This window comes from Miscanthus floridulus, chromosome 6, assembly GCF_019320115.1.
Source record: "Miscanthus floridulus cultivar M001 chromosome 6, ASM1932011v1, whole genome shotgun sequence".
Classification (NCBI taxonomy): Eukaryota; Viridiplantae; Streptophyta; class Magnoliopsida; order Poales; family Poaceae; genus Miscanthus; species Miscanthus floridulus.
The window spans coordinates 116,027,297-116,298,959 of record NC_089585.1 but is presented as its reverse complement, the minus strand read 5'-3'; the positions used below and the strand labels follow the sequence as shown (position 1 = coordinate 116,298,959).

Sequence of the window (271,663 nt, the reverse complement as noted above, 5' to 3'; positions counted from 1 at the left end):
CGGACAGTAACTCAGTGAAACTATCAGCCAAAATCACTACAGGGAGAGGGAGAGGGAGAGGGAGAGAGAGAGGAAGAGACAGGCACCTAGGGTTTCATAGAGCACAGAAGAAGACGCGGCGCCTGGCGAGACAATGCCGCATCAGGGGGGAGCCGCGCTAGGGAGCATCGGTAGGGACCGCTGAAAGGGTCGAGATGGCGGACTAGAGGAGGGGTGAATAGTCTTTTCTAAAATTAATCGCGTTGGCTAACCGAAACAAGTGTGGAATTATATCTATCGGTCTAGCCAAGACTACACCCCTCTATCTATGTTCTCTAGCACCTTCCAAAGATACTAATCAAGCAACAAAGGTGCCGGGCTAGCTAGAGCTCACCTAACCAATGCTAGGAGCAAGGTCACACAAACTTATGCCTCTAGTACTTTAAGCAACGAGGGAGCTCCTACACATGCTAGTAAGCAAAAGCACAAAGCTAACTAAGCTCACTAGCAATGCTCAATAACAAGGCAACCAATGCCAAATTAGAGAGCGCAAATACTTAGCTACACAAACTAAGCAATGTGACTAACAAGGTTACACAAACCAAATTAGCTACGCACAGAAGCTACTTCTATGCTACACAAGCAAGAAGGTAACTAGTAAGCTACACAAGCTATCTAATTATAAGAGCAACTACACAAGCTTAATATGTATAAAAGTAATTGCAAGCTTGTGTAATAGAGATGCAAACCAACGGAAAGAACAAGGTTGACACGATGATTTTTCTCCCGAGGTTCACGTGTTTGCCAACATGCTAGTCCCCGTTGTGTCGACCGCTCACTTGGTGGTTCGCGGCTAATTAGCATCACCCGCTAAGCCCGCACGTCGGACGCCGCAAGAACCTACCCCTTGAGTGAGGGTAGCTCAATGACACGCTTTACTAGAGTTGCTCTTCATGGCTCCTACGGGGCGAGCACAATGACCCTCACAAGCACTTCTCCAGAGCGCCGCACAAGCTTCTTGCGCGCTTCGACGGAGACCACCACCAAGCCGTCTAGGAGGTGGCAACCTCCAAGAGTAACAAGCACCACCGGCTTACAGCTCGATCACCTAGTGCCACTCGATGCAACCTCACGATGCAATCGCACTAGAATCGCTCACTCACACAATCGGATGATCGCTATCAAGTATGTGTGAGATGAAGGGCTCCTAAGCACTCTCAAGCATGGACACAAAGTCCCCCAAGGTGCTCCCCACCAGCCATGGCCGAAGGCCACTTCTATTTATAGCCCCAAGGGCTAAACTAGCCGTTACCCCTTCACTGGGCAAAAATCGGGCCGACCGGACGCTCCAGTCGTGTTGGCCGGATGCTGGACCTCAGCATCCGGTCACCCGCAGACGGCTACGTGTCCCGATTCCAACGGTCACTTGACCTGACCGGACGCAGCAGCTTCAACTGACCGGACGCTGGACCCCAGCGTCCGGTCGTTTCCAGTAAGGTACCCGAGGCGTATTTCTTCGACCGGACGCGTCCGGTCCACCTTGACCGGACATAGATCAGCGTCCGGTGCAATACCCTCGGTACTGCGCAGACCGACCAGCTCGACTGGACGCATGCAGCCAGCGTCCGGTGCTTTCAGACCCAGCGTCCGGTCAGTTGACCGACGCCAGCGTCTTCACGATCAACTCGTTTTCACTTCTAACTTCTTCACCCTTGCTCCAATGTGCCAACCACAAGAATTTGCATCCGGCACAATAGAAAATAGGCATTCCATTTTCCCGAAAGAGGGACCCAAACCCATCTCACTCAAGCAAACACCACCTCCTTTGTAAATGTGCCAACATCACTAAGTGTACACAACCATGTGTATGTGTGTTAGCTTTTCACAATAATTTTCCAAAGGATGTTAGCCACTCAACTTGCCACGCCACTCGATCCTAGCGACAATGCAAAGTTAGATCACTCGAGTGGCACTAGATGACCAATATGCAAACAAGTTTGCCCCTCTTGATAGTACGGCCATCTATCCTAAACCCGGTCATAAACTTCTCTACACACCTATGACTGGTGAAATGAAATGCCCTAGGTTATACCTTTGCCTTGCGCATTCCATTCCATCTCCTCCAACGTCAATGCAACACATGCACCAACACGATCAACAATGATATGATCCACTTCATATCATCACGTGATCATATTGGTTCATTGATCTTGACTTTACTTGCTCTTCACCATTGCCATCGTCCATCGGTGCCAAGTCTTGCTCAAGCTTCACCGCCACGCGGTCCATCACTCCAAAGCCTTTGACTTGCCCTTCACGCTTGCAACCGATCCATCAAGCCAAGTCTTGTCTTGATCTTCTCCACCTTGATCACATGACTCAATATCATGTCTCATGTGCAATAAAGCTCCTTCATCATCACATGTGTGAGCTTTGCAACATCTCCAAGTCATTTTCACCTCCATGGCATATGTTGCTCACACACATGTACCTGTGAACTAATCACATGTGTGTCTCACATAAACATAATTAGTCCACCTAGGTTGTCACTCAATTACCAAAACCAAACAAGGACCTTTCAACCGCCCGGCGGCGTCGTGCCCGGGGACCGCCGCCGTGGGGGCTCGTTGCGGCCGGGGACGACGAACCGCTGCACCGGCGTAGCACCCTAGGAGGGCCGCCGTCGCCCCGCCCTTGCGGCGCGTGGAGGAGAATGAGGGTGGCCGCCGTGCCGTGCGCCGTGCCGGGGGGGCTGCGCGCGCGGCGGCGCCGTCGCGGGAGAGAGAAGAGGATAAGGATCCAGAAGCAGAAGCGTGGGGAAGAGAAGTAGAAGTCAGCATATATATTTCTTTCTCTAGATTCGGATGAGAAGCTGGAGATGCAGCGGAGTAGCTGGAGAATCACACGAGAAGTTTGAGAAGCCGCTCCCGGCGGAACCGGCTTCACGAGATCTTAGCCGTCGATTAGAAGATCAGACGGAGAATGGAAATGGGAGTAACGTGGACGGTGGTTGTCTGGAGGAGCCCTACATGCTATCTTGGGGAGAATATGCTAACCACTATTTGACATGACGTATTTTCGGTGTCCTGAACCTTCAGTCTGGAGGTGGTTAACAGATGTAGAGCAATCATTAGGAAGGTCAAATTATTTTTGGTGGACTTTTGGCATACGAATTGTAGCCTTATGGAAAAATAAAAGGACGAAACAGGACTAGGTTGATTCTAAAATGACGTGATAATGTCACATTTCCACACTCAATCTTCTTGTAATTGTAGCATTTTAAGCCTGAAAATACAATAACTAGTAGACAGCGAGTCCCTCGAGGTATTTATTTGTCTGAACGGATGTTAATAAGAAAGGTTATCCGCACAAACTAACGACGCTAGACGCTACATTTATAAATCAAGAGTGAAGCAATCGATTATAGTTGAGTGCTGCGCTTTGCGCTTACATGCGCAGATATGCTGATGTATATATCTGCATAAATAAGAATGCTCGTGCGCATGCAGGAGATGACCATAAATTAAACAACAATACCGCCTGCCTAATTAAAATCCATCTCTCTTGTGGTTGTCTTCGTGAGAGTAGCAAAGGTAAGTACTCACTCCGTCCTGAAAATAATGCAATTCTCGCTTCTTGAGAAGTCAAACAATTTGAACTTTGACTAAATCTATATAAAAAAAACTATTATCATTCATGATATAAAGTGAGTACCGTTAGATTAGTTATAGATTATATTTTCAAGATAAATTTTGTTTGGAGACGTAAATGTTAATATTATTTACTATAAACTCGGTCAAACATGAAATATTTTGACCGGCACCGATCCTATAATTACATTCTTTTCTCGACGGAGGAAGTAAGCATTACTTTGTAACGCCGCGGCATGCTCATCAACTAGCAACAACTGTTGGATATATTATGGGCTTGACCCGTCTAATATTTAATAAATCAAATAAAACTCTATGGTACGTAACATTAAGCGTAGTATGGTTTAATACCGTAAGGAATTTTGACTGAACGTTTACTCAGCTTATCTGGTTGGAAATTATCCATCTTAATTGAGAAGCTGAGAAAAGGATAAAGGAGTGCCACACGCGCGCGCGCCGCCGCCGCCGCCGCCGGCCGGGCCAGGCTGTGGCCGTGAGCCGTGGCGAGGCAGGCAGGCATGTGGGCGGCGGGCGAGCGTGGTCAGTTTTTACCAATTAATCCACATAATTACAGGAGTTTCTCTTCTTTATGGTGGAGGCGAGTTGATTGCGCTTGTTACTGTCTCTTCGTGTCTCCGTCTCTTGGGTTCCTCCGTTGGCTTTTTCCCTCTCCGCCGCAGGCATAAATCATAAGTCCTCCGTTAGTCTAACCCCCCGCTTCGCTTTCGAGAGACCACATCTTAGTCGCCCTTTGGGTTTCCCTGTCCCGTACCTCTATGCGCACGGAGTAACGGGAGAGCAGGTGCCTCCGGAACCTTTGTCCACCTGCGAACCTTGCACGAGGTGTGCGGACGATTAGATTTTTGGGAAGCGATTTCACGACTGCTCGTCCGACGTCTTCTTCCTGGTGATCGCTCGCGGAACCCTTCTTCTTCCTGGTGATTGCTCGCAAAGTTGTCTTCTTCCTAGTGACCATTCGTGGGACTGCATTATGAACACCTTCCTGTATCGACTGTGGTCCACGACTTCGAGCAACACACTATGTCTATTGCGAATGGAGCCTCCGATGCCCTCGGCATGGGATCTTCCGCTGGGTACACTCTTATCTCTGTGATTACAGTACTTTGCGTACTTACTGTATCGATCAGTATATCATATTTACATAATGTAGCATTTGTTAGAGATATACACATGCATATATATGTCGTCACGAACCTGCTGATGTTTTATTTCTGGATTAAATTGACCATGAAAATGTCTAATTTTCTAACAATCCAAAAATATAATGTTAGACAATTTTCTGTCAGTGGTTTTGCTGCTGCTTTGAAACCAAATAATTTTGATGGCAAGAATTTCATGATATGGCGTGCCAAGATGATATTGTGGTTGACTGCTATGAACTGCTATCACGCCACATAGGAGAAGCCTAAACAATTTACTCCTAAGGAGGAGCAAAAGTTCTTGGCTGCCGATAACCTGTTTCGAGGCGTCGTGATTAGTGCACTTCACAGTAAGTATGAGAAAAATTACATATCTTACACATCAGGCAAAGAGTTATGGGATGCTCTTGAGGCAAAAGTTTAGAGTTTCTGATGCTGGTAGTGAGCTGTAGCTTATGGAGCAGCTGTATGATTATAAAATGGTTGAAAACCGTTCTATAGTGGAACATGCTCATGAGATACAGGCGCTAGCAAAGAAACTAAAATATTTTCCATATCTGTTACCCGACAAGTTTATGGCCGACAGTATAATCGCTAAGCTACCACCTTCTTGGAGGAATTTTGCTACTTCTCTAAAATACAAGAGACAAGAGTTTAGCATGGCTGAGCTTATTGGATCTCTTGATGTTGAGGAGAGGACGAGAGCAAAAGACAACCGTGAAAAAAGAGTTAAGTCTTCCGCTGCCAATATGGTGCAGAAGAAAAAATCATTTGCATCCCGTAATAAAAAGAAGAAGAACATGCAAGAGAACAACAATACAAAGCCTAAGCAAACTGTACAATTTAAGAAGAAAAATAACAAGAAAGGTGGATGTTGCTTTGTTTGCGGGAGTAATGAGCATTGGGCAAGTGCGTGCCCAGACCACAAATATAAGCAAGAAAAGAAATCAGTAAACATGGTGATTAGCGAGACTGGAGGAGGAACATCTAGGTATGATAATTCTTTACCTTTTGTTCTTTTAGTTTGTCTTTTACCTGAGTGGTGGATGGATAGCGGTGCTAATATTCATGTGTGCTGATGTTTCTTTATTTACTTCCTATCAGGTCGGCAGGACTGGAGCCTTGCTGATGGGAAACGGTTCGCATACGCGTGTTCTTGGTGCTGGTACGGTCGTTCTGAAGTTTATTTCGGGAAAGACGGTGCTATTAAAGAACGTGCAGCATATCCCCTCCATCAAGAAGAATCTTCTTAGCGGTTCTCAAATGTGTCGCAATGACTTTAAAATTGTGCTTGAATCCAATAAGTGTGTTGTGTCGAGACATAGAATATTTGTTGAAAAATGTTATGATTATGGATACTTGTTCCGCTTATCTTTGCTTGATGATGTGTGTAATAAAGTAGTGAACAATGTTAATGTTTCAGATGAGTCGAATATATGGCATTCACGACTTTGTTAAATTAATTTTGGTTGTCTCACGTGGCTTGCAAATCCAAATTTAATTCCAAAATTTAACTTAGTCAAAGATTCTAAGTGCCAGGTGTGTGTGCAATCGAAGCAACCGTGCAAGCCTCACAAGGCTATTGAGGCAAGAAACTTGGCACCATTAGAACACGTTCATTTTGATTTATGCGAGATGAATGGCGAATTGACTAAAGGCGGTAAACGATACTTCATGACATTTATAGATGATTGTAGTAGATTTTGCTATGTGTATTTATTGAAAACTAAAGATGAAGCGTTGCATTATTTTAAAGTCTATAAAGCTGAGGTAGAAAATTAACTTGAGAAGAAAATCAAGCACTTGCAGTTCGATCGCGGGGGAGAATATTTCTCAAATAAATTTTCTAAGTTTTGCGCGGTGCATGGAATTATTCATGAGAGGACGCCACCATACTCACCACAATCCAATGGGATTGCAGAGAGAAAGAACCGCACTCTAACTGATTTGGTTAATGTCATGTTAGAGACTGCGGGACTATTTAAGGAATGATGGGATGAGGCTATATTGGCAGTGTGTCATGTCCTGAATAGGGTGCCCACAAAGAACAAAGAAATTACACCATTCGAGAAATGGGATGAGAAGTGATTAAATCTATCCAATGGGATTGCAGAGAGAAAGAACCGCACTCTAACTGATTTGGTTAATGCCATGTTAGAGACTGCAGGACAATTTAAGGAATGATGGGATGAGGCTATATTGACAGTGTGTCATGTCCTGAATAGGGTGCCCACAAAGAACAAAGAAATTACACCATTCGAGGAATGAGAGAAGAAGTGATTAAATCTCTCTTACCTGCGAACTTGGGGTTGTTTGATAAAGGTGAATGTGCCAATAAACAAAAAGCAAAAGCTTGGACCAAAGACTGTTGATTGTGTTTTTCCTGGTTATGCTATTCACAGCGTGGGTTATAGATTTTTAATTATAAATTCTAGTGTTCCTGAGATGGTTGTTGATACGATCATGGAATCTAGAGACGCTACATTTTTTTAGAATGAATTTCCTATGAAAAATACACCTAGCACGACTAGTCATGAATTTATAATTCCCCATGAGAATGAAAATTTTACTCCGATAGAATAAATTGAGGAACCCTATATGCAAAATCCTGAAGGGGATGACATTATAGTCACTAGAAAAAGTAAGAGGCAGAGGACTGCAAAGTCTTTTGATGATGACTATATTGTGTACCATATGGATGACACACCAATGATCATTGAAGAGACATATTCCTCTCCTAATGCTGACTTGTGGAAGAAAGGAGTATAGAGTGAGATGGATTCTATTATGTCTAATGGAACTTGGGAAATAGTTGATCGTCCCTATGGGTGCAAGCCTATAGGGTGCCAATAGATGTTCAGGAAAAAGCTTAGGCCTGATGGTACTATCGAGAGGTACAAGACAAGACTTGTGGCCAAGAGTTATACTCAAAATGAAGGTGATGATTTCTTTGATACTTGTTCATCGGTTGCCCGATTGACTATAATTCGAGTTTTGCTTTCTCTGGCAGCCTCTTATGATCTTATCGTTCATCAAATGGACGTTAAGACAGTTTTCCTAAATGGAGAGTTAGAGAAGGAGATCTATATGGATCAGCCAGATGAGCTTGTAGCAAATGGTTAAAAGACAAGGTGTGTAAATTATTAAAGTCATTATATGGCCTAAAACAAGCTCCTAAGTAGTGGCATGAGAAGTTCGACAGAACTTTAACATCTGCTGGCTTTGTTGTGAATGAAGCTAACAAATATATGTACTATCGGTATGGTGGGGGTGAAGAAGTTATTTTGTGCTTATATGTTGATGACATACTGATCTTTGGATCCAGCCTTAAAGTGATTGAGAAGGTGAAGGAATTTTTATCTAATAATTTTGAAATGAAAGATTTGGGAGAGGTTGATGTTATTCTTAATATCAAGCTTCTGAGAGAAGATGATGGTGGAGTAACTCTGTTACAATCCCACTATGTGAAAAAGGTGCTGAGTCACTTTGAGTTTAGCGACTATGAACCTGCTCCTACACCTTATGATCCAAGTGTGCTATTGAGGAAAAATCAGAGAATAGCAAGGGATCAATTGAGATATTCCTAGATCATTGGTCCGCTCATGTATCTTGCTAGTGCAACAAGGCCTGACATCTCATTTGCTGTGTGCAAGCTGAGTCGGTTTGTGTCAAACCCGAAAGATGATCACTAGCGTGCTCTTAAGAGAGTGATGCACTATCTAAAAGGCACTATGAGCTATGGTATTCGTTATACCGGACACTCGAAGGTGCTGGAAGGCTATTGTGATGCCAACTGGATCTCTAATACTGATGAACTTTATGCCACAAGTGGATATGTGTTTTCGCTTGGAGGTGGTGCTATTTTCTAGAAGTCTTGCAAGCAGACTATCTTAACGAAGTCTACAATGGAAGCAGAACTCACAGCATTAGACACCGCTGGCTCTGAGGCCGAGTGGCTTTGTGATCTCCTTATGGATTTACCGGTTGTTGAAAAACCCATACCGGCTATTTCTATGAACTACGACAACCAGACTGTGATTACGAAGGTTAACAGTTCTAAGGATAACATAAAGTCCACAAGGCATGTTAAGAGATGACTAAAATCTGTTAGAAAATTGAGAAACACCGGAGTAATAGCGTTGGACTATGTTCACCTGTCTAATAATCTAGCAGATTAGTTCACTAAGGGTCTGTCACGCAATGTGATAGAAAGTGCATCGAGAGAGATGTGTTTGAGACCCACATAAAATTTACTATAGTAGTAACATGTTCTATGTGATCGGAGATTCCGTGAAGTAAAATGGTGAAGTAGTAAATTATGAAGAAAGATCCTTAGTAAGACTCATTTCTGATACATATCATTCTTTTTTGTAAGGCAGGTTGGTTTTTACCTTGATGTGTTCCAAGTGATTTGCTAAAGCAAAGATGTTGTCCTACAGAACGTCTTTTAAGGAACACACCTATATGAGTCAGACTGCTGGTCACAGTCTATGAGATTTGGGTGATCTCTAAATACTCATAAAAGGCACTGAAGTATGACTTATATGCTTCAAATAAAGGGGATGTCGTTTGCAGCCTAGTATCAGCTAAGGACTTTAGTGATATTCACCTCACACAAAACTGTCAGTTCAAGGCTTAGTCCATTATTCAGTTGTGACTAAGTGAAACTATTGCTCTAGATGGATGTTCAACTTAACAGTCTTCATCGAAACACTGGTATATAAAAGGAATATGGTTCTGAGACTACTTTGTTACAAACCCTAGAGTTTGGTGGGGATTGTTGGATATATTATGGGCTTGGCCCGTATAATATTTAATAAATTAAATAAAACACTATGGTACGTAACATTAAGCGTAGTATGGTTTAATACCGTATGGGATTTTGACTGAACATTTACTCAACTTATTTGGTTGGAAATTATCCATCTTAATTGAGAAGCTGAGAAAAGGACAAATGAGTGCCACACGCGCGCGCGCTGTCGCCGATCGGGCCAGGCCGAGGCCGTGGCCGTGAGCCGTGAGCCGTGGCGAGGCAGGCAGGAGGGCGGCGAGCGGGCGGGCCGGCGTGGCCAGTTTTTGCCAATTAATCCACATAATTACGGGAGTTTCTCTCCTTTATGGTGAAGGCGAGTTGATTGCGCCTGTTACCGTCTCTTCGTGTCTCCGTCTCCTGGGTTCCTCCGCTAGCTTTCTCCCTCCCCGCCGCAGGCATAAATCAGAAGTCTTCCGTCAGTCCAACCCCCCGCTTCGCTTCTGAGAGACCACATCTCAACCGCCCTTTGGGTTTCTCCATCATATACTTCTACGCGCACGGAGTAGCGGGAGAGCAGGTGCCTCCGGAACCCTCGTCCTCCTGCGAACCTTGCACGAGGTGTGCGGGCAATTAGGTTTTTGGGGAGCGATTCCGCGACTGCTCGTCCGACGTCTTTTTCGTGGTGATCGCTCGTGGAACCCGTCTTCTTCCTGGTGATTGCTCGCGAAGCTGTCTTCTTCCTGGTGACCGTTCGTGGGACTGCACTGCGAACACCTTCCTGCATCGACTGTGGTCCACGACTTCGAGCAACGCACTATGTCTGGTGCAAATGGAGCCTCCGATGCCCTCGGCATAGGACCCTCCGCTGGGTACACTTTTATCTCTGTGATTACAGTACTTTGCGTACTTACTGTATCGATCAATATATCATATTTGCATGCTGTAGCGTTTGTTAGAGATATATACATGCACATATATGTCGTCACGAACCTGCTGATGTTTTATTTCTGGATTAAATTGACCATGAAAATACCTAATTTTCTAACAACTATTACTATGGCGTCCTAGTGTTATCAAACTCGGATGGTTGTTTAGTTAATTTGGACTAAAAGTTCTTGATCTGTTAGTTTAATCATGGTTTGAACTAATGATTCTTGCTTCGTTTGGTTAATTCAACACTGTTCATACTCTATACATTCTTCAAGCAGCCAAGCCGTGGTGATTATTCACAACAGTTCAGAGTTTCAGATTTCCTTTGTCAACCACTGTTTGATCAGACTCTAAAATAGGTAGAGCTAGCTAGCTAGGTGGCACGTTAGAGCATAGACCACTATAGGAGTTGAATCAACATTAGAAATATAGTAGATATGCTATCTAATATAGAACACTCTAGCTATCATCTGTTTTATTATTTTGGACTGCTCAACTTCCAACGGTTTTCAACATGACAAGGCATCCGAATTTTGAAGTGTCAAATTTGAATCGGGCGGTACAGGTTTCACCTAGTAAAAAAGACATTTAGACCATGTTCGTTTCTCTTATAATCCGTCTTTTCCGGCTTGTTTTTTTAGCCGGAACAGTGTTTTTCTCTCACAACAAATCAGCCAGAACAGTGTTTCGGCTTATTTTTTAGCGAAGCGAACAGGGCCTTAATAAAAATTATAAAAATGCTTTGGGACCCCTAGATTATAACTGAACTCAAGAACCAGGCCCAACAGTAACCAGTTCCAACCAGAGTTTTAACTAGACCCAGTTTCAACTTGCCATAATCCAATTTCGACCAGACATAGAACCAGTAAGGACCCAGTTGCAGTTCGGCCGGACATATTTAGAACTAGTCAAAAACTCAGAATATCTAGTTCTAACCAGACCCAACAAAAACCGGTTTGAGTCAGATCTAGGGTGTTGTTTTGATCAAAGACAGTTAACACAGACGTAAATGGGACCGGTTCACGGCGGCCCCGTTCGCGTGCCCTTAAACCCGATCTGCTTCTTTTTTCATCCGAAACAATGTTTTTCTCTCACAAATTACTCCAGATTCATCCAGATTTCTTCAGAATTCTTCCAAGCGAACGGGGCCAGCGCCGGGGATGGAATGGTTGTTCACTTGATTTGTTTGGCTCAATTGCACGACCTCAGGAAGGGGTCGCATGGTAAACGAGATCGCATACCTCTCGCTAGTGGGCAGAATCGATTTTACGGCGCCGTATCAGATCCCACTGTGATTCGATTACAACCAAAACTAACCAAACGTAATTTACGGAAACCTATAGCGGCGTGAAACATTTATGTGGACCAAATGATCCAACCAAACAGCACCTAGTTTCAACCGCCTGCCATTAAACAAGTTGTCCCACAAACACACTAAAAAAATAAAACAACCAGATAGCAGACATGTGGAACGAAGGACACAAACAAACAGCTAGGCTGATCGAACGGAGCCACAACCACAATACAGCGTTTGAGCAGCTAGAAACGCTCCAGCGATGGATAGCTTTTCTGGAAGAAAAAAAAACTATTCTATTCCACATCACAGATGATTGACTTTTGATCAATTACTCCAGGAACCTCAAAGATTATGATGCTGGGTGCATGGATCGCAAATCACAAAGAATGATTGGCATACGCCAGCGAGAGAGTAGGGGAAAAAAAAGCATGCCTGCATGATCTTCTTCACGAAGTTGTCGCAATTTAAAATCAGGCATGGGTAGACAATGGCTGCGGACACGGCCGCTGAAGCCTTCCAAATCTGCGTACGGTTAGTTGGTCACGCACGCACGCACGCACACGGGTAGTACATGACACCCCCCATCCCCATCGGCGCGGAAGAGATCGAGGCCGAGAGCGAGACTCGGCGGACCCCGTCCCCGGTGGCTTCATGGTTAGCGCAAGATCCTCTGCAAAAGCCGCGTTCACACTCGCCGCGCTCCTTTCCGTCCTTCGCGTGGAAAGACAAAGGCACTTGAAGATTCCGTCTCTCCCACCAGTTTCCCACCCACGTCACGCCGTCGTCCCCCCCCCCCCCCCCCCCCGTCCCGGTCGCCGCTGCCTGCCTGCGCCTCCATCTCGCCGCCCGCACTAGCCTTTTTACAGGAACGCTGGGTCGCCGCGGTCGTCCACGTGGCCAGATGGAAAGCGGAAGCCGCCCCCGCGACACGGTCTCCCGTCCAACTTGGCACGTCTCACTAATCACCTCTCGAGCTTTAGCCCCGTATATATAAATAAGCTTCTCGTCACCAACTCAGGAATCCTCTCGCAAATAAGATCACGGCGATAAGCGAGCAACCAACGAGCACTGATCCAGAAACCAAAGCTTGGCAAGAGGAGGCGTCTGTCTAGTCCGTCCGCGCGCGCCGAGGCACAGCGTCCGTAAACTGCTCGATCGCGAGCGGCACGCATGGGGAACTGTCTCAGGCTGCAGCGCGCGGCGACGTGGGCGGACGGCGACGAGTGGGAGGCGGCGGAGGTCTGCAGCAAGGCGGCGGCCACCGCCGTCGAGGAGAAGAAGGTGGAGGTGAAGATCAGGGTGACGCGGCGGCAGCTGCAGGAGCTGCTGGAGAAGGCCGGCGGCAAGGCCAAGCGGCGGCAGGTGGAGGAGGTGCTGGCGGAGCTGATGACTTCCGGCAGGGTGTGCTACCAGCAGGAGATGAGGCGGCACTGGAGGCCCGCCCTGTACAGCATACCGGAGGCCGCCGTCGAGGAATCGTGATGGCTGCCCAGTTCTGAGTCTCTCTCGATCAGAGTTTTCTGTCTGGTTATAGTTCTGTATGCGCATAGTTGCTCTAGGATGATGCAGGTTTTAGCGATTCTTTCCGAGATAATGTACAGGCTTTCAAACTGAAAATGCTGATAAGGAGCAGTTACTTGAATTTTGCACAATGTTACCATCACCTCTGTTCCTACTTCTTGTGCATGCAGATGAATACCGGTGGAATGGCAGCTAGGCATAGAAAATAGTACTGCATGACTTTGCTCTCAGCAACAAATTAATACGGATTATTTAGGTGCAGCGTAGCGATCTTACAGTACTTTACTTTCAGGAGCAAGTCAGTGCAGGCGCTATGTATGCTCACCTACAACTTCAGGTCACGTCCAAAAATCAGTCAAACGGAAACTCTGTAGCGGAAATGGACAGTTACCAGCTCTGTATTGCGTCCATTTGTTGGGAGCCCGACTATCAAGCTCCGCGTTGAAGATTGAACTAGTCCATTCTACATAGCACTGGAGCCCGGTGATAACTTATCCCGTTGAGGCTAGCCTAGATCAACCAACGCTCGCCGCGTGCACGGGACGAACGATCAAGGCTGCATCGACTTGCGATCCTTTTTTTTTCGGGATGGCTAATCCTTGTGGTGTTGGTTCGCCGCTCCTTCCCTCATGACTCCGTGCAACACGAAAACGACGGGTCATCGCATGACAACAACCGCTCGTGGCCAGTAACATCAGCTAGGTGCTTGGCCCTTGTGGCCTTGTCTCCTCGTACTGTAACCACCACCTCTGCAGAAGCAGCCAGCCTAACGCAAGCCACCGATCCTATGACCATCACCTATACCTTGGCGGCTTCCCTCTAGACTTATATCAAAAATTATTGGAATCACATAAAAAAAGAGAATGATATATCTAAGTAGAGATACTTAGGTCAAGAACTCAAGATAGAATATTATAGATATAAATAGCTTCTGACCTACTATCGTTCTCTAAATAGACTTAGGCTAAGACATACGGAGTATATATATTAATAATATGCTGACAATATAATGAACATAGCCGGCAACTTAAGGGCCTAAACCGTTACAGATATGTTTACATGGTATCGACTATGTGTGGCTACATTGACAACGTTAACAGCTCCTACATCATCATGTTACTACCTCGATTTCGACAACCACACGAGCTACTTCTACTTCTATTTTAAAACATCGGCAACAACTCAGGTTAAAAATTATGTGTCATTGCTATTGCCAACGACACCCTCGCTCTAACTGTGGGACGGAATGGAGGAGAAAGATGTAGGCATCACCCTAGATATTAGACCTTCCATCAAAGACGTAATTGATAATGAAGCGGAAAAGATGTCGAAAGCACGAGACTTGAAATACAACTGCAATCTTCCTCGTCTCTTCCACTCCCGCGTAGGGAAATCTTAGAAGTAGAGATACTTACGGTTAAAAATAAAATATATAATCCTAGATATATAATAGGTTTATACCTAGTATTCTTCTCTAAGGCCCCGTTTAGCAGGGCTTCACTTCACCAGTGAAGCCATTTTTTTTTTTTGCTTCAACTCCACAAACAGTTTCACCGGTGAAGCTGAAGCGGTTTTGGTAAACCGTTTGGCAAAATGGCTTCCCTGTGAGAGCATGTTTTTAGGGGCCTGGAGGAGGAGCCGGGAGAAGCTACTTTTTTTTTTGCTCCATCCCACCCCAAATCACTGTGAGAGCATGTTTTTAGGGGCTTCATAAGTGAAGCTATTTTACTTTACCCCGTTTGGTAGAAAACGGCTCCAAATGGCTTCTGAAGCCGGTGGAGAAGCCCTGCCAAACGGGGCTTAAATAGACTTACAGCGTGTTTAGTTCCAGAAAGTTGGAATTTTGGGCTACTGTAGCACTTTCGTTTTTATTTGGCAATTAGTGTTCAAACATGGACTAATTAGGTTCAAAACGTTCGTTTCGCAATTTTCCACCAAACTGTGCAATTAGTTTTTTTCGTCTATATTTAATGCTCCATGCACGGACCGCAAACATTCGATGTGATAGGTACTGTAGCACTTTTTGGGATTTTGGGGTGGAACTGAACACGCGCTTAGAGTTCTAATAGGACATGTATCAATTTGTCGACTATATAATGAACATAGCCGGTAGCTTAAGGGCATAAGATTTTCAAATATTTCAAACTGAAAATGCTGATAAGGAACAGTTACTTGAAGTTTGCCCAATGTTTTACTATCACCTCTGTTCCTACTTCTTGTGTTGTGCATGCTGCATGCAGATAAATGGTGGAAGGGCAGCCTAGCATAGAAAATAGTACTACATGACTTTGCTCGCAGCAACAAAATAATACGGATTATTTAGGGTGTCTTTGGTAGGGATTTCAACTGCTCCAGATCCTCTGACTCAAACATTGTATATGTACTGTTGATGGAATCTGTTTTCTTCTCTTCTCTCCTTCTCTCACTGACACACACAGAGTCGTAGGAGCCAAAAATTTTAGCTTCACTCAGCTTGATCGGAAGGCCGTATCGTATCGTGGATTATTTACTGCTGGCTGGTTTGGTGTGAGAGAAAAATACTATTCCTGGCTGGAAATTTACGATCGTTTACGAGCAAGCGAACAGGCTGACGGGCTCCTACTTGGGCTGTGAGAGGGAGAGAAGAGAGAGAGTTTTTGGCTTCCATGAACAGTGCGCTACAGTGTGTGCCAAACGGGTCCTTAGGTGCAGCGTAGCGATCTTACAGTACTTTACTTTCACGAGCAAGTCAGTGCCGGCGCTATGTATGCTCACCTACAACTTCAGGTCCGTCCAAAAAATCACAGTCAAACGGAAACTCTGAAAGACAAGCGAAAATGGACAGCTACCAGCTCTGCATTGCATCCATTTGTCGGGAGCCCGACTATAATCTCCGCATTGAAGATTGAACGAGTCCATTCTACGCAGCACCGGGGACCGGTGATAACTTATCCCGTTGAGGCTGAGCCTAGGACCAACCAACGCTTTTGCCGCGCGCACGGGATGAACTAGAGTCGTCGATAATTGCTATGCATCTCGAGAGATCAAGTTTGCATCGACTTGCGATTTACGTCGGGCTCATCTGTAGCTGTAGTCTGTACTGTAGGCAATTTGAGCATTTTAGGCATTGCCGACACAAAGGGGCTTGCCGTGGTACCTCCAAATAATCATGAGCCGTTCATCTAATTAGACCGGATGGCTAAAATTATATATTACTTTCTAGGAGGTAATAGCTGAAATAAATATTTATTTAATTTTTAATTTTGTAAAATCTGATAAATAAGGAAAGTTTAGATATAAAAATATTTGTTTAGATCTAATTGATGCATGCATTTTCTATTGGCATCTTTCTGTTTGTTTCGTTGAAATTTGGCTTATGCTGATTTGTTATCAGAGAAAAACGCTATTCGTTCGTTGAAAAGTACCGCTGAAGTATTTCAAGCGAACCTAGTTTTTTATATACACATATATGTGGCACACCTTTATAGGTGCCCCATTAACGTACATAGCCCAACGTATGTACGTGTCCAACGCATATGAAATTTTATATGCTTTATAAAATATCAATTCGTATTGTGATATGTGCTTTATCAACTATTTTAGTACACAGGACCGTACTTATGCACGTAGAGATTTGGTTTAAAGAAACTCAAAAGATAACATAATTATTAATCTTTAGTTGTTTATTAATATATCAAACATAAATAAAACTATACATAAACATTTCAATGTATATTATGTGTTTGTAAAAATAAATTAAAATTCATAAAAGGAAAAGAAATGATACAATACAATGATAAAAGAAGTAAGGAAACACGGAAAGGAAAAAAAAGGAATGCTGTGCATGCAAAGAAGGGGCCATCGCTCGTCTCGACAATGTTTCATTTTTCTATTCCAAGATTAATTAAATGATTAATTCTAAAATTCTAAAAAAATCAATGACTTAGATTTATTTAAGATATTACCTCCTAGAAAGTAAAGGATGTACCGTACCATCGCCCGATACATAAATTTCGGACCATCTGATATTCATCTTGAATTCACGGAAACCAGCACTATCATTGTCCTCATGATCCTGTGCGATTCAACAACAACAGAGTACGCTCCTTCCCTCATGACTCCGTGCAACACGAAAACGACGGGTCATCGCAGGGGCGGATCCAGAACGGGTCATCTACATGGATGAAGTATCATGTGAACATACCTACCCGTGTTTGTTTCTGTTGGAGAGATGAACCCCCCAAAGACAAAGCACCTCTCAGAACTCTGACAATGGTGCTATCGGGCTTGATGAAGGGTACTCCAAGAAGCCATGCACACGCTACTTGTAACGTTCTAGAAGACCCTTGAGAACTACTTCCTCCATCTAAAAAGAATGTTATTTTTGCTTTTTGAGAAGTCAATCTATCTCAATTTTAATCGTTTATATATAGAAAATATTAATATTTATGATGCACAATAAGTATAATTAGATGAATAAATGATATATTTTTTATAATAAATCTCTTTGAAGATAAAAATATTGATACTACTTTCTATAGACCCACTCAAATTAAAAAGCATATTAGCAATATGTTAAACGCACAAAATGATCTCTACTAGTCCTAAAAGCAGGGGCAGAGCTTCCTTGAGGCCAATACGGGCCATGGCCACCTCTTATCTTTTGTGATTACCACTATATATATTGTGTGTTCCTTTGTTATACTATAAACAAACATCTAATTTCCATATAATCTATTGATTGGCCATTGCTGACTTTATAGCCCTATTCTCCAGCACTGTGTAAAACGGAAAAGGTTAAAGCGCTTGGTAATATCTAAGCAGGAGTTCCTTGTCCATTTCGTCCTCTTGTACCTAAGTACAAGCGGCAGATTGAAACCCCATCGTAATCCATGGAACTCCTAAACCCACTCACACAAGTCTCCACGGAGTTTCTTCGTATCTTTTTTATTGCAAGAAAAAAAGCGGGAGACGGTAGTAGGGTCCTTGATGCCCCCAAAGATTCGTTCGAGAGCCCAGTCAACTAGGCCGGCCCAACCGCTCGCGACCAACTCGACCTACCCAAGCAGCAACCCATCCAAAACAAGCCGCGTGTGGCGTTGTCGGAGAGTCCGAATTTTTTATTTTTTAAGCTCTTTTTTAGGAAAATTTTTCACAAATATGCTCCTGGAGGTATGATTTCAAAATCTGGACCCTTAGCTCGGCGTCATCGTTTCTCGGTGCCATCGTTGCTGGCGCCGAGGTTGGGGCCACGTTGGCGGTGTGGACGCTGACATAGCAGCCAGCTCGGTGCCGTGAATCTTAACGCCGAGCTCGGCGCCAACAATCCTGGCGCCAAGCCCACTCTTACGTATGGGCCCTCCCTTTCTTTATCTCTTCCTCTATCTTTCTCTCTACCGAGCCGTCACCGCCGCCGCACCGCCGCGCCCGCCGCCGCCGCGCGTTGCCCCGGACGTCCCCGCCCGCACCCCCGCGTCCAGGTTAGGGTTCCGCACGCGAGGTTAGAGTGGGCGTACATTGAGTTCATGAACGAGCTAGACACGCTCACGGCGTCTAGCGTAAGTAAATTTTATTTCCCATGCTGGTTTGAAATGGTCTAGTATAGCATCTAACATCTTGTTTGGACATGTTGCAGGTGTCGTGGGAGCCGTACGATGAAGAGGGGGCACTTCCTTTTCAGTTGAGCAACATGTGTGGGTGCGAAGACGACTTCTATAGGATGAGGTGCCCTCTAATCTGTTTCTATGCTGTCGAGTTCCACCTGCCAGATAGAGTTGTACGCCAATTTGGAGTGAAACAGCTTTGGCCAACGGCTCCGTTCTCGACTGACGTTGACTTACACAAGTAAGTGTTTTGCTATTTCAATTACCTCGTGATGGTCCATTTCCATTAATATGGTGACATGTACATGGATTCAAGTAATGATGACATACGTGCAGCTTGGATCGTCAGAAGAACAGAAAGATTTTTGACTAGGAGAAGCACCTCCAGTACTACATTTAGCAATGGGAGCTGTTGCACGACAACGTGGATGAGAACAACGAGCCGCACACGAATCATGAGTTTAGGCGCTACCAAGCTTGGTACCAACATACGACATGTTGCAGGCTGAGACTATAATGGACAGAAGATGACTATGCCGACATCGAGTCCTCCGACGATGAAGACACGGCTGAAAGCTCTAGTTTGCTTTTGGTGAATTGATGGAACCCTAAGTGCTAACCTAGTTTATCAAGTGATCATGAGATAGGTAGCACATTTTAAGTGGTAAAGCAAATGAAGATCATGACATGATAATGGTGATGCCATAGTGATGATCAAGTACTTGAACTTGAAAAGAAGAAAGAAAAACAAAAGGCTCAAGGCAAAGGTATAAATGATAGGAGCTATTTTGTTTTGGTGATCAAGACACTTAGAGAGCATGATCACATTTAGGTTTGATAGCCATACTATTAAGAGGGGTAAAACTTGTATCGAAATGCGGCTATCAAAGTGCCACTAGATGCTCTAACTCATTGCATATGCATTTAGGATCTAGTGGAGTGCTAACACCCTTAAAAATGTTTATGAAAATATGCTAACATATGTGCACAAGGTGATACACTTGGTGGTTGGCATATTTGAGCAAGGGTTAAGAACTTCATAGGCGGAGTGTCCGCCCGTAGAGTGTGGACAGTCCAACGGTGCCACCGGCACCCTAGACAGAAAAGACGGAGGTCACTGTAAGTGACCGAACGCTGGTCTCGGTTGGACCGGCACGTCCGGTCAGTGGCAGTAGAGGGCGCGCCTCAGTGACCGGACGTTGACAGGGCGCGTCCGGTCCTGCTGATGTGGCAACACACAGTGTTGAGGGTGACTGACCGGACGATGGCTGTGTCCGGTCAAGCATGACCGAACGCGCCCGGTTGTGAAAAGTCGTCTCTGGATGCTTACTGGAAACGACCGGACGCTGGGGTTCAGTGTCCGGTCACTTTGAGCTGCTACGTCCGGTCGTCACTTGACCGTTGAGATCGGGCGATCAACATTTGAAGAGAGAGGACACGTGACATGCATCGCGTGACCGGACGCTAAGGTCTAGCGTCCAGTCAATATGACTAGAGCGTCTGGTCACCCCGTGTTGTGCCTAGTGAAGGGGTATAACGGCTCTATTTCATGGGGGCTTCTATTTAAGCCCCATGCTCGGCTCTAGCTCACTCTCTTGGCCATTTGTATTGACATAGCTACCTTGTGAGCTTAGCCAAAGCCCTTCCACTCATCTCTATCATTGATTCATCATCTTTGTGAGATTGAGAGAGAATCCAAGTGCATTGCTTGAGTGATTGCATTTAGAGGCACTTGGTGTTCGTGTTTCGCTACGGGATTCGCTTGTTACTCTTGGTGGTTGCCGCCACCTAGACGGCTTGGAGCAGCGAGGATCGTCGAGCAGAGGGTGGTGATTGTCTTTGGCTCTGATCATGGTGACTGTGAGGGGTTCTTGATCTTTCCCTGACGAAGAGCCAAAAGATACTTTAGTAAATTACTCGTGGCTTGTGTGATCATCATCTTATGTTCAAGTGAGTGAATCACCACAACGAGGACTAGCTTACCGGTAAGCAAGTGAACATCGGTAAAAAATCATTGTGTCATCATTTGATTCCGAGGTGATTGGTCTTCATTAGTATTCATTCTTATGATTGATTGGTCCACTCCTCGATTCGGTGGTATAACCATCTTGCTCACTCTCTTTATATTACCGCAAACTAGTTATTAAGCTCTTTAGTGTAGCTAGTTATGAGAGCTTGTTAGTTTGGTTAGTGTGGCTCTTTAGTTAGCTTTTGAGAGCACACTAACTTAGTGTAGTGACATAGTTTTTGTGTAGATAGAAACTACATAAAATAGAATTATGGTAGGTGCTTATATTTTTAGTAGGCTAGCGCAATACTCGCTTTGCCTCATAATTGTCTAACCGGTTTGTTAAATATTGTTGTAGAATTTTTTAATAGGCTATTCACCCCCTCTAGCTATTAGGACCTTTCAACGACGTACGACCAATCTATTCGTGCAGGAAGGCAGGTGGAGGCAGGACCAATCTTGGACAGAGTGGTAAATCAATTACCTTATTTTTCTACGTTAAGTTGAATATCAATACATTATGCGTTAGAGGTATCTATTGTAGTTAGTGTCACCTTCGAGCCATAGCATCCTTATAATACGTTAGATTCTTCTACAAAAGAAAACAAAACCTGTTGATATCTGTTGAGAAGTATTATTATTGAGATTTGTGTAGGGCAATACCCTCAAATGCTATATTAAAGACATTGAGTGCTTTCGTCTGAGAGTCAGGGACGACGACACGCGTAGCTTACTAGATGTAAGATTCAAAATATTCTTTCAAACATATTATTAATACGTTAGATTCTTTCAGTTAATATAATTTTGTATAACAGATGCTGTCACATTGGCTATGCCGTGCGGCTGCTCGTTGTGGTTACAGGACACCCACGACGCAAGATGTGTACGTTCCTTCTGCAGGCAGAGGAGGCTTAGGTTCCTCTAGCCAAGCACCTACAGGGGATGAGAACGAGGACGAGGACGAGGATGACGACGACGTGGACTAGAGGCACGAGGAACTTGGCCCCTCTCAGCTCTAGGACGCTCCCTCGACTCAGCCTACATAGCCTTCAGGCACTAGGCAACGCCATCCACCTGACCCTTACACTCCAGGTACCAGCGCTCTTGGTCACAAGGGTAAGACTAGGAGGCAGTGAGGTTTTGTGGCAGATGTTAGTATGTACTATTATAGATTTTGTAGTTACTTTCCTATAATTATTTGGGACTGTATGAATATTGTGGACTATTTAGACTATGTAGGACATGTTATGTTGATTGTGATGTTTGATGTGGTTGTATTGTGCTCTTTGGACGATTAAATATTTGGATTATATAATAATGTCTCTGTTTGTAACTGTGGATGCTCCTGAAACAAGGAAAACTCTTACGAATTTTTCCGTGAATCATTAATTATACTACACTGCTAAAAAGACGCAAATGTAGTACACAGATTAAGGGGGTGTTTGGGACTGCTTCACAAACTCTGCTCCACAAACTCCACCGTGGAGCAGCTCCACAAAAAAACTGGAGTTTGTGGAGTACCTCTTTAGGTGCTCTCACAACTCCACCCTTTTTCCTGGAGCAGAGTGCGTGGAGCTAAAACCGTTTGGCTAAAAAACGTGGAGCAGAACTGAAAAACGTAGAGCGGAGCAGTCCCAAACACGCCCTAAATATAAATTCATTAGAACGTGTATAGTATAATCGTATCGTACAAACGCTTTGCAAATGAATCTAGGCTTTTCACTAACAGCGAATGAATCTAGGCTTTTCAGACAATAAAAATAGACTTTTCAGTTACAAGGACGAGTAGTACGATGACAATAGCGATTTATCACTTCACTTACATAGTACACTATAACATCTAGACTTTTCAATAACAACGAATGAATCTAGGCTTTTCAGACAATGAAAATAGACTTTTCAGTTACAAGTATGAGGAGTACGATGACAGCAGCGATTTATCACTTCACTTATATAGTACACCTATAGCATCTAGGCTTTTCAGTGATTTATCATGTCAACGACGAATAGACTTTTCAAGAAACGAATCTAGGTTTTTCAGTATCCATTGAAATAGGCACTTCAGTGAAACTAATTAGGCTTCTTGTGACCAGTTATAACACATTGAAATGACAACTAAACCTGCCTCTGCCTATATATACGCAATGCTAGATGCATTGCTACTTACTAGCCAACTAGTATTTTCTTTCGTTGTAGTACTAATGTCTGGAGGATCATCCAAAGGGAGAGGAAAGGGAAAGGGAACTATCATTGTGTGGGAGGGTTCTCTTGGTCCTAATTTCTTTGAGGAAGCTCTTTATGAGAGGTTCCTAGTTGAGAGCAAAAGTGATTTCACCAAAGAGGCACCATTGAGAGGATACGATGAATGGAAAGAAGAGTGACCAAAATACATACATGGTGAGGACTACCTAGTGCAGATGTTCACTGAGGGAATATATGGAGGTCGTCGTTTCTTCAAATGCCCACGAGCATGGGTAATTGCTATTACTATTTGTTTCTTTAATATGTTCCTCTTCTATATAACTTATATGACATACTTATTGCAGTCTTTTTTGGCCGAAGAAAACTGTGGGTTCACTAGGTGGGTCGATCCTCGACCTATTTATCCGCATGCGAAGTACATGTACTACATGTAGGACCGTATCTTCGATCTAGAAAGGAAAGTTAGCAGCGGTTACAAGGACGACAACAACAATGATGGCGATTCACAGGAGGCACTCTACAATGATCAATATTGCACCTGCCCTAACCACAAGAACAAGGGGCCTCCGCCGTCACCCCAGCCACCACCACCATCAACAATGGAAGGCTACTGTGGAGAAGGTGTAACATAATTTGCTATGTGACTACACTACTAGAACGATCCTATCATATTCACATGGTACATCCATGTGTTTATTGTTTGATTTAATTACCTAAGGCATGTTAGGTTTAGTCGAAGGAACTCTATACCCTAGTTTGGTACATGTTGTCACATGCCATTTTCATGTGTTTTGTGTCTTGAATTATATAATGCCCTACTTTGTTAGGTTGTGTTTGCAGCACGTGATCATATTTCACTACGTCCGCAACATTATACTGAACATTATGACCACAAATAATGAAAACAACTATATAATGAAAAGTCCAATACTAAGCCACATTAAACAACACAATAATACTAGAAGTACGTGCCGATAGTAGACAATATTGTTCATGAATAAACCATAGAACTAGCAAGTCATGGAGACTACTAAGTGCAACGAGGCCACTTTCCCTTCCTCAGGACATCGGGATTCTCCTCCATCACTGCTTTCGCTCGGCGTGCACGCTCAAGCTTCTTCTCCCTTTCCTCCCTGTACGCAGCAACACACCTTCTTTCCTTCTCTTCCTTGTGCTCCTTTTTTACAGCCTTCTCTCCTCGTCTCTTCTCCATCATCTCCTTGTCCTCTGCCTCCTACCACAATAGTTTCTGCATCAATTCCTTGTCTTCAGGCTTGATCTTAGTATCGATCCACTGCTTAAAATCACAGAGAGGTGGAGGGGTCTGCAAAAAATACAATTGTTACAAAACAAAAAAATCATACAAGATGTCATATGACACAAACATCAATTCCTCACCATCTTATTAATGTGGCGCTGACGAAGTGTAGGCTCAAACGCAAAATTGAAACACATCCAATACCTCTGCCTATACGTGTCCTCTTCATCGGACTTGGCTACCTTACAAAGATCGCCGCAAAAGCACATGGGCACTAGGACACCGCTAGGCAGAGGCAATGGGTCGAAGGCATTTTCGATCATCCGGCCGTAACTACAATTCAACCAATTTCGTTCTAAAAACCGAAAGCAATGAACATTAAACCCTAAACCTAGGGTTTCCCATTTGATGCACAACAATGAACCTATAACATAACAACACGCGCTGTATTTATCTTGGTTTGCTAGCTTTTCCATTTCTTGACATCCTATGGTTGTATAATACAAATATTAAAAATTGCATGAAACCCTAAGTAATGATGATTCTTAGGTTGAAAATTCTGTCTAATATATACCGAATCGATGCGAAAAAAACTAGGAGGAAAGCGAGGATACCTTGCTCTCGAAGATCTACGGATCAAATAAAAGTTTTCAAGGTTCAATATGCCGATTCGTGAGGTAGGGCGAAGTGGGGAGAGAAAAAACCCGAGAGGGAGGAGAAAGAAGAGGAAGAAAGCTCGAGCAGGAAGGTTAGGGGCCGGATTAAAACACCACATCGGCGCCATAGATCCTGGCGCCAAGCTCGACGCCAAGATCTACGGTGCAAAGCTCGGCGTCAGGATCTACGGCGCCAAGCTCGGCATCAGGATCTGTGGCGCCAGGATCCCTGCCATGTCATCGCCACGTTTGCGTCGAGCCCAAGACCTCGGCGCCAGCAACGATGGCGCTGAGAAGTGTAAGCTCGACGCCAACAATGATGACGCCGAGCTAAGGGTCCAGATTTTAAAATCATACTTTCATAGGCATATTTGTGAATTTTTTTAAAAAAAACTAAAAAATAAAAAATTCGGTCGGTGACTACCCGAGCCGCGGAGAGGGAGGCCCAGTCACAGTCACAATCACAATCTCACGCCACCTCGCAGCCCGACGTCGGGTAGTGCTTGGGAAGGAACGCGTCTCAGTAAGGCATCTGTCACATCGATTGCCTTGTTGGAGTCCCGGCGAGGATGAGCTCCTCTGACCTGGGACATAACCTGCACGCCACGTCGGAATCTGGAACCGGCCTCCCCCGGCCGTGACATCATGGGCGAGAAGAATAGCAGAAGGATCGGAACGGCATGTGCAGTCTCATTGCTGACCGCCGCCTTCTTCCCCACCGCAGCCTCCCCTCGCTGCAGCCCCGCCCTATAAATACTCTCCAAAACCCATTTGGTTACATTACTTATCCGTCTCAAAGCAGCCTAGTGCTTGAAGAGGGGAGAATTCAAAGAAGCAACAAGTTAAAGAAAGTAGCTTAGCTCGGGGCAGTTGATCAAGGCCTTCAAGCAGATTCCATGGGGAACTGCACGGCGTCGCAGCGCGCAGCCGATTCGTGGGCCGACGACGGCGAGTGGGAGGAGGAAGAGGAGGCCTCGTCGTCGTCGGAGGGCGAGCACCACCAGGATCATCACGATCACGACTCTGAGGTGACCATCAGGATCACCAACAGGCAGCTGCACGAGCTGATGGAGAAGAATGGCAGCGGCCACGGGCTGCCGCTACCAGGGCTTGGGAGCCTGCGGTCGGTGGAGCAGCTGCTGGCGGACATCATGAACTCCGGCGAGGTGCACCACCGCGACCACCACCACAGGGAGGAGCACTGGCACTGGAAGCCCGCGCTGCAGACCATCCCCGAGACCGTCGCCGTCGAGTCATGACACGTACACGAGTCTGATCTCTCGGTATTTGGTGGTTCAGTAATTCAGCCGTCGTTGTTTTCGCCTTGTTCGGTGTACACTGTACAGTAGATATAAACTTTTTCAGACATGTACATAAGTCTAGGGGAAATTAATGAATTGTTAGGTCCATTTCAGCAGTGGGAAAAGAATTTGTGCAAGGCCAATTGCTGAAGTTCCGTTCATATGCCGCCCGTCCACGAGCATACGAATACGATCGCGAAAGAAGAGGCATTTTTCCCTTTTATTACAGGAACAAAAGTAATGCGAAAAATACGTCTGAAACAGAAACTGGCAAAGCAAAAGAACTTACGAAGCATGCATCTTTATCTTTCAGGAAAGCTATAAACGTGTGTTTTAGCACTAAAAAACATATAGATTTTAGTCTATCGGATTGTTGCTTCAGTCAGCCTGTTCGTTTGGCTGTGGCGTGTCGTAAACGATCGTAAATTTCCAGCCGGAACAGTATTTTTCTCTCACACAAACTAGCCAGAAGTACTTCTTCACGAACCAGCAACGATACGAACCAGCCAACCGAACAGGCTGTGTATCTGCATCCGTCAGATCTGCTACGCCGAAACTGAAATTTGTCCGACGCGAACGCAGCCTGTTGTTTTCCGACGCACGCAGCCTGTTGTTCGTCAGATCCGTCAGATCGCTGGCGCACGCAGCCTGTTGTTTTCCGACGCGACGCGAACGCGAATCTGACGACCATGATGAACGGGCAGGCAATGGAATCAACCCCTCTGTAATTTTGTTCTTCTATAGAAAAAAAATTGTTTTATGTGATATGTAATTTGTGGTATGTGGATCTGTGATTTTGTTATTGTCTAGAAGTAGAAGAAGGATAGAGGTTATTGGATCTTAATCTTATGGTGCAAAAAGATTCGTGTGTTGAAATTATATAAAATACATGGATGTGTACTAGAAAAAATCTTATCTTTTGGTCCTTACGCGGTTGGCCGAATGCCCGTCGATCAGTATCCGCGCACCAGGCCTAAATCACACCCTGCCGTCTGCCGTGCGGGCTTGGAGATCATGAACAGAGCACGTGAAGGTGGACGACGGCGGAACATCGCGTGGTCGGCGCGCGTGGAGTGGGGAGTGGCTAGGCCACCCTGATTTTTGGCCGGCCGCCGCCCGCCGGCGTGCACGCTAGCCGCTCCAGCCTGCGTGTTCGCGGCTTTGACGGAGCGCGACGGCCCACGGTCGCTTGCACCGTTGCGCGGTGTGCATGTTCGGGCTGGGGCCACTGTCAGCGCGCCGACGCCCGGGACATGGCCTATGCGGATGCGGCAGCGGAAGCAGCCAAGCAGCAACCGAGTGTTTTGGTCACTCCTGGCACTCGATTTTTGCCCATGCATCCATAAATGTGAGAATTGCCGCCATGGTTATTGCTGTTCATCAATGAAACATTAACCAACACCGTTACGAGTTTACTTTAAATAAACACAAGCGAATGCTGTTACATGCATTCAGCAGTTTCAATCAAACAAACGACACAAACGCCTCAATGACATCTCGCCCTGCTGCGGCCTAATGTATTGAAACCGCCGCCATCCTCAAAATGGAGAGAAAACGTCTTACGAGTTTGTCAACCTCGTCGTCTTCTATATATTATCAAACGAAAATCGCAACAGGCTTGGACACGTCTCGAGCATGGCCTCCAAAGAATTCCTCGTCGTCTTCCTTCTAATCCTCCATGGCGCACTGACGAAGGTCCACGGCGCAAACATCATCGACCGGTGCTGGCGCTGCCAGCCCAACTGGACCGCGAACCGGCAGCGGCTCACCGTGTGCTCGGTGGGCTTCGCGGGTAAGATGCGGCAGAACCGCGGGGCCGGGGTCATCCGTTACACGGTCACCGACCGCGGCGACGGTGCTGGCCGGGAAGGTGTGGATCACCTTCGCGAGGAACATGCACATCAGGCTGGCGCAGCCGCTGTTCGTGAAGAGCTTCACGCCCATCGACGGGCGCGGCGCCGACGTGCACATCGCGGGGGGCGCGGGCATCGTGCTGTACCTGGTGAGCAGCGTCATCGTCCACGGGCTGCATATCCACGGCTAACGGTCGCAGCCCCAGGGCCTGGCGGTCAGGCCCAGCGGCGCCGTGCAGCCGGTGGCCGGTGGCATGGACGGCGACGCCATCCGGCTGGTGTCGAGCACGAAAGTGTGGATCGACCACAACTCCCTGTCGCGGTGCGAGGACGCGCTGGTGGACGTGACCGTCGGCTCCACCGACGTGACAATCTCCAACAACTGGTTCTTCAACCACGACAAGGTCATGCTGCTCGGCCACGACGACGGCCACGCCGCCGACAGCCCGATGCGCGTCACCGTCGCGTTCAACCGGTTCGGACCCAACGTCAACCAGCGCGTGCCAAGGATTAGGCATGGCTACGCTCACGTTGTGAACAATCTATACATGCATGGGATGGAAAGACTACGCCATCGGAGGAAGCATGGGACCAAGCGTCAAGAGCCAGGGCAACCTGTTCATGGCCTCCGGCCCAGCAGATAACAAGAAGGTGACGAGAAGGATGCCGGCGGCGAGGAGGGATGGGGGGGGGGGGGGGGGGGGGGGGGGGGGGGGGGGGCTGGGCCTCCATCGGGGACTCCTTCGAGAACGGCGCTTTCTTCAAGCAGACGGGCAGCAGGGTGCGGCCGAATTACAACAAGCATCAGGCCTTCGCGGCAGCCAGATCCAAAGAAGTAAGGTCGCTGACCAAGGACGCCGGCGTTCTCAGATGCTCTGTCGGGTCTGCGTGCTGATCAAATGGAGACAACCAAATGCGCCCGCCACTATCAGAGTTACATGTTGCGTAATTAGCTTGGCACTCTTCCATATTTGTACGTTGGTCTGTCGTAGCGACGTAGCCTTTGTGTCTCAATGGATCTCCTTTCTAACCAGGGGCGGCACCGGGGTGTGGCAGTGTGGCAGAACAACATGAAGCTTTATCAGAGATTCGAGCAACCAACATGAAAGTCTAATGCTTATATCAAGATTATATTAATAAAAAGAACATGAAAGTGAGCTCAGAAGTGCTACCTCTGATGCAGAAAGAATGTAATTCTGTATGTAGTAAACAACCTGCTAATCTTTTTTAAAAGAAATATTAATATTTATATGATATTAAATAAGTATCGTTAGATATATTATGAAATGTATTTTTATAGTATTGCTATTTTTTTTAGAAAATAGTCAATCTTAAAATAGTTGGAGTTACTCCTCCATTCCAAAAAAAATGTTACTTTCGTTTTTCCTGAAGAGTCAATAAATCTCGAGTTAAGTTTCACCAAATATATTAAGATATACTAATATCTATGATGTGAAGAAAGAGTATTAGATAAATTATAGAACATCTATTCATAACATGGTCATGTTTTGATCCCTTGATCTATTAGTCCTTAAACTTTAAACTTTAGATCTAAAGTCTCTAGACAGGTGGTCTAGAGTGATGTCTAAATTTTAGCTAACCCTTCCAATCGCTTTAGACTATAAAAGTGAGCTAATGTAGTCTAAAGAACCTCTGCCTAAAAGACATATTTGCTCTCACGGTTATCTCCTTTTATACTTCACCCAGGGGCTGAATCTCATATCGCCGCCACACGCCCACCTGCATCGCCACTGCACCAGTTCCACCCAGAGCTGCCTCACATATCCCCCGTTGTGCTAGTCTTCCCCACCGCTCTAAAGCACGACGGACTATGATGCGACGCGGGCGCTCAGGGAGTGCAGCTTCGGTGTCGTCATCGAGGTGCGACAGCGCACTAGGGGCCAGCCCATATGAGGCGCTGCAAGAGGATGATGTCACTACCACTACAAGACGAAGAGAGAAGTTGGATAGGGGGAGAAAAGAGAGGTTGAGGAGGGGATATATCAGTCTTTTTATTGAATTAGATCTATACTTGAGCCTATATGATCTAATCAGTTCGATTGTCTAAAGTTTATAGTTGTTTAAAGTTTAGAAAAGAAGTTGTGTACTCGACACTTAGGTGTTTTAGGGGCATATGACACCTTAGTGTTAGATGCCACCTAAACACTTGATTGGGGACAAAAACAAAATCGACTGTTTCTGGTCATGAAACACTCGATTGCCATGACCATTGGATCTAGATCAAACGAGCCAAAGAAAACTTATCAAAATAATGCAAAAAATAAACAAAAAAAATAGCCAGATTATTTCTTTGTAAGCCAAGTTGAAAGATTTCAAAGGAAAACCAAATAAAACATACAAAAAATTTAAAAACACAAAAAAAATCATATAATTGTTCAAGTAATTCTGACCATTCTCAACATGAATAGTAAAATATGATCTAATGATATTTAATCTGTAATTACTAAGCACTACGAGGCTTTCTATAACTTTCTCGCCCAGTACTTGACCCAGTGGCAGTGGCCACCCCTTTCCATCAGCCTGTTCGTTTCGGCTGAATTGGCTTATAAGTCTGACTGAAAGTACTACTGGCTGATTTGATGTGAGAGAAAAACACTATTTAAGGCCTTGTTTACTTTGTAAATTTTTTGAACCCGATAAATAGTATCACTTTCGTCTTATTTGGTAAATATTGTCCAATCGTGGACCTACTAGGCTCAAAAGATTCATCTCGTGATTTCCAACTAAACTGTGTAATTAGTTATTTTTTTACCTACATTTAATACTCCATGCAAATGGCTAAAAATTGATGTGATAAAGAGAGAGTGAAAAAAAATTTGAATGGCATCAAGGCCTAAACCATGAATTATAAGCCATTCTCTTCTCCTCTGGAGGACCTGGCGTCCTGCAGGCCTGGGTCCATGGTGGGGCTCAGTGACGGCAGTTTTTTGAAACCTGACGCAAGGGGTGAGGTGGGCGGCGTGTGGGCCCGGGCGTTTTCCCTACAACCCTGGTAGGGCCCATTGTGTGGACGCGATCTTCAACCACCAGAGAGAGATGCGTGTGGGAATCGAGTCACGACGCTGGACTCCACTCGCGCGTACTCCGTAGGTGCGTCGGAGACTCGGAGGTGAGGAATAGACGCACAAGATTAGAACAACTAGAGGATCTGACGTCCAGGAAATCGAGCGCGCGCAGGGAGAGAGTCACTTGAGCAACAGATAGTTTTTTCATTAGAATATAGGATCTAAACAGGCCTAGATCTATTTAAAGATATAAATGTTGATATATAAATTTAGTTAAATTTAAAAAAAATTGATCTTGTCTAAGCCGAATAATATTTTTATAACAAAGGTAGTAGAGTAATATTTAGAATCGTTTTTTTCAAAGAAGAGGAGGTAGTATAATGGATCATACATGAGACTTTTTCCCGTGTGCCATTATAAAAAATCGTAATTCTCTGTGTGCCTCTGAAAAAATTCAGCGATCTTCAGCGCCACTACTCTAACTTTTTCGTGTCCTCCATGCCACTTCTGTCAGTTTGGACTCTAACGCCGTCAAACTGCAGGTGTGAAAAGACGAAAATGCCCTTAAGTTCAAATATGTTATTAATTTTTTTGAGCATCTTAACGACTTCAAATAAAAAAAACTCAAAACTAGAAAGTTGTAAATCTCGTCGAGATCTATAATTTTCATATAAAAATTATTTTCATTTAATTTTGCAAAAAAAAATATGATTTGATATGATTAATATATCTTAGAAAAATCATTTTTTTTGCGGAATTAAATGAAAAAAATTTATATGAAAATTATAGATCTCGACGAGATCTACAACTTTCTAGTTTTGAGTTTTTTCATTTGAAGTCGTTAAGATGCTTAAAAAAATTAATAACATATTTGAACTTAAGGGCATTTTCGTCTTTTCACACCTGCAGTTTGACGGCGTTAGAGTCCAAACTGATGGAAGTGGCATGGAGGACACGAAAAAGTTGGAGTAGTGGCGCTGAAGACTACTGAATTTTTTCAGAGACACAAAGGGAATTACGATCTTTTATAATGGCACACAGGGAAAAGTCTCATCATACATCCATCGACTTTAGTTTCTTCAGTGCGCACCAATCACAGTAATCGCCCTGTTTGTTTGGGTTTGTTTGGCTGGCTGAAAGTACTATTGATTGATTTAGCGTGAGAAAAAAATATTATTTATTAACTGATAAACCAAATATGATCGAGCGAATACGCTGAAAATCATTAATTCCCGAGCCTCCCTGGGCCCTCGCCGGCTCAAAACCACACAATTCAACAACCTGGTGGACAAGCGATCAAGCAACACATTCATTTGCGTAGCAGACATCGCTGCCCCTCTCCATTCAGCTGCTCAGTTCTGACACGGAACCGTTCGAAAAACCCACAGGCCAGCTCCCGATAAGAAATCCCCGAGCGCCACACCAGTCCCCTAGGCCGTAGACCGGACCAGTAGACCACCATGGCGAACCGCAGCAAGCTCGTTGCCATCGCCCTGCCGCTCGTGGCAGCAGCAGCCTCGCTCGCCGTCGTGCTCCTCGTCTACACCACGTACTCACCGGAAGACGGATACCTCGGGCGCGTGGGTACGCCGTGGGGCGGTACCGTCACGGTCCTCCCATTCAGCCCCACGGACGTGCTGCCCCTCCTGCCGCGGGGCGTCGCCATGGCCGCGCTCCGGGCGCTCCGCGGCGTCTCAGACATCTTCCCGGTGTTCGTCGGCGCCGCGACGGCCGGCGGGTCGGGCTCGGCGTCCAGCAGCGGGGGGACGGTGAAATGGAAGGGGGCCTGCTTCTACGAGAACGAGGCGTGGTTAGTGTTCCACAACGAGAGCGGGTCCAAGTACGGCGGCGGCACACTCCATATCAAGGTACGAGTACGACCGCCTTTCCCCAAATTTAGCCGGATTTTGTAATTGTTGTAATAGCACTAACAATTCGGTTCTCAAATACTCCGTATATTTGTAATGCTACGGAACAAATGATCAATTGCTAGTACCTCGAAGTTGCTCAAAACCAGTACATTTCATTACCGCAAATGCGACGTACGATTCCTTGCGATGAGATGGACGCAGTCCTGAAGAGTGACACCGACACGCCCGCGACGTTCGGCTGGCCGGAGCCGGTTGCTTCCTCTTACAAAACACTGTTGAGTTTTTTTTTTTCTCACAAAGACCAGCCGATTTTAATCCAGCCGAGCCGAACAGGTCAAAGTACTCAGTGACTTCTCTGATTGGGACACGTATGCATAGGCACTGGAATATCCCTGGAATTGTGCAAAACAAGTTTTGGTTGGTTTAACTGAATTGTCGACGTGGTGGATGAGAATTCCAAACCGTAACAACAGCTTGGCCAAATGTTGTACTGATCGCCCATCGAGGCCTCGTACTGCTCGGTCAACTTTTGCAGAATTAGAAATTTGTTTAAACAACAGAAAATTAACTAAAACAACCTTGGAGAACACGTGAATTGCTGTTTGATCTCGGATTTGGAGTTTCTCTCGTCTCCGTACTCATCCATGACTCCATCTGCATCTTCACGCAATCACTCCGCCCGCGCGCCCGGCGCCCGCAAGCGCCCCCACCACCGCGAAATTAGGGGGAGCGCAGTGCCTGAAGCCTAATCCTAACCGCCGCCATGATGGCGGCGTCTAGGCTCAAGCTCCTCGCTCTTCCTGTCCTGCTGGTCCTCCTCCTCCCCCTCTTCGCCGCCCGGTCCCGCGTCCTCCCCGAGGCGCTCCTCCGCGCCCCGGTCCTCCCGGGCGACCTCCTCCCGCTCCTGCCCTGGTCCGTGGCGCAGCCGCTGCTCCGCCGCCTCGCGCTGCGGGGCCCCGCCGACCTGCTCCCGGCCTTCGTCGGCGCCGCGCGCGCGCCGGGGCCCGACGATGCCCACCCGCTCGCGGAGTGGAAAGGCGCCTGCTTCTACGAGAACAGGGCATGGGTGGAGTTCCGCAACGGGACCGGCGGGGGCCTCGGAGGCGGCGTAGTCCATGTGGAGGTAAGCGGACGATGGAGCTAGTGATGGGCGAGGTCACCAGTTGAAATTTGGTGATTCTGAGCTTGCGTTCAATTCAATTAAACACAGTCTAAAGCCTATCGCGTTAATTCGACGAATTATTCTAAACGTACGGTTTTCTCGTCTATTTAGTAGTACTCCACTTGCAGTGTGCTTTCAGTAAAATTCTGGTCTCAATTTTCTGCGAGGTCCTTTGCCTTAATGTTGGTCTAAAATCGACTATGCTTTCCGTAGACATCCAAAGCACACAGCTGGACTTGCATAGATCTGTATGTATTTGCAACACCGTACAGAGTTACCTGGGATTACTACTTTTTGGGGCGAGAGCACACTATTGATTTCGAAGAATGGGAAAGTGAGGCTGAGTATGAATATGTAAGTATTCACCTCTGCTTTACTTTATATGATCAATATTCTTCAACTTATACATCATCAATACAAAAATTCTTATTTATTCCTCTACCCTGTTACCTGAAAATAGGTGAAACGTAATGGTGTGTCCATTTTCCTCATGCCATCTGGAACAATTGGCACACTTCGAGCACTTTGGGAGGTTTTCCCTCTGTTCACAAATACTGCATGGGGTGAGAATGCGAATCTTGCTTTTCTCGAGAAGCATATGGGTGCCACCTTTGAGGAACGGCCGAAACCTTGGGTTTCAGAGTTAAATCCTGATGATATCCACTCTGGAGATTTCTTGGTTTTATCAAAGATTCGTGGGCGTTGGGGTGGTTTTGAAACACTGGAGAAGTGGGTTACTGGCGCTTATGCAGGCCATACTGCGGTTTGCCTTAGGGACTCTGATGGAAAGCTTTGGGTTGGGGAATCTGGTAATGAAAATGAACAGGTCTGGTCCTTAGCCATCTTATTCATTTTTTATTCTTTTCTCTTCTGTGTGATTATCGAATTAGAATGAATATTAACTCTCAATCATGTTAAATATCTGTGAATAAACATCATGAAGATAATGTTGGATGATAAGTTTCGGTTATATTGATTAGCTTGTAACTCTTCGATTCAAAATGATGTTTAAAGTGTCCCCTTTAATTTATGGTAAAAAAAGGATGACAATATGCTTGCCAACAATTTCATGGAATGAATGAATTACTGCACAATATGAATTTTGAATTTGGACTGTTTCACTAGGATACACTCTAATGCTTTGCATAGCATGTACTAACCAGAAAATCATTTTCTTGTCTGTATCTAAAATTCTAAATGTCCCCTAGACCTCCTAGGGCGCTCGTCTGAAGTGCGTCGTTTGTATGATTAAATTCTTCTACCATAATTACAATGATGCGCAAATCTTTTGCGTATTTGAGAAAAAAAAAATCTAAATTTGTATGGATAATGTTGTTTTCCCAAATCTTCTGAATGCATCTCAGATATTTGCTTAACAGAACAGAAAATAAAACTTTAAAATAGGAAAGGCAAAACAAGGGATGCCACTGCCAAGTGCCAACCATAGCTGTTTTGTCTGGATGCAAATTATATGCTGTGGGAATACAACTTGGGCAAGTTCCAGCATAGCTAGTTGTTTCATATTTCATTCTATTGCATGCAATAATCGAGTTCAACAGATATTCAGCATTATCTGACTAGGTGACTATATTAACTATATCTTATAGAACATTGTGTACCAATGGCAATGGGTTCCCTCCAATGTAGTGCAATTTTTCTTTATGAGCTGGAGCAGTTTCAGTGTCCAAAATTAAGCTAACAAATGGCAGGATTGCAGGGAGAAGATGTTATTGCTATCCTGCCCTGGGAGGAATGGTGGGAGTTTGAAGTGACAAAGGATGACTCAAATCCTCAGATTGCACTGCTTCCTTTGCATCCAGATTTGCGAGCAAAATTTAATGAGACAGCAGCTTGGATTTATGCAAAAAGCATGAATGGGAAGCCTTATGGGTATCACAATATGATATTTAGCTGGATTGATACCATCAGTGATAATTATCCACCACCATTAGATGCTCATGTGGTATGATTCTACATGTACAGCTTTGAAGATCATTTTACTGCTAAACCTGGCTATATATGTGCTGTATATCTTGTCCTGTGTTAGATGGTGTGTACTGCAAGTTCACCCGACTAATTTTCTACTCACTACAATACTGTTCTGATTCTTAGATCCTGTATGTTTCAGCGTTTTGCTGGCTTCTGCCAGCCAGAAGCTAAAACAAACAGCCTAGCTGTTGCGCTGGCTTTTGAAAAGCTAGAAAACTGGCTTCAACTGAAAACTGAAAAGCACGCTCAGAGGAGCTTTTCTGGCATTTGGTGTGCTGAGAACTAAAAGTTTATTACAAAAGTCAATAGCAAAAACCAACAGTCAGAAAGCCAAAAACCCAAAAGCCAACCTTTGAGCCAAAATCCCAAGAACTGTAGCTCCAACAAACAAGCCCTTACGATAGATATAGTAACACGTTAAACTTATGGTAGTGGTTTCTATTCCAGTTTTTCTTTTAACATTTTAGGTTTGACTCTGCATTTTGTGAATGGTTTATTAGCTTTGTTACTGAAATCTTTATGAATGATCCACAGGTTGCTTCTGTTATGACTGTATGGACCAAGCTTCAACCAGAGTATGCTGGTAATATGTGGGAAGAAGCCCTTAACAAACGGCTTGGAACTAAGGTTTGGTTAAATTTGTTTGTTGGTATTTTTTCTAGGTGTTCTCCTGTACGAGTTATTGTTCCCTATGGATTCATAGACAATTTCAACCCTTGATTTCTGCATGGCATGATGGCTGATCTTAGTTCCCTAACTTCTGAAAAAGGTCTAAACAAGTGCCTTACCTTTGCTTTCATATCACTTGAGGTTTTAGACATAAGTTGAGTTGCTAGATAATTCAGGTGGCATGGCAGCTGAAAATAAACAAACAAATAGTCTGACATGACTTGCACAAGGAGAATTCCAGCCTCAGCCTTTCGTGTGTTTAGTGGTCCAGTGCGAGCATTGTTTGCACTTCCCTAGCACCTCACTCAAAATTCGAGTCTGTAATAGCTAGTTTAGCAGTTATAGATAGCACACTTGAGGGTGAAGAAGCAGCACCTCTTAAATGATTATGCTGCTGCACAGGTAGCAAAGAGGAGAGCAACCAGTGACTAAATATTGCAGATGAGTGACAGTTTGATCCCAGGTACTTGGTTTGGTTTGTTAGCTGTATCAGGGATTTGTTTATGCTGGGCCTGGGGAATGGATCCAAGACAAAGTTTGATAAGTTCTTCAGTTAGAACTGAAGTTCCATTCCAGCATGGAGGGGTCTAGCCAGAAACACCTGCGTAGCTGGTAGCAGCAGCCAGACAAATTTCAGTTAGAACTGAAGTTCCATTCCAGCATGGAGAGGTCTAGCCGAAAACACCTGCGTAGCTGGTAGCAGCAGCCAGACAAATTTCATTATTAACCTTTTTCTGTTTGTTTTCTTGAGCGTTCACTACTTTGTGCTGAAGATTTTGTTTATCTTACTCATACATGCCTCCCTCTGTAAGGTACTCCGTATTTGTATATTACAACTTTGTGGCAATAAATAGTGGTATAGCTGGATAGGTAATACCACAATTCAAGTTGGCCATCTTAGTAACCTCGGATATCCTGCACACTTGATCAGATCCCTAGCCTTTTTAATCTGATACCATAGAGGATCGAAACTCCGCCTATGTTGTCTCAACATAGCAGGTCCCAAGCCCCCTGGTAAAGGAGGAGGGTTGTGATAGGCGTGGCGAGCCAACGTTAAATCTAGCCATTCTAATGGAGATGAAACCATAGAGGATCCAGATGCATGACACCTTTCATGTTTGCCATCCTGTAGAGGGTTTCTATAGAGTAGGTTGGGTTCTAGCTAGGTTCTGAAATAGAAGTATAGAACCTTTGCTAAGCATGGATGCAGATTTGAGTTTCCTGCTTAGTCCATTTTAGGGCACTTTAGTTTGTACTGAAAATTTTAACTTTGTCAACTATGCTCACGTGGCCTGCTTGTGTGAGCATAAGGGGCTTATATAGGTAGAAATGCAAATGCCGTTATGTGCTAGACATTTGTGTTCAGACTATGGGGTCAAGTACTCAAGTTGTACCTGGATTCCTTCTTGTATGTATATACAACTGTCATCGCTTATTGCTTAATATCTTCTGATATAACTATTTTGTAGTTTCACTCTTTGAGGCCTATTGACACTTTTATACTGTGTTAATTATTCATGTATACAGAATACTTGGATTCAACAATTTCATTTTATTGCGCTCTATGGTTATTTAGTTCTTTTGTTTGATTTTCAGGGTCTTCACCTTTCTGAAATCATAGTGGAATCAGAGAAACGTGGGATAACATTTGACAAGTTACTAACTGTCCCGGAGAATGATAGTTGGGTCTATGAAGATGGCCAGTCAGCATCTTGTATAGCTTTCGTCCTTATGATGTACAAGGAGGCTGGACTCTTTGACCCTATTACCAGCTCTGTTGAAGTTACCGAATTCACAGTAAGTGCTCCTGAATCCTTGTGTTAAAGTCTATGCCCTTATATAGGTACCTTTGTCAGAGCAAAAGGATCTGGTGGGGACATACGTTTCGTGAATGCATTTGTCTCATTATCTAGTGCACAGTGGAACGCTGGCCTATCATTTTTTTAGGGAGAAAAGAGGGTGGATTGGGAAGGCTTGCCTGCAAGTCTTGTGCATTTGAGTTTCTGACAATAGAGGCTTATACAGAGGCTATTGGCAGAGTCTTGTCTTTCTCAAATCTGTTTCTCCCATATTTTGCAGATAAAAGATGCTTACACCCTCAACTTTTTTGAGGACAACTCCACCCGACTTCCAGAGTGGTGCAACAAGGATGACGATGTGAAGCTCCCCTTTTGCCAAATCAAGGGCAGGTACCGGATGGAGCTGCCTGGATACAACACCATGAAGCCCTATGCCCACATGAACGAAAGATGTCCATCCCTGCCTCCAGATTACAATAGGACTAAGGGTTGCTAGTGTTATCCAGGTATGCGGTGTGCTTTTTATTCACGCTGCCTTGTAGCCATTGCTTCAGCTGTAAATAATACTAGTATAATATATTAGTACTGTGGGTATGTACTGCCTGCCCTTGAGACGCACGTATGGATTGTAGGCAACTTATGTGAGACTTCCTCGAATTAAGGAAGACCATAAATCACACCGATGTACAGTAACCATGCCTGTTCCCTTTACCCGCGTTTACTTGTGTAAGAGGGGAAAAAAAGTATACTGTATGTGCATCTTTGGACTGAAAGCTGATTACATGATCTCCCTGGCTATATGCATGTGCCTGTGACTATGTGAAAGTAAGCAACCTGAGGATTTGTGTGTATGGCCTGAGTCCAGGGAATAGGAATCAACCCGAGTATCAAAAATCAAAATCGATGAATGACATCTGTCTCTGCTACCAAGTTCTCTCTTGCGCCGATCAGAGCGTAAGGTGCTCAACCTTCAGAGCACAGAGCCGTTTCTCCTTCCTACTGGGCTTCAGGTCGATTAAGTTTGGCGGGTGAGACCGTAGGAAACACGTAGGCATGCTGGCATGGTGGTTCAAGGCCCGCGATCGTAAACTTGTTATCATTTCCACGCGACCACGCTTCACCAATGCAACAAGTTGTAGTTTGATCTAGCAAGGTCTCAACAGGGGGTGGAGAAACGGGAAGCCCATCCCGACACGACACGGGGCTTCCCGTCGCACCGCCAGCAGATCTCCCCCTCCCCGGCCTCCTCGTCGTCGCCCAAGCGGAAACGTTTGCGGCTTGGGATGCTGATCAGTAAATGGATTAAGGGGAGCAAAAAGGGTTCCTTGGTGCTTAAACGCCTTGTGGAACTTGGCGGAGGAAGGCAAGGGTAATGTGGGTTCGTCCGTAGGACTGTAAGACTTATATAAGCACCGCCGCTCTCCAAGATTCGATCAAGCGCCGCCACCTCGCCCATCTGTTTCCGACGCCGCAGCGGCAGCACCCCCTCGCGTAGATAGATATGGTGTTGACCAAGCCGAGGGATAGGCGCGTGCGCCTAGCACGACTGAGGCTGCCGATGCACCTCCGCTGGGACGCCTGCAGTCAACGAGCCTGTTCGCTGGTTGGACTGGTGCTGGTTTGTTGTGAGAGGAAAACATGGTTGGCTGCAGGGGCGGATCTAGCGGTGGGGCGGGGGGGGGGGGGGGGGGGGGGGGGCTACCCAAACCGAAACAGTGCAAATTACTGTAGAGCCATTATAAATTTTTAGGCAAAGTTCTATAGTGTAGGAGGGGCTGAGACTTAACATCGAGCAGCAGTGTTGTTCAGTCTCCCCTAAAATATTTGCTGGATCCGCCGCTGGTTGGCTGAATGATAAGTTCCGACTAAAACCAACAAACGAACATACTGTGCATCTTGACAAGGGCACCATGCTCGTCGCGTCTAAGGAGGACCTCACCGAGGGCGAGAGGCACATCGGCGCCGTCAAGATCTTCCGCTTCTACTTCAAGTGCATCCACTGCTCCGCAGAGATCGCCGTCAAGACTGACCCAGAGATCTTCCGCTTCTACTTCAAGTGCATCCACTGCTCCGCAGAGGTCGAGGCCGGCGCCACCCGCGAACTGGAGCAGTAGTTACTAAATATTTACTCTTTTCTTCTCTATAAATCCTCGTAATTTTATCTTTCCAAATTAGGTCCTAATAAAAGCTTATACAACAAGAAGTTGCATCTGTCGTTTATTTCGTCATCAGTATACACTAGTATATATATATAAGAGTCAATTTTACTGGCGGTCCTCAAACTTATTCAAACTTGTCCAGAATTCTCATGTCGGTTAGGTACTTTTAAACTGCACATTTAACTCTCTAAACTTGTCTCAAGTTCTTATCCATATCCCGGTACTTTTAAACTATGAGTTTAGCTCGCTAAAGTTTTCATCTCGGTTCCGGTACTTTCAAAATACACACTCAGCTCCCCAAACTTGTACTAATGTACCATCCTGGTCCATCATCTTCCCCCATTGCACATTGTGTTGCATGTGCCGACCACACTCGTACGACCACATTGCGTTGCACTTGCACCGTGTTTGTCCACCCACAGTGGTGTAGTGCACGGCAAACGAGACATGCGGTGGGAGCTCAGGAGGGATGTGATGTGCAGACCGCTTCCTAGGACTTGCTATGCCGCTTGGCTGGCCTTGTCGTGTTTGCCCAACCGCACGTCTCAGCCGAGCCTTTACCGCCGTGGCTCTACTCAATTTCGCTTGACTCACTCCTACTCCACCTTCGATGATGCAACATAGGCAGGCGCGGGGTAGCAAGGCGAGCATGGTGCAGTGCTACGTGACTACATGGGTAAGGCGGGCATGTGCGGTGTGGCAGAGGTGAGGACGGTGGTGCAGGGGTAGATGGACCATAATGGTACACTAGTCAACTTTAGGGTTCTGAATATGCAATTTGCAAGTACCGGGACTAAGATAAGAACTCATGACAAATTTAGGGAGGACGTGCAATTTGGAAGTACCTAGACCGGGATAAGAACTTGGGACAAGTTTAGCGAGTTGAATATGCAATTTGAAAATATTGAGACCTAGATGAAAACTCGAGACAAGTTCGTGGACTGCTGGTTGAATTTAAATTGTTTAATGCACTGAATGTGCATGATGCTTAAATTATGCTTCCTATGTTCATAATTGATAAGCATATTTTGACTAAGGCCAGATTTCAAATTCTTTTACAATACGTTAATTGCTAAAAGATTGAGAGATACCTTGCAAACCCAAATTTTATGCCCTAAAATTTCATAATTTGACTAGTTATTGATCGAGATATGTAAAATTTGATTTGCCCCGTGTATATTGAAAACACACCTATAAATCTATAATTCTTAGATAGAGGAGGTATTCAATTGATTAGAACATCTCTAATAGGCTACCTATAAACATGCCTCCTACAGAGCATCCATGCTTGCTACCTAAAAACACTCACCTCATGTCCTTTACTTTTTATAAGACCTTGTTCAATTAATTCCTTTTCCAAGAGGATTGGAGAGGATCCCTTTGATTTGAGAAGAGATCTAATCCCATTCAACTGCCTTCAATCTCCTCTGAATCCCCACCAAACCGAACATGCCTAAGTCAGATAGGCCGCATGAATAGGCTGGTAGATTGATAGCTTCAGTAGGATTACAAGTGAAAACAGACTCTGCTAGCTGCGCTCACTAAATTTGCACAAGCATAGCCTCACTAAGACTTAAGTCCATTTCAACGTATATATTAGACTTCATCTCCTTTTAAGTTATAGATAGGTCCCATGGCAAGCACATACCAACATGACCTTAATTAATGGTGTAATCTAAAAACATTCAGCAAATTTCTAAGGTAAGTGGTAATATTCATTTAACTACATTTAGTAATTTAAATAAAAAGTCATATAACATATGTCCTTCAGACTTGTTAACAACTACTCCCTTAGTTCTAAAATTTTAAATCGTTTTAGTTTTTCTAAGCAACATCATTGTTGCTATATATCTAGATAACATAACTTTTGCTATATATCTAGATATACTATATGTTTAAATACATAGCAACAACTTATAAACAGAGTACAGGATGCGATACATCTCACTATAACTTTTGTTATACATCTAGATATACACTATCCTTAGATATATAGATGACCTCTAATTTGGAACGGAGGGAGTCCATACAGATTCGAAACATCTCACAGATACTAGGACTGTACGTGCATTTGTCAAATAACACTGAATTCATGATAACACACGAAACAACTTGGATAACATGTCAAATAGCAGAGCAGAGATAGGTTGATATTCCTCATCAAGATAAATATATTTGGATGACAACAAGAGCTTAAAATAGTACAATAATTTCAAAAATATTCAACATTCAACACAACAGTAAGATTGACTGAGCCATGATTGAAATAAACTTGACATATAACAGCAACACCAAGTCGTCTAGACTAGATAACATCGACAATACGCAAAACATCCCTCATGTGTTGGTTGCCCTGGTGTATATCTGCTGGCTGGAATGAACAGAGATCATCCTTATGAGCCCCCTTGCCATCAGATCCTTAATGGCCCTCCGTGTCAAGGATCCATTAATCTGTGGATCAAAAGAAACAAAACTTTGCTTTATTCATAAGCGGATTTAATGAGATAAATTGAATATACAGCACAAGTAGGAGAAACATATGCTAGCCGATGCACCAAATGCAAACTCAACTGAGACATTTGCAAACACAAAGGAAAAATGCTCTGAGGAATGGAACCCTTCTAGATGGAGAACAGTGATTCTAACTTCTGCATACAATCCTAAGACTGAGATTAATGGTAAAACAAAGCTGTATTGCACTCAACCACATGAGAAACTACAATGAACATCCGTGTACCAGGACTGCAAATGAGGTCTTACAAATGGTAAGTAGAGACATGTGAGTGAATCATTCATCCGCAAAACAATTCATGTTAACTCTGTAAGCTAATGAAGTAATTACCAAAACACAAACGTGATTCTGTATAAAATCATCAAGCCTTACACAGAATACAGACAGATTGGACACTCCAAACTGATCTTATATACACCCTAATCCCAAATGACTGCACTGGTTGCAAACCATTTTATAAACAATCTAACCAATTAGCCACATAAACTGAAATGAAGACAGGATAAGCAAATGCTACCTGGCAGGCCACAAACAAGTATGCTGCTTTCCTACAATTGTATCCAAATAGCTAAACAAGTTCTACAGCCCTCGTCAAAATAAGCATGAAGAATTGTTTCGAGGGACACAGAAAATTTATCTATGCAAAACATACGGACTAGAGACCTGTATGATGCAAATCTAACCCATCTATGTAAAACATACAAGACAGAAACTCTAATTCTACAGGAGACTACAGTATGTATCGCTAGTCATTCACTGTACTATCGTACCATTTGGGGAATCATCCGATTTCATTCACCACATGCTAAACATACAGGCCACAACTTCCACATTGAGGCTCTATCGTCAGGAAGGCAGTAAGGTAGACAGCAGGAATTCCATCCATGTGAAGCTGTGAAGGCGATGTAGCATTACCCTGAGACGCTCGGAGAGGACGGATGGGGTGATCTGCTTGTACTTGGGCACCTCGGAGAGCAACTTGTCGTAGGTGGCCTGGTCGAAGAGCACCGCGTTGTTGACCTTCTCCTTCTGCTTACCCTTGCTCCACTTCTTCTTCTTCTGCTTCCCGCCTCCGGACTTGGCCGGCTTAGACGACGGCGGCGGGGCCTTCTCCTTCTTCGGGGCCTGAGCGAACAACCGAAACGGTCAGCAACAGACGGTCGGGCCGCGGGTAAGTGGAGAGGAGAGGAGAGGAGAGACATGCACCATGGCGGAGGCGCGAGGCGAGCGACGGAGAGGAGGGTGCGGCGGCGGCGGGAGGCGGGAGGCGGCGGTGGCTGCAAGAAATCAATTGATATATCTACTGTAGCTACAACAAAACAGCCGCAGCCGCAGCCAAAAAAGCTGCAGCTAGCAGGCTGTAGGGTTTTGAGCTGGTGATGCGTGCTCTCCACCGTCTGATCCGATCGGAGGGCTGGAACTGCATTTTCGGGGATGCATATACTCGTTTACGCCCCCATGTCTACAAAAATTGAAGCAGCACCCCTACCACTGCAGCACGCGCTACGCATACATGCAGAGTACTCCATGTTTTATCTATTTATTATATAACACTCCCTAAGAAGGACATGCAAAAGTATTAGGAGGGTCAAAAATTAAAAAAGTAGGACAGCCTGGCGTTGTTATTCCGTTCCAAGGTCCAAGGGGGTCCTGGGTCCAGAAGCCGCTCCCAGCAACTCATTTCTTTCTTCGAGAGGGCAAATCGGCAAGGGGAGCGCAGCGGAGAGCAAGGGAGCGGGTGACGTCATCGTCTTCCAGGGTTTCTCGATCGGCAGCGATGGCGACCAGGGCGTCGGCGAGGTTCCTGCAGCGCAGGCTCCTGTCTTCCGGCGGCAAGGTCCTCAGCGAGGAGGAGAAGGCCGCCGAGAACGTGTACATCAAGGTCCAGATTTCTCCCTTATCTCTCTCGCCCTTCCTTCCTTGCTCTATTGTGGTACCTGGCTACCTGCTAGAGCCTTCCGTTCCTGATCGAGACGCGATTGTGGGTATGTGACCGGTGATACGATTTTAGGACTCGCCTCTAGTTCCACAAGTGTTGGAGCGGAGTTGTGATGCGGTATTTCTGTGTGACCGCGTGCTTGTGGTGACCTCCGCGCGTGTTGGGACGTGGAGATTGGAGTTTTTTCCCCCTAGGGTTCCTTGTTGTAGTTGTAGGGTTTTTCTACGGAGGTAAACCGTGCTTTTATAGGAAGCAAGACGTCCTTCCTTGTTGTAGTGTGATTCAAGGGAAAAGGATTGTGCTGGTGACGGGGGTTATGTGTGGTGTCTGGTGTGAACGGTTGCTTGTTGTTAACATTGGAGTGGTCCTGTTGCAGTGTCCATTTATGTGGATTATCTGTCTCTGCCTTGCTTCTGTTCTTTCTTAGTACTGTTTCTGTTGAGATGTCTGCTCTGCTTCTTGATTCTGTGATGTCTGAGATTGTGCGTTTTTTAGTTTCTGGAACTAGTTCATGTAGAATCGTTGCTGCGGTGACTCACTCAGTCACTCTACCAAGTAGGGTTCCATGTAGGGACACAAGTTGGTTGACCCATGAACTTACAAATTGGCTATTTTAAGCGTCTACCTGTTGTAACACACTTAAAATGGGCTATATGCGGGCTCATGCACCAACTCATTTGGCTCCCTACTGACATCCCAGGACTCACTGCTGGGCTTATGCTTGGTTTGAAAGCGTGGTTTTTATATGAGCTATTTTTCATTCCTTTTATTGACGTTAAGGCCTCATCTATCTTGCACTACTGTTAGGTAACACTACTAGTTAGGTGATAGAATCACAGCTTATGATAGCTTGAGAAATCCATACATCCTAATTTTCTGTTTTGTTGTCGCGTATCTGGTTAGTTTCCTGTTGTTAAACTAATGTTCAAATCGATGCATAATTGTACTACTAAACTGATGCATAAATATATTGTGATGATGTGATCTGCATAAGGATATGTGCTTCTTGCATCATGGATATGAATGCCGTGACTGTAGCAGGTTTTGACTTTTAGCTGTTAAAAATTATACTGATGCTCTGATAGATGTACTGCATGAAATACTTGTTTTGATGTGGCCTGGCTACCATACAAGCCTGGCACTCATGGTGGTGTCCGCAAGTGTTGTGGCTTGGGGAATTTTTTGAGGTTGTCTTCTTATGCTGCTGAATGTGGTTATGTGTGGTTTAAAACATGTTGTTTGTTAATGAAATTGGATAGTATCCTGCACTCCTGAACCAGCAATACATCAATTTATGGTCGCTGTCTACCTGGCCATACTTTTGTTCCTGTTGGTCCGCATTTGTTTGAGATGCATGCTTATTTGTTTTTATGATCTTGACTGAGGGCAGGCCTGGTGCAGTGGTGAGAGCTGTCTCACTGAATCACCAGGTCGCGGGTTCGAAGCAGCCTCTCCGCAAATTTTGCGGGGGGAAGGCTTGCCTCGGTTTTTCCCTTCCCCAGACCTCACTCATGTGGGAGCCTCCGGCACTGGGTCTGCCCTTTATCTTGACTGAGTGTCGGTTGTTTTTGGTTCTGGAATTATGAAGGTCACTCTATAAGGTCCTGTTACTGTCAGATTGTTGTGGGCTCATTGAAAGCATATATGTTATTTTCTTTTGTATATGATGATTTCATTAGCTGACTATTTTTCTTGTCTTCTTACAAAGCATCCATCATCATTTTTAGTGAACTGGTGCATAAATATTTTGTGATCCATATAAGCATTTGTTTCTGGAATCATGAACGTGAATGTTGTTTGCGTTGCAGTTTTTCACTTGTAAACCTTAGGCCATAGGTGTTAAGAGTTATGCTATCCACATAAGCCTATTATGATTAGATTTTGTTGCCATCTGTTTATTTTAGCCTTTCTTAATTTAAAATCAATACTAGCATGTGCAAAATAAATTTCAAGTTCTAGACCGTTAGGTCACGCCAACAAGCTTGGTATGACTCCTCCAACTTGGTCATGCCAAGCTGCTTGGTGTGACCCAAGAGGTGAGTCACGTCAGGCTACTTGGCATGACAATTACTCCGATCATCTTGGTGTGACTCACCTTGAGTCACTCCAAACGGATTGGCATGGCCAAGTTAAGGGTCACACCAAGCTCATTGGTGTGACAAAAAACGGCTACTTCTTGAAAAGTTAGTTTTGCGCGTGTTACTATTAAAATTTTAGTTTTAACAATGCTAAAATAAAAGAAGGCATAGGAGCCTGTTGTTCATATGTGCTCTGCAAGGATGTGTCATGAGATGATGAAAATTTTCTTAAAGGTTGCCTTCTTATAGTGTAGTTAGAGACTGCAAGTGTACTGCTGAACAAGATTATGTGGTGGTGTAGACATGTCTGTTAGTGACATCGGGATAGTATTCTGCACCCATGATCCAGCAATACATTAATTTTTTTTATATTTATTTGCTTCATCACGCTTATGTTACAATTTGTTGGTATATTGTGACATTGTCAATTCTTGTGACTTGCTTCTGGTTTTACATTTCATTGGTTAACTCTTTGCAAAACTTCTATCACACTCTGTGAATGTATTTTCACTTATAGTATTGGATCTATAGTATTTTTCTGAGTTTTTGAACCTACCATAAGTTAAGTTAGTTTTATCATACACTTTTGGCTTATGTGGACTTTATCATCTTTTTTTTTTGGCTTATGTAGATTATGTGCTTCCGTGACTAGGGGCTCTTGGTGGGTTTCAACTCTAGCCTACCCCAACTTGTTTGGGACTGACAGGCTTTGTTGTTGTTGTTGGCTTATGTAGATGAATGGAACTAGTTATGAGTATGTAATTCAGTAATACAATTAGAGTTCCAGAATTTGGGAATCTCTAGTATATTTGTGAAACGTTACTTTTTTTTGTGTGTGTGCCTGGCCTGTAAGATAGACATTTGCATTGAAAATGACTGCATTACTGCAGTGAAAACTTGTGCTGCATGTTGAATATTGAAAGTGAATGCTTCATTTGATATCTTCAACTGTAAAAAGTTTATACTTTAGGTGCCATACATGGCGTGATAATTGCTCAAGTGGTATTTGGATAAGCTTTTTCATTGCCTCTTTTGAAGTAGAAATCCTTAGGTACCTTTTTTGGGGTTATTTCTGATTCTTTGAATATGTCCTGCCGTTTTTCTTGATGCCATGATAATAACACGCCAACTGCATTTTGATTTTACTGCAGAAAATGGAACAAGAGAAGCTGGAGAAGCTCGCACGCAAGGTATGCAAATACACAATATCTCTAAGCATTGAATTGGGTAGCATACATTTGTGTTGAATCCAGTGTTGTCGTAAACGGCTGTGTAGTCCGTTTACACACTGTTTAAACACTAAATGATAGGTGCACAACTGTTTACCATTTAGCGTTCTCATGAACATTGGCTCAATCATAATCTTCTGCTTTGTTGATGCTATGTGTTCTACAAATTCTCTTACTTGGAATCATGAACGCTTTACTGGTGCATTTCTTTGGTTATATATTATATGTATGTTTGCCCTTGTTGAGTAGGAGCTATGTGTTTTTGTATTGTTGCTGGAGGTTATGAAAACATAAAACTGTCTGTCACTCTTACACAAGATGCAACATTGATTCCAGGGCCCCAGCTCAGGAGAGCAAGCTTCGTCAACCACAGGCTCTGCAGCAAGTGATGTGAAGGCCGGGGCCGGGCCAACAGAGTCAGTGTCTGCAAGTGTGTCATCCGACAAGAACAGGAACTACGCTGTCCTGGCAGGCACAATTGCTGCCCTGAGTGGCCTGGGTTGGTATCTATTGTCAAAGCCTAAGAAGTCGGAGGAGATTGTCGACTGAAGAGGGGGGTTGTGAATGCGATCTGCAGATGGTCGGCCTTATATTTCACCATGGTTTACTTTCTGCGCATAGACCTGCACCTTCTAGAAATAATTGTTGAAATGTACTCTGCACTACTTGTTCTGAGGCCTGTTGCATCACCGAACCTTGAAGTATGCACTCGAGACGTTCAGTAGTTCTCTCCCTCGCTTGACAGGTTGCAATGTTGAGTGATGCTTGTAATGCTGCCTACATCGTTGCTGGAGAGGTTTTTGGGTACTGATGTTTTGAATGTAAACTTGTTGCCACTAGCCTTTATATCAGCAGACATGGCGAAGTGCATTCTGTGATAATGAGAATGACCTGTTACACGCGTTTCCAGTCCCATATGCCTTCGCCGCAGTGGTTCTTATGTATTTTCCCCAGCATTTCTATTAGCATGCAATGACTTTATATACTTGGGTGAGAGCTATTTTTAGCACATACTAAATGTGACATCTTACTGAACAAAGTGGAGAACCAGTTGATGACAGGGTACTGCAATAAGGAAAAGAAAGTTGTGGGGATGTATGGAAGGGTCCTGTTTGTCCAAAGATTAGGCACAAGGTGCACTTAATTAGAATGGGCAAACACACGTCTTGCAATGCCTGTTGGCCATATTTCAGCTTCAATTCTCTGGAATAACTAAGCATTGAGATTCGCACCCCTGATCACAAACACACAACTCTTGGTTCCCCTGCATCGGCCGCACCCCTCTTCCTTCATCCTCCGCTCGAACCCAATCTCGCCACTGATTGCCGCCCTTCGTCTGCTCCGAGGGTCCACCTCTTCCCTCTCGTGCGATAGACTCGAGGTGTAAGACAAGGAGTGCAAATGGAGACGAGTCCATTTTTAGGGGCCTCCATGTGTATTGCCCAACATGATCGGTCCACACGTGCTCTGTGCGCCATGATGGATGTGTTATCTATATATATATATACATAGTAAAACGGATATATTAAAAAAAGTCAAAGTGACTTATAAATTGAAACGGAGTGAGTATTTTTCATGACTTCTTAACAAGTTCAGAGGTCTCTCATACATTTAGCTCAACCTTACATATTATCAAAAAAAAAAACTCAACCTTACATACCAAGGTCACCTAGAAAAAAGATGCCAAAATTGACCTACTTTCACCTTGATTATTCCTTCACAAAACTTATCTGCACGGAGCCAGCCGATGGCGCTAGGGAGCTGCTAGGGTCCGAATAATCGGACGGTAGCCCGCGCCAGCTAGAATTTCGCAGAGGGTAGCGTGCGGGATAGATGTTGCACAGGCCCACCTCTGACACGTCACGTATGGTGACTTTTAACTAATTAAAAAAAGTCATAACTCTTAAACCAAACATCCAAATTAAATTTCGACTATACCATCGGATTTCTTACAATAAATCCTTAAAAACAAGATCCCACATGAAATATATTTAGATAAAATTTTATTAGCGAACATTTATTTTATGAAGATAGAACATTTATTTTATGAAGATAGAACATTTTCTTTTATTGAGTTAAGACCTAAGACGATGTTCTAGGTTCAGAGAACAATGTTGCATCTTCGTAAAAAAATGTTTTTGATTTAGAAGAACAATATTCTAGTTTTAGGTTCATGAAATTAGTATTATAATATAAATAAAAATAAATAATAAATACAAAATATAAATAAACAATAATAAAATCTAGAGCAAATCATAAGGAAAAAATAAAAACACGTAATAGAGAAAATTTTTAAAGAACATCACATAGATAACTTTCAAACATTCTAAAATATACTATAGAGCATCACATGTATACTGAGTGAACATCACAAAATACATCATAGAACATCACTACATTCATTAGAGAACATCGCTTATATATTACATGAACATCACTAAATACAACATAAAACATCACATGTATACCAAGTGAACATCAAAGAAACATCATAGAACATCACATATATACTATGTGAACATAACAAAATATAACACAGAACATCACATATATATTATGCGAACATCACCATATACATCGTAAAACATCATAAAATACATCACAGAACATCACATGTATATTATGTGAATATCATAAAATACATCGCAAAATATCACATGTATATTACATCAACATCACAAAATACACCACAAAACATCACATAATACTAAAAATATAGAAAAGGAAAAAGAAAGAAAAATATAAAAATAAAATAAAACAAACAAAATATTTATTATACTAAAAAAGCAAAAAAGAAATAAATAAATGAAAATTTAAAAATGAAAAGAATAACGAAAAATAACATGAAACGGGAAAAACAAAAAAATATATGGAAAGAAAAAATAATAAGAAAAGGAAAGGAACTAAAGAAAGATAAAAAAAGATAAAATGAAAAGAATAATAAAAACAAATAAAACAAAAATAAAATAAGAAAAAAATAAATGAAGCACAAAAATTAAAAAAAGAAAAAGAAAAAGAAAAAAGGAAGATAAAAAAATAAAAAGGAAGATAAAAAAATAAAAAACATTAATCAAATAAAAAACATAAGAAAAGAAACACGAAATAAACAAATATAAAAAACAAAAAGAGAAAAAAGAGAAAAGAAAACCACATGAAAAAGAAAAGGAAAAAAAGAAAAGGAAAATAATAAGAAAGGAAAAGGAGAAACAAATTATAGTTAGGCCGCACGCTAATGGCCGCTCTGACGGCGGCGCGCTGCTTCTTCGCATTGGCATCTCCCGTCCGCACAACCATCGCGCACGAAAAATCATCGGCAGGAAGTTTGGGTCCGAAGACCCGAAGAATTCCGATGGCGCTATATGAGCCGCGCATAAGACAAAACTCTCTTTTATGAATAAGGTCTTGTTTAGATCCAGGATGTAAAGTTTTAGGACGTCACATCGGATGTTACATGGGATGTTGCATGGAGTGTTCGGATACTAATAAAAAAACAAATTACAAAATCCATTAGTAAACCGCGAGACAAATTTATTAAACATAATTAACCCGTTATTAGAACATGTGTTACTGTAGCACCACATTATCAAATCATGAACTAATTATCTTAATAGATTCATCTCGTAAAGTAGTCGCAATATGTGCAATTAGTTATTTTTTAGTCTATATTTAATAGACTATGCATGTGTCCAAACATTAACTAAAAGGCCTGAATGACACTAAACAACCAATAACACAGGAAAATGGAGGCTTCTGCTGGGAGAAGCAGCCGGCAGCACAGTTGCAAGGCCAAAGGAATTTACAAAGCCCCAGGTGAGGCCGGGAGGCTGCGCCCGTCAGAGAAGAACAGAGCTCCGCAGCACGAGGCGGCCGTCCACGTCCTTGTCGAATACCCGCTCGATCAGATCGTTCCAGCTCATGCGCTGCCTGGACCCCGCCGGCGGGAAGCTCTCGCTCCTCTCCGGCTGGTGGTGCTGCCCGACGTCGTCAAACGTTCCGTAAGGCGCCGGCCCCACCAACAGCGTGATGACCCGGCGCAGTGCAGCCCTGTGCTCCTCCACGTGCTCCCTCTGCAGGGTTTCCTTCCGCTCCATCCGCTGCTCCGACGGCACGGCCAGCGTGTCCTCCTCCAGCATCAGCTGCACACCGGCGGCAGAATCATGTAGCAAGTACGAAAAAGAGCAGAGAAGCAGCTAACTTACACCCATTTGTATTTGCTTGGTAGACAAATTATCTTGAGAAAATTTTTTATTTGGCTCTGGTTTAAAGTTGTCTTTCTTTTTTTTTTTACCCTGAAACAAAATTTCTTACCTATTTGGCCTCACTCGAAGTTTCGTTTTTCAGTCTGACCTTACCGTCATCTCCCGCCTCTAACACCGTTAAGTGGCACACGAAAAGACCAAACTGCCCCTGAGACATTATGCGAAACCAAAGGTCACCCAGGCAGCATAACAACATAATTTTGAGCACTTTGAATCCAATTTTCATAACACAACATTATGAGAAACCAAAGGTCACTCAGGCAGCATAACAACATAATTTTGAGCACTTTGAATCCAATTTTCATAACACAAATTTTTATGTTATGAAAATTGGATTCAAAGTGCTCAAAATTATGTTGTTATGCTGCCTGGGTGACCTTTGGTTTCTCATAATGTCTTAGGGGCAGTTTGGTCTTTTCGTGTGCCACTTAACGGTGTTAGAGGCGGGAGATGACAGTAAGACCAGATTAAAAAACAAAACTTCGAGTGACGCCAAATAGGTAAAAAAAAAATTGTTTCAGAGCCAAGGAAGACAACTTTAAACCAGAGCCAAATAAGGAATTGCCCCATCTTGTCTATGTTGAGGTTTTATCCAAAAAAAAAAAAACAGCTGATGTTTTGTACGCTGGAGTCTCCTTTATGCAGAAGTGGTATGTCTTGCTCAAGGAGCGTGATCAGGAGAAACTGGAGGCAGCAGTAACCAAGATGAGACGGTGGCTGAACGTGTTACAGCCCACGAGTGAAGAGCTTGAAGGAAGGCGTAATCCGCAAATGAAGAAAGCGTATTCAGTATTAGCTATTTTGTATTAGTGTATGACCAGTGGGTCCCTAAGACAGTGGCCGAGTGCCTTATATTGCTGTACTGTTTCTTGTAAGACAATTATCAAATATTGTTAAACTCAATAGAACAGCGAGAGAACCCGAGGTTCCTCTGCTTTTCGTCTGGATCCGGCGATCCACCGTACTGCTCACGTCGTCAGCTCGTCGCCGGCGGCCAAGGGTTGTTACAAGTGGTATCAAAGGCGGTCTCTCCTCGGCAACTACCCCACCCACCCTTCCCCATCTCGGTGCTGCGTCGCCCGTCTTCTCCGATCCGCCCTCATCCCCAACAACTCCGGCGACAGCTTAGGCGACCACCACCACCACCACCACCAAGGAGCTCACTCGTCTCTTGGTACGTTCCACACCTGTTTGCTTCGATCTATAGCTCGTAATTCCGGTCGGCATGTGATCTCGGTCCGTGCCCCAGTGGTGTTAGACTTGAGATCCTAGAGGTCCCTCCTTAGCAGGGTCAACGGCGGTGTCGATGTCGCCTATCTTGAGTTCCTCGGCCATACCCTCTACCAAACCCAGATCCACCACCAAACCCTCCACCTAGCCTACCTCACCAACCATTCTTTGCATACATCTTCTTCGACTGGGGTTTCTGCATCGACCAGATCGGGTTCGGCGGCGGGAACCACAGTGAGCTACCACTTGCTGCTCACTCCTTTTGGCTAGCATCAATTTTTCAACCCAGGGTTGCGGAGCTGTTGTTTCCATGTAAAATTCCGTAAGTTGTGATCGATTGCTGAGCGGTGGCGAACGGCGGGGAACTGTCCTTCGATTTGGGTTGCAGGACACCTGTTTCCGTGTAAAATCCCTCGATCAAGCCTCAGTTCCAGGAGTTGGGGAATTGGTGAAGCACGCGCAAGGGGAGGCCTCGGCTAAACCTGTTGCTGCACCGAAGTTCATTTGATATTCTTCTCTAGTCAAGCACCACTGAGCCTCCGAAGCCTTTGGCACAGACCCAGATTATCTTGGACAAGATGTCTAACAGTGCAAATGATGAGAAGACTCGATGGGAGCAAGTGATGGAGAACTTTGATCTGCTGTTTACCAGTCTTAATGACATGGGAACAATTCAGCAGTAACTCAAGCAGCAGTTAACAAACACCACGAGGAAGGTGGAACAATGTACTGCTAATAAAAATTTTATCGCTGAACAGGTCAAAGCAAATGGGCATGCGGTGGCTCAGCTCACTATTCGTCAGTTTGAGTGTGAAGCTGGTTCTGTCAGTGGTGAATCCGTGATAGCTGATGATGAGCCAATGTTTGAGAATGTCTTTGCTGCAAAAGGGAAAACCAACACAAAACCAGAGCCATCCCACAATTTCAAAACCCATAGGCCACCTCCTAGAACTGAAACCTTACCTCACCACACTTTACCCAAGATGCATTTTCCTAAGACAGATGGTACTCAGCCCAAGATTTGGCTGGATAAATGCATCAACTACTTCAACATCTACCAAATTCCTGAGTATCTTTGGGTGGAAGCAGCAACCATGCATTTAGAAGACAATGCTGCTAAGTGGTGGCAGGTTTATAAACAGACAAACCCTGCAGTCACTTGGAAACAGTTCTCTTCTGATGCGCAACAGCAATTTGGCAGTGATGATCACAGATCAGCCATCAATGACCTATTGGATTTGAGGCAGACATCTACTGTGGAAGACTATACGACCAAGTTTCAATCACTGCAATATGATGTATCCATGCATGGTTCCAATTATGATGCACTGTTTTTTGCAACACAGTATGTGAGGGGTCTCAGAGATGATATTCGAGCTGTTGTCGAACCTCAGGTCCCAACTACAGTGGAAAGAGCTGTTGTGATTGCCAAAATTCAGCAAAAACTGGTGGACAGGCAGAAACTGAAGTATCAGAATAGGCAAGCAACTACCAAAGCCCAACAGCCCAAACCTGAAACCAAGACACCATCCATCTATGGCAATCTTTGGAGGGACAAACAGTTGAGGGATTACAGAAAAGCCAACAATCTCTGCTATCACTGTGGGGAGAAATACGAACCTGGCCATGCTGAACATTGTGCAAAAAAGGCCAAGCCTCAACTTAATGCCTTGGCTCTGAATGATCTAGATAAAGACATTAATGAAGATCTTCTCAATGAAATGGCAATTGATGAAATGTTGACTGAAAATTTCTGCCAATTGTCTTTGAATGCAATGTCTGGAGCAGAAGCTACTGAGTCTATCAGGCTCAAATCCACTGTGCAGAACAAGACAATGCTTATACTAGTAGACACTGGCAGTAGCCACAGTTTTGTGAGCTCACAATTTGTTAGTCTCACTGGTCTGCCAACAGTAACTATGGATGAGCAAAAGGTTAAACTGGCCAATGGAAGTGGGATGACTACAACTAAAATGGTTAAAAATCTCAAGTGGTACATCCAAGGTCACACTTTCCAAACTGATATGATAGTGCTCGACGTCTTACCCTATGATGCTATCTTAGGATTTGATTGGCTCAAGAAATTCAGTCCCATGCAGTGTGATTGGCAAGCCAAGACTTTGCAGTTTCAACACCAGGGCCGTTTGGTAACACTAGAAGGAATTCAGCCAGCTGCTCTGTCTCTGAATACAATTACTGCCAAACAAGTTTTCAAGTCTCTCAAAGGAAATGACATCTGGGCATATGCTGTGGTGGACAGTCCTGCTCCTGTATCAATAACCACAGTTCCAAAGCACAAGCAAGCAGAAGATGTGCAAGATTTGTTGCTTCAGTATGCTGATTTATTCCAAGACCCCAAGCAGTTACCACCTCAGAGAAGCTATGATCATGCTGTACCATTGTACCCAGATGCAGTGCCTGTTAATGCAAGGCCTTATCACTACTCCCCACTTCACAAGACAGAAATTGAAACACAAGTGAAGCAACTGTTGGAGGCTGGCCTTATCACTCACAGCCAGTCACTTTGCTTCACCAGTGCTGTTAGTGAAGAAAAAGGATGGAAATTGGAGATTCTGTGTGGATTACAGGAAATTAAATGCCATGACAATTAAAAACAGATTTCCTATGCCCATTGTGGAAGAAATCTTGGATGAGCTAGCTGGATCCAGATTCTTCACCAAACTTGATATGAGGTCAGGTTATCACCAGATCAGGATGCTGCCACAAGATGAGCATAAAACAGCATTTAAAACACATCAGGGTCATTATGAGTTTAAAGTGATGCCCTTTGGTCTGACCAACGCACCAGCAACTTTTCAGTGTATCATGAATCAGTTGCTCCAACCATTCTTAAGAAAGTCTGTCTTGGTATTCCTGGATGACATATTGATCTACAGTGCTACTAGAGAGGAGTATATTCAGCACATCCAGGAGGTGTTTGAAACACTGAGAACTAACAAGCTATATCTGAAGGCCTCCAAGTGTTCATTTGCTCAAACAAGCCTGGAGTATATTGGTCACATAATCTCAGACAAAGGGGTAGCCACTGACCCAGCTAAAACTCAGGATATGCTTAACTGGCCTCCTCCAACCACTATGACTGAGCTCAGGGGATTCTTGGGGTTAACAGGATACTACAGAAAATTTGTGAAGAATTATGGAATTATAGCCAAACCATTGACCAATGTGCTTAGACTCAAGCAATTTCAGTGGAATACACAGGCTCAAGAAGCTTTTGACAATCTGAAGGTGGCCATGACATCTACTCCAGTGTTGGCCCTGCCCAATTTTCAGAAACAGTTTCAGGTTGAAACAGATGCCTGTGGTGATGGCATTGGGGCTGTGCTAATGCAGCAGGGGCAACCAATAGCCTACCTGAGTAAGGCACTGGGTGAAAAACATAAGAACCTCTCCATTTATGAAAAGGAGTTTCTTGCCTTGATTATGGCCATAGAGAAGTGGAGACCATATCTACAGAGACAGGAGTTCCTTATTTTGACTGACCACAAATCATTATCATAGCTGAATGAACAGAACCTCCACTCTGACATGCAAAGGAAGGCGATGACACAGTTGATGGGCCTTCAATTTCGAATCATCTATAAACAAGGCAAAGAAAACTTAGCAGCTGATGCACTCTCTCGGGTGGCCCATATGATGGCACTGCAAGCTGTGTCTCAACTGCAACCCCAGTGGATTCAAGAGGTGCTGAATTCATACGCCACTGATGCTCAAGCTCAGGAACTCCTCTCTCAGTTGGCTCTCTCTAGTCCCAACAGCAATGGTCTCACTCTAGACCAAGGTCTCATTCGCAAAGGAACTTTGATTTGGATTGGTAACAATTCAGCTCTGCAAACCAAGCTAATTGCTGCTTTTCATTCCTCTGCCATTGGAGGGCATTCTGGAAGAACTGCAACATATCAACGCTTGAAGAAACTGTTCTTTTGGAAGGGAATGAAGACTGATGTGGACAATTATGTCAAGCAATACAATATCTGTCAGCACAGTAAGCATGCTCATACTCATCCTGCTGGTTTACTGCAGCCTCTACCTATACCAGCAGGTGTTTGGCAGGAGTTATCCATGGATTTCATTGAGGGTCTCCCAAAATCTGAAGGATATAGTGTTATCATGGTGGTAATTGATAGACTAACTAAGTTTGCTCATTTTATACCCATGAAGCTGTTTGAAGGAATGAAGCTCACTGCATTCCTGGGGGCAACAACCCAAACATGTACATGAGTTGGGCATATATGCATCTAAGCCCTTACACAAAGAGGAAAATATGAAAATATGCTATACACCATATATATCTAACACCCCCCCCCCCCCCCCCTCAAACTCAGGGTGAATTACAAACACTGAGTTTGGAGAGAAAGAAACGATGTTGAACGCGTCTGCGCCTTGGTGAAGAAATCAGCCACCTGGAGCTCGGAGGGCACATAGCGAAGAGCAATGACATCATCCTGCACCTGAGCCCGAGTGTAATATGCATCAACTCCAATATGCTTGGTGAGCTCATGCTTCACAGGATCACGAGCTATATTGATAGCATTGGTACTGTCAGACAGAAGAGGAGTGGGCATAGAAACTGAAACACCGAAATCCTCAAGTAACCATCGAAGCCAAGTAACCTCTGCTGTCGCAAGAGCTATAGCTCGCAACTCGGCCTCTGCACTCGAACGAAGACCGCGGTCTGCTTCTTTGTCTTCCAAGCAATGAGAGAGCCACCAAGAAAAATACAATAGGCAGAAAGAGAGTGACGATCAGAGTCACTAGCCCAAGTAGCATCAGAGTAGGCTTGGAGTTGAAAAGAGCTAGAACGCGGGAAGAACAGACGACGAGTAATGGTCCCACGAAGATAACGCAAGACACGAAGAAGATGACTATAATGGACATGAGTGGGAGAAGAAACAAATTGACTAAGAATGTGCCAGCATATGAGATATCAGGACGGGTCACAGCTAGATAGACAAGACTCCCAACAATATGACGATACCGAGTGGGATCGGTGAGAGGTTTACCATCAGTAGCACGGAGCTGAAGATTAAGCTCGATGGGAGTCTCAACAGTGCGATGATCAGTGAGGCAAGAGCGAGCAAGAAGATCCTGAATGTATTTTTCTTGGGATAAGTAAATGCCATCAGAGGTGGAAGAGACCTCAATCCCAAGGAAATAACGAAGAGGACCAAGATCAGACACAAGAAACTGCTCGCTGAGGCGTGCCTTGACAAAGGCAATATACTCAGAATCATCACCAGTGATAATCATATCATCAACATAAAGAAGAAGAGTGCGCCCACGAGGGGATGTGTGAATAAACAAGGCAGGGTCATGATTGCTTGGGGAAAAACCAGCAGCAATGATCACAGAGGCAAAGCACTGAAACCAAGCACGAGGAGCTTGTTTCAGACCATAAAGAGAGCGACGAAGACGACAAACCATGCCATCAGGAACAAGATACCCAGGAGGTGGTCGCATGTAGACCTCCTCACGGAGTTCACCATTAAGGAAGGCATTTTTGACATCAAGTTGAGAAATGGACCAAGCACGAACAGAGGCCACAGCAAGGAGAGTGCGAACAGTGGTCATGTGAGCCACAGGAGCAAATGTCTCATCATAATCACGACCATACTCTTGCTGAAAACCACGAGCAACAAGACGAGCCTTATAACGCTCGAGAGAGCCATCAGAGCGAGTCTTGATCTTATAAACCCACTTGCACGTGATGGGACGAGCATGAGAAGGAAGAGAGACAAGGTCCCAAGTGCCAGTGCGCTCAAGAGCAACAATCTCCTCAGCCATGGCTAGTTGCCATTCAGAATGACAAATGGCATCATGGTATGTGGCCGGCTCAGAAAAGACAGTGCCAGCAAAACCATACCTATCAAGAGGCTTCAGCGAACTACGATCGCGAAGATTATAATGAGAGGAGGGCTGAGATAAAGAATCGTCAACCGAAGATGGCTCAGCAGGAGAGGAGACATCAGAAGGCAACTCAACAGGAGGCGAGGAATCCAGGAGCCGACGACTGTAGGTGTGAATCACGGGAGGTTTGGAATCATAAATGGACCGAGGAGCATGTGAAGACGACTCAGAGGGCAGCGGAGGAGAAGGTGGAGGAGGTGAAGATGGTTTAGGAGGTGGAGATGGTGACGGAGGAAGAAGCACAGTGGAGATAGGTGTATCAGGAAAAGTCAAGAAGGACAGAGGCTCAACAACGGCCTGAGGAGAAACATCAGAGGAGGGTTGAGGATAGAAGGAACGAGACTCATCAAAAGTAACGTCCCGAGAGATCCGCATACGACGAGCAGTCGGGTCCCAACAACAATAGCCCTTGTGCTCAGCACTATAGCCTAAGAAAACACACTCAACAGATTGATGGGTGAGTTTAGTGTGTTCACGAGGAGCAAGAAGAACATAGCATAGACATCCAAAAAGGCGAAGACTAGAGTAATCAAGTGGATGTCCAAAAAGGCGCTCATATGGGATGCCACCTTTAAGAGCAGATGAGGGTTGAATGTTGGTTAAATAGGTGGCAGTGAAGATTGCTTCAGCCCAGAAATGAGGTGGGACCGAAGAAGCAATCATAAGAGCACGAGCAGTTTCAAGAAGGTGACGATGTTTACGCTCAGCAACACCATTCTGAGCGTGCACACCAGGACAAGAAAATTGTGAGAGAGTCCCTTGCTCAGAAAGAAATTGGCGAAGAGCACCCGAAAGAAATTCCTCGGCAGAGTCAGCCCGAAAAACACGAATAGGAGCATCAAAATGAGTGCGAATCATCCGAGCAAAAGTTTTATATATGGATAACACCTCATTATGATGTTTCATGAAATACACCCATGTGAAGCGAGAGAAATCATCGATAAATATGACATAATATTGATGACCCCCTTTTGAAACAAAAGGTGCAAGACCCCATACATCTGAATGAACAAGATCAAAAGGACGTTGTGGCACAGACCCACTAGAGGGATATGGAAGCTAGATCTGTTTGCCAAGCTTGCAGCCCTGACACTGATCTAAAGAAACATCACCAGAGACATTTCCTAAAACACCACGACGGACAAGAGCGGATAAGCGGGAACCACATAGATGTCCCAGGCGATGATGCCACTGAGCAAAAGAGGAAGAAGCCGATGCAGGAGAAGCAGAGCTCACAAGACCGGCAAAGGCAGCAGAAGGAAGACGAAGCCAATCGAGTTCCCAGAGATGCGGAGAATCACGGCGGCGAGGGCCAGTACCAACTAGGAGACCCGTGCTGAGATCCTGAACACAGCAAGAGCCAGAATAAAAAATAACACGACAACCATGATCAGTGAGCTGGCCAACAGAAATAAGTTGCATGGTCAAATCAGGAACATAAGAAACATTAGGAACATGAAATGAAGAAGAAGAGTGCCACGACCAACAACCGAAAGAGATGAGCTATCAGCAGTTTGAACAGTGAGAGGAATGAAAGGAGAGCAGATAGAAGAAAGAGAGGTACTATCAGGTGTCATATGAAAAGAAGCACCAGAATCAAGAATCCATGGCAAGATACCTGAAGTGGATGGTGGTCTCTGAATAAAAGACTGAGAAGTAGCAGCAGAAAGTACTGGGGCAAGAGTGACAGAACCAGCAGCTCCAGTAGTGACAGAACCAGAAGCTCCAGTAGGTGGAGGAACAGCAAGACGACGAAGTAACATGAGTATCTCCTGCTGTGCATCAGGATGCTGAGACTGAGCATGTGAGGAATGCCCACCTCGGCGAGACTGAGACTGAGCCTGCCTCTTCTTCTTGTAACAATGATCCTCATCATGTCCATCTCTGCCACAGTGCTTACAATGAAGGCCACCTGAGTTGCGAGTCCCCGAGCCGCCAGAGGCTGCTGAAGCAGGCACTTTGGGAGAACCAAGAATTCCAGACCGAGCAGCCAAAACTGGGGACGTCGACTGAAGTAGACCAGCAGAACGAAGGCGAGTCTCCTCATTACGAACAGCAGCAAGAGCCTCCATCAAGGACACGCACGGCTCACGAGCAAGTAATTGAGCACGAAGGGGCTCAAACTCAGCACGCAGACGAGTCAGGGAGTCATAGGTGCGACGAAGCTCGAGGTGGCACTGTTGCTTCCTGCAAGAGTCACAAGTGTCCGGGGACAACTGAGGACTAAGAGTGTCAAGTTCACGCCATATTGCAGATAGCTGTTGAAAGAAATCCTCAACCGAACTATCACCCTGCTGCAACAGTTGTTCTTGACGTAGGGCGGCAATATAAGTGGACTGACCAGAGGGCTCATAGCGCTGACGAAGAACAGCCCACATCTGAGCAGCATGATCAAGCCGAATAACCTCTCCTGCCAGATGCTTTTCCATACTAGCAACAAGAACAGCCCCAGCACGAGCATCTTCATCCAACCAAGTCCGATAAGCCCGAAAATGAGACATGTAAGAGGCCATATCATCATCATAAGCTTCGCGCAACTTCTTTTGTTCCTCTTCAGATATTTCTGGAGGAATCACTGGCTGCACTGGACGATCAGGCAATGCTGGACAAGGTAGCTCACCACTAAGAAACTCCCAGAGTCGGAGACCACGCATATGCCACCGCATATGTGGAACCCAGTCATGATAATTGGTGCCATCGAAAATCACTGGACAACGCGGGATTTGAGCGCCTCCAGAGGGAGGAACAGGAGGAGATGACATCTTTCTTTCTCCAGAAAAGCAGAAAAACAGCAGCAGCAAAGCGGGATCTGACTCTTTTTTTTTTACCTAATCTAAAACAGAGCAAGCAGCAAAGGATGCGAGAGGGGCGCGGGAGATGAGCGCGCAGAATCGAGCGCGCGCGTGGGAAGAGCGGAGCAAGGGCGCGCGCGTGAACAGAGAAAAACAGAGCACTCGAAACGGACGGCCGCAGAGCAGAGCCGCGTCCAGCAGAGCAGCGGAGGAAGGGCGCGCGGCAGCGGGGCGCCCAGCGACGGGGCCACGGAGGACGCGCGACGGCGGGGCCGCGCCGGCCGCAGAGGGCGCGCGATGGCGGGACCGCGCCCGGCCGCGGAGAGCGCGCGACGGCGGGGCCACGCCCAGCTACGGAGCGTGCAACGGGAAGAGCACGCGAGGGAGAGAGCCGACGGGCGGCGGAGCTCCAGGCAAGCGCAACGGGAAGAGCGCGCGAGAGAGCGAGGTAAGCCCTAAATCCTAGGCTCTGGTACCATGTTTGAAGGAATGAAGCTCACTGCATTCCTGGGGGCAACAACCCAAACATGTACATGAGTTGGGCATATATGCATCTAAGCCCTTACACAAAGAGGAAAATATGAAAATATGCTATACACCATATATATCTAACAGAAGCATCCCTATTCAGCAGCTACTGTGGCTCAGCTATTTATGGACAACATTGTCAAAATGCATGGTTTACCCAACAGTATTGTGAGTGATAGAGACAGAATCTTTGTCAGTACATTTTGGAAACATCTCTTCAAGCTTTACAGAGTTAATCTCACCCTTTCAACAGCCTACCATCCTCAAACGGATGGACAGACAGAAAGGATTAATCAGTGCCTCGAGATGTATCTGAGGTGTTCAGTCCAAGATTCCCCAAAAACATGGAAGGCCTGGCTGTCTCTGGCACAGTTGTGGTACAATTCCTCCTTCCACAGTGCTCTAGGCTGTTCTCCATTCAAGGAACTTTATGGGTATGAGCCAAATTTGGGAGCTACACCACAACCAACTGGAGATACACCACAAGCAGTCAATGAGGTTATTGCTGACAGAGAAGCACATCTTCAAAAAAAAAAAGGGCGTACCCAGTGCGGGGTCTGGGGAAGGGTGTTAGTGGCAAGCCTTACCCTCGCCTGTGCAATGCGAGGAGACCGCGACTCGAACCCGGGACCTTCCGGTCACAGGCGGTAAGACTCTACCACTTGCACCAGGTCAGCCCTTCAGAGAAGCACATCTTCAACTATTGAAAAAGAGACTTGAGCAAGCTCAAAATAGGATGAAGATACAGGCAGACAAGAACAGGTCTGACATGCAATTTGAGGTGGGTGATCAAGTGTTGCTCAGGTTACAACCTTATACTCAACCCTCAGTGGCCAGCAGGCCTTTCCCTAAGCTTGCTTATAAATTCTTTGGACCCTATAAGATTGTGGAGAAAATCGGACCTGTTGCTTATAAACTGGAATTACCTCCTCAGAGTGAGATCCATCCAGTGTTCCACATTTCCCAACTCAAACCATTCACACCAGACTATACACCGGTATTCTCTACCCTTCCCACTATTACTGATCTGCAGGCTACCAAGGCTGTCCCTGAACAGATCCTTCAGCGCCGCCTGGTAAGGAAAGGTAACACTGCTGTCCCTCAGATACTGGTCACTTGGACAGGGTTACATCCATCATCCACTACTTGGGAAGATTATCAGTCTTGAAGACAAGGTTTCCAGAGGCTCCTGCTTGGGGACAAACAGATTCTTCAGGCGGTAAACGAGTTCCTCTGGATGGGATGAATATGCTGGAAAAAGCTCAAGCTTTAAAAAAGAAGAACAACCTGGAATTTGAGAAAGGTAAAAAAGTTTCAAAACAAATTTCTTCTTCTTCTTTGTTAGATATAGCTGCTAGTATTGATCTAGATGTTCCAGTTGAGGAACTGTCTAAGCAAAAAGTAGTTGATCAAGTTCTGGAATTAGAGATAGAAAGAAATAATAGTTTTAATGCATAGTAAGGTAGATTGCCCTGTTAAAGTATATTCAAAGGGTATGATGACTTCTGATGGAAGTCAACAGAGAAATGATTATGATCATGTAGGTTGTAGTCATTCTGTAGGAAATGGAAAATTTTTTGTTGGCAGTAGGACTGTTGGTTCTAGTTGTCACAGTTCTTTTGAAAAAGATGCTAGGGACTCAGATCCCACAACTCCTGATGGGAAGTTTTATGAAGATAAGGACTTGAATATTTTAGAGGCTGAGATTGAAAAAGCCTGGTCTAAACTAGTTAATAGGAAGAAAAGCAAGAAGAACAAATGATAGGTCTCTTTTGGAATGTAAGAGGTTTGGGCAAAATAGGAAGATTACCTGCTTTAATTAATAGGATTAGGAGCACAAGAGCTGATTTTGTAGGGATCATGGAAACTAAGAGGGAGTCTTTTACTCCTGGCTATCTTAGATCTCTTACTGGTAATATGCCTTTTGAGTGGTTCTATCTTCCTGCTAAAAAGTCTGCTGGTGGCATCCTGGTTGGAAGTAATAGTGATAAGTTTTCGGCTACTTTAATTTCTACTTTAGATTTCTCTATTAGCATTATGTTGCAGGATAAAAAGACATGTTTTAGCTGGAAATTAGTAGTAGTTTATGGTTCTCCTTATGATGAGGGGAAGGAATCTTTCATAAAGGAATTACATTCTATTATGGAGTCCTGGCAGGGGCCTGTTATCCTAGGTGGTGATTTTAATCTGATTAGATTTGCTTCTGACAAAAATAATGCTAGAATTAATTATAGATGGGCTGATGCTTTTAATGACTGGGTGCATAAGTGGGCTCTGCTGGAACTCAGTGCATCTAATAGAAAATACACTTGGACTAATAACCAAGATAATTTGGTTATGGCCAAAATAGATAGAATTTTTGTGTCTACTGAATGGGATAGTGGCTTTCCTTTAGCATCTGTTTGATGTCTAGATAGATTTCCTAGTGATCATAACCCGCTGGTCTTGGATACTGGTTCTAATGTTTTCTTTGGCAAGAAACGTTTTAGATTCGAAAAGTGGTGGCTTTACCAGGATGGTTTTTCTGAGATTGTCAAGAAAGCCTGGAACACTCCTTGTAATCTGACTAATAGTTTAGATAAATGGCAATTTAAAATTAGGACTCTTCGTAGGTTTGTTAGGGGTTGGGCTTTGAATGAAGTAGCTAGGCTGAATAAATATAAAAATGAGCTTGCTTTGGAGTACAATGACTTGGAAGCCGAGTTAGATTCTAGGATTTTATCTGAGACGGAGAGGGATAGAATGGACTTTGTTTCTAAGGAATTAGAGAAGATTTGGGCTTTACAAGAGATTAAGGCGAGGCAGAGATCTAGAGACAGAAATATCCTAGAAGGGGGATAGGAATATAGCATATTTTCATGTTGTAGCTAATCAGAGAAGTAGAAAGAAGAGGATAGAGGTTCTGGAAGGCCCTAATGGTCTAGTTGAGGACAAGAAGGGGATGATGGACATTGCTTTAAATTTCTACAAACATTTGTTTAGAAGAGAGGACAAACCCCCTATCTCTTTAGGTCAAGACTTTTGGAGACATGAGGATTTAGTGGGTAGTAGTGAGAATGAGTTACTAACTGCTCCTTTCTCGGAAGGAGAAATTAAGGAAGCGGTTTGGAGTTGCTATGCTTATGGTGCACCTGGGCCTGATGGGCTCTCATTTATGTTTTATCATAAATTTTGGGATTTGATTAAGACTGATTTAGTTGATATGTTCAATGATTTTCATAGAGGGAATCTTGATTTGAAAAGACTTAACTTTGCTATGATTTCCCTCATCCCTAAGGTAGATGAAGCTAGATCCATGAAAATTTTTAGACCTATCAGTCTCATTAACTGCAGTTTTAAGGTGTTTTCCAAAGTGTTAACTCTTAGATTAGGAAAGATTATGAATAGATTAATTTCTCCTCAACAAAGTGCCTTTATTCAAGGTAGATATATTTTAGAGAGTGTTGTGATTGCTCATGAATTAGTACATAGTCTTAATAAATCAGGTGATCCTGGTATAATCCTGAAATTAGACTATGAGAAGACATATGACAGAGTTTCTTGGGATTTTTTGTTTGAAATCCTTAGGACTAGAGGTTTCAGTAACACTTGGATTGTTTGGATTAGACATTTAGTCATTGGAGGCTCTGTGGGAGTCAACCTTAATAGTGAAGAAAGTAGTTTTTTCAAACATGGGAAAGGGTTAAGGCAGGGTGATCCTATCTCTCCCTTGCTTTTTAATCTAGTAGGTGATGTTCTTACAAAAATGCTCCAGAAGGGGGCTGAGAAAGGTATCATTAAAGGGATAGCAGAAAACTTTAGGGTAGGCGGTATTGTGTCTCTGCAGTATGCAGATGACACCATTCTTTTTTCTAGAATTGAGGAGGATTACACTAGGAACCTAAAAAGTATTCTCATTTGGTTTGAACAGTTGTCTGGTATGAGGATCAATTTTCATAAAAGTGAGTTAATTTCGATGAATGTTGAACCTGAAGCAGTTCATAATCTTGCTCATTTGTTCTCCTGTCCGGTTGGTACCTTACCTATCAAATATTTAGGGGTCCCTTTGCATTATGAGAAGCTTAGTAGGGAGGACATTCAGCCTCTAGTTGATAAAATGTTGAAGAAAATGGCTGGTTGGAGAGGTAGGTTGTTGTCCTACGCAGGGAAACTAGTTCTCATTAAGTCTTGTTTAGCTAGTATTCCTGTATACTTACTCTCGTTTATTAAATTTCCTAAGTGGGCCATTAGAGTTATACACTCTCATCTTGGTAATTGCTTATGGGATGATAGCCCCACATCCCGTAAATTTCATTTGGCCAACTGGGAGAGTGTCAGTATGATAAAAGAGTATGGAGGCCTAGGTGTTCCTAACTTGAGAGATTTAAATTTGTGTCTCTTAGTTTCTTGGGTTAAAAGGTATAATCTAGATGGTGATAAGATGTGGAGACAGTTTTTAGACTTCAAGTACAATACCGATAGACCTAACATCTTTTATAGCTCCTCCTCTGGAGCCTCTGAGTTCTTTAAAGGTATGATGAGAGCTGCTTTTGTAGCAAAAATGGGATATAGATGGCATATAGGAAATGGTAAGAAGTGCAAGTTTTGGGAAGATAATTGGTTAGGTTCTTCTAGTCAGCTATTCAATATTGGGAGATCTATGTGTTAATTAATGAGAAGGATGCTACGGTTGCATCCCTAGGGGATGGTGTTGATTTGAAATGCACTTTTAGAAGATGTGTCGATGGTAGATTATACAATCTTTGGTTAGAAGTGGTCCAGTTAGCTTCTACTATTAGCTTTACTGATAAGGAAGATTCACTAATATGGCAGTTTAATTCTCATGGTGTATACTCTTCACAATCCTTATATAAAGTCATTAATTTTAGGGGTATTTCTCCTGTGTTTATTCCTGCTGTTTTGGCACTGAAGGTCCCACCTAGAGTTCATTTCTTCCTGTGGTTTTATCTAAAAACAAGGTTCTGACTAGGGATAATGAGTATCAGGAAGAAAATCAAAGATCCTACTTGTTTGTTTTGCTCAGAGGCTGAAACTGTCAATCACTTATTTTTTAACTGTGTAGTACCTAAACAGCTTTGGTCATTTCTTTCTGAGATCTTAAATAGACAAGTTGGCATAGATTTTGTTTCTGTTGGGACTATGTGGATTAGTAATAGGAAATTCATAGTGGAAAATATTTTTTTGTGCTGCTGCCCTGTGGGGGCTTTGGAAACTAGCTTGTGTTTTCAGGGAACACTCTGGGTAGATGTGCAAGTGCTGATAGTGAAGGTAACAACAATGTTGTACAATTGGAGTTCTCTGTGTCCGAAGGAGAATGTCCCAGAATTTCTGGATCACCTGGACAAACTGAAAAGCTTCGCCACAAGACCTCACCGACTACCTGGCTTGGTCAGGTGAATGATGAATGGGGTCACATCTTATTTCAATCTGGGAATGGCTAGAAGATCAATACAGCTGATGAAGTTAAAGCTCTGCTGACAAATGAAGTTGATCTGGAAAGGTTGGCTCGTGAAAGAAACTGAATTAGCGTTGCGAGTCTTGCGGAAGCTTTGGGGATGTAATGATGTCAGTAGTTAGTTCTGCTATTCTGGGCGTTTGTTTGCCTGTTGAGCCTTCTGCGTTTCTGTTGGAATTTTTGAACGTTGAATGTTGTAAGGAGCTTAACGGTTTGGTCTTTGCAATATAAAGGCCGGGGGCCACCCTTGAACTCTAAAAAAAGATTCTTCAGGCGGGGGAGATGTTACAGCCCACGAGTGAAGAGCTTGAAGGAAGGCGTAATCCGCTAATGAAGAAAGCGTATTCAGTATTAGCTATTTTGTATTAGTGTATGACCAGTGGGTCCCTAAGACAGTGGCCGAGTGCCTTATATTGCTGTACTGTTTCTTGTAAGACAATTATCGAATATTGTTAAACTCAATAGAACAGCGAGAGAACCTGAGGTTCCTCTGCTTTTCGGCCGGATCCGGCAATCCACCGTACTGCTCACGTCATCGGCTCGCCGCCACCGGCCAAGGGTTGTTACAGAACAACTTCTCTGGTGTAGCAAACACTGATGTCAAACTTTGAGTAGTATCACAAAACTGTGGTTTTATAAGCCAAAGAGACGCAAAACCATGGTTTAGAAAAAAGAGGTCATGAGTGGAGTTTCTAAAACCCAGTAGATTTTAAAAACCAAAGTATTGTGTAAAGCCATAGTATTTCTCCAATACTTCAAAAATACTTTGCATCCAAACGGGGCCTTTATCTGCATTGTTGTTTTGCTCCTCTTGTAAGCTGGTATTCCCAGCATGCTGTGTGTTGTGTGAACATTTGCTTTCAATATAAGCAGAGTAAACTCCTTTCCAAAAATAATAATAATCCTATGCCTACCTTCATGTTCAACAACTGCATCTCACCACCGTGTAACTGTATTACTACTAAGTTGAGTTAGTTCTTCAAAATTTCCTTCTTGTATTTAACATTTCTAGTTTCTACACACGTGACGCTTACATTCTACTAGTTAACATGCACGATTAAGAAAGAAAGAAAAAAAAAATCAGTGATATGCAAGGTTCATTTTACAAAAGATAAAGGCTACAGGCAAAGACTAGAGAGTCAGCATGACTAGAACTCTAGATGCATATAAGGTTATATAAGCAACTCAAATCCAAAGCCTTCTGTGCCTCCCTCTCAATCCACATAATGGCATGGTCCGCTGTGCCATTGCAGGAAAGAACTATGTGCTCAAATCTACCATCCACCGGCACAGCTGTTTTGACTACTGGTGGATACCTTTCACACCTGTGTGTTTCAAGGAATTCAGTTTCTTTTTGGAAATATTGGACACCTTCATTAGCAACAACCAGTACTCTGACCACAAGATGTAAAACAGCAGGGCAAGTTCAATATCAATGGTACGGTGTAACTAGCAGTATCAGTATGGGTTTACAGTCTGTGCCTCCCTCTCAATCCACATAATGGCATGGTTCGCTGTGGCATTGCAGGAAAGAACTATGTGCTCAAATCTACCATCCACCGGCACAGCTGTTTTGACTACTGGTGGATACCTTCCACACCTGTGTGTTTCAAGGAATTCAGTTTGTTTTTGGAAATATTGGACACCTTCATTAGCAACAACCAGTACTCTGACCACAAGATGTAAAACAGCAGGGCAAGTTCAATATCAATGGTACGGTGTAACTAGCAGTATCAGTATGGGTTTACAGTCTATGGTGTATTGTACATGATAGTTGAACTACATATTTGAAAAATGAAGAGGTGATGGTTCTCTTCAAACCTACGTTACACGGATACTTCCCTGGAGCCGCGTATCGCGTATCCGATACGTATCGGATACGGATACGTGTCCGATACGCCTAGGATACGTATCCTTGGAGTATCCGATTTTGTATTATTTTCGTGATAATCGGATACGTCACTGGACACGTATCCTTCGTCCTGATACGGCCCAGCCGAAGCCCAAAAGACATTCTTATCCTCTGCCCCAACGCCCGCAGTCGCATTCCCGCAGTCCCGCACGGAGACAACCTCACGGCTGCGCCCGCGCGTCGCGCCGCAACCCCGCTCGCCGGCCGCCAGCCACCGGCGACGAGCCTCCGCCTCCGCCTGCGCTTGCCGGCGACGAGCCTCCGTCCCTACTCGTCGGCTGCCAGCGACGAGCCTCCGCCTCCGCTTCCGCTCGCCGGCCGCCAGCGACGAACCTCCGCCTCCGCTCGCCTCCGTCCCTACTCGTCTCCGCCCTGGCGCTCTGCGACGTGGATCCGTGAGGTAATCCCCTTCCCTCTTCTTCTCCATCTATGCTTGATTTCTTTGCTCCCCATGCCGCATGGCACTGACAGTAAATGGGGAAGCGCGGCGGGAGGCCGTCGATGGCGGCGCTGCTGCTGGCGTGCGCGGCACTGCTCCTGCTCCTGGCGCTCGGCGCGCTATCGCTGCCCGGGGTGTCCGAGGGCCGCGGCGCGGGGCTCGCGCGCCCGCACTTCCGCAGATCCACCTTCGACTCCCCCCCCACGATCTCTCTACCGCGCGGTTTTACCCTGAGATGCTTACTCCTCTGAGGTGCTTACGCGTGGTTGCTCGTGCTTGCGTGCTGCAGGGGGCTACAGATGCGTGGGGAGAAGGGGGAGCCGTGGACGGAGGTGCTGTCGTGGGAGCCCCGCGCGTTCGTGTACCACAACTTCCTGGTGAGTCCCTTGCCTCATTCGTTTCTGTTTGGTGGGAAGGACAAGGACCACATGTTCTAGATGCGATTTGCTTCATACTTTTGGCCAGGAGGTCTCGAGTTTTCTGTTGTTTCAGTTATGTTGAAATCTTGGATGAGCAGTTGGCACAGCACCAGACCTGTTGATACCCTGATTATGGAGAGCGATCGAAATGGCTTAGCCCTTTGCCAGATTCCTTGCTCCTTTTTCAGTAACATTTACGGACGCTTTGAGAAAGCCTTTGCCCGAAGTGGCTGTACAAAAATAGTGGCATTGGGTTATGCTGCGAATGAGATGCTGAATTGTGTGGCTTTGTTAACTCTTCCAGATCTGGGCGGCAGCACTACTGTCAGTGTACTTGAATTTGCTAGTCTACATATGAGATATGAGATATGGCTGTCATTGAGCTTCACCAAGAGCCCAAGAGTTGAAACTGAGCCAGGGGTACTAATCCCCATTTACTGTCAGTGCCCAAGAGTAGTACAAGGTGATGTACTGAACTACTACTGATTACTGAATACTCAAGTAGCCAAGTTTTAGTAATAAATTGATTGATAGTTGGTTACTTGGTTTTTCTGTGCAAATTCTGGACTTGGAGTCTTGGAGAACTCGAGAATGGACAATTAAAGAATGGAGATGCTTCCGGAGTTCCGGTCTTTGCTTTGGCTGGTAATTGCTATTGCAAGTTAATTTGCTGCTTTCACTCTTTCACAATTTTAATATGCGCTATTATCTATATTTATTAAAAAAACAGTAAAACGTATCCGCGTATCGGGTTTCTTAGGAAATTGCCGTATCCGCGTATTCGTATCCTTCCGATACCGATACGCGTATCCGTATCCATGCAACTTAGCTTCAAACAATACAGTCGAGTATTTGAATCTACTAGCATAAGCCGTTCACTATTTCTGACAATTGTGAGGACACCTCCATAAATACGCAACTAACAGATACTGTGCAACCAGGTTGTATATCAGGGGTCACATAATGTTTCTTGCATTCTAGAATACCAATGAGGAAAGGGTACCTGCACATTTTTCTTTCCACTATGTGATAAATCCGGCCTGGTGCATAAAGCCTCCTTGGATCCTTTAGCATTGCGTCTTCAGGTATACATGTATCCCTCAAACATCTCAAACATAGGAGGCATGGCAAGCTGTCGAAAAAGAGACGATAGCTTAATTTCAAACTTGTTTGAGCCTAGGAAGCAGCAAACGTACCACAGCTACAACATAGCTAGCAGAAACATAAACTGAAAAATCAGCAATTAAGATAAACCACCCTCGGGTACAATAAAAATCCTCGGTGTCCACAGCTCATAGGACTGACTTGCAATGCACTAATACAATTGTGGTGTTCATTAGACATAACTGATGATATGATATATCCTGAAACGGATATTCGGTTCCTGTTTCTGACAAGTGGAGTAATTTGTTCATGTAATAAACAAAAATAGAGCAACTGGGTTCAGTACTAGTAGAGGACTTGACACAAAAACATGTAAATGATTTATTCATAATCAAGAAAAGAAGAAGGTTATATTTTAGTGTACCAAAGGATTGACTTGAAAATGTCTTCAAGAGGAGTAGCCGTCCGGGGCAGGAAGTCATCCTGCCATTGGGGAAGAAAAATGGAGAATGGTTGAAACCAGTAAGGAGTAGTTAGTGTTCATAATTAATAAACCTGAGTGAGTGAAGGACGACAAAGTTGATAACATCGGCGTATCTGACGGCGAGGTTGAGCGACATGCACCTGGCCGGCGCCATGGCGTAGCGTAGCAGCGCGTGCGGGTCCTGTCGATGTTGCCAAGCTTGTCGAGGTTGAGCAAGACGACCATGGTGAGCATGGGAGGCAATGCCGGAGCCCAGCGAATGACCCGTGAAGGTGAGCGTGTAGTCGGGGTACCGCTCGAGGAGTCGCACTCGGCGTCGAGCACCCAGCCGGCGGCCCTGAGGAGGCTGTTGTGGACGTAGCCGCCGTCGAAGCGGCGCTTGCCGAGGCGGTTGTCGAGGAGGAGAGCGTAGTCGGACTCCTTGACGAGGTTGAGCCCGCGGAGCGCGAGGACGATGTCGGCGTGGGCGTGGGCGTGGTCGAGGTAGAGGAGGTAGGGCGTGACGCGGCCGTGGGTGTCGGCGTAGGTCCGGCGGCGGAGGACGCAGGCGGGGTCGATGCCGTAGCCGCCAGGAGGCGCGAAGAGGAGCGGTGCGGAGGAGAGGTCGCCATGACGAGGCAGCACATGCGCGGCACGGGCTCGAAGTCGGCGGCGTAGGCGAAGCCCCAGGTGGCGCTGTCGACCTCGCCGCTGTGGAGGCAGCGCTTCCATGCCCAGCGCGCGCAGGCGAGGCAGTAGACGCACTCGAGCAGCGGCAGGCCACAGGCCAGCGACATGACCGGTGCCGGGCAGGGGCACTAGGCGGCGACGGCAATCAGTCATCCATCGACCATCGGCCGCGGCGGCAGGTTGTAGCAGGGAGGGAATTGCGTCGAACAGGTGGCGCGAGGCGCATATCGAATCGGGAACCAAAGATTCCAGTACGGATGGTTTATGGATGTTCCAAAGGGGAGGAGTTCCAACCGACGATCGGGTAGGAATCTTTTAAGCGAGCAAGGATCGTATGGATGAACGATTCCACTCGTCATTTTTCTTTTTTCTCGCTTTGTTTGAGTGTGGACGGCGAATTCACTGGTGATCTATGTTGCGGCGGAGTGATCCTATTACAGAAAGAATTACAATAATTTATCACATCACTAGGTCATTTTATACTACTAAAAGCATACGAATCGCACGATAAGATAACAATACTGTAAAATTAAATACCAACGTTAAAGTGACATTTAATCCAAAAAAACAAAATTTGTGAAATTAACACAATCACGTAGAGCGCGGCATCCACAGGCTCACAAACCCTATTGTATAGACCTTTTCGTGATGCGGCTAAGATAATATTTTATATCGGTAGAAACAAATCTCCGATATCTATTTCTTTCATGCACCAATAAATGCACGAATAAGTTCCGCCGCATCTCCATACCATCATGTACACAGGTTATAGTATATATGTAAATATTAGTGCCCACCGCATGGGTAATAATGCGTGTCTTAAAAAATCTCTCTCAAAACCTTAAAACAAAGTATGTTGTACTCACCTTATAAATATGTGTGGCTTTATCTATTCCACGCAGACATATACTGTAGAATAAGATATACACTTAAGTGTTTGTGTCAAGATTCGGCATCAGCAATATATAGAAATAGTTAAATCATAGATATTATTATTACAAGCGACGATGACTCTAAGTTAGTTGAGTGCCCGTGCGTTGCAACGGGATAAATAATACCACCAAGTCCATATGAAATACTACATGATCTAACTATCAAAGCATCAGAAACATCAATGTCCTGACGCCCAAGCCAACTGAGGCGCTGCGGAGAACGGCGAGGGCGGCCACGGCGTGCGATGCCAAGAACGAGGGCGAGGGCGATGGTGCGGGTGCGACGGCGAGGACAGAGAACGGCGGCGCATGAGGAGCGAGACCGGCGAGCGATGGCGGCGCGACCTCTAGCTACTGGAGGGGAGGAGATATTGCGGCACGGGAAGGAAGGTTCGGTAGTGCGCGCAATGGGATTGGGGATTGCTGTGATTGAGGGCTCTCCTTTTCCGCTGGATGACACGGGAGTGAGCGACAGGACGAGGGGAGCGTCGGGCGGTCTCGCGTGCAAGACGGCGAGGGAGCCTGCGAAGCCGGGCGGTCATTCAAGCGAGCGAGCGGTCAAGGTTTTGTTTCGCACGCCTGTCAACGATTCTCTTATGAATATTTTAGTTGTAGAGATAGAGATAGAGATTAGCAAGAGGCAATAAGGGAAAGTTTCATCTAATAGCATGTTTCCATCTAACAGCATAGAATTCCTAGAAATCCCAGAAATGACATGTGCCTCACCTTGATCCTGGAGGGCGTTCCTCCGCATGTGCTTCGATGGGGGTCGTCGCGGTGGACTGCGGCAATTGGCCGGGGCTCCAAGGGCCCTTCTGTTCTCTGGTACACCTCCTGCCAATAAATTGGAAAACCTTAATACCCTCGATAAGAACTTCAGCAACATAATGAAAAGTGTCATGCTCCATGGTGCTTTTGTACAACCCTTAACTGTGTTTACTGATGCCCATGTAAAAAATATAACAAAACTTATAACAGGATGGACTGTTAAAATATAACAATTATTGCCATCATTAAAAGGTTGATAATCAACATTTCTAGGAAGGCAACAACAACACCAGTAGAAAACAAATTTCAGAACCAACATTTTGTTATACTTTTCAGAATCCGTCCATTGGATGCATAATTGTTCAGTTCTTCAGTCTCCTATCCTTCCTCACCGGCTTTGTGCAGCAAAATTGCTATGCAGCAGTAGCACCAGTAACAATAACTGAATTCTAGCAAAAATAGCATGACTTCAGAACTACTTCAACACAGGTGGCAAAACTTCTATTGAGGACACAGGGTGTCTGGCAGCAGTGCGTGGAGGTGCTCAATCGCATCGAACAAAAAAGAGAGGCACTTTACACAATTTGAGAACACTGAACAATTTCTAACAATAAGATTTATATATCTAGGATAGATAAACTGGGATATATATGATAATTCTAATTTATATTTGGTCCTACATCCTTATAGAGCAAGCCAGATCACAGAGGTTTTATATAGCATACAATGAGCCAAATGGAGGGAGAAGGCCGACTCACCACCTCTTCAATCACGGTGCCAGACATGGAGCGGGCGGACCAAATCCGGTTGTTCCTGAACCGGATCCCTTCATGGCTCGTGCAGAAAAAAGTACTCGGCATCAGTTCTCTCTGCTTCTGCATGTAGCTGCTTGCTGCCGGCGCCAGGAACACCCCGGCGACACCCGTGGCCAGCGCCACTTGCTGCTGTGTCTCTTGTCTGCTCTCCGCAACTATCCCCCACCCCAAATCCTCTTCCATGGCTACAACCTGCGAGCAGCGCGGCGCTGCGGCGGCCTGCGGGCTACGGTGACCAACGCGGCACGGGTGCGCGGCAAGGCTGGGGGCTGCGGCGAGCGGCGCGCCGGCAGCAGCTGCCGCTGGGGCCTCGACCCTCGGGATGCCATGCGGTCGCGGCCATGGCTGGGAGGGGGTCGAGGGGGAGGCGACGCGGCGCCCTGCCGACCGGCGAGCCGCAAACGCCGAGCGAACTGTCCCCATCGGTCAAAGAAGTCGAGCTTGGCCGGACTGTCCCCATCGCAGGACTGTCCCCTCTGCAGCAGTTCAACAAACGAATGGAATGCCTGAATTGCAAAAATCTAGAACCGGATTTGGACCATGTATGCTTAGGAATCACGAGGGGGCGAACTGGGACTGACCTCTTCTCGGCTTCGTCCTCGGCGGGTGACTTCTTCATCGCGGGCGCCGGGAGTTCGCCGCCGCTGTCGCCGGCATCATGAGCCATGGCCGAAGCTAGCTTTCGAGCAGGTGCTGACCGGTCGCCGCACCACAGCAAGGAACGACGCCGCCGCCGCCGGCCTTCTTCCCTTCCTGGCCGACCTTCTCTGCCTCAGCTACGCCGTCTCCGACCGAGCGCCGACCGGATCCGGCCTGGCTGCACCGCGCCCCGGCGAGCGCCTGAGAAACCGGCAGTCCCCTGCGACCTTCTCCGCCTTAGCCACGTCGTCCGCCGCGCCTGGTCCAGGACGCCCGCTCGCGCCGATGCGGTGGCCGGCTGTCCCGCTCGGTGCGGCGCTTCGCGCAAGGGGGGCGCGTGGCAGAGGAAGCCGAGGGAAGCGGCGGAGGCGTCGGGATTTGTTGCACGAAGGGAGCAGGGGCTACCGATGATTTGTGTTGGCAGGCTTGTCGACGATTCTCTTATGAATATTTTAGTCGCAGACAAATAGATATACTATAAAAAAAATATAATTAATAAAAAAATTTCATAATACTTATTTGATATCATAAATATTATTATTTTATTTTATAAATTTAGTCAAACTTTAGATATTTTGACTCTCAAAAAAATTAAAAAAACTTATAAATTAAGATGGAGGAAGTATTTAAGACCAAAAGTTAGATTGAACTATAAAATTAGTAAGCTAATCGGCTAACAATTATTTTTTTAATTTTGCTAAAAAAGTTGTGCACCTATTAAGCCTCTTGATTAGATCAGCTATGGCTAAACATTAACTGGTTAATCATTAACCCTATGCATCAAACATATGTTCCACCAATGATAAGATAATATAAGCTCATCAGATGAAAGCAGAATGATACTAGTACTCCTTACCGATGCACATCAATGTCCTAATCCAAGCATATGCTGGCACGTTTGGTTTGTTACCAGCAATGTGCCTAGCCAAATATTGGCCATGTCTTACTTAGCCAGCAATTGGTTTAACTCCAAAATTTAGCAGCGTCAGAGAAAATGGGGATGTGAGGGGGCGCTGTGGCGCGTGGAATGGTACTCTCCAGCAGCCGGTGCCGTAGAGAAGGGAGGAGGAGGGCCAACTTCTTTCAGCCGAGTAGCCGACTTTCTTTTTATTGGGATTTGGGAGAGCGAACAGGTGAAATCAGCACCACGGAAGCCTCAACCTCACATGAAGCCGACAACAGGAGCACCTCCAAGATACTCCGAGAAAGCTTAAGAGCAAGTGGATTATATGAACTAAAACTTTCATAAGTATGTGTTCATTTATGTTTTTATACTCAGTGTTGATTAGTACCATGAACTACGATTAATCCAAAATTCTATCTAAATCGGTCTGTGCATGTTCATGTCGAAATCTGTTTTTTTTTTTACTTCACATGACATCTATCATTCTATCTAAATCAGTCCGTGCATGTTCATGTCAAAATAGTTATTTACCTTCACATGACATTCATCATTGCGATACTGGAGACTATGTTGAATATATATGCTGCATATATTGGCATATATGGCTGAATACAGGCTGCATATATGGCTGCTTACATGGGCATATATTGTTTACATTCTATCTAAATATGGTTTTTTTGCCTATATATGCAGCCTGTATTCAGCCATATATGGCTGCTTACATGGTGCATATATGCATGCAAATATGAAACATACAACACGTTACACGTCCGAGAAACACAATTCCAGTGAAGAACCATTAATTCCATTCCATTCCATTCAAACATAAACGAAAGTCGTTACAGTTACATCATACATTGCATCACTTATAAACTGCACATGTTGCAGACGCACAGTCCGTATAGGCAGTGACAGGCTCAGCCCATGCCAACGAAACAGACAGAGCAAAACGAACAAGTTTTATTATTTCTAACTCCCAGAACTAAAACTGTAATTTGCAAAACGTATTAACTGGAGCATCGCCAAGAAAAACCTGCAGCTGCCACTGTTAATCTGTCATCACAGCTGGAGCATGCTTGACATCTATATAAAATTGAATCCAGGCCATAGCTTCATATGCTCGAAACAGCTGATCAAATATAGATGCAGTCCCAACTCCCAATCAACAATGTCTTCAGCACTGGCATATTTTCTGAAAATAATCATTTACCAAATAAATTGAATTAATAACAGTACTGGTTAATTTCAAGAGAAACAAAACAAAAAAAAGGTGACAGGGTAGAAGATCCAAGCATCAGGCAAATAACATCGTAAAGAATCAGCAAAAAAGCAAGTTTGTATCACAAAAAAATCAAGTTGGCAGAACCCAAAATGTAAACATAAATACATTTATAATCAGCTTACCAGCGTGAAAAATACATGCATAAACCATGCCAAAATTCATGTGCGCCAATAAAAGTCTAACGATGTCTGTGTGACTAATATATTTCAAACCTTGAAATCTTGTTCCTTACAAAAAAAACTAAAAAAAATTGAAATCCTGTATATAACTTAACCTGGTCAATTTCGTTCCAGTTTCCTTGATGTTCATGAATGATAATTGATAGAAGTCATTTTCATGAAAAAAGAAAGATCAGAGGAGCAACACACCAAAGCTACTAAATAATTTTATGTTTGCTTGCTCAAATAGTAGTTTAAGGAAACCCATTATTTTCTCCAAAGAAAAGCAGGTGCACGGATCAGCTGGATCTACATTTTCCTACATATCTCATATTACAGGGTTGAGATGCTTAGTTTATCCTTAAAGGATCAAAAGGCATATTTTTACATGTTGAAAACACAAATTGTATTAAGATGTCACTTTAAACTATAACACCCCGTTTGGATGTAGATATTGAAGTATGGAATTCGGAATTGGCATTGGGTGTCTTCAATACCTGCTGTTTGGATGTTCTTGGTATTGGAATTGGAAATCTCCTCCAATACCAAGAGGTATTGGGCCTTCAGCCGCACCCCCTCCCTCAATTCACCCCCCTTCCCCTCCGTATTCATCGGCATTGGCACTCGTCTCGTCTCCATCTTGCATCCCCCGCTGCGCCGCGCCTCACATCTCCCTCCCGCCACTCGACTCCGGCGGCGCCCCTTCCCCTTCGACTCCGGCAGCACCCCACTCTCCATCGGCATGCCACGCTGCCCCCATCCCCCGTCCTTCCTCCACCAGTGAGGCGCGCCAGCCCCCGTCCTCCTCCGCCGGCCACCATCCTCCCTCTGCCGGTGAGATGTGCCACCCCCCTCCTCCCTCCGTCGGCGAGCCATGCAGCTCCCACGCCTCGCACCGCTCCAGTGCCCATTCGGCGAGGCGCGGGCGGCGTGGGGGAGCTCCGCCTGGGACCGACGAGTCGTGGGTGGCGCAAGAAAGCGCCGCTGCCAGTGTGGTCCAGTGTGGAGAGGAGGAGAAGATGGTCAATTCTCAAATGCCATGTTATGAACATCCAAACACGAATCGGTATTCACTAGCTCCTTACGATTCCATCTAGCAATTTCATCTGCATCCAAACAATGGTTTTGGTATTGTAACCCAATACCAATACTACTCTGATTTGGTATTGAAGCCAATTCAATGCCAAGGCCTCCAATATCGACATCCAAACGGAGCGTAATGGTTTAGTGGAAGCCATATGCATAAAAGAAGTCCAATATTAAATTGTTTTCTAGAGTGAGACCCTATATTCCAAAAGAAACTATAGTAGTTTCCCTAGAGTTAGCTCAAAACAGTTTATACTTAACATGAAAGTTGACATACAAAACCTGACAATTTTCCAAGCAGTTAGAAGGCTATACCAGCTATGAAGGAGATTGTAGTAGACTAGGGCACCAAAATTTGCCTTCACATTCTCTATTAGAAATTTGATATTTCCAGAACAATAAAGTTTACCTCATAAAATCCACTATACTATCTAGTATAATTAAAATTTCAAATTTCGTTAAGAAAAATAAATTTGAAGAATACTAATTCTTATTATGATGAACCCTAATTCTAAGATTCTATCAATAGTGTATGACCATACATTCAGAAGTCCCTCAGCTTTCAACACAAATGAAGTCCTCCAATCACACAATCTGAAGTCTAAATGATACAAGGTTCTTCCCAAATGAAACAATTATCGACTGAAATCCACATGTACTGTGAATTGTGACCAATCGTGGAAGCAATCAACATATGAGTAACAAGCATCAAGTTATGGCATTGAAAGTTTGAAACAAGCAAAGGAGTGGGCGATGGAGCTCTCTCTTAGTCTCTTTGTTTCATGCAGGCTCAGACTAAGAATCACAGATAGTGTCATGAACTCGTAGTCATAATGTAGTTCATATACTATTTTTAACCATATTCATAAAAGGAAACACCTATCTTGTACTACAACTCATTGTATACACGAGCCCTACAGCAATATATCACTTTGGCACCACCACAACTGGAATTTATGCAAAAAAAAACTCAGAAATGCATTTCATAAAAGGATGAGTAGAAAAATGTTCATGTCCAAAAAAAAATAGATTAAAAAGAAAACCAGAATAGTCATCCTATCAGCACTATTATTTTGAATTACAAAACATGTAAATTAAACTCTCCCTCTATCTTCACTTTGCTATGCATTCCAGCAGCAAAAGAATACCTGAGAGATCATCGATGTTTTACTCTAATGAGGCAATGCCTCCTCCACCTCCTTCCACCCCTCAGTTTTATCTGGGAACTTCTCCTTCATCTTCTCAATGATCCCTTTTGCCTCATCGACCCTTGAGCTCCCAGCAAGTCCATTCACAAGCATTTTCATGAGCGAGAAGCATGGCACCCAATTCTTAGCTGCTATCTCATTGTATAGTCCAAGGGCAGTGTCAAAATCATCACCCTTACAAAGGTAATGAATAAGCATAAAATAGAAATTGTTATCTCCGACAAGCCCCTTCCTTCCCATCTCCTTGTACAGACGCTTTGCTTCCTCCAAATCCCCCTCCTTACAGAATCCATAAATCAGATGATTGTAGGTCACCCAGCTTGGCTTTGTGCCCTTCTTCACCATCTCGTCCACTAATGCCCTCGCCTCACCACTCCGACCAAGTTTGCACAAACTCTGCACCCTCACATTGTATACCGGCAGGGACTCACCATATCCATTCTTCTTCATGAGCTCTAATACCTTCCCGACGTCATCGAACCTCTCCTCCTTGTAGAAACCAGCGAGCGCAGTGGTAAACGTGGTGGCGTTGGGCTTCAAGCCCTTCTTGCACATTTCATCGAAAACCGAGTAAAAGGACCTTATGGTGCCAGACTCGGCGAATGATTTGATGATGGCATTGAAGGTCTCGGTGTTGGGCTTGACGCCATGGGAGTCTGGGAATGTCTGGAAGACGCGGGCGGCCTCCGTGTGGTTACCGGAGACGATGCACGCAAAGATGAGGGCGTTGAGGGAGCGGGTGGAGGGGGAGGACTGGAAAGTGGAGATGGCGTCGGGGAGGAGGTTTGCCTGGCCGAAGAGCACGATGGCGTGGGGCGCGTGGCGCGGGGTGAGGACGGTAGAGGCGAGGTCACGGAGGGTGTCCGGAGCGGAGGAGAGCTTTGATGCGGCTAGCGACAGCGCGATGCGATCGATGTGGGTCTCCGGGGTCAGCGCGGCGGCGCGGCAGATGGAGAGGATCTGGTTGGGGGGAGGCGGCGGGGAAGACTTGAGGAGGGAGATGGCGAGTCGGGTCTTCTCTCGCGAGGTGAGGGGAGTGCTCGGCGAGGACGGGTTGAGGACGGAGCCCGGAGTGGGGACCGGTGTGGTGGTGGCGGCCGTGGAAAGACGGCGACGCACGATGTGGCGAACGGCGGCGGCCATGGCGGCGTCAGGTTTAGGGTTTAGAACTCGGGGTGAGTGGTCAACCCTGACTGCGAGTGAAATCTCTTCTTGACTCAGCTTACTGTCTACTTGTCCCACTCTGCCATCCCTACGTGTTCTTTTTTTTTTTTCGCCTCTCATCTAGGTACAACTGTAGTATCTGTTTATGGACAGACACACACTAACACCACACACTCACACACACCGCACTCACACCATAAGTACACAAACAGATCCTACAACTACACCTAGATTCCACGATCGCGTCCTTTGTGAGATCACCGGGTCCATGGATCCATAGACAACGAGGTGCGTCGCATTCCCTTTGTGATTCCACGCGCGAGAGGCAACAGAATTATTTTGGGGACTAACCCCGATGAGACACCAGGAAATCGCAGCCACTAGGGCTCGATCCCTGGCCGGCAAGGTCCCAACCACCGGACTTGCCACCCGAGCTACGCTCGATTCTCATCCCTACGTGTTCTTGGAAGAGCTTCAACTCGATCCATTGATAAAGCTGCTCACGGAGCTCAAGAAAAAAAATGAGTGAAGTGAAGCTATCCCAAACGAAGTCTGAGGCCTTATTTAGTTGGCGATTTTTTTTGAAAATGGTACTGTAGCACTTTTGTTGTTATTTGGCAATTAATGTCCAATCATAGTCTAATTAGGCTTAAAAGATTCATCTCGTGAATTTCGTCTAAACTGTGTAATTAGCTTTATTTTTTATATATTTAATGCTTCATGCATGCGTCCAAAAATTCGATGTGACGGGGAATCTTGAAAATTTTTGCAAAATGAAGTGCAACTAAATAGGCACCTAGAGGAATAGAAAGTGATATGTTTTTGTTATCTTTCTGAGATGAAACTTCATGTTTTGTAGCCAGTGTGGACGTGTCATTATTGAAAATGACCCCACGATATGAAAAATGTTCTTTGTGCCCTCATCCTCATAGCTTCGCACGTGCAGCTATCATGGTCGGTCCACATCGGCTCCTAGTAGAGGTGATGGCCAACTACGCCAAGATCTATCGACGGCCACTAGCCAATGAAAGGTTGTGGCCAGCTGAAAGCTCTAGTTTGGTTTTGGTGAATTGATAAAACCCTAAGTGCTAACCTAGTTTATCAAAGTGATCATGAGATAGGTAGCACATTCCAAGTGGTGAAGCAAATAAAGATCATGACATGGTGATGATGGTGATGTCATGGTGATGATCAAGTGTTTGGACTTAAAAAGAAGAAAGAGAAAAATAAAAGACTCAAGGCAAAGGTATAAATGGTAGAAGCAATTTTGTTTTGGTGATCAAGACACTTAGTGAGTGTAATCATATTTAGGATCGATAGCCGTACTATCAAGAGGTGTGAAACTCGTATCGAAATGCGGTTATCAAAGTACCGCTAGATGCTCTAACCTATTGCATATGCATTTAAGATCTAGCGGAGTGCTAACACCCTTGAAAAAATGTTTTTGTGAAAATATGCTAACACGCATGTGTACAAGGTGATACACTTGGTGGTTGGCATATTTGAGCAAGGGTTAGAAACTTCACCGGTGGAGTGTCCGCCCGTAGAGTGCGGATAGTCCAACAGTGCCACCGGCGCTCTATACAGAAAAGACGGAGGTCACTATAAGTGATCGGATGCTGGTCTCAGAGGGACCGGTGTGTCCGGTCAGTGGCAGCAGTGTGCGCACGGTTTTGGTCTCATGACCGAACGCTGACGCGAAAAATGACCGGACGCTCAGGGCCTGAGTCCGGTCAGTATGACGTATGATGACGTTGAGTGACCGGACGCTGGGTGTGTCCGGTCGGGATTGACAGGACACGTCCGGTCGTGATTTCTCGCTTCTGGTACCTTACTAGAAACGACCGGACACTGGTGTTGGTGCATCCGATCACTTTGAGCAGCGCGTCCGGTCACTACTTAAATGTACTGATGACCGTTGAGATCGGACGATCAGCGTTTGAAGCCGATGACACGTGGCAAGCATCGAGCGATCGGACCCTGGAGTCCTGCGTCCGGTCGATCTGATTGGAGCGTCTGGTTACCCTGTGTTGTACCCAATGAAGGGGTACAACAACTCTATTTTGTGGGAGCTTCTATTTAAGCCTCATGGCCAGCTCTAGCTCACTCTCTTGGCCATTTGCATTGACATAGCAACCTTGTGAGCTTAGCCAAAGCTCTCCCACTCATCACCATCATAGATTCATCATCTTTGTGAGATTAGGAGAGAATCCAAGTGCATTGCTTGAGTGTTTGCATCTAGAGGCACTTGGTGTTCATGTTTTGCTGTGTGATTCGCTTGTTACTCTTGGTGGTTGCCGCTGTCTAAACGGCTTGGAGCAGTGAGGATCGTTGAGCGGAGGTTGGTAATTGTCTCTAGCTCCGATCGTGGTGATTGTGAGGGGTTCTTAACCTTTCTCCGGTGAAGAGCCAAAAGGTACTCTAGTGAATTTCTCATAGCTTGTGTGATCCTCATCTTATGTTGGTTGTGCGGCACCCTATTGAGGGTTTGGCGTGTGATGCCAATTAGCGCGTGAACCTCTAAGTGAGTGAATCATCACAACAAGGAGTAGCTTGCCGGTAAGCAAGTGAACCTCGGTAAAAAATCATTGTATTCATCATTTGATTCCGAGGTGATTGGTCTTCATTGGTATTCATTCTTGTGATTGATTGATTCACTCCTCGACACGGCGGTATAAACAACTTGCTCACTCTCTTTACATTACCGTAAACTAGTTGTCAAGCTCTTTAGTGTAGCTAGTTGTAAGAGCTTGTTAGTTTAGTTAGTGTGGCTCTTTAATTAGCCTTTGAGAGCACACTAACTTAGTATAGTGACATAGACAGTGTGTGGATAGAAACTATATTAACTAGAATTGTGGTAGGTGGGTTGCAATTTTAGTAGGCTAGCACAACACTTGCTTCACCTCATAATTGTCTAACTGGTTTGTTAAGTGTTGCTGTAGAAATTTTTAATAGGCTATTCACCCCTTATCTAGCCATTAGGACCTTTCACTAGCAAGGTCAAAGTGTCACAAGGCATCGCAGCATGGAGAAGCTCTCGTAGGTATCATAGTCTTGCGGGCCGAGGTAAGCCATTCTTCAACATCGCGTCGAGCATATCCTGCAGTTGTCGTAGGAAGGAGGACATGTCGTCATGGAGGCCACTTTCTACCAACAACGTGTCCTTGGCCCCTACCCACGGTGATGGTGGTTCTACGGCGGGTGTGAGCTAGAGCACAAGAGAGCAACATTGCCAAGCAGACATGGGTGAGTGAGCGCACGATAGTGTTGGAGGAATGGTTGAGGTGGATAATGCTTTAGGGCCTACATGGCAGTGATAGTCTATAATGAGAAAACGGAACCGTGTAAGAGGTAAATGGGTATTTTCACGTGCCTCGTCATCCATAGTTGGCGGTGCTCCATGTGAGGCAGTCTGATGTGTCATGCCACATCAGTGGAAGTGTAAATATTGAGTGCTTATTCCCTCACTGGTAGCAAAAAATGTAGGATACAACAAAAAACTAGCATATAGAGAGTTGGCATCCCTTTGACTTAGGGTTTTCAAATGACGCTCATAACCCATCTCTTCTACCCTTACCAAATTTTGAGGTATTTTTTCTAAAAACGAGATAGGTATTCTTAATCTGAAAAATGACATCCAATATTCGTTGTTGGTCCTATAGATGTACAGAAAGCCTGCAGCCCTTTAGCCTGGCACGAAACTCTTTTTTTGAGGCCCAAGCATGACACACCCCGGTGGTGGCCGTGCTTGGGCCAGCTCAGCCTAATGACCAAGGTCTACACCTTTCAGCGTGATCTTAGGCCATGACTCACACTCTATGGAGGAAAACCTTGGTGGTTTACGCAACAAATAGTTAATGCTACAATTTTATGGAAAGAATGCCTAATCACGAGGTTCCGCTTGATTATTTTCGGGTGTTCAATTGAGAACTATGATCTTTGCTGATCAAGATTTGCTTATGTGTCTCATGATACCTTCTACAAGTTATCCTGCAACACTACCTTGACCAACTCCAGACCCAATAGAAGCAAGCTGTCGGTGCAGAAAGTGACCAACAAGTAAATATTTATAGTTTTGTCGCACGTTATGATCAGAGGTGGCCTAGCACTCATTGACATAAGGGTTTATACTGGTTCAGGCAATATGCCCTATGTTCAGTTTGAGTCAGTCGGTGACTTTATTCCTGAGCCCATGTGCTCGAAGTTTGCAGTGGGGTTACAAACGAGAAGGAGAAAGATGGAGTGCGCGAGTGATCCGGTCGGCTCTAGTTGAAAGGGCCGAGAACGACAGGAGCTCCTCTATGAGCTAAGTGTTCAAGAATGTGCTTGGGATCTGAACCTAGCGGTTCTGTGGTTGTGGGCTAGTGAACTTGATCGATCTGGATTAGCTTGTCTGAACTTGAATCAACTGAGTCTCTTAGGAGAGAGCGCATCTCCTTTTATAGATGAAGGGGATGGCCTTGCAAGTGAGAGAAAGAGAGTTCGTATGCTTTTAAATCTTGTTGCCCACACCGGCGGGTATAGGAGGATGGTAGGCGCCCACAACACTGTTGGATGTCGGTTGTATGGGGGAGGTTACATCATCTTGTTTTGGGTATGGCAGATGTCGGGACCTGCATATACTATTGATGCCTAGAGGCATATGAGGAGTTTTACCACGTTCACTTGATACGGTAAATCCTGGCGCCCACAACACTATTGATGCCCATTGGTATGTGGGGGGCCTTACCGTATGGGAGTTAACAGTGTCCACAATACTGTAGAGGAAAATGTCAGTGCCTACAATACTATTTGTGTTAGGGCTATTGCAGAGTACTGTTCCTAGAGGTGACAGGGTAAGGTCCCTGGTATCATGGTTTGACTTGAGCGCCTTGCCTTGCTTTCTCCATTCGTTCCCTGGTCCTTTCTGAGCGGGCATCCCCGGTCAGTTGGTCCTAATCGGTTTTGGTTGTGCCAGTCGAAGAAGAGTAGTAAGCAGGGTCTTTGCATCCTTCGGTCGGAGACGTGGGGTCGGAGTCAGAGGTAGTGCTTTTCTAGGCCTTTTGGTCAGAGAGACCGTTCGAAGGCGGCTAGAGACCGAAGTGAGCGCTCCAGTTAGAGAGGTGGGCTGGAGTCGACAAGCAGGCACTGTTCCTCCTCGGCCAGACCTTCCGATCGGTGACTGGACCGCCCTTCTGGCCTATTGTTTTCGACTCTTAGGTCGGCCTATGAGTTGCGCGCTGTCTGCTTGGGCCAAGCCTTTGCGGGGAAGCCAGTCTATGAGGGACCCTGGGTTTATGAACCGAATAGGAGCCCTTGAGCCCCCGGGCGATTCGGGCAGAATCATTAGGAGGATTTTTATCTCGACGGCAGGTGCGTGCGAGCGCACCCGTGGGTTTAGCCCCCTGAGCCCCTAGGCGGTTCGGGCAAAACCGTCTAGGGGGTTTTCTGTGTTGTTAGTGGGGGAGGTTTTTGTTGCGTCGGCGGGTGCACGCGAGCGCACCCACGGGTGGAGCCCCTGGGCGGTTTAGGCAGAACCATCTGGGGGTGTTTGTTTAGCGAGCATGTGTGCGTGTTTTTCAGTTGAGATGGAGTTTGTTTAACCAAGGCATCGTTGTGCAGCCGAGGTGATCAGTTGTTTTTAGGGATTGGATGAGACGGAGCTCACGGATCCTGGCGTCGATGCGCGCTGTGGGATCTGGCGAGGCAGGTAGTTTTTAGAGATCAGACAAGACAGAGCTTACAAATCCTGGCGTCGGTGCATGCTCTAGGATCGGGTGAGTCACAGTCATGGATCCTGGCCTTGGTGCGGCCCATGCAACTAAGACAGTTAGTTTAGTTAGTTTGGGATTGGGTGAGCCAGAGCTCATAGATCCTGATGGGGTGAGTTCGGGGTCGCAGACCTGGGTATTTTTGAAGCACAGTCAGGGCATAGCCAGATGGGGCGAGTTTAGGGTCATAGACCCAGGTGTGTGGAGCGCAGTCGCAGCATAGCCGGATGGGGCGAGTTCGGGTCGTAGACCCAGGTGTGTGGAGCACAGTCGAAGCGTAACTGGATAGGGCGAGTTTGGGGTCACAGACCCAAGTGTTTTGTGTCTTGATCCCCCGAGCCCTATTGGGCCTTAGTAGGGGTCAGCGTGAGTTGTGTGCATTACCCTGTCCTCGGTTCCTCATAATCGAAGGGGCTGAGTTTTGTCGCTTGTCCCGATCGCTCGGGCTCGAGTGACGCGCTCGGTGAGTTCGCTAACGGGTATGATCGAGTGGAATCCAGATTCTCATTTGTGATGGGGTCGGCATAGCCCTCTTGTGATATTCCACTGCTCCTTTACCTGTAACCCGGTAGATGCCTGGGTCATTCTAGAGACTGACCCGGGTGGCCTAACGGCCTCCCCTCGATGGAGATTCTATGGACTTGGTAAGAGATTTAGGATCAAACAAGAAGGTTGAGATGACCCTGTCTGCTAGACTGGGCGAGGGCCGCATGGGGCTCATCTGCATTTTTCTCCCCTGACTCTGTTGTTGCTCATGTCAAATGAGGCAACTACCGCTTCGTGACGCAACACGGAGCATTGTGATGCATTTTGCTGTACGTGCGATGCTTAGTTCTCGAGCCCCCAGGCGGTTCAGGGCCGGAATCTTTCGGGAGGCATGGGCGTATAGAATGAATGCGCGTATGGATGTATGAAATGATTATAAAGAAATGGAGGGGGTTGGTAGTGTTTACCTTGATGACTTGAGTGATGGGGTTTGGAGAGCTTTAGTTGGAAATGTCCGACCGGGACCCATGCTCGTTGTTCGTGACAGAGTCGGCATGGCCTACATGGGGCTTCCTTCACTTCCTACCTGTCTCTTGGTGTGTTTTTCTTGAGCCGTTCGATTGACTTAGGAAGCCCGACGGTCTCTCCTGGTGGAGATCTCGTTTTTGGGTTTTTTCTGAGTCCCGCCTGGGGATGTGGAGAGCCGCCTGTGTGTGGTGGCGCTTTGTTTTTTATGCCCAGTGTGCGGTAGTGGCTGGCATGCGGTAGTGGTGGGCCATACCTAGGCCACATCATGTCTGATCAGGAGTCGTTCCGTCGGGCAAGGCACGTCTCATCGATCAGGGCGCGTCTCATCTGCATTAAATGAGAAAGAGAGAGGGTTTTTCACTTTGCTGTTTTGTCTTTCTCGATCGACGCCCCCTCCCCTAACTGTTGTATCATTTTCCTTAAGTAGGAGAAGGAAGAAGGTTTTCGCCATGTTCTTTCACCTTTTCCTCATCTATCGCCTCCTTTCCTTTTCCTTCTTTTCATGAGCATTCTTGAGAGCCACGGTGGTTTCTAGGAAAGAAAGGGGAGAGAGCGAAGGAGAAGAGAAAAACTCACCAATCCTTTTGCTATTCGGGAGTGAAATGTCGAACTGGAGGTCGTCCACTGTGAGGGAGTCAGTGTTGAAGGCCTTCGTCGTGAAGGGGTTCCTACCGCCAAAGGAGGTGGCGCACTGGAGGGCTCCCAGGAGGGAGGAGTTCCCACAACCTCGGCCTGACGAGGTGGTGTTCTTTCTCACCTTCCATGTGCATGGGTTAGGGTACCCCACATACTGGTTCCTACATGGGCTCCTCAATGAGTGGGGTCTAGAGCTGCAGCACCTTAATCCAATGGGGGTGTTGCACATCACCGGCTTCATCACTGTCTGCGAGGCTTTCCTCATGATGGAGCCACACATGGATTTCTTCTAACGGCTGTTCTCTAGGAGAGCCTTGATGGTGGGGAATCTGGCCGAGATCGTGCCTGTGGGGGGTTTCGTCCTGTAGAGGAAACCGAGCGTGGGAGGTTCGTATCCTGCGTACTCTCCCTGCGACTCCAACCGGGGGTGACATGGGGAGTGGTTTTACATCAGGAATCCGGAGGAGGCGCCGTTCCCAGCGTTCACTGGCGGGAGGCCAGAGAAGCAGGATAGTTGGTCGTGGGGTTATGCCCGTAAGGAGAAGCATAAGGTGGGGGTCATCGAGGAGGAGCTCCAGAAGCTCATAAAGCGCGGCCTTGACGGGGTGCGGGTATTCCACACCCTCTACCACTACCGGATTGCGCCATTAGCGGAGAGGACACGACTGATGTGGATGTACAGTGGCCCGTCGGACCCGGACCACGCGTCACCAGAGGATCTGCCGGACGATGAGGTCTAGAGTCGCCTTGGTCGGATGCTGCAGCTAAGAGAGGGTCGATGGGAAGCCCACACCTTTCAACTTCGTGATCGTGTCGAGACTGGTATGCTCCTTTCTATTTCATCCATGCTTCTTCCTCTACTTTTCCTATTTCTTGATTTTAGGCCATCCATCTCATAGGGGCTTGGAGTTTATAAGTCCCGGCCGCACCTTGCCAAGAGACCGGAGGGCGTGGCCTGGTAGGCCACCTAGAAGGAGGCGGTAGACGTCAGGAAGAAGAAGAGAACCAGGGAGGTGAAAGGGTTGAGATGGTGACTAGAGGGGGGTGAATAGTCCTTTTTGAAACTTAATCACGTTGGCTAACCGAAACAAGTGCGGAATTAAAACTATCGGTCTAGCCAAGACTACACCCCTCTATATATGTTCACTAGCACCTTGCAAAGATACTAATCATGCAACTAAGGTGCCGGGCTAGGTTACATAAACCTATGCCACTAGTACTTTAAGCAATGAGGGAGCTCCTACACATGCTAGTAAGCAAAAGCACAAAGCTAACTAAGCTCACTAGCAATGCTCAATAATAAAGCAACCAATGCCTAATTAAAGAGCGCAAATACTTAGCTACACAAATTAAGCAATGTGACTAACAAGGTTACTAAAACCAAATTAGCCACGTAAGGGAGCTACTTCTATGCTACACAAGCAAGAAGGTAATTAGCAAGCTACACAAGCTATCTAATTACAAGAGCAACTACACAAGCTTAATATGTATAAAAGTAATTGCAAGCTTATGTAACGGGGATGCAAACCAATAGGAAGAACAAAGGTTGACACGATGATTTTTCTCCCGAGGTTCACGTGTTTGCCAACACGCTAGTCCCCATTGTGTCGACCGCTCACTTGGTGGTTCGGTGGCTAATTGGCATCACCCGCCAAGCCCACATGTCGGGCGCTGCAAGAACCTACCCCTTAAGTGAGGGTAGCTCAATGACATGCTTTACTAGAGTTGCTCTTTGTGGCTCCCGCATGGCGAGCACAATGCCCCTCACAAGCACTTCTCCGGAGCGCCGCACAAGCTTCTTGTGGGCTTCAACAGAGACCACCACCAAGCCGTCTAGGAGGTGGCAACCTCTAAGAGTAACAAGCACCAATAGCTTGCAACTCGATCACCTAGTGCCACTCGATGCAACCTCACAATGCAACCGCACTAGAATCGCTCACTCACACAATCGGATGATCACTATCAAGTATGTGTGAGATGGAGGGCTCCTAAGCACTCTCAAGCATGGACACAAAGTCCCCCAAGGTGCTCAACACCAGCCATGGCCGAAGGCCACTTCTATTTATAGCCCCAAGGGCTAAACTAGCCGTTATCCCTTCACTAGGCAAAAATCGGGCCGACCGAACGCTTCGGTCGTGTTGATCGGACGCTGGACCGTAGCGTCTGGTCGCCCGCAGACAGCCACGTGTCCCGATTTCAATGGTCACTTGACCTGACCAGATGCAGCAGCTTCAACTGACCGGACACAGAATCCTTAGCATTCGGTCGTTTCTAGTAAGCTCCCTGAGGCGTATTTCTTCGATCGGACGCGTCCGGTCCACCTTGACCGGACACAGACTAGCATCCGGTGCAATACCCTTGGTACTGTGCAGACCCATTAGTTTGACCGGACGCACACTGCCAGGGTCCAGTGCTTTCAAACCCAGTGTCCGGTCAGTTGACCGACACCAGCGTCTTCGCGATCAACTCGTTTTCACTTCTAACTTCTTCACCCTTGCTCCAATGTGCCAACCACAAGAATTTGCATCTGGCGCAATAGAAAATAGGCATTCCATTTCCCCGAGAGGGACCCAAACCCATCTCAACCCTGCAAACACCACCTCCTCTGTAAATGTGCCAACACCACCAAGTGTACATCACCATATGTATGTGTGTTAGCTTTTCACAATCATTTCCCAAAGGATGTTAGCCACTCAACTTACCACGCCACTCGATCCTAGCAATAATGCAAAGTTAGATCACTTGAGTGGCACTAGATGACCGATATGCAAATAAGTTTGCTCCTCTTGATAGTATGGCCATCTATCCTAAACCTGGTCATAAACTTCTCTACACACCTATGACCGGTGAAATGAAATGCCCTAGGTTATACCTTTGCCTTGTGCATTCCATTCCATCTCCTCCAATGTTGATACAACAAATGCACCAACATGATCAGCAATGATATGATCCACTTCATATTATCATGTGATCATATTGGTTCATCGATCTTGACTTTACTTGCTCTTCACCATTGCCATCGTCTATCAGCACCAAGTCTTGCTCAAGCTTCACCGCCATGTGGTCCATCACTCCAAAGCCTTCGACTTGCCCTTCACGCTTGCAACCGGTCCATCAAGCCAAGTCTTGTCTTGATCTTTTCCACCTTGATCACATGACTTAATGTCATGTCTCATGTGCAATAAGCTCCTTCATCATCACATGTGTGAGCTTTGCAACATCTCCAAGCCATTTTCACCTCCATGGCATATGTTGCTCACACACATGTACCTGTGGACTAATCACCTATGTATCTCATATAAACACAATTAGTCCACCTAAGTTGTCACTCAATTACCAAAACCACACAAGGACCTTTCAGGAGGTTCGGCGGAAGCAGGAAAAGGAGCAGTACATCGCCCGATGCGTGAAGGCTGGGGAATGTAGGAGCGACATTGAGTTAGAGCTCATGTCAGAGGATCCCACGAATGTGGATGACATGGTTTTCTCCGAGGAGGAGGAAAGTCAGGAGGTCATTGTGACCTCGGCGGAGCATCATGACCCTACGACGATGTCCACTGGTGATGAGCAGGAGGCGGAAAAGCGTGCGGTGGTTCTAGTGTTGAGGAAGCGTGCGGTGAGTGCGGACATTGCCAGTGAATGAGAGGCAAAGCGGACGTGGTCACCACGCCCCTTAGTGGCGTCACCGGTCCTATCCCCGCCTGCCACAGATGCAGCCGAGCAAGCCAGGTGGTCCAAGGAGCGGACTGGCACCAGTGCATCGTCGGGAGCGGTGCCAGCATGTGACTCGTACCCGGAGGATGCCCTGCCTACCATGGACGTGGCCGAGCAAGCCAGGTAGTCTGAGGAGCGGACTGGCACTCGTGCATCGCATGACTCATAGCCAGAGGATGCCCCACCCGCTGCTCCAGTCAGGGAGTCTCGAGTCAAGGGTCACGGTGACCCATAGGCCGGGCAGGAGCCGGTTAGGAGGACTCCACCCCTAGCTAAAGTGAGGGGGCATGGGTCGTAGCCTAGGAGTAGCCCTTGCCCTGTAGGCCCATCAACGTCGGGTCCTGCCTTTAGAGTCATGCCACTCACCTCCTGGTACATTTTTCATTATTCTTTTTTGATCTTTTGTTGTTGAGTCTTTTTGGAGTGTGACTTATCTGCACTTTTTGTCAGTGGTTGGGCGATGTCGGGGTTGAGCATCACCCTAACTCCTATGAGGGAGGCTTAGAGGCCCACCCTGCAGCATGTCACGGTGAGCGACGGGGGGAACTGGGTGGTGGTGGTGAAGTCTTCCCTTCTGGGGGTGGTGTCCCCTAGGTCGGTTGCTGGTATGGTGGTGGCGGCGGTGGCATTGGTGGTGATCCTAGTGCTGACTGCAGAGGCCGTGTCAGAGGTAACTCTCATGGCCCCTCCTTTACCATCTATGCCAGAAGAGGTGAGGGAGGCTGAGCTCCCTGCCTCGCCGGGTGGAGGGCTGCACGGCTCACCCTTGTCGTTAGAGCCAAAGGCGTCGGTGGGGGATGTGGCCGAGATAGAGTCGGAACGCCCAGTAGTGGCCTGTGCAACTGAGGTGGTGGATATCCCGTCGAACGATGAGGCTGATGACATGGTGGAGTTGCCGGTGTCATCGTGGGAGCTGGCGGTAGTTCAGTCGGAGGCTAGGCCCTCTAGCGGGCTGTCGAAGGGTGACATAGAGTGGCCCTTCCCTAAAGACCCGACAAAGGTGTAGTTCATCCTTTGGGATTCACAGGAGGGTCAGCTTTGGGACATTCTTGGGGAGCAAGGACATGTCGTGGTGTCTGAACTCTCCAACCTATCCGTGAGGCTCGGAGATGCCTAGGAGCAGGTTAAGTCCGCTCAACAATTAGTTGAGGTTGATTTGCAGCTTGCCGCGGAGGTGAGTTTCCCGTACTTATCTTTGACCTCTGAATCTTTTGTTGCCTTAGCATGCTTGTTTTTCATAGAGTCTAAAGGGGATGTCGTCCTATAAGTCCTACTTCCTTCGAATGGAGCATGCCCGGATGGCTAAGCTTGAGCATCAGCTAAAGTCCGCTCGTTGCGAGTCCTAGGACTGGGCAGCCAAGGCGACCGTGGTGTAGGTGGAGGGGCAGCATGCAGCAGAGCAGGTGACTGCCGCCAAGCAAGGGCTCGAGGCAGTGAAGGCCCACTAGACAGAGACCAAGGCAAGGTTGCAGACATCCCTGGCGGACACTGAGGCGGCGCTCCAAGAGTCCTTGGTGGCCCTTGAGTCAGAGCAGAGCGCTTTGGTGTCAGAGTAAAGTGCCCTAGAGTTGGCGCGAAAGGCCCTAGAGTCGGAGCGAAAGTCCCAGTTGGAGGTGGACTAGGAGGTGCTCATGCTTCGGGGCCGGGTGATGGGGATGGAGGAGGCGAATGCCTGGCTGTGCGTGCAGGTGACTCGATAGGTGGAGGAATTCTCCATCCTTGAGAACTTCCACGTCGATATGTACCTTTTCTGTTTTTCATCATGTTGGTTTCCTTCAGTCATTTCTGAGCTTGTCACCCTTCTTTTAGAGATGGGCAGAAGGATGAAGACACTGGAGCGGGACCTAGAGACGATCAAGGCGACCTTCAGCTGAAATGCAGAGGAGCTAGCCAAGTCCCATGAAGAGCATCGTGCTCTTGAGGGGGAACTTGACCAGATCCGCAACATTGCCCAACTCGTCATCTCAGAAGTCTTCGAGTCAGCGCCAAGCACTAGCGCGCCCGCCGTCTAGCTGGCGGAGGTCCTGGATATGGTCTGGGGCCTTATCACGAGTGGACTATTCTATGGGGCATCGGGGGTGCTGACTTCGGTGGTGATGCACCACCTGAACCTGGACTTCGCTACTATCTGCGGTGGGTATGCTAAAGGCTTGAGCACAAAGGATATCTAATCAATCAGGGAGAGCTTGCTGCCATATGCAAGGTTGGTGGCAGACCAAGTCTCTGCTCAGTGGGTGATGGACGTCCATTGTGAAGACATGGCCAGAAGCATGCATGGGGAGGACATTGCTCAGCCTGCGGATGGCACAGAGCCTGGTTGGAGGTGGATGTCGCCCTGGCTTCGATCGAGCCAAACGTCGTGTCACCGGGGAGTGAGCAGCTTGCGCCTTCACCGGTCGCACCGACAACAGATGCCGCCGAGCCGGTCCAATAGCTTGTAAAATATAAGTAGTTTATTGAACGTAAAAAGTTTATGTTCATGGGGGAGCCCCTATATAAACATTTCTGTGCGCTTAATGACTACAGTTGGTTTCATTTTCTGTGATAGAGTCACTCCATTCGGGGAAGCTTGTTCCCTTTTGTTCCTTAGTTTTCCCTTAGCATAATTTTCTTTTTTATTCTTTCTCTCTCGTACCTGCCCATTTGTCCTATAGGCTACAACCTTGGGAGCCCGGGCATGGTCCATGAGGCTCAGCTGCTCGTAACCATAGGGAAAGGCGGGGTGCGATCGGTCAGAATATTTTAAAGCAAAGCTACGTAAGGGAAATTAAAGGAATGAACTCTCCTTTTGATCGGGGAGGAAGGAATTTCACCATATGATAGTAAACAAAATAGAGAGGTAGTAGTGCCCCCTAGTGGAGCCCCTGAGCACCCCAGGCCGAAAAGTGTTCGGGTCGGGGTGCTTTTGTAGGAGCATATGTTAAGTAAACAATGGTAAGACTGAAACTTAGGGGAAGAAAAACGACATAGCTGTTCTAAGCGTTCGGAGAGAATGCCGTCGTTGTTGTCCTTTAGTCGGTAGGCGTCTGGTCAGATTACTTCAATCTTTAGTCGTCTGGATCCTTGCCCACTATGCCCCCTTTCTCAGTCGCTGCTTCTTTACCTTTCCTTCCTTTGGCCTGCTAGCCTACCGCAGAAGGTGTTTGAGGAGCTGGCAGTCCCTATAGAGGTGTTTGACGGGGTACTCGTGGTTAGTGCACGGGCTCTCCATGAGCTCATGGAAGTGGGCCGGAGGGTCCTGCTAGGGCTGCATGCCCGCATGATCAGCCATGGCGTCCAATGCGGAGTTGGCCAGTCGGCGGTGATCCTTTCTGTTCTTTTTCCACCTCTGCATGGAGGGGCCCTCATCCTGATCTCGGTGCTTGGCCTTACCTATGCCCAGGCCTCCATTGGAGCGCGGCGGGGGCGATGCTCACTAGAGGTTTTGGACAAAGGTCCACGGTCCCTGCCCATCAGGGATGGGACTCTAGTCGCTGTTGCGTGTCTCAGTTCGGCTCGAGCCACGCATAGACAAGTAGTCGGTACGGAGCGGTCATCAAGTCAAGGCGAGGTGCCAATGCGGCCTCCTAGGCCACGCTCGGTGGCCGTCATGGTGATTAGGTGGAGCGATCCATCTGCTGCGTCCCCATTCCTCTGGTGGGGATTAAGGTCACGAGTTAGCATCACGATACGGAGCTCTCTGCTTATTGCATGGCGGTGGTCTCCACTAGTGCCCAGAGGTTCCGGTGGATCGCCTGTTCATGAGGGTCATTCGGCTCAGACAGGCCACGCAGAAGCATTGTCACGGCGGCGATGTTCTGACTGGCCCGAGCAAACTATGGGGGATCGGTCCCCCTGTCCATGGTGTTGCGCTGGACCTGACGGGCGTGACCCTAGGTGCCGCTCACCAGTCTATGCTCAAGGGGCATAGTGTGGTGCGCCGAGTGTGCTGGCGCAGTCGGTGGCTAATGCAGTCACTATTGTTGTAGTGCCTCGCCGTGCTCCCGTGTGAGCTCAGGGGTCTTCGCATGAGAGTCCAGTGAGGTGTGAGTCTATGAGGACTCTACTTCCACCGGTGGGTGTCCCGAAGCGTCTGCTATGGCGCACTCCCAGGATGGACGGTGGCTAGGCACCATGTTGCCGAAGCCATCAATCTCGCCATTGTCATCCATGAGGTCGAGAAAATAGGTGGGAGCATAGCTCGCCATTCCCACAAATTCAGATGTGAGAGGGGGCAGCGTTGGCATCCTTCGGAGTCCCTGGGCGTATGCGTCCGTGGAAGACATGAGGCCATAGACCCGTAGGGGAACCGGTCGTATGCCAGTCGCGTCGGGGACAACAAGGTTCCTCTAGGTAATTGGCGGAAGATAGAGAATAGTAAGTACATAACAGCATGTACGTTACTCACAGCGAGGTTGAAAGAGTCGAGATGGCGACTAGAGGGGGGTGAATAGTCCTTTTTAAAATTAATCATGTCGGCTAACCAAAACAAGTGCGGAATTAAGAACTATCAGTCTAGCCAAGACTACACCCCTCTATCTATATTCTCTAGCACCTTCCAAAGATACTAATTAAGCAACAATGGAACCGGGCTAGCTAGAGCTCACCTAACCAATTCTAGAAGCAAGGTCGCACAAACCTATGCTGCTAGTACTTCAAGCAACAAGGGAGCTCCTACACATGCCAGTAAGCAAAAGCACAAAGCCACCTAAGCTCACTAGCAATGCTCAATAACAAGGCAACCAATGCCAAATTAGAGAGCGCAATTACTTAGCTACACAAACTAAGCAATGTGACTAACAAGGTTACACAAACCAAATTAGCCATGCAAGGAGCTACTTCTATGCTACACAAGCAAGAAGGTAACTAGTAAGCTACACAAGCTAACTAATTACAAGAGTAACAACACAAGCTTAATGTATATGAAAGTAATCGCAAGGTTGTGTAACGGGGATGCAAACCAACGGGAAGAACAAGGTTGACACGATGATTTTTCTTCTGAGGTTCATGTGTTTGCCAACACGCTAGTCCCCATTGTGTCGACCGCTCACTTGGTGGTTCGGTGGCTAATTGGCATCACCCGCCAAGCCCGCACGTCAGGCACCGCAAGAACCTACCCTAGAAGTGAGGGTAGCTCAATGACACGCTTTACTAAAGTTGCTCTTTGCGGCTCCCGTGGGGCGAGCACAATGCCCCTCACAAAGCACTTCTCTGGAGCGCCACACAAGCTTCTTGCGGGCTTCGACGGAGACCACCACCAAGCCGTCTAGGAGGTGGCAACCTCCAAGAGTAACAAGCACCATCGGCTTGCAACTCGATCACCTAGTGCCACTCGATGCAATCACACTAGAATCGCTCACTCGCATAATCGGATGATCACTATTAAGTATGTGTGAGATGAAGGGCTCCTAAGCACTACTACACAAGCCACCAAGGCTCTAGCGTGCTCTCCTACTAGCCCAAGGCCGACCATGGCTTCTATTTATAACCCCACAAACAAATAGAGCCGTTACCCCTTCACTAGGAGTTTTTTAGGTCGACCGAACGCAGCACCGGACGCACCGATCGCGAATACCGGATGCGTCCGGTCGCTATACCGGATGTGTTCGGTAGCTGTCTGACCACCACATGTCCAACCATTGCCTCCAATGGCTCTTTGACAAGATGACCAGATGCTTAGCACAAAACAACCGGATGCTTAGCCGCTGAGTCTGGTCGAGTCCAGTAAGCTTCTAGGGCCGACCGGACGCGTCAGTTAGAAACTGATCGGATGTTGAGCCTCAACGTCCGGTCGAGTACAATAAGCATCCACTGATGACCGGATGCGTCCGGTCACACCAGACTAGACGCTACCAGCATCCGATCGACTGCTTTGCCGAACACTGCCTTTTCTGATTCACACCGGACGCTTTCGGTGTGGCGACCGGACGCGTCCGATCACTGAGTACGCTGCCAAATACCGGACATGTCCGGTCACCATACCGGACGCGTCCGGTCACTCTGTAATCAGCGCGACTCACTCATTTTCATCACCAACTTCTTCTCCTTTGCAAATGTGCCAACACCACCAAGTGTACACCATCATGTGTATGTGTGTTAGCATTTTCACAATCATTTTTCAAAGGATTAGCCACTCAACTTGCCACGCCACTCGATCCTAGCGATGATGCAAAGTTAGATCACTCGAGTGGCACTAGATGACCAATATGCAAATAAGTTTGCTCCTCTTGATAGTATGTCTATCTATCCTAAACCCGATCATAAACTTCTCTACACACCTATGACCGGTGAAATGAAATGTCCTAGGTTATACCTTTACCTTGCGCATTCCATTCCATCTCCTTCAATGTCGATGCAACACATGCACCAACACGATCAACAATGATATGATCCACTTCATATCATCACATGATCATATTGGTTCATCGATCTTGACTTTACTTGCTCTTCACTGTTGCCATCGTCCATCGGTGCCAAGTCTTGCTCAAGCTTCACCGCCACACGGTCCATCACTCAAAAGCCTTTGACTTGCCCTTCATACTTGCAACCGGTCCATCAAGCCAAGTCTTGTCTTGATCTTCTCCACCTTGATCACATGACTCAATGTCATGTCTCATGTGCATTTAAGCTCTTTCATCATCACATGTGTGAGCTTTGCAACATCTCTAAGCCATTTTCACCTTCATGGCATATGTTGCTCACACACATGTACCTATGGACTAATTACCTGTGTATCTCACATAAACACAATTAGTCCACCTAGGTTGTCACTCAATTACCAAAACCACACAAGGACCTTTCAATCTCCCCCTTTTTGGTAATTGATGACAACTCTACAAAGATATGGAAATTAAGCTCTTTTGGATTCATGTTGCTTGCCCAAGCAATTTTACCATGTGTAAATGATTTTGGACAAGTACCAGAAACCCGAAATGGTAGTATTAGCTCCCCCTACATATGTGCTAGAGTGTTTGATTTAAAGATCGCACATATGCATAGATTAAAAATGTGGGAGAGTAATTACTACAAAATAATGCTAAAGTGTATAGAATAACCTTTGAAGCGTGTACCAATCGAAGTTGCACCTTTAAGTTCATCCTTAGCACCATGGTTAGCTAGATATCACTTGGTAATAAAAGCACTAGATACCTTGTGAGATCAACATTAAAAGCAAAGTACTAGCATTACTTTGAAAAAGCATACCAAGTGTCTAACTATCATCCTATGCATGCTAGTTATCAAATCGGCATTCAAGTTCTACAACTAGCATACACCACACAAGCATGCATATTGAATTTTGAAAGCTTATGCAATGCAAGCAAGCACATAAATATGCACATATCAAATGCAATCAATTAAAGTTCATGAGCTTGCTCCCCCTACTTGTGTGCTTCTCTTGTCCAAGAAATTTTGATCCATCTCTTTTCTTCAATGTTGCTCCCTCTTTATCCATGTCCATGTCCAACCTCTTAAGCTTTCATATCTTATCTCTCCCCCTTATAAAGGCTTTCATATCTTTATACAATCTCTCCCCCTTTGTCATCAATTTCCATAAAAGGTGAGTTTTTTATTGATGCAAAGGTATATGTTTGGGGTAGATGGTTGAGGCTTGAATCTTACATTTTTTATGGACATCACTTGATTGTTGGAATGACACCATTTGTAAATACCACTTGTAGCTTGTACCACTTGTATCTTGTGTAGGGCTTCTTGAGATACCACACATAAGATTTTTGATCTTGTGATCAATTTGTGTGACACCTCCCCCTATGTGATAGCATGGGTCATCCATTTGATACACTTGAGCTCTTGTAGGTGAGGGATGCATTCTTCATTTGATGATCACTTAAAGTTGAGGATCACTTGTGGAACCATTTTCTTGCATGATTGATATTATGTGTAGATGTGATATCACTTGAAAGAATTTTCTAGTATGGAACCACTTGTTGGATTTATCAATAAAAATTATTTCTTGAACATTTTTTTATCTTCATGAGTACCACTTATAGGATATTACTTGTGAGTTGATCTAGACATCACTTGTAGATTCTTAATGAAATACTTGAGTCTAGATTCCATTTGAAATAAACAAACTAGATATCCATTTGCATTGTTGTCTTGTGCTTGTACTCTTATCACTATCATGAGCGTCTATGGTTAACTTGAACTAAATTGATTTGCCTAAGCTTCCAAGTCCAGTTTGAACCAATGACAAGCTTCTTCACACCTCTTGCAAGGGTTATCTTGCCAATGTTGTACTTATCACTTGTTAGTAATCCAAATTGAGTAAAGTACTTGGGTTCACTAGCTCATGAACAAATTCATGTACTAACCACTAGATTAAGTAATCATTCAAACAATAGTGGTAGGCTATGAATTTAAGCATTTCATTTGTTATGCATGATCCTATTAAGCATGTACTATATGCACTAACCACATACTAGTAAGGGATGAAATGATCATGCACATTACAATGATACCTTTGCTATGTTGGAGTAGAGGATAGTCACATAGATTCCAATTCATTACTTCAATAGCAACGTGAAGTCCAATTATAAGCTTGCTAAAGACCAATAGATACCATATTGAATTTCATTTTTTACCCATATGAAATGAATACCACTTATGATCAAGTGCACTTTCTTGTTGTGGTTGGCTTGCTTCATCTTTTGATCAATGCTTGCATGAGAGCATCAACGTGAGAATACCACTTGAAATATTATGACTAGCTCTCTTTTGGGAGTTGCTTGCTTTTCTTGATCAACTCTTTTGATTGCTTCAACTAAGCATCTCAAATGTTCCTCGGATCACCACTTCTATGTTAGCCTTCCAAGTACCACACTTGGTTTACCTACACATAGGCGGTAAGCCCCTACACTAGGGAGAAGTGACCTCTCTCCAAGAATCATTCTTGATACTCACTTGAAATGACTTGATTGATTGATCCAAGTGATGGACTTAACTTGATGAGTAACCTTAATTCCTTTTTTAAATCCTTTTCTTTCTACCAAATGATCTCCAATAATCACTAGAACTTAACCTTCAACTTCATCTAGAGTTTGATCTTGATCTTCCAATTTGAGTACCAAATGTATGCAAAGTACACTCCACAATCAAATGCCCTTGTACTCTTTGCTTGTCATGCTTCTAGATCATCTCAAAACCAAACTTAGGTACCTCAAACACTTGTAATCATGTTTCCAACTTGAGGACCTTTCAATCAAAGTGACTCTAGATCAATCCAACATTTGTCACTTTTTTGACAGATTTTGTACCCTTCAAAGAAATAAGCATATCTCCCAAAGTACAAATCCAAATACCACTAAATTTGGTGGAGGTGTGCAATACTAAGTTATCTAGCAGCTGTAAAAATTTGAGCTTCATTTGACTTCTAGATTACTGCCATATATCAATTCTTCCACCACTGCTACATGCTGAAAACTGCTGCACTATAGCTGACAAGAACCACTCCAAAACCGAAGCATTTCTTATCCAATTTTCATGAAATTTCTACAGAATATTATACCATAAGTATAGAGCATGTACACCAATTTTCATGCTAATCCGATAAGTTTTCATTACTCAAACATGGCTAAGATCACAGCTAGCTCAGATTCTCAATTATAGGACATATTTCAATAATTGAGCTATACTTCATCATGTATGAATCAAACTTGAAACTAACTTGTTTGAATACTTCCATAAGACATATATCCATTCAAATCACTCACTAAATGTCATCTTATGAATTTATCCAACATGAATCAATCCAAACTTGATTACTTAAGCAATTATCCATTCAATCATCTCATAGCAAGTAACTTTGCATATTTATCCAATTCAATCAACTCATATACACCCAAATGAAATGATCAACAAGAGATATACCTTGGTTAGCTCATAATCATCCAACTAGCAAGCTTCAACTCAATTATTTACAAGTCATCAAATATATCCAATGAATCACCAACAACTTAAATTATAGCACTTGTATGTTGATAGCACTTTGGACTTCACTCAATTTTCACTTGGCATTGGGTTTGGATGTGCACTAAGCTTCATAACTTGATTCAACATATGATGAACAATGTGAGATCAATTGAATCAAGTCTCCAATGCCGACGGTACCTACAAACAATCATCCACTTTTTGATGGTACCCAAACAACTTTGGGTCCTCTCAAGTTAGGAGCAACATACTTAGGTGATTCTTTAGTATGAGTAGCGGGATGTTTTGCAATAGCAACCATAGAGGTACCATCACCATCCTTTCTAAGCACATTATTATCAACAATTGAAATAGGCTTAGAATTGTCACCTAGGGGACATGAATGTGCCATGTGTCTCCTTTCCTGGCATGAGTAGCACTTTCTCTTTGCTTAAGCCTTCTCTTCTTTGCTCATGTGGTGCTTCTCATTGCCTTGCCTCTTATGGATTGTTTGAGCCTTCTTCTCAAGCTTGGTAGGACACTTAGAGGCAAAGTGTCCCATATTTCCACACTTGAAGCACTTGATGTGAGCATAATATTTCTTCTTATCTCCATTCTTGCTCATCATCTTGGCATCTTGAGTTTGCATTGGATGCCTTGCCTTTCCACCCCTTCTTGTTTTCTTATTCTTTATCATCAAATCACCACCATATTTATGGTTGATCTTGATTTAAACTTAGGGTGTCTTTACTTGCTCAACTTATGGCTTTAGTTAAGGCTTCACTTGTTGCTTCACCAATTGCTTGGTTGGGCACATTGAGGTAAGATGACCCCAAGTGTGGCACTTGAAGCACTTCACATGCCTTAGCCTCTCTTCTTCTTTCTTCAACTTAAGCTTTTCTTCATTGGGACAACCATTTGCAAGATGTCCCACTTCATGGCACTCGAAGCACACGAAATGAGAGAGCTTCTCTTATTCTTGCTTCTTCATCTCTCTTTCATATCTTCTCTTGCCCCATCTTTTGCCCTTGATCTTGCTCTTGTTGAAGCCAATGCCACTTATGTCATTGCGGCTTTCTTGATGATTGACTTTGCTAGTCTTGAAGCCAACTCCACTCTTGTCACCAAAGTTTCTTTGAGTCTTCAACATATGCTCAAAGGTGACTTGAGAGTTGTAGCACCTCTCTAACTTGTTACTCAGTTTCTTCACTTCACTTTTAAGCTCATTGTTCTCCTTCAAAAGGTTAGTCTCACAAGACATAGAAGTAGAACAAGCATCTATTTGTGAAGAACATGGCATATCTAATAGATCATCACAAGAGGTGGATACATGCTTCTTGCCTACATCACAAGGGTTAGTAACAATATGTGATTGATCATGTGACCCATGTGATGAGTTCTCATTATTTTTAAGTTTCTTTGTAAACACTTTAATGAGAGAAGCATGTTGTTCTAATAATTCATCATGAGATACAAGTAGTGTCTCATGATTCAATTTAAGCTCATCAAGTGAAGATTTATAAGCATCAAGTAATTTCTTATGTTCTTCACAAGAGTTCTTTAGAAATGAGTTGTTATTTTCTAAGTTCAATGTTTTAGCTTTCTCATTTTCTAAAGACATGGTCATGCTAGCAAGTCTACTAACAAGCTCATCATATGAATCAACATGATCAACCACATTATCATTTGATACCTTGGTGTCACCTTGTGACATGAGACAATATGGTGTAGTGGATGGGCTTGTAGTAGCATCATCATGGCTTGAGCATGAACCATCATCACCATCAAGTGTGCATGGGGTAGCATCATCACTTGCAACACTTGTGGCACCATCATCAACCTTGTCAAGTGAACTTGTAGTTGATCGATCATCATCATCACTTGACCATGAGATGGAGCAATCTTCCACAATCACCAAATTGTGTTTATGCTCAACACACTCATGCACCTCCTTCTTGGGCACATCCTCCTTCTTGAATTTACCATCATCCCATGTGGAGGAATCACCGAAGGTTTCCTTAATGGACTCCCATATCTCACGAGCGGTCCCCTTGTAGTTTACTTGCTTCATCAAATCAAAATGTAAAGCATCCACTAGAAAACAACAAGCATATGCATCAAATTCATAAATGACTCTTTGAGCTTTGGTTAGAGTTCTATGATCCAAGATATGGGTGAGACCACTAGTGACAATCCACCAAAAGTTAGGTCCCTTTACACGAAAATGATCAAGCATGTGATTTTTCCAAAGTGCAAAGTTTGCGCCATAAAAAATGTGTGCCTCACAAACATCTAGCCCATTAGACGCCATCCTCTCGGGTCGGTGAAGACCACAAATGAGAGACTGGGCTCTGATACCAATTGAAAAGGTCGAGATGGCGACTAGAGGGGGGGTGAATAGTCCTTTTTAAAATTAATTGCGTCGGCTAACCGAAACAAATGCGGAATTAAGAACTATCAGTCTAGCCAAGACTATACCACTCTATCTATATTCTCTAGCACCTTCCAAAGATACTAATTAAGCAACAAAGGTGCCGGGCTAGCTAGAGCTCACCTAACCAATTCTAGAAGTAAGGTCACACAAACCTATGCCGCTAGTATTTCAAGCAACAAGGGAGCTCCTACACATGCTAGTAAGCAAAAGCACAAAGCCACCTAAGCTCACTAGCAATGCTCAATAACAAGGCAACCAATGCCAAATTAGAGAGCGCAATTACTTAGCTACACAAACTAAGCAATGTGACTAACAAGGTTACACAAACCAAATTAGCCACGCAAGGAGCTACTTCTATGCTACACAAGCAAGAAGGTAACTAGTAAGCTACACAAGCTAACTAATTATAAGAGCAACAACACAAGCTTAATGTATATGAAAGTAATCGCAAGCTTGTGTAATGGGGATGCAAACCAACGGGAAGAACAAGGTTGACACAATGATTTTTCTCCTGAGGTTCATGTGTTTGCCAACACGCTAGTCCCCGTTGTGTCGACCGCTCACTTAGTGGTTCGGCGGCTAATTGGCATCACCCGTCAAGCCCGCACGTCGGGCACCGCAAGAACCTACCCCAAAAGTGAGGGTAGCTCAATGACACGCTTTACTAAAGTTGCTCTTTGCGGCTCTCGCGGGGCGAGCACAATGCCCCTCACAAAGTACTTCTCCGGAGCGCCGCACAAGCTTCTTGCGGGCTTCGACGGAGACCACCACCAAGCCATCTAGGAGGTGGCAACCTCTAAGAGTGACAAGCACCACCGGCTTGCAACTTGATCACCTAGTGCCACTCGATGCAACCTCACGATGCAATCGCACTAGAATAGCTCACTCACACAATCGGATAATCACTATCAAGTATGTGTGAGATGGAGGGCTCCCAAGCACTACTACACAAGCCACCAAGGCTCTAGTGTGCTCTCCTACTGGCCCAAGGCCAACCATGGCTTCTATTTATAACCCCACAAACAAATAGAGCCGTTACCCCTTCATTGGGAGTTTTTTGGGTCGACCAGACGCAGCACCGGACGCTGCACCGAACGCACCTATCGCGAATACCGAACGTGTTTGGTCGCTATATCGGACGTGTCCAGTAGCTGTCTGACCGCCATGTGTCCAACCGTTGCCTCCAACGGCTCTCTGACAAGATGACTAGATGCTCAGCATGAAACGACTGGATGCTTAGCCGCTGAGTCTGGTCGAGTCCAGTAAGCTTCCAGGGCCGACCGGATGTGTCAGTTAGAAACTGACTGGACACTGAGCCTCAGCGTCCGGTCAAGTATAGTAAGCACCCACCGATGACTAGACGCGTCCAGTCACATCAGACCGGACACTGCCAGCGTCCAATCGACTGCTCTGCTGAACACTGCCTTTTCTAATTCACACCGGACACGTCCGGTGTGGCGACCGGACGCGTTCGATCGTTGAGTATGCTGCCAAATACCAGACATGTCCGGTCACCATACCAGACGCGTCCGGTCACTCTGTAATTAGCGTGACTCACTCATTTTCATCACCAACTTCTTCTCCTTTGCAAATGTGCCAACACCATCAAGTGTACACCATCATGTGTATGTGTGTTAGCATTTTCATAATCATTTTTCAAAGGATTAGCCACTCAACTTGCCACGCCACTCGATCCTAGCGACAATGCAAAGTTAGATCACTCAAGTGGCACTAGATGACCGATATGCAAACAAGTTTGCTCATCTTGATAGTACGGCCATCTATCCTAAACCCGGTCATAAACTTCTCTACACACCTATGACCGGTGAAATGAAATGCCCTAGGTTATACCTTTGCCTTGCGCATTCCATTCCATCTCCTTCAATGTCGATGCAACACATGCACCAACATGATCAACAATGATATGATCCACTTCATATCATCACATGATCATATTGGTTCATCGATCTTGACTTTACTTGCTCTTCACTGTTGCCATCATCTATCGGCGCCAAGTCTTGCTCAAGCTTCACCGTCACGCGGTCTATCACTCCAAAGCCTTCAACTTTCCCTTCATGCTTGCAATCGGTCCATCAAGCCAAGTCTTGTGTTGATCTTCTCCACCTTGATCACATGACTCAATGTCATGTCTCATGTGCATTTAAGCTCCTTCATCATCACATGTGTGAGCTTTGCAACATCTCTAAGCCATTTTCACCTTTATGGCATATGTTGCTCACACACATGTACATGTGGACTAATTACCTGTGTATCTCACATAAATACAATTAGTCCACCTAGGTTGTCACTCAATTACCAAAACCACACAAGGACCTTTTAGACGTTTGAGCAGAGAGTTTGCTCAGAATGAAGGGCAGATGCCGCGTTGTCGAAGTCGTGCGTCCCAAAGTCGATGGAGGGCGCCCCTCCGGCAGGTGTCAGAACATGAGCCTCCTCGCGGAGGTGTAGTACGCCAAGCTAGTCAGCGACGAAGTCTAGGCTTTCGAAGAGGAAGGCCTAGGATGGCTCAAAGACAGGTGGAACCCGCATCCCAACCATTGGGGGAGCGGGAAACTCGAGCGAGCCAAAGCGAATCGTATCGTCTGGGCCCGCCATGGCGAGGGTGGCATAAAAGTGGGCCATCCAATGACCAAAAAGTATTGAACGTACAACATCCTCCCCACGGACGGCGCCAACTGTCGGTGCAGAAATTGACCAACAAGTAAATATTTGTAGTTTTACCACACGTTGTGATCAGAGGTGGCCTAGCACTTAATGACACAGGGTTTATACTGGTTCAGGCAACGCGCTCTACGTCCGGTTTGAGTCGGTCGGTGACTTTATTCCTGAGCCTAGGTGCTCGAAGTTTGCAGTGGGGTTACAAACGAGAAAGAGAAAGATGGGGTGCGCAAGTGGTCTGGTCAGAAGGGCCGAGAGCGACAAGAGCTCCTCTATGAGCTAAGTGTTCAAGCGTGTGCTTGGGTTCTGAACCTGGCGGTTCTGTGATTGTGAGCTAGTGAACTTGATCGATCTAGATTAGCTTGTCTGAACTTGAATCAACTGAGTCTCTTGGGAGAGAGCGCATCCCCTTTTATAGATGAAGGGGATGGCCTTACAAGTGAGAGGGAGAGAGTTCGTATGCTTCTAAGTCTTGTTGCCCACGCGGGGAGGGGGGTACAGGAGGATGGTAGGCGCCAACAACACTGTTGGATGTCGGTTGTATGGGGGAGGTTACGTCGTCTTGTTTTGGGTATGGCAGATGTCGGCACCTGCATATACTGTTGATGCCTAGAGGCATGTGAGGAGTTTCACCACGTTCACTCGGTACGGTAAATCCCGGCGCCCACAAGACTGTCGATGCCCAGAGGCATGTGGAGGGCCATACCGTATGGGAGTTAACGGCGCCCACAATACTGTAGAGGAAAATGTCGGCGCCTACAATACTGTTTGTGTCAGGGTGGTTGCAGAGTACTGTTCCTGCAGGTGACAGGGTACGGTCCCTGGTATCATGGTTTGACTTGAGCGCCTTGTCTTGCTTTCTCTGTTTGTTCCCTGGTCCTTTCCGGGCGGACATCCTCGGTCGGCTGGTCCCAGTCGACTCTGGTTGCGCCAGTCGGAGAAGAGTAGTGAGCAGGGTCTTTGCATCCCCCGATCGAAGAGTGGGGTTGGAGTCGGAGGTAGTGTTTTGCCAGGCCTTCCGGTCGGAGAGACCGTCCGGAGGCGGCTGGAGACCGAAGTGAGCGCTCCAGTCAGAGAGGTGGGCCGGAGTCGACAAGCGGGCATTGTTCCCCCTCGGCCAGACCTTCCAGTCGGTGACTGGACCGCCCTTCTGGCCTGTTGTTTTAGACTCTTGGGTCGGCCCATGAGTTACGCGCTGTTTGCTTGGACCGAGCCTTTGCGGGAAAGCTAGTCTGCGAGGGACCCCGGGTTTATAAACTCAACACAAGCCCTAACTAATCACAAGCTTCTCATAAAAATGAGTTGTTTTGCATTATTCAGTGAACCCAATATGCTATCATAGTAAGTCAACAAGGGTGTTCTAGTGTATTGCAGATTCATCTTATCTAAGAGCCTTCCATTAGATAAGAACATCTTTGCTCGTTTTTCGCTATGACTTTGGTGGTTTCCATTTCCTCAACCAAACTACTATGTAGTTATGTGTCGTCGACTCATTCTTCAACAGACACGCAACTATATTATCAAGAGTGAGGAGTTGTAGAATAGTGACTTTAAGTGATCTCAATGCTCATGGTACCTTATAAAAAAAAACTTGCGAGGCATAAATTACCTCCCCACAAACACCAGGAAGGGTTATATGGGCTAATTGGTTCGGTTGATCCGAGCTATGTCTACGCCTCAGTAGGTGATCTAGTTACATCCAGACCATTCAAATTTTGTCATGCCGACTAGTTTTAAACTCTAGGGCATGGTGGTGGTACTTGAGGTGAGTATGTAGTTCAATAGGGTGTTTGGTTTGAGAAACCGCCCCATTCTAAATGCGATGGTGCATCCAACGAAATTTGATGAAATATTATTTCTAATGCTTACATGTACTAATTATAGCTTGTATACATTCCATTCCACAAAGCAAACAACAGAGTAATTAAGATGTGGTAAAACAATGGGTTTACCATATTTCTCAAATCAAACACCCCAAAGTGTAAAAAATCAGCACAATTTGACGCTTCAGACATAGGAGTGCACAGATTCCTTTGACTCCCTGGGCATGGCCCCACCACACAAGTTTACACAGTTCATTTTTTATAAGAAAAAAAAAAGGTGTTTCTCAGTCAAAACTCAGCATCAAAATTAGCACCGCTTGTCTACCAAATCTTCAAAGCAGACGTGCACACCGACGAATCCACGAAGACAGTATAATAAACTTAGCTACTGCCCCGCATGGCCGTATCTCCCTCCACATGCAGCATTTGACGAGCTAGGGATGGCGTCCTACGCCGTCTTCCTTCGCTGTTCACTCCCACGTGCGCACGTCCCTACTTCCCTCGTCGCCGATGCAGTACAGGTTGCACCGCGCCCAGCTTATATATGTCGCATCGTCTCCGAAGCTGCTAACCCATTGCGCTCTGCAAGTTTAACCGGACATGGCCTCCATGTCGCATTTAATTGCTAAGCCAGCTCCAGCTGCCACCTTTCCTCTATCCTCTCCGAGAACGAGCTCCGGCTTTAGGCCTCGCCGCGTCACCGTCCAGCGCGTCTCGTGCGCATCGCCCAGAGGCGGCGAACGCTCCGAGCAAGACGCCCAAAAGCACGACCGCCGCGACGTCCTCCTGGGCCTCGGCGCGCTCGGTGCCAGTGCCACTGCCACCCTGGTGTCCGCGCGCCGCGCCGGCGCCGACCCCGTCGCCACGCCCGACATCTCTTCATGCGGCCCGGCGGACCTTCCGCCGAGCGCCAACGTGCTGACGTGCTGCCCGCCGCCCTCGAACGCTCTGCCGGTGGACTTCACCCTCCCTGACGCCACGTCCTTGCCGCTCCGGACGCGCCCCGCCGCGCACTCGGTCACCGCGGACTACGTCGCCAAGTTCAACGCCGGGATCGCGGCGATGAAGGCGCTCCCGGCGGACGACCCGCGTAGCTTCGCGGCGCAGGCGAGCGTGCACTGCGCCTACTGCGACGGGTCGTACAGCCCCGAGGGGTTCCCCGGCGTGGAGCTCCAGGTGCACAACTCGTGGCTGTTTTTCCCCTTCCACCGGTGCTACCTCTACTTCTTCGAGCGCATCCTGGGCAGCCTGATCGGCGACCCCAGCTTCGCCGTACCGTTCTGGAACTGGGACGCGCCGGACGGGATGCGCATGCCGGCCATGTACGCGGATCCGTCGTCCCAGCTGTTCGATCCGCGGCGTGACGGCCGGCACGCGCCGCCGAAGCTGATCAATCTCGACTACAACGGGAGGGAGCCGAGGTTCTTCACTGACAAACAGCAGGTTGATCACAACCTCAGGGTCATGTACCGTCAGGTAACGAGTGGTTACATTGTTGTTATGAACTTACAAAAGAATCCTAACATGGTCTCGGAATCTTGTCAAATCAAAACTGATAAAAACTTTGTGACGTGACAAAAATGATGTTCGGTGATCAGATGGTATCGCTGAGCCCGACGCCGTCGCTCTTTTTCGGCAGCGCGTACCGCGCCGGCGACGAGCCGAACCAGGGGCCAGGGCCGGTGGAGAACATCCCGCATGGCCCGGTGCACATCTGGTGCGGCGACCCGAACCAGCCGGACGGCGAGGACATGGGCAACTTCTACTCGGCCGGGTTCGACCCGCTTTTCTACGCGCACCACGCCAACATCGACCGCATGTGGTCCGTCTGGAAGGGGCTCGACGCCCGGCGCCACACGGACCTCACCGACCCGGACTGGCTAGACGCCTCCTTCCTCTTGTACGACGAGACCCCCAAGCTGGTGCGCATCCGCGTGCGCGACGTGCTCGACATCGACAGGCTGCGGTACCGGTACCAGGACGTGCCGCTGCCGTGGACGGCCGCCAGGCCAACCGTGACCGCCGCGGCGCGGAGAGCGGACTCGTTCCTCGCGCCCGCGGCGCAGGCCGCCGCCGGCGCTGCCGCCAAGAAGGCGGGCGAGTTCCCCATCACGCTGGACGAGGCGACGAGCGTGACGGTGAAGAGGCCGGTCGCGGTACAGAGGAGCAAGGCGGAGAAGGCGTCCAAGGAGGAGGTGCTCGTCATCGACGGCATCGAGGTGGACAGGGACGTGGCCGCCAAGTTCGACGTGTTCGTAAACACCGAGGACCACGCCGCGGTGGGATCGGGCGGGAGGGAGCTCGCGGGGAGCTTCGTGAACGTGCCGCACGGGCATGGCCACGGGCACGGGCACGGGAAGAAGGGGAGAGGGATCAAGACCAAGCTGCGGCTCGCGTTGAACGAGCAGCTCGAGGACCTCAAGGCCGAAGGCGACGAGAGCGTGGTGGTGACCCTCGTGTCGCGGCAAGGCAAGGGTAAGGTGAAGGTCGGAGGCGTCAAGATTGAGCTGATGCATTGAAGAGTTCGTTTACCATGCAAAAAAAAAGCAGTTTCTTTCTTTCCGCGAGAGATAGCAATAAGTGGATTGGCAGCAGACATTGCTTGTAAGTTTGTGTTGCGTCTGTTCTTGGCTTTAGAATTTTATTCCTTGGTTTACACAGAACTGTTCAAGTGCATGCGTTGGTTCGAATAGATTTAACATTATTGCTTCACATTTACTCCGAATGCCAGTCTACCAGCAAGATTTGTAATAAACATAACAAAATGTGAAGTACAGTACGTAGTCAGCTACTAGTGGACCTGCCGGAGGCGTGGCCTCGTGGGCAGTTGAAAATTGATCTCCGGAAAGTTCTATTTTCAGAGTCCAAGAAATCGGCAATCCCCAAGCTAAACCATGTGCAAGAACTACAACATCAATCACAATACCGCTTACCACTCACTTTGCGTCATTAGTGAGTAATTTGTGTGGAACAGTTAGCTCAACTTCATGTTGCATTGCTGCTGAAAACCAGCATCAGTCAAGATAACTCCTTGAATGGTGTTACATCCTGCCTACGTGGTGTACGTTTTACAGAAAGAAGATTCAAGAGAGCAGACAGACAGCTCTGCAATCCCTCCCTTTCCCGTTAGCTTAGCTCCCTCCTACGGTCATCTATGCTTCATTTCGTCGTCTGCCCTGATCATGTCGGCCTTAGGAGGACTGGGACTGCTATCCCTGTCTGACCCTCGATCTGGGCTCTTGTGCTCAGCTTGCATGCCTTCGGGAGGGTAGTATTGCGGGTCGGCGAGGAACGAGAGCGCCGCGACGACGTCGCTGATCCCCGGCCGGCTGGCAGCGTCCTCCTGCAAGCACATGGACGCGACGGCGAGCGCCTGGTACAGCCCCTTCACGGGGTACCTCCTGCCCAGCAACGGATCGGCCAGCTTCACGAACCTCCTCTTGTCTCTCAGCAGAGGCGACGCCTGCACGTACGTTGCATGTATATGATTCTCGATCGATCGATCGGTCGGTAACCGCAATCGCTTTAATCTGGCGCTGCATCTGCCTGCGTTTTCTGTACGTGGAACGAAACGAAACTCAACTCACCCAGTGAACGAGGACCTGCTCCTCGGACGGCCTGGCGACGTCGATGGCGCGGCGGCCGGTGATGAGCTCGAGCAGCACGACGCCGAAGCTGTAGATGTCGGACATCTTGGTGAGCTTGCCGGTCATGGCGTACTCGGGGGCGCAGTAGCCGTACGTGCCCATGACCCTGGTGCTGACGTGGCTCTGGTCGCCCATGGGGCCCAGCTTGGCGAGCCCGAAGTCGGAGAGCTTGGCGTTGAAGTCCCTGTCCAGGAGGATGTTGGACGCCTTGAGGTCGCGGTAGATCACCGGCGGGTTGGCCACCTCGTGCAGGTACTCGATGCCCTTGGCCGCGCCCACCGCGATCTGCATCCGCGTGTGCCACGGCAGAGGCTTCCAGTTCGGGGGCAGGTCCAGGAGGTGGTCCTCCAGCGAGCCCTTGGGCATGTACTCGTACACCAGGATCCGCTGGTCGGAGTCGGTGCTGTAGCCGAGCAGCTTGACCAGGTTCGGGTGGTGCAGGAGGCTCAGCATCAGCACCTCCACGAGGAACTCGCGGTTGCCCTGGAACCCGTTCCTGTCCAGCTGCTTCACGGCGATAACCTCTCTGGTGTCGTCGAGGAGCCCTTTGTACACCCGGCCGAAGCCGCCTTCTCCGAGCAGGTTCTGCTCGCTGAACCCGTCGGTCGCGGCGCCCAGCTGGCTGAACGTCAGCGCCCTGCTGGGCATGTTCTGGTTGCTGCTCCGTAGGATCTCCTCGGCCGCATTCACGTTCTTGCAGACGTCTGCAGTGCGCAGCACGTACCGGCAAGCGTAGCATATATTAGCCATGCACGCATATGGGCATCTGCATCTGCATCTGCATGCGTACCAGTGGCTGCTGGATGGATTGGCTTACCCGACTTGGCCGAAATGTTGTTGACGAGGTCCGCGAGCTCGCCGCTCTCCTTCTTGGCCTTCTTCTTCTTCCTCCAGAACTTCCTCTTCCTCCACCTTTTCTTCTTGCTATCTGCTGGCGCGGAAGCCGGCGCTGACGTCGATGCCTCTTCCTTGCCGCGCACACCACCTGCAGGGGCGGAGGCGGCGGACGGCGAACAGCAGCACGCGCCCGCGCTGCGGAGGAACCTATTGCCGTTGCTGCATCTGTTAGCGGCCGATGAGAACAGGCCCATCGCGGGATCGACGCGAGAGTGGGCGGGGCACCCTCGGGTCGATCCGCGCGAGGAGGGTGGCCGGATTTCTTGGGGATACTTCTACACTGACGAGGGCCGAGTCTGTGGACGGGAATCGTGTTCTTTTTCTGGACGTGGGTTTGGAAGGCGCGAGCCAAATTTGGCAAAGTGCTGAGTGCTCTTCGTTGTCCGTTCCGGTGAGAACTGTCGCCTAAATATTGCAAGATGTTAACGGCTTTTTCAACTCAAATGGACAATAAACCTGACCACTGATCTCTAGGGTGGTGATGTAATGGTACATATTTCATCTTTTTCTTCTTCTTGGATAAAAAAAAATCTTCTTCTACTAGCTTATATATATCTATATATCTGTATCTATATCTATATCTATATCTATATTTATACACTATCTCTGGTTTTTTCCATCCCCCGTCCAATTCACCATGCCTGCGAAACACCGCTGGGAGACCGGGAGGCCTATGCCACTTCCGCGAGTTTGATATCGCCGCAAATGCGCGTCCCCGCTGCCTCTGCATTCTTGGCGCTGCTCCCGAGCCCAAGTCGTGCTACTGTTGGCAAAGAACCTTCGTCATATGACGCCTCTCTCGGCTTCCAAGTTGACCGTAACGCCGAGCATGTGTGAGTTGAGACATGTTGTTACTATCGTCGTTTACAAGATTTTAGGTGTTATGGATGATGTTCGGTGGAATGAGAGTTATAAGTGCTTACGTATGGGCTTTGAGGCATCTGTCAAGGCCACATCCCCTACGGTATTATTGCAAGTTATTATTGCCGGCCTTTTCGTTTTATTGGTTTCTCTTTATGCTATTGCTCCAATCAACTGTTAGAATAAAGGGGCTAGATCCCATTCATATGTGCAAAGAGGAGTGTGAATACCCATCGTATTTAACTATTTATGGAAGTAGAGATATATTATTTAACTATTTATGGAAGTAGAGATATATTGTTATACTTAAATATGAAAGTCATTTCTACTTCTCTTTGTGAAAGTTCAGAGGAGCGGAGGAGAACACCGACGCCCTATCTGGGTCGTGCGATGGTTGCGTGTTGATTGAATTGAATAGCCCCGCATGTGGTAGTTACATATATGCGTTACAACTTGAGGGCTAAGCCAAGAGACCTTTTCTGAATATAAACCTTCTATACATAGATGATCTATTCCTATACATAGACAATCTAGATCTCTTGGCTTTGGCACAATATGGTAAGGTAAATACACATGCATCTAACCTTTCTATCCAACAGCCTCCCTCAATCTTAACCGCTCTAGGTTCAGATTGACTTTGAAATTTTCTAACAGCCAAACAGACAAGGCCTTTGTAAAGCCATCTGCAATTTGATCTCCTGATGAAACAAATTCAATCTCTAGTAATTTTCGAGCAACTCTTTCTCTGACAAAATGATAGTCAACTTCAATATGTTTTGTTCTGGCATGGAAAACAGGATTAGCAGACAAGTACTTTGCACCAATATTATCACACCAAAGTCTTGCTGCCTTTGGACTAGGAATACCCAATTCACGCAGTAAAGTTTGTATCCACATAACTTCTGCAGTAGCATTAGCAATTGCTTTATATTCTGATTCTGTACTAGATCTTGAGACAGTAGCCTGTTTTCTTGCACTCCATGATACAAGATTAGAACCCAAGAACACAGCAAACCCTCCTGTAGACAATCTGTCATCAACACTGCCAGCCCAGTCTGCATCTGAAAATGCACTCACCAAAGTCGAAGGAGACTTCTGTATTTTCAAGCCCAATTCTGTGCATTGCTTCAAGTACCGTAATATTCTTTTAACTGCTGCCCAATGTACTATGGTAGGTGCATGAAGAAATTGACAGACTTTATTAACAGAAAAGGCTATATCAGGTCTAGTGAGGGTTAGATATTGAAGAGCACCAACAATGCTTCTATACCGTGATGTATCATCCGGTCCCAACAATGATCCTTCATGTAATGATAATTTTTCACTAGTGGATAATGGAGTATTAACAGGCTTGCAATCTGACATACCAACTCTTTTTAGAAGATCAGAAGCATATTTGCTTTGAGTGAGAACAATGCCATCTCGCACCTTGGCAACTTCTATACCGAGAAAATAATGCAGATCTCCCAGATCCTTTAGAGCAAATTCCCCCTGCAAATCTTGAAGTAACACTGTGGTAGCATGTGGTGTAGAGCTGGCTATAATAATATCATCAACATAAACAAGGAGATACATGCTAACATCATTCTTGCGATAAAAGAACAAAGAGGTATCAGCCTTTGAAGATTGAAAACCAAGTGATATCAATTTAGCACTTAGTCTAGAGTACCATGCTCTGGGCGCCTGTTTCAGACCATATAAGGCTTTATCTAGGCGACAAACAAAGTTTGGTCTTGAAGGATCTTCAAAACCAGGTGGCTATTGCATATATACCTCTTCTTCAAGATTGCCATGGAGAAAAGCATTTTGTACATCAAGTTGTCTGAGAGTCCATCCTCGAGAAACAGCAAGAGACAGAATAATACGAATAGTAGCAGCTTTAACAACAGGACTGAAAGTTTCCTCATAATCTATTCCATATCTCTGCTTAAAACCCTTTGCTACCAATCGAGCTTTATATCTATCCAAGCTACCATCAGATTTTCTCTTTATTCTGTATACCCATTTGCAACCAATAATATTTCTACCCTTTTGAGGTGGAACAAGGTGCCAAGTTTTATTCTTCATTAAGGCATTGTACTCAAGATCCATTGCATTTTTCCAATTACTATCAGCTAGAGCCTCATCAGTACTACTAGGTTCCCCTGTAGTTGTCAAAAATCCATACCTGACAGTACCATCTGTGTATATTTTCTCCTTGCGTATGCCACTTTGAAGTCTGGTTACAGGTCGGGTTGCAGCTGGAGGTGCCGCAGACGATCTCGCATGCGGATCTGTTGGTGCAGCAGCAGTCTGGCCCGCCTGGCCTGCCTGGCCTAGCGAATCTCCCACGCGCGGGGAAGAAGACGTGGCCACGCCTGGCTGGTGCGGCGCGTTGTCCGGATCGGGCGCCGTCGCGAGAGGGGAAACCGGAGATAGCATGGCGTCCGGCGGTTGGCCAATGGACGCACCCGAACCAGACTCTGATCCCGAGCCTGCATGCGAATCGCCTCCGGAGTTTGCGCCTGTCTGGTTTGCTCCGTGTACACCGGTTCCTTCCGAATTGTCACCGGCGTCTCCCTGATTCTCATCATGCAACTCAGAGGAAACATTAGAAGAATTAGATGAACCATTAGCACATTGATCTACTGCATGTTCGCCCCCTACATACGGATAAACAAGATCAGAAGGAAGACATAAGATCTCGGAGCGAAGACGGGCACCGGCATTGGGATGCAGCTCGGTGAAGGGAAAAATATTTTCATCAAAGATCACATCCCTGGAGATGTAAACACGGCCAGTGGAGACATCAAGGCACTGGTAGCCTTTGTGCAAGGTGCTATAACCAAGAAAGACACATCTTTTGGATCGAAATTCTAGTTTGTGCTTATTATAGGGGCGAAGATGAGGCCAACAAGCACATCCAAAAACTCTCATCGAGGAGTAATCTGGTTTTTGATTAAAGAGACACTCTAGAGGCATAGCATGACCAATCGTTTTGCTGGGTACACGATTGATGAGATAACTGCTGTTTGGAAGGCTTCATCCCAAAATTTTAGGGGCATAGCCGCATGAGATAAGAGAGAGAGACCGACTTCAACTATGTGACGGTGTTTTCTCTCAGCTGACCCATTTTGCTGATGAGCGTGTGGGCAAGAAACAAGATGAACGATGCCAGCTTTATTAAAAAATGAATTAAGTGTCTGATATTCGCCTCCCCAGTCAGTTTGCATGGCAAGAATCTTACGATCAAACAAGCGTTCAACAAGAGTTTGAAACTCTTGAAATTTTTTAAATACTTCAGACTTGTGCTTAAGAAAGTAAATCCAGGTGAACTTGCTAAAATCATCAATGAAACTAACATAATATCGTTTTCGACCAACTGATTCTGGTGCATGACCCTAGACATCAGAGAACACAAGTTCTAAAGGAGACTTGGAAATACTAGAAGACTTGGGATAGGGCAACTGATGGCTCTTCCCTTGCTGACAAGCATCACAAACTGACTGACTCAACGACTCGTCGATATATGGGAGACTATTATTACTGACAACTTGCTTAACAATTAACGAAGATGGATGACCCAGCCTACTATGCCATCGAGACAGGGGCAATCTGTTGGAGTTGTAGGCTTGCTTTATTGTTGGCGCAGGTAAAGGATAGAGACCCCTGTGACACCTTCCTCTAAGGAGCGTATTCTTCGTTTCCTGGTCCTTAATCAAAAAGAAATCAGGGTGAAATTCTATAAAGACAGAGTTGTCAACGCTAAGACGATGAACTGAAACAAGATTTTTCTTGGCTTGTGGAACGTAAAGAACATCATTTAATTGTATGTTACGAGTGGGGGTACGAACTGTAGTACGACCAATGTGACTAATGTTCATACCTGTTCCACTAGCTGTGTGGATCTGATCACCGCCATGATACTGTTTCTTGAGAGACAGCTGCTCGAGATTGCTTGTCACATGATCCGTAGCACCGGTATCAGTGTACCAGTTGGTGTCCACGCCATACGAGTTTGTAGCTGCTGCAACAAGACGCTGATCTGGCACAAAGTTCTCATCAAACCTATGCCAGCATTCAGCGGCTGAGTGATTCTTCTTGAAGCACACCTGGCACCTGTTGTCATCTGAATCGGGCGCACCACCAGATGTCCCACGACTATTGTTGTTGTAGAAGCCGCGGGAGTTGTTGTTGTGGGAGCCACGACCTCCTGCAGGAGGCCTGCGACTGGACCCGCCGTGGCCAGACTACGCGCCCCCACGCGAGGGGCCTCTCCCACGCGCCTGATTCTTCCCGCGCCACAAGCCACGACCACAAGATGCCGAGTTTGCCGATCCAGACCCAGGGCTGCCTCCATAGATCAAGTCCATTCTAGTTTCAAAATTGAGAAGTTGTGAATAAAGCTCACCAACGGAGATGGGTTCCACTCTAGCGCATAGAGCAGAGACGATGGGTGAGAAATCTTTGCCCAAGCCGGTGATGATGTACTCCACCAGTTCTTCATCTTCTAGGGGCCGTCCTGCAGCCGCCATGTCGTCGCCAAGAGCCTTCATCTTGGCAAAGTACTCGGCAATGGACGAATTCTCCTTCTTGGTCGTTGCCAGAGCAATCCGCATGTTAACGGATCGCGCTCGCGTCTGTGACGCGAACATGTCTTCAATGATCTTCCAAGCGTTCGCCGCGGTGGCGCTGGTGGCCACCTGCGTGAGGACATCCTTGGTGACCGACGTGAGGAGGTAGCTAAGGACCTGTTGGTCTGTGGCCTCCTAGTCTTCGTGCGCTAGATTGGGAACCCTCACTTCCTTCCCATTAGCGCCCTTCTGCACAAGCTCCGCCGCAGGTATAGGGGTGGCACCCGTGAGGTACCCCTGAAGACGAGCACCACGGATCGCAGCACGCACCTGTGCCTTCCACAGGGCGTGATTGTTCTTGCTAAGCTTTTCTGTGATGGGCTAGGCGAGGAGAGGATTGGAGGAAGCAGATGATGACACCATTGTAGTTGCGGAGAGGAGATGCAATCTACTCAAAAGCGATGGCTCTGATTACCATGTGAAAGTTTAGAGGAGCGGAGGAGAACACCAACGCCCTATCTGGGTCATGCGATGGTTGCGTGTTGATTGAATTGAATAGCCCCGCATGTGGCAGTTACATATATGCGTTACAACTTGAGGGCTAAGCCAAGAGACCTTTTCTGAATATAAACCTTCTATACATAGATGATCTATTCCTATACATAGACAATCTAGATCTCTTGGCTTTGGCACAATATGGTAAGGTAAATACACATGCATCTAACCTTTCTATCCAACACTCTTAAATATGAAAGTCATTTCTACTTCCTCAAGTCTAGTGTGAGGAAGAATAATCGAAGCCCACACGTGTGCTCGCTTGCTAGGCCGGGCTATTCACGCTTGGTTGTTTGTTGTGACCGGTTCTTGATTCAGAGCGCACTCGAGTGAGGGGTAGTTGAATGAGAAACTGGTACCAGTGACCATTACAACTATTTATTGGTCGTCTTGGCCATATACTTTTAAAAGATTGAGGCCATAAATCAACTCTTAGTCGTGGCCTTGGGTATAGAGATTCGGTCTTGCACTTTTTATAGGAAAAGTTGTACACCCATGTAGGGTTAAAGATCAATTTGAATTGTTGCGGTCTTGGTTACGAGCAAACTCTTAATGTATAACTTCATTTTAGAGATGCGGAACTCATGGAAGTTTCGAGTTGCTCATGTTGCTTAAGTCCTTTTATGTCAATCTTCTTATACCATGCTATCTTCCTTGCATAATATGATCAAAATGACATTCTTGCTTATAGCTATGGTTTTGCATCCTACCATTACCTATGGTTTTGATCTGCCATACTATATACTATATAAACGTGGATAAGTCCTATGAGTACAACTCGTACTCGCGATGCTACCAATAAGTTATTTCAGTGGTTGCCGAAAACAGTAATGGCTACTAAGCAAAACTCAATATGGTCGGTGGCATAAGAGCGGATAGGTTGGTAGCCTAGAGATAGTAGAGTGATTCTTAAACGAAGAACAAAAGAGCGAGCGTCGAAGGCAACTTGTGTTCGACTAATAAATGGGGCCACTAACTTGCTGTAACCAAAGACATTTCGAGACATATCAACTTGGTAACTATAAGTTTATTTTGTTAGGTATGTGTTGTTGTGTTGAGTGAATTTGAATTTTGATGGTCATTGTATATTTAATAACTATGATCATGTATTTGTGCTAGTGGAGGTTCATCTCCAATGATTATCAAGGTTAATTAGCTTAAATTGAGTTAGTTAAGTGGATAAGACTCAGTTTAGAAACGAGAAACATCCCTCAAAGATAAGACAAATTGTTAAACGATCATGATATACCGTATTTTGAATATCCCTATATACTCTAGCAAAATCAACTCCTAAAAAGAGGTTGCATGCCTACCGTTAAAGATAATCCAAATTCTAATAGAATTTTGCGGGAACTCTTGGTCCATGATATTTGTTTCGTGTTTGGCTGCACCTGGTTTTGTCTACTCTATATATACAGTTTGTAAGTCGCATGTGAAGAGGAGATGATTCATTGTATTTTGAATGTTTTGTAAACATTCCTCGTATAGTGGTATTGTGATTTTTTCTTGAAGGGTTTTCAGGTAGAAGTCTAAGTCTCGTGTTTGACCTAGATTCATATTATTTGCTAACACCTGCATGCACTGTCCAAAAGTTACAAATACAGAGTACTCAGTGCCAGAGTCAGAAAAGGCTATAAAGGAGATGCTGGATTAGACAAGGAGCGCTGAGTTGATTGAAAATGAACTGAATTTTCATTATATTCTTAGGATTATCTTTATCTTATGGAATGTGAGGCTCTATGCTGTGGCCCAGGCAGATCAGGCCCTTGCTCCGCCTCTAATCCTCCAGTCTATAAATAACATAATTCTAGCACATTACTAAATTAAAATATCTTAAATTTAAAAAAATACACTCTTTTTGGATGACATTTGTGTCGGATCCCAACATTTCACAGCAATAGCGTCATAGTCCAACTTTCCTTCTCAAAACCCCCAGACCCAAAGTCCAAACTCTTACACCATGACCCAAAATACAAGATTGATTCATCCTTTGGTGGTCACTACATGGAAATGATTTAATACTTATTTTTAATCTTCTCCAACAATAAGACTCAAATGACCATTTTTCTGTAAATGGGTCTTTAGGAGACCTATTAGAGACCTATTTTGAATTTGGGTCCGGCGACGCATCTCGTGTTGGAGACAGCCTGACCCCCGATGCAAGAAGGGACATCTAATTATTTGCCACTCTTATGGAGGCCGCCTCTCTGATTGCCAACTTTGTGGTGGCAACTACAAAAATGTCCCAAAAAATAGTAACTCATCTAATATTTTGCCATTTTTGCTGACGTGGCATGCCAGATCATCCAGCCAGCTTGGGAGCGGGCCGTTGATGCTCGAAAACCAAAGGCAAAAGACCATTCTGCCCCCGCCGTGTATTGCTTAACAAGCCCCGTCTCCTCCCATCTGCTCAGTCCACTCGCTATTTTCCCGTCCCTCCCCTTTCATTCCCCGTGGCGGCGTGAGCTCAAGGCGGGCAGGCGGGAGCTCGACAGCGGTGCCAAGTTGTAGGACGGCACGATGCCTGCAAGGTTAGATCTTCTTCCTTCTTCTACCTACGCGCGACATCTATGAATGGGGGATTCCTGATGCTAGGGTTTCCTAATTTTCGTGTGTTGATGTAGGATTCGGATGTAGAGCAAACCATTAGCCATGATGGTGTGGTCTCCGTGCCCCCCGTGGTATGTTTCATTGTTATGGCATGTATGTGAGGGGATCCCGTATGTGAGGGATGTCCTAACTCCCAATTTGTTTGTTTTGCTTGTCACTGTCAGGATTGATCCTAGCAATGCTTTTAGAATCCATGTTAGCGTTGATAAATACACTTTGGTTAACGACTATGGAGTGGTTGACCTAGATGCTCAAGAACATGACATGTGGTTTGACAGTAGCAATGTGTACACACCGAATGGCTTTGTAGATGATATGGCCAGCAAGATCATTTGGGGCCGTAGTCAGCAACTGCTTATTTGGGGTGTTGACATTGATAGTGGAACAGAGTGGAAGGTTACTAGCAGTGATCAGTTTGAGAAGATGATAATGTCTAGGATGGATGAGAAGGTAATGCATGTTAGCTGTGATGTTGTTGAGAAAGATGCAGTTGGTCTGAATGATGTTGTTAGCAGAGCAAACAAAGGTGGGCCTTCTACTACTGCTGCCCAATCTGGTGTGACAAATGCAGGACATGTAGAGAATGCAGAATGCTTAGGTGACACTTGTAGTACTCCTGAAGAAGGTAGAGCTAAAGAAAATGTGGTTGATTGGAACACATTGACTATATTGGCTGATGAGAACTGTGATGGTGAAGCTAATGTTGTGGTAGATGAGGATCAAATCTATGAGGCTTTTGGATTCAAGGCAGCAGATGAGGCTCCTGCAGATGAGGTTCCTATTCCTAACATACTTGCTGATGTGGAGGATGAAATGAATGAGGCAGCAATCCCTGTTAATGATGACCTAGGAGATGAGCCAATGTTTGGTTGGGATAGAGACAACCCTGACATGAGTGTTGGGACACTATATCATTGCATGGATGATTTTAGGATGGCAATTAGGCAGCATGCTATTGTGAATGAGTTTCAATTAGGGACAGAGAAGTCTGACAATGAGAGGTTTATGGGCTACTGCAGTTCCAAGGGCTGCCCATGGAAAATTAGAGCTAGGACACAGAAGGATGGCAGTGTCAGGGTACCAATACTAACACTTTTTTTTGTCCTTTTGATGTAATCTTATTTCTGATATTTGCATGTTGTATATGAATTTATCTTAACTATTTCTGACATTTCTTCATGTATGTGTAGATCCAAATCAATAAGGGTACCCACAAGTGTCCTTCAAAGAGTAGAGTTCTTAGGAGGATGGCATCCCAGAAGTGGATTGCTGAGAGGGCTATACCACTATTGAAGGATAATCCTAAGATGGGTCCCAAAGCTATGAAGGAAGAGTTAGAGAAGAAGTACAATATAAAGATTCCATATCGGACTGTATTTTATGGGAGACAGAGGGCTGCAGATAAATTATTTGGTAAGTGGGATGATTATTTTGATTATTTATTTAGATTCAAGGCTGAGATTAAGCTTAGGTCTCCTAGTAGTGTAGTTGAGATAGATACAGTTACTGTGGAAGGCAAGGTACACTTCAGTAGATTTTTTTGTGCCTTTAAAGCAAGTATAGATGGATTTAGAGATAGTTGCAGACCCTATATTAGTGTAGATTTAACTGCTCTCAATGGTGAGTGGAATGGCCACATGCCTGCAGCCAATGCAATAGATGGCCATAATTGGTTGTACCTAATTACTTTTGGCTTCTTTGATTCAGAGACCAAGGATAATTGGACTTGGTTCATGGAACATTTAGGGGAAGCTTTAGGGTCAATGAACCACTTGGCTATATGCACTAATGCCTGCAAAGGGCTAGAAGCAGCTGTGAAAAAGGTTTTCCTTGGAGCAGAGCAAAGAGAGTGTTTCAGACATCTCATAGAAAATATGAAGAAAAGGTTTACAGGAAATGCCTACGCCAAGTACATGTGGCCAGCAGCAAGGGCATGCGTAGTAGAGAAGTTCAATAAATTGATGGACAAAGTTATTGAAGCCTATCCAGGAGTTGTTCCATGGTTGAAGGAACATCACAGTTTATTGTGGGCCAGGAGTGGATTCAAGGAAGCGATCAAATATGACTTCATAAATAACAATTTGGCTAAATCTTGGAATGCATGGATCCAAGCACACAAAGATCTACCATTAGACATTCTAGCTGATGCTATCAGGCATAAGACAATGGTACTTTTTAGAAGAGAAGGAAGATATCCAAGGCTCTAAAAGGATTCATACTACTAGCAATAATTCATCAGCTAAATGCAGCCTTAAAGGGACTAAATCATCTGAAGGCAACTAAGGGTGGACCCAACCAAGCAGAGGTGATAGTCATGTACAATGATGAAGTTGTCAAGAGGCATGTTGTCTACCTAGACTAACATGAGTGTACATGCAGAGAGTGGCAAATGAGTGGCAAGCCCTGTTCCCATGCACTGGCAGTCATAACAGCTAAAAGGCATCCAAATATGGAGCAATATGTGGATGTGGCATACTCAGTGCACAAGTTCTAAGCAGCATATGCAGGAATGATTCCTGTCATCACTGATAAGAGCCAGTGGCCGGTAGTTGAGAAGGGATTCAAGCTTCTTCCACCAATTGGGAAGAAAAGAGGACTTGGGAGGCAAAGGAAGAAGAGGGTTAAGGGATGCTTGGAGAGAAGTGGCAAAGCCACAAGGCAGGTTACTTGTAAGGGCTGTGGTGAATTAGGCCATAGAAGGACCGGTTGGAGGTGCCCACTAAGTGGCACCAAAAAAGGTAACTTACTAACCTATCTTTACTGAAATCCTTTCACCATTGTTAGCTAGCTTAATGAAATTGCAAGAAGAGGACAAGAAAGACAAAGACCAAAAAGGGGCCAAAGAAGGGTGCTGACAAGGAGTATAAACCTGCTACAGCTAGTGAAACAGCAGCAGCACCACCTGAGCCTTCACCAGCTCCACCACCAGCAGCAGCAGCACCTGAGCCTTCACTAGCTCCACCAGCAGTAGTAGCACCATCACCATGGACTCCAAGAACAAGGGCAGCAGTAGCAAGGGAAAGAGAGGGAAAGGAAGCAGCAGCAACAAGGTAAAATCTGAACCTAAATTATGAAAGGAACTTGCCATCTCGACAACAGCTCACTAAACCACTTTCAAATGCAGGAGGTTGAACTTGGAAGCTCCATAACCCCTTGAAATAGTCATTCCAGAGGCTGAATCTCTGCCAAACCCTGCACCAACCAAGAAGATGACCCCTAGGAGGAAGCAACTAGCCACAAAGGTGAAGAAGTCTTCTGCCAAGGGAAACTGATGAAGCAATGAATCCTTATGATCCATATTTTGGGAACTTTGTTATGTCATTGAAAGGTGCATGAACAACTTGTTATGGTATTGTAAGTTGAATGGACAACTTATAATGTATTGCCTTATAGGCCTGAACAACTTGTGATGACTTTGCTAGGGTTGTGTCATGTATGCAGACTGAACTTGCTATGTTTGTGTCATATATGCAAACTAAACTTGCTATGGTTGTCAAGAGTATATCAGTGGTCTTGCAGTGATGATTTTTGGATATTATGTACAAGTGAAATAATAGAAACAATATTTCATTAACCATTCAACATTTTCACACATATATGCCCACTGATTGGTTAGACTCATACTAAAACACAGAGCTCATTACTCAACTAAGATACAGCTTGAAGTAGTTCAACTAACAAACAATGGAACTAAAAACTAGTGAAACATACATAGCTCCAACCACTACACCAGCACCCATGACCAAGCTCAAAGCCTTCACTGCACCAACCAAAGCATCCAGTTTCACCTCCATTGAGTTCTTCTGCACACGCACCAGTGCCCTTGAATTAGCTTCTTTCTCTACCGCGCCATGTTGTTCTAGATTCATCACAATCTTCCCCTGGTCCACCAATATGGCCAGGTACTCTCGCTGCCACTCATAAAACCTACAAGATCTTGGAACCTAAACACATGGAAACATATTTGATATGACAATCGATTCAAAACCCTAACAAATCGGAACCAAAAGAATGTGGCTTACCCCCTGCATGTTTCTGGGACATTTGAAGAAGACACGGCCCTTGTTGCCTTTCTCATCTGTCTGGGCCATGAGCTCGAGCACCCTCTGCAGCCCACACTCCTCGCACATGATGAGGGGGAGCCCTGTCTGCCTCTCGAGTGGGTACTCCCCTATCCTATCCGATAGTTGCGGACGTCTATTGCATGTTGATGAGCTCGCTCGATGGGACATGGCGGCTAGGGTTGGGGAGGGCAATGGAGGGAGGGGCGGCGGCGACCAAGGATGGGGAGACGAAGGAAGAAGAAGAAGTGCAGAGAGAACCGTTTGGACTGAGCAGATGGGAGGAGACGACGCTTGTTAAGCAATACACGCGCGGAGGCAGAATGGTCTTTTGCCTTCGGTCTTCAAGCGTCAACGGCCCGTTCCCAAGCTGGCTGGCTGATCTGGCATGCCACGTCAGCAAAAATAGTAAAATATTAGACGAGTTACTATTTTTTAAAACATTTTTATAGTTGTCACCATAAAGTTAACAATCGGAAAGGTGGCCTCCGTAATAGTGACAAATAATTAGAGGAAAAAGTCTACTTAACCCCCCACCTTTCATACTTGGTCTACTTCACCCCCTAACTATGAAACCGTCTGTTTTACCCCTCTGAACTTTCTAAAACCGTCTATTTTTACCCCCTGGGCGATTTTTCAGCGGCGGTTTTGCTATAGTAACAGCGTGTTTGCTACAGTAACGGTGGGTTTGCTACGGTACCCGTGGTTTTGATTTTTTTTTATTTCCGGTGAATTTTTGAAAAATAATAGTAAATCATAGAAAAATCATAAAATAAAAAATCTAATTTTATTGGACTCCACATGAGTAGATCTATACAGTGAATATATAATATGGTATACTTTAGTACAAATTTTTTTTGTAGCTTTAGATTAATTGGAAAATCTAATTTTGTCTGTAATTAATTAGAATTTATCTATAACTAAGTTATATATAGTCCAATAAGTACGAAATTTTTACTATAGTTCAAGCATACAATAATTAGCGTACCATTAAAATTTCACCACAATTGGACCATAGAAGCTGCAGCTATGAATTATTCCAATTAATTACAGACAAAATTAGATTTTTCAATTAATCTAAGGCTACAGTAAAAATTTTGTACTAAAGCATACCGTATTATATATTCACTATGTAGATTTACTCATGTGGAGTCCAATAAAATTAGATTTTTCATTTTATGATTTTCTATGATTTACTATGATTTTCAAAAATTCAACAAAAATAAATAAAAAAAAGAAAATTCAAAACCATAGGTACTGTAGCAATCCACCGTAGCAAATCCGCTGCTACCGTAGCAAAACCGTCGCTGAAAACCCGCCTAGGGAGTAAAATAGACGGTTTTAGAAAATTTAGGGGTAAAACAGACGGTTTCATAGTTAGGGGCATAATTGGGGGTGAAGTAGACAAGTATAAAAGGTGGGGTTAGTAGACTTTTTACGATAATTAGATGTCCCGCGCAAGAAGGTCTCTTTGCTCCGACCGCCGGGGCCGATACGGCGATACCCACTGCAATGCTCCGCGATCCACGGCCATGGCCTTCCTCAAGACCCTAAACCCTCTCATACGCAGGCGCGCCACCCCGATCTCGAACTCCAGGCCGCTCCTCTCCCTCCACACCTTCGACGCCTCATCCTCCCCCACCACCACTACCGCCGCCGCCTCCCCCGCCGCCAGCGCCGTGCACACCCATGTCCCCATCCGGTCCGGCGGCCCCGCTGTTCCTCTCGTCGGCCCCATGGATGCTGTCGCAGTCGGCGACACCGCTCACGGCCGCGGCTGCCGCCCTTGGTGCCAAGCTCCGCAGGGCACAGGCCCTCGCCGGCGGCCGCGCGCTGGCCGTCGCGGACGCCGTGAGGTGGGAGCACAGGCGGATCTCCGGGGGTGAAGCGGAGGTTGCTGCGTCTTCGGGAACTGTGGGATGTGGAGGTGAGAGGTTTCTGAATGCGCCCAATTTGGTGTCGATTGGACGGATGGTGTCAGGGCCGGTCATTGGATGGTGAGTGTTCTCATCTGTTTTTCGTGTTTACCTTCAGTTAGAGCTGTATCCAGCGTGGTGATAGTTTGCCTAGAGGTTCGGCAATTGGCAGTTGGTCTGACACCTAGGAGGGTTCAAACTTGAACCATAAATAACCATGATCTCTTCATTTCGACCTTGCCTTTATTCCAGGAACCATCTCACTGTTTAATTGTTTTTATTTAGTTGATGGCATATATGTACCATGATCTTAAAAAGCTACCCCTGAATGATATGTGTATGGATCTATTGATTAACGATTGGGAACTCGGAATATTTGAATTGGGGTGACAGAGAGAATCCAGATCAACAATTTGAACCGGCCTATTTCTCTAAAGTAGAGCTGCTCCAGGATTTTAATTAGAATATCTGGTCACCAAGGCTTGCACACTCTATTAACGGCTGGGTATGAGGATTATGGGTTTTTGGAGTTGAAACATGTTAGTTATTTAATGATGTTACCTATGGTCATATAAACATGTGCTTCAATTTGATCGTTCAAGTTGGCACATATTAGGAAGGAGCACTAAAGTTGGGTTGTTTGCATGCAAAGTGATATTTCATAACGCAAATGGCTCAGCTTATGTGTCAACATTTTTGAATGCTGAGATCAGGCAATCAGCTGCAGCTTTTGCTTCAACATAGCTTGAATTCTTGGAGGCCTATTCTAGTTGTACACATCAATCTCTATGCTTATCGGTACCATTGCGCCATCTCTTTGATGGCTTTGTGTTGTCCATTCTCATCTACTGAATGTTTGTGAAAAAGTCAAATTAGACCTTTGTCTTTGGTTCTGTTGTTCTGGATATTTTGATGAATTTGCGGTTCTTCTGTCCTCAATGTTTTATCTTGCTCTCTATGCTGTACATTATTATTCTCTATTCTTCTCTATGGACCTGTTTTTTTTTTCTTATGAACTCCATGCGAAGGGCGGGCTTGGTGCAAGCGGTAGAGTCTTACCGCCTGTAACCGGAAGGTCCCGGGTTCGAGTCGCGGTCTCTTCGCATTGCACAGGCGAGGGTAAGGCTTGCCACTGACACCCTTCCCCAGACCCTGCACAGAGCGGGAGCTCTCTGCACTGGGTACGCCCTTTTTATGAACTCCATGCACTATAGGATGATCGTGAATGAATGGTATCTTCCTGCCTTTGCCACATTGGCTGTCTCGGGTGCAAGTGATTGGGTAAGAATTGCACCTTTGAAAACTGCAAAATCCAGTACAATATTACTCATTTCTTCTGTTACGTTGTTGTTTGAACATAGTTGGATGGCTTTTTAGCGAGAAAGATGGGCATCAATTCTGTCTTTGGATCATATTTGGACCCTCTGGCTGACAAGGTTAAACCAACACTTTCCATTTTTGTTTCTATGTTAACTGTGCTGCTAAGCTGATGTGCAATATCTATGGTGTTGCTTAGGTTTTGATTGGCTGTGTTGCTGTTGCCATGGTTGAAAAAGATCTTTTACATCGTGAGTAGATCAGCAAGCATCAATATGTTTGTTTTGTATTGCAAAATTTCCTTAGTAAAATAGCTCATAGTTTTTGACATTATATTTGTATTTGTCTGAAGGTTCTGGTTTTAATCAATATTTTAACTTGTGTGCTGCTTGTTTCACTTGAAGCTGGTCTTGTTGGCCTCGTTGTTGTAAGAGACTTGCTTCTTGTGGGTGGTGCTTTCTACAAGCGGGCTTCTAGTCTGGGATGGAAGGTACTATTATATATATGCTTTTTTGTGATTCATCAAGTGTGGAAGGTTTTCAATTAAGCTGAATGTCCTTTACGAATTTGTGCCAGTGGAACAGTTGGTCAGAATTTGTTAACTTAGATGCGATTCATCGCGAAAAGGTTGAGCCTCTGTTCATCAGCAAGGTATGCCTATGTTCACACAGCATTAAATCCTGTATGCTTATTGACCCATCGGGTGGAAACATGATAATAGTTGTTGATTGCAGGTGAACACAGTATTCCAATTGATGTTGGTTGCCGCTGCACTTCTTCAGCCAGAATTTGGCACAGAGGAAACTCAGAATTACATTACACTCCTGAGGTGATTTCTTTTCCATATTTCAACTGTTGTTTCTCTAGTCTTTGTCTTTATGTGCTTGCATGCGTTCTTATGTCAGAGTGGACTAATTAAACTATGAGTTTACCCGGTGTAACACAAAGGTTGACCTCACATGAGCATTTGTTTGGTAAATCTGGTTTATTTACAATGCACCTACTATAGTCTGTAAATACTGCAGAATAACACTTGAAGTAACTATTTGAATGCCTAATGAAATGATGTCTATTATTTTAAATCATGGTGTTATCTCCTTTTAAACAGGCGGTGCCTAGGTGCTAGGCCGAGCTGCACCGCCCTTGTTTCCGTGTAAAGGTGTTGGGCTTAATCTGTGCATGAAAATGGGACAGATTAGAGATGGAGAAAGATGAACTGTGGTCATATTATGTATGGATGCATGATAACATTAATTTTTTGTTCTGATGTGCTAGATTTTCTTTATTACTGTAGCCATCTTCAGAAAGTGCAAATGCCTAGCATCACCTAGCACTTTTTTTAACATTGGGTATTATGCTAAATGACTCCCTCCCCCTGCAGTTGGCTTGTAGCTACTACGACAATCACTTCCACAATAGGTTATGGTGTGAAGTACTACCGGATCAAACCAAGGAGTCGGTGACTGTTGCTGTAGGCAGTTCATGGATTAATTTGCTGCTGCTGCTGATGATGACAGACATCCAGTGACTTACTGACATGTATCAGGCATGCCACTGTGTCTCTTAAGCTTTGTGAACTTCCCAATTTGCAACTGCACAACTATAGGTCTTGTTGCCCCCTTCGCCCTCATGAATTTCCTTAATGGCAAAAAAATTGGGCAAGATTGGAGAAAGAAGCGAAGAACCGTCTCATGAATGTAATCGTTGCATGATTTGTGCAGTAGGCCTAGTTAAGTTGTGGATACTTTCGCCAAGTTTCGGCCTAGAGTGTTCATCCAATTATCAGAGGGCAAACTAGCCGAACATTTGCTTTTGCTTTGGCCAAACACATTAGCTATGTTGTCAGTGTACATATGTACTTCGGAATACTTGAACTGATTTAGAAAAACTTTGGCAAATGGTGAATGCTAGGTGATGTCATGCTTCCAGATGTCTGCAGGTTAAATACATTTACAAGTATGTCCATGTATCAATGCAACTGACCCTCCGGAAGAACGGAAATGTGTTGTGTTTTCCACCGTATGGATTGAACGGGTATGTACTGAGATCCAACCATTCAGTTGATGTGTTGAACATAAATGCTTTGACTCTACATACCTCATTCTTTCAGGAAGAGGGAGGGAGAAAAGTCACCCGGAGTTGAATTTCCCATCTTTTCCTAATCACTTCATTCTAGCGGGCTTAGATGCAACGTTATAATCCTGCAAGATGAAAAAGAAGTCCCAGATCGTTACAATTAAACAGTTTACTTTCCTATATTTTGCGAACTTTAAGAAGTCCCAGATTGTTACAATTAAACAGTTCACTGCCCTATTTTGCAAACCGTAACAATATACAAGATGCAACATCAATTTGCATGGCGGCTAGACCTAACTCAACTTGTAGGATAGAAAGTGTAGTCATGCACTGGTAGGATAGAAAGTGTAGTCATGTACGTGTGACCCGTCACAATTTTTTTTAGTAATTTGTTCATAGTGTATAGAAGAAAATGAATAGATTGAGACAAAAAGGAAAAGAGAAAAGGAAAGAAAAAAGAAGGGGGGGGAGGGAATGGAAGTGAGAATGAGAAAATAAAAATATTGAGAAAAGTGAATGGACGTGTGATCGCGAAATGGCGGCAGCTTTCCGGTTTCCGGTGCACGGTCCGTTTTACCTCCTCGGCTGTAATCTGTAACCAGACACCAGCGTCGTGGAGGCCCATCCGGCCATCCCCGTCTGGTTCTGCTCGCTTTTCGCCTGGGCCGTTGTAACTCGCTGTGAGCACGTAAACCTGACACCCGTGACCCGTCACCCGATTCCGCCTATAAACCCCCAAACGATAAACCTGAAACCAGGCGTTGGCGGCGGCTTCCATCGAGGCGATTTCGAGTGAAGCATAGTCTCTCCATTGCCGGTAAATCCACCTTCCTCCAACCTACTTGCTCGCATTTTGTGATAGCATTGGTATCGTAGCGTGTTCTTGCTCCCGAAATCTCATGTCCCCTCTTTGCTTTACTGTGCGCCATTGTGTTTCATTTTCATCGCAAGCGAATTGCTGCTCTCCGCAAAAATGCCAAGTTTGAATCTTGAATACCTTCTCTTTGTGTGTTGTTAGAAAGATCTTTTTTATTTGGTTATAAGCAAATAACAGTATCCGTCTTAAAAAAAACCCTAACTTTTCATGGTCTGAAGTTTTGGATATGCGATAAGCCGGCAGTAATCGCTTAGTGACTTGCAAGATTCGGCAATAATCGCTTACAGTTTAAAGTTTGGGCAAAGTTGCGACGGGCAAATCATGTCAGTCTCTTCCGATCACATACTCGGGTTCTCGGATCCTGTCGATGTGGGACCCACGGGATACCCCTCAAGGAAGAGAGAAAATCTAGTCTGACTATGATTCTTTTCATGTAATCTTAGTAGTAGTATTATTCTGTAATCCTACTAGGAACTCTCATTGTAAACCGATCAGGACTCTGGCCTCCTGACTATATAAACGAGGGCGGAGTTTCTGCAGAAGAGAGTTAGAGACAACACTTTACAATCAATCCAACGCAAAGCCTAACGCCGACTGGACGTAGGGCTATTACTCGATCACGATCGAGGGTTCGAACCAGAATAAATCGACTGTCTCTTACGTTTACCGTCGAGTTCTGCATACGCTGAAGCCCGAACAAACTGTCCCGGATACCCCGTGACAGACTATCGGTGGTGAAACATCGACAGCTGACGCGCTAGGTAGGGGCTTTCGGCGAATTTGCATCCGAGAGCTCGACGGATCTCGACAACATGATCTTCTCGACGGGATCAACCTTCATCTTCGGTTCATGGATCTGCGAGGCAAGCGACGATGGCAAGCTCCGAAGCCGTCTTCTCGAAGATTCAGATCACCTTGAAGACCTTTTTATTTCGGCGACTACGACAGATCAACTCACCGGAAGATTCGCGCAGCTCGTGATGTCCGATCCAACTCAGATTTCGCGTCTTTGCGCATCCGACTCAAACTCAGGCTCCGCATCTGAGATGGAGTCTTACCCGAGTTCTTTCGAAAAACCGAGTTCTTTTCTGGCGAGGCTCCAGAACGCGGCATCATCCTATCAAGAATACAACTCGAAGTACATTCAGAGTCCCCTCAAGAAGTCGGGTCATGGTACAACTACGTCAAGCTGTCCGAGCCAGGGGCAAGCCAGTTGTTCGGCTGCGACCCGAGCCGAAAGCAAGCCAGTTGTCTGACTACTCGTCATAGTTTCCGACTATTTTGGCTGCGGTGACCAACTACTCGACAGCTCATGTCCAAGTACTCGCAAACTGATGCTCGGGGGCTACAACCACTGGGGTCTCCTGAGCGCAAAATATCAGGATCGCGCGCTGATTCTACCACGCGGCCGTTAATCAAGCTAAGTCATGGTTTAATATTTTTTCAAATATTCTTTAATCGTCATATATCTCTGGATATTATCCATATGCCTCCGCGGCTCTACTGCAGTTGATTTACCTAGGTTGCTCTTCATGCAAGCTTCGCCACTATTTTGAAAGTCACAAGATTACCGGGGTGACAGATTTTCCACTCGGAGACATCCTACACAGTAGAGACGCAACAGGGCGCATATCTAAGTGGGCAGTTGAACTTGGTGCTCTCAATATCGATTTTACCCCACGGAAGGCAATTAAATCTCAAGCCATTGCCGATTTTGTTGCCGAGTGGACAGAAATTCAACAACCTATGTCAAATACCATCCTTGACCATTGGAAGATGTACTTTGATGGATTGCTCAAGCTAGGCGGAGCCGGTGCAGGCGTTCTCTTCATTTCTCAAGACGGAAAACAACTCAAGTATGTCCTTCAGATATTATGGCAAGCTACAAACAATGAAGTAGAATACGAAGCCCTCATCCACGGGCTCCAAATAGCAATTACCCTCGGAATCAAGCGATTACTCGTATACGACGATTCGACAGTAGTCATCAACCAAGTCAACAAAGTTTGGGACTGCACCAAAGAAAACATGGACGCTTACTATGCTGAAATACGAAAACTCGAAAAACATTTTCAAGGATTGGAAATTCTACATGTCCTGCGCGATTCTAATATTGCGGCAGACGTCCTCGCCAAGCTCAGATCGGACAGGGCGAAGGTCCCACCCGGCGTATTCATAGAGGAGTTATCAGCTCCCTCTATCAAACAACCCGGTGAGATAACCCCTGAACTCCTAGCTAAATGCACCTAGATTTTGGTAATCACCACCTCATGGACCCATGTTTTTATTGATTATATTAAAGAGAATAAGTTGCCAGCAGAAAAAGAGGAGGCTACCCGGGTTGTTCGCGGAAGTAAGAACTACGTCCTAGTAGGGGACAAGCTATACAGAAGAGCCACATCATTAGGAGTACTCCTAAAATGTGTCTCATTTGAAAAAGGCAAAGAGATTTTAGACGAAATACACTCAGGTTGCTGTGGAAATCATACTGCTTCAAGAACACTAGTCGGCAAAGCATTCCGCACCGGATTCTACTGGCCAACCGCTTTGAAAGACGTAGAAGAACTCATCAAAAAATGCAAAGGTTGTCAAATGTTCGCAAGACAAGCTCATGTACCAGCTCACAATCCCATCTGTATCCCACCCGCTTGGCCTTTCTCCTGCTAGGGGCTGGATCAAGTAGGACCTCTCAAGAAAGCAAAGGGCGGTTTCGAGTACATCTTTGTAGTAATTGACAAGTTCACCAAGTGGATTGAATACAAACCACATGCAAAATACACCACAGTCAAAGCAGTCGAGTTCATCCAAGACATTATGTACCGCTTCGGCATGCCCAATCGAATCATCACAGATTTGGGTTCTCCCTTCATAGCTATAGAATTCCAAAGTTGGGCATAGGATTACGGCTTCGGCATAGATTACGCATCAGTCACACATCCAGAAGCCAATGGACAAGTAGAAAGGGCTAACGGACTCATACTAGCCGGATTAAAACTAAGATTGTATGAAGAACTAGTGGACTATGGATCCAAATGGATTGAAGAATTACCCAAAGTAGTATGGGGGCTACGAACTCAAATAAGCAGAGCCACCGGATACTCACCTTTCTTCTTAGTTTATGGATTAGAAGCCGTACTACCTGCCGACTTGATCTGGACGTCACCAAGGATAGAACAATATGACGAAGGAGAAGTAGAACACACCCGAAAATTAGAATTCGACAGTATAGAAGAAGTCAGAGTAAACGCTACCCTTCAATCAGCCAGATACCTCCAAGGTTTAAGACACCACTACAACAAGAATACCCAGCCTCGATCACTCCAAATTGGAGACCTGGTACTAAGAAGAATAAAAAAAACTGACGAATGCCATAATCTACTCAGTCCATGGGAAGGTCCTTTTATTGTCATAAAAGTCACTGGACCAGGCACGTACAAGTTGATAACTGAAGATGGAAAAGAAGTCAGCAATACATGGCACATCAGCCAACTAAGAAGATTCTATGCATGAAAATAACTCAAGGAAGAATATATATACAAGCCACAAGAGATCATCGTTCATGATCAATAAAGATGGTGTTCCTCGACAACATATGTCTTATTATGGCTTTCCCAAAGTTGTTTTCACTAAGTATATCAACGTTTATAATCAATAAAGATGGTGTTCCTCGACAACATATGTCTTATTATGGCTTTCCCCTAATTGTTTTCACTGAGCATACCGTTCGAGAGCAAAAGAGCTGAAAAGATGCTTGAGTCCGCCGATGAGGGTAGCTAATAAGCTAACACCCGAACCAAAAAGCAAAATGGCTGAAATTATGCCTGAGCATACCGGCCAAGAGCAAAAGAGCTGAAAAGATGTTTGAGCCTGCCGATGAGGGTAGCTAATAAGCTAACACCCGAACCAAAAAGCAAAATAGCTGAAATTATGCCTGAGCATACCGATCGAGAGCAAAAGAGTTAAAAAGATGCTTGAGCCCACCGATGAGGATAGCTAATAAGCTAACACCCGAACCAAAAAGCAAAATGGCTAAAATTATGCCTGAGCATACCGGCCGAGAGCAAAAGAGCTGAAAAGATGCTTGAGCCCGCCGATGAGGGTAGCTAATAAGCTAACACCCGAACCAAAAAGCAAAATGACTGAAATTATGCCTGAGCATACCGACCGAGATCAAACGAGCTGAAAAGATGCTTGAGCTTGCCGATAGGGTAGCTAATAAGCTAACACCTGACCAAAAAGAAAAATGGCTGAAATTATGCCTGAGCATACCGACCGAGAGCAAAAAAGCTAAAAAGATGCATGAGTCCGCCTATGAGGGTAGCTAATAAGCTAACACCCGAACCAAAAAGCAAAATGGCTGAAATTATGCCTAAGCATACCAGCCGTGAACAAAAAAACCGAAAAGATGCTTGAGCCTGCCGATAAGGGTAGCTGATAAGCCAACACCTGAATCGATCCTAAGACAACCAGGGAAAGAGCCAGATGCTGGCCACATCTCGAGTTAAGCAAAAAAGCTAAAAAGAAGCTGAAGATACTTGAGATCGCTGGTCCTAAGTCTCTTCAGTACTAACAAGAACAAAAAGGTTGTCAGGACAAAGATCTACTTAACCTGAGTTGTTTACACGGCAGCCAGACAAGTACTCAAAAAAATCAAGAAAGTTTGTTAAGACAACGGTCTACATATACCGAGTTGTTTACACGGCGCAGACGAAAGCCTGACAAGCACTTGACAAAATCAAGAAGATTTGACAAGACAACGATGTGCATATACTGAGTTGATTACACGGCGCAGATAAAAGTCATACAGACGCTTGACCTATCAAGGAGCGATCCTACAACGGATAAAACAACACGACCACCATAAACTATGGATGCGCACCACGACCAACAAACGACTACTCGAAAAAAATTCCGATCACTTGGACAACTCATTTAAAGAATAAACAAGGCGAAGACCTCCAGGCAAAGAAGACATCAACAAAAAATAAAGAATCTTTATTCAAAAAGAAGTATAATATTCTACTACAGAGGCTGGAGTACAAAGGTCAATTACATCAAGCATCATCATCAGGAGAAGAAAAATATCAATATTAAGATTATCCACAATCCTCCTGGCTAAATCTTTGACCTCAGGCTTCGCCTTTTCAACGGCATCTAGATATTCTTGACTCTCGGCTTCCTCTACAATCTTGGACAAAGGCACCTCCAGAGCAAGAACCCGGACCTGGGCAAAAACATTTCTGGTACATAGTTGGGCGCATCTCTTCACGAACTCCTAGAGATGGGTCAGAACTTGAGGAATAAACTGAGCCCAAGATTGACCATTATCTGTTGGAGTCCGGAGAAGATTGGCTACTGACCAAAATGATTTCCACAAAGCATTTTAGTTCTCAGTAGCCGTCGCCAACTTGTCAGTCAAGACTTCAACAGTTTTTTGGACCTGCACAAGATCCCTGTCAGCTCCACGCCTAATCAACTTGGCAAACGCGAGTTCTTCTTCAGCACGAGTAATTACCTCCTCAGCTCTGTTGTGACTATTGTGAACAAGTATCTTCATTTCCTCAATACCTTCCAAGAGCTTCTGCTTTTCAACTCGGAGAGCTAGACCAGGCACAAAAAAAAACAAGTCAGCAGAAAGGGAAATTTGAATACAAAAGGAAACAAAAAGAACCCGCAATACCATTGCACTCATTCTTCATGGCCTCCACATTCTTCAAGGCCTCCTGGACAGCAGCATCCCTCCGCTTTTCTGCCTCAACCACCTGGGCACGGAAAGCCTGTTCCTCCCTTTGACAAGAAAAAGAAGCCGATATGATCCTGAGAAAAAGACTGAACAAAAAGAGAGAGAGAATAAGAATAGAAGAAAGGCGAACATCTAAAGAAAAAACTTCAGAAAAACTAGCCTGGAGTTTTCCCCAAAAGAAGTCGCAAAGGTTCCCTAGGCAGTGATCAGCTCTGACAACCGATAAGTGGCATCAAATTGTTGCAACACATCATCATCCAAACGCTGACCACCAATAGCAAGAGGAGCAGAGGGAGAAGCCGGCCGATGCTTAGAAGGCAAGACCAGGGTCATATCTTGGGAAGCCCCGGCTACCTCCTCAGATGGATCCACCACCACGGCCACCCCTGGAGCCACCAAATCAGCAACAGCATGATCACCAGGGAACCCTGTCTCCCTCATAGCCACCTCGCCGACCGTACATTTCGGGTCCTGAGACTCAGTACACTGGGGCGCGCTAGTCGACTGAGGGTTAAGGGAAGGCGAGGGTCTGCAAGATGATAAGGAAACTCGATGATAAGAATATGAATCAGAAAAAAGGAAAACAGAAGCAAAGAAACATAACCAGGATTCACTCACTTAGCTATCTTCTTCATAAAACCCTCAAGACGAACAGAAGACCTTAGAGAGGGAACTATAGCAGCAAAAATATCACCAGCAATAAAAACGCGGCCCACCAGGCCCATTTAAACACGACATGAGAACACAACGATCCATTTCTCAACTACATCTAACAACAGCAGACTACTAGAGAATATGCCAAGATCCAATTCTTTTTGAATAAAAGAACCCAGATATATGCTCGAGGGCTGCAACAGGAGAGGTTTTTAGTTCTTTGAACAACTCAGATTTAAGACCCTCCAACTCTTTGTTTCAAATAGCAAGAGACTCAGGGGCTACACTCAGTGAGTGCACTTTTTCTTCAAAAAAGCGCACATCAGAAAAATTCTTCAAGACATGAGTTTTCAAAAAACATAAGATTCAAGACCCTCTAACTTTTTGTTCCAAATAGCAAGAGGCTCGGGGCTACACTCAGTGAGTGCACTTTTTTTCTTCAAAAAAGCACACGTCACCGAGAAGACTTCTTCAAGACAGACCACTTAAAGGCCTCAAGACAAAAAGAACTCGGACCAAGCTATATCTGAGTTCTTTTTGATAAAGAACCCAGGTATATGCTCGGAAGCCCTTTGACGAAGAATCAGAGCAATTTCAAGACAAGACCCTCTAGCTCCTTATTCCAAATAGCAAGAGGCTCGGGGGCTACACCCAGATGGGAGTACTTTTTCTTCAAAAAAAAGGTACACACCACCCGAAGATCTCACGAAACGCTACACGGTTTCGCTCAAGAAAGCACTCGGACGACGCTTGTTCCTACTCGGCAAGGCCTGAAGGAACAAGACGAGGCTTCCAGAGCTCAACCATGAAGTGCTCGGGGGCTTGTCGATGCGGGACCCACGGGATACCCCTCAAGGAAGGGAGAAGATCTAGTCTAACTAGGATTCTTTCTATGTAATCTTAGTAGTAGTATTATTCTGTAATCCTACTAGGAACTCTCATTGTAAATCGACTAGGACTCTAGCCTCCTGACTATATAAAGGAGGGCGGAGTTCCTGCAGAAGAGAGTTAGAGACAACACTTTACAATCAATCCAACACAAAGGCTAACACCGATTGGACGTAGGGCTATTACTCGATCACAATCGAGGGTCCGAACCAGGATAAATCGACTGTCTCTTGCATTTATTGTCAAGTTCTACATATGCTGAAGCCCAAACAAACTGCCCCGGATACCCCGTGGCAAGCTATCGGTGGTGAAACATCGACAGATCCGCTCTCAACTAACAATTAAAATAACAATTAGTATGATGTACTACCAGATTTCATTCCTTTATGCAAAAAGACCACCAGCTAAACAATCGAAACTTTCATATTGACGTAAAGATAATATATGAAATGTTTGGGCTGTTCTATTCCCCCCGTCAATCATCGTTTAATGTATTAATTGTGGAATGCTTGCGTGGCAGGTTTGTGTGGTAAGGAATCCTAGTTAGGGCTGCTATGGATTCAGATGGATCCATACGAATCAACTATGGAGAATATGAACACTGGAAGTATGACAAGTTTGCCCGCGTCATCAACAACATGTTGCTCCGCCGTGAAAATGTAGACTTGCATAAATTCCAGGTGTGCTTTAAAGGCTACCATCTCATAAACTTCAAGGATGTGAGAACGTGGATTCAATATGCCATGAATCATGATATCAAAGTGCTAGATGTGAACCTGGGTCGGTATGACAAGACTTTTCTGCCTCATTGCATTTTCACTTGTCGTTCGCTTGAGGAGCTAAATTTACAGATAGGAGAAGCTCCTGAAGATGATCTTGAACATGAGGGGCTTATGTTGCTAGACAAAATATGTCTTCCTTCCCTCAAAAAGTTGAATCTCTGTGATGTGGAGGTGGATACTTTGTCTCTTCGGCAAATCATTAGTGGGAGCCCTGGCCTAGAGGACGTGCATTTGAGCAACTCTACACAGCATCTTGAACTTGTAAAATCAAACATGCTAAAAACGCTAGAAATTCATGGCTTCTTTGGTCGAGGCAAATGACTCACTGTTGCTGCCCCTCATCTCACTCACTTTGAGTGCATAGGCTGGCCACTGGAAGAAATTTCTTGGCAAAAGCGGCCATCTCTAGAGGGTGCACATATAGATACTTGGTGTTCTGGATGCACTTTTGATGGTCAGTCTGATCTTATTGGTATTGTTTTGCATGCCAAGGGACTTGCATTATGCGGTTCTAACATAAAGGTATGCTTGACTCATTACAAGTTCCCCTGTTTCAGTGCTATGAATATTCTGAATGGAAACTGGTTGATCTTTTTTTTGTATGCTACTCATGACAAGCAATTTTTCATTTTTTTTCTAGTCCATCTGGATATGTTATGTATTTATTGTGTTTATAAGCAGAATAAAAGTGATGTTGAACAACTTCCTTTGATTAGTTGAAGCTCCAACAATTGCACAAACACTGGCAATGTTGTTGCTTGCTAGAAATATGATTGGCCATCCTTATTGATGGTTTAGTGGTACAAAATTTATGTACTGATTGACAATAAACTATGCAACTTACTAGAATGAAAAATCTTGACTGCAAAAATGTGCTTCAGAAATAAAAAAATGATTCTTCTTAAGATCGTAAGTTTTGGATTCTGTTGTATCTCTCAATCTAGATTCTCTGTGCTCCAATAAATATAATATAAATATTTTTGGGAGTTCAGTAGTGATGCCTTCGTTCTTGTGCAGTTTGTATGTACAAATTGATTGTTAGATGTGGCACGAAAGCTTAGGGCCTGTTGTGCTCCATGATATGTTGTGCAGTGGTGCCATTTGATGATTGGCGGCTATGCCTACGTTTCAAAACTTATTTGTTCATTACTATTATGTCTGTCAATATCCTGGCATATGTTTTATTCTAGTTATGACTGACCTACCGTCTTGAAAATCTAGGCTATGAAAAGGAACTGCCTACAAGCTCATTGTTCGACAATCTTGTAACTCTTGAAATTGGTGGATGGTGTTTGACCAATGACTTGTACGTTGTAGTTCGCTTCCTCCAGCTTTCACCAAGACTTGAAAAGCTTACCTTAAAGCAGAGAAAGGTATGCTTCATTTACAATTATTACTGCTTTTGCTAGAGAAGATCAAGAAAGTGTCTTTTTATTTCTCTTGTCGTTTGCAGCTTTACAAGGCAACGAAAGAAGAAACAACAAGTTCAATGTCAATTGCTGGAATGACATTAGTGCCCACTCCTTGAAACACTCATAATACAATGTTCCAAGGATGATGTCAAAATCAGGAAGACAGTAGCTGCTATGGTAGCACTTGGCATCGGCTTGGAGAAAATACAAGTAAATTTTTATGAGGATATTGAAAGAGCAGAGAGGTGGGGTGTGAGTCTGGAAGAGTTGAAGAAACAGGACACCTTAGATAAGATGCTGAAAGAAAATCGAGAAAAGGTAAAGGGTAGTAATGCATGGAGTGATAACAATGATGATGGAGATGAGATGGAGGATGAAGACTACAACAGCGATGAAGAAGAGATGGATGACGAGGACAATGAGATGGATAATGAAGATGACGACGACGATATGTAGGGTTAGTTAACAATGAACATGATGATGACGTCTTTAGAGCTCAGTGAGTTGCTTCACAGTTGTCCACCCTTTTGCACAGCATGGACCTGATCCATTCTGCAGTACTATGTTAGTCTTGGATTCTTCTTAGTCTTAGTAGTGAGACTTGATGTTGGTGAGGTCAAGTTTAAATTAAGTACTTAAGTTTATGATATGCTCCTGATTGCTAGACCTCAGAAAATCAAGGCTAGTAACTGCATGATTTTTGCACGGTTTCATGTCGAGCATGGACCCTTAGAGCAACTCCAACATACTTAAAAATCTAGAGCCAAAAATGCTTTGAAGCCTCTCTAGAAAACAACCCTCCCACGGCCTCCCTCCTTGGTAGTAGACCGACAATCGTCCCCATTGGCCGGTCCTATCGAGAAAGGGTCGCCTGCGCTGCGCCCTTGAGGATGAGAGGAAGCACAAGGCTGGAATGAGCGCCCCCCACCCCCAAAAAAAACCCATTGGTTTTAGACATAAAATCCAATAATTACCTCCTAGAGATGGTTAAGAATCTTGAAGTTGCTCTAAGATCAGACTTAGTGGGAGTGGTGGTTTCATGGCCATAAATAGGATGTCACCTCAATAGAAACAACAATTTTGCACCATATTGATGAAGAGAAAGAGGATAAGAATTTCATGGGATGAAATGAACGAGCACTGTCATACGTCTCATGTGGCACAACATTAGTCAAGACCCTTGTGGGAGGTAAATCAAACTACCTTGATAGTTCAGGGGTCAAATAGACCTTACCCAAAAAAGTTACAAAAATAAATCTTCAAAAAGTTTCTAACACACACGTGACAATTTTTGAAGATCTATTTCTATATATTATTAACTCATTAAACCATTTATTTATACTATTTGTTATCTATATTATAATGGTATATATTACTCCAATGATATTAAAGTTATATACACAAGAAAACATTTTTTTCTCTCTTTATTAAACTTCTCGGTCGCGGGCTTCCAACTAAACTCATCATCTCCCTACTTAGCTGGCGAGGCATATTTCATAAAATCCTAGTCAACTCTCAAACAACACTTTTTACCAGACAAATCAGCAGGTCTCCAACTAAATAGGTTAGGGAATCTAGGATGTGCATGTGCTAGTGCCCGGTGGAGAATAAGCCGCCAATTTAGCATACCATAGCAAGCGGCCCACACACGCTCATCTCATTAAATCAATACATCACTGCTTTAGTGGTAGCTTCAGCCAGTGGCAAGGCGCTTCACGTGAGGTGGGGATGTGGTGTCAACAATGTTTTTCGAAATGGTAAACGGTTTTTACATGGTCGCTCTTCGTTTAACGTTTATGCTGTTTAAATGGTGTTTAAACAAAATTAAACGGTCTAAACGGTTTTGTACTTTTTTAAAAAAGTGCATATAATTATATATGTGCATGTAAAAAATCAAGTATTCTACCATTTATACATATTTATCCGAGTAAAAATCAATTATTTTGGTATGTATATATATTTATGCATGTGAAAAGAACCAAATATAGATATTTATGCATGTAACATATCAAGTGTACACATTTATAAATATAATAAACTTAAGCATACAAATTTATCCATACAAAACCGAACTAGATTTGCCTCGTGTTCGCCTAAGCAGCCGTTTAAACAGTTGTTTAGCCCGTTTAATTCTGTTTATCTTTGTTCCATTTAGGCCGTTTAGACCGTTTTTCCTGTTTTTTGACCATTTAAACGGTCAACCGTTTAATTTCTGTTTACCCCCTAAATAAAACAGTTTACCACCATTTATCGTTTAGTGGCCATTTAATCGGTCGTTTAGGCAAACACTGGGTGTCAACTGACGGGTAGGTATGAAGCGGCCATACCATGCCATATTGGTAGATCCGTCTTGTGTGCGGTCACCATAAATGAAAAGAGGGTTTCGCCTCTTGCTCGCTTGGACCATGGGCATTATCTGCGGAGCTGCGGTTCTTGCTCTTGCCCAGAACATGACTCCTAAGTTCAATTGCTGCGCTGTGCCATTGCTGCCATCGCAGCTCCTCCTATGCGCCTTCCTCTACGTTATTTTGTTGCTCGCATCGGCGGCTCGACATGGAGACAAGACATCATAGTCGCATTGTCGTCATCGTGGGCCTCTACTAGGCATCGCACCTGTAAGGAAAATGGATCCTTGGCTCATTTAGTTTGGATTTTGGTGTTTGATAATCAACACAACCAAGTTGGACTAATGTGTTTGCAAGTGTATGTTTTGTAGTCCAATAGGTTGCATAGCGGACTTAGACCGAGAGTGAAACATGAAGAATTAATCAACACTCTAAAGAAGATACTAAGAGGATGTGTGATCAATCTAGAAGTGAAGCTAGGAGTTTAAGACGCAAAGATTAAGAAGCTCGGACCAAGACACGAACAAAATTAAAGTCACCGAAACCGAGACAAAGATGTGAATGAATTGGAATTGTCTCATGATTTTGGATCAGCTCAAATTGATATGACACCAGTTTAGAGTTGTAGAGCTCTTCATTAGCTTTCCAAAAAAGTCTAAAGTCATCGAAATCGGACTTCGGAGCAAAGAGTTATAGCCATTTAGCGAGTGGTGGTCAGGCATAGGACTACCACTATAGTAGTGCGGAGCCTGGGTCCGAAGCACATGACTCAGTCCCGAGGTTGAGTCCGAAGCTTCCAAAATAGGTATTCGAAAGGCAAAACACACTGAACCCACGATGCATGGTCCGGAGGTAGGCTCAGGACCGGGTCTAGAAAATACCTCTCGGTGTAGTTTCTGGACACCTCAGGACCGATGTGCGCATTGGTCCAGAGGTAGAGTCCAGAGCTCAGTCCGGAGCATGGAAAAGAGTCGTTGGAGCGCGACAACGGTCGAATTTGAATGTGTGGACAACAGGACCCGAGGTATATGTTCCGGAGCCCCCATAGTTCGGGTCTAGAGCTCGGTTCGGAGCTCACATTTTCAGCCCAATGAAGGGGTAATGGCTAGTTCTCAACTTTGGAGCTATAAATAAGCCTCCAACCGCACAAACACATGTGTGGAGAAGCTATGGGAAGATGCTATAGTGTTGATACACCATTTTAGAGTTCTCCATTTGCATAGAGCTTAATAGCTCACAAGGTTATTAGCGTAGGTGCTTTACGAAGTTCTTAGGTTAGTTAGACCACGCTCAAATGCGCTTGCTTTAGGTTTAGGCCTAGTGTTTAGTGAGTTTTGCATACCTCTTATCACTCGGTGCTTGCGCGCACCATTATTGTACTCGGTGGGACTTGTAAGCCTTGCGATACCACACCAACCATGATTGTGGTGTGGCCACCACAGTGTATGGAGGGAACAAGGTCTTCGGTGGTTCAGCCGGAATCTTGATAGTGAAGATGGTGGGAAGTGTTCTGGAAGAGGCTTATCGAAAGGCGCACTAGAGACCCACTTGCTTGTGGGGAAGGCACAGGGCTATCTACGGAGTTACCCGCTCGGGAGCTTGGCCCTTGCGAGGGGCTCCAACGAGGACTAGGGGGAAGCTTGAGCGCTTCTCGATACCTCAATAAAAATACTAGAGTCATCGATAGAGTTTACATCCTAGAGATGGCAACACACTAGCAAAACCGTAGTTGCACATCTAGATAGTTATTTATTTGCATATGTTTTGCTAAGGTAAAAATTAGAGTTCATAGCTAGAAGTAGAATTTTAAGTTGCCTAACTCACTCCCCTCTCTTAGGCGTCACGGTCCTTACATCACCCTTCGGTGGCTCGCCACGGCAAGGTTGTCGGGCCTCGGCTAGCGGCGCCCTAGACTCCTCCCTCTGCTCCTGGTGGTGTTGCTCTTCTATGGTTTTTGGTGCTCTATGCTTTGCTTGCTGTCTTTGTCTTCTTGTTCATAAAAGTGGAGATTGTTGTCTTGTGTGAAATCGTGGGTCGTAGCTTGCGAGGAAGAGAAGTGAAAACTAAGAAGAGGAGCGGAGTGAGAAACGATAATGCTAGGTTAGGAGCGGGATCAAGATTGTATTGGATAGTAACTATGTCTTGCTTATATATTGTTTGTTGTCTTTTTCTTCTTGCTCATAAAAGCAGAGATTGTTGTTTTGTGTGAAATCATGAGTTGCGGCTTGCGAGGAAGAGAAGTCAAAACTGAGAAGAGGAGCAGAGCGGGGAAGGATAATGCTTGGTTAGGAGCAGGATCAAGATTGTATTGGACAGTAACTATTCTTGCTTGTAGATTGGGGCAACCAATAGATATCGGTTGACCGTGTGAACCATGTCTGGCTAAAAAATCCGAACCAAACAGCACCTTAGATGAACTTTCTCCCATGCACGTTTGGTTTGGTTGGAGGTAATTGAAATGAGAAAAATGGGAGTTTAGAGTTACAAGTTTAGAAATCTTGTGTTTGTTACATGGGAGTAGGATTTTTGGTGGGAATTCTTGTGTTTGTTTTATGGGAGTGGAATTTTTGTGGGAAGAAGATCGAGAGTTTAGCAAACTCTCGTTAATCACTTCTCTAGGGTAGGGGTGGTAATTGTGGCAGAACCACCCAAAATAGCACACTTACAGAAGCGCTCGTCTTCCATCAGACACTAAGCACCCCAAAAGCAAGCTACAACGGGCGGTATCCGTCGGGCACACCCCTAAGGGAGAACCCAAAAGATCCACATTTTCTCCAAGGATCCAATAATGAGAACGAGTTATAATACTTGTCCATTTCATACATCAGAGTTTTTTTTAAAAAAGTACATTATTACAATACCAAATATCAGAGTGTAGAATGATAAACAACGGAATTTAAAAATAAACATCTAGCGATAGGGACGAGGATCCGTCTGAGCCCACCAGAAGCATCCTCCACACAAGATACATCTCATGCATCACCTACAATAGGAATAAATAAACCCTAAGTACACAATATACTCGCAAGACTTACCCGACTAGTGGGAAATAAATTCCCGACTCCAAAGAATATGAGAAGCTTTATGGCTTGCTGGTTTATTTTAGCAGAAAGCAATATTAATAGTGAGTCCTTATTTAGGTTGTTATTATTGGCCGCGTTAAGTTATTATCTATGCAGTCTATATAAGCACCTATTCTACTTTTAAGTAAGAGTTGAGCAATCAGTTCCATTTTATCACCTTCCATCTTTTAGTTCTTACTATGATGCTAGAGTTAAGACAAGTCATACCGACTCGGCGGTGATTCGCGAACCAATGTGTCTAGCTAGGTGCCCCAAAAACACACACCCCGCTTGTACTCTAGGTACAAGTAGGACTAACCCATCCCTCTCCTATCCTGGGTGTCTAGATCCCCATCCAAACTTGGACTCCAAGCCCTCACTCCTGAGTCCCGGACTCAGTGTGGTGCCATGACCTCTACCATCTCTGCCTCTAATCAGTCGGTCCAGAAAGAGCTGGATCCACGACAAGAGAGCAACAAGTCTTCCCTGTGCCCATACCCAAGTATGCGCTCAGGATAATAGATCTGTGACTTACCTAACGTTCATTGCAACGATCGGTCCTTAATCGACACGGATAGGGAAAAAGTGTAACCAAATCATGCCCTGTTGGCCACAGGACACAATCCCTTACACCCACCAGTACCCAAACCATATCTCTGCCCGGTCACCATTTTCCTTTCCACCATTTTATCATGAGTGATCATATTTTATCACCTATTTGCGAGTAACGGCAGGTTACTCACGCTACCGATATCTTGAGCATAGCAGCTACTCGACCTGTACTAGTAGGACTCATGGGTAGATATATTTATGTAGGTAGTTTCCATAAAATACCTGTAACTTAAATGCACATCACACATATATATTCCATGATCATTAAAAGTATGGGTTATGCATCGGGGCTTGCCTTGGATAGGCGATGGGTCAGTAGGGTCAGCACCAAATGGCTCTAGGGCTCCTTCCTGCATGGGGATCTCCTCCTCGTACTCCTCGATGATCTCGTCGTACTCCTGTTCATTGATGGGCACGAATTCTACCAGCTCGTGATCTACATGCATGAAATAATGATGCAATACTTAGTAATCTAGCAACAACAGCTCTTAAAATAAAGTACCTCTGTCTAACTACTACGCTAGTGCTACCAACCATAGTATTAAGTTATCTATTGCTATCAACAACAAGTATGAAGTATGACATTTATCATTATCGCAACTACAACTATCCTTACTCTTAATGTTGATTTACGCTATATACAATAAAGCAAGGATAACAGCTACTCTACTTATCAACCTACCCTAGGGCTACAAATTTTACAGCAAGTACCTACCAACCTAGCAAGCCTACTATAATTTTTTTATATCTATAGCTATCACCAATCTTCCACAAATATTCCTACAAACATTAACCTACATAATATTAGCTCTCTAGTTTTGAATTTATGACCCAATCCATGTCATAGCTAACTGCAATCTAACTATACTAACAAGTAGATAGTATTTTTGTGAACCTAACAAAATTAGTCTCACTATTTTTTTGGACCACTACACAATTTACTACAAATTACCAAAGTTCAGCTTGAAAACTAAATTGAATAAGCATTAACAAATTCACTGGAAAAAATGAAACTGCTTCCTACTTCGCGGCCCACGTAGCACCGGCTCGGCCCAGTCCGGCTTCCCGCCCACACGCGCATGCCGCCACCGGCGTGGCCCACACTGCAATGCATGACGCGGCCCAACACAGGTGGCCCACAGCGGAGCCGCGCGTGTCTAGCGCATTAGCGAAAAAGCCCCTGCTATTTCTCTTATTAGCACAACTAACCCGAGCACTCTTATGCCGAGTCACAGGTTTTACATCTACCACCCTCTCCTTTCTCTTCTTCACCGCGGCGACGTCCCCCGGCACCCGTGCGTGCGATGGCGCAGGCACCGGGCGGCTATGTCGGCCACATCCAACCTCCCCCTCCCTAGCTACCGAGCCGACTCTTACCTAGAAGCGAATGCGACGTGCCGGGCGAAGGAAATGCAAGCCGGGACGTAGAAGCGCGGTCTGACCACGGTGGTGGAGGTCCTGTAGCCACAGCAATGTTGTTCCGGTGAATGACAGCGAAGATGGGGCAAAATAGGTAGCTAGTGAGCTCTAGTGACTCACCATGGAACCCTACGATGTGGTGGTTTGTCTGGAGATGGCCTGAACCAAACTGGCCGCGTGCGCCCGGGTGGTGCGGCGGCGCACGGCGATGGCACGGCCACGTCAGGGAATGCTATATGGAGGTAGAGCTTCGACCGTGGTGAGCAGGGTGATAAGCAGCTTGAGGAGAGGCTAGTAGTGCAATGAATTGAAACGGTATGCCTTGGTTATGTGGCTTGCCGACGGCGCAGGCCACCCCAGTCTTAAGGACCCGATGGAGCGACACTTCAAAATTGAGGCATAGGGCGGCGCTACAGGCAATGACGTGGGGTCGGTTGGGCTGCTGGCTACCTAGCGGAGCTGAGAACGTGACTAATTGGACCACGATGCTGCCATGATGGCGAATCGAAGGAAATGGCCCCGCCGGCCATGGCGACAGCAGAGACAGGGGAGTTAGGCATGGCCTGGCCCGACACTGTCATGGTCGTCAACGCAAGGTACAAGTGTACATGAGCCAAGGAGAACCACGAGGTGTGCTCTAGGCAGTTGGCCGCACGGCCGAACACATAAGCCGACGAAGCTCAGCACTGCATCACTACAGGCGACGCTGGCCAAGGAAATGCCACAGCGCAACATTGACGCCTAAGGGAAAGCGAAGCAGGCAGCCATCCTACACGCGTGCAACTATGCGGCGTCAACGACAATAGTTAAGGCTAGGCAAAAATAACCGAGAACCGAAAACCGAACCGAAAGAACCAAAATCGAAAGAACCAGAACCAAAAATTTCGGTTAGCTGTTCGGTTCTCAGTTCTTAGGAACCGAATTAACTGATCAAATTTTGATTCCTGTGCTCGGTTAACTGAAATAACCAAAGGAACCAAAATTCACAAACAAGCCCAATAAACCTTATAACCTAGGCCTAATACCAACTTAACCCTAGATATAAAAGGTGGATGACACCCCCTCACAGCCTCACACCCTCACATTTTTTAAAATCTCAACATTGTGCTTTTTTAAAAATCTTTTTTTTTCTATTTTTTCTATTCTTTTTTTGCTACTTGTGTAGATCCTCGGTTAGTTCGGTCGGAACCGGAACCAAACCGAACTATCCGAAACCGATTTTGCTCGGTTCCAAGATTTGCGAAGAACCGATCGATTTCTATTTATAGAGAACCAAATTTGTGTCATAAACTGAAGAACTGAACCGATTGGTTTTGGTTAACCAAACACTCAGGCCAAGCAATAGTGCCATGCAGGCGGTGCTTGTGAGCGCGCCTGCAAGTGGCGACACCAGCTCGGCGAGCGGTGGGAGCGGAAAGGCGCAAGTAGACGCAACTGCGGACGAAGCAGCCGGTCTACCGGCGCAGTGCGCGTTCATGCGTGCGTGCGTGGTGTGCCATGTAGCCACGACAGCGCGAGCTACAGCACGGGACCTGGTGGCTCCGCCGACGCGGGCGAGGGCAGGGCGCGGGCAGGCGTCTAGGACGCGGCACGGCAGCAGCGGCGATGCCTGCTGTGCGCCAGCGCATGGTGGCAATCGGCCGTGGCCCGTAGCACAAGGACCATGCGCATGCGTACACGCACAGGTGTGATAGTGTGAACGCAGCTAGCGTGGCAGCACGTGCTGGCAAGCCAGCAGCGGTGCCAGGCCGAGCAGAGGGTGGTGACCGCGCCCGGAGATGGACCATATGCCGTGCATGTTTTTTAAAGCGGCCCAAAACTCAAACCTGAATGCTACAACCGCCAAACCAGTTGTTCTACACGAAAAAGGGTACCTAAGGCTAGCCAATCGTGCCAAAACATCTCGCCACTGTTTAACCCGGTCGCTCTACAAAATTTGCCGAACATGGCTTCGTCGACCCCTTTTCAAACTTACACGAATGACTTAAATTTCGAACGGTTTTGCGTCGAATTCCAATTCCGACCTACTGGGTATACTAGCTAGCGAACCTCGTCCTCGACCACACCTATTTCATCGTCGCCTACGAAGTACGTACTACAAACTCTATCAAAGTTCGCATAAACGTGCTATATCATTTTTTCGATAAAAATTCGCTTAAAATACTAAACGATATTATACGACATGAAACGTAACATTTGTTTCTTGTTTCGGATAAACGTTTCAAGTGCTGAACATTGATTTATACTTCGTGTTACACACTATTGCACATAAGTATGATGCTCATGCAGCGTTTTAGCAAAAACAGTATAATATAACACCGTGGTGTTACAGTAATTTAGTAAGAATCATGATTTTAATGAAAGACGAGTGCATAATCACGGTTCATCATGACTTGTCATATAATTTTACACTAAAAAACCCATGGACTAAGCATGAGATATAATTTCTCTCTTCAGCTTTCCTTATTTTTCCTCCATAGACCAAACAAAAATGATTATGACTAAAAATCTAATTTCATATTAATTCTCTCCATCTAACTTCCATACCTAGTCCTCATGACCGTTCTCATATTGGTAATGCTGGGTCAGGGCGTCTAACCATCTGGACGCTGTCCTCTCAGGCCCGTGTGTTACCAGCTCAATAGATATGTCTGCTCTCTATGTCTCCTCCATCTCTCTCTTAAAAATATCTCTCCACTTCACGCTCACTCGTCGCGTGCTTCACCATGCCGTGTGGTCGTCCGCCCATGCCACTCTGCCTCACTGTCATGGCCATCCTTGCGCGCGCTCCCATCCTATCCCTCGTTGTACGCCCACTGCACCGCACTCCTTGCTCGGCCGTTGCGTCCATCCACCGTTGTGCCCCACTCCACGCTCGCCTATTGCAGCCACAACGTGCACCCCACCACCACCACCCTAGCGCCACCACAAGAAGGTCATCGTCGGCTCAGACATCGTCTCCTGCGGTCGGCTGAAGTGGCGGGAAGAGGCGCATGTTGCAAGCATATGTTTTAAGTGTTTTAGATGTTTCAAAGGTATATTTCAATTATTTCAGATGGATGTTACAAAAGTTGATTGGGAAGTTGCACATGTTGCAATGGCTATACACTTATATTGTAAGAGTCGGTTCTAAATGTTTTATCTGTTTTTTAGACATATGTTGCAAGTGTGTTTATCTAGATGTTGCGTATGTTTACAATAGTTTTCAAGTGTTTTTACAAGTATTTTAGCTGTTTGAACATATGTTACAAGTGTTGTATCTCGATGTTGTAAAACTAGATCGGGTGTTGCTCTTGTTGTAATGAAAACCACTTGGCGTAGCCGTCTGCTGCAACTGTTGGGGTGCCGTTGAGCGAGAAGACATCCGGGCAGGGGAAGTGGAGGGGCCACAAGCAGTCCCCGTATGAGATCGGACGGCGTGGGTAAAGATGGCAATGGGTAAATTCCCATCGGGTATGGCCACCCCAGACCCATCTCCGTCATAAAAATTTGGTACCGCCAGAATACCCATACCCGTTATGTCTGGAGAATTTTCCCCAGACCCATACCTGGCCGAGTAAATCATACCCATCGGGTCATCCGTACCCGCCAATAATTTATTCACGCACATGAAAATCAATAATTCAACAGCAACCACCACTAACCAGAGCACATAAAATTAGATAAATAATAGCATATAATAATATCTTCTGCAAATTAAGATTCCTTTTCATTTAGTTTCTCCTCTACATTAGTCATGATTAATATAGAAGTTACTGATTATATGCATAGTTTTGGGAACTTCCAAGTGGAGTATTGGACTCGTTGACTCCAGAACAAGTGATGCACTGCAACACTGAAGAAGAGTGTAGCCATCATGCAAGTACCCTACCTCCTGTTGAAGCAGCATCAGACGGTCACCGTCCTCTAGGACCTCCACGAAGTTCCTTGACGCCGGTGACTTTAGCTTGGACCTCTGGATCTAGCAACTTCGGAGTGTTCACGGTGTCGACGAGCTCAGGATTCGGTAGCTTCAGGCGGTCACCGTCCTCTAGGACCTCCACGAAGTCCCTTGACGCCGGAGTGAAGGAGCTGGTTAGTGCAATAGTGCAGGGGAGAATATGATATGAAGGGGATTAGGGGAAGGGGAATCACCGTTCTTGCTCCGTCGCCGGCATGGCGTGGCGAGTTCCTAACGCTAGGATGCGAATCTGCGATGCGAATACGATAAACGCCGATACGAGGTCACGAGGGGCGGGTGGACGGGCGGCGGCATTTTTTTGGCGAGGAGCGAGACTTGCGATGCGAGCACAGAGCGCCAGAGGAGTAAACACGGCGCTATTTTTCGGCGGCGGGAGGCCAGGCGTCAACGGCTCCAGAATCCAGGCGACCAGGCGGGTCATGCAGGTGGGACTATGGGAAAATGGCAATTGGGATTGGGTTGGCAAACCTAGGGTTTTACATGGGTTGGTGGGCTTCTTCACTTTTGGGCCGGGTATTTTTCACCTATGGGTAAACGAGTACGGGGACTGCCGGAACATACCCATACCCGCGTACCCGATGGGTGAAGGGTTTGATCTATTTACGTACTTGTGAATAGTGTGTTTAGTCCATATTTAGACCCTAATGGAGTAAATATCTGTCGGATATCGGGTCGCGGGTCCCCATTGCCATCTTTAGGCGTGGGTGATGTTCGAGCGGCACGGGCTCCACGTAAGACGTGCGAAATAAAGTGCAGATATGGGCGTCCGAACGCGGCGATTAGTCTGGACGTCCGGTGGTCACTACCATTCTCATTCGGAAAAAGTCCACTTAACCCCCTCACCTTTCATACTTGGTTTACTTCACCCCCAACTATGAAACCGTCTGTTTTACCCCCCCTGAACTTTCTAAAACCATCTATTTTACCCCCTGGACGGTTTTCAGCGGCGGTTTGCTACAGTAATAACGGGTCTGCTACAGTAACAACGGTTTGCTACAGTTCCAGTGTTTTGGGTTTTCTTTTTATGTATTTTCGGTGAATTTTTAATAAATCATAGAAAAATCATAAAATAAAAAATCTAATTTTATTGGACTACACATGAGTAGATCTACACAGTGAATATATAATACGGCATGCTTTAGTACAAATTTTTTTTGTAGCCTTAGATTAATTGGAAAATCTAATTTTGTTTGTAATTAATTGGAATAATTCATAGCTGTAGCTTCTATGATCCAATTATGGTGAAATTTTTATGGTACGTCAATTATTGTATGCTTGAACTATAGTAAAAATTTCGTACTCATTGGACTATGTATAACTTAGTTATAGATAAATTCTAATTAATTACAGACAAAATTGGATTTTTTAATTAATCTAAAGCTAAAAAAAAAAAATTGTACTAAAGCATACCGTATTATATATTCACTGTGTAGATCTACTCATGTGGAGTTCAATAAAATTAGATTTTTCATTTTATGATTTTTCTATGATGTTTCAAAAATTCACCGAAAATAAATAATAAAAAAGTCAAAACAACGGTACTGTAGCAAACAGTTGTTACTGCAGTAGACCCGCTGTTACTGTAGCAACCGCCGCTGAAACCCCCGGTGATAAAATAGACGGTTTTAGAAAGTTAAGGGGATAAAACAGACGGTTTCATAATTAAAGGTGAAGTAGACCAAATATGAAACATGAGGGGTTAAGTAGACTTTTTCCATTCTCATTCTCATAGTAATTTTAGGAATTTGATGACCCTTCTCATGCAGCTGCCAAGCGCACCGCCCGTCTCAGCTTGGAAGGAGAAGGCCCATTAAAGGCCTAGTTACAATATATATCTGCGAAGAAACCCTAAACTGCCACAAGCCTCTCCGCCGCCCTTCCCAGTGCCAGCCGCCGTGCGCTCGCTCGCCCCCTCTCCCTGTCTGCGACGACTGGGTGGGCTACCGACGCCGCCGCCCTACGCCAGGTGCCGAGGCCTTCGCTGATATCTTCGCCGGCGAAGAGCGCCCACCAGGTATCCCCACTCCTTCTCTTCCCTGTCTGCTGTGCGAAACCGAGTTCCCAATCTCTAACATCAACCTATTTGGCTATTTGACCCTTGTCCCTTTACTAGATCAATCCCTGCTGAAAACGCACTCGATGGCCTCCGCGACGGGGGGTTCCTCCTCGGAGATGGCGGTGGACCACCCGACGGGGCCGGGCGCCGCCGTGGAGAAGCCGCGGTTCGATGCTCTGATGCCGAGTGAGATGAGCGGCGGGAGGCCCCAGTTCCGAAAAGTGCCCGTGCCGCAGCACCGGTTCGCGCCGCTCAAGCGATGCTGGATGGAAATCTACACACCCGTATACGAGCACATGAAGATCGACATACGCATGAACCTCAAGGTAAGGGGATAGCCGAGTCTCAATTTATTGTCGTCAACGCTGCACGCTTTATTCTGTTTGAGCTTGGGTGTTCTCGCTTCTGAAGTGTGTAGCTGGTTTCAGACTCTGAAGTAATACATAGACATTTTATATATTTGAAGTATGAAGTAATATATAGACATTTTATATATTCCTATCCCATTCTCGTGGCTACATTTGAATCTCAAAAGCTTCCATGTATGCATACGATTGACAACACGGATTTGAGGCTGAATTTGTTTGATCTGTTGGATTAAGTTCTATGATGAATATTTTGTTGAAGCCAGCCAGTTAGGAATTCTACAAGCATTCTGATTATAGTATCTTAGCTGCTAAGCAAGTAAAATGCACAATCAAAACCACAATATTGTAGTTGCTAAGTTTAAGCTCATACTTGTGACCTCAGTAAAATAACTACTTGACGTGATGAATGCTCTCTACTTGCACTATTCCATTCTCGTGGCTACATTTGAATCTCAAAAGCTTCCATTTATGCATATGGATTTGAGGCAGAATTTGTTTGATCTGTTGGATTAAGTTCTATGATGAATATTTTGTTGATGCCAGCCAGTTAGGAATTCTACAAGCATTCTTCTGATTATAGTATCTTAGCTGCTAAGCAAGTAATGCACAATCAAAACCACAATATTGCAGTCGCTAAGTTTAAGGTCATACTTGTGGCCTCAGTAAAATAACTACTCGTTACTTGATGTGATGAATGCTCTCTACTTGCATATGTTGCCTGAGCCGTTGCAAGCTAAACCACAATATTGTAGTCGCTTCTATTTTGATAATTGCTTATGACTCAACTGGTTTGTCCATGTCCTTTTAGGCTGTTGGCTCTGAGCTTAAATGTCTGGCTGTCTGCTATTGTTTTCTACTTAAATACTCCCTCCGTCCCAAGGTAGATGACACTCTGTCCAGATTCATTGCTAAAGTGTCATAAATTTTGGGACAGAGGGAGTATGTTGTAAGCCTATTACTAAAATGTTGAATGCTCAAGGTGTAGGCTGCATCATATCTGTCAGGCCCATTAAACCGTTTCCTCTGTTCCAGGCAAGGAGGGTGGAGCTAAAGACAAGGCAAGACACACCAGATGTCAGCAACCTTCAGAAATGTGCAGACTTTGTGCATGCTTTTATGCTTGGGTTCGACATTGCTGATGCCGTTGCCTTGCTGCGTCTTGATGACCTGTATGTGGATTCCTTTGAGATCAAGGATGTGAAGACCCTGCGAGGGGAGCATCTGTCACGTGCTATCGGCCGCTTATCAGGGAAAGGAGGCAAGACCAAGTACGCCATTGAGAACTCTACCAGGACCCGCATCGTTATCGCTGATACAAAGATCCATATACTTGGATCCTTCGTTAACATCAAGGTCGCACGAGATTCGCTTTGCAGTCTCATCTTGGGTTCTCCTGCTGGCAAAGTGTATTCTAAGCTAAGGGCTGTATCAACTAGGTTGGCGGAAAGGTATTAAATTAAATGGGTTTTGCTCGCACCATGTAACGGTTGCAATTTTGATCACACAATATGTTGTTATAGTAGTTGATTTGTGTGCTCGGGGGAGCGGGGGCAGTTTATTGTATCCCTATGAAGAGCGTACTATGATGCTGAGAGATTTTGATATTTATGCCGTGTGTGCTCTTGTGCTTGTTGGTCTGCTTATTGCATAATGTTTCTACGTGTTCCATGGAGGAAACAGTGCATTTGTATTGCATTGTTGTGCAGACTGTATGTCAAGTTGTGCTGCTGCATGGTCAAATGCTGTAATGCTGCCTTTTGCGTTTCTTTCTCCATCCATTTCAAGTTGTAAGTTCGTTTGCCTTTGTTTCTTCCTATGCTTGCAGTATTCTGAATGAACTGCCCGCGGCAGCGAGAACAGCCTCGCTGGGTCGTAAACGATCGTGGATTATAAGTTAGAACAGTATTTTTTCTCTTATACTAAACCAGCCAGCAGTAATAATCCACGATCGTTTCAGTTAAAACGAACAGGTTGTTTGATAGCAGGTAGAAAGTTTTTTTTTATGAAAAAAGAATTATATTAGATAATAGTTGGGTACATTAACACGTTACAAGCACTTTGAATTACATAAAAATTCAGAAACTAATTTTCATCTAAATTGTATTCACGCTGTGAATAGCTCCAAATCTCAAAATCAAACTTGTATGGCGCTTTTGCAGTATGGATGACCACACATGCAACCACTCGGCAAAAGGCCTAAGAATAGATGCCCAACGAACGACGACCAACATGCATGTAGGCGGAGTTGAAAAACTTCCTCTTTCTGGTGTCTTCTTTCTTCTTCTTTCTGCTAACGAAGAATGAGGAAGACCGATCTGAAACTTAATCTCTCTAGTCCTTTATCGTGGTCAGATTTAACTACGATAAAACGGAGAAGAGACCGGAGAAAATTATTCCATGGCGGCGACACCATCTCCGTCTTGATGCCGCCATCCGAAAATAAAAGTATCCATATCATATTGGTGAGGATGCTGACGCCGTATTTATCGCTCTCATCTTCAACAGAGCCGCCATGGAGAAAACGATTCCATCATGTCCTCTTACCGTCACCGGAGAGGAGATAAATCTCCAAAACCAAAAAACTTGCCACGAAGAGATCCTAACCTAATCTACTAGAAAAACTTATTAAAAACGATAGATACACACTCCGTCTAGCCTCCAGCGATATGCCGGAGGGGGGACCAGCAGTGGTGGAGGCCAGGGGCGGAGCCAGCCCTGTTCATTGCTGTCAGATGATAGCAATGATTTCCTGAGATTTTCATTGCAAATTGATGCTCATACGTGAACTTAAGCTATGGCGTAGTACTTATGACATCAGTGGAATTTTGGCTGTATCCGCTACTGGTGGAGGCAGAGGACGGCGGCGGCGCCCGAGCGTTAGACGCGAGACCTAAGCCGACCGACGAAGCAATAAGGTTTGATCATGCCAGTAGACGCGTACTAAAATGGATTGAGCTTTGACGTCTGGAGTTCTGTCCGTAGCGCATGAACGTAGGATTCCAAAGGCTTTGCATGGAGTTGTGATGTTCAATTCTGTTTTGTTAGTCTTAAATTCTTCTTCAATTTTCTCAGATTAGACATTAACCAAACAAACGCTAAAATAGAAGGTGCAATGTTCCTGTTCGCTTCTCTTATAATCCGTCCCTTTTCAGCTTGTTTTTTCAGCCGGATCAGTGTTTTTCTCTCACAATAAATCAGCTGGAACAGTGTTTCGGTTTGTTTTTTCAGCGAAGCGAACGGGGCAATGAGTCGGCAGCCGACGTACCATCTTGTTAATGAATGTCCATCTTGTTAATGAATCTTTGGTTGGAGGATGTTGTCCTAGTGGGATGTCCTTTTATATGGTGTTCGGCTAGGAGACAATTGAAGACGAGATTTGGACTATAGCCTTTAGAGGTGGGTTCAACTCATCTTTAGAAATTTCACGAACGGGGTCATCCTAGGTGAGACGAGCGCTACACATGTGTGGTGGAGAAGACGAGGCGTGCGTAGGCGTGGTGGCTGCATGGGGGCGAGGTGGAACTTCTGGTGCAACAGAAGGTGGAGGGTGTGGGTGGCAGAGGGCGGCGCGGGTCTGATGGCTCGATTGAGCGCTTAAGAAGTTCGCGAGGTCGTCGAGCGAGAATGGAGCTCGCAGGAGCGGGGCAAGGGATGCGGGAGGAGGCAAACGGGGTGGAACCTGACACTTTGGATCGGAGCCCGGCTCCGGTGTTGTTTGGGCGAGCTTTGGTCCCATTGCCCTGCCACACATAGTCGATCTGTCGCCGTGCTAGCGAGCTCTGCTCCAGCCTCGCCGCATGGGCTCTACCTTGCCGTGAGCGCCCATGGCCGGCGGCTCGACGTTGGTGTTCATGGTTCCAGTAGATACGTGCACATGAAAGCCAAGACGATGAAAGGAGGAAGAAAGAAAAAAGACTAGCAAGTGAGCTCTATATGTCAGATGACTGTTTCTATTTTTCATATCTCCAGACTAAACATAAAACAAGACATTCATTCCTTATTAACCAAACATATAAACGGGACTCTCCCATGTAGCTATCCTTGAAAACTAGGACGACCCTTAGTAGCCGAAAACATGGAACATGGCTACGTTCGAATTCTTGGAAGATCTATATTTTCGATTCGGGATTCTAAGTTTCTGTGGGAACATGGCTGTTAAGAGGCGGCCCACCCAGCAAAACCACGTTCCATCTTTAGAACCGCCGCCATTGCTCATCACGCACGCTCTCGGTTCCCCTTAGATCCAGGCCGCCTAATTGTACATCGGACGGTTCCCCTCGATGTCCCGGATCATGAGCCAACAGCGCTCCAGCATCGTCCTGTGGCCCAGCTTCCGTTCTTCGGCACTTCTCTCGCTTCCTGCTTTCCTAGGCAAACGGTCGAACACCTCAACGGCAAGGCGCCTCCACCAATGCGCGCTCTACTCCGCCTCCGGTGCCGGCCATCTCTACCCCTGATCGCGAGGACCACCTCCTCGTCCTCCTTTTCCGAGCCCCACGAGATCCCCACCATCTACTCCTTCCTCCAGCCATCCATCTTCGCGCCGCGCCCCAGGCCCCAACCGCCGCCGCCGCCGCCGCCGCCCCCCGGGGCCCATGATCCCGCCCCCAGGAAGACGCTCCCCGTCGCTGACGCCGCCGCGCTCGAGTCCGACCTCCTCGCCGCCGTCGCCGAGAGCCTCTCGGACGACGCGTGGCTCGCGTTCAAGTCCCTGGCCGCGGCATCCCGCTCGCCCTCGCCCCACGCCGCGGCGGCGCTCGTCTCCCACCTCGCCGCCGCCGCCACCGGTCAGCACCGGCTCGGCCTCAAGCGCGCCTTCGCCGCGGCCGTCTTCCTGCTGGAGAAGAGCCCGCACGCGGCGCCCGTCCCGGAGCCAGCCCTCGGGGCGCTCGTCGCGGCGGGGTCCGCCGCCCCGGCGGTGGCGCTCGCGCACGCGATGCTCCGCTGCGGGCGACGCCTCCCGGCGTTCTCCGTCTGGGGACACCCGCTTATCGAGCTCACCCGCGCCGACCCGGGCGCCTTTGCGGCCTTCCTAAAGGTGTTCGACGAGGCCTGCAAGCTCGTGGTGGAGGAGAAGTCCCCTGCTGTGGCGGCGGTGATGCGCCCTGACCGCGCTGCCTGCAATGCTGTCCTTTCTGGTTGCTGCCGCGGGCTAGGTTCGCTGGCAGATGCGGAGCGGGTGCTGGAGACTATGTCGGCTGTTGGGGTCTCGCCAGATGTAGAGAGCTTTGGGTGCCTCGCCTTCCTGTATGCTTGGAGAGGTGTTCGCAGTCGGGTTGATGAGCTCGATACATTGCTTGATGCTCTGGGCTTCAGCAAGAAGGGCTTTTTCAAGAATCTGGTTAGTGGGTACCTCAAATCTGGTGACTTCGAGTCAGTTTCACCAATCATTCTTCGTGCAGTGAAGGAGCGCAGAGTTGGGGATGGCAATGGATTTGATGAGGAAACCTACAGTGAGGTTGCTCAGTGCTTTGTTGATCGTGCGAGAATTAAGAACTAGCTCAGTTGATCATCCAAGCGCATGAGGTTGAGCTCACTCAGCAATCTATGTCAGTTGAGTATTCTGTTGGGTTTGGGATTGTCAATGCTTGTGTTGAGCTTGGCCTATTGAACAAAGCTCATAGCATACTCGATGAAATGACGGCTCAAGGAGCCTCTGTAGGGCTTGGTGTCTACTCTTCAATCCTGAAAGCCTATTGCAAGGAGCACAAAACTGCAGAGGCTGCACAGCTTGTGGTAGAGATTAGTGCAGCCGGGATAAAGCTTGATGCTGGTAGTTATGATGCTCTTATTGATGCTTCCATGACAGCCCATGATTTCCAGTCTGCATTTGCTCTTTTCAAGGACATGAGGGAGGCAAGGCTACCAGAACTTAGGACAAGTTATCTTACTATAATGACAGGCTTGACAGAAAACAACAAGCCTGGCCTCATGGCTTCCTTCTTGGACTCAGTGGTTGATGACCCGAGAATCGAGATTGGTACACATGATTGGAATTCAATAATACATGTTTTCTGCAAGGTCGGGAGGTTAGAGGATGCTAGAAGGACATATCGAAGGATGATGATATTCCTTAGATTTGAACCAAACAATCAGACATACCTTTCACTCATTAATGGTTATGTCTCAGCTGAGAAATACTTTAGTGTGCTCATATTGTGGACAGAAGTGAGGAGGAAGGGGACTGAATTCAACCATGAGTTGATTGATGCCTTTCTTTATGCTTTGGTGAAAGGAGGGTTCTTTGATATGGCGATGCAGGTGATTGAAAAGGCGCAAGAGTTCAAAATATTTATTGATAAATGGAGGTATAAGCAAGCATTCATGGAAACACATAAGAAACTAAAAGTTGCAAAGCTAAGAAAGCGAAACTTCAGGAAAATGGAAGCCCTGGTAGCTTTCAAAAACTGGGCTGGTATCAATACATAATGTCACAACCTTGATTTATCAACCTGTTATGTGTCCGATTGAATTCATCATCTTCAGAAAGCTGTAGCAAGCACTATGGATCTTTAGAGATGGTTAAAGTAAAGAATCTGTTTGGCTGTGATAAATTTGTACCAAAGGTTAGATAAATTGGCTCACTTGAGTTCTCTATGTTATTTATAGGACTGGATGTTTACTTTTTGTACTCTGTAGCTATACTGACGTGTCTAGGCACTAGTCTTCAATAAGACCTGTGTCGGTGTTTCGAACAAACACCAACCAATAAATTTATATTTGTTGCGCGTTAGGTCCGGATGATGTGCTAAAGGACACAAGGTTTATACTAGTTTGGACTGAATGTCCCTACGTCTTGTTTGCTGCTGCTGCTCGTGTTATTAGCACCGAAAAAAGGTTCGTAGTAGGGGTTACAAACGGTGGAGAGAGGGACAAGTCCCAAGTCTCTGATATAAGGGTCAAAAGAATGCCAAGAGCTCGGTTGCTGCTTGGCTGTGTGTGTGATGTGTCGTGTGTGGAAATTGATCCGTCTTCTTAATGGGGCGCCCTGCCCTCCCTTTTATAGATCAAGGGGGAGCAGAGATTACAGATGGGAGAAAGAGAAAAAAACCAGAGGTAGGGAGGGTCATTCGAAGGTGCCGGGTCTTCCTTTTCCCTTGAGCCTGCCCTGCTGTCATGGCAGACCATGCTAGGGATAGCACGTTCGCTGATTCTGATAGGGCCGTGCCCTGGCTTCGGTTAGCTAGTGGTCGTGTCCCATCCTAATTTGGCGGACGATGCGACGCGTCGGGGTACCGAGCCATGACCCTACGGGGAGCAGACGGGAAAGTGACCATACGTTCGTTACTGTTGATGATGTGAGTTCCCTCCTGGACTGTAGTGGTTGTCGTATGCTTGTGTTAGGATCCGCACCCGAGGGCTGATGGCGGCGCCCACAACACTGCAGGACAAAAGTCGGTGCCTACAACACTATTTAGGCTCTGTCATGCCTGGGAAGGCAAAAAGCGCCCGTCCCGTCATACCTTGACTGTACTTTCCCATAGACGCGCAGGGCATGATCCTCGGTACTATGGTTGACCTAAGTGTCCTATCTTACCCTATGCTATCATTATGAAGGGGTAGGGTGCAGACGTCGGGCGAGGCGGAGCCAGTCTCCGGTCATCGGGCGAGGCGGAGTCTGCCCCCAGACGTCGGGCGAGGCATAGTCCAGCCCTTGGGGGTCGGACGAGGCGGAGTCTGCCCCCAGACGTCGGGCGAGGCAGAATCCAGCCCTCGGGGGTCGAGCAAGGCGGAGCCAACCCCTCAGGGCTAGGCGAGGCACAGGGCAAGAGGTGTAGTTGTGTTCTTGCCTGTTCGAAAGCATCAACGCTTGATGGTTATTAGTTTCATCTCTTTAGGTACCCCAGTAATCGGTCCCCGACAGTAGCCCCCGAGCCCCCAGGTGATTTGGATAGAATCGCCCAGGGGTATTTCGATTCGCCAGAGGGTGCGCACGAGCGCACCCGACGTGTGTAGCCCCCAAGCCCCCGGGTGATTCAGATAGAATCGCTCGGGGGGGTAATTCGGACCCTTCGCGGGTATGGCTGTGAAATTTGGTGTTTCGACAACTGGATAGCTTAAAGGGAACCCTGGTATCCCGTTCACGGGGATTCATCCAGGATCAGCCCGGTTGAGACTTGATCGCGGACCGAGACTCCCTTGAGGCTCGTGCACCTGAGTTTTGGCCGCTCACAGGCCCATCCCTCGCTGGGATGACCGTCAAAACTATTGGGCCAGCCCTTGAACTCCTGGGCCCAGGCGAGCTAGAGAAAAGCTTCTTGACCCGTATCTCCTCTGCAGGAAAAGAGTCCTAGCCTGCCCAGGAAGGCGAAACGTCCGACACGACTTTGGTGGAAAAAGATAGGGATTGCGGGCGCATATCCCACGATGTGACGTGGTGGTGTATCATGGTAGGCGCGGAGATCTAGGAGGATGGTTAGCCTTCTCATATCCGTCGCCCCTATAAAACCAAGGGGTTCGCCCCTAGGGTTTCGTACTTTGCCTCCTCGCCTTTACATCTACAACCTCCGCCGTCAATCGCCTGAGTCCTCCCGCACCTGCATCGCAGCCGCCGTCAAGCTCGCGTCCACCCCCCTTCCAATCGTTCAATGGAGCCGTGGTGCAGATCCGACATCACCCTTCAGCGCCCGAAGGGCCTCGTTCGTCGTGGCCTCCTTTGCCCGCTGACCGCCACCGAGGAGTGGCGGCTTCCCGACAATGAGGACGCGTCATCGCTGCCTGAAGGCTACGTGGTGTCCTTCGCTCGCTTTCACGAGCAGGGATTCACAATCCCCGCCCACAAGTTCCTTCGGGGGCTGTTGCATTACTACAAGGTGGAGCTGCAGCACCTCACTCCCAATGGGGTCCAGCACATTGTGGCGTTCGTTGTCCTGTGTGAGGGGTTCTTGGGGATTAGTCCCCACTTCGACCTGTGGCGGTATTTCTTTGTCGACAACCTATTGAAGCAGCGAGAGAAGAGGCAAGAGCTGAGTGTGCCGGTGGGATGTGCCGGTATTCATCTCCACAACAACTGGGTAAACAAATACCTGTCGATGCATCTGTCGACCTCCAACAAGAGGTGACATTCGCATTGGTTTTACGTTAAGGATGACGTAGCCGCCCCCTTACCAGCGTTCTCTGGGCGCATTATCAAAGAGGTCCCGGAGCCGTGGAAGTGGGTGTGCCGGATAAAGACAAGAAGAAAATCCAAGACCATCTTGTCGGCATCCGAATTCTAAAGGAGAGGGGCATAAAGGGGTCGGGGATCATCGGTGCCTACCATACGCAGAGAGTGGCGCCACTGATGAGCCGCGCGCTTCCCCTGTACCTGATGGCGCTCGGAGCGTCACTTGTTGGGACGGCGCTTGCCGATGAAGCGCCCCCCCTCTGAAGTGGCATAGCACATCAAGGAGGTGATGGAGCCTTCAAAGGATGATGCCGGCGTCGTCCTCGATTTCGTGTATCCGGTGCTGGGGCACCCTCCGATGCGGCCGAAACTAGGGTATATTGACTTCGTAAGTTCTCTTTCCTCGTGCCTCCTTTTTCTTTAATTTGAACTTCCAACCCCTTGATGCTAACATTGGGATAGCAGGGCCAGCCAAAGAGGCTTCTCTTTATGGATAGCCCAGCTCCGCTACCGAAGGACCCGCTCGTGGCGACGGTGAATCAGACCGTGGCCGAGTGGGAGGGGAAGACGAAGGAGTTCAAGATGACTTGATCACCGTTCGGGATGCATACGTAATGCCTTGATCCATCAACTCGAGCATCCACTTTGCGGTTCTTCCCATGGCATCCTAGCTTTGGACGACCTCACCAAGGGGGAACGATGTCACGATCATCACCGAGTGCGACTCAAAGTAGTGGCGTAGCTTCCTCTTGGTGATGAGGACAGCGTACAAGAGCTTCTAGATTTGGGAGTAGCAGGTCTTAGAGTCAGATAGTACCTCGCTGATGAAGTACACAGGGCGCTGCACCTTGAGGGCGTGCCTCTCTTCTTCCCGCTCCACTACTAGGGCGGCGCTGACCACTTGCGTGGTGGCCGCTATGTATAGCAGGAGGAATTCTTCGTCGCTTGGAGGAACCTAGATCAGGACCCTTGTGATGGCTGAGATTTTCTCCGGGTTGGCTTCGATGCCACGCTCGGAGACGATGAAGCCGAGCAGCATGCCCCTCGGGACCCCAAAAACACACTTCTCGAGATTGAGTTTGATGCCATTCACTCAGAGTTTTGCAAAGGTATGCTCAAGATCGGTAACAAGGTGGTCAGCTCGATTGGACTTAACTACAATGTCGTCAACGTAGGCCTCAACGGTCTGCCCGACGAGGTCCTTGAAGCATTTGAGCATACAACGCTAGTACGTAGCCCCAACGTTCTTTAGACCGAACGACATTGAGACGTAGCAGAATGATCCGAAGGGGGTGATGAAAGATGTCACGAGCTGGTCGGACTCTTTCATCGCGATTTGATGGTACCCAGAGTACGCATTAAGGAAGTAAATGGTTTCGCACCTCGAGGTAGAGTCAACTATTTGGTCTATGTGCGGCAAAGGAAATGGATCGTTTGGGCACGCCTTGTTGAGACCCGTATAGTCTACACACATCCTCCATTTCCCACTTTTCTTTCATACAAGAACGGGATTGGCTAACCACTTTGGGTGGTATACTTCCTTGATGAATCCAACAACTGATAGTTTTGTGATCTCTTCACCAATGGCCCTACGTTTCTCCTCGTTGAAGTGATGCAGGCATTGCTTCACCGGCTTGGACCCTGGGTGAATCTTCAAGGTATGCTCGGTGACCTCCCTCGAAATGCCTGGTATATCCGAGGGTTTCTACGCAAAGATGTCTTTGTTGTCACGGAGGAAGTCGATGAGCACGTTTTCCTATTCGGAGGAAAGCGTGGTACTGATGTGTACTGTTTTGCCCTCAGAGCTGTTGGGATCTATGAGGACTTCCTTAGAGCCCTCTGTCGGCTCGAACAACCCGGTCGACTTCTTGGCGTCGAACGCTTCTTCGGTGACCTCCTCCCTGAGGGCGGCGAGCTCTTCGGAGGTGACGATTGCTGTGGCGTGACCACAGCACTCGACCTTGCACTCATAGGCGCGTTGGAAGGAGGTGTCGATAGTGATGACCCCATGGGGGCCCTGCATCTTCAGCTTGAGGTATGTATAGTTGGGGACGGCCATGAACTTCGCGTAGCATGGACATCCCAGGATGACGTGGAAAGTTTCGACCACCTCGAAGGTGAGGGTCTCAGTCCTGTAATTGAACTGATCCCCAAAGGTGATGGGCAGATCGATCTACCCAAGTGGCATGGCTTGCTTTCTAGGCATGATGCCATGGAAAGGTGCTCGGGTTGGGTGGAGGCGTGTCTAGTCGACGCCCATCTCGTTGAGCGTCTTGGCGTACATGATGTTGAGGCCGCTGCCTCCATTAATCAGTACTTTGGTGAGTCGCTTTGGGCTGACGATCGGGTCGACCACAAGCGGATATCTCCCTGGGTGCGGGACACTATCCGGATGGTCGGTCCGGTCGAAGGTTATGGCGGACTCGGACCACCGGAGGAAGAGAGGTGTGGCCGGCTCGGCCGTGTAGACCTCATGGCGCGTGACCTTCTGACAACGTTTGAAGTCGTAGGCCGTTGATCCTCTAAAGATCATAAGGCAGCCATCTGGTGTTGGAAAGTTGTCATCCTTCTCCTCGACGTCGTTTGTGGTGGGGGCAGGGTCCTTTCCCTGCTCCCCCTTGTTGGAGCCTCTGGACAGGAACCGTCGCATGAGGCTGCAGTCCTTGATTAGATGCTTTATCGGGAAGGCGTGGTTCGGGCATGGCCCCTCAAGTAATTTTTTGAAGTGGTTCGGAGTGCCCTCCGTAGGCTTCTGACCACCCTTGTGGTCAACAGTGGCCATGAGTGAGTCATCGCGCCGTTGCTTCTTGTTCTTCCTTTTGGTGGATCGATTGGATATGCCTTTGTCGGCACCCTCGTCCCACCTTGCCTTGCCCTCGAGATGATCGAAGATCGCTCCGACCGCCTCTTCTCCTGAGGCGTGGTTGGTGGCGATGTCTAGGAGTTCCTTGGTGGTTCGCAGGCCCTTGCGTCCTAGCTTATGAACCAAAGGTTCGTAGGTAGTCCTAGATAGGAAGGCTCCTATAACGTCGGCGTCGGCGACGTTAGGGAGCTCGTTGTACTACCGGGAGAAGCACTGGATGTACCCTCGGAGGGTCTCTCCGGCCTTCTGACGATAGTTCTTGAGGTCCCATGGGTTCCTAGGGTGCTTGTATGTGCCCTGGAAGTTCCCCACAAAGATCTCCTTCAGATCCGCCCAACTCTAGATCATGTTGGATAGTAGGTGTTCCAACCACGCTCGTGTCGAATCGGCTAAGAACAGTGGAAGGTTGCGAATAATGAAGTAGTCATTATCCGCACCACCGGCTTGACAGGCAAGCCGATAGTCTTCGAGCCAAAGTCCAGGGTTTGTCTCTCCAAAGTACTTAGGGATATTGGTAGGTGGTTGGTACCTTGGCGGGAAAGCAGCGTTGAGGGTGTGTCGGCCGAAGGCCTGAGGGCCTAGTAGGCTAGGGCTCGGGCTCCGGTCCTCGCCGTTGTCGTAGCGTCCGCCGCGATGAGGGTGATAGCCGCAATGGGCTCCTTCTCTCGGGTCATTGTAGGTTCGTCTGCAAGCGTCGAGGGTGCTACATGCATCACGGTTGTGGCTGAGGCGCTGATGCACCGGGTCCATGGCACGCTGCCTGCCGCCTGCCGCCTTATGGTGCCTGATGGACTGACGCGTCCCTGGCAGGGAGTGCCAAGGTTGTGCGCTGGCTGGCATCGAACTTGCGTTGTCGAGACAGTGAGCTCTCAGCCTGCTGTGCCGCCGCACGCTCGAGTAGCGTGCGAATCTCACAGTGGGCCTGACAATCCTCGGGCATCGCGGCCTCTGTAAGGCCATGGAGCAAGGCCGTCACGGCGACGATGTTCTGGCTTGCCCGGGCGAAGTGGAGAAGGGCTTCATCGTCGGCGATGATCCTTCGGTTCACGTCACGGGCCCTGGCGCGTGCGCGCCCACCTTCTCCGTGGCGTTCGATCTTCCGATCGACCTCTGCGCATTTCCGCACAAGCTGGATTCCGGCTTCCTCGATCTCCCACTTTCGGGCTCTTAGCTACTCCGCCCCTACGCGAGGTGGGGCCACTATCTCCCGTTCGCTTTCGACGACGAGGTTGCCCGCTGGGGTAGCCTCCTCCATAGAGATGCTTTCGACGTGCCCCTCAGGGGTACCCATCATGAAGCAGTCCTGGGAGGGGTGATGGCTTCCCCTACTGGAGTCAGGGCTAGAGGATGACCCCGGCTCCTCTATGAGGAGGTTGTGGAGAGACTCCGTGACATGTTTGATCACCCCCATGAACTCATTGTTCGCGGGTGGCTGAACCATGCGTCGTGCCATAAGGTGGCTAACGGTCGCTGCAGCGTTACGGAGACTGAATGGAAGCGCTATCGGGGCACTCCGTATGTGGCGTTCCAAAGAGAGGGATCCTCCTTCGGAAGACCGCGCCATGTCGTTGGCGTTGGAAAGGGCGAGGCGACACTGGTCCTCCCTGGACTACTAGGATCCGAGGGAGACGCTGAGCTGGCGCCTAAGCCTCTCGTGGTTGAGGCCGATGGAGGGGAGAGATTGGATGGCGACATGAGCCAATGCCAACTCTCCTCCCACCGTGATGATGAAGTCTATGCTCCCGAAGCGCACGTGTGCGCCTGGGATCCAGCTGATGCCGTGGTTAGCCATCCGTGGCCTAATGTGGAACGCGCAAAGGTCCCATACCTGGCGCGCCAACTGTCGGTGTTTTGAATAAACACCAACTAGTAAATTTATATTTGTTGCACGTTAGGCCCGGATGGTGTGCTAAAGGACACAAGATTTATATTGGTTCGGGCTGAATGTCCCTACGTCCAGTTTGTTGCTGCTACTCGTGTTATTAGCACGAAAAAAGATTCATAGTAGAGGGTACAAACGGTCGAGAGAGCGATAAGTCCCAAGTCTCTGATGAAATGGTCGAAAGAATGCCAAGAGCTCGGTTGCTGCTTGGTTGTGTGTGTGATGTGTTGTGTGTGGAAATTGATCCATCTTCTTAGTGGGGCGCCCTGCCCTCCCTTTTATAGACCAAGAGGGAGCAGGGATTATAGATGGGAGAAAGAGGAAAAAACCAGAGGTAGGGAGAATCCTTCGAAGGTGCCGGGTCTTCCTTTTCCCTCGAGCCTGCCCTGCTGTCATGGCAGACCATGCCAGGGATAGCACGTTCGCTGATCCTGATAGGGTTGTGCCCTGGCTTCGGTTAGCTAGTGGTCACATCCCATCCTACTCTGGCGGACGATGTGGCGTGTCGGGGTACCGAGCCGTGACCCTACGGGGAGCAGACGGGTAAGTGACCATATGTTCGTTACTATTGATGATGTGAGTTCCCTCCTGGATTGTAGTGGTTGTCATATGCTTGTGTTAGGATTCACGGCCGAGGGCTGATGGCGACGCCCACAACACTGTAGGACAAAAGTCGGCGCCTATAACACTATTCGGGCTCTGTCATGCCTGGGAGGGCTTAAAGCACCCATCCCGTCATACCCTGACGGTACTTTCCCGCTAGCGCGCAGGGCATGGTCCTTGGTACTACGGTTGACCTGAATGTCCTGTCTTACCCTGTGCTCATCATTATAAAGGGGCAGGGTGTAGACGTCGGGCGAGGCGGAGCCAGCCCTCAGCCATCGGGTGAGGTGGAGCGAGTCCCCGATCTTCGGGCGAGGCGGAGTCTGCCCCCAGCCGTCGGGCGAGGAGGAGTCTGCCCCCAGCCGTCAGGCGAGGTGGAGTCTGCCCCTAGACGTCGGGGGACGCGGAGTCCAGCCCTCGGGGGTCGGGTGAGGCGGAGTCTGCCCCCAGCCGTCGGGCGAGGCGGAGTCCAACCCTCGAGGGTCGGGCGAGGCGGAGCCAACCCCTCGGGGCCGGGCGAGGCGCAGGGAATGAGGTGTAGTTGCATTCTTGCCTGTTCGGAAGCATCGGCGCTTGATGGTTATTAGTTCCGCCTCTTTGGGTACCCTAGTAATCGGTCCCCGACAACCTGGTTCGAACTCCAGACCATGTATAATACTGAAATGATCAATGACAAGTTTCTCTTGAAATACCTTGCTGAAGTGCATTTCTTTTGGTTTGGTGGTAAACAAAATGAGATGTCTTGGGATTTTTTTTTTCACCTGTCCCTTCACATTGTTCAATCCTTTCACTCCCCACTAACATTCGAAAATTAGTTTGACTTCCTAAACCAGCTTCAGTTATCAAGCGTCATGCATGTATTATGGCTGTGATAAATTCTTCGTCCAGTTCCATGTGTGACTACCCTAAGGATTTCAACATTGATCTGTTGCTATCGACCTCTTGCATATAAACCAATGACTCGAGATTGGTCAATTGCCATTCTGGTGTTGTAGCAGATGAGCAGTAAACTTATCATGCAAAACCAAATCAACAAGCAAATTAAGGTTTTAACATGGCATACATTATCAGACGACCGGTCCACATAACACAAGTTTGGTTCCACTAACATTATTACAGGCTCTTGATACAAGAGCAGTTCCACATAGTAGACGGAACGGGGACTAAGTTTACTATATAGGGTATATATTGCCGGGAGAAACGCAGGCGACCAAAGCTGATGGATTCCGTTTCAGTATTCTTGATTTAAATAGCAGCCTCCACAAGCATTGGACCTCCCTTTCTCCCTATGGAAAACAACAAAGGGGTTAGTATCCTCTATATATAAAAGGGTGGCTCCGCCATTAGTCAATTTTGACGGTGCTAATAATCATCAACGAAGAGGAGTACCTTGCTGTTATCTAGTTGACAGGCTGGATGCTCTTATAGAAAACGGGGTGGCTGTTCAACAGAGCGTCTTTGATGTTGGCAATGTTGTCTGTCATGATCTTGACTGCCGACGTCACTGAGCGAGGGCAAAGGCCAGTCCCACGGGCCAGCTTCATCAGAATCTGGAACCCTGCAGTCATCACAGTTGCCCCAGGCTGTGCAATGCCGGCGCCATCGTGCCCCGCCGGGTCGGTGAGGGGAGCCAGGGAGAAGCCGGCGGGGAAGAGGCTAATGTTGCTCATTGCCTGGTTGTCACCAATTATCTCCATGAGCTGTTTGTCAAGAGAGGAGTAGACCATGAACGCTCCAGACGCATCGTAGCAGGTGTTCTGCAGGATCATCATGGTGTCCCTGTTTGCCCCGTGGCCATGCTGATCGATTTGCAAATACTCGAGTCAGATGTGAAAAATGCAGTGCAGGTGTAATGACAATTCGGAAATGAATGAAACTGCGTCGAGTGCCATCAGTGCTCGGTATGTAATGTTCTGGTACCTTGACATGCAGGATGGAGACAGCGTCGTTACTTCCGGTGCCATTGGCTACACGAACCTCCTCCTTCACGGAGCCTCCATTCACCAGGACGTCCCACTGCCAGCCACCACCCGTTGGTAACGTGAGTAGAGAGACAGGGGATTGCGTTGTTGCCATGTCATGTGACCTGTGGACGCCGGCGTACCTTGGCACGCAGCATATTGTTCTTGAGCAGGTCGAACGCTTTCCCCATGTGCAGCGGCACCAGGAACGACGCGCTCGCGCACACGACCGCGGTGTGGCTGCTGCTGCTGCTCTCGTTTTGCGTCTTGTACATGATCTTGATGTCTTGTTCCGTGCCCAGCCCACACTGGACGGTCCAGGCGTCCTCATGGTAGGCGGCGACGCTGCTGGTGAAGTTGGCCAGCAGATTGTCTGCCAGCTTCATGATGGTCTTCCTCCCCCTTGAAGTGACTGAAACCAGGACGAAAAGCTTGTATATCTCTCTGATTCAAGTGGGTAGTGAGAGTCTCAGATAGTAATCAGACAGTATATTTATGCTGCAATTGCCCATTACCGTTGAGGGTACAGTTGGTGACATGGAACACGTCTCTGATTCGCGCGCACTGTCGCGCCATGCTCGTCACCCAGCGCCTGGCTCCGAAGAGGAGGCCGCTCAGGCATGGACCGAAGAGGTCATGAGTGTTAGTGCCATCTACTAGAACGTGATCGATGGCGGTGACCTGTGAAGTAGTTTTGGAAACAAAGATCAAACATAGACATGGTACAATGCTCGATGCAGTCGTATAATAACAGTTATTACAGGGTGAAGTTTTAGTTCGAGCCTTTCCCTATCTGGGATGTGATACATACCTTGCAGCTGTTGTACCTTATGGGCTGGATCAGTAGCCCTGATGGCATCTTGCGGCACCTAGCACCGTCGTCCAAAGACACGTCGACGACGGCAATGGCTCCCTGCTGTTCCAGCCTCTTGCAGTAGCGCACGAACGTGCATTTCCGAGCCGCCACCAGGGGCGAGGGGAACACCAGCTCAACAGTCATCTGTCGTTTTCAGTGCAAAAGAGAAAGGACCATCTGTGAGTAACAGTTAGTAAGAGAACACATCTTTCACCAGGCACTGTTTTCTTCACATATACTAAGCTTGTTAACAAGCTTCTCCTCTCTGCTAAATCTACGAAGAAACAATTCATACCATCTGCATAGCCCCATCATAGTATTCCTCGCGACCGGTAGGACAACTGTACACCTTGGTGGTCGCTGCAGCGGACACGAGTCCAGGGAGCATTGTGGCATAGCTCTCCTGCAGTCATTTCAAGCCGAGTTCATCAGATTTCGTATCGACAATGGTAAGTATATATGGCATTAGCTTCTATCGATCGATGTCAGCATGCTACTCACAGCATCCATGAGAAACTCCACAAGACTTTTAGGGTCCAGCATGACCACAGCGCTGGCACGGGTAGCCTCTGTCTTCATAGCGATGGTGTCTACACCCATCTGCCCAGGAAATGTTTGGGCGTAGGCAACCATGTTCAGTGTTTCGAAGGAACCACCGGGGACATTCAGCCAGAGAGCGCTATTGGGGTCAGCCAAGATGAGAAACTCCTGTGCTGCGTTCTGGGCTAGGTTGGCAAGCATCTGCTCGTCATGTTGCACTACGAAGACATTTTCTAACGAGGGATCAAGTTGGAAAGCGCCGGCAGCTGAATCCATAGCCATAGGTATTTCATTACCCGTGCTTTGTAGTAGCTGCAGACAAAGAAAAGATGCAAGATCATACCAGTGGAATTCGAGATTCATATTTTATAATACTTTGCAGCTTGAGGTGTAATAATCTTCCCGCTCTGAGAAGAAGTATACAACCTGTTCGGCACGTCGTAAACGATCATGGATTATTTACTGCTGGCTGGTTTGGTGTAAGAGAAAAATACTGTTCCAGCTTATAATCCACGATCGTATACGAGCAAGCGAACAGGCATATTGGTTAGGAAGAGTGAAAATATTTTGCTGGGGACAATAGTTATATATATGCTATACCTGCAACTCTTGCTGCAGCATCTGGTTAAGCTCCTTCAGCCGTTCAACTTCTTTCTCGAGTAGGAGGTGTCCTGGATCATTAATGCATCTGGGACAGGGAGCAGGAGCAGGAGCATTGCTCTGCATCTTCCTAAGCCTATTGTTTTCCTCCTCCAGCGTATCATTCTCTACTTTCAACCTGTAGTTCTCTTCTCTTCCACTTAGATGCTATTTGTGCCATAAAACTTAGAATGGTTAGAGATTCCAAATGATCAAATAGCTCAAGTATGAATATAAAAATCTGTCAGCGAAAGTCGAGGGTATCTGGTACTATTACTCCTACTATGTCAAGGATTAGTCCTGATTTTTCGATGCTACAAGTCGCCATTATTAGCAAAAATAAAAATGCAATCTATTAGAAACAAAAGGCCAATAGTAAAGCTAGAGGAACGAATAAACTAAACAGTGAACGCTTAGCAGGTTTTATTTTGCATAGCTAACGACCAACATTATCACGGAAAATCGCAATGATATAAAACCAGACCTTTACATGGGTCCTCTTATTCTGGAACCAAAACTTCACTTGATGTAGCAAAAGACCCGTCGACTCACTCAGCTGCCTCCTTTGATTGTCATCAGGGTGTGCGCATATGCTGAAGAATCTGCATGCGCGTTCAACAACAACAAACATAAGACAAATGATAATATCTCCAAGAAAAGGCAACTGATAGAAAGGAAAATATTTGTTTAATTCTCAGGAACAAGTAACAACTCAAGAAATGCGACTAGTAGGTTGACTTGCACTTTTTTTTAAAAAAAAATTATTTTACTTTATTAGCTTCAAGTCAACAATGTGTTCACAAGGAACCATACCCTTCAAGTATTTCTAACTGCTGGCTGGTGACCCTGTGTAGTGACCTCTTGTTTGGCTGTGGACCATCCTGGCTATCACTGTGTTTCTTCTTGTTTTTGCCTGCGGTGCTCGAACCAACCTCAGTGATTCTAGCGGCACCATCACCGGGGCTTTCTTCATTACCATTGTTTGCATGCACTTCCACAGACTGATTGCTTGGACCATTTTCAGGTGTGTCGTTCTGTTAAAGTGAAGACATTTTCAGTGTTAGATTTGTCCATTCTAAAAGTCAATAGTAGAAAAGGTTATTTCGAAACTTAGTGCAAAAGAGCATCAAACAAAACATACAAGGCTCTGCAATGAAAATATAGCACATCACTGTTTAGATTCTTGATCTTTCAAGACCTACTATTGTGTTATATCGTTCCAAGGATCTATACCAAGACACTAACCAAGTAACCCTTAATTTAGACTTGTATAGAATATAATGCCAAGTGATTAGGCTGTCTCCATGGATTTGGATGCTTGTATCACAAAACACGCTGATAGTACATAATAAACAATTTTGGCAAACCATGCTAGTAGTTAAGGGTCTAAGGACCCCCGACAAGAATACAAATAAAATCTGGTACCATAATTTACAAGCTCTGATACCAACAAATGAATGATACTAGCGGCTAACTGTTTACCTTAAAAAACATGTCTATATATAGATCTAACCTCTTCAAAAATGACCTAAGAAGTATGGGATTTAATATTGAATCCAATATAGAAAACAAGAGCCTATTTAGATTTTTGGAAAGAATTTCTTGTGGAAAGGTTACTAAAAGAAACATTTTAGGAAAACAGTAAAAGAGCTAAAATTTTAGAACTCTACCATATATCAAAAGCAAAGATTGATTAAAGACCATGGGAGAAGAATAACTTATTGAAAAGTTGGTTGAAATGAGAAATCCAATTAATTAAGAGAATTAATTAAATTTATCCTTTTTCAAGAAACAAAACAACAATCCAGTAATAAACTTTGATAAAACAAGATGAAGTGAGTTAAACGAAAACTCAAAGAGAACAAAAACATCGAACCAAGGAAAATCCAAGAAATATACTACAAAGGCTTGTATGAGAAGGTGGTATTGAAGAAACTTATTGTAGCAACGAAAGATTATGCTCTTACATGTCGATTCTAGGGGCAAAATATGTTGAAACCTTTCTTAATATGATGCAAGAAAATCCAACAAAACATGAGAAAATACCATTTGTGATTGAAGCCCACCGCCAACACCACCAAACGGCCCCATCAAAGATGGGTAGTCAATAACACAAAGCGGCCCCATCAAAGATGGGTCATTGATACCACCAGTAGGCCCCCATCAAAGATGGGTCACCTCCTGATGGTTCACCTCTTTTCATCTTCAAGTTAAATACAGTACCTACAAGTTGCTTCAAGTGTTTGGTTTAGTTAGTCTTCCTAACATTCCCCTTGCTTTTCCCTTGCCCTCCCCTCTATTTATAGGCACCACTAAACTATGACTTTGTTTTTTTTTGAGGGAAACTATTATTATGTATGGTCCTCGCGCAGGCATGGTGTTATGTGTACATGTCAGAGGAGAGAGAAAAAGGTAGGCGATCGAAAGAGATCTCTACTTCTTTTTTTATTATAATTATTTTCTTAAACTACAAGCCATCATGCATAAAACATAATCAAGGGGCAATAAAATAATCAAGGGAGAAATTTTCCAGCTTAATTCACCCGTGTACATTCAATTAAAAAATGCAAGGAAGCTTAGGAGGATTTGAGCAAAATTGGGAAAATTTAATTAGGTGGTGACATCTTGAGTAAAATAGTTGATTGCTGTATTTATCTCATATAGTCATATACTAGTTGTCTCCTATGCTATTAAAGCAGTACAATAAATACACAACAAGATGAAAACTTAACAGTGTGAAAGTGGAGGGGGAAAATGAAGAACATAATAAACAAAAAAAATCTTGTAAATCATACTTGATATCACAAGATGGCAATAGAAATACAAAATCTCACTTAGTGATAGAAATATAAATATTAGATTTGTTGCCTCAAATGGTTCACCTATCTTAACAATTACAATGGGTAACATGAAGTGTTTTTGGTGAGTCTAGAATTTCCAGAATGCAACCAAAACAAATTTAATTAAATTTTAATGGATTATGGAAATTATGGCACAATTGTAGACAATTATATAGAATCAGGGATATATTGGATGTGAAAAAATGCAAAGATTGTATAGATGTTCTCCACATATACTATTTTCATAATTTTAACTGTTATAAGAGTCTTTGAAATGAATAAAAGGAAATTCACAACTAAAAGACTTGCATACCGTTTCAACTAATAACCAGGGTGGTGTGAAAAGATTGGGTCAATATCTAACCTATATATTAGCTCAATCGACAATCGGATATGATTTTTTGTAACAAAATAGACTGGACCTCTTGCGTTCACTAAAAAGGATAATAAGATAGAGAGAGGCCATTAAGAGGGGGTGTGCCACCAAACCCAAACGGGGCCAAACCCACAGCCCCCGGCCTTACTTCCGCGGCCTCGATAAGGCATTACACACCGACAAACATGGCACACAATCGGATACGATGTTGAACCGTTAAAGATACTATCAAAATATGATGGGTTAGGCCGCAAGAACAACGATTTCTTTCTTTTTTTTTATTAATGTCTTGCATTGTCGTATTTGGGCCGTCCGTTATAGAGACCGCTATAGTAGTTGGACTACGCTCTTACAAGAAAGTGTTGCGGCCTTTTCGGAATCTATTGACACTGGGCTCACCGTTATGAGGACACAACAGGCGACTTGTACATCTAATGGTCCATCTAAGCTGGGGTTCTTTTCTTTTTACTTAAAAATGTGCAAAAGCTTTGCCCTATGCCAAATTCATTGACCTTAGTTTTTATTCCTTTTACTAGATCGTATATACTATATGGATTTGTACGGGCCAACTCTACCTATATATATATATATGTCTTAATTAGCTAGTTTCATAGATGTTTTCCCTGCAGATCGAAGGTAAAGTTTTTTCCTTGCAAATAAATAGCGCGACTTATTATGGAAATAAGCATAAAGGGAACATTGTCAATACTAAATCACATTTCCATCAGCACTGAATTAATAATCAACAATACATACATTACATCAACATTTGATACACTATACATTAATAAAAACAAATTCACTCACTCAACCGGATATATATGTATAATTTGAGTAAGCTAGTAAAAGCAGCCGTGTGATGATCATCTCCCTCCACTTCGCGCGCATGCGAACATTTTAAATAAACAAAACACACGTCTCAAACAAGCGCGTAGAACAAGGCTCCAATGGCGAACGCGGCGGTGCCGGCAACTCCTGCCATCCTGGGCGCCGCGGCACTTGGTGGCGGATACGCGGCCGTCGGCGAGATGTCGATGCCAAAGGGTGGTGGCGGAGAGAATGACGAGAATGGGCCGTTGGGGGACGGCGCCAGCCCCGCGCCAGGCTCGGTGCCGTTACCGATTGCCGCGCGCTCCGCCATGACGACGACGATGAGCTTCTCGCCGCGGTTGCAGTTGTCCTTGTTGCCGCTGATGAAGTAGAAGGGGCCGGAGCGGGTGAAGGTAAACACGGTGCTGCCGTCGGCGAAGGTGTCGATCGGCGCGCTCGTGTCGCAGGCGTCGTAGGACCTCTTGTCGACGAGGAGCACCGAGTCGTTGCCGGGCTGGTACGTGAAAGCTGCATGCATGGGCGCGCGCGCAGTCAAAATTTGAACCACAGTAATCAGTGAGAGTTGTACTGAACGGTGAAATTTTGTGATTAGTCAGTTACTGTCATCATTATCATTGCAATTAAGGGAGTTGGGTGTTTAAGGATGGCGATTGCGTCACGCCGTTGTGGACACAGAAATGGCACGACCACTGTAAAAATCCCGAGGATACGCTGCATTGAATGTTGCAGCCTAGGCAAGCGAACGTCATTCTGCTTGGGTCAGCGCCGAATGCCCGAATACAACTCCTGGACGCTTCCCTTCGTAGAACCACCGTGATTTTTCAGCGGTGCAGATATAGATATGCGGTTGCGGATATAGATATTGATAGAAATACGGATATATTATAGAAAAAAGATAGAAATACGGATATAGATATAGATATAAAGATAGAGATATAGTCATGCACTCCTAGAGATTTAAAGTTAAAGGATAGAGTTTGTAAAAAAAAAAAAAAAAAAAAAAAAAAAAACCTAGAGGATAGAGCGTTACAGGAATCTCAGCAAACAGCGTCTGCAGGCTTTCCAATTCTATTCAAACGAGGATGCCTGCGTCCTAGAAGTCAAACTTGAGAACCGTTACCGGTGGACGCCGGCATGCAAGCCACAGGACGCCTGCACCGCATCCCCGTAACGTGCCGATGCCATGGCATGCCCATATCTCGAGCAATGAATACCAGCGTATCCGACTCAGAACGAAAATATATTGCAGATTTTAATGCCTCTGCGCCGTGCGATGCTGGATACCCACTCATTCGATGTGCTGGTACGTGGTCTGCTGGAGCAGCAGCACATCGATCCGGAACGGAAACTGATGAATGCCACGGCAAAAACAGCAGCAGCAGCAGCATGCATGAGAGAGATCGATCGGGCTCACTCACCGATGGCGTCACCCACGCGGAAGCGGTTGCGTTGCGCCCACGCGTTGTACGCGCTGACGTTGCCGGTGCCGCTAGCGGCCGCGGCGGGCACGCGCCACTCGCCCGTGCCGCCCGCCTTGAACACGAACGCGGACGCGGTGGACGACACCGACGCCGCCACCAGGCACGCCAGGAACACGCACCTCATCACCCTCCCGTGCGCCATCCAGCCGGCTGCCGGCCCCCGACAAAAAAAACTGTGTGCGCGCGGCGCGGCCAAAAACCAGATAGCGTGCGAGTGCGATCGAGCGTTGGCTTGCGTCGTCGATCGATCAGGTGGTTCAGGGTCGGCATGGTTATAAGCGCGTAGAAAAGCTAACGAACGTATTCGTAGCACGGTTCTTTCCGTAAAAGTCAGGGAACGTGAACGCTGGGAAGAGCATATTTCTGCCGCGCTTTATGCTCTGTAGTACGTGCCGTCCTGCATGGCGTGGCGTTTGGTCCTGTCGTGTGTTCTTGCTGCCACGAGAGTTTTTGGAAGCTGTGCTTTACTTCGTAGATGGTGACGAATATCCATGCCTTGGGTGCTACTCAATTCATGTGAACAGCTAAGGTCGGTCTTCGAGAAAGGAAAAAAAAAACTTATGAAAAGGGGCGGAGTAGCGCAATGGGCCCAAGCTTGGACTGTGTAGCACTGTAGTGTGTACAGTTATTATGTGATTTAGTTCGGACCATAAAAATCGATTCAAAATTGCGCCCGTCTAAGCTGTCAACAAGGGCAGGAAACTTTGTAGTAGACTAGTAGTACATGGCATCGCCTTGGTGGTGATCGTAGCCAATTCAGTTGAGAGAGTTTATTGTGGCATCTTTGGTTCAGAACTAAATTTTCCTTATATTTCTTCTTACATAAAGTTTAGCTTTGTCACGCTTTTATGGAAAGAAGAAGAGTGAACAGCTAACCTTAGACAAACTTACAAACAGCAGGCGAAAATTAAAACTTCATGAATTGGGAGGAGTGGCGTGGATATAGGACTTTTTTCATAGAGTGTGCAGGAACAAAAATTTTCATATATAATTCAATAAAATTCATTTAGCAATTCAATAAAGTACCATAAAAACTGCTCTGTAGTTGTATACAGTTACTAACACAATAAATGTTAAGTTTCAATATAAATAGTTCAAATGACATACTAATAGTTTAGAATATGCACAAAAGAGGTAGTTATTCTTTTATTATGCCACTCATCATCTAAGATCGCAAAGCTCTAATCACCAAGTCCTCAATTATTTCATTTCTAGTCTCAATGGCACAACATAAAATATTTTGCTTCCGTACCTTTGGGCTAGTTAATGAGCAATTACGTACCTAGAGCATTCTTCGGCACAAACATATTCATTTCTTCACTATGTACTGCAAGAAGTTTCAACCAATGTCTCCACCTTCTTCATAATTCACAAATCCTACAATCAAAGCACATAATGCATAAGTAGTCAACCAATACATCCCACGCTGGAGAGCATCCACACCACAATGATAACCATAGGTGTTAAACGGAAATCCAGAGAGCATCTACGCCACAATGGTAACTATAGGTGTCAAATGGAAGTTTAGAAGGCCATACACAATCGACATTCACATCCAATTACATATACACTCACATCCACATTCACACATTTGCTAAAAAAAGAGGAGAAAAAGGCATAGCATACTTGAGGTCGAGGGGACGTTGTTGGTGTAGGGGTAGCGCAAGGGAGATGGCCACACGCTGGGGCGATGCTCTCCGGGGGTCGGGCGAGGGCGAGGTGAAGCGGGTTGATTGCGCCGCCGCTTGGCCATCATGCCCGTCTACCGCTAAGCCATCGAGCAATCGTAGGAGTAGGTTGCAAAGCGATTCGAGGCAGAGATGAGCCCCGTGCCTACATCTATAAGCTGCATCGAATTAGATTAGAGAGAGGAAAGTTAAGGTTAGGGATTTGGGGACCTTGAAAGGAGGAAGAAAATGGAGGCGTGCAAGCTTCTCACAAGGTGTGACTGTCGCCTTCTTCGATTTCCTCCCATCAGGGGCGGGTCGGTGGTGGAAGAATTGTGTTGTGTTGTACAGAGGAGAAGAGCTGGAATGGAGATTCATGGCATTGGTATGGACAGAACTCGGTGCTATAGCGGCGGACTCGGCTTTGTTGGGCGTCACCTCCTCAGTCAGGAGTCAGGTGGCGATTATTTGTCCACATGGGGCGGTGCTACAGCGTCAGACTTGACTTGTCAACGGGGAGAAGCTGCAGAGATAGATATAGATGACCGCACGACGCTTTGGATAGTTTTTGTTACAAAATTACGAATTATACCTTTGTTGGGACGGGCCTAGGGTATGCCATTCCATTCTTGTGCAGCCCATTGGATTCGCCCCTGACTAGGAGTCTTTGCTACCTAATTATGGGCAATATTAAGGCCTTGTTTAGTTTCTCTCCCTAAAGTTTACTCCCTATCACATCGGATGTTTGGACACATGCATGGAGTATTAAATATAGACTAAAAAATAACTAATTACACAGATGAAAGGTCCTTGTTTGGTTTTGGTAATTGAGTGACAACCTTAGGTAGACTAATATATGTTTGAGTGAGATACACATGTGATTAGTCCACAAGTATATGTGTGTGAGCAACATATGCCATGATGGTGAAGATGGCTCGAAGATGTTGCAAAACTCACATGTGATGACGAAGGAGCTCATTGCACATGAGACATGACTTAGAGTCATGTGATCAAGGTGGAGAAGATCAAGACATGACTTGGCTCGACGGACCGGTTGCAAGTGTGAAGGGCAAGTTGAGTGATGACTTGGCGCCGATGGACCGAAGCAACGGTGAAGAGCAAGTGAAGTCAAGATCGATGAATCAATATGGTCACGTGATGATATGGAGTGGATCATATCATTGTTGATCATGTTGGTGCATGTGTTGCATCGACATTGGAGGAGATGGAATGGAATGCGCAAGGCAAATGTATATCCTAGGGCATTTTATTTCACCGGTCATAGGTGTGTAGAGAAGTTGATGACCGGGTTTAGGATAGATGGCCGTACTATCAAGAGGGGTAAACTTATTTGCATATCGGTCATCTAGTGCCACTCGAGTGATCTAACTTTGCATTATTGCTAGGATCGAGTGGCGTGGCAAGTTGAGTGGTTAACTCCTTAAAAATGTTTGTGAAATGCTAACACATGTGCACAAGGTGTTGTTCAGTTGGTGGTGTTGGCACATTTACAAAGGAGAAGAAGTTGGAGTTGAAACGGATCAACTCGGTGAAGAAACGGAGGTGAGAAGTAGTCACTGGAGGTGATCGGACGCAGGCCTTGGGAGGACCTATGCGTCCGGTCAATTTTAGTCGTGACGCGTTGGCTGGCCGAAGGCAAGGAGTTGGGACCGGTCACTGGCCCTAGTTTTACCGGTGCGTCCGGTCACCTTTTGAAGGGCGATGTGTTGGCATGAACGGACGTGCGGGGGCTGAGTCTAGTCGACTGTGATGTATGGTGACATGGCGAAGCGCTGGAGGCGATCTTGGCGCACAGTGAGGATCGGACACCACCGTGCATCTGGTCACGATTCATCTAATGCGTCAGGTCATAGAATCGATGCTCTAGGAGCTCTCTGTTCATGACCGGACTCTAGGGCTCGAGCATTAGGTCGTGCCAGTGGTGTGTCCAGTCGTCTTATGATCGTTGGCGCGTACAGTTGACCGTTCGGATCGGGCGGCTCCGGTTGAAAGCGAGCGCCACGTGGACGATGATCTACGACCGGAATCTAGGGTGGCTGAAAGGTCCTAATGGCTAGATGAGGGTGAATAGCCTATTATAACTTTATACAACAATACTTAGCAAATATGTTAGATAATTAAATGGCGAAGCGAGTGCTAGCCTACTAAAATAGCAAGCCACCTACCACAATTCTAGTGACTATGATCACTAAGTACACAATTTGCTAAGTCACCACACTAAGTTAGTGAGCTCTCAAAGGCTAACTAAAGAGCCTCACTTACCAGTAGACCCGACACAAGCTAGCTCTCAAAACTAATAACACTAAAGAGCTTAGCTACACTAAGAATATAATATAAGAGAAGGAAAGTGATAGTTATACCACCGTGTCGAGGATAGAGCCAATCACAATATGTTGGAGCCAATCAATCATAATCAATCAAGAAATCCTTGGACAATGATGACACAAGATTTTTTACCAAGGTTCACTTGCTTGCCGGCAAGCTAGTCCTCATTGTGGTGATTCACCCACTTAGAGGTTCACGCGCTAATTGGCATCACACGCCAAACCCTCAATAGGGTGCCGCACAACCAACACAAGATGAGAATCACACATGCCACGAACAATTCACTAGAGTACATTTTGCCTCTCCATCGGTGAAAGGTCAAGAACCCCTCACAATCACCATGATCGGAGCCAGAGACAATCACCAACCTCCGCTCGACGATCCTCGCTGCACCAAGCCATCTAGGTAGTGGCAGCCACCAAGAGTAACAAGTGAATCCCGCAGCGAAACAGGAACACTAAGTGCCTCTAGATGCAATCGCTCAAGCAATGCACTTGGATTCACTCTCAATCTCACAAAGATGATGAATTAATGGTGGAGATGAGTGGGAGGGCTTTGGCTTGGCTCACAAGGTTGCTATGTCAATACAAATGGCCAAGAGAGTGAGCTTGAGCCGACCAAGGGGCTTAAATAGAGAGCCCCCACGAAAGAGAGCCATTGGGCTCCTCACTGCACATTCCTCGAGATGACCGGACGCATTGATCAAATGTGATCGGACACATGCCTCAGCATCCAGTCAACCAATGTTGTCCAAGTGTCACTCCCATTCAATCTCATGCGTATGATTCCAACGATCGAAATCTCCCGCACGATCACTTAAGTTGCGATTGGACGCGCCAACGGCCGACCTGACTCTCCTGCTATGCGTTAGGTCAATAGAACCACGCGCGCCACCAACAGATGACCGGACGTGCCAATCAACTTGGCCTCCCAGCGTCAGGTCACTTCCAGAGAGCTCCCCAAGCAGCGAAATAGCGATCGAACGCATCAGGTGCGCCACGACCGGACACACCCCAGTGTCAGGTCCTAGTTCTCCTCTTTGTGCATCGCCACATCATCAAGACCAGACTCAGCCACCATGCGTCAGGTCACAATGTGACCCAGCATCCGGTCAAACGATAGACAGAGCCCGAGCGTGCCTCCTTGTTTTATAAACGATTAGACTCACCGATCCTGCGTCTGGTCACACCGGGAGCTATGTCCGGTCATAGTTTTCTAGTGACGATCACCCCCTTCACTTCACCAACTTCTCCACCCTTGCTCAAATGTGCCAACCACCAAGTGTATCACCTTGTGCACGTGTGTTAGCACTCCACTAGATCCTAAATGCATATGCAATAAGTTAGAGCATCTAGTGGCACTTTGATAACCATATTTTGATATGAGTTTCAACTCTCTTAATAGTACGACCATCGATCCTAAATGTGATCACACTCGCTAAGTGTCTCGATCACTAAACTAAAAAGCTCCTATCAAGTTTCACCTTTGAGTTGAGCTTTTTGTTTTTCTCTTTCTTCTTTTCCATGATCATCATGTCCACACCATGATCACATCATGATCTTTATTTGCTTCACCACTTGGAATGTGACACCTATCTCATAATCACTTTGATAAACTAGGTTAGCACATAGGGTTTCATCAATTCACCAAAACCAAACTAGAGATTTCAATCTCCCCCTTTTTGGTAATTGATGACAACCCTTTCATAAAGATATGAATTGAAATTCATTTGAATCCATGTTGCTTGCCCAAATATATTTACCATGTGTAAAAGAGTATGGATAAGTTTCATGAACCCCAAATGGTAGCATTAGCTCCCCCTACATATGTGCTAAGAGTTTGAATTAAAGCTTGCACATATGCATGGATTAGAAATATGGGAGGGAAATGTCTACCAAATGATGCTAAGGTATAAGAGATGGACCTTTGAAGCGTGATACCAATCGGACTGCACCAAATATACCATCCTTAGCACCATTAGTAACTAGACATACACAAAAATACTAGAATACCCCATGAGATCAACATTAGAAGCAAGGGTCTAGTTATCACAATATAAACACAAGCTAGTTACTCAACCTATGCATGCTAGTTTTTTATTTTATCATTCAAACCTACAACTAGCATACACCACACAAGCATGGGACCGGGTGCTAGGCCTGGTTTCACCGGCGCGTCCAGACACCTTTTGAAGGGCGACGTGTTGGCGCAAACAGGTGTGCAGGGGCTAAGTCCGATCAACCATGATGTATGGTGACATGGTGATGTACTGGAGGCAATCTTGGTGCATAGTGAGGATCAAACACCACCGTGCGTCTGGTCGCAATTCATCTGATGCATCAGGTCATGGAATCGAGGCTCTGGGAGCTCTCTGTTCTTGACCGAACTCTAGGGCTCGAGCGTCAGGTCATGCCAGTGGTGCGTCCGGTCGTCTTGTGATCGTTGGGATTGGGTAGCTCTAGTTGAACATGAGCGCCATGTGGACGATGATCTGCGATCAAACTCTAGGGTGGCACGTCTGGTCAGGTGGACCAGCGTGTTCGGTAGCTGCGAGTTTTGTCCAGTGAAGGGGTAACGGCTAGTTTAGCCCGTGGGGCTATAAATAGAAGTGTTGGCCAACCTTTGGCTGGTTGCTGAGCACACTAGAGCCTTGATGGCTTATGTGGTGGTGCTTGGGAGTCCTCTAACTCACTTGAGCTTAATAGTGATCATCTGATCGAGTGAGTGAGCGATTCTAGTGTGATTGCATCATGAGGTTGCATCGAGTGGCACTAGGTGATCGTGTTGTAAGCCGATGGTGCTTGTTACTCTTGAAGGTTGCCACCTCCTAGACGGCTTAGTGGCATGCGACTCCATTGAAGCACACAAGAAGATTGTGCGGTGCTCCAAAGAATTGTGCTCACCCTACGAGGATCATGAAGAGCAACTCTAGTTGAGCATATCATTGAGCTACCCTCACTTTTGGAGTAAGTTCTTGTGGTGCCCAACGTGTGGGCTTGGTGGGTGATGCCAATTAGCCGCCAAACCACCAAGTGAGCGATCGACACAATGGGAACATAGCTTGGTGGCAACCAAGTGAACCTCAAGAGAAAATCACCGTGTCAACATTGTCTTCATCATCTTCTCGGTGGTTTGCATTCCACGCAACACAAGCTTGTATTTACATTTCATACGTTGTGCTTGTGTAGTTGCTCTTGTGACTAGTTTAGCTTTAGTAGCTTGCTAGTTGCCTTCTTGCTTGTATAGCATAGAAGTAGCCCCTTTGCGTGGCTAATTTGGTTTTAGTAACCTTGTTAGTCACATTGCTTAGTTTGTGTAGCTAAGTACTTTGTGTTCTCTAATTTGGCTTATGTAGCCTTGTTATTGAGCATTGCTAGTGAGCTTAGTAGCTTTGTGCTTTTGCATCACTAGTTGTGTTTGTGCAGAAAGTGACCAACACGTAAATATTTGTAGTTTTGCCGTACGTTGTGATCGAAGGTGGCCTAGCACTCAATGACATAGGGTTTATACTGGTTTAGGCAACGTGCCCTACATCTAGTTTGAGTCAGTCGGTGACTTTATTTCTGAGCCCAGGTGCTCGAAGTTTGCAGTGAGGTTACAAACGAGAAGAAAAAAGATGGGAGGGTATAAGAGTCTGGTCGGACTCTGGTTGGAAGGGCCAAGAGTGACGGGAGCCCCGCTATGAGCTAAGTGTTCGAGCGTGTGCTTGTGGTTTGAACCTAATGGTTCTGTTGTTGTGTACTAGAGAACTTGATCGATCTCAATCAACATCCCTATTGGGAGAGAGCGTATCCCTTTTTATAGATGAAGGGGATGGTCTTACAAGTAAGAGGGAGGGAGTACGTTCACTGCTAAGTCTTGTTGCCCACGCCGATGGGTACAAGATGATGGTAGGTGCCCAAAATACTGTTGAATATCAGATGCATGTGGGAGGTTGTCTTCTTCTTCAGGTATGGCAGATGTCGGTACCTGCTATACTATTGATGCTAGAGGCATGTGAGGGGTTTTACCGTGTTTGCCTGCTATAGTAAATGCTGACGCCCACAACATTGTTGATGCCTCAGAGGCACGTGGGGGAGCCTTACCGTATTTGTTTGGTATGGGAGTTGATGGAGCCCACAACACTATAGGAAAAAATGTTGGCGCCTATAACACTGCTTGGGCTCTGTCATGCCAGGGAGGTCACAAGGTACTATCTTATAGGTGTATAGGGTACGGTCCTTGGTATTGTAGTTGACTTAGATGCCCTGTCTTACCTTCTCCGCTTGTTTCCTGGTCCTTACCGAGTGGGCATCTCCGGTCGATTGGTCCCAATTGGCTCTGATTGTGTCAGTCGGAGAGGAGTTGTAAGCAGGAGTTCGGTGCATCCTCGGTCGAAGTCAGAAGTGGTGTTGGGCCAGGCCTTCTGGTCGGAGAGGCTATCCGGAGGCGGGCTGGAGACCGAAGCGAGCGCTCCGGTCGGAGAGGCGGGCCGAAGTCGGAAGTGAGCGTCGTTCCTCCTCGGCCAGGCCTTCTGGTCGGAGATTTGGACCGCCCTTCTGGCCTGTCATTTAGGTACTTGGCCAGCCCAAGAGTTGCACATTGTTCACAGCGTTTGTCTTCTTGGCCGAGCCTTTGTTGGGAAGCCGATCCATAAGGGACCCGGGGTTTATGAACCCAACAAGTTGTGTAGGAGTTCCCCCGGTTGCTTGAGTACTAGTGCATAGGTTTGTGTGACCTTGCTCTAAAATTAATTAGGTGAGCCCTAGCTAGCCTAGCACCTTAGTTGCTTGTTTAGGATCTTTTCAAGGTGCTTGATAACTTAGATAGAGGGGTGTAGTCTTGGCTAGACCGATAGTTTTAATTTCGTATTTGTTTCGGCTAGCCGATGTGATTAATTTTAGAAAGGACTATTCACCCCGCTCTAGTCCACCATTTCAACCCTACAACAGATTGCGACTAATTTGCAAGACGATTTTAAGCCTAATTAGTCAATGATTTGACAATATGGTGCTACAGTAAACATGTGCTAATAATGGATTAATTAGGCTTAATAAATTCATCTCGTAGATTACTGAGGACTTTTGTAATTTATTTTATTATTACTATCCGAACACTCCTATATGATACCCCGACGTGACACCCGAAGTGACATCTCTAAACTTTACACCCTGAATTTAAACACCAACTAAACTTATAATAATAGCTGAATCTAGCGATTAAGGTTTCAATAAAGAAAATACACCATATGTCCATTAACTTTTCCTCTAGTGTCATGTAGGTTCATTAACTTAAAGTACAATTTTGGGTCTTTAAACTTTTTGGCCCCATTCGCTGGTCTAAAACTTGGCTGAAACTGGCTGAAAACACTGTTCCGGCTAAATTGTTGTGAGAGAAAAATACTGTTCCGGCTGAAAAAAGAAGCCGAACAAGCCAAATATGGGGTAAGCCGAACAGGGCCTTTATGTTCTGTACTGTAGGTCTACTAGTTTGGGGGGGATAGATCTTACGTGGCATGTAAATGATGTATCTGGCTAGTCAAAGGGGTTGGGAACTATGGAAGGTGTGCTCTATAAATGTTTGCATAGTTAGGTGATAAGATATCGCTTTTGTTTTGGTCTAAGATAGAAACTCATGCAACATGGTTCTGGGAGACAACCATATATACTTCGATAAATTGTGAAAAACAAAATGCCAGATGTGCCTTTGATGTAAATTTTTGTGACTTATCTGGGTTGAAGCGTAATGTTTATCTATGGATTCATTCATATCAGTTGAGCTCTTATCAACTTGTGCCATTTCATAGCAATATCATTCACAACAATGCTCATAGCAATATCATTCACAACAATGTTAGTGGTAATTCACATCAGCAATAGATATGAGACACATTCAACTTAAATACATTCACACCTTGTCATTTAGTTCTTGATGATCAAGACAAACATATTAAGCACAAGCACAAACAAGATACAAGCACATAGACACCACAACATTTTCACTAGACCACCAATTTATCTAACTACTTCTACCACTAGTTCTATCTTTCTTCCCAATCCCTAAATTACTGTGTACATCCTTCGACTTTGAATTTGCAGTGTTAGGCATAGCTCCAACCTCTTTCTTAGTACATGTAACACCTTATTGTATTTATCCTTCAAGTAGAAAAAGGACATCCTTATCCGTTGCGCTACAAAAATGACTAACGCCTCAAATCAAAATGACCACCTACGACAACTTCAAAACACCAAAGCAAACTCAAGTCTTGTAGACTCACCTTATGGGAGGACAATAGTAGGAGACTTAGTCTTTACTCCATGGTTGCTTCGATTTGTATCATACAACTTGCCACTTCCCACATTCAGTGCACATAATCAGTGGAAGACCATCACCGCTATGCGGATCTATTACCAACACACTTGATTTGACAACCATGGTCGTGTATCTAGAGCAACCACACCAATGGGAAGGGCTACATACACATGGATGCTAGGGAGGGGGTTCAATGCAAAATTCTCAACCCTTTTAACGAGGTGCATACACATGGACGCCACCATGTTGGATCTTTTCCTCTCTCAAACAGGTACAGACCTACAATGTATAGCATAAATAGTTAAGGAGCTAAAACTACACTTTGAAAGTTATGGACTTAAGCGACACGGTAGGAAAAGTTAATGGACCTATGATGCATTTTGCTCTTTTCGATGATACAAGGTAGAGAGGAAGAATTGAGTGAGGAATATGTATTTGTTTTATAAGATGGGCCAAGGCGGAGGAGAAGAAGGATAGGTGGATTGGGAGGACTAAGGCACATGTCGTAATGTATGGGCCAATGTTGTTAATTACATAGAGGGTGTTGATGCTAGACGATAGAAATAAATCAAGCAGGCAATGCTAATCAGATTGCGAACCATATGTGTAATATGAGTGGACCAGCATGCTAAGCTCTTATTCATTTCCAATTATGTGGTGCATCTAAACAGGAAGCTAACAAATTTGACCCAAACGCCCTGTGGCACTACACATTTATACTCTGTACTCGCCTACGAAAAGTGAGATTTCAACTAGGATGGCTAAAAAGCTGCACAGGAGCCGGGTAGGGGTTTTCGTCCCTTCTGTGGAACTCTCTCGGTGCTACAGTTGAGAGAGGCAAAAAGGAGGCGATCTCGTTTCCGTGTGCTCCCGCCGACGAGAACGCCGGTCCTCTCTGCATCCAATGGCTGCTTCGGCGTTGGATGTGAAGGGGATCGGTGCTTCTCTGCCGTGTGGTGTAGATTAGGAGTATATCTAGGTTTGGGTGTCCGACGGCGGCGGCGACGATGTCATGGAATAAGGTCCTCTCGAGCTCTTCCCCGTCTTGGTGGTGCTCCACTCCAGCGCCGTCGGCGAGTTCGTGGAGGTGGTGTCCGGTTTCGCCGGCCTCTGTATATGAGTCTACGTGGTCTGTCGTCATGTCATCTCGGTGAGGCGGTGGTGCTAGCGGCGCGCTACGTCAACTAGGCAGCGACAGTTGTGGGCTCTGCAGTTGGATGGAGGGTGGATCGAGCTCGAGATTCCCTCGGCCCTAGTCGACGGTGAGCTTCGATTCAAGGTCAGAGGTGCTCGGGGTGTGTCCTCGGTCGATGTGTCTTCAACGATGGATTCAACTTGACCATGGTGTCGGGTGTCTTATGCGGCTCGTTTCAAAGCCTTCTGGCGATGGGGCTCCTCCAGATCTGGGTGGCGTCGGGTGTCCTCGGCATTGGAGATGGTCTGCGGCGGCGTTCGCCGACGCGGTTGCAGTGCAAGGAGGCCAGGGACTATCTTGTGATTTCCATTTTTTCTAGGGGCTTCTTTGCATTTTTGGTGGGACAACTGTCTCCGTATCCTGTACGTTCGTATCTATATTTGTCTGAGCTGTTGTACGTTTACTTTGTCTACTAATACATATGCGTTTTATATAAAAAAAAACTAGGATGGCTAAAATGCACGACGGCCCTTGGCTCGTGTCTGGCTTAGATATGTCATTGCTATGCTACGTGAAACTAAAAGGGGCCTAAAAAGTTGGGCAAAGTAAGTCTTTGGTAATTTTGTGCTGCTTAATAAAACTCTGGCCGCCTAAGGTTAAACATGACAAATTTATTTATAGACAAACACGTTAACATAACATATTGGAAATCGTTGATAGCTAATAATTATGGGTATTTTTGTGTAGTAGCCCGATTTGAACTAACCAACTTGGAGCATGAAGATTAGGTTCACAGCTACTTGCAGATGCGCTGGCTTAAGGCTAGAGTGACACTGTAATTGTAGGGACCTCTTTAGCAAGGTTTGCATCGGCTTTTGCTTTACCACTGTACTTGTACAATAGCGCATTGTAGCAAAAGCCGGTGAAGCTCCTAAATCCTAACTTCACTAACTTCTAGTGTATTTTGGGCCGGAGAAAAAAAAAAGCTTATGGTACAATACTATACAGGAATATTACAACACGCATGCCAGAAGAAGCTGAAGCTGAAGAAGCCATTGCCGAAGAGAGCTTAGGAGATGGTTAAGAGTTGGTTAATTAGGTCTCTGTTCTTGGGAAGGGTAGAGCGAAACTAGAATAACATTTCGTGCCTGATTCGATTAGCCTTTTGCGACTCCTATTCTAGACCTTTGTTAAATTTAGCTGCTCTTAAGCATGCGTTCAGTTTGCATCAGACAAGTGATGCAGATGCCATGGGCCATGGCTCATTTCAGGTGTGGATCTTAAAGTCAAGATGATCAGCAGATGGATCCACCAGTTCAGCGGCCTCACTTCATGTGCATCTACACTTCTACAGCCCATATCCAAACGCAGAGACGGCCCACCCGTCCTGTCAATGTGTGAACTGAACAGGTGAGGTCGTGGAGAACTCAGAATTTTTTTTTCCTTCGGCCACTGGTTTCTCGGATTGAAAAGTCCGCACGCATCTGCAACTAGCTAACTTGTTTTTACTAATTTATTACTACATCTCGCAAACATGCTCACCCATGCTTAGTCCTAGATCAGATCGTATCACGTTTGCAGTTCGCCGTGAGTACTTTTTATTATCTTCCACCAGGGCAAACAAAGCCTGTAGCATCGTTAGAATTAGAAAAGAAAAAAAGCCCGGGATAACTCGCTGGTGCCCGGGGACCATCGCCCTTCACACCCATCGCCCAGCATCGTGCTCGGACGCAACCTGCCAAGTCAAGTCGTCTCGCACTCACCACCTTCCTCGCAAACCACCGCAATCGTAGAGTCCCCAGGTCTGGTCATCGCGGCCACGTTTGCAGTGTGAGTTTTCTTGATTCCCTTCATCCTTTTGTTGCTTCGTCGCTATGGACGCCACCATCATCACTCACTGCTTGTCCACTATAGGTCTATAGTCAGTCCCTGATTTCTGAGCTCAGACGCCTTCCGATTTGTCCATTTCCTACAGACGCTGCCCAAAAATTCACTGATTCCTCCGCCTCTTCCGAGTTCCCCAGAATCCCCAGTTTGATGCTGCCCACCGATTGGATCTTGTTCGATTTCTCCGTTCTACAGATCCTGTGCGCATCCGCTCCAGGGAGTGGGCCTTGCTCGGCTTCCTTCCTCCCCCACCGATGCTCAAATCGTTCAGTCCGCATCGATTTTGAGTTCTTGCCCCGGCACGGCGTCAAAGTCTAGAGCTTCAATTTCCTGGCAAAGATTGGGGATTCCTGCTCGTGGCGATGGAATTCGTGGCGTCCATCGTCGACACGGTGTTCCGGCCGCTCAAGGACTACTTCGCGCGGACCGTCGGCTACGTCATGTCCTGCGGCGACTACATCGACGCGCTGGGCCACGAGATGAACGAGCTCAAGAGCAAGCGCGACGACGTCAAGCGCAGGGTCGACGCCGCCGAGCGCCAGGGCATGGAGGCCACCAGCCAGGTCAAGTGGTGGCTCGAGTGCGTCGCCCTGCTCGAGGACGCCGCCGCGCGGATCGCCGACGAGTACCAGGCGCGCCTGCAGCTCCCGCCCGACCAGGCCCCCGGCTACAAGGCCACCTACCACCTCAGCAAGAAGGCCGACGAGGCTCGCGACGAGGCCGCGGGCCTCAAGGAGAAGGCCGACTTCCACAAGGTCGCCGACGAGCTCGTGCAGGTCCGCTTCGAGGAGATGCCCAGCGCGCCGGTCCTCGGCAGGGATGCGCTGCTCCAGGAGCTCCACACCTGCGTCCGGGACGGCGGCGTCGGCATCGTCGGCATCTACGGCATGGCGGGGGTCGGCAAGACCGCGCTGCTCAACAAGTTCAACAACGACTTCCTCATCAACTCCCATGACATCAATGTCGCCATCTACATCGAGGTCGGCAAGGACTTCGATCTCAACGACATCCAGAGGATCATCGGCGACCGCCTCGGCGTGTCGTGGGAGAACCGCACGCCCAAGGAGCGCGCCGGTGTGCTCTACAGGGTGCTCAGCAAGATGAACTTTGTGCTGCTGCTGGACGACGTTTGGGAGCCACTCAATTTCCGGATGATTGGCATCCCGGTGCCCAAGCACAACTCCAAGAGCAAGATCGTCTTGACGACGAGGATCGAGGATGTGTGCGACCGCATGGACGTCCGCCGCAAGCTCAAGATGGATTGTCTTCCCTGGGAGCCATCGTGGGAGCTCTTCCGTGAGAAGGTTGGCGACCACCTGATGAGTGCTAGCCCTGAGATCCGGCACCAAGCGCAGGCGCTGGCCATGAAGTGTGGCGGGCTGCCCCTCGCGCTCATCACTGTTGGCCGGGCGATGGCCAGCAAGCGTACTGCAAAAGAGTGGAAGCACGCCATCACTGTGCTAAAGATTGCCCCATGGCAGCTTCTTGGCATGGAGTTTGATGTTCTTGAGCCTCTCAAGAAGAGTTATGATAACCTGCCCAGTGACAAGCTAAGGCTCTGCCTGCTATATTGCTCACTGTTCCCAGAGGAGTTCTCTATTTCCAAGGATTGGATCATAGGCTACTGCATTGGTGAAGGTTTCATAGATGACTTGTATACTGAGATGGATGAAATATACAACAAGGGGCATGACCTTCTTGGTGATCTCAAGATTGCCTCTTTGCTGGAGAAAGGCGAAGATGAGGATCATATCAAGATGCATCCTATGGTCCGTGCCATGGCGCTGTGGATAGCATCGGATTTTGGCACCAAGGAGACCAGATGGCTTGTCCGTGCTGGAGTTGGGCTGAAGGAGGCACCAGGCGCAGAGAAATGGAACGATGCTGAGCGGATTTCTTTCATGCGGAACAACATTCTTGAGTTGTATGAGAAGCCTAATTGCCCCTTACTGAAGACTTTGATGCTGCAAGGTAATCCTGGGTTGGACAAGATATGCGATGGCTTCTTCCAATACATGCCATCTCTCAGAGTGTTAGATCTGTCTCATACTTCTATCAGCGAATTACCTTCAGGGATCAGTTCATTGGTTGAGTTGCAGTACCTGGATTTGTATAACACAAACATCAGGTCACTTCCAAGGGAGCTAGGATCTCTATCAACTCTGCGGTTCTTGCTTCTCTCACATATGCCACTGGAAACGATCCCGGGTGGTGTTATATGCAGTCTCACAATGCTGCAAGTTCTGTACATGGATCTCAGCTACGGAGATTGGAAGGTTGGTGCAAGTGGAAATGGTGTTGATTTTCAGGAGCTTGAGAATCTGCGTAGGCTCAAGGCTCTGGACATCACAATACAATCTGTTGAGGCCCTGGAGCGGCTGTCACGGTCATATCGCCTTGCTGGTTCCACAAGAAACCTGCTGATAAAGACATGCTCCAGCCTGACAAAGATAGAGCTTCCTTCGAGCAACCTGTGGAAGAACATGACTAACCTGAAGAGAGTGTGGATTGTGAGCTGCAGCAACTTAGCTGAGGTAATCATTGATAGCAGCAAAGAAGCTGTTAATAGCAATGCGCTCCCCCGTTCCATCCTGCAAGCTCGGGCTGAACTTGTTGATGAAGACCAGCCCATCCTTCCAACCCTGCATGATATCATCCTTCAGGGACTACATAAGGTAAAGATCATCTACAGAGGCGGATGTGTACAGAATCTAGCATCATTGTTCATCTGGTATTGCCATGGCCTGGAAGAGCTGATTACTGTCAGTGAAGAGCAAGACATGGCGGCAAGCGGTGGTGGAAAAGGTTCAGCAGCATTTAGAGTCATCACACCCTTCCCCAACCTCAATGAACTGTATCTCCATGGCTTGGCAAAGTTCAGGAGGCTGAGCAGCAGTACATGTACACTGCACTTCCCGGCGCTGGAGAGCCTGAAAATTATCGAGTGCCCGAATTTGAAGAAGCTGAAACTTTCTGCTGGAGGACTTAATGTGATACAATGCACAAGGGAATGGTGGGATGGGCTGGAGTGGGATGATGAGGAAGTCAAAGCTTCTTATGATCCATTGTTCCGCCCATTGCACTGAATTCAGTTTTGGTTGCTAGAGATTCTGTTATTTTAGAGATTGCTGGTACCCGTGGATACAATAGACCGAGTGAATTCAGATATTGCTAGTCTGCAGTGGGTGTAATCTTTTCTTATTTGATCGTTTGTGTAGTTCAGGATTTCTGGGCTGTGTTGTTCATCTTGTAAGTACAAGTTGGGCGTTTCTGCCCTGTTCACTTGGCTTATAAGTCGTATTTTTTCAGCCAACGAACAGTATTTTTCTCTCACAACAAATCAGCCAACAGTACTTTTAGCCATGGCTTATCAGCAAAGCGAACAGTATTTTTTTTTCACAGCCCGTGTTCTACAAAATGATTAATTAATTATCATGTGTGGCAGCCAGGAAACTAGCAAATGTAACTATGGAGTTCTCCAAAACAGTATCACTGGTGGATACCGGTACAACCATTTTCCCTAATTCTCTGTTTCTGCTTTCTATGAGAAATGAGTTGAGGGTGCCATTGCTTTTCCTGGTATGAGCTGAAAGGGAAGGTCCCCAGCTGAGCAAACCAAAAAAGCTCAGCTAGTCTGATATTTGATCCCCAAAGTCCTGAGTAGGACAAAACTAGGCTCTCAGCACAGCCAAATGCATCAAACAAACACAGCAAAAATGACTGGCCGCCCATAGTCCCAGATTGCACAGATAAGGTTTGACTTTAGACCTCGCAAAAAGAAGGTTTGACCGTTTGACCTGTTCAAAAGAAACTCGGCCCAGTGAGCGCATACGAATAGGCCGAATGGTCGGTCTCTCGGTTTGGTGGGCCTGGACGGAACAGGACCCCAATTTGTCGCCATCACCATTTCATGATCTGGCCTGGTAATATACTTTTTGGATGGGTGGCCTGGTAATAATATTTCATGGATGAGTGGCCTGGTAATATATTTCATATTTTCATACTCCTAGTTTAGTAGTACTACCTTTATAAAAAAAATACTAGTGCCCGGACGTTTGGACGGTTGCGTGCGTCCGAACGTCTAGGCCTGCTCCGACTTGGTCGCTCGTCCCGCGCATGTAGTCCATTTTCTCGCGCTGTTTCGCGCGCCCACACGTGGCCCATGCCGCCCCGAGCGTCACCAGCATCGAGAAAGAGGGAAGGGGCGGCGGATGCCCATACGACGCTGAGAGGAGGAGGAGACACCGAGGCGAGGCAGTAGAATAGCATGAAAGGAGATGCAACGTCTGATCTACTTTTGAAACATTCAGATGCAACACTTGCAACATACGTCTGAAGACAGATGAAGCATTTGAAATATGCATCTGAAACACTTACAAAAACACCTGAAAAACCATGTAAAACATACGCAACATCAAAATAAAACACTTGCAACATATGTGAGAAACATATGTAACATCCAAATAAACACACTTGCAGCATACGTCTTGAAAAACAATTGAAACATTGGGAATAAAAGCTTGCAACATACATGTGCAACCATTGCAACATATTCAGCACCCCGATCTATTTTTGTAACATCCACATGAAACACCTGATACATCTAGATGAAACATCTGAAACACTTGAAACGTCCTCTTGCAACATGCGTTTTTCAGCGTGCAATGCCACCTTGCTGCTTGGACGAATCACGGAGCTCGATGCCGGCATGGAGGTCGGCGGCGGCACATGGAGCTTGCCGGTGCGCCCCTAGGCGAGGACCTGCTTGGCGGCCTGGGTGAGCACCTGTGCGAGGTGCGCGAGCACCTACTCCACGGCTAAGCAGGCAGATGTCGCGGTGCAGGCGAGCGGCGCGGTGGAGTGCGGAGTGGGGAAGGCGGACGGCGCGGTGTAGTCGGACGCGGAGGTCCCATGGAACGGTAGATAAGGCCGCGAAGGTGCAGGCCGAGCGCGTAGAGAGATTTTTTTTGAAGGGGTGCGGACGAGAGCAAGCGGGCGGATAAAGCAGCCAGTGGAGAAGCCGTGTAAGTTCATCCCCGTCCGCACGAGAGCATTAGCAAAAAAAATCTAGATCCGTTAATGTTAAACTATTTTAAGCTTATTTAACGGAAATGGTATCAACATGTAAATATATTTCACAACAAATCTAATAAGAACTTATTTAATATGATAGGTGGACCTAACACGATTCTAAAATTACATACTTCCTGGGAGGGAGGGACTAGGTATCAACATGTAAGCTTATTTTTAACACCCTGTTCGCTTAATCGTATCAATCATGCTTATCAGCCATGATAACAGCATCAGTCGTATAAGCCACATAAACAATTAAGCGAACAGGGTGTTAATTTGCAGCTCAACAAAGTTTGAAAAAACAGTCACTAGTCATTAGTATTCCACAGCACAAATATGCCAGGTACTGACACTGACAGAACAGGCCCCGTTACTGAATTCTACAAGCGCATTAAGGATTGACGAATCAGAGTCCCTCAATGTAGGGCACGCCGGTGCCGTTGAGCCAGCTGCCACCCTGAATGAACTGGCCGACGGTGAACTGCACGGCCAGGCTCCTGTCCGTGATGACGTGGTAGCCGGGCCACGTGACCCGGCCGGCGGTGGCGGCGCCGGGCCCCTCGTTCTGGTACTCCCCGTAGAAGAGCGTCTTGAGCGCGAAGTCCCCGTCCCACTCGAGCCACCCCCTGGGGTCGACGTGCGCGTCCAGGTACGACAGCATGACGACCGTCCGCGAGTAGGCCTTCCACGGGCGGCCCAGGAACGTCGGGAAGTCCGACCCGGCCACGGGCGCCGGCACGACGCGGCACCTGTGGAGGGACGTGCCCGTGTTCTGGTTGGGGTCCTCCCGTCCCTGCGCGGTGACCGCGTTCTGCTGGCCCCGCAGCGGCAGGCGCGCCGCCAGCGCGCAGCCCTGGAGCACGGCGGCCGCGTTGCCGAAGACGAAGTCGACGGTGCCGGACACGAAGCACTCGCGGTACAGGTGGCGGAGCGCGTGCGCGTGCAGGGTGTCCTGGTACCCGTCGACGCGGCAGCGGTAGGCGACGGCGCGGTCGGCGCTCACGCGCAGCGCCACCGCCTGGTGCTTCGCTGGCCCCGCCGTGTTCTCCACCCGCAGGTCCTGCAGGATGATCCCGTCTCCCGCCACGGCTGCACGCATCACAGTAAAAAATGTCAGCGTCGAGAAAATCGTAGGTTTTTCTTGTCACGGTTTCGTGCCCGGTTGTTTTCGGCCGGCTCCGGATCTGGACTGGCTGCCATCTGCCATCTGCGTTAGCAGCTGCTCGTACATTAAGGCGTTGTTTAGATGGACATTATTCATCTCAATCTACATATATTTAAAAAAGAGTTAAATGCACCAGAGATCCATTAACTTGTGACGATGTTTCAGTTAGGTCCATCAACTTTCAAAGTGGCTTTTTGGGTCCATAAACTTTAATGTTGTATCACTTAGATCCATATCCCTCCACGTAGACTTCTCGTGCTGACGTGGCTGCTGACTTGTCCGTCTAACGCAACTGTTGACCGTTCATTTCGTCAAACTCACTGTGGGCGCGCAAGCAGGTGCCGTTGCCGCATGTCGATCATGGAGTAGAGCCGCGTCTCCGTCTCGGGCGGCAGCGACCGCGCGTGGCACACGCACTGCCACACCAGCGCCACCACGGCGCGGAACGTGGACGCCCCCGGGCACCGCGCCCTCAGCGCGCCCACCTGCGCCTTGGTCATGACGATGATAGCGCTCGCGTAGTCGTCGGACGCGGCGGCGCCGGCGTCCACCACTGTCGGGTCTGGCTCCGGCTTGTACTCCGAGTGGTCGTACAGCACCGCGCGCGCCGGGCCCGGGCGCGCGGCGAGCAGCCCGTAGTCGAAGCATGGCGGCACGGGAGCGTTGGTGTTCGCGGTCACGGTGTCGGCGTCGTCTCCGCGCGCTATGCTCACCCACGTCTCGAGGAAGTGCGCGGCACCCGGCGCGTCGCACATGGAATGGTGCATGGACAGGGCGAGGCCGCCGCCGCTGCAGCGCAGGTACGTGACCTGCACGAACAGCAGCGCGCACGGCGGGTTCGGCGCGGGCGTGGGGGGCACCAGCAGGTCTCGCATCTCGCGGCACGGCATGAACTCGCGCATCAGGTCGTCCAGCGCGTAGTTCGACCGCGCGGTCACGAACACCGCGTCCTTGTCGGTGCAGTCCACCTGGACGCGCCCGGTGGCGCCGTCGACCCCGAGCCGCCCCGCGAGCGGGTAGAACGCGACCAGCGCCCTGGCAAGGCTGCCCTTGACGACGTCCGCCGTGAAGAACCCTAGGCCACCGTTGGGCCGGAAGAAGTAGACCGTTGGCGTGTACCCGCGGCGCGCGGCGAGGTCCAGGTTGGACAGCCAGATGCTCCCCGCCGGAGTCTCTTCGGCAGGGACGACCACCTCCGACGTCAGCACCTCCACCGTCGGCGCCATTGCCTCGTAACAAGCTCTCAGGGTGGTGGTGCTAAGAAGCTGGTGAATGATGATGGTTGCTCGGTGGTTTAAATGGAGGTTTACTTGTACCTTGTATAGTAAGTGCGACGGTTGGAGAGTGAGAGCCAAGATTGACCAACTGAGGAAAGCGCGGGTGGTAGTACACTCCGTTGCCGTCGATTGTTGAAGGGCGCTGACGTCTCTGTCTCGGGCGCGTGTGGGTGAAGGGCGCGGACGTCCACCGCGGCGCGCAATCATCGATGGCGTTGGCGTAGAGCCGCAGCTCGTGGCGTCGCGCCTCCATCTCATCGGCGACGGACTGGATGTGCTGCAGGTAGGGCCGCAGCACGCGTGTCCGGTCGTGGCGGCGCACGCGCAGTACGAGGCCGTGGCCGTCCGTGGCGTTGGTCCACACGACGCGCGTGCCCAGGAACGCGTCCCGCGCGGTGTGGCCGGGCCCCAGCTGCAGCGCGAAGTCGTTGCTCTTGGCCGCCGCCGACAGCACGCAGGCGGCGTCCGCGTCCTCGGGCGGCACGGAAGCGCGATGCAGCGCTGGGCGCGCACCTCGGCCGCAACAGCGGCGAGGCCATGCTGCTGCTGCTTCGGTGTTGCTGTTGGTGGCGGTGGTGTCGTCATGGCTGGCCGGCGCCCTGAGGAGCGAGGAGTGACGTGGGCGACGCCCTGATGAAGACCGATGGGAGTAGCAGGGGCGACGCCCTGATGAAGACCGACGGAAGCGCGATGCTGCTTGCGCGCCCACAGGACCGACGGGAGTAGCAGGGGCGACGCCCTGATGAAGACCGACGGAAGCGCGATGCTGCTTGCGCGACCACAGTGAGTTTGACGAAACGAACGGTCAACAGTTGCTTTAGGCGGGCAAGTCAGCAGCCACGTCAGCACGAGAAGCCTACGTGGAGGGATATGGATCTAAGTGATACCACGTTAAAGTTTATGGACCCAAAAGGCCACTTTGAAAGTTGATGGACCTAACTGAAACATCGTCATAAGTTAATGGATCTCTGATGCATTTAACTCTTTAAAAAAATTGAAGTAGAATTAAATTAAATTATATTCCATTACACTACAACCTCTATAAATTAAAGTGAATACACGTGGATCCACCAACCAGGCACGACGGGGAATCCCGAGTGGAGTGCACTCCGAATGCAATTGTGGTATTCCGTGCTATCTTTATGCTCATCTTTGCTACCAAACCAAACCACTACGCCAGAGATGCATGAACGTGTGCAGTCTGCACTGTACACTCTGCAGTGTAAGGCATGGACCATGGAGGAATTACAAAGCTAATTAAGGTTTGATATAAAGGAGAGGCAGGACAGTGCCGGGGTGCATCACCTAGGGTGGCCGAGTTGAAAGTCGTGGCGCCGTCGACCACGTTGCGGCTCCCGGTGATCACCGTCGCATCCATGCCGTCGCCGACGATCATCAGCTCGCGCTTCTTCTTCCCCACCTCGACGTTCTCCTTGTACACCCCTTTCTTCACGTAGATCACGTACCGGCTCTTGCCGCCGTCGGGCGCCGCGTCCACCGCCTCTTTCACCGTCCTGAACTTGCCGCTCCCGTCCTGGGCCACCACGACGTCGGCCTTGATGGCGCCGCCACTCGCGCCCGCGCCCGCTTCAAGGAGAGCGCGGTCTCGCGCCGGCACCCACGAGGGGAACGTGTACGTGTCGGCGACCTCGGCGTCCCGGGAGCCCGAGTCGTCGACGACGGCGCTGAGCACGGCGAGCGACGCGCTCGCGAGGGACTTGAGTGGCTCCAGCTGCGCCCCCACGGCGTCGCGCAGCGGCCCGTTGACGACGACGCCGTCCGTGCACGTCGCGTAGTAGGTAAGCGCGGCGCTGAGCCACGTCCGCGCGTCGTCCGCTGGGGCCGCGGCCACGGCTAGCGAGGCGTCGGCGAGGCGGTCCCGCGCGAGGTCCATGATCTGGACGCAGTCCGCGAGCGCCGCGCGCTGCCTCGGGTCGCTACCGGCGTGCCGGTGCATGCCGGAAACCGCGGCGGCGGCCGCGTCATGCTGCACAAGAGACCTGGCAACGATCGCGCGGAGGGCCTGCGCGGGGCGGGTAGGGTGCGCTCGTGGAGACGCTAGCACGGCGTCGGCCACTATGGCGTGGCACGAGGTTGGATCCGGGGAGCTGGCGCAGAGGTCCGGAGTGGAGAGGTTGAGGAGGAGGAACGCTGCTCCGGCGCAAAGCAGAGTGGCCGATGACAGCGTGATCAGCAAGACGGGCCTGCATGGAGAAGCGTTTCTTTGGTAGGGCGAGGAGAGGAGAGGCTCATTGCTAGTAAGCATGGTGACTGGTGTACTGGCTAGGGAAGACACACCGCAGCTGGGGTTCTATAGGAAGAAGATGACAAGAGGGAGGATGACTGGATAAGGTTCATAAGTCCTCGAAAATAGTGCTTCAAACTTCCAATACAGTATTGCATATGTATAGCAAAATAACCATTGACTATCACGGCTAGGTGGCTGTAAGACTTACAATCGGGCACATGGTTTTCAACCAATAGCACATGGTCTTTGGAATTTGAATAGTGGGCTTGGTGAAATAGTTGTTCGTTATAGAAGGGCATGTCACTAGTACTTTCCTACGTTATTTTTTTTTCACATGTGTACAAGCGCAACCAAGAATTGTCATGAGTCATGACTGTTTATTTGTGCCGAGAACCGTGATGCAGTGCTGTAGGAGTAGATGGAAAGAATCATGGAGTACGCGAGAACAACCAATAATTCGATTTAAGGGTCACTTTAGGGCGTGTTTTACATGATTTTAAATTCTCGTAGAAATGTTTCAGATCTAGATTCTCTTAAAAAATATTTCTATGATGAATTAGAAGGTTAGAACACTTCATAGAATTGTTTGGTTAGCTTGCCGAATTCGTAAAATTAGAGCTGGAATCAGGAGAAACTAGGTTTCAAGGGTTTCTCTAGACTAGTTCAAAAATAAGAACCGGTCAAATGATTCTCTCTGAAATGTTTTCTCTTTGTGGCGTTTGACAATAGTTCCAGTGATTCTACTGAGAATTTGAAATGTTTCTCGCTGACAAACACATCCTTAATGGGAGAGCAAGGTAGCATTGGAGAGCCAGGTAGCAAGGATAAATCCATTCTAATTCTAGGGATAGGATGATTCTACGTCTGTCTTTTGTTGCAAGGATGGAACTGTTGCATTTCGTTATTTAGTTGGTGGAACAAAGATGGATGAGATAAAATCCATTAGCCACCATTGTGTGGGGGGCACATGTTAGTGAATAAACTTTCTTACTAGATCCATTACTCCATTAGTGCATAAACTTTGTGAAACAATTTTATGTTACTAGATCCGTATTTAATAATAAATTGTTATATTGTCCTAATCAAATGAAATATGCCTAATAATTACCAAAGTGGGGATAATACTTCCACTACTACACAAAAATGATTTTAGGAGGTAACCTTTTTATTTATGGAGGCGAGCAAAAAGTATATCCATTTTCCAAACTATCTAGCGATTTTAAGAGCCAATCGCTCCATTCTTGGAGACAGCCAACACAGTATCTAAAAATCAATTTATAGAAGGGCCTCTTAAGGCGCCTTTAAATTTTTAGATGCAAGCTTAGGGTTGTCTAGCCCCTCCTCCTAGTTCCCAGGTCTCGACCCACTCCCTCACATGTAGATCTAGCCCCCTAATATGTCGCCTCATTAACTCATTCCTCATTCTGATGCCTCCTCCCGATCGCTTCCTCCTCCAGCCATGGCAACCACGGTGAGGCAAAGCCACCGGGATGTGTCGCCTCTCTATTGCTTCCTTACCATAATGGTCATGGAGTGGCATAGGTCGGGGTGCACCACCTCCTCGTTGCTCCCTTCTCTGACCATGACAGCTAGGCCAGGATCTACCCCCTCCCCCTTCGCTCCCTTGTCTGACCATGGTGGTACGATATGACGTGGGTTGGGATACACCGCCTCCCCGTCATTCCCTACTCTGACCATGATGGCCATGTAGTGGGGTAGGCCATGATCTACCACTTCTCTATCATTCCATCTGACCATGGCGGCCACGCAAGAGGTAAATCCTGGTCGCAAGCCATGGCGGCGTGACCCTCAATCAAGTGTTTCTCCATGGCATGTTCCTCTGCTGTGCGTATGTCCATGGTGGGCCCCTCAGACAACTGATGCGGTGGACGAACGCATCATCTCTATGGGTAGCGGATCTAACGAGAAAGAGGCCCAATCTGGTGTGGAGAAGTTTGGATCTAGTGGGCTCAGATCTTGGCAGGGCTGGATCTTTTTATTCTGAGCTGATTTATAAAGGTGAGCCAAAGTTGCTAACTCCAAAAATCCGTGTTGATAGATACCTCGAGGTAGAGGCTTCCGAGCCACCTCTAAAAACGACTTTTGCCCATCTCTGAATTTGAATAATGTAGTGTGCTCAACCTTTAGATTGTTTAACTGCATCTGACAAAAATGACTTGTGACTTCTTTTGAAACAAAGTACAGACGTAGACACTCTAATACATGCATGCACACTCACTTCCTTGAAATGCATGAGATGACCTATAAAACCGCTAACACGTATCAATGTACTTCTACTTTGCCTAATGGGGGGGGGGGGGGGGGGGGAGTTGACTGGATAACTTTGTACTTAGTGGATAGTAGCATGGACAATGTTTGCACTTAGTGAGGGATAATGCGCATAGCTTACATGAGGAGATTGACAATTTGTGAGTTTACTTTTGTAGGGTTTATAGAAATATAGAGTAGATGTATATATTGATAATATTATCAAACGGTTCTTTATACACATAACATTTCTAGAGGACGCCCTTTTTGAGTGATGGAAGCGTATTCTTGCTAATATTTGAAACAAAGTAATTTTTAACTAAATAATCTATATCTAATAATAAAGAGGCAAAATTTCTTGCGCAAAATCTTTCGTCCAACTAAGACATCAGTGTTTTTCTATTTTCATGTCCGAGTCTTTTTCCCGGGCCTCCCCTGCCTAGCTATGCGGATGGCGGTTTGACAATGAATTAGAGACGAAAACGGATAAGTTCAGCCGTGAAAGATATTTCCAAATCAAATCCACCACGCCTCCGTGGTTTCGTCAAACGCACTTTAGCGTTTCCTGCTACTTGGCGTCAATAGTGGACGGCTACTGAACGGAACAATAAAAAGACGGGAAACAAAACAAAACAAATAGTACAACAGACGTCCGAAACGAAAAAACAGAAAAGAAAAAAAAAGGAAAAACGCCGGGCGGCCGCAGAAGTGGAAACGAAACGGACGATCGGTCCAAAAAATAAGCACGGGCAAAATAAAATAAAAAAAGGAAACAAATAAAAAAACTCTCCACGATCTCTCTCTCTCTCTCTCTCTCTCTCTCTCTCTCTCTATATATATATATATATATATATATATATATATATATATATATATATATATATTCTTATAAGTTTTATAATCTATGACATGTGGACTCCTCCACACACACAGGTCTTCTCTCTCGAGTCCCTCCCGCATCTGTCTCTCTGGAGCACGCGCCCACGCCACGGACCCGTGCTTGAGTCCACAATCTCTACTCTCTCTGTCAACCTAATACTAAAGAGCGAAGACTTTTTTATAATCTGTTTTTTCTATTCTTAAAATAACCCTATCGACGTAGGTACTCCCACGCCCATGTACGATTTGTTTCTGCCGCGCATTCTCCGTCCGCTCTTCTGTCAAACTTTTTTGGCCAATTAGAGAGTAGAGATTTACTTTGGAAACTGTCCTCGTGCCCATCTGATCACGTATATGACCTGGAATCATGACTCATGCATAGTACAAAAGTTAGCAAAACTCAAATTCAACGGTGATATGTATTGGGTTTCGTGCAACTTTTTTAGGTCCTTTTTTCCACATCCGATTGGGTTGCATCTGTCGTACCTATTGGTTTTTTCATCCTTTTTTCTTTTTTATCATATAAAAATTTAAAAACAAACAATAGATATAATAATATTATAAGCAGTTGATTTTCTCTTCCTTAAAATAGAAATTTACACCACTAAAGTTATTGATGCAATTTTGATTAGAAACAAAGCTACTCCATCTGTCCCGCTATAATTATGGTTTTAGCTTGCTACCGGGTGTAGAAAAGATTCTCGAAACATGGAGAATGCGTGTGTCCAGATGCACCGAACAATGCTGTGAACGTAGATATTAAAATGTACTGCCACAACGATAACTATAGAGGGAGAGGGAATATCTTATTATAGTCTGATTTAGGCCATGATCTAACTAATCAAATCATGAACTACATTCTAGAGCAGTTTGTTGTCCATATCCGTCTAAATAAATATGTCTAAAATGCATGTAACAATGTAATATTAAAGTGATGATATAAAATTAGCTTATATTATGAATGTCATAGTTAGCATAAATAAAATTAATAAATTATAGCTTTAAAATTTTATAGAAAGAGTAAAACCTAAATATATATGTATCATTTCGATTCTCGATTTCAAAAAATATTTGATAGCCTTCCGCTCCCATTGCAATGCACGGGCATGTTTACTAGTCTATCTACACTTAAAAAGATTCTAAAGTAATCATCTACCCAGTGATACCAAATCTCGCTTCTTCTCATGTATCCAGGTCCGATACGAATCATCCTCCACTCAGGGCTCATGCGTCCGCATCCTACCTGTTTCCAATACAGAGATTGTCGGATCCACGTGTCCGCGCCTAATACGAAATCCTCGGAGCTCACGCGTCCGCGTCTGAGTGAGGAGGTTAATTAAAAAATATATATGATCCCGGTGCAACGCACGGGCATATATCCATCTACACCTAAAAAGACTCTAAAGTAATCATCTACCCAATGATACCAAATCTCGATCCTTCTCATGTATCCACGTTCGATACGAATCATCCTCCAATCAGGGCTCACGCGTCCGCATCCTACCCGGTTCTAATACAGAGACCGTCATATCTATGTGTCCGCGTCTAATACGAAATCCTCGGAGCTCATGCGTCTGTGTCTGAGTGATGAGGTTAATTAAAGAAACATGACTCCAATGCAACACACGGACGTATATCTAAGTAAAAAACTAAATTCCAAACTAAACTCAGAGCGCACACGGAGCCGAGTCAGCCCACCCAAACTGTACTCCAAGATGGGCTGATTGTAAGAACGCTTTCGTATAAATATAAGCCATTCTCACACGGAGCCGAGTCAGCCCACCCAAACTTTATTTAGGATGCTACATTTTCTGAAAGGAAACACTGGGATGCTGTGCTGCATCCTACACGAAGAGAAGACAAAGACCGAAAGTGAAAGGAGAAAACAGAGGAGCACGCGCCAGGCGTCCCTGTGTCATGGCATCAAAGCATCTGCCGAGGCACCGACTTCCTTTCGGCACCCACACGCTACCGGTCATTGCGTCAGCCGTAGTTGATCCGGAATATGTCATTCTGCACGAAGAAGCTCCCCTGCTCGTTGGGTACCAGCTGAAACATCTGCACTCCAAGATTGAATCACAGCATCAGAATTCAAACCTCCAGCTCGGAAACAGTTTGGGAGGAAAACACGTGTACTGCCGAGATGGCCTACCTGACTGAACCTCAGCTGGTGCTCCTCGCCGGCGAGCTGGAGGTTGCCGCTGACGAACACCAGGATATGCTGCCGGGGAAGGACGGCGAGGGCTGGCAGTCGACTGTGCTGACGGTGTGTCGGCATTGCTCGAAGGGCAGCTGCGCCAGCTTCCGGCCGATCTCCTCGGCGCCTGCGACGGCGTGGCCCTCGAAGGAGAGCATGGAGGTTTGGTCGTAGAGCGCGGACAGTGCGGCGCGGTCGAAGTCGAACGTGCGGTAGTAGTGATCCACGAAGGCCCGCGCCACGATGTCGCACTGGCTCCCGCCCGCGTCGGCGTTGCCCTGGCCGTCCATTTTCTGCCGGCTTCGGTCGGTGCTGATGCCTGGTGGTGGTGCTCTCGTGCTTCGGGCAGGTGGTCACCTTGCTCGCACGGGTATCTGTAGGCGCGGCAGCGGTGCTGCGCGTTGCTGCAGTATGTCCTTTTGCGTTGGCGTAGGTCGAACGGCTGGCTGAAAAAACAGCCGATACTAATGCCTCCCCCGCGCGGACTGATTTTTTTTTTAATTTTAACCCCTTTTTTTAATATAATTTTAAATCTAACACTGTCGGGTTTTTTTAAACTAACATTTTTTGCCACGTCTATTGCCCTGGCACGGCACAGGGCCGACGTGGCGTGGGTCGGCCTAGGGGGCCGATGACGTGGCGGGTCCTGCCGCGCCACCGACCCTGGCGCGGCAGTGCCGTGCCCTGTTGCGTGGCGCGGCTGGACCAAATATACCGCACGAGCAGCCACACCACCTGGCCGCTGCGCCTGCCGACGGTCCGGGCTACCTGGATGGTTGAATCAAAACGCGTCGCGCCCGTATTTTGTTGAGTTTTTTTCACGGCCGAATAGAGAATTTGATAAGCCAATGATTAGTTTTTCGTCTTTCATAATATGGTTATGCACCATTTTAACTAATTAATTACGAAAATTTGCCACCGGCGTCTAGATATATCGGGACTGCCGGTTCCCAAACGTAGGGTACTTAATCTCGCCGGCAGTGCTGCCGCGACTCAAAGAAACGAATAAGAAGCAAGTTGACAAGCTGCCATATAACATATATTCATTGTTTTGACATAAGTTTGACATAACAAAACCAAATAACCCTGCAAGTTTCGGATGCCAATATTCGTTTGACCTAACAAACTAAAACCCAGGAGTGTAAGGATTCCTCGGACGCCTCTGTCTCTTTGGATTTGTTGGCAACACATTGGGAGTGTAGCCAACGTCGGTATGGTCGCGTCGACGGTGCGTACGGCTCGTACCCTGCAGGTATATGATACGCACGATTACTTATAATTATTTATGATCGTTAGTTCATGGAGCCTATGTATTGAAACAAACTATCTTTGTTAGTACCTGTGAGGCTTCTTGGGTGCCAAACGGGACACCACCTAGCTGAGACATGTCGATCTCGTCCTATGGCCATTCGTCCCACTGGCCGTGCTGTCCGCGAAAGCCCGGGAGTTCATCGTCGTCGTCGCCCTCCTCCTCCTCGTCCTCGGTTACAGGGTCCTTCCCAGCGCTATGATGTGGTGGTGTACGCACCGTGGAAGTGGCACCCTATGTCATAGGCTGAGAAGAGCCGACTGGTGTCCTCAAAGAGGCTGAAGACGTGCCACCCGATCGTGCGGGGAGTGACGGTTCCTCATAAGGAGTGTCCATGTAGCTCAACTTCTGAGCTAGCTTCCTACAGCTCTTCTTCACCTTCTGCATAAATAGACGTTAAAGTTAGTTCATTACCCAAACGCATATACACTAAAGAAATATTTTCAAAACAGACAAGTTTATGTTTACCTCTACAAAAGCCGTGAGAACGTCTAGCCCCTTTCCTCTAGACTCGTGAAGCCGGAACGCTGCTTCGTTGGACAGCCTTAACAATTGTGTCGCCTGGGTACAGAAACATGGTGGAACAGTTTTAGTACACATACTTAATACCAAAAGGATAACAAATTGTACTATTCAAGTATCTTACCACGTATCTTTGAAGCGAGGCTCTCTGTAGCTGTGTGTCCTCCCTAGTGGTAACGCCGTACACATCTTCGATGACATCTTCCTCTGAGTCCTCGTCAATCGCCACATCAGTGTACGGGGGCTTGATATGTGTCCTCGTAGACCTGTGAAGCCACCGCAGGTACTTGTCAAAGGTGTGTTGGTCGTGTGGAGGACCCGCAAGGACCGCATGTGGTATCCTGGTCTGCCACAAATGGATGTACGAGCTGTGTGTCACGCGTCAATCCTTGGTCTTGTACCTCTTCCTACAGTCAAACCTGCAACAAAACAATGTTAGTTGTACAAAACACACCTCTGAATTATAGTATTGTTATTAATCGATAACGCACCCGTGCAATACTTGATTAGTGGAGTAAAGCGGTGGTGGGCAGCCTATCATTTTTTCAAACTGTCTATAGACCCGGATGGGCAAGTGAATCTCGACCATATGGAAGAAAATAAGAGGGACGTCGCAACGATACTCGTGTGACTCGTCCCTAGTGATAGGACTTAGATAGCCCTGGAGCTCTAGAGAATCTCAAGAACACCAAAACACCTGAAATTTTGTAATTGTGTTAGGTTATGATATAGTGTACATCGAAGAAGACACTGCTACGATAGTATAGAGAGCGTAACCTGGTGCTGTGTTAGGACGTCGAGACCGTCCGTATACTCTCTGTACTTGCGCCACGCATTCCCTCTAACTAACTATGCTTCCATCTAGATATACAGAGCTGTAGGGAGTGTATCATGCCCGTTTCATTGCTGCATTGAACATGATAATAAATTAGCAACAAATAATCTTATCATATCTAACTGCCTGAAAGAATATAATGAACCGAAGTACTTACCGGTAAACCATTATTAAGGGGCCTCCTAACGGACAATCGTTCCCAACACCAAATCTGGAGTAGGTAGGAGCAACCCCTAAGGTTCGCATGTCCTGAGGTGCGATGGCAGACAACGCATAGCTGTCGATACGTCCATGCTAGGACTGCGCTGCCCCTGTTGTACCCCGCTATGTTCTCCCATGGCTGGCGAAGTATGTCAAGGAAGATTCAGCTGATGGTGTTGTCCGAGGCGTCTGGGAAGAGAAAAGCACCAAGAAAGTGCTAGAGCCATACTTGAGCGAACCTGTCGATCTGTGCCTCCTCAGCTTGTGAGTCCAAGTACTCAAAGCGCTCTGTGATCCAAGACGACAAAACACCAGAACTTTTCCTGTAATTAATCAAAGAAAATAAGACTCGATGCCAGCTGTAAAGCAATGCAAGTATTAAATAGGCTTGAATTACTCACTTATTTTTCTTGGAAGCATCATCGTCCGGTGGAAGAAAACCAGTAAACTGAGCCACCAGCTCCCTCCAGTGATCATTGTCAACTATCCCTGTCACTGGAAGTCCCCCCAACCGAAGGCCTAAAATAGCCTTCATGTTCTGCAACGTCAAGGTCATCTCGCCACAAGGTAGGTGGAACGTGTGGGTCTCAGGCCTCCACCTGTTATAAGAATAGAACGACTATTAGTTGCCTCCAATTTATTATAAGAAAGTTTACGTACAAAAAATGCACTCGCACATATCTATAGCTGTAGTAAGTAGTGCTAGGTCAAGGGGCCGTATGCACGACGTATAACGCTCGTCCCACTGATACGCCTTAGTGTGAGTGCGGGGCCTCAAAGGAGGCAAGGACACCTTTGCGTCGTTGTCACTCAAGATGTGTGCTCGGTGCTGATCGTCGTACTCCACCTCAAGAATGGGGTACAATGGGTGCTGCGTGGGAGGGACCATTCTGTTACAAATTGATAAACAAAGCATTAGAGTATTCAAATTAACAAAATTCAAGTTAACATTAGTAAGTTCACAAACAAATTTACTAACCTAACTAGCCTAAATCTCTAAACCCAAAATCCTAACTGTACTAGATAATAAATACATAATCAATCCATATAAAACTTTGGTTCTAAAATTACAAGTAATCTATCCGTTTCAAAATAAATACACATCTTGCTTCTCGAGTAGTGAAATATGTTTAAGTTTGATCAAAACTAAAAAAACGGTATCAATATTTGTATCTCTTAATAAGTTTATTACGAAAGTATACTCCATGCTTAATATAATAGTACCTATTATGTATCATAAATATTAGTACGCTATTATATAAATTTGGTCAAATACACTAATAGTTAATGAAAATAGCCTCAATGCCCCTACATGCTCCTAGAAATGCTAGCACTAGCAGACCATCATCAACTCTTTTGCTTCTGCGCTGGCCGCTCGGGGATTGCGAGGGCACGTGGGGGTACCATAGGGATACAAAAAATACTAACTATACTAGATAATAATAAAAAAAATATGAAATCGAGAGGGAGGTACCTTAGGAGTGGGCGGCCTTGACGCGTCGGCGTTCGTGGCGCGGCCGGCTAGGGCGCTGCGCGGCGTGGGCGAGCGACCGAGGCGGGAGTGGCCGGGTGGGCGCGGGCGCGGGCGGCCGCAGGCAGGGCGCTGGCGGCGGGGCGCGTGCAGCTGGCGGCGGCGACGTTCAGGCGGGCGGGCAAGGCAGGGGTGCGTGCGAGCGGGCGGGCTCACGCGCATTATATATCTGGTCCAGCCGCGCCACGGATCAGGGCGCGGCACTGCCGCGCCAAGGTCGGTGGCGCGGCAGGATCCGCCACGTCATCAGCCCCCAGGCCGGCCCACGCCATGTCAGCCCTGTGCCGCGCCACCATACATGGCGCGACACAGGCATTTGGCCGCGCCAGGGCAATAGGTGCGGCCAAAAGTATCAGTTTAAAAAAAATCGACAGTGTTAGATTTAAAATTATATTCAAAAAAGGGTTAAAATTCTATCCGCTTGCTGTGGCCACTAACGAGATCCACGCCGACGTCGAACTCCACAACAACGAGTTTCTTTTGTCCAAGCAGCAAGGTGACATTGCAGTGAAAGCGCATGTTGCAAATATATGTTTCAAGTGTTTTAGGTGTTTCAGAAATACGTTGCAAGGGTTTCGTATGGATGTTGTAAAAATAGATCGGGATGTTGCATATGTTGCAATGGTTGTACACTTATGTTGTAAACGTCTATTCCAATGTTCCATCTGTTTTTTAAACGTATGTTGCAAGTGTGTTTATCTGAATATCGCCTATGTTTCATGCATATGTTGTAATTGTTTTATCTGGATATTGTGCATGTGTTGCAATGATTTCCAAGTGTTTCATGTGTTTTTTAAGTGTTTCAGACGTATGTTTCAAACATATGTTGCAAGTGTTGTTTCTGGATATTTTAAAAATAGATCGGGTGTTGCATCTATCTCCTCGTCTTCTGCTGCCTCGTCTTGGTGTCTCCTCCTCACCTTCTGATGTGCCTTGCATCCTTCTCATACTGAGGAGGGGGGCACCGGGGGATGGCGGCGCGAACACGAGCGCACGCTCTCCTCTCCCGTTACGCGGGCAGGTAACGCTTCGGTTTACTTTTTTTTTGTTACACGGGGATGCTTAGATGGGATACGCTGGTTGGTGGGCCTAGGACTGAAAGCTGAACCATGGTTTGGTTGGCTGAGACGGAGAGCTGCGTCTGGACAGGCTGCTGGCATCGGACGTCGGGGAGCTAGTGCTTGGGAAATTAAAAAGAAGTTGTTTACGAGAAGCCAAATCCGTGGCCCCCTCTTCGTTTTATGGACGGATGCATCTTGGTTTTGTCTGCAAGGAAGGTACCAATCCCAACCAACCGTAACCGTCTTCGGAAGATGCACGCAAGGAATCCATGCATTGCTGCCGGCCCAATTACTAGCGTCAAACAGGAATTGCAAGTTCAAGATCACGTGTTATCATCAGATAGAGGGTGTATGATCCGGTCACACCAGTACCCGGCCTAGTTCACGCAGGCCAAGAGAGAGCTGTGAAGCGAACTCTGGTGATGGATTATAATCGAACATGACCGTGTTTTGCCCACAGACGCCGCATGATTGCGAAACTGGAAGGCAGAGAAGGCCGCCGCTTTCGGCGACCGGCAGGATCCGCCGCCGCTTTCGGTGACAGAACCAAACGGGCCGCACCAAGAGATGACAGGGGGCAATAGCAGCTACTTGGTGTTCTGTAATAGGTAGTGCAATGTAAACTTGGTGCCAAACAACAAACGTGATTTGTAGCTGCATTTTACTCCATTCTTAGTCCGTAAAAGAATCCAAATCGGATTCGACTTCTTGAGACGTCGGCCATTTGTCCATCACGCTCCTCCTGTAACTATGTCCCCTTCACGGGATTGACGGACTTCAAGCTTCATTCCAAGTCATCCTGAGACCTTGTGGTTTTGGAAGGTGACCTCGTGCGAACCGTTGTGGCGACATTTAGGATTCCACTTCTGCCAGAGACTGGATCCGCCTTCCGGTTTTCCTACAAGTATAGATATTTTGGCTTGCGTCGATGGTTAGGTTATGGCTGAACAAAGACGAAGCAAGGGGACCCATAGGGACATGGGTCCTAACATTTTCCAAGGCTTGTCAATCCAGCCACCAGCGTTGCAAATTGATGACCTGACGAACTAAGGTGGTGTTTGGTTGTTCCTCCTAAATTTTAGTCGCTGTCTCATCGAATGTTTGAACATATGCATGGAGTATTAAATATAGACTAATTACGGAACTAATTGCATAGTTTATGACTGATTTGCGAGACAAATCTTTTAAACCTAATTAGTCCATAATTTGATAAGGTGGTGCTACAGTAAACATGTGCTAATGACGGTTTAATTAGCCTTAAAAATTCGTCTCGTGGAGTACCGACGGATTACAGTAAACATGTGGCTCGTTTTTCACTTTTCTTAAACTTACAGTAGATGCACACAATAGCCATCTATAAGTTGGAACTACACACACATAAAAATAGTATATATGGCCGCCGCTGGGTGGGGGGCGTATTTTGGTCCGGACAAATTGTCCCACTTGCCTTCAACTTCAACCGCACATCAGAAAGCAACCTGCACGGCTGTACAGCAACAGTTTGCAGAGCTGGACGGCTTTGTCAAGTGATTGTATGGTTGAGGACATGCGCTTCAGCAGTTAGCCAATTAAAGATTAAGTGTTGTTGTACAGCCGTGTAGGTTGCTTTCTGATGTGCGATTGAAATTGAAGGCAAGCGGAAAAATTTGTCCAGACCAACACACGCCCCCACCCAGCGGCGGCCATATATACTTTGGTGTGTGTGTGTGTGTGTGTGTATATATATATATATATATATATATATATATATATATATATATATATATATATATATATATATATATATATATATATATGACTCTCCAATCTTTAATTGGCTAACTGCTGAAGGGCATGTCCTGGACCATACAATCACTTGACAAAGCCGTCTAGCTCTGCAAACTGCTGCTGTACAGCCGTGTAGGTTGCTTTCTGATGTGCGATTGAAGTTGAAGGCAAGCGGGACAATTTGTCTGGACCAAAACACGCCCCCACCCAGCGGCGGCCATATATACTTTGGTGTGTGTGTGTGTCTATATATATAGGGAGAGTATATTCAGTAGCCAGCTATAAAATAAGTTATTCTGTAGCCACCTCCATTTATGATAATTTTATATATTAATTTACGATAATGTCAATACATATTTACGATAGTTGGGTTACTATAACACATGGGGGTATTTACTATAACGTTATAGTAAACCACTTAGTAAGGAGTTACTGTAATCTCGTAAATGAATATAGTAATTATCGTAACTCAAAGTGGCTAGAATAAGCTATTTTGTAGCTATATATATATATATATATATATATATATATATATATATATATATATATATATATATATATATATATATATATATATATATATATATAAGCGCATGTCCTGGATCATACAATCACTTGACAAAGCCATCTAGCTCCGCAAGCTGCTGTTGTACAGCCGTGTAGGTTGCTTTCTGATGTGCGATTGAAGTTGAACAAATTGTCCCGCTTGTCTTCAACTTCAACCGCACATCAGAAAGCAACCTGCACGGCTGTACAGCAGCAGTTTGCAGAGCTGGACGACTTTGTCAAGTGATTGTATGGTCGAGAACATGCGCTTCAGCAGTTAGCCAATTAAAGATTAACTGCTGTTGTACAGCCATGTAGGTTGCTTTCTGATGTGCGATTGAAATTAAAGGCAAGCGGAAAAATTTATCCAGACCAACACACGCCCCCACCCAGCGGCGGCCATATATACTTTGGTGTGTGTGAATATATATATATATATATATATATATATATATATATATATATATATATATATATATATATATGCGACTCTCCAATCTTTAATTGGCTAACTGCTGAAGGGCATGTCCTGGACCATACAATCACTTGACAAAGCCGTCTAGCTCCGCAAACTGCTGCTGTACAGCTGTGTAGGTTGCTTTCTGATGTGCGATTGAAGTTGAAGGCAAGCGGGACAATTTGTCTGGACCAAAACACGCTCCCACCCAGCGGCGGCCATATATACTTTGGTGTGTGTGTCTATATATATATATAGGGAGAGTATATTCAGTAGCCAGCTACAAAATAAGTTATTCTGTAGCCACCTCCATTTACGATAATTTTATATACTAATTTACGATAATGTCAATACATATTTACGATTGTTGGGTTACTATAACATATGGGGTTATTTACCATAACGTTATAATAAACCACTTAGTAAAGAGTTACTGTAATCTCGTAAATTAATATAGTAATTATCGTAACTCAAAATGGCTATAGAATAAGCTATTTTGTAGCCAGCTATATATATATATAAGCGCATGTCCTGGATCATACAATCACTTGACAAAGCTGTCCAGCTCCGTAAGCTGCTGTTGTACAGCCATGTAGGTTGCTTTCTGATGTGCGATTGAAGTTGAACAAATTGTCCCGCTTGTCTTCAACTTCAATCGCACATCAGAAAGCAACCTATACGTCTGTACAGTAGTAGTTTATGGAACTGGACGGCTTTGTCAAGTGATTGTATGGTCTACGATATGCGCTTAATTAAAAATCGAAGAGTCGCACATGCGATTGGAGAGGAGCAGATCGACAGGGACACACGGCCAAGTTCCAACGGAGATAAATTTGGACACTGGTGGAGTACTGGACCTCTAGACAGCGCCACAAAGATAAACCTAATCGTTACAGATATCCAGAACGAGAGCCTCAGTATACACATTTTTTTCCCCTGGCGAATACAGATTATTAGCAAGCCTCAATAGCATTATACACGATTTCACACCACGCGTCGAGAAATTCTGGTCAATCCCGATTCGAAAACAGCAGGGGAAAAAAAAACCGAATGCAACAAGTTGAAACACCACGGCATGCATGCAGAGCCTGCTCAACCGACGAGAAGCAACATACAGCTGCTGATAGCGTCGTCAATTAAGCGTACTTGTCGGCGATGTCGGTGAGGCAGCGCACCAGCTCGTCGGGCCTGGAGAGCATCACGACGTGGTCCGCCGCGATCTCCTTCACCTCGTCCACCGGGTTGTTCTCCACCATCCAGCGCTGGAACTTGTCCACGATGGCGTGGTCCTCCGTGCACACGATGTACACCTTGCGCACCGACCCGTACCTTTCCTTGGTGTAGGGTTGCTGGAGCACCAGGTCCTCCAGAAACATCGAGCTCACCCTCAGCAGAGATGCCGCGAGCGTGAGGTCCTGTAGATAAGGTGACGACACATCAGCACGCTGCATGTGCTTTTAAGATGCGGAAGTGATTTGCACCTGATAACAAGCCTATGACACGCATCAGCACGCTGCGTGTGGAAGGGAGGACCGAGGAGACAGCCAGGACCTCTTTAAAATTGCTCCACAAATTCCACCATGAAGTAACTCCAGGAAAAAAAAAAATCTAGAGCGCGCTTTTAGTTGCTCTCTTAACTCTATTTTTCCCCTGAAACGGAGTTTTAAAGCTACACCTATTTGGCTAAAAAATATGGAGCGAAGCTGAAAAACGTAGAGCGGAGTAGTCACAGATAGACTCTTAACCATTTACTTTTTAAATGCTCAGTACCTATGGTCACCCGGTGCTAGATCAGAGAGCCTGAATTGGCCTTGTAGCCCGACTTCTTTGTAGAATTTCGTGCTAGCCGGAATGTGTTGGACAATTTGGAAAACCAGGAACAATCCGGTGTTTTCAAATAAAATGGCAAAATCAACTAAACACCGTTCGGTTTGCTGAAACTTGGCTGAAACTGGATGAAAAACACTGTTCTTGCTGAATTGTTGTGAGAGAAAAATATTATTTCGGCTGAAAAAAAAGCTGAACAAGCCGATTTTAAGGTAAGCCGAACGGGGTGGTGAAGAGCTATTGTTACCACACACACACACAAAAAGAGCTATGGTTTGTTACTTACATATTTTTATCCGTTTTTACCAGTTTTTTGTGTTCATTCAATAGGCCTTTTTGATATTTGACATATCTTTTTTTATATGTTTTCTTTCCGATTCTGTTTAGGTCTTGTTTAGATACACGTGTATTCACTTTAATCCACATGTATTGGAGTTGAATGGAATGGAATGAAACTTAGTTTAATTTCACTCCAATCCACTTCGACACATATAGATTGAGATAAATACATGCACATCTAACCAATGCATTTTGTGGCACCGCAACACGTGATTGGCCAAGAATGTGTTAAGTTGTTCACAGATTTTGGCCCACTGCCCATCAGTGGCGGATGCACGGTGCGGGATAAAGAGGGGTTAAAACAATGAAGATGTTGATTTACATGAAGATTTAATAATAAAATTAAGCTTTTGCTATAATTATTGGGCTTGAAATTAAAAAATTAGGGGGCTGGAGCCTCCCGCCCCCTGTGGATCCGCCGCTGCTGCCCATAGATGTGGCGAGTGTTGACAGATAGCTACGTCCAGATGGTCCTTCTAATAATAATAATAAAAAAGCTATGGCTGTCGACAATGGATAGCTACGGTGCTGTTCGTCGTCAAGGTCCATCCACGGCAGACGGCAGTCAGCGATATTAACTCCATTCACTGTGCGCGCGTGCAAATAGCCAAAATAGCTGTCCTTTCAGTCGAGGATGACCCTGACGCGAACGGACACTAGCCAGGCCTTGTTCAGATGACATTCAAATTTCAAATTTTTTCACTATTTTTTCATCATATTAATTTTTAACTGTTTATATAGAATATTAAATATAGATAAAAAAATAACTAATTATATAGTTTAGTTGGAAATCACGAGATAAATCTTTTGAGCCTAGTTGATCCACGATTAGATAATATTTAACAAATAAAATGAAAGTGGTACTATTTATCGGATTAAAAAAAATTATAAAGTAAACAAGGCCCTAGTAGCTACTGATGCACACTAGCTAGTAGCTACTGATCCAGTGATCGATGAACGTTTCCCTTTCAACTCGATTCGCACGAGCGGCGAAAAAAAAATGCAACTAGCTTGACTCACACGAAAGATAAACAAATCAGACTTGTGCATAGGCACGCGCGGCACGTACCTCGGGCGAGCAGAGCTGTAAGAGCTTTTCTCGGGTGATCCGGGGCCCGAACATCATAGACATGGGGAGCTTGCCTTCGGCGTCCTGGGGCTTCATCTCCGTGTCCATCCAGTCCAGCCACTTCCCCTCCACGAACTTCATTCATTCGTTTCATAAAAAATCAAAAGGCGAGAGATAGACACAACAATGATCAGTGCCTCATTTTCTTTTGAACAAATTGAGTAAAATTCATTCACGCTGAAAAAGCGCTGTTCGATACGAACAACTGAACAAGAAGCAAGCATTGTTCATCGAGTCATCGTAGCAAGTGGACCAGTCGCTTTACTCTATTTCTACCAGAAAAAGACATCTCGTATCGATCTTCTCGACGGCCAAACTCAAGAAAATGACACACCACCACCAGGAGCGGGGAACATGTCGAATCTAGGAAGAGAGCAGCCGGCCGATCGCGGCTGGCCTCTCACCTTTTCCATCACGTGCGACGGCCGCGCCGCGCAGTCGGGCATGAAGGCGCAGAGGAACACCACGGCGGCGACCTTGTCCGGGAACGTCTCGGCGGCCAGGGCCACGTTCACGCCGCCGAGGCTGTGGCCGACAAGCACCACGCGGTGGCCCTCCGGCAGCGACGCGAGGAGGTCCAGCAGCGGCTGCGTGTAGTCCCGGAACGTGGGCACCTCCCGCAGCGGCCGCGGGTCCACGCCCGACGCCGCCAGGTCCGGCGCGTCCACGCGGTACCCCGCCGCGCGGAGCGGGGTGGCCACCTTGAACCAGGACCAGCCGCCCAGGCACGCGCCGTGGACCAGCACAATGTGCTTATTGCCGCAGCCGCCCTGGGCCGCCGCGGGAGCGTCCATTTTTTGTGATTTGTGCTGTGGAAGAAGAACACTAGCTAGACAACCCCAGCTCTCTTATATATGCGCGCGCTCGCGCGTGGCTCACCTCACCTCTTGTGCAGCTAGCGATACGTGGCTCGATCGGTCTTGGAGGTGACGGGTTTATATCGACTATACAGCATGTTAATCAGAGGCTTTATTATTATTAGGGAGGATAAGCGATTCCTAACAGTCAACTTTGGAGGGCGAGAAGAGAGAGAGAGAGAGCAAAAAATAAACGATGTGCGCTACGTCTCTCGTAAAAATAGTAGATGGGATTCTGGTTGTCCGATATCATAAAACGGGTACCTCGAGCATACATCAAAAGAGTCGCTTAAACTCCGTCAACAACAAAGCCAGAAAATAATCTGTGGGTTAACCACCAGCCTCGTCCAAGCCCACCGGCTATCCGCTTCGCCTTAGGCCTCGCACGGGAGGTCAGGTCTCGACGCCCTGACGAATCTCCGTCTCGCGCGAGGCCTCTCGCGGGAGGCCTCGACAAGGAGCCGAATCTCCGTATCGTCCGAGGCCCCGTGCGTACAGCCTCGAATGAGACAACGATTCTCCGTATCGCTCGAGGCTGGCTTGGCAATAACCCGTCGCTCCCGCCTCGACCAGTCTCCCCAGCAGCGCGTCACGTCCCATTAATGCGTCAACCACTCCCGCAATCTCAGCCGGACGACGGCTCGACACCACGGAGTGGCCGACGGGACAAGGGGTCGCGTCAATGCCATACCGGCTAGGACAAGGCGTGGCAGGGATTACCGGCCACTGTGTTCTGGCGCTGTGCCCACGATCGGCGCCTGCGCTGCACTGTGCCCCGTAACTCCCGCCCCGAAGACAACGCGGCATGGGAAGTCTAGTCCGGGTCATCATCGCCTCAGAATCAGCGTACAAGATCAACCACTCCCTTCGAGCCTCGGCACTCTACGTCAGGGCCTCGGCTATCTCGAGATTCGCGTCTGCCGAGACCCCCCACGACGGTTCGGCCTAAGCACCAACCGAGCCTCGGCTTCGCGCGCAGTCAACCTACAGTGACCCGCACGCCGACCGCCACGCCCGCCTCGAGGTAGCCCTGGAGCTCCCATGACGCACAGGATCGGATGTGACCAGCGCGTCGCCCCAGTACTTCAAGGACGGACCACTCCGACGGCCACGCCGCCGCAGGAACAGGCTACAGGGCTCGGACACGCCGCCTCCGTTCGCACGACGCCGTGTAGTTGGCACACGTACTACCCTTGTCCCCCTTCAACTATAAAAGGAAAGGACCTAGGCCGTTTCTAGGGGACACGCTCACACAAGCAACATTCTATAACACGCACACTCCCCCGCTGCCTGAGAGCAACGTCTCAAGCAGCCCGCACCGCTCCACGCCAAGATCAGGGACTAGCTCCCTCTCTCACCCAGCTTGTAATCCCCTACTACAAGCACTCCGATGCAAGGAATACAAGATCAACCTTTCAGACTGGACGTAGGGCACCGATTGCCTGAACCAGTATAAGCCTTGTGTCTCTTTGTATCACCATTCGGGATCGGGAACACGTAGTTCAAATTTACTAGTTGGTTGAGGATCCTTCGGTCCGAAACGCCGACAATTGGCACGCCAGGTAGGGGCCTCTGCGTGTCAGTTCTGTCATCCCCTCAAGTCCCGAATGGCAGACCCCGTACGACCACTGCGTCTCGGCACGGTGATTTGTTTGGGAGCCTAGAGTTCATGTCTCTGGGGCATGAGTACGACATGGTGCTCCTCACACCCCAAGCCCCACCGGCCGACGACGACGTCATGCACCGGCAGCCTAGGCGCAGGCGGCGCCCGGGCGGCCGCACTCGTCGCACTCGCCGAGCGCGACACGGGCAGGACCACCACGACATCGCACAAGTTCAGGGCGGCGCGCCATGCTCCACAGGTATCCCGCGCCCAGCTGTTGGCATAGGGTCCCTGCTCAGGGACCTGTCTAGCCTGAGCTTGGACAAGGGAGAAACGCCGACGGCGTGCGGCGACGCCCCGTCATCAAGCTCCGCTCCGCCACGTCCTGAGGAGCCAACTCCGGCGGAGCAAGGTCCGGCAATGGCACCATACCCCTTCGGGTTGGGAAATGCCGCCACCTCCTACGCTTACGCCTACGCTTCCGCTCACGCGGATCCCTCAGGACGCCGCCAGCATTTCGCCCTTGACTTCGACACCACCGCGTCGACCCACACCCACGCTGACTCCTTGGAGGAGGACGAGGCATGGGCCGGAGCGGATTTCTCCGACCTCCACGACCATGAAACCATGCACCGCTTCTTGGCTACGAGCGACTATTGCTTCGGCTACTCCGACTCCGACAACGAGGGTACTTACGACCCTACTCGCGAGTGCTTCCACATCGGGCTCGGGATGCCAAGGACGGGCGAGGAGGACGAGGGGGCAGGTAGCCGTTCCCCGCTTCGCTCGGGGGCAGGCGCTGCCACACCTCCGCGTGTTGTCCTACCGGCAGCATGGAACGAGAACCTCGCCCCCACACGACCTCAACGCCCGGACCTAGAACAGCTCTGTGAGCTCCAGGCCAAAGTCGAACAAGACCGACTCCTCCTGCAGCAGCTTCGAGACACTCTCGAGCAGGAGCAGCGAGGACGTGGAGAGGGCGGAGGAGCCCGACAGAGGGCCCACGACGTGCACCACCACATCAATGATGACGAAGGGAACGAGCAACCCCCAATCTTCAATCGCGCTAGCCAGAACGTCGTGGCTGCGGCGATGCTAGTCCGCACGATGCTCGCGCCCTCCACCACGGAGGGGCGATGGGTCCGCGGTGAACTCCGGGATCTCCTTAAAACCGCTGCGGTGCAGCAAGCCGAGAGTTCCGTCTCTCGGCGGCGCGGAGGCGCCTCGGACCTACCTGTGGCACCGCCTCGGCAGAATAGGGAGGCCCCTATATGTCCCGAGCCCACTCGGGCGCCAACAGCCCACGGGGTCCCCTTGCGGCTCGACCGCCTCGGCAACCAACGCGAGGTGTAGGGAGACCATGAGGTGGTTAGTAGGCGACGACGCCACGATAATGAGGGGCCCGCCCAGGGCTACCATCCACACTAAGGTGGCCGGTATGACAGTGAGGAAGACTACAGTCCTTCTCCTGAGCCACCTGGCCCTTGGGTCTTCAGTAGAGCCATCCGCACTGCTTATTTCCCGGCCCTGTTTTGACAACCAGCCAACCTCATGAAGTATAGCGGCGAAACCAATCCCGAACTCTGGCTTGCCGATTACCGTCTGGCTTATCAGCTAGGTGGCACGGACGATGACCTGCTCATCATCCGCAACCTCCCCTTGCTCTTGTCAGACTCGGCGCGAGCCTGGCTTGAGCACCTTCCTCTCTCACAGATCCACGACTAGTGCGACTTGGTTAGGATCTTTGTCCAGAATTTCCAGGGCACATACGTACGCCCTAGAAACTCCTAGGACCTTAAGAGCTATCGCCAGAAACTGGACGAGTCTCCCCGAGACTTCATCCGGTGCTTCTCTAAATAGTGCACCGAGTTGCCCAGCGTCGGCGACTCAGAAATCGTCCAGGCTTTCCTTTATGGCACCACCTGCCGAGACTTGGTCTGAGAGTTAGGACGGAACGTGCCATGCTCAGCTGCCATGCTCCTCAACATCACCACCAACTTCGCCTCAGGCGAAGAGGCTGTTGGGGCCATCTTCCCCGAGAGCGACGCCAAGGGGAAGCAGAGGGACGAGGCCCCCGATGCCTCGGTTCCCCACCTCCCCAAAAGAAAGAAAAAGGGTCGCCAGGGGAAGCAGGCCATCCTCGAGGCCGATCTGGTCGCGGCTACAGAACACAAGAATCCCCAAGGCCCTAGGGGCCCCAGGCCCTTCGACGACATGCTTAAGAAACCCTGCCCTTACCACCAGGGCCCAGTAAAAGCACGTCCTCGAGGATTGCTCCATGCTACGGCATTACTACGCCAGGCTCGGGCTCCCCGACGATGACACCAAGCAGAAGGGCACCAACGACCGGGACGATGACAAGGACGATGGGTTCCCCGAGGTGCACAACGCCTTCATGATCTTTGGCGGACCCTCGGCGTGCCTTATGGTGTGCCAGCGAAAGAGGGAACGCCGAGAGGTCTTCTCGGTCAAGGTGGCCACTCCCTGATACCTCGACTGGTCTCGGGAGGTGATCACCTTTGATCGAGAGGACCACCCCAACCATGTCCTGAATCCTAGGTAGTACCCGCTCATCGTCGACCCGATCGTGGGCAACACCTGGCTCACCAAGGTGTTGATGGACGGAGGCAGCGGCCTCAACATCCTCTACGCCAGCACCCTGGAGCTCCTAGAGATCGACCGGTCAAGGCTCCGGGGCGACGCCGTACCTTTCCATGGCATCGTGCTAGGGAAACGCACGCGACCCCTCGGACGCATCGACCTCCCCGTTTGCTTCGGCACCCCCTCCAACTACCGCAAGGAGGTCCTTACCTTTGAGGTGGTCGAATTCAGGGGAACCTACCATGCCATCCTAGGGTGGCCATGCTACACCAAGTTCATGGCAGTCCCCAACTACACCTATCTCAAGCTCAAGATGCCGGGTCCCAACGGCATCATCACGATTGAGTCCACGTACGAACATGCATACGACTACGACATCGAGTGCATCGAGTACACCAAGGCTCTCGCGGAGGCCGAGACCCTCATTGCCAACCTCGACCGACTCGATGGTGAGGCACCTAACTCCAAGCATCGTGCGGGGGTGTTCGAACCCGTGGAGGCCATCAAGCTCGTCCCGGTTGACCCCGCCTGCCCTGACGACCAGGCGCTGAGGATCAGCGCCACCCTCGACATCAAATAGGAGGTCGTGCTCATTGACTTCCTCCGCGCAAATGTTGACATGTTCGCATGGAGTCCCTCAGACATGCCAGGCATACCGAGGGAGGTTGCCGAGCACGCCTTGGACATCCGGGCCGACTTTAGACCGGTGAAACAACGCCTACGCTGATTCGACGAGGAAAAGCGTAGGGCCATCGGTGAGGAGGTGCAGAAACTCTTGGCAGCCGGGTTCATCAAGGAAGTATCCCACCCAAAGTGGTTGGCTAACCCCGTGTTAGTCAAGAAGAAAAATGGGAAATGGAGGATGTGTGTAGACTACACCGGTTTGAATAAAGCCTGTCCAAAAGTCCCATTCCCATTACCCTAAACCGATCAGATCGTTGACTCCACTACGGGGTGCGAGACCCTGTCTTTCCTTGATGTTTATTCTGGCTACCATCAAATCAAGATGAAAGAGTCCGACCAGCTTGCGACTTCTTTCATCACCCCATTCGGCATGTACTGCTACATAACTATGCCTTTCGGCCTCAGAAACATAGGGGCCACGTACCAACGGTGCATGACTCAGGTCTTTGGTGACCACATTAGGCGAACAGTCGAGGCCTATGTGGACAACATCATGGTCAAGTCTAGAAAGGCCGAGGATCTCATCAACGACCTGAAGATAGCCTTCAAATGCCTTAGAGGGAAGGGCATCAAGCTCAATCCCGAGAAGTGTGTGTTTAGAGTCCCCCGAGGCATGCTCTTGGGATTCATAGTCTCAGAACACGGCATCGAGGCCTACTCAGAGAAGGTCTTGGCTGTGACCAGCATGGGACCAGTCCGAGACCTCAAGGGAGTGTAGAGGGTCATGGGATGCCTTGCGGCCCTGAGCCACTTTATCTCGCGCCTCGGCAAAAAAGGCTTGCCTCTGTACCGCCTCTTGAGAAAATCCGAACGCTTTTCTTGGACCCCCGAGGCCGAAGAAGCCCTCGCCAAGCTCAAAGCACTACTCACCAATCCTCCTGTCCTAGTATCGCTGGTCAGGGACAAGGCCCTCTTACTCTACATCGCCACAACGACCCAAGTGGTCAGCGCTGCCATAGTAGTAGAGAGGCAGGAAGAGGGGCATGCCCTACCCATCCAATGACCTATCTACTTCATTAGTGAAGTGCTCTCTGAGACCAAAACATGATACCCCCACATCTAGAAGTTGATCTACGCCGTAGTCTTGGCCCGGAGCAAGCTGCATCACTACTTCGAGTCTCACCGAGTAACCGTGGTGTCATCCTTTCCCTTGGGAGAGATAATCCATAACCAGGAGGCTTCAGGTAGGATAGCCAAGTGGGCCGTCGAGCTCATGGGGGAAGCCCTGACCTTTGTGCCTCAGAAAGCAATAAAGTCTCAGGTCTTGGCTGATTTTGTAGCGGAGTGGACCGACACCCACCTGCCACCAGCTCAAATTCAGATAGAGTGCTGGACCGTGTACTTCGATGGGTCCCTAATGAAGACCGGGGTAGGCGCGGGTCTGCTCTTTATCTCGCCCCTCGGAGTACACATGCGCTACATGGTTCGGCTCCATTTTGCCACCTCCAACAACGCAGTCGAGTATGAGGCCCTCGTTAACGGCTTGTAGATCGCCATCGAACTTGGAGTACGGTGTCTCGACATCCGGGGCGACTTGCAGCTCATCGTCGATCAAGTCATGAAGGAGTCAAACTACCTCGACCCCAAAATGGAGGCATACTGCAAGTTGGTACGCCACCTGGAAGACAAGTTCGATGGTCTCGAACTCAACCACATTGCGCAAAAATACAATGAGGCCGTGGACGAACTGGCAAAGATGGCCTCGACAAGAGCTCTGGTCCCCCCGAACGTCTTTGCCAGGGACCTCCACAAGCCTTCCGTTGACTACGCCTCGGCAGCAGAAGAGGGCTCGCTGGCCGAAACCACCACGGGGCTCGACGCCCCCTCTGCTGCCAAGACTCTTTCGGCCAAGCCCGAGGTGATGGAAGTCGACACCAGGCCTCCCTAGACCGACCAGGACACGGACTGGCGAACCTCGTTCCTTGATTGGCTTGCTAGGGGAGAGCTTCCTAGCGATAGAACCAAAGCCCGACAGCTTGCGCGACAAGCCAAAACTTATGTCCTCTACAATGGTGAATTATACAGGCGAAGTCCCTCCGGTGTCCTCCAACGATGCATCACTATCGAGGTAGGTCAAGCCCTACTTTAGGACTTGCACGTAGGGGCCTGTGGGCACCATGTGGCACCTCGAACGCTCATCGGAAATGCCTTCCGCCAAGGGTTCTACTGGCCGATGGCAGTTGCCGACGCCACCAAGTTAGTATGCTCCTGCGAGGGATGCTAGTACTATGCACAGCAGAAACATCTCCCAGCCCAAGCCCTCCAAACCATTCCCATTACATGACCGTTTGCCGTATAGGGGCTCGACATGGTCGGGCCTCTACAAAAGGCCCCCGGGGGCTATACCCATCTACTGGTAGCAATCGATAAGTTCTCCAAATGGATCGAGGCCTGTCTGATCAATCGAATCAAATCCGAGCAAGCAGTACTGTTCTTCACTGACATTATCTACAGGTTTGGAGTCCCTAACACCATCATCACCGACAACAGGACATGGTTCACTAGCTAAAAATTCTTGACGTTCTGCGACGACCACCACATCCGTGTGGCCTGGTTAGCCGTAGGACACCCAAGGACCAACGGCCAAGTAGAACGTGCCAACAGTATGATCCTACAAGGCCTCAAGCCAAGAATTTACAACCGGTTGAAGAAGTTTGGCAAGAAATGGCTCGCCGAACTCCCATCGGTCATGTAGAGCCTGAGGAACAGTCCAAGCCGAGCCATGGGGTTCACACCTTTCTTCCTAGTCTATGGAGTCGAGGCCATCCTCCCCACTGACTTGGAATATGGTTCCCCGAGGCTACAGGCCTACAACGAGCAAAGCAACCGCACCACCTACGAGGACGACCTCGACCAACTAGAGGAAGCCCGAGACGTCGTGCTACTGCACTCGGCCAAATACCAGCAAACCCTACAGCGCTTTCAAGCCCGGCGCATCCGAAGCCAGGATTTGAAGGTAGGCGACCTGGTGTTGAGGCTGACATAGAGCAACAAGGGCCGCCACAAACTGACCCCACCATGGGAAGGGCCGTACATTGTCGCCCAAGTGCTGAAGCCTGGGACCTACAAGCTAGCCAACGAGAAGGGCAAAATCTTCACCAACGCTTGGAACATAGAACAGCTACGTCGCTTTTACCCTTAAATTTCCAAGCATTGTATATATTGTTTCTTGGAATACAATTGAGAAGCGTTCTTTAGTTGTTCTAATTTTTTGAGACCCCCCCCGAGCCCATCGTGGGTCTCGGCAATACGATAACACTGTAAGGGAGACTCGGCTCTGCCTCCGCAGAACCGAGCCTCCCTCGGGGGCTAGATGGGGGATTCCCCCCTAAGTCCCACGCACCATTTTTTAGTCGTTTTTCGAAAAAAATCCTACGCCAAACCCTCTAGCACGCTCTAACGAATCGGTTACGAAAAACCCAAGGACCGAAAGCCCATCTCAGGGCTGGAAGGCCGGTAGAGTCGCAAGATGGCCTAAGCCTCCGGGCTATGGTGCTCCCTCACCACCTTTCACCCAGGGGACGGCTTTGGCTCCAAGGAAGTTTTTTGTGGAGAAATCTAATCAGAGACAACAAGAGGGTAGAGGCTCGGAAATACTAGACAAACGATTAAGAAACACGAGTACTTTAAAAGAAAGGCCTCGACGGCCACAAGCGTTATGATACAAAGTTAATTCCTATTCTATTTACATGGCCTCTTAGGCCCAGGTCATGGCTTAGGGCCTCCAGCATCGGTAGACAGCGGAGAAGCGACCACCTCCTCTTCAAACAGCTTGGCCAACGCCATACCAGGGCCCTCCGCCGCCTCCATCAGCTTTGCAACCGCCTCATTGGCCTCCTCATCATCATTGGGTAGAATGTATCCATCGCTGATGGCTTGGAGGTCAACGCCTATGTAGTGCGAGGCGATAATGGCCAGCGTGCACTTGACGCCTATATGTAGCGCTCCTCGGAGCCGCTCGCGCACTTGACCGCTCAATGCAATCAGACGGCTCCCAAGAGAGCTACCTAATTGAACCCCCTTGACCTCCAAGGCCTCGCAGGTAGTACGGGCGGCACTCTTTAGCACCTTGTGCTCCCTGATCTCAGTCTCGAGCACCACCTGCACCGCGATGGAAGCCTCGGCTACCCGAGTAACCTCCGCCTCTGACTCTGCGCCATAGGAAACAGAATGGGGTTGAGCATAAAGGAAAATAAGCCAAATAGGGATGGAAGCCTACCGGACTCACCCTTGGCCTTCTGCTCCCAGCGTCGGGCCTCGACCCGAGAGGCCTCGGCTTTCTTCTTCCAGCACAGGGCCTCGGCCTGGGAAGCCTCGGCTTTCTCCTTTAGGCGCTGGGCCTCGACCTGAGTGGCCTCGGCTGCCCTAGAAGCCTCTCTCCCTAGCTCTACATCACACTAGAGAATGAGGGGGCGAATACAAGAAAAGCGAATAAAATGAGGGGAATAGGACTCACCCTCAGCCTTTCCCCTCCAGACCACAGCCTCGGTCTGGGAGGCCTCAACCATCGTAAGGGCCTCATCCAAGGTGCCTTTCGTCAGCTGGTGCGCACTCTGCTCTGCTCCTAGCTGCCCAGCAAGAGCCTTGCCCAAGGTCATGGCTTCTTTGGCTCGAGACTTGAAGGCATCCTGATCACCGGCCACGCGGGTGAGCTCCTCCTCCAACTCCTTGACCCGCGCTGCCAGAGGGGTGACCTGCTCCTGGGCCGTGGCTGCCTCGACCTTCGCATCAGCACAACAAAGGCGGAGGTCCTCCACCTCTATGCTCTGCACCGATAGAAGCTCGTTGGCGTCGACAAGAAGGCCCTTCTGCCGCTGAAGCTGGTCCCAGACGTCCCTCTCCCACCGGAGAAAGACTGACTTCCCAAGGGACCGGGTCTCGAGCTCCTGGGGGAAACAGAATGGGGGTCAATCCCTGCAAGAAAACTCGAAAAAAGACAACACCGTGGGAGAAAAGAAAACACGAACCTGGGCAACTTTGGGCAGATCCTCGGCCACCACGGACAGCGCCGTCCAAAGTGACCGCTCCGCCAGCTGGTGGTACTACTCGAAGGTGTCCTAGCGCCCACCCTCGGCCATGTCCTCGAGGGTGAACAGAGGCTCTGCCTCAGGGTTGTCCCAGCCCTACCACAGGATGCGCGGGTGATCCCACCCGCGGGGCTCGGGTCATACCTGCATGAGGGCCGAACTTCCCTCGCCTAGGGTCAAAACTGGCTGTTCCACAGTGCCGGCCACCTCGGCGTCGGCCATCTCCTGCGCTCGAGAAGTATCATTAGAGGAGATCGGAAGGACCTCCACCTCTCGGGTGCTGTCCCGCAGCGACGGCGGGCCTTGAATCAAGGGTGCCACCGAGGCCTCCGCCGCCTTCATCTCCACTTCCTGGGCCGATGGCCTCACCATGATCACGTCGACCTCGGTGGTCCCGGGGACTCTGGCCTCCGCCATCATGGCCTTGGCAGCCCTGGGGGCTTCGGCCTCCGCCATCATAGCCTCGGTGGCCCCAGGGGCTCCGACCTCCGCCATCATGGCCTCTGTGGTCGCAGGGGCTCCGGCGCCCGCCGCAGCGACCTCGATGGTCCTGGGTGCCCCAGCCTCCGCTGCCTTAGCCTCGGAGACCAAGGGGGCCTCGACCTCAGCGGCCTCGGCAACTGAGGGCACTTTGACCCCATCCGACTCATGGGCCTTGCCCTCGTGGGGCGTAGGCACTCCCTCCCTCGTCCATGTCGGGGCTGCCTCAGCAGCCCCTCCTTGGGTGGCCGGCTCCTTTGGGTCGGCCCTTGCCGACACCATGCCATGTTGTAGGGCGGCTTGTGCCTCCACCACCTAGTGGGCGGTGGAACCATGGTTCACCTTGAGCGCCTTAAGGGGCACCAAGGTAGGCACCTTCGCAGGTCGCTTCCGACTAAGAACAGAACACTTGCAGGGTCAGCATGAGACCGAGGAACACATGGAAAAAGGCTATGGCTCTGCCAAAAATATGCTTACCTCGAGTGAGGCTGCAACCGCTTTGGCACGGCAACCCTCGTCTGCAAAGGCAGTGGCGGTGACAGAGGCACGGCCTCTGTATCCGCTGACGCCGGCCGGTCCTCAACGGACCTTGGCACCCCCTCGGTCCTCTACGGGGGCGGTTGCGTCGCCCCCGCCACCACCTACTCCGCTGCTGTCGTTGAGCCCACCGGGCTGACGGCACGCTTGCCCAGCGCCCATGCCTCAGGCGTGTCGGCCTTGGCCTCGGGGCAAGCGATTGCCGACCCCGGGACAGCTCCTCCTCCTCCCCCTGGGAGCACCGGGCTGCTTGCCAACGCCCCAGGCACCATCTCCCCTATGTTAGGGAGATGGTCTAGGGGACCCCACCCTATCTCGCCCTCGTCATCTCCGTCCGAGGCATCCATCGATAGCGACGGCGATGGGGACTCCTCCAACGGGAGGCCGTCCTTCCTTTGCTGACAGCGACGCTCATCTAGTTTCTCACGCGCAAGGATCTGCTTCATGCGTTTCGCCGCCTTGGCGTCCTTTCACTTTTTCTATGCCTCAGCGTGCGCCCGATTGATCGCTTGCCGCGTCGGGAACGGGCAGTGGAGAGGCTCGCACGTCCCTCGTCCCCTGCAGGAACGGCGAACATGCATGAGGGAATGAGAAATAATGAGAAACGGAGAAGGCTCGAGGGCTACAGCGGTGCGTGACTTACCAGCGAGAAAAACCCCCACGATGGACGCATCGCGAGGGTGGTCAGACCACTGCTCCTCAGCTTCGCATCCACCATCTCCCTCACCCGGCGAAGAATTTCCTCATCGGAGAGGGCGGAGGTAGACATCCGGATGCCCGCGGTCGGCTCATCCGGCCTCATCTTGAACAGGCGCTGCCACTGAGCCATTAGCGGTAGCACCCTCTGGTGGTGGAAGGCGACCATGACCACAGCCACGGTAAGGCTGCGGTCCTGCACTTGTAGCCCCTCCAGGAGCGGCTACAGCTTGGGCTGATCCTCCCTCGGAATGCCATACTTCCACCTCTCCGGGTAGCTCCCCACAATCCGCCCAGTGTAGGAGGGAAGTCCGCCGTCGTTGTTACGGAGATAGAACCAGCTCATGTACCATCGATGGTTGGATGACGTGAGCTGGGCTAGGATGTAGAGGTGCTGGCAGTCCTGGCACACTTGGAGAGTGCAGCCGCCGGCCCTCACCGCCTTCCTCATGCCTGACGTGCCCATCGGCTTGGTGGTATGCCCCGCCCGGAAGAGATGGAGCCACAACTCCCAATGGGGAGCAATCCCCAAATACCCCTCGCAGACAGCAACGAAGATGGCTGCCTACACGATGGAATTGGGATTGAAGTTGTGGAGCTCCACGCCATAGTAGTATGGGAGCGCCCGCATGAACCGGTCCACCGGAATGCCGAGGCCGTGCTTGTGAAAGGACACGAAGCTCACAACGTAACCGTCTCGAGGCCTTGGCTTCGGCTCACCCAATGGAGTGATCCACTCTGACCTGTTGGGGTCAGTCACCGGATGAAGGAGTCCGCTATCGATGAGCGACTAAAGCATCTCTACGGTGACATCAGATGGATCCCAAGGGTCCACCTCGATGACAAGGATGTCGCCGGCCATGAGTGCGGTGGAGGGTTCAGATGTGGCGGTGAGTCTGTCTCTCTCTCTCTCTCCCTCTCTGGCTTGCCTTTCTCCCTTCTTCTTCCCGGTGCTTGCTGCTCTAGTGATGGCTCAATGGGGGCAGAGCTAACACAGGCAAGGTAAGGTGGGGAGGGGCGAGGCTCGTTGCGTATTTATGTAGGGTAAAGGTGAAACAGACGGGCAACAAAATTGGGGAAGTTTCCCCCAGATCCAGTGCAGTTAACCCCGATCCAATTTTACCGCCCATGTGCCCACCTTTTCCTCATTAATCACGGGAATAGTTACGTCCCATCCGCTGACACCACGTCGCACCCGACCGCTACAGCAGCAGGCATCGTTCCATCTCCCTAGAAAATCGCCTCAAAAGGCACGCCAGCTGTTGTCGAGCCGATGGGGGGAGACATTCCCCCCACCCTATTCCTTTTAGATGAAGGAACTAGGCGCCGAGCCTATTACGGTCCAGGGGTTTGGAGGCTGGGCCCCTAAGGGTTTCGATAGCCGCCCCAAGGCAACAGAGTCAGGGACAACCGCGGGCGAGCCCACACGGGGCCAAGGCCCAAGCAAGCGAAACACTTGGGATGCCCTAAGTCATGTCCGAGACCGGTAGGGAGGTCTTCGAATGGGATCCCACCGTAGGGAGGCACTGAGCCACCGGGGCCCAGCGAACGGCCTCGGCACCCACTAGAGAAACCCTCTGGTACTCTTGGAGTGCGTCTCTAGACCACTAGCCGACCCCTATCGAATAGGGCATGGGCCTTCACTCGGACTCACCTGATAATAGCTCACCAGAAATGCCACCGCTCATGCCCATCGAGGGTAGCTTGGCATATTCCACCCCTCCTTCCGAATGAAAAGAAAGCGCGAGGGTCATATGAAAAGCCAGGGGAACCCCTGACGGCCCTCTTGCTCCATGTAGAGGCTAGGGGGCTCCTCCTATAATCTTGCCGAGACCTAGTGACCCAGGCTCGCGCACGAGGGGGCTCAGCAAAAACAACCCCTCCTTTTGAACAAAAAGGACATGCGAGGGTCGATTCAAAAAGTCAGGGGAACTCCTGATGGCCCTCTTGCTCCGTGTAGAGGCTAGGGAGCTCTTCCTGCAGATATGCCAAGACCCCGCGACCCAGGCTTGCACCCAAGGGGGGCTTGGCAAACAAACCCTCACGCACGAGGGGCGTACAAAAAGCCAGGGGAACTCTCGATAACCCTCTTGCTCCGTGTAGAGGCTAGGGGCTCTTCCTTCAACCTTGCCGAGACCCAGCGACCTAGGCTCGCACCCGAATGGGCTCGGCAAACAACCCCTCTGTCCGAACGAAAAGGATGTGTGAGGGTCAAACAAAAAAGTTAAGGGGACCCCTGATCGCCCTCTCGCTCTGTGTGGAGGCTCGAGGGCTCCTCCTGCGCCCAAGACAAAGACAAGCGACCTAAGCCCGCGCTAGAAGTTTCGTTACAAACACGATAAAGGGCATCGAGCCCATTACGGTCCAAGGGTTTGAAGGCTGGCCCCCCTAGGGTTTTGACAGCCACCCTAGGGCAACAGAGTCAGGGACGACTATGGGTGAGCCCATGTATGGCCAAGGCCTAAGCAAATGATCGCTCGGGACATCCTAAGTCATGTCTAAGACCGGTAGGGAGGTCTCCAAATAGGATCCCACCGTAGGGAGGCACCGAGCCACCGAGGCCCAGCGAACGGCCTCGGCACCCACTAGAGAAACCCTCTGGTACTCTTGGAGTGCATCTCTAGACCACTAGCCGAACCCTAGCGAATGGGGCATGGGCCTTCACTCGGACTTACCCGATAACAGCTCACCGGAGATGTCACCGCTCGCACCCACCGAGGGTAGCCTAGCATATTCCCCCTTCCTTCCAAGTGAAAAAGAAGCATGAGGGTCACACAAAAAGTTAGGGGAACCCTTGATCGCCCTCTTGATCCATGCAGAGGCTCGGGGGCTCTTCCTGTGACCTTGCCAAAACTCCGCGACCCGAATTCGCACTTGTGGGCTTGGCAAATACGATAAAAACTTCTCACTCAATACGAAAAAGCCCCTGGAGAAGTAAATCCACTCCTCCAGGGCCTTAGGGGCTACACCCAGTGGGTGCGCTCGCACGCACCCACCGAAACCTCAAAAAACAAAACACAATCCCTACAGGAGCGGCTGCAAGCCAAGTCTCGACAAAACCTCAGAGAGAGTGCTCGCACTCCCCCTAAGGCTCAGGGGCTACTGTCGGGTATCATAAAATGGGGTACCCCGAGCGTACACCAAAAGAGTCGCTTAAACCCCATCAACAACAAAGCCAGAAGGTAATCTATGGGTTAACCACTAGCCTTGTCTGAGCCCACTGGCTCTCCGCCTCGCCTTAGGCCTCGCACAGGAGGTCTTGATGTCCTGACAAATCTCCACCTCATGCGAGGCCTCTTGCAGGAGGCCTCGACAAGGAGCCAAATCTCCATCTCGCCCGAGGCCCTGTGCGTACAGCCTCGAACGAGACAGCGATTCTCCGTATCGCTCGAGGCTGGCTTGGCAATAACCCGTCGCTCCTGCCTCGACCAGTCTCTCCAACAGCGCATCACGTCCCATTAATGCGTCAACCACTCCTATAATCTTAGCCGGACGATGGCTCGACACCATGGAGTGGCCGACGGGACAAGGGGTCGTGTCAATGCCATATCGGCTAGGACAAGGCGCGGCGAGGATTACCGGCCAACGCAGCATGGGAAGTCTAGTCTAGGTCAACATCACCTCAGAATCAGCATGCAAGATCAACAACTCCCTTCGAGCCTCGGCACTCTACGTTAGGGCCTCGGCTATCTCGAGATTCACGTCTACCGAGACCCCCATGACGGTTCGGCCTAGGCACCAACCGAGCCACGGCTTTGCGTGCAGTCAACCTATAGTGACCCGCATGCCGACCGCCACGCCCACCTCGAGGTAGCCTTGGAGCTCCCATGACACATAGGATCGGATGTGACTAGCACGTCGCCCCAGTACTTAAAGGACAGACCACTTCAATGGCCATGCCGTCGTAGGAACAGGCTACAGGGCTCAGACACGCCGCCTCTGTTCGCACAACGCCATGTAGTTGGCACACGTACTACCCTTGTCCCCCTTCAACTATAAAAGGAAAGGACCTAGGCCATTTCTAGGGGACACGCTCACACAAGCAACATTCTATAACACACACACTCCCCCGCTGCCTGAGAGCAACATCTCAAGTAGCCCGCACTGCTCCACACCGAGACCAGGGACTAGCTCCCTCTCTCACCCAGCTTGTAACCCCCTACTACAAGCACTCTGGTGCAAGGAATACAAGATCGACCTCTCAGACTAGATGTAGGGCACCAATTGCCTGAACCAGTATAAGCCTTGTGTCTTTTTGCATCACCATCTAGGATCGGGAACACGTAGTACAAATTTACTAGTTGGTTGCGGATCGCTCAGTCCGAAACGCCGACATTGGTATATTGTATGTACATAGAGTTCTCGTTTGAAATAAAATTGTTAAACGTGAGGGGCGCCGAATGTGCGATAGGTACAAGTTGTTTATTTAGAGTAGAATTTAGGGTGTCGAATGCTAATCGAACAGTGCGCGTGACGTGCGAATCTGGCAAATCATTCTCCAAAAAACTAGGCAAAACCATCGCCGTTCGCTGCAGACGGACAACGACTTCGTTCGTCGTCGTGTGTGTGGCATGCACCGCACCGCACGGTAGGGCAGCTGGCATAGCACCACCGTTGGAAACAGGAGTCGTTACTCATTAGGGTCTCAAGCGGCCACGACAAGGAGCGAGGCGAGCTGCTCCAAACCATGAAGAGGATCTGCTCAGAGCATGGCGTGGCTTGCAAGGAGCACGACTTGGCCTTCTGAGAGCATGACCAAGCCTACCAAGAGCGCGAAGACACGCAACAGAAGGTCAGAAACACGATGACCCAGAAGCTGGAGGTCGAGAGTGTTTCTGTCGGGCTGGCTATGGACCTCGCCAAGACAAGGAGGAATCTTTAGGTGGAGAGCGACGAGCTTGGTATCCTAAGCACCGCCCTTGGAGTGGTCTACGACAACCTTGAGGTGGTGTGGTCGGAGGGGACCAGCTCGCTCGTGGCCTATGCCGTCGAGATCACGGCTCGGGTGCGCCACCTTGAGAGGAATGTCCTTCGCACCAGGGTTAATCAATCCTTCATGATTGCTCGTTCTTATTATGGGGACAACATCGATCTAGAGACGATGAGCCATGGCTTCATGCCTGGCTATGAAGTCCATGAGCTAGAGGAGATGGAAGCGGTGGTGGCTCCCCTTTCATAGGACCTGGCGAATAGGCTCGAATGCATAGTTCTTCCCCAGAGGGGTTAGTTAGTTTAATAGGTCGGGCGATCATTCCTGTAATAAGCGAACAAGTTCTGACCCTTCTATATCGTTCAAACAAACTTGTCATTTTATTTCATTTGATCAAATCTGTTCTTTTATTTTGGTGCGAACGAATTTGTTTTTCCTCCCTTTTATGTGTGAAAAGGGGTTCATGCGTTCTGACCCTTTCATTTGTTAAGACCATAGAGTGCGAGGTGTAGGAGGGAAACTCTTATCACACTGGTAAGCAAGAGTGCTATAGCCACTGGTGTGGCAAAACCTCCTAAGTTATAGGGCCCACATGCACCTGTCACTGTTCGACGACCTTTGACATTTATGCATATGTTTCCAATAACTTAAAAAGACTGTCGGGTGTCCTCGGGGAACCCCGAATCATCCACGATTTCCGAGTAGGATCATGTTACAGAGTCATTGCAGTATTACAACATTTATTCAAATATCAAAACTAGAGTGAAATCAGCGAAAGTCTTACGGTAACATAGTTTACAAACTAGTTGTTTCAAACCTTACAAACTAAGTTCGATAATTATTACAAACCATAGTAGTAGTGGAGTGGCATAATTAATATAGACATATCACACAAAATAAACATCCTGCCCAAGGATTACACATTTACTTCTCATCGTCAGAACAAACGATAGTCATGCAGCATGATCCAAAACAGATCTGCTCATGAGGCTCACCTGCAACAAGGGTCAACGAACCCTGAGTACGAAAGTACTCAACAAAACTTATCCAAAATATTAACTGATAAACTCAGTAATGCAGGCTCAGGGATTCAAGGTATAGCTTTAACAATGATCAAAGTTCTTTTGCATAAAAGCTCTTTTAACAACATTCTTTATATAGAAAACTTCTCAAGAATTATATACAAAGCTGACACGATCTGCACTGAGATCATAAAACTTCATATCCAACACCTTCACAAGCCTTATTCAAGTTCTAGTTATTAATACTACGATGATGAATAGTGAGTTGAGTCTCCTTAACCGAGGAGCAACGACGATTCAAACCGATTAAGCCCAGCTGGGGATTCCAGACCACACGACATATGCATGTCTCCGACCTACATATACCAACCTACCCTTGGATCCTCTAAAACAAGAATGGGTCCGCACCACCCAAGAACACAGTACTCCTAATTACTTAATATGGTAATATGGTAAACATGGAATAACAAGGGTGGTAATGCAACAATTAGGCTTTTACTTAACTCCTAATTACTTAATGCAGTAACGGAAAGCAAAAGCAAAATTTATTTATAAAACACAAGGTAGGGTTGTATGCATCCGGGGCTTGCCTTCGTTGACGGAAAAGTCCGGCTCCTACGACGTTACACAAGGATTCGATCCGACCTCAACAGACGGATTAACCTCCTCAACAGCTTGATTAACTACCATGTTTTCACCTTTGTTCACTACACGTAATAACAATGCCATGTTTAACATGATGTGGAATATGAAACATGATGCTCGATGATGGATGCAAAATTAACAATTTGAATACAACTTTCCTTCGCGGTACAGTTGCAAGTCAACAACTAATTATTTTTCATAACACATACATCAATTGCCAAGGATCATCATCACTAATGATCCAAGGTCATCACTCAATCCAAAAGTCAAAACAAAAACCTAAATCATTAAAGGTTACTATTCGCTTTTATGAATTAATTATTTAATTCAAAATTATGAAATAAATCAACTTATTCTAATTGAGCTCAAAATTTTAGTACATGTTCATTACATGTTAACTAAATGGCAAAACAAATTTCATAATTTTTGGATAAATAGATAAGCCTAGAAAAATCATGGAAATCCATTTATTAATAAATTGAGCAATTTTTATCACATTCAAAAAGTACTGAAAAACATTATTTCATATTTTTCTTAAATACTATACATCACAGAGAGGTCACACAAAAATTTTCATAATTTTTGGAGCTCTAAATAAATCTACACAAAATTAACAAAAATAGACACTATTCATTCAAATCTAAAAATAGAAAAATCATTTGAACGCTGAGTCACTGACAACGGGTCCCACATGTCATCTTCAACCTCCGACGTTGACCACGGCAGCGACGGCTCTGACCAGCGATTTCTCGCCGACGGTGAGATCAACGGCGACGGCCAACGTACCAAAATAATCACCAAGCCTAGGCGCATCGATTGACGTCCCTATCAGCACTGATTACGGCCTTACACTAGCTCGTCGTCGGCCATGGCGGACGCGGTGACATGGCAGCGCTACGCCGGCGACTACAGACCGGTAGCGGTCAAACTAAAGGTTGAGGAAGCACCAGTAGCTCACCCCGAACACGTTGAAGCAAGGAGCAAGGTCGGAGAAGCAACGGAGAGGCGTGACGACGATCTCGGTGATCACGACGGAGCAACACGTCGTCGGCGATGGTGTACCAGCGACTGCAGTGATCAAAATGAGCAACCAGCTATGGATTAAGTACTACAGCATCGAGACGAAACAGAATCAGCCAAAAACAGGGACGAAGATGCACTGTATAGCTCTGGCCACGGCGAATCGCGCTCGGCGGAGGAATTGCCGGCCACGAGGAAGAAGACGATGCAACTCGAGTTCCCGACCAAGACTAGCTGAATTGGTGGGTTGGCTGGATGCGCAAAGATACGGCGAAGCTGGAGCATGCTTTACCGAGATGGCAACGGCGCTAGGTCGATGGCAAAAGCTCGACGGAGCTGCGGCGGTGATGACTGGAAAAACAGAGAAGAAAGAAGAACGACGACGACGGCGTTGGAGCTTTATAGGGCGGCCAAGAAAGCAAGGAGAAGCCACGACGATGCCTTTCCCGCGCCAGTGCGAAGCCAAGGCCACCACGCGCGCGCCTGGAAGCAAGCCGAAGCTCGCCGGCGGTGTAGCGCAAGCGGTGAACACTGTTCACAGTAATTACAAGTTTGCCATTCGCCAAAATTTTCAAATTACTCTCAAATTTTCATAACAACTCAAAAATCTCCAAAAATAAAAGTTGTTCAAAATCAAAAGTTCTACAACTTTGCTTTTATAACCATCTCCTAATTCGGTCTAGATTTTGAAATGAACTTTTGAATTTGAATAGGGAAATTTAACGAATTACGCCTTTTTAAATTACTCAAAATTTTTCTAAACAACTTGAAAAACTCCAAGAACAAACTTTGTATAACTTGCCAAGCTCTACACTTTTGCTGTTGGGCCCAACCCCAAAATATGCTTAGATTTTGAAATGGATTTTCAGGGTAGGGTTTAAATGTCGAAAAGCGGGGTTTTCTCGAAAAATTCAAAACCCAGACAAACTTTGAACTTGAGTCAAACAATACAATTCAACACTCATTACACAAATGTAAACTTGTTTTAATAAATGCACATCAAAGTTTTCACCAAATGCCAAATGCTTTGCAATGCATATGATGACATTTCAGATTTTAATATTTAGGCACCCGAGGTGTTACAATCCTTTCCCCTAAAAGAAATCTCGCCCCGAGATTCAAAGCCATCGGGTAAGTAATGGAAAAGGAAATGTGTCGCGAGAACACATACAAACTCTGTCCATAAAATAGCTGAGGTTCCTTTACAAAACACAATTTGTACTACCGAACTCAAATAACATTACTCTATTCTATATTGACGCTAGAAATTCTGGAAACTTTTCTAATAAGTAATCTTCTGATTCCCAAGTAGCTTCCTCTTCTAAATGTTGATTCCATTGTATTTTGTAGAACTTGATTGTCCTTCTTCGAGTAACACGATCTTTCTGATCTAACACTCAGATAGGATATTCGGAATAGGTTAAATCCAGTTCTAGTTCTACTCCTTCAACTTCAACATTCTGTTTAGGCACTCGGAGACACTTCTTCAATTGAGAAACATGGAATACATCATGCACAGCTGCGAGATGTTCAGGTAATTGCAAGCGATATGCCACTTTTCCATACCTCTCCAAAATTTGATATGGTCCAATATATCGAGGCGCCAACTTTCCTTTAACACCAAAACGGTTAACTCCCTTCATTGGTGATACTTTCAGATATACAAAATCTCCTTTGTTAAATACCAATGGTCTCCATCTTCTATCCGCATAACTCTTTTGTTGTGACTGAGCTATCTTCAAATTACTCTGTATTTGCCTAACCTTGTCTTCTATTTCTTTCACAAGGTCAACTCCAAAGAATCTTCTTTCTCCAGGCTCAGACCAACTCAATGATGTCCTGCATCTACGACCATAGAGTGCTTCAAATGGAGCCATTCTAATGCTTTCCTGATAACTATTGTTGTATGAGAACTCGGCCAAAGGTAAGCATTCATCCCACTTATTGGAATAGTTAAGGACACAACACCTTAACATATCTTCAAGCACTTGATTAACTCTTTCAGTCTGTCCATCAGTCTGCGAATGATAAGCTGTACTATACAGAAGTTTGGTACCCAATGAAGAATGCAATTGTTTCCAAAAGTTGGAGACAAACTGTGTACCTCTATCTGACACAATAGTCTTGGGTACTCCATGGAGACTCATGATTCTTGCTAAATACATCTTGGCATATTGGATCATGGGATATATTGTCTTGACTGGAAGAAAATGTGCTGACTTAGTGAGTCGATCTACAATAACCCATACTAAGTCAAATCCCTTTGATGTCTTGGGTAGACCAACAATAAAGTCCATACTTATGTCCTCCCACTTCCAAGATGGAATAGGTAATGGTTGTAATTCACCAGCAGATCTCAAATGTATAGCTTTCACCTTTTGACAAGTGTCACACTTTGCTATGTATCTAGCAATCTCTATTTTCATTTTAGTCTACCAGAATCTTTGCTTCAAGTCATGGTACATCTTGTTACTTCCCAGATGGATTGATAACCTAGTAGCATGTGCCTCATCTAGAATTGACTGCCGCAACTCAGGAACTTTTGGTACCACCAGGCGATCCTTGAACCACAACACATCTTCATCATCAATACTAAAGCATTCCGCTTTTCCATTCTTGACTCTTTCCTTAATATGGGCTATACCCATGTTTTCCTTCTGAGCAGTAATAACTTGATCTCGAATAGTGGCTTCAACAATTATGTTGGTCAAACTTCCTTGTTGAATTACTTCTACATTCAACTTTTCCATTTCTTGACATAAATTCAAACCCATTGTTCTCACTATCAGACAATTGCAATAACCTTTGTGACTGAGGGCATCTGCAACTACATTTGCTTTACCAGGGTGATAATGTACTTCCAAATCATAATCCTTAATCAGTTCTAACCATCTTCTTTGTCGCATGTTTAACTCTGACTGAGTGAAGATATACTTTAAGTTGTTGTGGTTTGTATACATATGACACGTATTACCAAGCAGGTAATGCCGCCAAATCTTCAGAGCATGAACCACAGCTGCTAACTCCAAGTCATGAGTCAGATAGTGTTCTTCATGTTGCTTAAGTTGCCTAGATGCATAGGCAATGACTCGGCCTTCTTGCATCAACACACATCCAATACCAATACCTGAAGCATCACAATAAACATCAAATGGCTTCTCGATGTCAGGTTGGGCTAATACTGGTGCAGTGGTTAACAGTCTCTTCAAAGTCTGGAAAGCCTTCTCACAATCTGATGACCAGACAAACTTAACTTGGTTCTTCAACAATTCAATTATGGACTTTGATATCTTTGAGAAATCTGGAATAAACCGACGGTAATATCCCGCCAGACCCAGAAAACTCCAAACTTGATGAACTGTGGCTAGCGGTTTCCAATCAAGCACATCTTTCACTTTGCTGGGATCAACTGTAACTCCTTCGGCTGACAAGACATGTCCAAGAAATTGCACTTCCTTAAGCCAAAAATCACACTTGCTGAACTTGGCATATAGTTGATGTTCTCTCAAGCGGGTCAGAATAATTCTAAGATGTTCCGCATGTTCTTTCTTATTCTTGGAATATACTAAAATGTCATCAATAAACACCACTACAAACTTGTCTAGCTTAGGCATGAATACTGAGTTCATTAAATACATGAAATGAGCTGGTGCATTTGTCAAACCAAAAGACATTACCAAGTATTCATATAATCCATATCTTGTGGTAAATGCCATTTTGGGAATATCTTCAGGCTTTATCTTGATTTGGTGATATCCTGACCTCAAATCTATCTTGGAGGAAACTTTGGCTCTGGCCAATTGATCAAAAAGCAGATCTATCCGAGGTAATGGATACTTATTCTTGATGGTCACTTCATTCAATGGATGATAGTCGACACATAACCTCAAAGTCTCATCTTTCTTTTTCACAAAAATTGCCGGACATCCCCAAGGTGAAGAACTAGGTTGGATAAACCCTTTCTCAATCAATTCTTGTAACTGAGTTTTCAACTCGGCCAATTCCTTAGGTGGCATCCTATAAGCTCTCCGAGAAATCGGAGCTGTTCTAGGTTGTAACTCTATATTGAACTGTACATTCCTATCAGGTGGTAGACCGCGTAAATCTTCAGGAAACACATTTGGAAATTCACATACTACCAGAATATCTCTAATCTCTTTGACAGCAGTTGCACAAATCTTGCCCACTGATTTTCTTAGGGTTAGAAGTTGGATAAGAAGTTGAGAATTATTATCAGGCAAACTCACTCTTAAGGTCCTATTCAAAGCATCTATAACAGCCTTATGCTGGTACATCCAATTCATTCCCAAGATTACATCTATATCCTGATCCTTAAGGATAATCATGGTAGTGGGAAAAATATGCCCACCTAGGTTTACGGGTATCTAGTATACCATTTCCTTAATACACAGACGTCCCCTGGGTGACTGTATAAAGAAACTTTCCTTTGTTGCCCCAATTAAAATTTCATGCTTCACGACAAATGTTCTATTAATGAATGAATGCGATGCGCCAGAATCAAAAAGTATAACTGCAGGGTGATTGGCAATAGGAAACATACCCATCATCACTGGCTCCCCTTCCGGAATTTCTCCAGCTTGAATATAGAACACCCGTCCTGTCTTCCTCTCATCTTTGCCCTTCTGAGCATTCTGATTGTGGTTCTTGTTTGGTGCCTGACCCTGTTGTTGATTGGCAGGAGCCTTCTGATAATTTTGATTAGCCTGCCTAGGGTATGGACATTCCCTGGAGAAATAATCAGTCCTTCCACAATTGTAGCATGGATAGTTGTGACCCTGGGATGTTGGAGCATTGCCACCAGGAGCATTGGTTGACTGTGAACTCGGATATGTTATAGCAGGATGGACATTTGACTGTTGCCTAGCTTGGAACTGCGGCGGACGATAAGGAGGACGATTATGCTGTACTAGATGATAAATCACCCTCCGCCTCTTCTGATTTCCCCCAAAAGATCTAGACGGCACACTCTTTTTCTTTTTGAGCTCCTTATGCTGCCGATACTTTGACTCTGAAGCAATTGCAATATTTACTGCCTCATGGTAAGTAACATTGGTGCAAGTGGTCATCATTGTCTGCAACTTGGTATTCAGGCCTCTCATAAACCACCTCTTCTTCTTAGCATCAGTATTGACATGTTCGGATGCATATTGGGACAGATGATTAAATCTTCCCACATACTGCATCATGATTTGATCTCCTTATTTCAAAGCAAGGAATTCATCTAGCTTCATAGCCATAACTCCTTCAGGAATATAATGGGCTCTGAAGGCTGTACGGAACTCAGCCGAAGTTATTGGAATACCAGCTGGTTGCATAGCCACTAAGTTTGCCCACCAAGCACTTGCTGCTCCTCTAAGTTGTTGGGCGGCAAATGTAGGTTTCTGATACTCCGTGCATGGGATAAAGTCAAATTTCTGTTCCATGGTTCAAAGCCAGTCATCAGCCTCCAATGGTTCATCTGCCTTGGTGAACACCGGGGGTCTTGTGTCTGTAAAATCAACATATGTAGCCTCCTGTCGGTTATGGTGGCGTCCACGGTTTCCATACATCTGATTCTAATTACTCTAAGCCATCTCATGAAGCAAACGAGAATTTTCAGCCGTCACATTGACAAGTGCAGTTATAGCATCAGCTAAATTGGTTGGAACTAGTGGCGGATCTGGAATACCATCCTCATCTTGTGAAGTTCCCGGAATAAACGAACCCCATATACAATGCATCTGCTCATAACAAACCAAACTTTATTCACATGTCTTTATTGAATTGTACCAAAGCTTACTCTAGACACCTTACATAGAGTTTACTAATGTACAAACAAACCCACGAGTATGAGAACAAAACTACATAACTTAGCTAGAGCTACTATTATACAACTCTACTCTTTTCCTCAATTTCTTCAAACTTCAGGCTCGGTATCCATTCCGGAATTATTACCGCCTTCATCATCGCTTTCATCGATCATTACTAATTCTTCAGGATCTTCTTCTTCTTCCTCTCCCGATTCATCATCATCGGCAAGGATGACACCGGGGTCCATGGCATCAGCTTGAGGCTCATGATTCGGATTTAGTAGATTGCTAAGCCTATGAACTTCCTCATGTAGATATGTATTATGTTCTTCTAAATCGTCTACATAGAATTCTAGCTCATGAGTTCTAGCTCTAGCTACATTTTCCCTGTGCCAAGCTTCATTTCTTCCTTCCACCGTATGAACGAACATACTTTTGTAGTTCCTATGTGCGGTGGTGAGTTGCCTCAATTGACCCTATAATTCTCCTATTTGTATAACATCCAAAGCCCTATCTCTCGTAGATTGTGCTAACTCCATAGAAACCCTCAATATCTCTGCCTGGGGATCAGGCCTAGTACTGCTACTGCTAGCACCATCATTTCTAGGGGCAAGTTGGTGACGAGGAACTCCTTTGGGTCCGATGGACTTACGGGGCGTCATCTTGGCATGAGCCATACTGTAGGAAGCCAATTTAATCCAAGTAAGACCATTTGATCAAAATCCAAAAAGTAGCTAAGATGGATTATATTCCTCCAACCAGACTCACTACTTAACTCCAGACTAAGAGGTGAAGGAAGTAACGAGTGAATTATTCATGATGCATGCATCGTTCTTACGAACAAAAACATCAAAGTTTATAATGCATATAAATAACATTTATTTTTATATAGGGCATAGTAAGATTACTACTCCACCACACAAAACCTTTTAATCAAATAGGGAATGGTGAGAAAGAAATAAGATAAGTCAGAAGCAATTTGGACCAAATTTTCAAGTTAAATTTAGTCATCCCAATTCATTTTAAAGTTTTTGTAAAACAATACAACAAAAACCTTGTAACGATTTCTCTGATACCATTCTATGGCAGAACCTCCTAAGTTATAGGGCCCACATGCACCTGTCACTGTCCGACGACCTTTGACATTTATGCATATGTTTCCAATAACTTAAAAAGACTGTCGGGTGTCCTCGAGGAACCCCGAATCATCCACAATTTCCGAGCAGGATCACGTTACAGAGTCATTGCAGTATTACAACATTTATTCAAATATCAAAACCAGAGTGAAATCAGCGGAAGTCTTACGGTAACATAGTTTACAAACTAGTTGTTTCAAACCTTACAAACTAAGTTCGATAATTATTACAAACCATAGTAGTAGTGGAGTGGCATAATTAATATAGACATATCACACAAAATAAACATCCTGCCCAAGGATCACACATTTACTTCTCATCGTCAGAACAAACGATAGTCATGCAGCATGATCCAAAACAGATCTGCTCATGAGGCTCACCTGCAACAAGGGTCAACGAACCCTGAGTATGAAAGTACTCAACAAGACTTATCCGAAATATTAACTGATAAACTCAGTAATGTAGGCTCAGGGATTCAAGGTATAGCTTTAACAATGATCAAAGTTCTTTTGCATAAAAGCTCTTTTAACAACATTCTTTATATAGAAAACTTCTCAAGAATTATATACAAAGCTGACACGATCCGCACTGAGATCATGAAACTTCATATCCAACACCTTCACAAGCCTTATTCAAGTTCCGGTTATTAATACTACGATGATGAACAGTGAGTTGAGTCTCCTTAACCGAGGAGCAACGACGATTCAAACCGATTAAGCCTAGCTGGGGATTCTAGACCACATGACATATGTAGGTCCCTGACCTACATATACCAACCTACCCTCGGATCCTCTAAAACAAGAATGGGTCCGCGCCACCCGAGAACACAGTACTCCACCATTCCAGCCCATGGCCACGTGGGTACACGCTATTCCCGCCATCTCTCCACTCCCAGTGTGCGAGTAGCCATTCTCGTAATAGAATTGCCAAGATCAGGCTTACCGGAGTATGTGGTTAGTACTACAAATTCTCACCTCATACAATTCAACAACGAACGTGCCTTAATCGACACAGGCGGAAAGAACCCGCTCACAAGACCTCCATGTCTTGTGGCTCACACACACCGAGTCCGCCCGGTCTAGATTTATTACTCTACATTCCCATATCACATGCTAACAAAGTTAACCAATGTTCCGTTTAAAACTTGTAGGTGGCAGGTAGTCACCTGACTTTCATCGTTCTATGCATAGCTAAGCAAAACTAGACATATACGAATTTAAAACTGGTAATATGGTAAACATGGAATAACAAGGGTGGTAATGCAACAATTAGGCTTTTACTTAACTCCTAATTACTTAATGCAGTAACGGAAAGCAAAAGCGAAATTTATTTATAAAACACAAGGTAGGGTTGTATGCATCCGGGGCTTGCCTTCATTGACGGAAAAGTCCGGCTCCTGCGACGTTACACAAGGATTTGATCCGACCTCAACAGACAGATTAACCTCCTCAATAGATTGACGGAAAAGTCCCTATCAGCACTGATTACGGCCTTACACTAGCTCGTCGTCGGCCATGGCGGACGCGGTGACACGGCAGCGCTACGCCGGTGACTACAGACCGGTAGCGGTCAAACTAAAGGTCGAGGAAGCACCAGTAGCTCACCCTGAACACGTTGAAGCAAGGAGCAAGGTCGAAGAAGCAATGGAGAGGCGTGACGATGATCTCGGTGATCACGGCGGAGCAACACGTCGTCGGCGATGGTGTACCGGCGACTGTAGTGATCAAAATGAGCAACCAGCTATGGATTAAGTACTACAGCATCGAGATGAAATAGGGTTAGCCAAAACCAGGGACGAAGATGCACCGTATAGCTCTGGCCACGGCGAATCGCGCTCGGTGGAGGAATTGCCGGCCGCGAGGAAGAAGACGATGCAACTCGAGTTCTCGACCAAGACTAGCCAAATTGGTGGGTTGGCTGGATGCGCAAAGATACGGTGAAGCTAGAGCACGCTTTACCGAGACGGCAACGGCGCTAGGTCGATGGCAAAAGCTCGTCGGAGCTGTGGCGGTGATGACTAGAAAAACAGAGAAGAAAGAAGAACGACGATGACGGCGTTGGAGCTTTATAGGGCGGCCAAGGAAGCAAGGAGAAGCCACGACGATGCCTTTCCCATGCCAGCGCGAAGCCAAGGCCGCCATGCGCACACCTGGAAGCAAGCTGAAGCTCGTCGGCGGTGTAGCGCAAGCGGTGAACACTGTTCACAGTAATTACAAGTTTGTCATTTGCCAAAATTCTCAAATTACTCTCAAATTTTCATAACAACTCAAAAATCTCCAAAAATAAAAGTTGTTCAAAATCAAAAGTTCTACAACTTTGCTTTTATAACCATCTCCTAATTCGGTCTAGATTTTGAAATGAACTTTTGAATTTGAATAGGGAAATTTAACGAATTACGCCTTTTTGAATTACTCAAAATTTTTCTAAACAACTTGAAAAACTCCAAAAACAAACTTTGTATAACTTGCCAAGCTCTACACTTTTCCTTTTGGGCCCAACCCCAAAATATGCTTAGATTTTGAAATGGATTTTCAGGGTAGGGTTTAAATGTCGAAAAGCGGGGTTTTCTCGAAAAATTCAAAACCCAGACAAACTTTGAACTTGAGTCAAACAATACAATTCAACACTCATTACATAAATGTAAACTTGTTTTAATAAATGCACATCAAAGTTTTCACCAAATGCCAAATGCTTTGCAATGCATATGATGACATGTCAGATTTTAATATTTAGACACCCAAGGTGTTACAACTGGGGCATAGGTTTCTTTTAGTCCGACCAACCTTACTCAGTCGTTCGTTTCCACAGACCTTGCCACTAGGTTTTTCAACATGAGGAAGGGGTTGGGCGCGACGACTGTTTTAGAGAGGGTGTATATATACTCTTATCATCTCTCGAGTGAGACCCGACCCCTTGCCGCTGTTGGGGTCGGGAGTCACTAAAGATCGAGGAGAGGATAGCGAAACTAGTAAGAGAAAGCATCTCTTATTTTCGTACGTACCCCCTTCCTAGGATCTGAGCCATCGTTTCTCTGACAGCGCGTTCGGTCTTCTTACGAGTCCAACTTTCCTCAAGCCCCCGCGCATAGCGGGGGTCTGGTCGAGGGTCGACTCGTTGTTGTGATCGTCGCCTCGTCCATGGTTTTTGCAACCGGAGGGGTTGAGCTAACATCACTTGCCTCGATGGCTTGAGTGATGTGCTCGTCAAGCTCGCTAACGGACATGTTCAAGTGAAATCTGGGTCCGTCATTCGTGATGGGGTCAGCATAGCCCTCATGTGGCATTCCACTGCTCCTTAACCCACCTTCCGACACATGCCCATGTCGCTCCGAAGAGCGACTCAGGTGTCCCACTGGCCTCCCCTCGATGGAGATTCTGTGGACTCGGCTCGAGGTTAGGATCAAACGAGAAGGTTGAGATGACCTTGTCCGCTTCTAAGCGGGTCGAATGAAGGTCGCTGGGGCTCATCTGCGTTTTCTCCCCTGGCTCTGTTCGATGCGAGGTGGCCTCGAGCCCTTCGTGGACCATCCTTCAAACCCTAGTCAGTTAGATTCCCGAGCTATGGTCGGGCGGCTTGAGCCCCTAAGCCCTATTGGGCTTGGTAGGGGTCGGCCAAATTTCGTGCGTCACCCCATCCATGGTTTTCATAACTGGAGGGGCTAAGCTAACGACACTTGCCATGATGGCTCGAGTATCGCGCTCAGCGAGCTCGCTAATGGGCATATTCGAGTGGAATCCGGGTCCGTCATTCGCTGACAGGGTTGGCATAGCCCTCACGTGGCATTCCAGTGCTCCTTAACCTGCCTCCCGATAGATGCCCATGTTGTTCCAGAGACCGACTCAGGTGACCCACTGGCCTCTCCTCGTTGGAGATTCTGTGGGCTTAGCTTGAGGTTAGGATCATACAAGAAAGGTCTAGATGTCCCTATCCACTTCTGAGCGGGGTCAGACAAGGCCGCTAGGGCTCATCTATGTTTTTCTTCCCTGGCTCTGGTTGACACGAGGTGGCCTCGAGCCCTTCGTAGGTCGGCCTTCAAACCTCGGTCGGTCGCCGCTCATGTCGAATGAGACGACTACCGCTTCGTGACGCGACACGAAGCGTTGTGATGAAGCAATTGCATATGCAATGCTCAGATGTATGGGATGAATGCATGGATGAATGCATGCATGAGCATGGATGAATGAATGATCATGCACTAGAAAAGAAAGGTGGGGGTTGGTAAAGTTACCTCGATGGCTCGAGTGATGGGTTCGAGGAGCTCTTATTGGATATGTCTGTGTGGGGTTCAGATCTGTCGTTCGCGACAGAGTTGGCGTAAACTACATGGGGTACCACACTGCTCCTTACCCATCTCTCGGCCACGACCCGAGCCGTCCGATCGACTTTGGGCAATCTGCGAGCCTCTCCTCGATGGAAATTCCATAGGTAGGCCCCTCCAAATCCTTCCTGGGAAGGCGGAGGCTAAAGCTTGGAGTGTAGGCAACAAACTCCGATCATACTGGTGAGCAAAAAACACCATAGCCGCCGAGGCCTAGGTTTCTTGCAGTCCAACCAATTTGACCCAGCGTTTGTTTCCACACACCTTGCCTTTAGGTTTTAGCGCAAGAAGGGGGTTAGGCATCGAGAAAGTCTACCGAATAGACACTCTTGCCAGCCCCCTAGTGAGACACGACCCCTTGCCATTGCTAGGGTCGAGGGCTCGATAGCAAAATTAATGCGCGTAAAGTAAGGGTGACCCGTCTCTCGGCAGCGGCCCAAATCATTCAATCGACTTGGGTGACCCACTGGCACAGGACTTACCTCGATGGCATGAGTGATGGATTCAGGGAGCTCTTACCAGATATGTTCGAGCAAAATTTGGGTCCGTCATTCGTAACGGGGTCAGCCTAACCCGCATGGGGCATCCTACTGCTCCCTACCCATCCCTCGGCAGCGGCTAAGCCGTTCGGTCGACTTGTATTGCCCTACTGGGACAGGACTTATCTACGAAGATAGAGGAAGAGAACATCCCACGCAAGAATTTAGTTAGGCAGATAAGTAAGGTGGCGAACTTGTAATAAATGGACAAGCTCTTAAATTTTGTTATAGTCAAACAACTTTTTAGCCCTTCTCCCCTTTTGTATAAAAAGGTTAGTGCATTCTGACCCTTTCCGTCGTTAAGGTCATAAAGCTTGGGGTACGGGTGAGCAAATTCTGATCACGCTGGTGAGCAAAGGTGTTGTAGCCGCTGGGGCATAAGTTTCTCACAGTCTGACCAGTTATACTCAGAGTTTGTTCCCGCAACCCTAGCTCCTAGGTCTTAATGTGATAGGGGGGTTAGGCACAAAGAAAGTTGTCCAGGTGGATAAACTCTTAGACGTGCACCAACACTTTTTGTGACTAAGGCCAAAAAAGCTCGGGGTGTGAAAAAAACTCTGATCACGCTGGTGAGCAAAGGCGCCATAGCCTCCGAGGTGTAGATCTCTCATAGTCCAAACAATTTTACTCAGTGTTTATTTTCACAAACCTTGCTTCTGGGCCTTAACATGAGAGAGGGTCGGGCGTAGAGAATGTCTACTAGATAGGTATGCTCTTATTAGCCCCTGAGTGAGGCCAGACCCCGCTGTTGCTGGGGTCAGGTATCACTAAAGGTCAGGGAGTTTGATAGTGAAAGTGATAAGAGAAAGTGTGTGTTTATTAAGGGTAAAAGCGATGTAGCTGCTCGATGTTTCAGGCATTGACGAAGACTCCACTGTCGATGGTCTTAAGCTTGTAGGCGCTCGGTCGGAGCACCTCCGCGATGATGTACGGTCCCTCCCACAACGGAGAGAGCTTGTGGTAGTTCTTGCTGCTCTAGACGAGGCAGAGGACTAGGTCTTCGACATTGAAGGCCTCACCCTATACTTGATGGCTATGGTACCGGTGCAATGCTTGCTGGTACTTGGCTGAGCGGAGGAGGGCAACATCGCACGCTTCATCCAGCTGGTCCATGGCATCCTCGAGGGACACCTTGGCTCCCTATTCATCGTACGCTCTAACACTTGATGCTCTATAGTCGAGGTCAGTCGGAAGGATAGCCTCGGAACCGTAGACCACGAAGAATGGTGTGTAGCCAGTGGCCTGGCTAGGGGTCGTCCTTAGGCTCTAGAGCACCATAGGAACCTCTGCGACCCATCATCCGCCAAACTTGTTCAATTAGTTGAAGATCTTAGGCTTGAGGCCCTGTAGGACCATGCTATTTGCGCGCTTGACCTGCCCATTCATGCGGGGGTGCGCTACGGTGGCCCAATCAACTTGGATATTATATTCATCGTAGAATTGGAGGAACTTCTTTCCGGTGAACTACGTGTCGTTGTCCATGATAATGGAGTTCGGTACTCTAAAGCGATAGACGATATCAAGGAAGAATAGCACGGCTTGCTTGGACTTGATCGCGAAGATTGGTTGGGCCTCTATCCACTTTATAAACTTGTCTACAGTGATAGGCAAGTGGGTATAGCCCCTAGGCGCTCTTTTGAGAGGTTCGACCAGATCGAGCCCCCAGACCATGGACGGCTATGTGATGGGGATCCTCTGGAGTGCTTGGGCCGATAGGTGGGTCTACTGAGCATAGTACTGACACCGTTCATAGGTGCGCATAATCTATTCGGTGTCGGCTACAGTGGTCGGCCAGTAGAAGCCCTAACGGAATGCATTTCTGACTAGGGTTCTAGGCGTGGCATGGTGACCGCAGATCCTACCGTGGATATCGCTCAACAGCTGCTTCCCTTGTTCGATGGGGATGCAGCGATGTAGGATCTCGGTGTGGCTTCGCTTGTAGAGTTCGCCCTCAATAAGGACAAAAGACTTGGTGCAACGCGTGAGCCACCGAGCCTCTGTCTTGTCCATCAGTAGCGCCTCGCGGAGAAGGTAGTCAAGGTAAGGCATCCTCTAGTCGACCAGAGGGTCAGGCTCTATTGTTGGATCCTCGTCAAGCTCCATGACCTCAGGGTCGGATGGAGCCGATGGCTAGTTAGCCCTCGAGCCTAAGGTAGGCGGCTCATCACTAGCTTGTTCTAGCTCCTCATAGCAAACCGAGGGTTTGTGCTGATCGCTGGCGAAGATGCTTGTTGGCATTGGCTCTTGGCCGGACGTCGCCTTCGCCAACGCATCGGCCGCCTCATTGAGATACCTTGGGATATGATTGAGCTCAAGGCCATCGAACTTGTCCTCCAACTAGCGGACTTCTCGGTAGTATGCAGCCATCTTGGCACCATGGCAGCTCGACTCCTTCATGACTTGGTCGATGACCAGCTAGGAGTCACCCCGGATGTTGAGGCATCGGATACCCAACTCGATGGTGAAACGCAGGCCGTTGATGAGTGCCTATGTGAACCATGTACCTCATGCGTACCCTAAGGGGCAAAACGAAGACTAGCCCTACGCCGGTGCCTTTCTTCATCATTGATCTGTTGAAGTACATCATCCAGTACTCTTGGTCAATGACTGCTGGCAGCATTTGGATCTCGGTCCACTCTGTAATGAAATCAGCCACCACTTAGGACTTGATGGCCATCCGGGAGGCATACGAGATGCCTTGTCCCATCAGCTCGAGTGCCCACTTCGTGATTCTTCCCATAGCATCCTGGTTTTGGACGACCTCGCTGAGGGGGAAGGACATCACGACCATCACCAGATGTGACTCAAAGTAGTGGCATAGCTTCCTCTTGATGACGAGGACAGCATATAGGAGCTTCTAGATTTGGAGATAGTGGGTCCTAGAATCGCATAGGACCTCGCTAATGAAGTACACAGGGCACTGTATTTTGAGGGCGTGTCCCTTTTCTTCTCGCTCCACCACCAGGGCAGCACTGACCACTTGCGTGGTGGCCATAATGTAGAGCAGAAGTGGTTCTCTATCGGTCAGAGGAACTAGGATCGGGGCCTTCATCAGGATCTGTTTGACTATGTCAAGCATTTCCTAGGCCTCGAGCGTCCATTCAAAATGGTCGGCCTTCTTCAAAAGCCGATAGAGTGGGATATCTCGTTAGTCGAGGCACGAGATGAAGCAGCTGAGCACAGTGAGACACCCTATAACTCGTTGTATCCCTTTCATGTTCTAAATCAGGCCCATCCTTGTGATAGCTGAGATCTTCTCTGGGTTGGCTACGATGCCATGCTCGAAGATGATGAAACCAAGCAGCATACCCCTTGGGACCTCAAAAACGCACTTTTTTGGGTTGAGCTTAATACCGTTTGCTCAGAGTTTTGCGAAGGTCTGCTCAAGGTCGGCTACGACCTAGTCAGCCTATTTGGACTTGACCACGATGTCGTCCACGTAGGCCTCAATAGTTCGCCCGATGAGGTCTCTGAAACACTTGAGCATACAACACTAGTACATAGCCCCTGCATTCTTCAGACCAAATGGCATTGTGACATAGCAAAATGATCTGAACAGGGTGATGAAAGATGTCGCAAGCTGGTCATACTCTTTCATCATGATTTGATGGTACCCGGAGTACGCATAAAAAAAACAAAGGGTTTTGCACCCTAAGGTAGAGTTGACTATTTGGTCTATGCATGGCAAAGGAAACGGATCCTTTGGACACGCTTTGTTAAGACCCATGTAGTCAACACACATTCTCCATTTCTTGCTCTTCTTTCATACAAGGATGGGATTGGCCAACCACTCTAGGTGGTATACTTCCCTGATAAACCTTGCTGCCAACAGCTTTGCAATCTCCTCACCGATGGCCTTGCATTTCCCCTCGTCAAAGCGACGCCGGTGCTGCTTCACTGGCTTGGAGACTGGCTTGATCTTCAAGGCATGCTCGGTGACTTCTCTTGAAATGTCTAGCATGTCTAAGGGTTTCCACACAAAGATGTCTCTATTGGCGCGGAGGAAGCCGATGAGCGCGCTTTTCTATTTGGAGGAAAGCATGGTTCCAATATGCACCACTTCAGCCTTAGAGCCACTGGGGTCTATGTGGACCTCCTTGGTGCCCTCCACTGGCTCGAAAGACCCGACTGACCGCTTGGGGTCGGGTGCTTCTTCAGTGACCTCCTTCTTAATGGCCGCAAGCTCCTTGGTGGCGACGATTGCCGTGGCGTGATAGTAGCACTCGACCTCGCATTCGTAGGTGCACTAGAAGGAGGTGCCGATGGTGATGACCCCACATGGTCCTGGCATCTTCAGCTTTAGATAGGTGTAGTTAGGGACATCAATGAACTTCATGTAGCATGGATGTCCTAGGATGGCGTGGTAGGTTCCATGGAACCCGACCACCTCGAAGGTGAGGGTCTCTGTCCTATAATTGGACGAATCCCTAAAGGTGATGGGTAGATCAATCTATGCAAGTGGCATGGCCTGCTTTCTAGGCATGATGCTGTGGAAAGGCGCTCTAGTTGGTCAGACGCGCGATTGATCAATGCCCATGGCGTTGAGCATTTAGTCGTATATCATGTTGAGGCCACTGCCTCCATTCATCAGTACCTTGGTGAGCCGTTTCATGCCGATGATCGGGTCGAGCACGAGCAGATATCTCCTCGGTTGTGGGACACTCTTCGGGTGGTTGGTCTGATCAAAGGTTATAGTGGACTCCGACCATCGAAGGAAGGTAGGCATGGCCGGCTCGACCGTATAGACCTTGCAGCATGCGAGCTTCTGGCGGCGCTTGGAGTCATGGGCCACCGACCCTCCAAAGATCATGAGGCAGCCATCTGGTGTCAGAAAGCCATCGTCCATCCCCTTGGCATCATCTATGGTTGGCTTAGGGTCCTTCCCATGCTCCCCCTATTGAAGCCTCCGGACAAGAACCGCTTCATGAGGTTGCAGTCCTTGTATAGATGCTTGATGGGGAAGGAATAGTTTGGGCATGGCCCTTCGAGCAGCTTCTCAAAGTGGTCTAGGGTACCCTCTACGGGCTTTTGGCCCCCCTTGCAGTCGGTAATGGCCACGAGCGAGCCCTCACGCTGCTGCTTGTTCTTCTTCTTGACGTGACGGTTGGAGGCGCCTTCACCGGCGTCCTCGTCCCGCTTTGCCTTTCCTTTGAGGCAGTCAAAGATCGCTCCGACCGCCTCCTCGCCTGAGGCATGCCTGGTGGCGATGTCGAGGAGCTCCTTGGTGGTTTGCGGGCCCTTACGCCCTAGCTTGTGAACTAGGGACTCACAGGTGGTCCCAAATAGGAAAGCTCTTATAATGTTAGGCAGCTCATTGCACTGCCGGAAGAAGCATCGGATGTAACCATGGAGGGTTTCTCCAACCTTCTATCGACAATTTTTTAGATCCCATGGGTTCCTAGGACGCTTGTACATGCTCTAGAAGTTCCCCACCAAGATCTCTTTCAGGTCCACCCAACTTTGGATTCTATTGGGCGGAAGGTGTTCCAACCATGTTCGTACCGAATTGGCTAGGAACAATGGAAGGTTACGGATAATGAAGTCATCATTATCTGCTTCACCAGCTTGGTAAGCAAGCCGATAATCCTCGAGCCATAGTCCGGGGTTCATTTCCTTAGAGTATTTTGAGATGTTGGTTGGTGGTCGATACCGTGGCGAGAAGGCGGCGTTAAGTATGTGTCGGCCAAAGGCCTAAGGTCCTTACAGGCTGGGGCTCGGGCTTCGATCCTCACCATTGTCATAGCGTCTGCCATGATGAGGGTGGTAGCCATGGCTAGCTTCCTCTCCTGCATCGCCATGGGTACGCTTGCGGGCATCGAGGGTGTCGTGCGCGTCATGGTTGCAGCCGAGATGCTCATGCACCAAGACCACGGTGCGCAACCTGCTGCCTTGTGGTGCCTGGTGGATTGATGCATCCTTGTCGGGTCGCTCTAAGGGCGTGCGCCGGCTGGTGTCGAGCTCACGTCGTCGAGACAATGAGCTTTTGGCTTGCTACGCCATCGCATGCTCGAGTAGCGTGCGAATCTCACGATGGGCCTGATGATCCTTGGGCATCGTCAGTGTTGGAAGCCTAGGAAGTAAGGCTGCCGCAGCAGCAATGTTCTAGCTTGCCCGAGTGAAGTGTGGGAGGGCTTCATCGTCCTCGATGATCCTTTGGTTCATGTCGCGGGCCATGGCACGCGCGCCCACTGTGTTTGTGGTGCTCGATCTCTCGATCAAGCTCTGCACGTTTGAAAGGTCCTTGTTTGGTTTTGGTAATTGAGTGACAACTTAGGTGGACTAATTGTGTTTATGTGAGATACACAGGTGATTAGTCCACAGGTACATGTGTGTGAGCAACATATGCCATGAAGGTGAAAATGGCTTGGAGATGTTACAAAGCTCACACATGTGATGATGAAGGAGCTTAAATGCACATGAGACATGACATTGAGTCATGTGATCAAGGTGGAGAAGATCAAGACAAGACTTGGCTTGATGGACTGGTTGCAAGCGTGAAGGGCAAGTCGAAGGCTTTGGAGTGATGGACCACGTGGCGGTGAAGCTTGAGCAAGACTTGGCGCTGATGGATGATGGCAATAGTGAAGAGCAAGTAGAGTCAAGATCAATGAACCAATATGATCATGTGATGATATGAAGTGGATCATATCATTGTTGATCATGTTGGTGCATGTGTTGCATCAACATTGAAGGAGATGGAATGGAATACGCAAGGCAAAGGTATAACCTAGGGCATTTCATTTCACCGGTCATAGGTGTGTAGAGAAGTTTATGACCGGATTTAGGATAGATGGCCATACTATCAAGAGGGGCAAACTTGTTTGCATATCGGTCATCTAGTGCCACTCGAGTGATCTAACTTTGCATTGTCGCTAGGATCGAATGGCGTGGCAAGTTGAGTGGCTAACATCCTTTGGGAAATGATTGTGAAAATGCTAACACACATACACATAGTGGTGTACACTTGGTGGTGTTGGCACATTTACAAAGGAGGTGGTGTTTGTAGGGGTGAGATGGGTTTGGGTCCCTCTCTCCCTCCCGCCGAGCTTGCGAGGCGAGATTCGGCGCTTTTGGGAAAATAGAATGCCTATTTTCTATTGCGCCGGATGCAAATTCTTATGGTTAGCACATTGGAGCAAGGGTGAAGAAGTTAGAAGTGAAAACGAGTTGGTCGCGAAGATGCTGGCGTCAGTCTACTGACCGAACGCTGGATCTGCATGCACCGAACGCTGGCTGGCTGCGTCCGGTCAGGCTGACGTACGGTGACGCAGTAGCTGGAATGTGACCGGACGCTGGCTGCGTCCGATCGCGTTCGACCAGACGCGTCCGGTCATGCTCAGGAGCTTACTGGAAACGACCGAACGCTGAGGGTCCAGCGTCCGGTCAGTCGAATGCTGCTGCGTCCGGTCAGGTCAAGTGACCGTTGGAATCGGGACACGTGGTCGTCTGCGAGCGACCGGACGCTGAGGTCCAGCGTCCGGTCAACACGACCGGAGCGTCCGGTCGGCCCGACCGTTGCCCAGTGAAGGGGTAACGGCTAGTTTAGCCCTTGGGGATATAAATAGAAGTTGTATAGCCAATTAAAGATTAACTGTTGTTGTATAGCCGTGTAGGTTGCTTTCTGATGTGCGATTGAAATTGAAGACAAGCGGAAAAATTTGTCATATATATATATATGCGACTCTCCAATCTTTAATTGGCTAACTGCTGAAGGGCATGTCCTGGACCATACAATCACTTGACAAAGCCGTCTAGCTCCGCAAACTGCTGCTGTACAGCCGTGTAGGTTGCTTTCTGATGTGCGATTGAAGTTGAAGGCAAGCGGGACAATTTGTCTGGACCAAAACACACCCCCACCCAGCGGCAGCTATATATACTTTGGTGTGTGTGTGTCTATATATATAGGGAGAGTATATTCAATAGCCAGCTACAAAATAAGTTATTCTGTAGCCACCTCCATTTACGATAATTTTATATACTAATTTACGATAATGTCAATACATATTTACGATAGTTGGGTTACTATAACACATGGGGGTATTTACCATAACGTTATAGTAAACCACTTAGTAAGGAGTTACTGTAATCTCGTAAATTAATATAGTAATTATCGTAACTCAAAGTGGCTAGAATAAGCTATTTTGTAGATATATATATATATATATATAAGTGCATGTCCTGGAGCATACAATCAATTGACAAAGCCGTCCAGCTCCGCAAGCTGCTGTTGTATAGCCGTGTAGGTTGCTTTCTGATGTGCGATTGAAGTTGAACAAATTGTCCCGCTTGTCTTCAACTTCAACCGCACATCAGAAAGCAACCTGCACGGCTGTACAACAGCAGTTTGCAGAGCTGGATAGCTTTGTCAAGTGATTGTATGGTCGAGAACATACGCTTCAGCAGTTGTCGGATACCGTGAGAAGGGGTACCCTAAGCAAGAACCAAAAAATGACTGCTTAGGCTTCGTAAAGATCGAAACTAGCTAACAACCGCTAGCCTCGGCCGACTCTCCGACTCGCCCGAGGCCCCCTCGTCGCTGGCCTCGGGCGACCTCTCACCAAAGGCCTCGGCCAATTCTCCGTATCGCTCGAGGCCCCCTCACCGCTGGCCTCGGGCGATCCCCCACCGAAGGCCTCGGCCGACCCCCTCTCATCGCAGGGCTCGGCAACACTCCGCTGCCTCTTCCTTCACCTGTCCCCCTAACAAAACATCACGTTGCATTAACTCAGCCCACTGCTGCCACTGACATCAGCCGCATGCTTGGCACAGTACAGCAGAATGGCCGACGGGACGGGAGGCAGGACTAGGCAGGGGCTACGCACCACTGTGCCCACCGCTATGCACATGGTTGACGCCCATGCCTCACTGTGCTGCCAACTCCTGCTCCGAGAACAACGCGGCGTGGGGAGCCACGTCCGGGATACTGTGGCCTCAGAATCAGTACCCAGGACCAATAATTCACTCCAAAGCCTCGGTAGTTTGCTTCAGGGGCCCGGCAGCCTGAGGATCCATGTCCGCCGAGCCCCCCACGATGGCTCGGCCTCGGCATCTGCAGAGCCTCGGCTCCCTACGACGTCATCGCACGATGACCGACACGTCACCCGCCATGCCCTGCCTCAAGCTGTACTAGAGCCCCACGATGCACAAGATCAAGTACGATCGGCGCGTCACTTCTGCACGACAAGAACGGAGCCACGCCATCGACCATACCACAACAGTGGCCGGCTACAGGGCTCGGACACGCCATCCCCATTCATAGAACGCTATGTAGCAACATATGTACATTCCTGGCTCTCCCTTAGAGTATAAAAGGGAGGGACCGGGGCCATTTCTAGGGAGAGGAGAACGACGAGCAGAAAGAGGAACTCACCAATAGAACCACACACTTCTACGCTGCTTGAGGACAACGCCTCAGGCAGCACGCACCACCCCCGGCCGAGACCTGGGGCTAGCTCCCTTTCTCACCTAGCTTGTAACCCCCTACTACAGGCACTCCGGTGCAAGGAATACAAGATCGATCTCTCAGACTGGACGTAGGGCGTTGATTGCCTGAACCAGTATAAACCTTGTGTCTCTTTGCATCACCATCAGGGATTAGAGGCACGCAGCACAAATTCACTCGTTGGTTAAGGACCCCCCCCCCCCCGGTCCGAAACGTCGACAGTTGGCGCGCCAGGTAGGGGCACGCTGCGTGTTAGCTTCATCATCCCAGCATGTCCCGGATGGCAGACCCCGTACGACCATCACGTCTCGGCTCGGTGGTATGGTTCGGGAGCCTAGAATTCATGTCTCTAGGATGTGGATACGATATGGTACTCCTCACACCCCGAGTTCCATTGCCCGACGACGTTACCACAGACCCATGGCCTAGGCGCAGGCAGCGTCTGGGCCACGGCTCCCGTAGCGCTCGCCAGGCGCGACACGAGCGGGACCGCCCCGACACCACGCAAGCTCGGGGCAACGCGCCACGCTCCGCCGATATCCCTTGCCTAGCTGTTGGTACAGAATCCCTGGTCGGGGACTTATCTAACCTGAGCTTGGGCAAGGAAAAGATTCCGACAACGCACGGCGACGCCTCGTCATCAAGCTCTGTCCCGTCGCCTCCTGAGGGGCCAGCCCCGGCGGAGCGGCGCCCGGCAGTAGCACCATCCCCGTACCCCTTCGGGTTGATAAATGCCGCCGCCGCCTTCGCTTCCGCCTACGCTTCCAAGCACGCAGAGCCCTCAGGACTCGACCAACGTTTCGCCCTCGACTTCTCCCCCACAACATTGGCGCACGCCCATGCCGACCCCTCGGAAGAAGACGAGGCGTGAGCTGGAGCGGACTTCTCCAGTCTTTGTGACCCCGAAGCCATGCGCCGCTTCATGACTGCAAGCGACTACTGCTTCGGATACTCCGACTCCGACGACGAAGAGACTTACTGTAACACCCAAAATTTTTACCACAAATTAGCAATTAATTCTTAGCATTTATTACTTTTTCTAGGTATTTTTAACTTAGGCCAAATAATAAATATTGAATAAATAAAATAAACTATAAGTTTAGAAACTTGTTTGTTGCATTCATGCCGAGTCATATGGGTTTTGATTGAGTGTAGGGCTAGAAGATTTGAAATTTGTATTCAAAACTTATTTGAATTTGGCTTAAAAATGAAAATGGAGAAAATAGAATTTGACAAACATTTGATTTGAAAAAAAAAGAGAAAGACACCTTCTGGCCCAGCTAGCCCGGCCCTTTTCCCCTCCTCCTCCCGCTGGCCTGTCCCGGCGGCCTGCCCGCGACTGCACCGCGCGGCCTGCTCGCTTGGGCCCGCTGCTTCTTTCCCGCGCCGGCCCGCAACGCATGCGGCCCAGTTGGCCACCCGCGCGCGCGCGCACCAACTCGGCGGCCCAGCTGCTGCTTCGCTGCGGCCCGCTTCGCGCGAAGGCACGCCACTGCGGCCTGCTTGGCTTCACCCGCGACGCTCGCCCCCTCCCTTTCTCTCTCGCTGCGCTTCGGCCCCACCAGTCAGCGCCCTTTCTTCTTTCCTTTCTTCTTCCCCGAGCTTCCTTTTCCTCTCCTGGCGTTTTCCTTTCTTCGGCCACCGATGGCGCGTCCCCGATGGAAAGTCACCGGCGCCGTTTGGAAGGTGCCGAGCCCCTCCCTGCTTCCCTTCCTTATTTCCGCGCACACCCGGCCTATAAAACCCCGAGCCGACCCTGCCTTCTCTCCCCACCTTTGCCCGCTACCGAGAGCCACCGCCGCCGGTGAGAGCCTCCCCCTTCCGAGCGTGAACGCCGACGCCAAGGCCACCCGAAGCTTCACCGGATCTTCCCGCGCCCGTAGGTACATTCCATTTCGCATTTTGGCGCTGTTTGGCCCGGCTACGCCCTCACCCGCGCTCTCTTTCTCTCTCCAGAGCCCCGCTGCCATCGACACCGCGTCTGGAGCTCGTCCCGAACGCCGTGTTCCCTTCCCGGCGACTCACGGTGAGCCCCTCCACCTTCCCGTGCTCTCAGCTTTCGTTTTGGCGCCCTAGGGAGCCGTAGCCCGAGGTCCCGGTGCACCGGCCATGGCACCGTTGGCCTTTCTTTCTTCCCCGGCGAGCCATCGCCCGGATCTCACCCTGTGCCGTCCGATCATCAAGGAACGGTCCAGATCAGCTGGTACCGGTTCGGTCCACAGTGGACCGTGGACTCAGTCCACCGTGGCCGCGTCAGCGCCCACATCAGCGCGCCCACGCCCGCGTGGTGCACCGCGCCCAATGAACAGCCGCCGCGTGTCGATGAGTCAGCAGCCCTGTCAGCCATCGGGTCAAACCCCAGTCAACCGAGCGCGTTTTGCAGAAAAGCCCCCGCTTTTTCCAGAAATCAACCCACGGTCCAGTCCAGTTCAAACTAATTTTTATTTAGTCCTGTTTTTATTCATTCAAGTCCCTAAAGTTTCCAGAAATAGTAAGCCCGGTCCAGATTTCATTTAAATTCAGATTTTTAATTATTTTAATTCGAAAATAGGTTAGTTTATTTATAGAATTGCCATTACATCTTATTTCATGCATAACTTTCACGTTTTAAGTCCGATTTGAGTGATTCTTTCGCTCATGTGTTCGTATAAATGCGTAGAACAGATCTGTAAGCTTTTCAAAATATGTTTTCACTATTTGGTGTACTATTCTAATAGAGTTCTATCTTGTGTGCATGTAATGATTGGAATGATGCTTGATTGATGATTGGATCACGATTAGAGGGTGAGCCATTCGAGGTGACTGAGGACCCCCAGCAGGATCAGCAGTACTCCTAGGACGACTTTGAGGAAGGCAAGTGTACCCAAAGGCCCCTTGTTACCTATGAACTACTACCACTTACATTCATGCATGAGTTTAATTTGAATTGCCTTTAAGGACTTTACCTAGATGATTCATTGTACCACATATCCTTGATACCTGGGTTTATTGGGTAGGCATTTTGGATAGATGCTGCAGCGCTTAACATGAAGTAATTGGTAAACATATTAAAAGACTATATGCAATGAGATAAAATGGAACTTTTAGCAACAGATAGGGGGCTAGAGTACGGGGTTGAGTACTCTAGTGCCTCTCCATAAGGACTTTATCCTGAAGCGGCAACCTAGGAGGGACCGTACAACCCCGAGTGTCAAATGGCTCTGACTTTAACCTATTATCTAGTTTGTACTAGCTCGTCTGTAGCTCCAGTAAGGGGTAAGAGGGTATCTTTCCTTTTTCTGTTAGGGTGTGCACCGTGCTGCGATGCCCACGTGTGCCATTCCTTTGTAGCTACGATTTGTTAGTGCAACTAGCTAAGGGTTTCATAGTGAAACTCTGCCACACTTCCTGGGAAGAGGTGTAGTGGGTCTCGCGAACCCCGGCATTGGGAATCACGGCTCGGTGGGTAAAGTTGTACAATTTCTACAGAAATAATTAACCTGTTATAACAGCCGTGCTCACGGATATGAGCGGTCTGGATCCTTCGAGATTAGTGGTTACTGTGGATGATGGATGGTTGGGAATTGAGACAAAGCTGGATGATACTTTAATACCACTTGGGATTTGGGGCTGTTCATTAAAGTAGTAATTCAGGTTGCTAAAAATTGATCAACTAAAATTGCGAACCGCAGTCAAACAGTGTCAAGCCTATTTGAGCCTCATAGATCCCTTTGTTATACTTGCTAAGCATGGTGAGCTTACACTTGCTTTACATCAAATGAAAATCCTGGATGGGTAACAGATAATGGACATGAAGAGTTTCCAGAGGATGTCCAGGACTACTAGGAAGACGTTCACCAGTTGGAGTCCCTGTGGCAGTTGGGCTAGTTTTTCCGCTGTGTTTGTAATAATATTGCCTTCGAGCAAACTTTGTATTTAACTTTATGATGAGATATGCGATGTAATAAGTACTTTACTTTGATACTACTGCAATTTGTGATATATGTGTGTGTTTGGACATCCTGGGCGCACATATATGAGTGCTTGGTTTTGCTTTGCAAAATTGGGTGCGACAAATTGGTATCAGAGCTATAACTGACTGTAGGACGAACAACCTAGTTAGAAATGGACGTTTCTAGGATCACATTATCTTTATTTTACTACTTTAATTTGCTATAAAATTTTTGCTTATATTCTGTTCTTTATCCATTGCCAAAAATTATTTTGTTCTAATACTCAACCTTTTCATTCTTATAGATGGCCCGTACCAAGCTGACCGCGCGCAAGAGGACCATTCCGATGCCCACCAGGAGGACCAGGTTCACTTTGGGCAAGCGTGTCCTGGCACATCTGGTGGAAGCTCTGAGGAACCAGGAGGAGGAACCACCTATGGAGGTAGCCATGGGGGAACCTCTGGAGGACTTGTTGGAGGATCCGATGGATGAAGAAACAGAGGAGGGACCCATGTTTGAGGGACCCATTGAGATAGAGGAGTCTGAGGAAGATCCTGAGGAAGTACAGGAACAAGGTGGCCAGGAGGGAGCAGGTGACCCCGATGATGGAGATGGTTCTGATGATTCTGATGCTGATGGAGGTGATGAGGGTAATGGTGGAGACGGTGGAGATGGTGGAGACGATGGAGACGGTGGAGACGGTGGAGACGATGGGGATGATGACAATGATGATGATCACAATGCACCGTTGGCTCAGGGATGGACTGCGGAGATCCACTACGACTTGGAGGGTGATGGCTACTACCACCCTAGGCTTCTCGCACTTGTGCATCGCTACCACCCTGGAGGCACTGTTCAGTACAAGACGGAGCATTGGACCCACCCCGACTACACCGGCTTCTGGGAGACAGAAGTGTACATCCGAGAGGGGACTTGGGTGCGCTACATCCACCGCGCCACCACTACACGGCTCACACGTGCGGCCGTCATCAGGGATGCAGCTCGACAGGCGTTGATGGTCAACCGCGACCGTCACTTCGACGACATCGCCTGGGAGGATGACCGCTATCTTCCCCGCCGTCGAAGCGGACAGTCTACGTGCAACATCGCTACACCACTTGGAGAGGCGAACCTGAGGCTGAGGCCTACCTTGTTGTGCTTGGCTGAGACCCACACTGACTTGGATCAGGCCCTGGACGAGCTCGACGTCATGGGGAGGGCCTACATGCAGCTGGCTCGTGAGAACGCTACACTGAAGCAACAGCTGGGAGGTCTAGATGTGGAAGATTCAGGAGTATCCGCTCAGTCACCCCCGAGGACCAGAGGAGAGTCTGGAGACCCCAGCACCAGCACCACCATCGACCCGTACCCATAGGAGAGTCTTAAAAATATGTAATAAGCACGCGTAGCTACGCGAGAGAGTATTTAGTTTCTTTCTTTTAATGGTTGGACAAGTGTTAGTTGCATGGTTGGATGTTTATCATTATGAATAATGTTTGATTTGGATCTTTGATATGATTGTGATGACTTGTGGGCATGTCCACGGTCATTTAGTTAAGGTTAAGGTTTAGGAATATTATGAATAAATAGTTGGGTTTTGTTTTATCATGCTGTCCATTCTGTATCTTTCGGAACAGTCTGTCTTTATCAGTTCATATCTCACAATCTAGATACTCAAAGGTCATGAAATTTTTATGGAGATAAGTAGACTTCAACATCTTTCTTCCGGCTCTGGAATCACCTCAATAGCTAGTATAAATTGTGAGATACAACTGTTGTAAGTCGAGGTTTCTGTGCTGTCAGGATTCCGGAACAGTACTTCTTATCGTCTGAATTTGACTAAGTAAACGTTGGAATCTGAAAAAGTATTCTAAACGAAAGTTGTAGAGAATTTCATAAGCTTTCCAGAAAGGTATGCTACGCAATCATATGATAAACATAGACTGAGATATGCTCGTTTTACAGCACTACTGCTATCCAACTCGCTGGAAAAATTCAGAACAAATATCTTCTTGCATACCCTACATATATCTCTTGTCTACACCTACTCTTGTTACACCAGTATCTTGTAAGAGTTATATGCTTGGACGTGTGAGACTTATATGATGCCTCTACAGATGGTGAACACCAGGAGGAACAACCAGGGAGGCGAGGAACCGCCACCACCACCCCCAGTCTCCATGGAGCAGCTGATGATGATGCAGACCCAATTGCTTCAGCAGATGGCCCAGAACATGCAGAACATGGGGCAAGGGAATGGAAATGCACCCCCTCATGTCAGGGATAAGAGGGGAGAGTTTCTGAAAGGACACCCACCTATATTCAAGCACTCTGCCGATCCACTCCAAGCTGATGACTGGCTACGTGCCATAGAGAGGCAACTGGAGATTGCCCAATGTGATGATAAGGAGAAAGTTTTATATGCTTCTGGACAGTTGCAGGGAGCTGCACAGGATTGGTGGGACTCATCCCGCTTCGGCCGCACCGAAGCTAATCCCATCACTTGGGCTGAGTTCCGCAGTGCCTTTCGCACTCATCACGTGCCTGCGGGACTGATGAAGCTGAAGAAGAAGGAGTTCTTGGCTCTCAAGCAGGGGGGCATGACTGTTGCTGAATATCATGACAAGTTTATACAATTGTCACGGTATGCACCTACTGAGGTAGACGAGGATGGAAAGAGACAGGAGCTGTTTATGGAGGGCTTGAATGATGGTCTCCAGTACCAGCTGTTGTCCCATACCTTTGCTAACTTCCAGCAGCTGGTGGACAAAGCTTTAGTGATTGAGAACAAGCGCCGCCAGATGGAGGACAAGAAGAGAAAATTTCAAGGACAGCAATCTGGGAGCAACTCTCGCTTCCGTACCAACCCTCAACAAACTCAACCTCAGCAGCGCTATCAAGGTCAGACAGGTCTCAACCGCAACCAGCAGCAGCAGCGTGCACAGCAGCAGCAACAACAGTTCAAGGCACTAGCTCAGCGCCAGCAGCAACCCAATAATGTACCAGTGAGGAATAATGCCCCCAATGCTCCGCAGAGGAATGGCGCACCAAAAGCGCCAAATGCATTTAATGACAACAAGTGCTTCAATTGTGGAGAGCCGGGACATTACTCTAATAGATGCCCCAAGAAGACTAACTCACAGCAGAACTACGTTCGGGGAAAGGTGAACCATGTTACTGCTGAAACAGCTCAGGAGGCACCGGATGTGGTGATCGGTACGTTTCCGGTCAACTCAAACTCAGCTACAGTACTTTTTGATTCTGGTGCTTCGCATTCCTTCATAACATACACATTCATAAAGAAGCATGGTATTCTAGTAAGTGTTATGAAGAAACACATGTTAGTAAGCTCACCTGGTGGGGTAATGAAAGCAGAGTGGATATGCTTAGCTGCTAGTCTCAGCATAAGGGGGGTAGAATTTCAAGCAAATCTTGTAGTCATAAATTCCACCGGTATCGATGTCATCTTGGGTATGGATTGGCTAAGGTTGCAGAAAGCAGTTATTAATTGTGGTAATAGCTCGGTGAATCTTATCACTTCAACTGGAGAAGAAGTGGTGTTTATGGCAACTCAGTCTGCTACAGAAATCTGTCGGGTTAATCAGTTGGAGGGCACAACCTTAGAAGATATAAGGATAGCAAATGAGTACCCGGATGTCTTTCCCGAGGAATTGCCAGGTCTGCCACCTGACCAAGACATCGAGTTTATAATTGAACTTTTACCGGGAACTGCACCCATAGCTAAGAGACCCTATAGAATGGGAGTGAATGAATTAGCAGAACTTAAGAAACAACTAAGGGAATTGCTAGATAAGGGTTATGTTCAACCTAGTTCATCACCATGGGGTGCACCAGTACTATTTGTAGAAAAGAAGGATGGTACACAAAGGATGTGCATAGACTACAGGTCACTTAATGAAGTCACAATTAAGAACAAGTACCCATTGCCTAGAATTGATGACCTATTTGACCAATTGAAAGGGGCTTGTGTGTTTTCTAAGATTGATCTTCGATCTGGATACCATCAGTTGAGGATAAGGCATACTGACATCCCCAAGACCGCCTTTGTGACCCGCTATGGACTGTATGAGTTCACAGTTATGTCTTTTGGTCTGACTAATGCACCTGCCTACTTCATGTATTTGATGAACAAAGTATTCATGGAGTACCTTGATAAGTTTGTCGTCGTGTTTATTGATGACATACTAGTGTATTCTAAGAATGAAGAAGAACATGAAGGGCATTTGAGATTGGTGTTGCAAAAGCTTAGAGAACATCAACTTTATGCCAAGTTCAGCAAATGTGAGTTCTGGTTAAAAGAAGTATCTTTCCTTGGTCACATAATCTCTAATGGAGGAGTAGCAGTAGATCCCAAGAAGGTTAGAGATGTGTTGAGTTGGAAGCCACCTAAGGATGTTAGTGAGATTCGGAGTTTCCTGGGTATGGCTGGGTATTATAGGAGATTCATCGAGGGATTCTCTAAGTTAGCCAAGCCCATGACTGCGTTGTTGGAGAAGAATGCCAAATTTGTATGGACTAAACAATGCCAGGACAGTTTTGAGGAGTTGAAGAAGAGACTGACTTCTGCTCCAGTGCTCATCTTACCTGATCTCACCAAAAGTTTCTCTATCTATTGTGATGCCTCACGGCAAGGTCTAGGAGGTGTTCTTATGCAAGAAGGTAGAGTTGTTGCCTACGCATCTAGACAGCTGAGAAAACATGAGCTAAATTATCCGACTCATGATCTGGAATTGGCAGCTGTGGTGCATGCTCTTAAGATATGGAGGCACTACCTGATTGGTCATAAGTGTGAGATTTATACGGACCATAAGAGTCTAAAGTATATATTCACACAGTCAGATCTGAATCTGAGGCAACGAAGATGGCTTGAGTTAATCAAGGATTATGACTTGGATATTCACTATCACCCGAGAAAGGCTAACGTTGTAGCAGATGCCTTGAGTAGAAGGAGTTATGTGAACATGGCCTATACAACTCAACTACCTGAAGAGTTGTGTGAGGAGTTCAAATACTTGAATTTGGGTATTGTGGCCAACACCATG

The 271,663-nt window shown here is 47.1% G+C and overlaps 17 protein-coding genes, 1 non-coding gene and 6 pseudogenes across 20 annotated transcripts; 11 read left to right on the top strand and 13 right to left on the bottom strand.

The window, feature by feature from the left end:
* The first annotated feature begins 12,781 nt into the window (after positions 1 to 12,781).
* LOC136459195 (uncharacterized) lies at positions 12,782 to 13,411 on the top strand. The gene has a single exon (XM_066459078.1). It carries the CDS (start codon positions 12,940 to 12,942, stop codon positions 13,249 to 13,251), a length of 312 nt encoding a protein of 103 aa, XP_066315175.1. The 5' UTR covers positions 12,782 to 12,939; the 3' UTR covers positions 13,252 to 13,411.
* A 12,386-nt stretch (positions 13,412 to 25,797) lies between these two features.
* LOC136459194 (uncharacterized) lies at positions 25,798 to 26,433 on the top strand. The gene has a single exon (XM_066459077.1). It carries the CDS (start codon positions 25,893 to 25,895, stop codon positions 26,253 to 26,255), a length of 363 nt encoding a protein of 120 aa, XP_066315174.1. The 5' UTR covers positions 25,798 to 25,892; the 3' UTR covers positions 26,256 to 26,433.
* Positions 26,434 to 28,094: 1,661 nt separating this feature from the next.
* LOC136459193 (probable pectate lyase 4) lies at positions 28,095 to 29,045 on the top strand (annotated as a pseudogene).
* A 3,450-nt stretch (positions 29,046 to 32,495) lies between these two features.
* LOC136456692 (uncharacterized) lies at positions 32,496 to 39,452 on the top strand. 3 transcript variants are annotated; one of them, XM_066456631.1, is made up of 7 exons: positions 32,496 to 33,044; positions 34,423 to 34,563; positions 34,670 to 35,035; positions 35,927 to 36,172; positions 36,733 to 36,825; positions 38,464 to 38,664; positions 38,788 to 38,929. In XM_066456631.1, exons 1-7 carry the CDS (start codon positions 32,637 to 32,639, stop codon positions 38,812 to 38,814), a joined length of 1,482 nt encoding a protein of 493 aa, XP_066312728.1. In that variant the 5' UTR covers positions 32,496 to 32,636; the 3' UTR covers positions 38,815 to 38,929. The 3 variants fall into 3 exon arrangements, with proteins under 3 accessions (XP_066312728.1, XP_066312726.1, XP_066312727.1); XM_066456629.1 differs by lacking the exon at positions 38,788 to 38,929 and adding an exon at positions 38,947 to 39,452 and having other exon boundaries at positions 32,499 to 33,044; XM_066456630.1 differs by lacking the exons at positions 32,496 to 33,044; positions 38,788 to 38,929 and adding exons at positions 33,436 to 34,170; positions 38,947 to 39,452.
* A 3,502-nt stretch (positions 39,453 to 42,954) lies between these two features.
* LOC136456690 (small ribosomal subunit protein eS25y-like) lies at positions 42,955 to 44,700 on the bottom strand. The gene is made up of 3 exons (XM_066456628.1): positions 44,544 to 44,700; positions 44,253 to 44,462; positions 42,955 to 43,276 (listed from the first exon to the last, which is right to left on the bottom strand). The coding sequence occupies exons 1-3, from the start codon at positions 44,544 to 44,546 to the stop codon at positions 43,163 to 43,165; spliced, it is 327 nt and encodes a 108-aa protein (XP_066312725.1). The 5' UTR covers positions 44,547 to 44,700; the 3' UTR covers positions 42,955 to 43,162.
* Positions 44,701 to 44,980: 280 nt separating this feature from the next.
* On the top strand, positions 44,981 to 49,496 carry LOC136456689 (uncharacterized protein At2g27730, mitochondrial-like). Its single transcript, XM_066456627.1, has 3 exons — positions 44,981 to 45,219; positions 48,506 to 48,544; positions 48,920 to 49,496. Exons 1-3 carry the CDS (start codon positions 45,115 to 45,117, stop codon positions 49,130 to 49,132), a joined length of 357 nt encoding a protein of 118 aa, XP_066312724.1. The 5' UTR covers positions 44,981 to 45,114; the 3' UTR covers positions 49,133 to 49,496.
* Positions 49,497 to 52,157: 2,661 nt separating this feature from the next.
* Positions 52,158 to 76,340, bottom strand: LOC136456688 (uncharacterized; annotated as a pseudogene).
* Positions 76,341 to 78,636: 2,296 nt separating this feature from the next.
* Positions 78,637 to 82,799, bottom strand: LOC136459191 (small ribosomal subunit protein mS86 (rPPR1)-like). Its single transcript, XM_066459076.1, has 2 exons — positions 81,535 to 82,799; positions 78,637 to 79,052 (listed from the first exon to the last, which is right to left on the bottom strand). The coding sequence occupies exon 1, from the start codon at positions 82,735 to 82,737 to the stop codon at positions 81,559 to 81,561; it is 1,179 nt and encodes a 392-aa protein (XP_066315173.1). The 5' UTR covers positions 82,738 to 82,799; the 3' UTR covers positions 78,637 to 79,052; positions 81,535 to 81,558.
* An 11,574-nt stretch (positions 82,800 to 94,373) lies between these two features.
* On the bottom strand, positions 94,374 to 94,757 carry LOC136461069 (uncharacterized). The gene has a single exon (XM_066460528.1). It carries the CDS (start codon positions 94,755 to 94,757, stop codon positions 94,374 to 94,376), a length of 384 nt encoding a protein of 127 aa, XP_066316625.1.
* Positions 94,758 to 111,314: 16,557 nt separating this feature from the next.
* Positions 111,315 to 113,338, top strand: LOC136459190 (polyphenol oxidase, chloroplastic-like). The gene is made up of 2 exons (XM_066459075.1): positions 111,315 to 112,190; positions 112,313 to 113,338. The coding sequence occupies exons 1-2, from the start codon at positions 111,315 to 111,317 to the stop codon at positions 113,231 to 113,233; spliced, it is 1,797 nt and encodes a 598-aa protein (XP_066315172.1). The 3' UTR covers positions 113,234 to 113,338.
* Positions 113,339 to 113,657: 319 nt separating this feature from the next.
* LOC136459189 (probable serine/threonine-protein kinase PBL23) lies at positions 113,658 to 115,512 on the bottom strand. Its single transcript, XM_066459074.1, has 3 exons — positions 115,179 to 115,512; positions 114,302 to 115,065; positions 113,658 to 114,177 (listed from the first exon to the last, which is right to left on the bottom strand). Exons 1-3 carry the CDS (start codon positions 115,450 to 115,452, stop codon positions 113,863 to 113,865), a joined length of 1,353 nt encoding a protein of 450 aa, XP_066315171.1. The 5' UTR covers positions 115,453 to 115,512; the 3' UTR covers positions 113,658 to 113,862.
* Positions 115,513 to 120,476: 4,964 nt separating this feature from the next.
* Positions 120,477 to 120,615, bottom strand: LOC136462107 (small nucleolar RNA Z247). Its single transcript, XR_010760627.1, has one exon. It is a non-coding gene; the product is annotated as a small nucleolar RNA Z247 (small nucleolar RNA).
* Positions 120,616 to 129,356: 8,741 nt separating this feature from the next.
* Positions 129,357 to 133,055, top strand: LOC136459188 (CDP-diacylglycerol--glycerol-3-phosphate 3-phosphatidyltransferase 1, chloroplastic-like; annotated as a pseudogene).
* A 687-nt stretch (positions 133,056 to 133,742) lies between these two features.
* On the top strand, positions 133,743 to 144,218 carry LOC136461068 (uncharacterized; annotated as a pseudogene).
* Positions 144,219 to 156,811: 12,593 nt separating this feature from the next.
* LOC136459187 (uncharacterized) lies at positions 156,812 to 159,015 on the top strand. The gene is made up of 3 exons (XM_066459073.1): positions 156,812 to 156,976; positions 157,076 to 157,344; positions 158,419 to 159,015. The coding sequence occupies exons 2-3, from the start codon at positions 157,102 to 157,104 to the stop codon at positions 158,839 to 158,841; spliced, it is 666 nt and encodes a 221-aa protein (XP_066315170.1). The 5' UTR covers positions 156,812 to 156,976; positions 157,076 to 157,101; the 3' UTR covers positions 158,842 to 159,015.
* A 2,284-nt stretch (positions 159,016 to 161,299) lies between these two features.
* LOC136459186 (pentatricopeptide repeat-containing protein At1g69290-like) lies at positions 161,300 to 164,030 on the top strand (annotated as a pseudogene).
* Positions 164,031 to 173,240: 9,210 nt separating this feature from the next.
* LOC136459185 (homeobox-leucine zipper protein TF1-like) lies at positions 173,241 to 178,039 on the bottom strand. The gene is given in 12 exon segments (XM_066459072.1): positions 173,241 to 173,639; positions 173,761 to 173,856; positions 173,945 to 174,213; positions 174,317 to 174,482; positions 174,613 to 174,801; positions 174,953 to 175,060; positions 175,159 to 175,509; positions 175,798 to 176,004; positions 176,321 to 176,438; positions 176,650 to 176,870; positions 177,883 to 177,990; positions 177,992 to 178,039. Coding segments are annotated over 12 exon segments (2,280 nt in total).
* Positions 178,040 to 179,770: 1,731 nt separating this feature from the next.
* LOC136459184 (early nodulin-like protein 9) lies at positions 179,771 to 181,605 on the bottom strand. Its single transcript, XM_066459071.1, has 2 exons — positions 181,302 to 181,605; positions 179,771 to 180,390 (listed from the first exon to the last, which is right to left on the bottom strand). The coding sequence occupies exons 1-2, from the start codon at positions 181,504 to 181,506 to the stop codon at positions 179,972 to 179,974; spliced, it is 624 nt and encodes a 207-aa protein (XP_066315168.1). The 5' UTR covers positions 181,507 to 181,605; the 3' UTR covers positions 179,771 to 179,971.
* Positions 181,606 to 194,613: 13,008 nt separating this feature from the next.
* LOC136459183 (disease resistance protein RPS2-like) lies at positions 194,614 to 198,102 on the top strand. The gene is made up of 2 exons (XM_066459070.1): positions 194,614 to 194,631; positions 194,718 to 198,102. The coding sequence occupies exon 2, from the start codon at positions 195,053 to 195,055 to the stop codon at positions 197,774 to 197,776; it is 2,724 nt and encodes a 907-aa protein (XP_066315167.1). The 5' UTR covers positions 194,614 to 194,631; positions 194,718 to 195,052; the 3' UTR covers positions 197,777 to 198,102.
* Positions 198,103 to 200,026: 1,924 nt separating this feature from the next.
* Positions 200,027 to 204,600, bottom strand: LOC136459180 (pectinesterase-like). The gene is made up of 2 exons (XM_066459068.1): positions 203,511 to 204,600; positions 200,027 to 200,852 (listed from the first exon to the last, which is right to left on the bottom strand). Exons 1-2 carry the CDS (start codon positions 204,469 to 204,471, stop codon positions 200,170 to 200,172), a joined length of 1,644 nt encoding a protein of 547 aa, XP_066315165.1. The 5' UTR covers positions 204,472 to 204,600; the 3' UTR covers positions 200,027 to 200,169.
* Positions 201,052 to 203,155, bottom strand: LOC136459181 (putrescine hydroxycinnamoyltransferase 2-like). The gene has a single exon (XM_066459069.1). It carries the CDS (start codon positions 202,788 to 202,790, stop codon positions 201,246 to 201,248), a length of 1,545 nt encoding a protein of 514 aa, XP_066315166.1. The 5' UTR covers positions 202,791 to 203,155; the 3' UTR covers positions 201,052 to 201,245.
* A 4,983-nt stretch (positions 204,601 to 209,583) lies between the features above and the next one.
* On the bottom strand, positions 209,584 to 210,107 carry LOC136459179 (nuclear transport factor 2B-like; annotated as a pseudogene).
* An 8,730-nt stretch (positions 210,108 to 218,837) lies between these two features.
* LOC136459178 (salicylic acid-binding protein 2-like) lies at positions 218,838 to 222,215 on the bottom strand. Its single transcript, XM_066459067.1, has 3 exons — positions 221,726 to 222,215; positions 221,262 to 221,396; positions 218,838 to 219,441 (listed from the first exon to the last, which is right to left on the bottom strand). Exons 1-3 carry the CDS (start codon positions 222,113 to 222,115, stop codon positions 219,163 to 219,165), a joined length of 804 nt encoding a protein of 267 aa, XP_066315164.1. The 5' UTR covers positions 222,116 to 222,215; the 3' UTR covers positions 218,838 to 219,162.
* Positions 222,216 to 230,774: 8,559 nt separating this feature from the next.
* On the bottom strand, positions 230,775 to 232,855 carry LOC136461067 (uncharacterized). The gene is made up of 3 exons (XM_066460527.1): positions 232,238 to 232,855; positions 231,523 to 231,952; positions 230,775 to 231,217 (listed from the first exon to the last, which is right to left on the bottom strand). Exons 1-3 carry the CDS (start codon positions 232,853 to 232,855, stop codon positions 230,775 to 230,777), a joined length of 1,491 nt encoding a protein of 496 aa, XP_066316624.1.
* Between the last annotated feature and the right edge of the window lie 38,808 nt (positions 232,856 to 271,663).

Excerpts from the sequence above, each read along its gene's own strand:
- LOC136459195 (XM_066459078.1), top strand. The coding sequence starts at position 12,940 with ATGGGGAACTGTCTCAGGCTGCAGCGCGCGGCGACGTGGGCGGACGGC.
- LOC136459194 (XM_066459077.1), top strand. The coding sequence starts at position 25,893 with ATGGGGAACTGCACGGCGTCGCAGCGCGCAGCCGATTCGTGGGCCGAC.
- LOC136456692 (XM_066456629.1), top strand. The coding sequence starts at position 32,637 with ATGGCGAACCGCAGCAAGCTCGTTGCCATCGCCCTGCCGCTCGTGGCA. Across the intron at positions 36,173-36,732 it reads CACCATTAGATGCTCATGTG|GTTGCTTCTGTTATGACTGT; the intron begins GTATGATTCTAC and ends AATGATCCACAG. Across the intron at positions 38,665-38,946 it reads TTGAAGTTACCGAATTCACA|ATAAAAGATGCTTACACCCT; the intron begins GTAAGTGCTCCT and ends CATATTTTGCAG.
- LOC136456690 (XM_066456628.1), bottom strand. Across the intron at positions 43,277-44,252 it reads TCCTCTCCGAGCGTCTCAGG|ATTAATGGATCCTTGACACG; the intron begins GTAATGCTACAT and ends TTTGATCCACAG.
- LOC136456689 (XM_066456627.1), top strand. The coding sequence starts at position 45,115 with ATGGCGACCAGGGCGTCGGCGAGGTTCCTGCAGCGCAGGCTCCTGTCT. Across the intron at positions 45,220-48,505 it reads CCGAGAACGTGTACATCAAG|AAAATGGAACAAGAGAAGCT; the intron begins GTCCAGATTTCT and ends ATTTTACTGCAG. Across the intron at positions 48,545-48,919 it reads TGGAGAAGCTCGCACGCAAG|GGCCCCAGCTCAGGAGAGCA; the intron begins GTATGCAAATAC and ends CATTGATTCCAG.
- LOC136459191 (XM_066459076.1), bottom strand. The coding sequence starts at position 82,737 with ATGGCCGCCGCCGTTCGCCACATCGTGCGTCGCCGTCTTTCCACGGCC.
- LOC136461069 (XM_066460528.1), bottom strand. The coding sequence starts at position 94,757 with ATGTCATCAGCCTCATCGTTCGACGGGATATCCACCACCTCAGTTGCA.
- LOC136459190 (XM_066459075.1), top strand. The coding sequence starts at position 111,315 with ATGGCCTCCATGTCGCATTTAATTGCTAAGCCAGCTCCAGCTGCCACC. Across the intron at positions 112,191-112,312 it reads TCAGGGTCATGTACCGTCAG|ATGGTATCGCTGAGCCCGAC; the intron begins GTAACGAGTGGT and ends TTCGGTGATCAG.
- LOC136459189 (XM_066459074.1), bottom strand. The coding sequence starts at position 115,452 with ATGGGCCTGTTCTCATCGGCCGCTAACAGATGCAGCAACGGCAATAGG. Across the intron at positions 115,066-115,178 it reads CAACATTTCGGCCAAGTCGG|ACGTCTGCAAGAACGTGAAT; the intron begins GTAAGCCAATCC and ends TGCGCACTGCAG. Across the intron at positions 114,178-114,301 it reads AGCAGGTCCTCGTTCACTGG|GCGTCGCCTCTGCTGAGAGA; the intron begins GTGAGTTGAGTT and ends ACGTACGTGCAG.
- LOC136459187 (XM_066459073.1), top strand. The coding sequence starts at position 157,102 with ATGGCCTCCGCGACGGGGGGTTCCTCCTCGGAGATGGCGGTGGACCAC. Across the intron at positions 157,345-158,418 it reads ACATACGCATGAACCTCAAG|GCAAGGAGGGTGGAGCTAAA; the intron begins GTAAGGGGATAG and ends CCTCTGTTCCAG.
- LOC136459184 (XM_066459071.1), bottom strand. The coding sequence starts at position 181,506 with ATGGCGCACGGGAGGGTGATGAGGTGCGTGTTCCTGGCGTGCCTGGTG. Across the intron at positions 180,391-181,301 it reads CCGCGTGGGTGACGCCATCG|CTTTCACGTACCAGCCCGGC; the intron begins GTGAGTGAGCCC and ends CCATGCATGCAG.
- LOC136459183 (XM_066459070.1), top strand. The coding sequence starts at position 195,053 with ATGGAATTCGTGGCGTCCATCGTCGACACGGTGTTCCGGCCGCTCAAG.
- LOC136459181 (XM_066459069.1), bottom strand. The coding sequence starts at position 202,790 with ATGACGACACCACCGCCACCAACAGCAACACCGAAGCAGCAGCAGCAT.
- LOC136459180 (XM_066459068.1), bottom strand. The coding sequence starts at position 204,471 with ATGCTTACTAGCAATGAGCCTCTCCTCTCCTCGCCCTACCAAAGAAAC. Across the intron at positions 200,853-203,510 it reads TTTCAACTCGGCCACCCTAG|CCGTGGCGGGAGACGGGATC; the intron begins GTGATGCACCCC and ends TGATGCGTGCAG.
- LOC136459178 (XM_066459067.1), bottom strand. The coding sequence starts at position 222,115 with ATGGACGCTCCCGCGGCGGCCCAGGGCGGCTGCGGCAATAAGCACATT. Across the intron at positions 221,397-221,725 it reads CGTCGCACGTGATGGAAAAG|TTCGTGGAGGGGAAGTGGCT; the intron begins GTGAGAGGCCAG and ends GAATGAATGAAG. Across the intron at positions 219,442-221,261 it reads TACAGCTCTGCTCGCCCGAG|GACCTCACGCTCGCGGCATC; the intron begins GTACGTGCCGCG and ends CCTTATCTACAG.
- LOC136461067 (XM_066460527.1), bottom strand. The coding sequence starts at position 232,855 with ATGGTGTCGGCAAGGGCCGACCCAAAGGAGCCGGCCACCCAAGGAGGG. Across the intron at positions 231,953-232,237 it reads GAAGTTCGGCCCTCATGCAG|GAGCTCGAGACCCGGTCCCT; the intron begins GTATGACCCGAG and ends TGTTTCCCCCAG. Across the intron at positions 231,218-231,522 it reads CTGGAGGGGAAAGGCTGAGG|AGTCAGAGGCGGAGGTTACT; the intron begins GTGAGTCCTATT and ends CCTATGGCGCAG.